The sequence below is a fragment of the Channa argus genome, chromosome 12 (assembly GCF_033026475.1).
Source record: "Channa argus isolate prfri chromosome 12, Channa argus male v1.0, whole genome shotgun sequence".
In the NCBI taxonomy this organism is placed as follows: Eukaryota; Metazoa; Chordata; class Actinopteri; order Anabantiformes; family Channidae; genus Channa; species Channa argus.
In genome coordinates this window covers 27,151,589-27,414,521 of record NC_090208.1, presented here as the reverse complement: position 1 = coordinate 27,414,521, position 262,933 = coordinate 27,151,589, and the positions used below count along the sequence as shown (strand labels likewise).

The 262,933-nt window shown below is 39.0% G+C and overlaps 10 protein-coding genes, 1 non-coding gene and 1 pseudogene across 29 annotated transcripts; 8 read left to right on the top strand and 4 right to left on the bottom strand.

Moving 5' to 3' along the window:
* Positions 1-1,523: 1,523 nt before the first annotated feature.
* pelp1 (proline, glutamate and leucine rich protein 1) lies at positions 1,524-22,566 on the bottom strand. The gene is made up of 19 exons (XM_067523181.1): positions 22,397-22,566; positions 22,138-22,202; positions 21,706-21,811; positions 21,434-21,583; positions 18,139-18,210; positions 17,633-17,692; positions 17,198-17,354; positions 16,034-16,166; positions 14,659-14,746; positions 14,439-14,524; positions 14,111-14,224; positions 13,866-14,016; positions 13,536-13,689; positions 13,396-13,451; positions 12,920-13,053; positions 12,307-12,409; positions 8,672-10,291; positions 7,515-7,817; positions 1,524-3,731 (listed from the first exon to the last, which is right to left on the bottom strand). The coding sequence occupies exons 1-19, from the start codon at positions 22,535-22,537 to the stop codon at positions 3,639-3,641; spliced, it is 3,786 nt and encodes a 1,261-aa protein (XP_067379282.1). The 5' UTR covers positions 22,538-22,566; the 3' UTR covers positions 1,524-3,638.
* Positions 22,567-22,583: 17 nt separating this feature from the next.
* On the top strand, positions 22,584-30,005 carry med11 (mediator complex subunit 11). Its single transcript, XM_067523188.1, has 3 exons — positions 22,584-22,827; positions 23,834-23,964; positions 29,121-30,005. The coding sequence occupies exons 1-3, from the start codon at positions 22,758-22,760 to the stop codon at positions 29,277-29,279; spliced, it is 360 nt and encodes a 119-aa protein (XP_067379289.1). The 5' UTR covers positions 22,584-22,757; the 3' UTR covers positions 29,280-30,005.
* Positions 30,006-31,814: 1,809 nt separating this feature from the next.
* arrb2b (arrestin, beta 2b) lies at positions 31,815-42,828 on the bottom strand. 6 transcript variants are annotated; one of them, XM_067523183.1, is made up of 15 exons: positions 42,650-42,805; positions 41,060-41,204; positions 38,076-38,106; positions 37,931-37,991; positions 37,671-37,715; positions 37,393-37,589; positions 36,681-36,808; positions 36,418-36,553; positions 36,253-36,337; positions 35,593-35,665; positions 34,642-34,779; positions 34,418-34,501; positions 33,522-33,598; positions 33,144-33,189; positions 31,815-32,568 (listed from the first exon to the last, which is right to left on the bottom strand). In XM_067523183.1, the coding sequence occupies exons 1-15, from the start codon at positions 42,675-42,677 to the stop codon at positions 32,478-32,480; spliced, it is 1,365 nt and encodes a 454-aa protein (XP_067379284.1). In that variant the 5' UTR covers positions 42,678-42,805; the 3' UTR covers positions 31,815-32,477. The 6 variants fall into 6 exon arrangements, 5 of the variants coding, with proteins under 5 accessions (XP_067379284.1, XP_067379286.1, XP_067379287.1 ...); XR_010915689.1 differs by lacking the exon at positions 31,815-32,568 and adding an exon at positions 34,130-34,244 and having other exon boundaries at positions 42,650-42,828; XM_067523185.1 differs by lacking the exon at positions 41,060-41,204 and having other exon boundaries at positions 42,650-42,795.
* A 20,615-nt stretch (positions 42,829-63,443) lies between these two features.
* cd99l2 (CD99 molecule-like 2) lies at positions 63,444-76,796 on the top strand. 3 transcript variants are annotated; one of them, XM_067524927.1, is made up of 11 exons: positions 63,444-63,649; positions 65,532-65,585; positions 66,454-66,501; positions 67,028-67,129; positions 68,201-68,269; positions 69,156-69,224; positions 69,342-69,395; positions 69,489-69,608; positions 70,897-70,962; positions 72,752-72,809; positions 73,707-76,796. In XM_067524927.1, exons 1-11 carry the CDS (start codon positions 63,589-63,591, stop codon positions 73,708-73,710), a joined length of 705 nt encoding a protein of 234 aa, XP_067381028.1. In that variant the 5' UTR covers positions 63,444-63,588; the 3' UTR covers positions 73,711-76,796. The 3 variants fall into 3 exon arrangements, with proteins under 3 accessions (XP_067381028.1, XP_067381030.1, XP_067381029.1); XM_067524929.1 differs by lacking the exon at positions 69,489-69,608 and having other exon boundaries at positions 63,445-63,649; positions 72,752-76,796; XM_067524928.1 differs by lacking the exon at positions 68,201-68,269 and having other exon boundaries at positions 63,446-63,649; positions 72,752-76,796.
* Positions 76,797-77,705: 909 nt separating this feature from the next.
* On the bottom strand, positions 77,706-98,198 carry mtmr1a (myotubularin related protein 1a). Of its 8 annotated transcripts, XM_067524914.1 has the most exons (20): positions 97,715-98,198; positions 95,344-95,449; positions 95,239-95,262; positions 92,783-92,806; positions 89,316-89,381; positions 87,940-88,027; positions 87,648-87,742; positions 87,367-87,474; positions 87,111-87,209; positions 86,334-86,417; positions 85,366-85,515; positions 84,501-84,689; positions 84,187-84,372; positions 83,912-84,070; positions 83,773-83,820; positions 82,173-82,265; positions 81,873-81,986; positions 81,750-81,793; positions 81,542-81,674; positions 77,706-79,262 (listed from the first exon to the last, which is right to left on the bottom strand). In XM_067524914.1, the coding sequence occupies exons 1-20, from the start codon at positions 97,819-97,821 to the stop codon at positions 79,101-79,103; spliced, it is 2,079 nt and encodes a 692-aa protein (XP_067381015.1). In that variant the 5' UTR covers positions 97,822-98,198; the 3' UTR covers positions 77,706-79,100. The 8 variants fall into 8 exon arrangements, with proteins under 8 accessions (XP_067381015.1, XP_067381016.1, XP_067381018.1 ...); XM_067524915.1 differs by lacking the exon at positions 92,783-92,806; XM_067524917.1 differs by lacking the exon at positions 95,239-95,262.
* A 584-nt stretch (positions 98,199-98,782) lies between these two features.
* On the bottom strand, positions 98,783-129,132 carry mtm1 (myotubularin 1). 3 transcript variants are annotated; one of them, XM_067524924.1, is made up of 17 exons: positions 129,045-129,132; positions 127,373-127,522; positions 125,872-125,953; positions 122,454-122,526; positions 121,617-121,711; positions 117,371-117,481; positions 116,452-116,553; positions 115,617-115,700; positions 115,340-115,489; positions 109,265-109,450; positions 108,673-108,855; positions 108,408-108,563; positions 108,124-108,171; positions 107,698-107,790; positions 107,194-107,307; positions 106,889-107,065; positions 98,783-104,361 (listed from the first exon to the last, which is right to left on the bottom strand). In XM_067524924.1, exons 3-17 carry the CDS (start codon positions 125,926-125,928, stop codon positions 104,167-104,169), a joined length of 1,824 nt encoding a protein of 607 aa, XP_067381025.1. In that variant the 5' UTR covers positions 125,929-125,953; positions 127,373-127,522; positions 129,045-129,132; the 3' UTR covers positions 98,783-104,166. The 3 variants fall into 3 exon arrangements, with proteins under 3 accessions (XP_067381025.1, XP_067381024.1, XP_067381026.1); XM_067524923.1 differs by lacking the exon at positions 127,373-127,522 and having other exon boundaries at positions 129,045-129,131; XM_067524925.1 differs by lacking the exon at positions 127,373-127,522 and having other exon boundaries at positions 98,783-104,355; positions 129,045-129,131.
* An 11,510-nt stretch (positions 129,133-140,642) lies between these two features.
* On the top strand, positions 140,643-177,494 carry nat16 (N-acetyltransferase 16). Its single transcript, XM_067524216.1, has 5 exons — positions 140,643-140,815; positions 169,911-170,136; positions 171,738-171,962; positions 172,100-172,443; positions 172,804-177,494. Exons 2-5 carry the CDS (start codon positions 169,921-169,923, stop codon positions 173,030-173,032), a joined length of 1,014 nt encoding a protein of 337 aa, XP_067380317.1. The 5' UTR covers positions 140,643-140,815; positions 169,911-169,920; the 3' UTR covers positions 173,033-177,494.
* LOC137137664 (peroxisomal membrane protein PEX13 pseudogene) lies at positions 147,771-159,559 on the top strand (annotated as a pseudogene).
* A 7,149-nt stretch (positions 177,495-184,643) lies between the features above and the next one.
* Positions 184,644-208,713, top strand: acox3 (acyl-CoA oxidase 3, pristanoyl). Of its 2 annotated transcripts, XM_067524243.1 has the most exons (19): positions 184,644-184,775; positions 185,641-185,814; positions 187,564-187,661; positions 187,798-187,933; positions 189,874-189,948; positions 190,092-190,181; positions 193,381-193,524; positions 195,089-195,177; positions 196,599-196,695; positions 200,913-201,095; positions 201,969-202,091; positions 202,470-202,590; positions 202,660-202,782; positions 204,886-204,999; positions 205,433-205,548; positions 205,985-206,159; positions 206,252-206,319; positions 206,651-206,737; positions 207,898-208,713. In XM_067524243.1, exons 2-19 carry the CDS (start codon positions 185,695-185,697, stop codon positions 208,015-208,017), a joined length of 2,079 nt encoding a protein of 692 aa, XP_067380344.1. In that variant the 5' UTR covers positions 184,644-184,775; positions 185,641-185,694; the 3' UTR covers positions 208,018-208,713. The 2 variants fall into 2 exon arrangements, with proteins under 2 accessions (XP_067380344.1, XP_067380345.1); XM_067524244.1 differs by lacking the exons at positions 184,644-184,775; positions 185,641-185,814; positions 187,564-187,661 and having other exon boundaries at positions 189,841-189,948.
* Positions 208,714-219,006: 10,293 nt separating this feature from the next.
* senp3b (SUMO specific peptidase 3b) lies at positions 219,007-240,885 on the top strand. 2 transcript variants are annotated; one of them, XM_067523189.1, is made up of 12 exons: positions 219,007-219,345; positions 220,788-220,913; positions 221,718-222,398; positions 226,404-226,517; positions 227,131-227,242; positions 227,558-227,705; positions 231,986-232,033; positions 232,864-232,941; positions 233,582-233,719; positions 237,839-237,922; positions 238,081-238,131; positions 239,304-240,885. In XM_067523189.1, the coding sequence occupies exons 2-12, from the start codon at positions 220,826-220,828 to the stop codon at positions 239,412-239,414; spliced, it is 1,653 nt and encodes a 550-aa protein (XP_067379290.1). In that variant the 5' UTR covers positions 219,007-219,345; positions 220,788-220,825; the 3' UTR covers positions 239,415-240,885. The 2 variants fall into 2 exon arrangements, with proteins under 2 accessions (XP_067379290.1, XP_067379291.1); XM_067523190.1 differs by lacking the exon at positions 231,986-232,033.
* A 1,379-nt stretch (positions 240,886-242,264) lies between these two features.
* On the top strand, positions 242,265-249,951 carry eif4a1a (eukaryotic translation initiation factor 4A1A). Its single transcript, XM_067523191.1, has 11 exons — positions 242,265-242,377; positions 243,583-243,625; positions 243,829-243,961; positions 244,285-244,424; positions 244,648-244,816; positions 247,139-247,248; positions 247,368-247,511; positions 247,809-247,946; positions 248,048-248,137; positions 248,637-248,716; positions 249,148-249,951. Exons 1-11 carry the CDS (start codon positions 242,355-242,357, stop codon positions 249,290-249,292), a joined length of 1,215 nt encoding a protein of 404 aa, XP_067379292.1. The 5' UTR covers positions 242,265-242,354; the 3' UTR covers positions 249,293-249,951.
* LOC137138705 (small nucleolar RNA SNORD10) lies at positions 245,023-245,161 on the top strand. The gene has a single exon (XR_010916231.1). It is a non-coding gene; the product is annotated as a small nucleolar RNA SNORD10 (small nucleolar RNA).
* Positions 249,952-262,933: the final 12,982 nt, after the last annotated feature.

Here is a 262,933-nt window from a genome sequence, read left to right as displayed (position 1 = left end):
TAGAGCAGTTGTTCACCTGTCCCAGGATTGTTGGTTTGATTCCCAGCTACTCCTGTCACATGTCAAAGTGTCCTTGAGCAAGACACTTAATCCCAACGTAGTTGCTCCTCGTGAGTGCAGACCAGCTGCATAGCAGTTTTGCCATTGGTGTGTGAGAGTGTGTGTAATAATGAGTTTGAATGGTTTATTTAAGAGCAGTACAAAGCGCTTTGGGTACCAATAGATAGAAAATGAATGAATTTTCTACCTCCTGAGCCACAGTCACCCCAGAGCTGTGAAACCGTTAGAATACTGAGAGCAATGATGTGTCTTTCTGTTCTTGGGTTATTATTCTCTGATTATTAAACAGATGTGTGATAAAAGAAAAACATCCACCATGATTATCCAAAACAGCCTCTAAACTTTGTTCCAAACTCGGGATGATACAAAGCATGAACAGAATTCTTCCCAAGCAATGGCGTTATTTCAGGTTTAATAAATAGTGGTCACCCAATGTAACCATGTTCTAAACGCCTACTGCAATACCATCTTCAGCAACCATTAGAACATCAAATCAAAAATGTTCCATATATTTATCAAACGGCACCACCACGTTACCAACAATGTTAAATGTTCAGAATATCCTTACGCCTATATTCTCTTTTTGTGGAACTTCATAGGATCAGCGGCTTTTCCCACACACTGCTGCATAAACATTCAGGGATGTTTAGATCTGGTGACTGTGGTAAACGTGAAGAACATACAATAGCATGATATGAATGTCATTTCCATACTCTTCACTGTAGGAGTACACATTTGTTCATTCAGCTTTTGTCACGCTTTTAAACTGAGTTCTGGATGGTATTGTTAAAATGGAGGCCCAAACCTGGTCAAAGGTATATTTGCTTCAGATCTTCTCATACACACCACAAAGCTCATCCGGCTATTAAATTGTTTATGATAAACAATGAAACACAACGATGCAGACAAAGAAAGAGTACATTATTTAACCAGTTATTAAAAAATATATTTTAATAGTTATTTAAAATAGCTGTCATTTTCAAATAAAATGTTTTTTTGCAGTCACCACGGTGGTGGAGTGGATCATGCTGCCGCCTCACAGCTTGAAGATTGCGGGTTTGCGTCCTCACCTGACTGCGGCCTTTCCTGTTTTTCCTGTGCGTGTGTGGGCATCTTTCTACAGCCTAAAGAAATCCACGTTAGCTCATAGGTGTGAAAGGTTGTCTCTCTGTGTTGGCCCTGAGACAGACTGCTGCACCCTGCATCTTGCCCTATGACAGAGGGGATAGGCTCCAGCTCCCCTGTGACCCTAACAGGATAAGTGGTTACAGAAGATGTATGGACATATTGTCCATACATATGACCATATATACCATATTTGTTAATAGGATCAATAGGAAAACAATGTGCTCAGCAAAATATGGTTGGGTGCTAAATCCTCAGATAATGTTTCCAAATAAACAATAGAGCAGCCCAGAAAAGCATGAAATAAATCTTTAGAAATATCAATAAAAAAACAAGAAAGCAAATTATGTATTTAATGATACATAAAAAACAGATCCTCAATGTCCATGAGCATCATAAATCACTGACAGTGGTTGACAGCATTGAAATGCCCACAGTAGCAACCTACATGCTTTTAACTACACCATGAATTATTTATAATACATAGGTATAAAGGTTTTTGCAACTTTCCTGATGTTGTGGTACTGGGATTTTTGGATTACTATTCATAGCATTAAGTTTTAAAACGGTTTAGTTTAACAGAGATGGGTGGGTGTTCATCTAAAAGTTTGCATTTGCCTCGTTTAAAACAGCAAAAAGAGAAAAACATCAAGTTAATTTGGATTAACTTATTTAGGAGGAATGCAAACTTTACTTTGCACCCGTTTATATGTCACTTCACCTTAAGGCAATGTCAAGTAATACATATTCAAAAATGATCAAGGGGCATGAATGAATGTTTTGAATGTACAATAAATATGATGTTGTTAAATAAATACTATAATGTTTTTGCCATTTCAAACCAAGGGGATGCAAATATTTGCAACCAACTGTACCTCCAGTACACCTCAAGCCCTGCACCAAAGCAAAACTGCTCTTCATTTCCTCATAACTCTATGAAAGAATGACATGGGTAAACAGGTCATATCTTGAATGGGAATAATAATATTGTGGCATTCATTAAAAGCAATGACAATGTTTAGTTAACATGCACCTGAAATATACCAGCTTATACTAAACAACAAGGAGAGTTACTAGCTGTGCAACCAACCTCATTATTTTTAACATATCTGCTGAAAAGTATAATTGTAAAACTAATTACTGCAAACATAAGAAAAAAAGTCTTCGGTTGTTGAAAACTGCAGTAACCCATCAACACAGCAGTAACACCAGGGCTTTCTGAACTGTCCTTACCACAGGAACATTGCAAAATGACCAATGGCAACAGCCTATAAACAACAATCAGAATGAATCATGTAGTATCGAGTTGGTAGTGATTTACAGAAACTTAGAATGATTAACAATTAGTTAACCCAAATTTAGCACACTGTCTTTGTCCCAAGGCAGCAATTCAAGGTCTCAGCTATAAAATAAGACATTTGCTACTGAAATGGCAGCTTTAAAAACCATGTTTAAGTTCCATAACAAGGAGCTGCTTTCATTGTGTTTTTGTATTTAGTAAGTGAACTCACTGTTTTAGTAATTTGTTCACACAGGGAAAACATGTCCAGATCTTTGTGTTGATTCTTAAATGGTCACAACTTCAAAACAAATTTCAATAAAATGCTAATGGTTTAAACACAGCTATAGAAGCGCTGTTCAAAAAATAATCCATTACACCAGTGTGATTTAATTAAATGGAAATGGCAGACAATAAGTTGCAGTTTCATTTATGTCCGCTGGTGCCCAGATTGTATTGTATTTAAGCCTTTGATAGAACTGAAACATACAACATTGCAGATTTTCCTGTGTACAGAGTTTCCTCATGTAATGTAAGGCTTTGTTTGTTGTATATTTTTTCTCTCAGGTATCTGTCTTGGTTCAATTTGTCTAGGTTTTCAGATCTTACTTAAATCTTACTCTTCCCTAAATTTAACTATTCACAAAGTTTAGAGTCTACAGCTCAAAGTAAAACATCTTTTTAAAAATTACACAGGTCACTATTGTTGCAATTAGGAATTAAAATTACAAAACAAAAACAGCATATGAATAATTTATGTTTGATCTTTTTTACTTTATACCAAAGCATATGGCAGTGAAGACAAAACATTAAGAGCATAAAAAGTACAGAGAAACCAAAGGAAACCACTTCATCAGTAACTAACATAATACAAGGCTTGTGTTCTGTGTGAGGTAACTTCACCTCCCTGCTGTGCAGCTCTAATTGGGACTGTAGAAACTCAAATGTTTCTTTTAGTATATGCAAAACATGTTTGTGCCAAATACCACCTGGATGGTAGCCTTCTCTCACATCTTCTCACACACACCACAGTGTAGCTGAAGTTAGTATCAAAGATAAAATTGAGTTGTCGATGAATTAACTACAATGGAAATGCCACTAATCATACAGTATCCTAGCAGTATCTGCTGTATCCATGATAACTTATTTCACATAAGTTCAGGTTAGCAAAGTTTTATGAGCACTTTGATCCAGAGGCACCTTCTTCCTCATCAGGTGGACAGGCGACAAAATCAGCCAACATGGAGGCCATGGCATCATCATCCAGCTGAGAGACAGAGACAGAAAGACAATTGTTTTAACATGCTTTCAGAGCTGTAGAACACATCTACCATCATTCGGGTAAATCCATTCTCTCCATTCAGACTTTAACTAACTAACTACTAACCTAAGCTTTCTCCCCTCTACAGTGGAGCTTTTTCAAATCAGCCTCCAAGAGTGTGTAAATGTGTAAGCACTGGCCTGGATTGTGTACAGAGAAAACTGGACTTTGTTTTAAAAACTAGTATCGGATAAAACTGATAATTTGGAGCAAGGAAGCAATGAACGCTGACGATAACTGCAGACAGTTTCATGTTTTTATACAAAAGTTTAAAGTTAAACATGAAGATAACAGGCAGAATACATTCGTAGGAGAAGGCAAATTTTGTATTTACAGTTACAATGGATCTGTACAAGGTCATTGGCACTGTCACCAAGACCGTGGGCTTTCGATAAGACGTGTTCATTTCTGCACTGTAGTGAACAATACCCGAAGTGGAAACAAAAACAGGGATTTCTTCTTTGCCATTTCTTTGTGCAGCTTATTTGAACAATAGGAAGAGATTTATCTGTGTTGGTGCCCAACTGTGGACAGAAATAAATGGAGAAACAACCTAAAACACCTTGTCTGAACGCATCTCAATTTGGAACACAAATGTGTTTAGAATGGAAGCAGGAAGCTTATATGAGCTTTCTGTACACCAATGCACATAGTGGGGTCACTATGTGCATTTCTTTGTGTGTTATTAAAGCATGTTTTATGCTATTCTGATACGATGCTGTAAGTTGTGTTTCAAATAATCCTCCTGAAGTGGAGGGGGGGGAGTCATTTTCTGCATAGACGGTGTAGCAGTTTCTTTAGTCTTTACACAGTCACAAGAATTAGAATGATTCTGTTTTTCAGATTCGTTTATGCTTCCTTGACATTTTGATGCTGCTGTACCTACTGTACTGTACTGTACACACAAAGGTATGCACACAAATATGTCAAAAAGCAGTGTAAATGAACTTACAGCAAAGAAAAGGCTTTTGCTGTGCACTGACATTTGGATTTAAGATCAAAAAGATATCTGAAGTGCAGAATTCTTGCTTTTATTTAATATTTACACCTTAATACATTAAATAACAGAAGATAGCACATTTGAGTCAGATGATCCAAAAGTATTTGAATATGAATCTGGCCAAGAATGTCTTGTTATGCATCTGTCCTTTGAGATTGATTTTAGTTTATACAAAATATAAATAGTAAAATGGACACGATAATTCTCCTTAGAAGAAAAGCAAGATGTTTAAAAATGGAGAAAAGAGGCATATTGCACAAACTTTGGGGATGGCTGTTACAACTATTTGAAATGTCCGGCAAAGTAAAGGCCCCTGGTGTCCTACTCAACACACACAGAACATGCTGGCAAACTGGCAACTGTGAAAAATAAAAAGACAACGTCCACAGAGCAGAGGTGAAGGTATCACAACCCAGTATTTAAGGAAGACTTATTGACTTAAAGTCAAAGTTTTCTGCACTGACAAAGATGAAACTACTAAAATGAGTGTGGTGAAAGAAAGAATCTACTTGTGATCCAAACCAAACAAGCTCATCTGTGAAGCACAGTGGAGGTAGTGCCATGTTTGGGGAGCTTGGCTGCCTTTAAAACAAGCTCACCGATTTGGATTATTGATATAACTCATTACAGATGCAGGAGAGTGAATTCCATTGTACAGCAATGTTATTATCATAAACTTAAAAAAAAAAACATGCCTGTAAAACAGCTTAACCCCCTCCCCCAAAAAAATAAAAAAATAAAATAAAGAACAAACATTAAAAAACTAAAACAAAATAAAACAAAATTATTAATGGCTATTTAAAGCCAGCGCTTCATGATCTAAACTCAGGCCTTATGAAGTGAAGAAGTGAGGTCAGGATGTCAATGACAAAATGTGAAACACCTTTTTTTAAAGCAATGGTGAAACCGATTGGGAAAAATGTTGCGCAAGTAATACGGGCAACGCCATCTGTGGTGAAAAATTCAAGGAGAAACCTGAAACTTAGTCACCACCGAAGGGAACATGGACGATCTTCATTAAGTGGATTCACACTTTAAACAGAGTTAAAGGCTTTCAGCTATAATTTGTTAGGTTTTCCTATAAGAAATGATGCCAGTTTTGTAGAATCTGTTGTATGATTTTAATACATTTATGTTTACAGCTTGGTGTGTTATTTATGCTTTTCTTGTGAAGTGATGTCAATGGACTGTGTCTCAGACATTGGGATACCCCCTCCCTTTCTGTTTATTATACAATAGATTTTAAATCTTGCTAAAAATATTGCCTTGTCAGAAGGATTCGCCTTATGCCTTTGTTAGACTCTGATAAACGTGTTAAAATATTTGTCCAAATTGTTTGTACCAGTAAAAGGCGGAGAGAGAAGTGGAAAGCCAACAGTTTAGGACAGACAGTAGGAATTTGAATGTTGGGACTCTGACAGAGAAAGCTAGAGACTTGGTTGACATGATGCAGAGAAGGAAGGTGGACATACTGCGCGTCTTAGGAGTTCAGTTGGAAAAGTAGCAAGGCTAGAAGTTAAGGAGCAGGATTCAAGTTGTTTTACCATGAGTCAGATAGGAAGAGAGTTTGTAAAGAATGTTCTGGAGGTGAAACGAATATCAGATAGGATGAGCAAATATATCACTGTGCCTCTGGTGTACTTGTTGTTAGACCAGTATATAATATGTTTTTGGTTGCTTGCAGTGTTTTGTGTTCTTGTGTCTGATGTGTGTTAGTGAAGTCTTAGTTATTGATCATCCACACATTTCAGCAGAGGTTTAACAAATTTAGCAAATTGTCTAAACATCACATTTATTGGACTCTCATTTATTTGTCCAGGTAATGCAAGTGACAGTATTTTAGTTAGATGGCTGTTGTGTTTCTGTTTAAGGAAACGTTGGCTGGCACATAGGGGGAAAAACTGAGCATTACTACTTAGTTCACAACAGCATGCACATTATACCTGACAAGACTGTTACAGAAATCTGTTTCATATTGATGTGGCAACAAATAAAACTATTCGGAATCATTAAAACCCTGTAATATTACTATGATGTGAGTCAAAGTCTTCTAAGTCTTCAGTAGCACCTTCAGCAGGTAAACAAATGCACATTTACACTGTCGATGACGACGTCTTAAGCTGCTATTGGTATTTACAACAGTTGTGAAAAGTAAATCCCAGTCAACAATGTTGGGGGAGACAAATTTCACTAAAGTGCTGTACGGTGCTTTAAAAGAAATATTAAATAAAAGCTAAAATTCATCAATTTCATCTTATATCTATCTAGTGTACAGAAAGGGGGGCCTGGTGGGTCAGTTGTAGAGCACTGGGTTAGAATGGAGAAGGCCTCGGGTTTCGAATCCCACACCGCTAGGTGTGGCCCCGCCCATCAACCAAGAGCCACCTTTGTGTTGGTCCCGAGCCTCGGCTAAAATAGGAGGGTTACGTTAGTGACCCCTGACTGAACAACCTGAAAGCTGCTGATTTATCCCTCCAGTGTGCAGTAAAACAGGGGACAGCACATAGAACTGTTGCCCACACAAACATTTTTGGCCTTTGTGCTTTGCTGCCTGCTGTTCTTCCGAGTGGTGCAATTGATAGGTGAGATAAAATTCACATATACAGTGACTTTCCTTTCAAAGGATGTCCCTTTGTGCCAAAGATGTCCCTTGGAAAGGACTGACCCATTTATTCAGAATACAAATGAGAGAATAAACAAGTGAATCAGAATCCACCATGAATTGTTACCTTTTTCTTCTCTGTGCTTTGTCCTGACTCCTCCTCCCTCTTTCTCTTCACTCCTTTCCCCTCATCTCCATCACTCACTCCACCATCTCCTGCTTCTGTCTCCTCCTTTTCTTCTTGCATTGTGTCTTTTTTCTCAATATCTGTCTCTGCTTGCGCTTCAGTATTGACATCTGTTTCAGAACTGGGTTCAAGATCTGCAGTTGCTGAGTCTTCTTGTTGAACAGCTACTGGCTGTTCCTCCTGATGACCAGGAAGCTGGTAATCACTCACATTGGTTTGCTTTGTAGATTCATCCCTTGATTCCTGTAGAGTTAAAAAGAGGAATTTAAATGCAGGTTTAAATGCAGGTTCAAGTTCCTTGTGACAGCAATGTTTTAATACCTGCTTTATCACAAAACAGATGAAAATAGATTCTTCATTCTGAGTTAGTTAAGATAATCCATCTTAATTAGATGGTCCTGTTTATTTTTCTACAATTTTCTCAACTAATCACTCAGAATGGTTTTAACAGAGTAATCTCAAACCCAGGTTTGTCCACAACCAGATTTTAGGGGGCAAAGGTAATGATACCCTCTGAGATTTTCTTTCTGTTCTAAATAGTTATGTTTACCTTAAGGTAGACAATAAAACAATTTGTATTGTTAAAGCTTTAGAAAAAAAATAGTGATGTTTTTGAATAGTTTAAGCCTTTGGTATTTACATCAAGGGTTTACACAACATAGCAGTGTTTTCCCCTTACTTTTCTCACTTACTACACTGATTTGTCAATAGGCAAAACCCTTAGCAATGACATTTTTTAAACATCTTGCATATGCTAGAAGGAACCGTAACCATTAAAAAGAAAACAAACAAAAAAACAATTTGATTTGATTTGATGAACAATCCACACAAGATTGTTGGGAAAAAAAATGTATGTATGTTGCTGAACCACTAACAAGTTCACTTCAAAACGATGACAAAAAAAACCTGCCATCCTGAAAAGCTCATAATTGCTATTAACTCAAACTAGACTAGATTTAGTCTCCTAATTTTGTTTTGACTATTTTATTGCTACAGTCAAGACACCTACATAGTTTTGCTTATGAATAAATATCACCTAAAGACTTTCAAGCGATGAGCGCGTTTCACAAGTGAGGTCTAAAAACTGTGCTAACTACCTGTCGATTGTGATTGGTTGTAACGTCTTCTGAAGGGCCTGTTGGTTCAGTCTCATTGGCTCCTTGCTCCCATGAGCTGGCCTTTTGCAGAATTTCTCCTCCAGCTCCACCTCCCTCTTCTTCAGTCTCATCCCTTTCTTCCAGTGCTCCTCCAGTGACACACAGAATCTGGGGCATGGTCGGGTCATCCATCCTTTCGCTTTCATCTTCATCTCTCTCCCCCTCCCGTGCCTCCTCTAGGACTCCAATGCTCTCCACTTCTTGTACTTTTATCCTGTCTTCTCCAAACCGCACTCTGTTCGTTTGAACCTCCTCTATTCCTCCTTCTGCCTCCATGCTGAATCCAGCTATACCTACTTCATTTATCGCTGCCTGGAGCACCTTTCCCTTTTCTATCCCCACCTCTCCTGCCTTGTCATCTGCTCCCTCGAGTAGAGGTATGTCTCCATCCTCATCCTCTTCTTCCTCTTCCTCCTCTAGCTCTTCGCCCTCTTCTTCATCATAATCTTCATAGTCCTCTCCATCATAAAACTCTTCGTCAGCAAAATCACTCACTTCCTCATCCTCATCTTCTTCATCCATTCCTTCCTCTTCCTCCTCCAGCTCCTCATCATCCTCCATGTCCTCCTCCTCTTCCTCCTCCTCGTCTGTGCTGTTGATATTGATGACAGCTGAATCTTCATTGCTGGCAGGTGGTGGTGGCTGGTGGAGGTGTCGTCCCTGCTGACTAATTTGATTCTGAAGGTGGTGCATCTGGAGTGGCAGACCCATGGAGCTGGGTTGGCCTGGTGTGGAAGGTTGCATCAGCATCTGCTGGAGCTGGGGTCTGCCAGGCAGTGAGTCCCCCAAACCACCAGGTGCAGCTGTGAGTGTGCTGGAGTTTAAAGGTGGAACGAGGGAGACCACTGAGGTGCTGGAAGGAGGGAAGGAGTTAATGGGGGTTGTGGAAGTGGTGATGAGTGGGGAGGAGGTACTGAGGTCATTGGAAAGTGAGACCCCATCTATTGTTGTTGCTGCTGCTGCTGTGGTAGAGACCATGGTGACAGGTTCTGCTCCTGGTAATGTGACTGTATTCCCTGTTGCAGCAGAGGTAATATTCTGAGAGATTGATGCTGCTGTGTCATCCTCCTGGTTTTCTATGTTGAGCATCCCTGGAGGAACAATGACCACGCTGTCGTCAGAATCACTAGCTAGAGAGATCTCAACATCTTCTGCTTCTTCTTTGTCATAGCGGACAAATACAGGTCTCTGCCCTTCTGGAGGGCCAAGTCCTGTTGGGTCAGGCTGGTGGTGTGTGCGTGGGGAGAGGATCATGTCTCCTGGAGTAGGTGCCTGGCCCTGCAGCCCCGGAACCAGGGAGAGGTGGTTGTCTAAAGAGCCCAGTAAAGATGCATGGCCCAAGCTAAGGGAGTGGCGGGTCGGAAAAGGAGGACCAGAAGTGGGGCCTCCTAGGAGGGTCGGCAAAGTGAGACCAGGAGTAGGTCCTTGAGAGGAAGGGACAACTGGGGCAGTAGGGTTGGGTTTCAGGGTGAGGGATGGTAATGGGAGGGCAATGGAGGGGGTGCGTGGGTGGAGGAGGGAGTTACAGATGGTCAGGGCCTCAGTACAGAATGCAGAGACCTGAGAGGGGAGGAAGGAGGCATGAGCATACAGTCATTAAAAACTGTGAAATCACAAGCAAATCACAAGCAAGCCAACATGCGTTTCCCCTACACTGGTACAACCTTGGCGGCCCAACCATGCCAACAAGAAACCCTGCCATGCTTACATGACAGGCAAAAAATATTTTTATATCTAGTGACCAATCCGCTTCTTTTTAATGTTTCACGGGCAGGTATCAAGGGATCCGAGAGCAGTTCTTGTTAATGTGCCCATATTTTACTGCCTGTCCTACATCCACTCTACTCCCTTTTTTATTGAAGAATGAAAACCAGCCATTGCAAAGAAACAGACATACATAGGACGTATGACTTTTCAGTTGCTGTCCTTTAACGCACCATTCAATCGTCCCCTACTCCCCAGCTCGGTGAGAGCGAGAGTATTGGTGGAGTTGAATGAAGAGAGGGAGAGGTGTTAGCAAGAAAAAATGTATAAATCAGAGAAATCAAAGTGTTTTTAGATGGCCAGACAGCAGTTACACTCTAAAACACAAACAAACCTCACACCTCCACACAACCCTGTAGGAAGGACTTTGTATGAACACAAGTGAAGTGCACATTTCTCTTGTCTGCTTCTCCGTGGCCTCTTTGCTCTGCAGTTGTGTGAGTGCATGCGTGCAACCTGAAACTTTACAATGCAGAGCAGTGACATTAGGTTTTGCAATATGATTTTTAAACCAAGTCCACACATTAGCAAAAATAAATTATATCGTAGAGATGTTTAAGTTTGAATCTGATATATCAGACAAGTTTGTTGGCCTTATAAATTTAAAAAGTTTTAAAAAGAAAAGTTTTTTAAGTTGTCTTTCATAACTGGCAGGTTTGGCAGTTCATGCCTTCAGCATAAATAGCTTGTTAGAGGAGGAAGATCCCAAAGGGCTTTAAATTGAGGCCCCCAGTGAGACATACAGGATAAATTATTTGCGTGCAATAAATCTTATTAATAATCCCTGTTTTCCTTGACCCTTACATTGAATTTACCAAGCAAACTTGCTGCAAGAGGAATAGATACCCAAGATTTTGTGTGTGTGTGCAAAACCTCTATTTCCTTCTTGCCAAAAAACTGTGTCACAAAAACAAGCTGTGTCCAATAGGTATATCACTTTTTACAAAAATCACTTTGGAATGATGTTGGAATTGACATTGATTTCATCCCAATTCATTTGAACACAACCCAAATAACATAATGTTGCCCTGGGCTATCTCTGAAAAATCCAGGTATCTACTGCATCTTGCATCTCTCCACCAATACATTTTGTTACTGTCTGCAGAGAGATGGGTCTCATTCATGTGAGCTTGCGTCTTACGGATGGCAACATTGTTGCATTTGCAACAGTCACTGGCTTTGTACAAGTCCTCAAACAATTTTCCCATTTCACCTAGTTCACACACTAGTTTCCCCTATTTTGTCATAACAAAACATAATGTTAGTAGATAAGTTTCTGAGAGGTCAACAGGAACACGCAGCAAATCATGTCGATATTAAATTTTAAGAATGCCGTCTGCTGTAGACATGACATCCAACTGCCCCGTGCTTAAACAAACTGCATTTGAACGGACCATTACCGTTTAAATATTTCTTTTTGTTTTTTTAAATTGAAGTTATAAAACAAGACTTACATTCTGACATTTTTGACTTCTGCCTATCTGCTCAAATAATGAAAGGTTAATACAGTATCAGGTACATTATTGGAGAAGTTTTCCAAGTATACAGTGGCAGGACATGATACCCAATACTGGTTATTGTATCAGGACATCACCAGTAGGTGGCAATTAGTACGTATTACAGTTTAAATATTAGGACAAATTATATGGACAGCTAGAGGAACATTTACTGTTTATGTTGTGAATGTTGCAATGGATGATTGTTAATGCAAACTGCTGTGTCTAATATGCCCCTTGCCTTTATGGATCTGATACTCAAAACAGTAAACACTAATCTACCACTCAGCACATTTTATTTTCAATTGCAGTCACCTTGAGGTTATGGTCGGTACGACCATTACTGAGGATGGACACAGCGCAGGTCAAAGGTGGGGGCCAACAGGGTGATGGGACCAGGACCAGTGCCAACAGTAACCTGAAAACACACAAAAATATCTTTGTTAAATCATGTAAGACAAAATTAAACATTGGTTTATATGGTGGACAAGTTTGTAGTAAAAAGAAAAGCTAGTAAATAAAAAACTTGCTTTATACACAGTAGTTTTAGAGTATTAAAACAAATGTTCAGAAGGATAAAGACTGGCTACCTGAACCTAATCTAGAATGTCAAGGCCTTTCATTTAATAAAAATGCTTCAGAAATTTGTCATGTCTGTTCTTTATGTTGGTAGACAATGTAAAGGTCTACAGGTGACCCACCACGGGCAGAAACACAAATAACACAAATGACAGTGTTTTTAAGTCACTGTTATTATGTAATTACCGCATTGATAATAGTAATATTTATTTATATGGCATCAACCACAAACAAAACGCAGTTACTAAGCTTCGAAAGAATCTAGTTTAAGAATTAACGACATAAAAACAGTACTAATAAGTGCACTTCCAAATCATCCATCTTTAAAGCGATGCAAATGAAGAAGTACCTGTAGAGCTCTCGTCGTGAGAGGGCACTACTGTACTGCCCACTGACACCACCTGCTGATTCACATGCGGTGCTGCTGCTGGTCTGTTGCTGCTGCAGGCGTACACATAGTGGCAGCACCACGTCATGGAGACGCTGTGAGAAAAATCAAAACAGAGCAGAAAACCACAGACTTTATGAAAACAGAGAACAAACTAACTATATTGCAATACACAGAGTGGCTAAATAATGATAACAGAAGAGAGAAGCATCTATTTCATCATACTCTAAGAACAGACAAAACAAACAGCAGCTGTCAATTCTATCAGAGTGTGCAGGGTTTTTTTTCTCATGTAAGTTACTTCTGCTCTGTTATCTGTTGTAGGATTAACTTAAGTTACTTTAGTATGTGAAGTGTTAATCCTCATATGCTGGTTAAGAAATAAAAGGATTATGCATGTTTTCTGCTAAATTGCAGCAATGCTACAACAAAGTTACCTTGTGTATATCCTCCTTTAGCAGAGTACCACTTGTGAGAATAATTTGCCTCAGTGCTGTAAAAAAAGAAAACATCTGTGATTACATCAGATTTATAGACCACTTGCAAAACATATATTCAAGGTGAGGCAGCATCTCACCTTTGAGGGCTGAAAGGCAGGTATCCTGATTGGCCAGAAGGTCTCCTTTCCTCTGGAGTGACGGCACAACGGCATCTGCTATGACTAAAGGTTTTGTCCTCCGAGGACCTGGCTTTCCCCCAGGAACCACATCAGCTGACAAACCTGCTCGTAACTGGATTAAGGACCACAAAGAGACAAATTAAGTTAGAGACACTTAGTTGCTTGTGTACTCCTGTTACAAACTACTGGTTCCCCTAAGGGTCAAATAGCAAATCTATATAAATCTGTTATTTGCAAAATACAAAGTGCTGAAATAGATTCAAAATAACTAAATATAGATTTACTTACCTTGACAGACTCTCCCCCTGGTGTGATGTCACCAAGCAGGTGACTAAACAGGAGCTCTGAATGGCTTGGGCTTCCCTCAAGAATGCTAGCAGAAGCTCCAGCTACCTGCACCCAGAGCTCTAAAGTTCTGTACACTGATACCCGCACTGAACTGGGAGGGAGGGAGGGAGGGGGGGGATAAATAATTAGATAGATAGAGAGATAGAGCCATCGATCGTTGATCGATTTGATAGGCACACAGTTACCTGTATGCTCTCTGCTGTCCCAGACTGGCTTCATGTGATGGTGTCCAGGCAGACAGGGTTTGAGAGAACAACCTCTGCAGTACTGCAGCATACTGAACCATACCACTTTGTACACTATGAAATACACAGAACACGGTCAGCAACTCACAATCATCAATGCCTTCACTTTCATCTTGAGAATGAATTGCCCATTACATGATTCATATTAACTGTCATTTCTTAAAACTAAATAACCAATGACTGAGAGCAATGGCCTACAAACAAAAAAGTCAGGATGTGGATGTGTGTGTGTGTGTGTGTGTGTGTGTGTGTGTGTCTCATTACTCACATTGTGATGAGAGCTGATAGAACCTCCAATGTGTTAATGTGTATGATGGGTAGTATCAGAATTCTCACACTTCCATCTGTTAAATTCTACCAAAGAGAAAGCCCAATATAACTGATTAGAATCATGTGTCTGGCATTTATAAACATTCATTCCAAACACTATCTGACTGCACACCACCTCTCTTCAATAATAATTGGTGTATCAGCATGTGTGCGCTCACTATGCTCTTGACGTTGACAGCAAGGGCTCGGCAAACCAGATTTAGTAATGGTCTGACAGGCAGACGGACAGCTGAAGCTGGATCCACCCTGAAGGACAGAGACAAGGGCAGAACATATTGAACACCTATGATATTGAGACTGTCATCTCTGAGTGTGTTTCATCTTATATTTGGTCTGCACTTTTCTACCTATTGGCACTCAAAGCACTTTACACTGCTTCTTATTCACCCATTCACACTCACACACTCATACACCGATGGGGACCAACACTCACCAGGAGCAACTAAGTTTCGGTTCAGTGTCTTGCTTAAGGACACTTCGACATGTGACTGGAGGAGGTGCGGATTGAATCAACAACTGTGAGATTGGTGGACAACCGCTCTAGCTTCCTGCTCCACAGTCGCCCCATATATAAAATACACTAAGAACCCTGACTTTTTGTGTTGTAAATAGATAAACTTGCCCTTTTGTAGGAAAAAAAAATGAAAATTGTCATTTACATAAGCATACATTTATTGGTAGGCACTACTAAATTGTGGTCTGGTGGATTGTGTTTTCTTTCTTGAAATAAGTGCGGAACATGATAGAGTCTATCTGTGGACCAGACTGAATCAACTTGACATTAAAAGAAATAATAATATTGTTATTCTTCTTCTTACTATAATTACTATTATTATATATTATTCCACCACACCTTCAGTGAAGCATGATGGGAATGACAACATGCTGTTGGTGAGCACACAGTTTAGCTGTTGAAAACCTTTCCCCACAGATATTGTTACTTCTGTGAATATTTTGTAAAATTGTAAAGTTTCTCACAAAATAAATAAATCCTGATGGATGCCAAGACTGCATGTCCTAAGAACATGGTGAAAGTAAAGTCAGTTACAAGAATATTATGTAAACTGATGCCTGTGCAAATGACTTCCTACAATTCCATGTATGATGTTCAACAGTTGCTGTAAATAAACTTGCATCTTTTTTCCATTGCCCCAATTTCAGTGGTTTGCTAGACATTTTCACTGGACACTGTTTAAATACAAAGTGTTGGTTACTCTGAGTAAACCTCCTCCCAAGTAGATTTCAGACTGCAAATATGTTGCCAGGACAAGTAGCTCAATAACAGTATTATCAGCTAACTTGTTGATCCACATACAAAGAACAGGATGGGAAAATAGTTACTTTCACATCAAGGAAAATATATGCCATGTAGATTTCAATGCAACACTTTCTACTATAGTAAAGATGGGTAGAAATTCAAGATAAAACTATTATAAAAACCACAATATGTACACAATAAAAAAATTTTGTGACTTGGACGAACTGACCCTATAAAAAAAATAATAATAATAATTGGTTTAGTGTGTGTTGTACCCGAGTGTGTGTTTGAGGGCAAGGCAGACAGCTGTGTATCTGTGCTGAAGCTGCAGCAGTAGCAAGGGATCTGACTGGTCGAGATGAGGAAAGGCTAAGTCCACCCCTGGACCTTCATATTGGGCTGTTCCATCTGTAATTGCAAACAGCAATGGCTCTTAGCTAACTGCATCACCAAAGCACAATAAACACATAAAAACCCCCAACTCCAAACAAACTAGGACTATAACCAGCATTTTTAAGTAACAAAAAGCTAACTGACAGAGTTTTGCAATTATGATACATATGCCATTTGTGTAAATAGGCTGGTCTCCTTCAGTTAAACATATTGCCTTTATAGCCAGAGTGACACGACAAACTTAGAATTTCACTGGAGCCCCTATTTGCTTGTTATACACTTACACCGGTCAGGTATAACATTATGACCACCTGTGTAATTTAATGTATTCCAGTACAGTGGGTCTGTCATGAATTCTACTTTTACAAGGTTATAATTTCTCAGTTTTTATGTTGAAACTATCAGAAAGGTCAAAATTCTACTATTCTACCATTATTGAGGTCAAAGTAGGAAGTGGAGTCCCACTAGACTGCATTAAAAGAGGAGCTGGTTCTAATGTATTTAATATTTTGAATGGCTAATAAACGTGGTAATGTGGTACAGGGCTGACGTATGGGGAAACAAAAATAAGAAAAAGGAGAGAGCGGTGAAAGTAGAAATAGACTCGACTGTATTTGTTGGCAAAAACTAAACGAGAAAACTGACCTTCATGCTGTTAGACCAGTAAGTAAAAACCTATTAGCTGCATGTCAACAGAGGTTTAGCATAATGTAGCAAATCTCCTAAATAACACACTGACAGGACATTAGTAGTAATATCTACTTTTGCATTGATTATTGTATAACAGCTGTGTTGTTCAGCATTTCACTGAAATGTTACTCTGTCACGCAGTTATCATCGCCTTGCTGTCAGTGTTACTTTTCAATGTAGCTATAAATAAAACTATCCAGACTCATTAAAACCCTTCAGTATTACTGTAATAAAATCAGTCAGTATCGGAACAAAGAAACAACTCCTGCTTATTCCAGTGGCAAAAAGTGAACAACCGATATGAATAAAACCTAGCTCTACATAGAAATTCAACCACCCCTGACTGAAAAGTATACCTGTTTCTGAACCGCTGTAAATCTGACCCAGCAGGCTTTTGGCTGAGGCCAGTAAGCAGTGAATCTGATTGGTCCAGCCCTCAGCTCTACCAGCACTCACGGCTCTCTCCAAAAGCCCCCCCAGGCAGGGCAGGTGACCATAACACTGACAAGCCATCTGACGGAACCATAATAGAAGAGAAAAAAAAAGAAAAAAAAAAGGGTTAGGTTTCTACAGAAAACATGACTTTTCATGTCTTTTTTAAACTGAGTTTACACACTTGTCTGTACAAGGATGTGGTCTGGTACAAAAGGAAATGTCAATCAGTAATTATTTTGCAAATAGTGCAATGTTTTTGTTGCTATTGCAGTCCCTACTCCCATGGGTGCAAGACTGAGAAAAAAAAAGTATATATCCATTTGTCAAGACATATTACATAATAGAAAATTACAAACCTCCTGTGTTTTTTTGTTTGTACTGTCCATTTTCGAGATGAAATAGGCTCCAAGTTTGTCCTAAACAGAAAACACAGTTAAGGTCAAGTTTTTTCCTCAAATGACTCACACCTGTGTACCTGCACTTGTGCTTCTCCCTCTGAGTCTTCCTATCTCTGTACCTTTCTGCAGTTGTCCCTGGCTTTGGAGCTGCTTTTTCTCCAGTGCACAGCTCCTGGCCCTACAAACCTGCCCAAAGATTTGTTGTTGCCTCTGGTTGCTCTTTTCTTTTCTCTCTCCACTTTCCACTAACCCAACGCAGAGTTTTCTCTACATATCTGTAGAGTCTTGACTTTATTGTGTAAAGTGCCTCAGATCATGTGTCGAATTAGCCCTATATAAATAAAGTTGAATTGAAATTGAAAACACAACTGAATAAGTTTATTTACACCTAACATAAGACCAAGTTTCAAGATGGAGGTAAAACTCCTGTCCTGTCTTCTTTGTCTCAGTTCTCAGTGTCTTACCCGGAGGGATCCACAGGCTCTGGGATAGTAGGTCATACAGGCCATCATCCCCTCCATGGCTGCCAGCTCACACTGAGGTCAAAAGAGCAAGATGAAAAATGTGGTTCATTTGGTTAGTGTACAGGTGCAGCTCAGAAAATATAATATATTCTACATTCATTACACTTAAAATCAAATATTTCAAGTCTTTTTTTTGTTTTAGATTATCTCTTACAGCTCATGAAAATCAAAATCCAGTATATTAAAAAAAAACATTTAAATATTAAAATATTTAAAGTTTGAATACATTTCTATTCATAAGATATAAATATTGTGAATCTCCCTGTCTACTCAATACATGCAACCCCAAACATGGGAAAGACAGCTGACATGACACTAATTGAGAAAAAGATCAGCAATACCCTCCACAAGGAGGAACAGCCTGCAGACGTGCCGTGTTGAACAGGACATGTAAAGATAACCAGATCTAACCTAGTAAGACTGCCGTCTAAACACATTAATGAAAATAAGTACATATTTGAAAGGGCCTATGACTACAATTTGTGTTTGTAGATAGATTGTAAAGCCCATTGAAGCACAGTTCACTTCTAGTATTGATGTTAATTTGAGTTGATTTATTTGTATAATACTGATCAATTAGTTTTTATGCTAATATGAAACACCCTGAATTGCCATTGTGTATGAGAGAGAATATCCCCAGAATCCCCTGAAAAATTCTGTTGGGGAACAATATAACAGTGTTTTTACGGCAGCTCAGTTTTTTTATCGTAACACTACCACATTGATATACTGTAAACAAAATGCTTTGTTTCCTGCAGCATAGTGTACAGCATAGCATTCGCTACAATGTTGCGTTTCCTGCATGCTCTGGTGTGGCACTACCTGTAAGGTAAATGATACAGTGAAGGATTAGGGGAAAGTGCTGTGGGCAGATGAAACCAAAATGGAGCTCTTTGGCATCAACTTGACTCGCCTTGTTTGGAGGAAGAAAAATGCTGACAATGACCTTAAGAACACCATCCATACAGTCAAGCACAGAGGTGAAAACCTCATGCTTGAGCCAGGACACTGAAGATGGGCCGTGGATGGCTCTTCCAGCATGACAGTGACCAAAAACATAAAGCCAAGGCAACAAATGCGTGGCTCAAGAAGTAGCACCTTAAGGTTATGGAGTGGGCTAGCCAGTCTCCAGACCTTAATTCTACAGAAAGTCTATGGAGGTGGCTGAAACTTCAAGGTGCCAAGCGACAACCAAGAAACCTTAAGGGTTTAGAGAAAGATGTAAGCAAAATCCATCCTAAGATGTGCGCAAACCTGGTAATCAACTACAAGAAACATGTTACCTCTGTGCTTGCCAACAAGGGGTTTCTCCATATAGTATAAAAGTCATGTTCTCCTTGGGAATCACATACTTACTTCACACACTGCAATGCAACTCAACTTATAACATTTGTATCATGTGCTTTTTCAGGATTTCTGGTTGATATTCCGTCTATAATAGACCCCTCATTTCTTTCTGGGCAAACTTACAAAATAAACATGGGTAAAATAATATTTTATTCCACTGGATAAGTGACAGAATAATAAACAGTAACTGCTCTGAAAAAAAAAAAAAACTAACTATCCTAAAAAGTGCCCTTGTCCATATAAAAAACGCATCCTTTGCTTTACTGTTGGTATGGTGTTTATTGTTAACCATAACTACATATTCTAAGGATGTACCATTTAGCATTGAGCTCAGGGAGGTAAATTTTGGCCCGATCTGATCATATTACTTTTTTCTGTTTGGGCTAAAATCTTCCAGGTGGTCTTTGGCAAAACTCAAACAAGACTTAATGTCTCCTTTCCTGAGGAGTGTCTTTTTTTGCAACCCTCCCATACAAGCCAGCCTTGTAGGGCATAGCAAACTGTTTGCTTTAGGTTGAACTACAAAGCACTAGAATGCTTGAGGAATAGCTTCTTTATTCTTTATTCGGAACCATTTGAAATTACAGCTGATTACAGGTGATAATTAGTTACACCTGACTGAGTACTAACACTTTGTAAGATATTCAATTCTTTAATTAATTTTCAGAGCTTTTGCTATTTTTTCCTTTTACTTGTATCCTATAAACTGAATCAATAAAATCAAGCTGGAAAATTGTAAGTTTTTGAGTTTTCATTTAAGGCTGTGAACAAAAAAATGTTAATGTTTTGAAAGATGGTAATTCTTTTCTATACCCCCTTAAAATGATCAAATACACACACTTAACACACACAACCTATCCACTACTAAATTCTCACGTCATGAGGATTAAAATATTCAGTTTTTGCTTACACCAGTTCATACAGTTTTGTACAATTTTCTTCAATTTAGCGACAGCGATTTTTCACTACTCCAGAAGCTACTACTTTCTAACAACAATCTCCAGTTGCAAAAGTTAGCATTACAACAGAATACACTGTCAAACTAGCAAGTTAACTGAACAGCAAACAAAGGACGGACCTGAACTGCAAACTCATTTCTCAACTGGGGTTGAGGAACTGACAAAACCAGACAATCATATCCATGATTAGATATGCATTAAGTGTTTGATCATGGATCAAGAAATAAAGAACTAGACACAGGTTTGCACAAGTTTTCTAGAAATAGGAATTTACACCATAATTAGCAAGATGCTATTTACAGGTAAAGTCTCTATGCATAATGTTTTTGGTTATCAACTGAACCTGCTTTCAAAAATGAACTTCCAGCCCTTATCCAAGTGCGCTACATTTGAGAAGTCAAAAGTCGAAGTCAGATGGCCAAGACATAACGTGTCTTGGCCACAAAGACATAACGTGTCTTGGCCACAAAGACATAACGTGTCTTGGCCATCAGAACTTTATTCTGCAAGACCCCTAGTGTCTAATATGAGTGAGCCTTTGTGTGGGTAGAACACGGTGCTCTAGCCCAAATTGTCAGGAGGTTTTAAAGCTAGACAAATGGCCTGTTAATAACTTATCAGCTTCTTTTTTTGACTGGTAGGACATTAATATACTGTAAACAAAATGCTTTGTTTCCTGCAGCATACTTTTGCTACAATGTTGCGTTTCCTGCATTCTCTGGTGTGGCACAAACCCTCACTTAAATCAAGCAATTTATCTCCCCTGGAGAATGCTTCTGATTCTGATCTCTCGCTGTATGTTACGAATGTGAAATAACAATTATTACAGTGCACAAGTAGCTTTAGAGACTGCTTTATAGTTCTGTTTTATGTCATGTGGCACTTCAGTCAATGATTGTTCATTACATTCCACAGCCTTGTTCCCTTACCTCTGCTTTGAGGCCCAGCAGAGACGTCAGGAAGCCTAGGATGAAGTTGAGCCCAACCTCTCTGGCTAGCTCTGCTAGCTGAGATGAGTACTGCAGTAAATCCTTCAGAATGTGCACTGCAAGTTGGATGGTCTGAACTGGAGCCTGAGACTAAAGGAAAATATATAGAGGAAAGAGGTCAAATCTGAATTGTATAGGTTTTCAGGTTTAATTTAGGTAGACACATTTGAACAATACAAACAAAAGTGCATGTTTGTGTCTATGCCTTCTACCTGTATGACCTGCTGCAGTGAGCGCAACCAGGAAATGCAGTGCTGCTGGAATAGATCACTGGAGCTGTCTTTAACCAGCATGGAGAGCAGACAGAGACCCTCAAACCTGACCACAGACACAAATATTATTTTTAAGACTACTACAACCAAATCCATTACCTTGTTCCCAGCACTTTTTCTTACACGCAAAAAATGTTGCACTCTAGTATCCTAAAAGTCTCATTCTAGTTTTGATCACATTTGGCTGGCTTACGTGATTTTAACACTTCTCAAGCCCTTTTTAAATAAAGTTTCAGACTGAGTACAACATTAATATAATGCAGAAATAAACAAAAACTATTAAAATTATAACACTTGTCATTATCACCATTGGTATTACCGGTTTACGATCAATCAAATATTATTGACAGGTAACGTGAAATATTGTCACACCTGGTCTTGCTTGAGCTCAGCTTGGCGCTGCTGAACCCCACGAGACCTCCGACGGTGCTCGCCCCCTGTAGAGGTAAACATGGGTTTTATTATTCAACAATAAAAGACAAAAATGGTTAATGACTATAACAACTCAGACTCTAATAATGCATCTCTAGGTATCAGCTCAGTGAACAACAAAGCCTGTATCAGCTGCAGTACAGCAGGCTAATAGGTGACTAGCTTGTAAGCTAATATCCTTCTTCTGGCCGGCGTCTACCTGTGTGGGAAACACGCCATGTTCTCTATAGTTAGCTAGCAGAGCAGGTAAATACTCTGGACGGTGTTCTTTCAGAACCGATACCAAACCCTCTGTTAATCGCATAGCAGCTGGGCCATGCAGCCAAACCGATGTAGCCATCTTGCCTCTCCGCAAAGCAAACGTCACAACTGTGCGACTGGGTGACGTAAATTTTACGGGCTCTTTGTTTTTGTGCGGTTTCAACCTGCTTGCAAATTTCTTTCGGGTGGATCGAACCAAGCCACTTTCTGCGCCGTCCACAGTCGTCTAAACTACATTGTATGTGATTTTACAGTAGAACTTACAGAGCTCTTGACAGTAGTTTTTTTTCTTCCTGCTGATGGCTAATGAACGGCTTAGAGCTCTGGAGGAGGTGGAGAAAGAGATAGGAACGATCCTGCAGTGTGCCGGTAAGGCTATAATATGCATTAAAACAACGTAACGCTTTTATACGTTTATTGTTCTTGATTGACAGTGCGTTACTGTCAATCAATAACAATAAAGCTTCTGAATTATATTGTAACACAAAGCACTGTTAAAAACTATACAGGCTAGTTTAACAGGTACATCAATACTGTTTAAGGATCAGAAATCTAAGGCAGATTAAAGATGTTTTATCTTATTGATACCATTCCTAAGCAGTACAGTGCTCAGAAAAAGTATTCATCCCCTCTGAGATTTTCCATCTTTTGTTTTGTTACCACAATAAATAAGGGTAACTTAGATTGTTCTCAAAATGAGAAAAGGTTTCTAGAAAGTATGACATATATATTAAAAATGTAACATGTAATAAGTGTTCAATAAGTATTCACCTCATTTAAAAGTGATTCACCAAAATCATTACAGCCGATTGGTTTTCACAGTCACACAATCAGTTATGTGGAGATCACCTGAGTGCAGTAAATTTGTTTAAAGCACACCAGCGACTCCTTTATAAGAAAGAGTTTTGTATGATTTACTGGTAATGGCAGCTTCTTAAAATTATTTTTGGTTAAAAGCAGAAGACTCCAAATTTAAATCTTGAAATTCACAGAAGACCTCATTGTTGAAAATAAATATAGGATTGAGCTGTTGTGTATTTATGACACTGATATATGCAGACAATAGATTAAACACATACTATACCATGAAACTGATCAATATGCACTGTAGTTAACATAAGGAATAGCTGTTAATTTCCATAAATATAATTGGCCTCTACCTAGGACACAATTAAGGGTCACAAATTAACATTTTGTTTGTTTTAAGGGAATAACAGACAACATGTTTTCATTTCCTAAATGTAAAAAAAATAAATAATTTAATGTAACTTAAAGTAAAATTACATTATGTTTAGCACATTTTTACATAATCATGATTTTGTCTTTGTCATGTCAGGTTGTGAAATAATAGGTTGTTGTATGCTTACCCTGACAGGTAATATAGTTCTGGAGCTCTCCAAAGACAAACACAACGCTAGCCTTCTTGACAGACAGCTCGTCCAATTTCAAGGCTCTGTCAACCGAGTGGAGAGTGAATTGAGTGCCCAGATTCGGTACCTCACACAGGTCTGTCACACAGTAGTAGTAGTTGATAGGGTATGTGTGTGTTGATAAGATAAGATACACCTTTATTCATCACACAGTGGGAAATTTCCATGTTACAGCAGCTTAAGTGTGCAAATGTGTGGCAAAATTGTGTGTGCATATTTATTGCTCAGTATTTATTCAGGACTTTGATAGAATTTCAAGATTATAAGTCAGCTTCACATATGCAATCACTGCCATATTTAGAGATATAGTAATGGTTTAGATTATAGCCTAAAGGTAACCAGTGTTTACAGTTTACCTGTAAAGTTTCTGCTATAGTTTTTCTAATTACTGTATAGGCTACCAGGTCAAAGTGTATTTCATGGGATCATTCTTTGTACTGACTCATCTTCCACTTCACAAGTAAACTTCCATAGTGGATGAGTGCATAATACATCTTCAAGTAGTTTTAACAGAAAAGTCATTCTGGGGGGGAATTTTCATCTTTCAAGGCAAGTTAAATGAAGCAAAGTACTACTAGTGCTATATTTTCTCTGTAATTACTGAGTATGTGTCCTTGTCCCACATACGTACACAGTAAGTACGGGGTATGTAGTCTGTTATTTAAAGTGGTTATTATTCCACAGATTAACTACTGGGTAGGCAAACTCTAAATTAAAGTGGTCACTGTTATCCTCTTGTTCCAAGTACTTACAGTGTATGTACAATATGTCTTATAAATCGTTTATCACATATTGAAATTTTATAACAGTTGTTTGAAGATGTTCAGTTTTATGAAGGTGAATCAATGTCTTGGATCTTACCTAACCAACCAACAGGTAATATTGAAATTAGGGCTGAAACGTTACAGAGAAACATTATTACTAAAAATTTAGTGATACAAAGAATTTGAATAAAAGTTTTGTTCAAATATGTTGAACTTTGACCTGCTTGGACCGGACCTTAGTGGGCACGGTCAGTTATTGTTATTCATGTACAGATTCAAGGAAAGAATCACTTCAAAAACTTTATTTCTGACTGTTTTCTCTTTACAGATTATTAAAATTCATTTAATTTCTTCTATACACTCATTGACCCTTTAGTAAGCAGTTGTAAATAATAATAATAATACATTTTGTTTAAAAGCGGCTTTCAGGTCACTCAAGGTCAGTGTACAAAGAATCAGCAATCAATAACACACAGTATGGACAGAGAAGAAGAACAAAGCACAAGAAGCACAAGGGGTGTGCGACTAATGCCTTGAAGCCCATGGTAGTTAAACATGTGGTGGGTGTAGAAAGAAGAATGAAGAGTACAGAAAGGGGTATATGATTTTAAGAGCTCTGAAAGTTAAGGTGGTTATGAAGAGCTTTATATCATATATCATATATATACAAATCAAATACGTTGGCCATGTAGCTTATTCAAGACAGAGAGTATGGAATTAGTTTAACCGACACAACATCACAGTAATTTGCAACCATTTATTATTAGGATAAACAAAATAGAACTTCTTCTTTTCCTTTGGGTTGTTCCCTTTCAGGAGTCGCCACAGCGAATCATGTGCCTCCATCTAACTCTATCCTCTGCATCCTCTTCACTCACACCAACTAACTTCATGTCCTCCCTCACTACATCCATAAATCTCCTCTTTGGTCTTCCTCTAGACCTCCTGCCTGGCAGCTACAACCTCAGCATCCTTCTACCGATATATTCACAGTTTCTCCTCTGAACATGTCCAAACCACCTCAATCTGGCCTCTCTGACTTTATCTCCAAAACATCTAACATGAGCTGTCCCTCTGATGTCCTCATTCCTGATCCTGTCCATCCTCGTCCCTCCCAAAGAGAAACCTCAACATCTTAAGCTCTGCTACCTCCAGCTCTGCCTCCTGTCTTTTCTTCAGTGCAACTGTCTCTAAGCCGAACAACATTGCTGGTCTCACCACCGTCTTGAACATCTTTCCTTTCATTCTCGCTGATACTCTTTTATCACACAACACACCTGACACTTTTCTCCACCCGTTCCAACCTGCCTGCACTCGCCTCTTCACCTCTTTTCCACACTCACCGTTGCTCTGAACCGTTGACCCTAAGTACTTAAAGTCCTGCACCTTCTTCACCTCTGCTCCCTGTAACCTCACTGTTCCACCTGGGTCCCTCTCATTGAAACACATGTATTCTGTCTTACTGCGGCTAAGCTTCATTCCTCTGTTTTCCAGAGCAGACCTCCACCTCTCTAGATTTTCCTCCACCTGCTCCCTGCTCTCACTACAAATAACAATGTCATCTGCAAACATCATAGTCCAGGGAGATTCTTGTCTAACCTCATCTGTCAGTCTGTCCATCACCAGAGCAAACAAGAAGGGGCTCAAAGCCGATCCTTGATGCAGACCCACCTCCACCTTGAACTCCTCTGTCACACCTACAGCACCTCACCACTGTCTTACAGCTCTCATACAGTTCCTGCACCACTCTAACATACTTCTCTGCCACTCCAGACGTCCTCATACAATACCACAGCTCCTCTCTGAGCACCCTGTCATACGCTTTTTCTAAATCTACGAAGACACAATGCAACTCCCTATGACCCTCTCTGTACTTCTCCATCAGCATCCTCAAAGCAAATACTGCATCTGTTGTACTCTTTCTAGGCATGAAACCATATTGCTGCTCACAAATGTTCACCTCTGCCCTTAGCCGAGCTTCCACTACTCTTTCCCACAACTTCATTGTGTGACTCATCAGCTTTATTCCTCTGTAGTTGCCACAGCTCTGCACATCTCCCTTGTTCTTAAAAATTGGTACCAGTACACTTTTCCTCCAGTCCTCTGGCATCCTCTCACTCTCCAAGATCTTGTTAAACAAACTAGTCAAAAACTCTACTGCCACCTCTCCTAGACACTTTCATACCTCCACAGGTATGTCATCAGGACCAACTGCCTTTCCGCTCTTCATCCTTTTCAATGTCCTCCTCACTTCACTCTTACTAATCTTTGCTACTTCCTGCTCCACACCAGTCACCTCTTCTACTCTTCGTTCCCTTTCATTTTCCTCGTTCATCAACTCTTCAAAGTTCTCCTTCCATCTTCCCATCACACTCCTGGCACCTGTCAATACATTTCCATCCTTATCTTTAATCACACTAACCTGCTGCACATCCTTCCCATCTCTATCTCTTTGTCTGGCCAACCTGTACAAATCCACCTCTCCCTGTTTAGTGTCCAACCTAGCATACAAGTCCTCATATGCTCTTTGTTTGGCCTTTGCCACCTCTATCTTCACCTTACGCTGTATCTCCCTGTACTCCTGTCTACTCTCTTCAGTCCTCTCAGTGTCCCACTTCTTCTTAGCTAACCTCTTTCTCTGTATACACTCCTGAACTTCCTCGTTCCACCACCAAGTCTCCTTGTCCGCTTTCCTCTTTCCAGATGACACACCGAGTACCCTCCTACCTGTCTCCCTGATCAAATTAGCTGTAGTAGTCCAGTCATCTGGAAGCACCTCCAAACCACCCAGAGTCTGTCTCAGCTCCTCCCTGAAAACTAAACGACATTCTTCCTTTTTCAACTTCCACCACTTCGTCCTCTGCTCTGCCTTAGTCCTCCTTATCTTCCTCACCACCAGCATCATTTTACACACCACCATCCTGTGTTGTCTGGCTACACTCTCCCCTACCAATGCTTTACAGTCACTGATCTCTTTCAGATTACAACGTCTACACAAGATGTAGTCTACCTGAGTGCTTCTCCCTCCGCTCTTGTACGTCACCCTATGTTCCTGCCTCTTCTGAAAGAAAGTGTTTACTACAGCCATTTCCATCCTCTTTGCAAAGTCAACCACCATCTGACCTTCTGCGTTCCTGTCCTGAACACCAAACCTGCCCATAACAGTCTCATCACCTCTGTTCCCTTCACCTACATGCCCATTGAAATCTGCACCAATGACAACTCTCTCACCTCGGGAGATGCTCTGCATCACTTCATCTAACTCACTCCAGAATTTCTCCTTCTCTTCTAACTCACATCCTACCTGTGGGGCATAACCACTCACAACATTGAACATCACCCCTTCAACTTCCAGCTTCAGACTCATCAACCTGTCTGATACTCTTTTCACCTCTAGAACATTCCTCACAAAATCCTCTTTCAATATAACTCCTACTCCATTTCTCTTCCTATCTGACCCATGGTAAAACAACTTGAACCCTGCTCCTAAGCTTCTAGCCTTGCTACCTTTCCACCTGGTCTCCTGGACACACAGTATGTCCACCTTCCTTCTCTGCATCATGTCGATCAACTCCCTAGCCTTCCCTGTCATAGTACCAACATTCAAAGTCCCTACTGTCAGTCCTACATTCTTAGCTTTCCTCTTCTCTCTCTGCCTACGAACACACCTTCCTCCTCTTCTTCTTCGTCTTCGACCAACAGTAGTCCAATTTCCACCGGTACCCTGTAGGTCAACAGCACCGGTGGCGGTCGTTGTTAACCCGGGCCCCGACCGATCCGGTATGGAAGTCTTTGTCACGATTCGCATGTTTGATTTGGCATGTGTTTTACGTCGGATGCCCTTCCTGCCACAACCCTCTGCATTTATCCAGACTTGGGACTGGCACAAGAAGACACTGGCTTGTGCCCCCTCACGGTTGCATTGATAAACAAAATAGAACAAGGTCATTAATATTTAAGTCATTTGTAGATGATCCAACAATTTAAATTTGTAACTCTTTTAATACCACCTGAGAGACATTTCTCTAGTTTTCACTGACACGATTTAGTCTAAAAGCTAATGCTAAAGATAAAATATGTATATATGTATATAATATAATTGTCTAGTTGTGTCTTCCATTTCCAGGTTTGTTTCTCAGTAATGTTCATCCCATAGCTTGTAGTTACAGAGTAGGTTCCTAACGTTCCTAACGTAAACACAAGTTTGTTTCTTAGCAGATATCAAATACGTATTGTAATTTTAGAATAGACACCCCTTAGTTACAAAGTTCTCAAGTTTTTTATTTTGTTACCATATATCTAAATGTATGTATAAGTACAGTAAAGGTACATCATTATTGCTTTATATGCAACCTTTAAATATAATGTAATTATATGGTAGGTCTGCAGGCTGTAATCTAATGCATTAGATAAATTGCATATCCTATTTTAGGCAGCAGAATACAGTTAATTATCCTGCCTTCTCCAGGTAGCTACTGGTCAACCTCATGAAGGCTCCACTTATTCAGCCAGGAAGGATTGTCAGATGGCTCTGAACAGAGCAGAGTACACCAAGGTCAAACTGGGAGAACTGGGACGGACCTGTGAAGTGATGCTGGAGCAGCAGCAGCAGCAGCAGCAGACATGAGAGCTGACAGACCAGTGGAAACGTGATCACTGACTGGGTTTACAGAACCATCTCACTCTGATACCTAATGTGACTGTTTCAACATCAAACACCTGCATTAGATTATTTTTGTCATTTTTACAAATAATGGAGGTCAAGAAATGCAAAGCAAAAAGGAGAAGAAATATATACAAGAACTCACATTTTCTATGTAGTGTGTGTTGCATTTTGGGATGTACTTTGTTGTTTTCTTTGTGGCTTGCTGTGCATCACTTCTGCACCTCATCTGCCTAGAACTTTAATACTTAATGTTTCAGCACAAACAAATTTAAAGCCATGTCTTCAGTCCCTTACGATTAAACTAATCTTCCACCTTTATTTAACAGTCCTTCCGGGATTATGTGCGCCCTTTTGTGATTATTGCAGCCTAAAATACCTGTTTTCATGAATGCTTTTCTTAAAAAATGTGATCCATGTTACGGTATTTGTATAATGTTTTAAATTGCAAGGTTGTGCAGAATTCACAGAGATTGTTTGGAATGATTGCTGTGATCACAAAATCGCTAATTCACAGAGGGACTGATTTATACAGCTGTTTTTCTCCACCGATGTAACGTTATCCTAGTAGAACAAATCTGGTCACCTTCTAACAGTTGAATACATTTATTTTCATCACAAAAGTACTGTGAAGCTACTGTTTTTGTGTTTAAAGCAACAAAATTAAAATGTCTTAAGTTACAACACTTGCACATTTTTTTGATAGTATTATTATGCAATTTAAAAACATCATTAGGGTCTTGATTTTCTTTTGATTTTGTACAATTTTTATAGAAAATATTTTATACATTTCAGGTTAGATTAAAATAAGCAGATGTTGGAGAAGTACTTGGAAAAGAACTTAATGCACAAATAAGCAATTCCACAGAAATTGTAAGACAGTGGCAAGGAACAGTGTAGCTACTTTGGTCTGTAGGGTGACGTTGGAGGTGAGCAAGAGGGGGAAAAAAGTAAGCACTGAACCAAAATTCAGATGGTGGAAACAGAGAGGAAACTTTGGTGTGAAATTCAAAGAGAAGGTGTTGAAGGAGACATCTAGGAATGTACTAGTTACGATGTCCAGACAGATAAAGAGAAACCAAATGGTAAATGTTCTGCACTTATATAGCGCTTTTCTACCTATTGGCACTCAAAGCGCTTTACACTGCTTCTTATTCACCCATTCACACGCACAATCACACACACACTCATACACCAAGGGGGGAGCTGCTATGCAGCTGGCCAACACTCACCGGGAGAAACTAAGTTGGGTTTCAGTGTCTTGCTCAAGGACACTTCAACATGTAACTGTAGGAGGTGGCGATTGAACCAACAACTGTGAGATTGGTGGACAACTGCTCTATAAACATGTCCAGGTAAAATGCCTGTTTAACCACCTAATCTGTTAGGTTAGCATGCTACGCTCTCACAAAGCTGTGAATTTACTTTAGATAGTAATAAAGGTGGAGGGCAGAGCAGCTCCACATATATTCATATTTGTCAGACTTTGCTTTTGTACAAACCTCTCATTGGTCCCTACAACACAGAGAGGTTAATTGCTTCCATGGATGCCCTAAATAATAATCGTGTGCCAGTAGGGGAGAGAGGTCAAAGGGCAAGGAACACAGCATTGGGTGTGGGGGGAGTAATGTGGCATTCCACCACTTTGCTGCAGTCACTGACTGGTTTGCTGCCCATCCTAGGATGTCTGCCCTTTTCTTGCCTCCATACTCACCCTTCCTGGAGTTTTTCTATGCATGGAGGTGGAAAGTTTATGACGAGTCTAACTAGCTGTCCTTGCTGGACGCCAGAAATGCAGGGCGTTGAGATATTTCTCCTGAAGCCTGCCAGGGTTGGATTAGACATTCTAAAAGATTCTTCTCAAAGTGCATTGCCAGAGAAGACATAAGATGTTGACAAAATAATGTGGTCAAAAGCAGAAGACAGGTTGTGAATGGAATTGAAGCAAATTCCTGCATTGCTGAATTATTTTTGTCACAATATAAAATTATTTAGATCACACGATTAAGTGCAAAAATCTAATTCTACAAAAAAAAAAAAACACTGATTATCTAGAAAATTACATCTTTCATGTAATGCTTTCTGTTATTAGTATTTTGTAGTTCTGTGTGCTAAGAATGACAGTGTTTGCTTCTTGAGTAAGACTTGTCGCTGTTGTGAATGAATGAGCTTATGTTGAGAAATACATGATGTCATTTTTGGAGTTAAGATGAACTGTTTAGCTGAAGTGCATGTTTTTAATGCAGACTGTGTGAAGAGTTTTGAATTTCAGTTTCAGTATTGACCAATGCTTATTAGCAATTGAAAAAAACTAATACTGTTCTGAATCTAACAATTATAACGTGAATTACTTTAAAGTAGCATATCAATAAATGTATCGGATGCAAAGTACAATCTTTCTGCTTTTGAAATGTAGTAGTACAGTGTTGTAATCATGTAATTTGAAATCATGAACCTTCCTCATTACAAACAGCAAAAAACACAGACTTGTCCCGCTGAGGCATTGTAGGAAATTTACTATTGTAACTGACAGTTCAAAGAAATCTGCAAATGAATACAAAATATACTGTCCAGTGATTTATTGCAGATTTTTTTAGCTGATTGACTTACATACAGTATTAAATATAGATATACACAGAATTAGCCATGTACACAGTTGGTTAACATTTTTATCGTATTTCCATTCTTCAAATAAAAAATTAGATTTCAGTTTACATACATACTATATTGAAGAATAAATGGTAAATGATCTGCACTTATATAGCCATTTACTCCCTATTGGCAGAATAGTATGTAGTAATTCTAACAGGGTGATTCAGGTGGTATCACTGATGCTGATGTCATTAGTTTGGCATGTATTGTTCCAGCCATGGTGATAAAACTACCACGCACCATCACTGCAGCTAAACCCTTTACAACACAATAGTCGTATGAAGTGTAACAGAGAAATATTTTCAGTTTGTTAGACAGTTCCTTTAACAAGAGCCATATATCTGAGCATGCACATAATAAATGATAAATGCTGCAATACAAAAATGGAGGAAGACTCAGCAGGGTTGTCTCCAGAGGTCTAGCAGTTTTTTTTTCTTCTTGGGCTCTGGATTGAGGCTTGCTGTAACCCACCACTCCGACAAGTAATCCTTGCAAGCCAAGCTAGAGGAGCTAACAAAAGGGGTCCTCGTCATCCTTCATCCCTGCTAACCGCAGGCGAGCAAAGTCTTCATACACAAATTCATCACCTTGAGAGGGAGAACTAAAAAGAGAACAGACATCTTGATTAAAAAATGACATGTTAAAGCCCAAATAAGTAGGTTACATTAAAGGTGGATTAGTCTGGGTTATAGTATTTATGTTGACAAATGCCATGTCCTACCCCTTTACATCTCTGGGTCTGAGAGACACACACAGAGACAGAGCAAAGGCAGATGTAGTTAGAATCTAATTTTAAGACACTGCAAAGGAGGTGCAGAAAAACTGCAGGTGGAAATTTGAAACTTTAAGTCCTGAAAGCTGTAGAAATCTGCAGCAGGCATAAGACAAGACCCCTGAGCTACGTGAATAAAATTCACACTTCTCCTACAGAGGGACAGGGACTACAGGACAGTCAATGTGTAGGAGTGTAGAGCTGCGAACACATATATTGATGTCTTAAAATGCATTACCTAAACTGTTACTAACCTTAACCAACTAAATGTGTAACCCCAACCCATCTAACCTGAACCCTAAAGACTTACCCCCCCCAAAAAATGTCCATACAAAAATGGTACTGAACTATAATTAGTCCATCCAACCATAGAAATACATTTAAACAAATACATACAGACTTACTTCAGGTCAAACTTGATGAGGTTTGTATCCTCAGGGGCATCAGCCTCTGAAACAAGTGGGGAAACAAGAAGTTACATTATAAATAAATGTCAACCTGAATCTTTTTAGCTCCTTTTTAGTTCCATGTTCCATTAGTTAAATGTTATGAAGAGTGTGTGTGCGTGCTCTCGTGTGTTTGTGTTATTCTTTTCCCATATTGTGAGGGAAATAAATCTGTTACATTCATTTAGTGAAAAAGAAAAGTCCTCATAACAAACTAATTGGCCAACTTTTCTAGTGAAGATTTGGTTTAGGGTTAGTTAAATTCAGGTTAAAATGTGAGCCATTATTATATCCTCTGAAGCTATGGAAACACAACTGTGAGACAATGTTTCCTACCCGGCTGGGATGGAGGGTAGGTGTGGTCTGTAGTTTTGGGATGCATCAAGAGAAAAGGGAGTTCCACTGCTACATCCCTGCAAACAAACCACATTTTTCATGTTTGTCTAATGAAGTGAAATAATTGAAGTTAAATTATTAAGTTAAAAGAGTACAGCACTAATTAAACATTGCAATCAAGTGCTGTCAGACTGATAATAGATAGTTTTTACAAATGTGTGTGCAGCTGAGCTATTACTTTTTTATATTAAGTCCACGTAAACACACACTCACAGGCATCTGCACACATCTGAAAACCCTACATACATCCTGGGACAAACCAATACAAAATACAAAGACACATAAAGTTTAGCTAACTTACATTAATGGAACAAAAGACTAAAGGTTGACAGGGAGATTAACTTATGTAGTTTAAAACATATCTGTGAATGTAACAACACAGCCTACTGTTATGTCTCAACAATTTTGGATTGAATGGTAAATGTTCTGCACTTATATAGATCTTTTCTACCTATTGGCACTCAAAGTACTTTACACTGCTTCTTATTCACCCATTCTCACACACACACACTGATGGGGGAGCTGCTATGCAGCTGGCCAACACTCACCGGGAGCAACTAAGTTGGGGTTCAGTGTCTTGCTCAAGGAAACTTCGACATGTGACTGGAGGAGCCGGGGATTGAACCAACAACTGTGAGATTGGTTGACAACCGCTCTACCTTCCTGCGCCACAGTCGCCATCATTATCTGATCACATGATCTGATTTACAAACAACTTATCTACGTGCTTATATAGTTTTCTGAGTCAAGTCCACAGACTTTCATTATGAGAGAAATACGAGTGTATGAAACTGTATGAAACTACTTCTGTTGAAAGCTAGAGTGTGTACACCCACCCTCCATGGGACACCACCAGTTTGACTTTAACTCTGTAAGACACCAGGATCCCCATCATCTCCTTATTGGTCCCTTCTTTTATGCTGTAACACGAAAAGATGGTCAAAACGAGACAAACTTTGAATGTGCATGCATGATCAATGTAACCATGACTTTTTATATGATTATTTTTTTTGTATTACATGTGGTGTGTGTGTGTGTGTGTGTGTGTGTGTGTGTGTACATAGTGCTGGAAGCCAGGTTAGTGTCTTCATGCTTTAACTTTCCATCCAAGGCCAGACCCCTCTTTTCTTTGTTGGTACCCAGCATTGGGGTCAGAGTGTAGACATGGCAGGAGGTGGAACTGGGAGAAACCTGGTCACTGAGGGTGGGGTGGAAAGGAGAGAGGGACAAGACAGCAAGGAAAATTTGACAGTAAAATATACAGTAATCACAGTGTTGCAATGCCTCTTCTTTTAACATTATAGGAAGTGAGGAGGTCAATTGCTTTGCTTTTTGATATAGATTTTTATAGAATTTTAGCTGCTCAACAATTTGGGGCCACCTTTGTTATATTATTCATCTCGTATCTACTTTACTGTTGTCAGTGGGTGACAGGTATGGACTCCAGCTAGGCCAGTTAAGCACCTGGAAACCTCACTACAAAGCCATTATGTTGAAATACACAGATTATGGCCCTTTCTCTGACCCTGCAACCTACTTTAACTGGTGATCCAAAGCTTAAACTGCACCATGGGACGCAAGACACAAGATGCATAACGGTGGCTAAAAACCCCAGCTTTAAACAACCAGTGCTTTTACATGAACTGTGGTTACATTTGGCTTTCTGCTTTAAGTTGATTTGAAAAATGTCTGAGAGACCTTGCATACAGAGAATGCTTTTCTGAATTGTTAATGCCAATGCTCTACTACTGAGCCACCAGGCCCCCCAATGATGATACTAACTTTAAGTCTTTTGCAGCCCCTGTCCCAACTTTTTAAATGGGTTGCTAGAATTTAATTCAATATGAGTATTAAGTTGAAATAGACAATGTTCCCATAATTTCCGCAGAGGTGTAACAGTATAAAACTCACTATAAAGTATATCTCTGCCCAGAACCTACATTTTTTTCCCCAGGAAAATATAATTGTAGGCAGAAAGCACAGTAAGAGAAACATAGTGGGAGGCACTCACTCTGCTTCTACCTGGGCAACTGGACATTTAAACTGGGCAGTGGAGAAAAGGCAGATATCAGCATACTGACGAACTGAAAGAAGGAAAGAAAACGTTTTTTAGAAGGTCTTTTATGCTGTTTCAATCTGTATTCTAAAGTTTTTTTTTTGTGTATTTTATTGATTCATGACATGGAAATGAAAGTGTAGCTGCCATTTTAGGTGCTATGGCACCTAAAGAGTCAGTGGCTCTCCCATGCAAACATAGGAATTGAACCTCTGACCCTGCAACCTACTCTAACTGGTGATCCAAAGCGTAAACTGTACCATGGGACACTAGACACAAGATGCATAACGGTGTCTAAAAACCCCAGCTTTAAACAACCAGTGCTTTTACACGAACTGAGGTTACATTTGGCTTTCTGCTTTAAGTTGATTTGTAAAATGTCTGAGAGACCTTTTCAATGGGGTACATCAAATTAAACCTGAGAGATTTATCACAAAAAAAGGAAATTCTTAGCCATTTTTATTTATAACCATGTTCAAATCCATTTTACACAAAGATGTGATCAGAAAGATTTGGCGGTAGAAAAAGAAGTCTTCCAAGAGGTGCAGAATTTGTTTAATTACGGATTGAAGCAATAATAATTAAATCAAGAGTGTGTAAGAGCAGTGATCTTACCAGAAATCTTCACTTTCTTAACAGTTTTGGTGGAACTGTTGTTGACATGGACATTAACACTGATGGGCTCACCATGATAGTACAGCTGGAGAGAGATACAGATTTAGCAGTGTGTGTGTATATCCCTATAATTATATAACACATCACAGTGTGTGAGTGTGTTACCTCCTTATCCAGTGAAGCCTCTAAGTGTAGAGCTCTATCAGACATCAAGAAGCTGCGGCTGGTCTCAACCATTGGATGTGGACCTGGCTTCTCTGGTGCATACTGAACCTTCCGTATTGCTAGATTTATAGAGTTCCTACATAAATACACACACACACACACACACACACACACACACATACACGCACAGAGCCGGTTTATATGCACATGTTGGGGTCACATGTGCAGCATAGTGTAGTCTCAGGAGGCTCATCTTTTTGGACCTTTGATGGATCTTTTCCTCAACAGTCTTTGCACAGTATGCTCGAAGTTCATAGTCCACACCACATGGCTTCCCAGTGTCCCCTGGTCCTGGCTGGAGAGTCACTGAGCAGGGCAGGTTCTGGGGAATCTGACATATTGACAAACATTAAAGATACTATAGAAAACTCGGAGATATGTTTAACTTTTTTTTCCCTTGAAATATGCTGCACTACTCAAAAGGTCAGGGATATTCGACTTTCTGGTGAAATAAGTAATGCGCAGAAACATTGAACATTTGGAAATGTCAAACTCAAACGTTTAGAGAAGGTCAAATTAATTAAGTTCACTTATAAAAGTTATAGTGCATTTTGGGCTATCTAAGCATCCCGTGAGACTCACAGAACAACACTTAGAGTAGTGCAGAAATATTCATGCCTACAAGTTTTTTTAAAAAGGTTTCTTTAACAAAATTAGACAATTACAACTACCTGAAGTGTTTTGCAGAGCATGGCAGAGTGTAGCAAATTATAGCTCAGCACAGCAGAGCGGCAGGAAGGGTGGAGCAGAGTGGACTAATTTAGAGTTTTATGCTATAGGTAAACTGTGACACAGTACATAATTTAGTTTAAGTTCACTGTAGATATGATGATAGTCGTGTCAGATGTCTACCGATGCAGGGTTATGGTACTGTCTAGGTTAAGCTTAAATTTTGATTATGTTTGGTGGTCTTACAGTAAAGTTAAAGGGGTAGGCATGCTGACCCAGCTTCTTCATGAGCCTTTCCTGCAGGTGGCTCAGAGGCGCCTGCTCCTCCTTCAGTGGAGGGAAAACCTGGACAGTGGTGACATACAGATCTTTCCTGAAGGAAAGGCCCAGGACATCCAGGTCCTCCCGACCATAATGAAATGCACAAGTCAGGGTCACAAACACTGAGGATGGAGGAACACACTTAATTGTATGGTCAACTGATCATTTATTTAATAAACCAATCAGTCTGGTAGTTTTCTTACCTTTTCGATTTTTTAGGTACTCTGGGTCTATAAGCACCATTCCATCTGTAGAACACACACACTTAAAATTTATCATACAGCATTGGAGTGGTACTAAATAATTAAATCTAAAATTTAAATTTATTATGTGATTAATTCAAATTAAAGTATGGTTTGTAAATTGTTCACATATTAGGATTATGATGTGTGTGTGTGTGTGTGTGTGTGTGTGTGAGAGATGTGTTTGTGTGCATGTGTGTGCATGCGCAGTTAACACTCACCAACTGGATCAACATGATCTAAGTGATCAACGTAGTCTCTCTTCCCAAGATAAACTGTGAGCTGTGAAAAAAACAGCAGAAAAACAATTGAAAGTGTTGCTTTTGAGGGATAACACATAACACTTAACACATACTCACATCCTACCTTGCAGTTGGGGCTAGACTTCTTAAAAACTCTGTAGAAATGTAAGGAAAGCAGAATATCAAGATTTAGTATGAGCTATGTCATCATTCTGCAATATGTCCAGACATCTGGAAGTTCTGATGCTATAATGATGTTTCAATTAGAGGTAGCAGTAGGAGTGTTTAGTGCTCCACTGATCTTACATGTAGGCTAAACATAATAACAATTTATTTAATGGTTTGTTTGTTTGGTTTTTTTTGTCCTTTCGGCTTATTCCGTGAAGTCAGGTTTGCCACAGCGGATTATTGTCCGCATGTTGATTTATTATGCTGGATGCCCTTCCTGATGCAACCCCAATTTCCCCAATTTCTACCGGGCTTGGACCGGCACTGCACAGCTGGGGAGGGGAAGGGGTTGTTAGGGGTTCAGTGTCTTGCCCAGAGACACTTCAACATTTTTACTTAATGGTAATAGACATAAATGACTTGTTGAAGCTGTAAGCTATATGATCTGAGAGTTAGGAGTTAGGGTCTGAATGAGACATTTGATCCATGACACATCTAGCCCCAAGCTTTGTAAGTTCTTTGTTGCATGTTGTAGCTGGCTGTAAATGATTCAAATCTAGCAATTCTCCATGGCCGCTGGGGTTCATCTTTTTTGGGGGTGTATCTTTACAAGCTTTACATCATTGCGCTACCTTGATAAGTTTTTCACAATGTCTGATTTTTTTTTTTTTTACACAATGGAAAGTCTTACCACTATCTGTTAATTGCAAACTCCAATTGCAATTAACCAAGAATCCCACCCTTAGATTAGAAGCAGGGTGGATCTAAACATAATGAGCTACAACCTTCTAATGGTCTGCATTAGATGTAGAGAAGTTAAAAAAATGTATTTTACACAACCCTTCCCTATTTCTACTGGGTTTGCGACTGGCACCTCACAGATGTGGCTGGGCTGTTGGGGGTTCAGTGTCTTGCCCAGAGACACTTGACACACATGTTGACGGGAAGTGCGGGGTTCAAGTCTGTGACCCTATGGTTGGTAGGCGGCCACTCTACCAAGTGACATATAAAGTAATAAATAACATGTAATTTTACTTTAAAAAAAAATAGTAGTTTCAGTTAAAGGTAGGAAACAAACTGCTGTTTTCCATTTTAACTTTCATTAATTCCATTCAAAGTTCTCTGTTTTAACGTCCACCCATTCACTCCAACCTAATCTTAGACTGAACAGCACATCTTTATCTGACTTCTGAAGGGTAGACCCTCACCTATTATACCATAATTATGGTGCTTCCTTGGCCTAATGGTTATGCAGTCAAATCTTTCTTTGTATTTAATATCAACTCATAATAGTTGATGGCTCACTAAAGTGAAGATAAAGATTAATTGAATCAACTTTAAGAAATGTGATCCTTGTATATACTTTATTGTTATTAATCAACCAGTCTTTGGAACATATTTGTACTACTTACAGCATAGAATGAAGAAAAACACCGCTAACATTATTAAGTTCAATAAGCAACCGCTGTAAATCCTTTGGCCAGCAGAGCTGTTTTCGGGCCAAGTGAGCTTCACCTAGTTTATGCACACCACTGCAGTTTTAGGAACATTAGCCATGTCCCTGTGCAGGAATGTGCTGCCTTTTACTTTCTGAGGAAAGTAAACAGGGGCAGAGAACAAAATGCACATCCTGATTATCAACTAAAAATTTCCACTGCACAGGACATGTGGACCACTTTCTGTCAACTACTCATCCTGAAGTGTAATCCCTTCCATAAAGTCACCAGGGAATGTCTCTGCTGAGGTCAGCACTGAGCACAGCGTACATGTTGTTTACATTCTTAGAACTGATTAAAACAAACGATCTGATGTGGACACAACGGAAATCTACTGGAAGGTTTTTGAAAACATTTTAAAGATCTGAAATGCTTTGACAGCCAAACAGAATCACTTCCTGTCAGGACCCCTGTCCAAACAAACCGTAAACAGCATTTCTCTCTTGAGCTGCAACTCAAAGAGGAATTTCACTAGTATAAAAAGTGAAACTTGGAAATAACTAAGCTAATAACTAAGCGTCACATTAACTTCAATTAATTTTTGTACCATTGGAGAAGAATAGGAAGAATGGTTACTTAAAGCAAATCCTCTGTACATATGGACATCTGACTATTTTTAAGACAATTAAGACAGAAATGTGAACCAAACCCCTAAATGGTAAAGAATCAAGAGAAAAATCAAGTCCCATATTAACCAGTAGCCCTGGTTACATTTTCTTGTTATTATGTCTATGGGGAAACAACAAAAAATAAAAAAGAAATATAATAGAACGTCATCTATTGTTGTATAGGCGTAAATCTGTCTTAGGAAATTGCTGGTGATAAGCAACAAGAAAGTGAGAAAGAGACTTCCTCCAAATCTGTAAAGTTCTCGTTCTGGCTCCCATCACTCTACCATCCCTTAGATGATCATCTTACTGATCCTTCTCAACAAACCAACAAAGCGATTGTTTAAAAAAAAAAAAAGGATATAAAGGTTAAAAAAGGTGAACTGTGAAACTGTGGCTACATCCTTTCTGCTGGTGCTTAACACAAGGAGAATTTCCTTTTGCTTACATGAGGAAGTTTGGCTCCAAACGTTTTCCAAAACGTTTCCATTTTATTGATGCTGCCCTATACTGTAAACTGTATGCGAGCACTGACTCTTTTCAACATCCACTCAATTCCACAGTTATTTACAGAAGATATTAACTTCAATGGCATATTAATGGTGAACTTAATTATATGATCAAATTTAGCGCTGTTCTGATATAAACATGTAACACAGAACAACTATTTCACTAGTTTCCTAAAGTACTTGGATATTGCGATAAACAACAGGTTTGTATCCAGTCTGAATTTTACAGGAGGGTGGAGTGTTTTCTTTCTCTCTTCACAAAGTTAACTGGGACTGACGTCTTATCTGAAGATGATCTGACAACATACATGAACTAGATTATCTTACCTGGTCCCCGGCTTGTCCCCCATCTGCTCACGCGTGTGTTGAAAGTATTTGCAAAGTATGCTCATGTGTTGGGTCTGTTTGTCCTGGCAGGCTGCTTTTCTCAATCGCTCCGCCTGATTACGCAGTTTAGGGACAAAAACCACGCCTACATAATATGATGGGCACGACTTTAATACACTTGAAAATTGCAATGCTACACTGTGCTGCTACTACGAATACTCTGTGGTGGGAAATAAATACATTCTCTATACCTTATTACAATTCTGAGGTTGGTTGTTCCTGTTTATGGAATTCAGTATTTAGATTTTCCTTTCAATCCCCGTCATTCGGCCTCTAACTTTATTTATATAGCGCCAATTTACAACAAAGTAATCTCAAGAACCAATAAAGTCAAGACTGTAATGATATAGAGAGAGAAACCTCAACAAATGCCCCTTGAGCAAGCCCTAGGCAACAGTGTGGAGGAATAACTCCTTTTTTAGGAAAGAAAAGGTCAAAAGGACAGGAAAGAAGGTCTAAACCTATAGCAGCATGACTATAACTACGTAATAAACTTTATCAAAGAGGAAGGTTTTAAGCCTAGACTTAAAAATAGAGAGGGTGTCGCCTCCCGAATCTTAACTGGGAGCTGGTTCCACAGGTGAGCAGTTTCATAGCTAAAGGCTCTACCTCCCATTCTACCTTTGGAAATTCTGGGAACCACAAGTAGGCCTGCATTCTGAGATCGAAGTGGTCTACTGGGATGATATGGTGCTACGAGGTCTTCTATATATGATGGAGCTTGACCGTTTAGAGCTTTAAAAAATGTTTACATTATTCAGATACACACACACACGAACCGCAGCAGCGGTGAACGCCTCCTGTTACTCACTTTACATCAGTACTATTTCCTATTTAGCCACTCCTCGCTACATGTAGCCACCTTTGGGAGCCTTTTATCGAAAAGGTAGACGTTAGTTCCTAAGACTTTGAAGTGCAGAAGTTACGATGTCATGTCACATGACAGAGCAGCAAGTACTCCGCGCCGGGCGTGCGGCTCACCAGCACCACATGGACAGAATGACCACATAAACAACTTACTGCCTCAGTCAAATGAAATACATAATATACAGTTCCATGAAAAAAATGTATATTTGTAAACGTTCAAAATAGTTGTAAATTATTTGACAATATCCAAATAAATAAAAGGTGCTCATTAAATTGCCTAAAATGTCAGCTAAAGTTTAAATAATATTGATGGTTATTACTTAATTTGGTGTTTTTCCACAATGGGTTAAATTATATGTTTACTCCCAATTCATTTTCAGATACAGATTGGACGTCAGGTTCTGCCAAGCAGCTGCAGTCATTAGTTCTAACGGGGTGTTCACGTCTGAGACAGCACTAAATGGAAAGAAGGACATCAGCTGTCAGTTACTGTCTCAAGTTGCCACAATTTTTATTAACCACTGAGCTGCATGCACGACAAGCATTAGTCGCTGGTTCCTCATGTGACGTGTTGACTTTCGTACTTCCAAAGCTTAGGAACTAACGTCTACCGCTAAGGGAAAAGTGGTTAGATTTTAAATATTTATTTTAGAGGTGACTCACCAGTATTTATCAGCAAACGTTCTGTCATGTGGCTTTACCTCTTCCACCATGTACAGTGTGTGTAGGACAGGACGGCAGCATGTAAACTAGAATAAGCAGCAAATGTTGTTTGAACGACCCATCAATAATCCAAAAGATAAACTTGGGGCTAGTGATGGGCGGATCGATACCAAAAAAAATCCATATTTCGATCTTAACGGCCAATTTTTAAATATCTCAAGTTAAAATATCGATATTTTCTGTTTATTTATTCATATTTTCTCTCCAGTCATATCTGAATGTTTTCTGCTCCTTCTACATCAATTTGTATATTATTTGTGGTGCACCGCATAGGAACTACTTTTCCTTACGCCGATCCGCCCCATGATCCACCCTCTTCATCTAAACTTCTCTGACACGTGCTCGGCCGGCTGCCGGCTCCGCCTCCAAACACAGACAGCATGGCGGATCGAAATGTGTCATTTTTATTCACGGACTATTTCGCTATGAAACTTCTAGTTCAAAAGAATTGTAAAAATAGGCAAAATGTGTCTAATCCATAGTTGGTTTTAAACTAAGGGAAGAAAATACAGATGGGTATCTATGACATACATGTAGATGAGGGCGAGTCATGGATATCAAGTGACATAAGCTGTTCACCTGATAAAGGAAGTGTCATGCTGTTGTCATATGTTAATGTTATTATCAGGTTATTTGAAATAATGGAAATGTAAAAAATGACAATGGGTTGAATAATGATTTTGCTGTCGTTTTAATGTTTTTAATTTAAAGTGCTCACGTGATTGTGTTTCATCGTGATCAGATGACAGAATTAACATAACACTCTGGTATCTAGCCGAGGTATTACTCAGTATCTGATCGAATTTGAAATCACTGGTATCGCCCATCATTGCTTGGGGCGAACTCGTGCGGTAAGCGTATTGCGTCACTTCCCGTTTCTGCAAATCGGAGCTCACTAAAATGAATGTTGAATCGGTGTGTAACTTTGCCAAAACAATGTCGGACTCCGTAGTTAGTGGGAGAGCTGTAAGCACAGCTCTCACACTATTGAGATCCTTTTCTTTATTATTATTATTATTATTATTATTAGTGGTATTAGTATTGAGATCCTTTTCTTTATTATTAGTGGGAGAGCTGTAAGCACAGCTCTCACACTATTGAGATCCTTTCTCTTTATTATTAGTGGGAGAGCTGTAAGCACAGCTCTCACACTTATGAGATCCTTTTCTTTATTATTATTATTATTTCGCCGTTTTTCGGTCACTATCTCCTCCTAGACGGTTTGTCGTAGAAACTTCGTTCCACTTCCTAAACGTAGGTCTCTTTTAGGAGATCTATGCTATTACTTTTCTTATTAATAACTTTTATACTTTTTATTATATTTCACTTTTTATCAACTTTTTTTCCCATTGAAAATGAATGGAAGCCACTTAAAACTTCCCTTCAACTTGCCACTTTTCATCTGCCTCTTGTGTCATCATACTTTGGAGTAGAAACTTCATTTAAACTTTATACGGGTCTAGATCCTTTCAACTTTTTCTGGGTGGATCAGCTTCTTTGTATCTTTTATACTTTTTGAATAATCGCAGTTTTAGTTTTAGGCAACTTTTGGAGCTTTTTCAACTTTTCCATTAGTGTGTATTGCGGAATGTTGGAGCAGCTAGAGTGGGTGACATCACACGCACTCTAACTTTTCAGCTTCCACTTTTAGCAACTTTTTTCCTTCTTTTCCTTCTTTCCTTCAATCAACTTTAATCTTACATAAACAAACTATACATCAGAATGTAGGTATTTTTGTCTTCTTTCAGTAAATATAACTCTCATAGTGACAGGACTGACGGTTCTTTCTCCAAGAGTCCAGAAGCGGAGAGAGTGCCGTCTGAAACTCCCATTGGAGCCCATTATAACAGAGGTTCTTAAATTCTCCTCAAATCACAAACGGGGGGCTGTTTTCAAATTGCCACCACGCCTTCATTTTATGGAGTATATTCAAATAAAGTACATCAGTGTGTTCATTGAAGCCTTTTGTCACTCACAATTTTTGAATTGTTTCGATAGGACTAATACTTTTTCATATTTTGAGCATTTTGCGAGGCATACTCTCAGTACTTTTCCAGCCTGCCTTTGCATTTGGCTCACATGACTCAGCAGGCAGGCAGCAGTCATTGTCATGGTAACGGACACAGCTGCATGACGTCATGTAATCAGCCTCAGAGCTGTGTCCACACACTTTACCTGAGTTTTTCTCCCTCAACATACACAGTGGAGACACACACAGACACACACCCTCACAGACAGGAAATACCCTTTCAAAATAAAAGCCTTTCATAATATTTTATCCACTTTTTAGCATTTAAATGCTAAAATGACTTTGTGGTGAAGTTTCCCTACACACACACCCTCACAGATAGGAAACACACTTTCAAAATAAAAGCCTTTCATAATATTTTATCCACTTTTTAGCATTTAAATGCTAAAATGACTTTGTGGTGAAGTTTCCCTACACACACACACCCTCACAGACAGGAAATACACTTTCAAAATAAAAGCCTTTTATCATTCTTATTTTAATTATTTAGCATTTAAATGCTAAAATGAGTTTGTTTTGATGTCTCCCTACAGTGGACACACAAACTACCACACAGACACAGACAGGAAACACACTTTCAAATTAAAAGCTCTTTTCAACTTTTTTTTCTCAACAGTTTTTCAGCATTAAAATGGTTCCTTCATTTCTAAGTAGTTACTTCTAGCTTTTTTCTTTACACTTTAATAGCAACTTTTTGACTTTGCTTCTTTTTTTGTTTCTTTTAACTTTGGGAATATTTACCTTTTCCTTTGTTTCTTACTACTTCTTTCCACTTTTGTTAATCAAGTTGTTGCTTTTTCACTTCTTACTTTTTTCTTTACACTTTCAATAGCAACTTTTTACTTTGCTTCTTTTTCTGTTTCGTTACACTTTAAATATCAACTTTTTACTTATTTACTTCCTCCATTGTTACTTTCTACTTTTTTTTTCTTTTCTGAATTCAACTTTTCTTGGTATTTTGGATTTTTTCTTTTATTGTCATCTTCTTTCTTTCTCTTTTTGTTCGTATTTATCTCTCTTCAGCGTTTGCGGCTTTGAACGTGCAAACGCCTCTGCTCTCAGCAGCTTCTGAGCGGTCGGCCTCTACCGGGCGACTTAACAGCTCTCCCACGTAATTTCCTTGGAAATTGCCTTTTCTAGTTATTATTATTATTTTTATTTCGCCGTTTTTCGGTCACTATCTCCTCCTAGACGGTTTGTCGTAGAAACTCCGTTCCACTTCCTAATCGTAGGTCTCTTTTAGGACATGTGGGCTATTACTTTTCTCATTAATAACTTTTATACTTTTTATTATATTTCACTTTTTATCAACTTTTCTTCCCATTGAAAATGAATGGAAGCCACTTAAAACTTCCCTTCAACTTGCCACTTTTCATCTGCCTCTTGTGTCGTCATACTTTGGAGTAGAAACTTCATTTAAAGTTTATAAAGGTCTAGTCCCTTTCAACTTTTTCTGTGTTGATCAGCTTCTTTGTATCTTTTATACTTTTTGAATAATCGCAGTTTTAGTTTTAGGCAACTTTTGGAGCTTTTTCAACTTTTCCATTAGTGTGTATTGCGGAATGTTGGAGCAGCTAGAGTGGGTGACATCACACGCACTCTAACTTTTCAGCTTCCACTTTTAGCAACATTTTTCCTTCTTTTCCTTCTTTCCTTCAGTCAACTTTAATCTTACATAAACAAACTATACATCAGAATGTAGGTATTTTTGTGTTCTTTCAGTAAATGTAACTCTCATAGTGACAGGACTGACGGTTCTTTCACCAAGTGTCCAGAAGCAGAGAGAGTGCCGTCTGAAACTCCCATTGGAGCCCATTATAACAGAGGTTCTTAAATTCTAATCAAATCACAAACGGGGGGCTGTTTTAAAATCGCCACCACGCCTTCATTTTATGGAGTATCTTCAAATAAAGTACATCAGTGTGTTCATTGAAGCCTTTTGTCACTCACAGTTTTTGGATTGTTTCGATAGGACTAATACCTTTTCATATTTTGAGCATTTTGCGAGGCATAGTCTCAGCAATTTTCCAGCCTGCCTTTGCATTTGGCTCACATGACTCAGCAGGCAGGCAGCGGGCAGCAGTCATTGTCATGGTAACGGACACAGCTGCATGACGTCATGTAATCAGCCTCAGAGCTGTGTCCACACACTTTACCTGAGTTTTTCTCCCTCAACATACACAGTGGAGACAGACACACACACACACCCTCACAGACAGGAAACACTTTCAAAATAAAAGCCTTTCATAATATTTTATCCACTTTTTAGCATTTAAATGCTAAAATGACTTTGTGGTGAAGTTTCCCTACACACACACCCTCACAGACAGGAAACACACTTTCAAAATAAAAGCCTTTTATCATTCTTATTTTAATTATTTAGCATTTAAATGCTAAAATGAGTTTGTTTTGAAGTCTCCCTACAGTGGACACACAAACTACCACACAGACAGGAAACACACTTTCAAATTAAAAGCTCTTTTCAACTTTTTTTTTTTCAACAGTTTTTCAGCATTAAAATGGTTCCTTCATTTCTAAGTAGTTACTTCTAGCTTTTTTCTTTACACTTTAATAGCAACTTTTTGACTTTGCTTCTTTTTTTGTTTCTTTTAACTTTGGGAATATTTACCTTTTCCTTTGTTTCTTACTACTTCTTTCCACTTTTGTTAATCAAGTTGTTGCTTTTTCACTTCTTCCTTTACACTTTTAATAGCAACTTTTTTACTTTGCTTCTTTCTTTGTTTCTTTTAACTTTGGGAATATTTACCTTTTCCTTTGTTTCTTACTACTTCTTTCCACTTTTGTTAATCAATTTGTTGCTTTTTCACTTCTTACTTTTTTCTTTACACTTTCAATAGCAACTTTTCATTTTGCTTCTTTTTCTGTTTCTTTACACTTTAAATATCAACTTTTTACTTATTTACTTCCTCCATTGTTACTTTCTACTTTTTTTCTTTTCTGAATTCAACTTTTCCTGGGATTTTGGATTTTTTCCTTTTCTTGTCATCTTCTTCTTTCTCTTTTTGTTTGTATTTATCTCTCTTCAGCGTTTGCGGCTTTGAACGTACAAACGCCTCTGCTCTCAGCAGCTTCTGAGCGGTCGGCCTCTACCGGGCGACTTAACAGCTCTCCCACGTAATTTCCTTGGAAATTGCCTTTTCTAGTTAGTGGGAGAGCTGTAAGCACAGCTCTCATTAGTGGGAGAGCTGTAAGCACAGCTCTCACACTTATGAGATCCTTTTCTTTATTATTATTATTATTTCGCCGTTTTTCGGTCACTATCTCCTCCTAGACGGTTTGTCGTAGAAACTTCGTTCCACTTCCTAAACGTAGGTCTCTTTTAGGAGATCTATGCTATTACTTTTCTTATTAATAACTTTTATACTTTTTATTATATTTCACTTTTTATCAACTTTTTTTCCCATTGAAAATGAATGGAAGCCACTTAAAACTTCCCTTCAACTTGCCACTTTTCATCTGCCTCTTGTGTCATCATACTTTGGAGTAGAAACTTCATTTAAACTTTATACGGGTCTAGATCCTTTCAACTTTTTCTGGGTGGATCAGCTTCTTTGTATCTTTTATACTTTTTGAATAATCGCAGTTTTAGTTTTAGGCAACTTTTGGAGCTTTTTCAACTTTTCCATTAGTGTGTATTGCGGAATGTTGGAGCAGCTAGAGTGGGTGACATCACACGCACTCTAACTTTTCAGCTTCCACTTTTAGCAACTTTTTTCCTTCTTTTCCTTCTTTCCTTCAATCAACTTTAATCTTACATAAACAAACTATACATCAGAATGTAGGTATTTTTGTCTTCTTTCAGTAAATATAACTCTCATAGTGACAGGACTGACGGTTCTTTCTCCAAGAGTCCAGAAGCGGAGAGAGTGCCGTCTGAAACTCCCATTGGAGCCCATTATAACAGAGGTTCTTAAATTCTCCTCAAATCACAAACGGGGGGCTGTTTTCAAATTGCCACCACGCCTTCATTTTATGGAGTATATTCAAATAAAGTACATCAGTGTGTTCATTGAAGCCTTTTGTCACTCACAGTTTTTGAATTGTTTCGATAGGACTAATACTTTTTCATATTTTGAGCATTTTGCGAGGCATAGTCTCAGTACTTTTCCAGCCTGCCTTTGCATTTGGCTCACATGACTCAGCAGGCAGGCAGCAGTCATTGTCATGGTAACGGACACAGCTGCATGACGTCATGTAATCAGCCTCAGAGCTGTGTCCACACACTTTACCTGAGTTTTTCTCCCTCAACATACACAGTGGAGACACACACAGACACACACCCTCACAGACAGGAAATACCCTTTCAAAATAAAAGCCTTTCATAATATTTTATCCACTTTTTAGCATTTAAATGCTAAAATGACTTTGTGGTGAAGTTTCCCTACACACACACACCCTCACAGACAGGAAACACACTTTCAAAATAAAAGCCTTTTATCATTCTTATTTTAATTATTTAGCATTTAAATGCTAAAATGAGTTTGTTTTGATGTCTCCCTACAGTGGACACACAAACTACCACACAGACACAGACAGGAAACACACTTTCAAATTAAAAGCTCTTTTCAACTTTTTTTTCTCAACAGTTTTTCAGCATTAAAATGGTTCCTTCATTTCTAAGTAGTTACTTCTAGCTTTTTTCTTTACACTTTAATAGCAACTTTTTGACTTTGCTTCTTTTTTTGTTTCTTTTAACTTTGGGAATATTTACCTTTTCCTTTGTTTCTTACTACTTCTTTCCACTTTTGTTAATCAAGTTGTTGCTTTTTCACTTCTTCCTTTACACTTTTAATAGCAACTTTTTTACTTTGCTTCTTTCTTTGTTTCTTTTAACTTTGGGAATATTTACCTTTTCCTTTGTTTCTTACTACTTCTTTCAACTTTTGTTAATCAAGTTGTTGCTTTTTCACTTCTTACTTTTTTCTTTACACTTTCAATAGCAACTTTTTACTTTGCTTCTTTTTCTGTTTCGTTACACTTTAAATATCAACTTTTTACTTATTTACTTCCTCCATTGTTACTTTCTACTTTTTTTTTCTTTTCTGAATTCAACTTTTCTTGGGATTTTGGATTTTTTCCTTTTATTGTCATCTTCTTTCTTTCTCTTTTTGTTCGTATTTATCTCTCTTCAGCGTTTGCGGCTTTGAACGTGCAAACGCCTCTGCTCTCAGCAGCTTCTGAGCGGTCGGCCTCTACCGGGCGACTTAACAGCTCTCCCACGTAATTTCCTTGGAAATTGCCTTTTCTAGTTATTATTATTATTATTATAGCTCGTTTTTCGGTCGCTATCTAGTCCTAGACGGTTTGTCGTAGAAACTTCGTTCCACTTCCTAAACGTAGGTCCCTTTTAGGACAGGGGTGGTATTACTTTTCTCATTAATAACTTTTATACTTTTTATTATATTTCACTTTTTATGAACTTTTTTTCCCATAGAAAATGAATGGAAGGCACTTAAAATTTCCCTTCAACTTGCCACTTTTCATCTGCCTCTTGTGTCGTCATACTTTGGAGTAGAAACTTCATTTAAAGTTTATACGGGTCTAGTCCCTTTCAACTTTTTCTGGGTGGATCAGCTTCTTTCTATCTTTTATACTTTTTGAATAATCGCAGTTTTAGTTTTAGGCAACTTTTGGAGCTTTTTCAACTTTTCCATTAGTGTGTATTGCGGAATGTTGGAGCAGCTAGAGTGGGTGACATCACACGCACTCTAACTTTTCAGCTTCCACTTTTAGCAACATTTTTCCTTCTTTTCCTTCTTTCCTTCAGTCAACTTTAATCTTACATAAACAAACTATACATCAGAATGTAGGTATTTTTGTGTTCTTTCAGTAAATGTAACTCTCATAGTCACAGGAGTGACGGTTCTTTCTCCAAGTGTCCAGAAGCAGAGAGAGTGCCGGCTGAAACTCCCATTGGAGCCCATTATAACAGAGGTTCTTAAATTCTAATCAAATCACAAACGGGGGGCTGTTTTAAAATCGCCACCACGCCTTCATTTTATGGAGTATCTTCAAATAAAGTACATCAGTGTGTTCATTGAAGCCTTTTGTCACTCACAGTTTTTGAATTGTTTCGATAGGACTAATACTTTTTCATATTTTGAGCATTTTGCGAGGCATAGTCTCAGCACTTTCCCACCCTGCCTTTGTATTTGGCTCACATGACTCAGCAGGCAGGCAGCAGTCATTGTCATGGTAACGGACACAGCTGCATGACGTCATGTAATCAGCCTCAGAGCTGTGTCCACACACTTTACCTGAGTTTTTCTCCCTCAACATACACAGTGGAGACACACACAGACACACACCCTCACAGACAGGAAATACCCTTTCAAAATAAAAGCCTTTCATAATATTTTATCCACTTTTTAGCATTTAAATGCTAAAATGACTTTGTGGTGAAGTTTCCCTACACACACCCTCACAGACAGGAAATACCCTTTCAAAATAAAAGCCTTTCAGAATATTTTATCCACTTTTTAGCATTTAAATGCTAAAATGACTTTGTGGTGAAGTTTCCCTACACACACCCTCACAGACAGGAAACACTTTCAAAATAAAAGCCTTTTTTGTTTCTTTTAACTTTGGGAATATTTACCTTTTCCTTTGTTTCTTACTACTTCTTTCCACTTTTGTTAATCAAGTTGTTGCTTTTTCACTTCTTACTTTTTTCTTTACACTTTCAATAGCAACTTTTTACTTTGCTTCTTTTTCTGTTTCTTTACACTTTAAATATCAACTTTTTACTTATTTACTTCCTCCATTGTTACTTTCTACTTTTTTTCTTTTCTGAATTCAACTATTCCTGGGATTTTGGATTTTTTATCTCTCTTCAGCGTTTGCGGCTTTGAACGTGCAAACACCTCTGCTCTCAGCAGCTTCTGAGCGGTCGGCCTCTACCGGGCGACTTAACAGCTCTCCCACGTAATTTCCTTGGAAATTGCCTTTTCTAGTTAGTGTGATTGCTGAAAGCAATCACACTATTGTTGTTTCCAGTATTTAATTTTATTATTATTATTATTATTATTATTATTATTCCGTATTCTTCCGCCCGTTTTTCGGCGTGCTGTAAGTCCTGAATGCTAAAAGCTGCAAACATGGTTCCAACTGTAATATGTTAAGCATGGTTGGGAGAGGTGTGCTCACTACCCTATGTGCTGTCAGCTAATGTACTGTAATTATTATGAATATTAATATGATATTTTTTTTGAATGGAAAGTCTATGGGAGTGATGTTTAAACTGCAATATCTCAAAAACTACACATGGTAGCATGATGCAGCTTTGTGGGATGCTGTCCCATGATGAAGTGCTTCACATGTTACAGCGTGGGCTCTATAGCGCCACCGTGTGGTCAGATATCAGCCTGTATATGTTAGTTGTTTTGACATGCTACTAGTCCTACACGCTTACAGCTAGAAACATGGTTCCAACTGTAATATGTTAAGTACAGTTAGGAGAGTAGATGTATTACTCTGTGGGCTGACAGCTGATGTACAATAATTGTTATGAATATTTGTATGATTTTTATTTTGCATTGCCGTCTATGAGAGCAATCTTCACACGGCTATATCTCGGAAACTATGCGTGATATTGTTATGAAACTTTGACCCATGATGCCCCATGATGAAATGCTTCACATGTTACAGTGTGGGCTCTCTAGCGCCACCGTGTGGTCAGTTATCAGCATGTTTATGTTAGTTGTTTTGACATGCTACTACTCCTACACGCTTACAGCTAGAAACATGGTTCCAACTGTAACATGTTAAGTACAGTTAGGAGAGTTGATGTATTACTCTGTGGGCTGACAGCTGATGTACAATAATTATTATGAATATTTGTATGATTAGTTTTTTGCCGTCTATGAGAGCAATCTTCACATGGCTGTATCTCGGAAACTACACGTGATATTGTTATGAAACTTTGACTCATGATGCCCCATGATGAAATGCTTCACATGTTACAGTGTGGGCTCTCTAGCGCCACCGTGTGGTCAGTTATTTAACTCGTTTTTTAACTCCTAAAAATTGTTTTTTTTTTCTGATTTCACTTCTATGTTGTACAGGGCCTTTAGTACTACCACGTGCGCCACCTGGCGGCCGTTCGCGGTACTGCAACTGTTTCGATCTTTTTTTTTAAGCTAATGCAATGACTGACTTGAATGAAACTTTACAAATATGTGCAGGACACTGCCCTAAACATGCGTGTTAAACGTTTATCCACTGGGGGGCGCTATTGTGGGTGTTTTTTTTTTTTGGTATTTTATCCTCAGAACTTCATTAGTGTTGAGAGGGCAAGATGGCAACAGTTGATTCCTTTGGACAGGCTGCCATCTGCTGGAGAGTTGGTGAATAACAATTGAAAACTTCTTCATTGTTTCATGAGCTTTCACTAGTTGTTTAATATTTTAAAAAACTACACATGTTACAGTGTTGCCTGTTGCTTCTACAACTTTCAGAGCTGCAGATTCGGCGATGGCTGCAGCAGGTGCAGCGGCTGGCTTTCAGCAATCACACGCATTTTCTGCAGGAAATGCCCATTCTAGTTAGTGTGATTGCTGAAAGCAATCACACTATTGTTGTTTCCAGTATTTAATTTTATTATTATTATTATTATTATTATTATTATTCCGTATTCTTCCGCCCGTTTTTCGGCGTGCTGTAAGTCCTGAATGCTAAAAGCTGCAAACATGGTTCCAACTGTAATATGTTAAGCATGGTTGGGAGAGGTGTGCTCACTACCCTATGTGCTGTCAGCTAATGTACTGTAATTATTATGAATATTAATATGAATTTTTTTTTGAATGGAAAGTCTATGGGAGTGATGTTTAAACTGCAATATCTCAAAAACTACACATGGTAGCATGATGCAGCTTTGTGGGATGCTGTCCCATGATGAAGTGCTTCACATGTTACAGCGTGGGCTCTATAGCGCCACCGTGTGGTCAGCTATCAGCATGTTTTTGTGCGTTTTTTGACATGCTACTACTCCTACACGCTTACAGCTAGAAACATGGTTCCAACTGTAATATGTTAAGTACAGTTAGGAGAGATGATGTATTACTCTGTGGGCTGACAGCTGATGTACAATAATTGTTATGAATATTTGTATGATTTTTACTTTGCATTGCCGTCTATGGGAGCAATCTTCACATGGGTATATCTCCTAAACTACACGTGATATCGTTATGAAACCTTGATTACTACTGTCCCATGATGAAGTGCTTCACATGTTACAGCGTGGGCTCTCTAGCGCCACCGTGTGGTCAATTGTCAGCATGTTTATGTTAGTTGTTTTGACATGCTACTAGTCCTACACGCTTACAGCTAGAAACATGATTCCAACTGTAATATGTTAAGTACAGTTAGGAGAGTAGATGTATTACTCTGTGGGCTGACAGCTGATGTACAATAATTTTTATGAATATTTGTATGATTTGTTTTTTGCCGTCTATGAGAGCAATCTTCACACGGCTGTATCTCGGAAACTACACGTGATATTGTTATGAAACTTTCAGGAAAGCTGCCCCATGATGAAATGCTTCACATGTTACAGTGTGGGCTCTCTAGCGCCACCGTGTGGTCAGTTATTTAACTCGTTTTTTAACTCCTAAATTTTTTATTTTTTTTTCTAATTTCACTTCTATGTTGTACAGGGCCTTTAGTACTACCACGTGCGCCACCTAACGGCCGTTGGCGGTACTGCAACTCACTAGTTGTTCAATATTTTAAAAAACTACACATGTTACAGTGTTGCCTGTCGCTTCTACAACGTTCAGAGCTGCAGATTCGGCGATGGCTGCAGCAGGTGCAGCGGCTGGCTTTCAGCAATCACACGCATTTTCTGCAGGAAATGCCCATTCTAGTTATTATTATTATTCCGGATTCTTCCGTCCGTTTTTCGGCATGCTAAAAGTCCTAAGTGCTAAAAGCTGTAAACATGGTTCCAACTGTAACATGTTAAGCATGGTTGGGAGAGGTGTGCTATTACCCTGTGTGCTGATAGCTAATGTACTGTAATTATTATGAATATTAATATGCATTTTTTTTTGAATGGAAAGTCTATAGGAGTGATGTTTAAACTGCAATATCTCAAAAACTACACATGGTAGCATGATGCAGCTTTGTGAAGTGCTGTCCCATGATGAAGTGCTTCACATGTTACAGCGTGAGCTCCATAGCGCCACCGTGTGGTCAGCTATCAGCATGTTTTTGAGCGTTTTTTGACATGCTACTACTCCTACACGCTTACAGCTAGAAACATGGTTCCAACTGTAATATGTTAAGTACAGTTAGGAGAGATGATGTATTACTCTGTGGGCTGACAGCTGATGTACAATAATTATTATGAATATTTGTATGATTTTTACTTTGCATTGCCGTCTATGGGAGCAATCTTCACATAGCTATATCTCCTAAACTACACGTGATATTGTTATGAAACCTTGTTTACTACTGTCCCATGATGAAGTGCTTCACATGTTACAGCGTGGGCTCTCTAGCGCCACCGTGTGGTCAGTTATCAGCATGTTTATGTTAGTTGTTTTGACATGCTACTACTCCTACACGCTTACAGCTAGAAACATGGTTCCAACTGTAATATGTTAAGTACAGTTAGGAGAGATGATGTATTACTCTGTGGGCTGACATCTGATGTACAATAATTATTATGAATATTTGTATGATTTGTTTTTTGCCGTCTATGAGAGCAATCTTCACACGGCTCTATCTCCTAAACTACACGTGATATTGTTATGAAACTTTCAGGAAAGCTGCCCCATGATGAAATGCTTCACATGTTACAGCGTGGGCTCTCTAGCGCCACCGTGTGGTCAGTTATTTAACTCGTTTTTTAACTCAAAAAACTTTTTTTTTCTTTCTGATTTCACTTCTATATTGTACAGGGCCTTCAGTACTACCACGTGCGCCACCTGGCGGCCGTTCGCGGTACTGCAACTCACTAGTTGTTCAATATTTTAAAAAACTACACATGCTACATTGTTGCCTGTCGCTTCTACAACTTTCAAAGCTGCAGATTCGGCGATGGCTGCAGCAGGTGCAGCGGCTGGCTTTCAGCAATCACACGCATTTTCTGCAGGAAATGCCCATTCTAGTTATTATTATTATTATTATAGCTCGTTTTTCGGTCGCTATCTAGTCCTAGACGGTTTGTCGTAGAAACTTCGTTCCACTTCCTAAACGTAGGTCCCTTTTAGGACAGGGGTGGTATTACTTTTCTCATTAATAACTTTTATACTTTTTATTATATTTCACTTTTTATGAACTTTTTTTCCCATAGAAAATGAATGGAAGGCACTTAAAATTTCCCTTCAACTTGCCACTTTTCATCTGCCTCTTGTGTCGTCATACTTTGGAGTAGAAACTTCATTTAAAGTTTATACGGGTCTAGTCCCTTTCAACTTTTTCTGGGTGGATCAGCTTCTTTCTATCTTTTATACTTTTTGAATAATCGCAGTTTTAGTTTTAGGCAACTTTTGGAGCTTTTTCAACTTTTCCATTAGTGTGTATTGCGGAATGTTGGAGCAGCTAGAGTGGGTGACATCACACGCACTCTAACTTTTCAGCTTCCACTTTTAGCAACATTTTTCCTTCTTTTCCTTCTTTCCTTCAGTCAACTTTAATCTTACATAAACAAACTATACATCAGAATGTAGGTATTTTTGTGTTCTTTCAGTAAATGTAACTCTCATAGTCACAGGAGTGACGGTTCTTTCTCCAAGTGTCCAGAAGCAGAGAGAGTGCCGGCTGAAACTCCCATTGGAGCCCATTATAACAGAGGTTCTTAAATTCTAATCAAATCACAAACGGGGGGCTGTTTTAAAATCGCCACCACGCCTTCATTTTATGGAGTATCTTCAAATAAAGTACATCAGTGTGTTCATTGAAGCCTTTTGTCACTCACAGTTTTTGAATTGTTTCGATAGGACTAATACTTTTTCATATTTTGAGCATTTTGCGAGGCATAGTCTCAGCACTTTCCCACCCTGCCTTTGTATTTGGCTCACATGACTCAGCAGGCAGGCAGCGGGCAGCAGTCATTGTCATGGTAACGGACACAGCTGCATGACGTCATGTAATCAGCCTCAGAGCTGTGTCCACACACTTTACCTGAGTTTTTCTCCCTCAACAGACACAGTGGAGACACACACAGACACACACCCTCACAGACAGGAAATACCCTTTCAAAATAAAAGCCTTTCATAATATTTTATCCACTTTTTAGCATTTAAATGCTAAAATGACTTTGTGGTGAAGTTTCCCTACACACACACCCTCAAACACAGGAAACACACTTTCAGAATAAAAGCCTTTTATCATTCTTATTTTAATTATTTAGCATTTAAATGCTAAAATGAGTTTGTTTTGAAGTCTCCCTACAGTGGACTCACAAACTACCACACAGACACAGACAGGAAACACACTTTCAAATTAAAAGCTCTTTTCAACTTTTTTTTTTCAACAGTTTTTCAGCATTAAAATGGTTCCTTCATTTCTAAGTAGTTACTTCTAGCTTTTTTCTTTACACTTTAATAGCAACTTTTTTACTTTGCTTCTTTTTTTGTTTCTTTTAACTTTGGGAATATTTACCTTTTCCTTTGTTTCTTACTACTTCTTTCCACTTTTGTTAATCAAGTTGTTGCTTTTTCACTTCTTACTTTTTTCTTTACACTTTCAATAGGAACTTTTTACTTTGCTTCTTTTTCTGTTTCTTTACACTTTAAATATCAACTTTTTACTTATTTACTTCCTCCATTGTTACTTTCTACTTTTTTTCTTTTCTGAATTCAACTTTTCCTGGGATTTTGGATTTTTTCTTTTTCTTGTCATCTTATTCTTTCTCTTTTTGTTTGTATTTATCTCTCTTCAGCGTTTGCGGCTTTGAACGTACAAACGCCTCTGCTCTCAGCAGCTTCTGAGCGGTCGGCCTCTACCGGGCGACTTAACAGCTCTCCCACGTAATTTCCTTGGAAATTGCCTTTTCTAGTTTTCTCTGTAACCCTGCCAAATCTGACCAGCGACAAAATGGTAAATGTCTGCACTTATATAGTGCATTTCTACCTATTGGCACTCAAAGGGCTTTACACTGCTTCTTATCACCCATTCACACTCACACTGTTACACCAATGGGGGAGCTGCTATGCAGCTGGCCAACACTCACCGGGAGTAACTAAGTTGGTGTCTTGCTCAAGGACACTTCGACATGTGACCAGGAGCCGGGGATTGAACCAACAACTGGATGATTGGTGGACAACCGCTCTACCTTCCTGCGCCACAGTCAGCCCGATATGTACAGCCGCACGTCTTCATTCAACCCCTGGCTGTCTAGGTGGTGTCCAGCAAACGATGTGGGCTACATAGACAATTGGAAACGTTTTTGGGGAAAACCTAGGCTGATTAGGAGAGATGGCATCCATCCTACTTTAGATGGTGCAGCTTTCTTATCCAGAAATATGGCTGGTTTTATTAAACAACCAAAAGTATGACAATCCAGAGTTGAGTCTAAGATGCATCTCTTCTAAATCTCTTAGTAAATGACTTAATAACTGATCATCAATTCGATTTATTTTGTCTCACTGAAACTTGGTTGCAGCAGGAAGAGTATGTCAGTTTAAATGAGTCATATTAATTATCATGTTCCTAGAAGCACAGGCCGAGGTGGAGGAGTAGCAGCAATCTTCCATTGTAGCTTATCAATAATTCCTAGACCTAAACACACACTCATTTGAGAGCCTTACTCTTAGCCTTTCACACACAAACTGAAAACTCCAAAACTACTATTATTTGTTATCATGTACCATCTTCCAGTCACTTATTCAGAGTTTTTGATTGAATTTATTGATTTTCTATCTGATTTAGTGCTAAGTGAAGATAAAGTCATTATAGTGGGTGACTTTAAAATTCATGTAGATGCTGAGAGTAACTGCCTGAGCATTGCATTTTTTATTAGATTTGATGGTTTTTCCCAAAATGTAAATAAACCCACTCACTGTTTTAGTCACACCGTAGACCTTGTCCTTATGTATGGAATTGAAACGGAAAATTTATAATAACGGAGGCGATCTCCATGGTATAGTTTGCAAACACGCAACTTAAAACAAGCAACACAAAGTTAGAAAGGAAGTGGTGGAAGAATCTCATTTAGCCTGGATAAAAGTTTAAAGTTTACGTAAAGATCTTTACGTACAACAGCATCGATAAGGCCCCAAACCCTCTTAGACTGTTTTTTACCCATAGATCTCTCTGAGCTAACTTCAATTATTACCTCATCTAAACCAACAACCTGTCTGCTAGACCCTATTCCAATTAAGCTGCTCAAGGAAGCTTTACCCTTAATAGATACGTTCATGTTAGATATGATCAATCTATCTTTAGAAACAGGCTATGTACCACAGGCCTATAAGGTAGCTGTAATTAAACCATTACTTAAAAAACCCTGTCTTGACCCAGGTGTTTTAACCAATTACAGATCAATATCCAATCTCCTCATTAGTTCTAAAATCCTTGAAAAAGTAGTTGCAAAACAATTATGTGACCACCTGTACAGGAATATTTCTATAAAGAGTTTCGGTCAGGATTTAGAGTTCATCATAGTACAGAAACAGCACTGGTAAAAGATCTTCAACGATCTCCAACGATCTTCTCATGGTATCAGATAATGGACTAGTCCAGGGGTCACCAATATGGTGCCCGTGGGCACCAGGTAGCCCACAAGGACCACATGAGTAGCCCCTGGCTCTCTTCTAAAAATAGCTCACCATAGCGGCACTTACCAATGAGCTGCATCTATTTTTTTTTTATGCTATTCTTTTTTAAATCACATTTGATAGTTATTGTGAGAAATCATTAACATGATCCATGTCTTCACATAGATGAATTATCATTGATTTAATTAATTATTAATAATAACATATAATTAAAATTAAAGTGAGCAAATTTGTTATTTCAAAAGTACGTATTAAAATAGTAGCCCTTCGCATTAATCGGTACCCAAAAAGTAGCTCTCATTTTCAAAAAGGTTTGTGACCCCTGGACTAGTGTCTATACTTGTTCTGTTAGAGCTTAGTGCTGCATTCGATACCATTGATCACAACATTTTATTACCAAGACTGGAACATGAAATTGGGAATAAAGGAACTGCACTAGGTTGGTTTAAATCTTATCTATCTGATAGATTTCAATTTGTTCATGTTAATGATGAATCCTCCATGCATATAAAGGTTAGCTATGGAGTTCCACAAGGCTCTGTGTTAGGGTTGTTCAAAATAATAGCAGTACAATGTGACTAACCAGAATAATCCAGGTTTTTAGTATATATTTTTTTTTGCTACGTGGCAAACAAGTTACCAGTAGGTGCAGTAGATTCTCAGAAAACAAACAAGGCCCAGCATTCATGATATGCAGCTCGTAAGGCTGTGCAATTGGGAAATTTTTCGAAAGGGGTGTGTTCAAAAAAATACAAGTGTGGCATTCAATCACTGAGATCATCAATTTTGTGAAAAAACAAGTGTGAATCAGGTGGCCACTATTTAAGGATGAAGCCAGCACTTGTTGAACATGCATTTGAAAGCCAGAGGAAAATGGGTCATTCAAGACATTGTTCAGAAGAACAGCGTACTTTGATTAAACAGTTGATTGACAATTACAATCAAGAATGCATCTTGAGGGAGTCTTGTACATGTTTAGGTTATTTTGATTGCACAACAGCACCATCCAATCAACTTCTTATTGGTATGCAGACCTGTTACTGTCTTGCCAACTTGGATGAGGCTAATAAATGGTAAATCGTCTGCACTTATATAGCAGTTTTCAAAGCCAATAGGTAGATCTTGCTTTACTCTGCTTCTTATTCACTCATAATCACCAGGGTTCAGTGTCCAGCAAGACACTGAACCCTGGTGAATCCCTGAGCCAGGGATTGAACCAACAACTGTGAGATTCGTGGGCAACCACTCTACCTTCCTGCGCCATAGTCAAAGACAGTTATGTCTTATGTAAACTTTGGTAACTCGACAGTTGAGCCACTATGTAAAAGCTTAAACATATAAAATTTCACATTTGTAAAATATTGTTGATAAATTAATGTTGATATATATCTTCTTCTTTTCCTTTCAGCTGTTCCCGTTTCACCTGGGTCCCTTGCATTCTTACTGCGGCTAAGCTTCATTCCTCAGTTTTCCAGAGCAGACCTCCATCTCTCTAGATTTTCCTCCACCTGTTCCCTGCTCTCACTACAAATCACAATGTCATCTGCAAACATCATAGTCCATGGAGATTCCTGTCTAACCTCATCTGTCAGTCTGTCCATCACCAGAGCAAACAAGAAGGGGCTCAGAGCTGATCCTTGATGCAGACCCACCTCCACCTTGAACTCCTCTGTCACACCTACAGCACCTCACCACTGTCTTACAGCTCTCATACAGTTCCTGCACCACTCTAACATACTTCTCTGCCGCTCCAGACTCCTCTCGGCACCCTTTCAAACACTTTCTCTAAATCTAAGAAGACACAATGATACTCATTATGATCTTCTCTGTACTTCTCCATCAGCATCCTCAAAGCAAATACTGCATCTGTTGTACTCTTTCTAGGCATGAAACCATATTGCTGCTCACAAATGTTCACCTCTGCCCTTAGCCGAGCTTCCACTACTCTTTCCCACAACTTCATTGTTTGGCTCATCAGCTTTATTCCTCTGTAGTTGCCACAGCTCTGCACATCTCCCTTGTTCTTACAAATAGGCACCAGTACACTTCTCCTCCAGTCCTTGGGCATCTTCTCACTCGCCAAGATCTTGTTAAACAAACTAGTTAAAAACAAAAGTCGCTAAAAACAAAGTTGTTAATATGGTACATATGTTTGCACAGCAGTAGAAAAACACAGGAATGGTTAGCTCCACACGAAAACAAATTAACCACAAAAATCTAATATTAATGGTAAATGCTCTGCACTTATCTTCCTAATGCCACTCAAAGCGCTTTACACTGCTTCTTATTCACCCATTCGCACTCACAATCACACACACACTCACACACCGATGGGGGAGCTGCTATGCAGCTGGCCAACACTCACCGGGAGCAACTAAGTTGGGGTTCAGTGTCCTACTCAAGGACAGTTTGACATATGACCAGAGGAGTCAGGGATTGAACCAACAACTGTGAGATTGGTGGACAACAGCTCTACCTTCCTGCGCCACACTCGCTATTAGACTTACTGAGTCCAATACAACTTCCTAAAAAAGTGTCAATCTGTAAATGTGCAGTACACACACGTGGCACAAACCCCTTTTCAATAGAGAATCACAAAGCAGATTATAAAGCTAAAAAAAAGCATCATTATCAACTGAAATAATGATGACAAAACTAGGAGATACACACATTCATCAACAAGCGTTGAAAGTCATGCAGACAACCGCACCAGTAACAGAAAAGAAGAAATGGCAAAGCAATTATGCAAAAATAAATAAAGACACAGGATTATACACCTGTCTAGAAGGGAAACATACAGCCTATTTAGATGTGCTGCATTATTGAGCCACAGGCCCTGTCACATTTCCACAGGTGGGATGGGGGCAAGCATAGGAAAAGTATTCACAGCATATGGGTTCTTAAATTATTCAAAAAATATTTGTTTATGCTGTACCATTTGTGCAAAACATAATCCACAAGAGAACTTAAGACCAAAACAAGGACAATTTCCAAAACCTCAATTTCCATTTCAACACATTTCTATATACTTTTATAGAACTAAACAAATGTGAGGGGAAGAAAAATTGTGTAGTGATAATATGTTCACAAATCCCAGAGATTGGCAACCATCTTAATTGTTTCCACTGATTAAAAAAATAACACAAACCACAAATGACCTATTGCTGTCTGTTTCACAAAGCTAAAGTAGTGGTTTGTAGTCTCACATGTATAAAGGAAGAGTGCTGACTGCTCTTAGGCCATCAATACTGTACTCTGGAAGTGCATAGTATTGATTCCTTGCCGCAAGTAAAACATTAAAACGAGACTCTGTCAGTGACTCTGTCGTCTTTGAGTAAGATTTTCTTCTGACAATGACGGAAACTGAGCAAGTCACGTTGGAGTTGAAAAAATAATGGAAATAATAGATTTTTAACAGTTAGTTTTACTGAAATAGGATTTTAGTAGGAGATTGTCTGTGAAATTCACTGATTCAACTGAGACAGAGGGACCGAGTAACATAGGGAAACGGATACATAGGGACGAGAGCATAGGTACAGAACATCTGTGCTTTTGTTCTTGTGAGGTTTTTCCATTTCCCCTGAAAAGCAGGTGATCTTTAGAGTAAATGCTGGACACAAAGTATTTGCACTTTGAGGGAGTTGTATTGCTACCATTCAGACAACCAATGACCATCTGTCTTGTTAGATGAGAGCCTGACAAGGATTAATTATTCATTCTGATTTTCGGGTTGGGGAGTGAAATAGTTCTTAGTGTTGCCACCTGGGGAACTTAAATTAAATTCCAGTTGTGATGAATTGAGTTAATAATATTTAACACCAGTTTTAGAGAATTGGAAATTTGTTTTGGTACATGAATGGTACATACAACAGACCCAGCAGATATTGCCTACTGCATCCTTTTTAATTGAGCTGAGCACTTTATTTTGAAAGAGTGGCAGGAAATGGCGCTTTTGGGCGTGTCTCACGGTGCCACAGTAAACGCATTGAATGCGCTTTTCACAGAGGTGGAGCTGAACGGTAGGCTTTGGGTAGACTTAACGGTATCAGGGCCGTTATTTAACCGCTCTATAATATCTTTCTGTTTGCCTGTTTGTGTCTGGAGTTATGGCAAAGCGCTCTCTGTTGAGTTTGTGGCTGATGCTGGCGCTGCTGCAGTCGCTGGAAGGTAAGACTTTGTCCTGACACACCTCAGCAAATGCACATGTCTTTTGTGCTGCATGTTGTGTTGAGGCCGAATGAGGCCACCTACGGTGGTATCCACTCAGATAAATTCTTTTTTTTTTTTTTTTTAGGTGCTGTAGAAAGATAGAGTTTGGTATTTTACAGCTGCATTGATTCCAGTTGCTTGATGACTACTATTAGTATTGTACCAGATGAGGCTGCTAATTCAGATATTTATGGAAAAAAAGATCTGATGAAAAGAATTCGCACTGGACACTTTCACTTGTTTTGATAAAGAGTTAATTGATGAAATTACTTGATAAATGTTAAATTGAAGAGGGTTAGAAAGTTCTAGAGCCTCTTCACAGTGTTATATTGGTTTGACCACCAGCCCAAATCTCAAAGTAATTAAAACAAGAACTGCTTTAAAAAGCTGATTGTATAAAATGTTTAGTAAGGTTTAGGTTTTGTGACATCTTAATAAAGGTAACTGCATATGTTAAAGTGAAAGGTGTAGTGTTCCCCTCTGAATCATAGAGGAATCAAAGCTGCAAATTTGAGCAATTTCCTTAACTTACAGTTGCCATCAGTAATCAGTTAATTTTTAAGAATCCTCCCAGCTGTGCAGTGCCGGTCCAAGCCCGGTAGAAATTGAGAAGGTTTGCATCAGGAAGAGCATCCGGCGTAAAAACTGTGCCAAATCAACATGCGGATAATGAACCGCTGTGGTGACCCTGAACTCACGGGATAAGTCGAAAGGACAAAAAAATAAATAGATTAAATGCATTTCACTTTAACAAAACAGTGTTTAACCACTAAAAAGAAACCACTAAAAGAAAAGTTATGTTATATGTAAATTCATGTTATATGTAAATGTCTTCTGAGGGGGTCTGGTGGCTCAGCAGTAGAACATTAGTTCAGGATGCAGAAGGCCACAGATTTGAATCCGACCCCACCAGGTGCAGCCCCGCCCATCCACCAAGGGCCACCTTGGTGCCGGTCCCCAGCCAAATGCTTCACGATTGATATCTGGGGAATTTGGAAGCCAAGTAAAGATCTCAAACTCATTTGTGGGTTCATCAAACCATTCTTTACCAGTTTTGCATTGTGGCAGGGTGGATTATCAAAGTCATTAACCCAAGATGTCTTAGCTAAAATTTAAAAATATGCTTTAGCTTGTATTTATGTGCATATTGTTAAGACATTGGTCGCAAAGCCAGAAACCGGTGAACATGTAAGAAAGTGAGCTGGTTTTTATATGAAAAATACCTGATTTGGTAAGCTACAGTTATGGTCAAAATTATTAGCCCCCAAGGAACCATGGAACATTTCCCAGTGCTGGTGTAATTCATACAACTTTACTCTAAAACAAGGGACCAGGCAGTTCGGTGAACAGGATTAGTGGCACTTGAATACTTCATTGTAGGGGACTACGCTTAAATTCTTGGTAATTTCATTGTACCAAACAGTAAAGAAATCAGTCCTAATGAGTCACAAAGCATTTCACAGTCTCTGAGGGTGATGGGTCTGCATGCAGGCTGACCACTTGGTACCTGGGTGTGATCAGAACATTTTAGGCTTCAATGCTCTAAAAACAGTGGAGATGTTTGTGGATTTCAGAAACAACCATGCACCATTATTTTTTTCATGTTTATGTAGGTATTTGTTTTTTCCCCCAAATTAATTACAATACTAAGTTGTGGTAATTAGATTATTATTGTATCACCATAGCTCATTGTCATGACCTCATGTTGTATGTGAACCCACGCTTGTTTTATTATTTTTATTTTTTTATTTGTTTTTGATGGAGCAACATCAGTCTGACTACATATATAATTCTGCATATAAATAAACCACTTTCACATTCATTCTTTTGACACTTACAGCTGATGACGGCTTCAACCTGGCTGATGCCTTGGATACCAACAATAACATTAGTGGTAAGGATAAGGACAAGGGGCATGGAGGGGGGTTGATGCACCTCTTGTTGCTTTAGTATTTGTTGCTAAAAAAGAAATTTGTGTATAGTTGTGTTCTGTTTGGAAACATTCATGGACATTGTGGAAAGTTGATAAGGTTTTGGCAAGAAAGAGTTTAATAAATGTGCACAGAAATCACTCAGTTTCTATTAAAGCCAGATTCAGTGATCCCTGTCATTCCATTCTACTCTCCACCCTTACATTTTAAATCTGCTTTAGAAAGAGTTCACATTTTCTTCAAGGATGTTCTCAAACAACAGTTAGGTACCCATATGGACACAAACCATCTTTACTTGCTGCAGGTTGCAGTTATTAGATTTATTACATGAAAATTATCTCATATTTGCAGAAGTAGTCTATAATTACAAAAACAACTACTGTCACATTTACAGGGTCATTATTTCAAAAACATGTCATTCCTTATTTAACTACTGTTCATATATTACCAGTTGAAAATCTATGTGTAACATATGTCATATGTGTATCAAGGAGGTAAATGTTAAAAAACCACGAGGTTATAGATTGCTAACATCTCAATTTGGTGTATCTTTGGTGTACCATTAAAATATCTTTTAGATCTTTTATGATCTAAAAACAATTGTCTGGAACAGAATTATATACCAAAATATCTAAAAATGTGTGGCAGGTTATTCAAAGAATGGCAGTAAAAAGTAAAGTACACATGATTTATTAGTAATGAGCTAAAGTGGATATAGGATTGAAGATGCCTATTCCGCTTAATAGCCAACATTTTAATGACACCAGCACTGAAAATGACTTTTGTATGATTATACAAATATGCGTAATTGTCCTCTCACTTCCACCACAGCTACTCCTTCAACAAAGCCAGCAGCACCAGGTGGAGGACCAGGAAAGCGTAAGGACCACACACAATGGCCATTTGGTTCAATTGTATAGATAAAGTAGTAGTAGTAATGCCCAGAAAGAGTGTCAGGGTTTACATGGTTTTACCTCCGGTCTAAAGGAAATCTTTCTTAAAGTTTTCAATTGTGAATTTTTTCTATGATGGAGGTTTTGGCCTGGTCAGCAGAATAAGGGATCTTACTTTTAAACATATTAATGAACTGAAAAACATTTCTTCTTTTGAGATGTAGACATAGAATAGCATTAGACAGCTACCGTTCTAACAGAAATCTTTGCACGATCTTCCAGCTTTAGAACCCTGTAGTCACCAGCTGACAAAGTAGCTCTTCCACCCTTGTTGCAATTTTGCTAGCTATTTTCAAACCAAACTGTGACAAGCTTTGCACATTTGTGTACAAGTATGTAACATTTTACAGTGAACTTTGTCATAACATTAGTCAGTGCATGTATTTTCTATATTATTTTATTATATACAGTATCATTATACACTGACATATGGTTGACAATGTTCTCTGCAGAGTTTCCTCTAGCTACCACAGCCACCACCACCACCACCATTAAACCCAAGGGTTTGCCTAAAGGTCCCGCAAGTTCTAAGGCCCCAGCCAAACCCAAGGCAGGTGAGAGACAACCCTCTCTCTGTTTACTACTACTACTTCTTCTGCTTCTTCTGCTGCAGAGAGGACTAGATCTAGGTTTATTAAAACCAACTTAATAGCATCAAACTGAAATTTTCTCCTTGTTTACCTGTTGTTTTGATACAGCCAGGAAAATGTAACTTTAAACGCCCCTCATTCATTATTACAAGAAGATAAAGGCGATATAAAAACAATCAATCGGAGATCTCGAGAGGGTGATATGTTTACGGCTTGCTATGCCGAATTCTGGGTAATGGTTTTTGTGTTTATCCACTGTTTCGAGTGAGAATTCCAGAGCTTTTTTGTTGAGTCTCTAGTATTATAGGTAGATTTTTTTTTTCATACCAAGTGATTTGGAATAAACCCTATACAGGTTTCCTACACTATAGCTTCCATGTAAACATGGTATTAAGTTAATAATGTAAACCCCACACACAAAGACAACTGACAGAAAGAGGAGGTGGGATGTCTTCCATTTTTTATATCACTGAGGTAACCTGAGCTTTCTGCGGTGTAATTTCATCGTCTTCAACTACTGCAACTATCATTACTCTAGCTGGTTGACAGGAAAGGCTCACACGTTACATGGCCTCTCTGAGGAATCTGTGACAACTTCCATTTTAATAGCAGAGAAAACACTAATATGTGTTTTACCACTGAAGCGGTTATACCGTATTCTGCGACTACAGTTCATATTATATCAAATTAAATTTGTATTTACTTAAATCTGTCCACATCTTAGAAAAACTGCAGTAAAGGAGAAGTTAGGTTAAGGGCATGTTCAAACATGACACCACATCGAACATTTCTTTTTCCTTGTTGATTTAGAAAGATCCATAATATAATCCATATAATGTTCATCTATACAATAATTTAGCTAACACATTGTAGACATTGTAGTCACATTAAGCTTTCTTTTAGATTGATCAAGTGATAAATGAATTTGTTACACTGAACTTTTTGTATTTGTTTTTGATGGAGTAACATCAGTCTGACAACACATATAATTCCGCATATAAATAAACCACCTTCACATTCTTTCACATTCTTTAGACACTTTGCCACCAGCTGGTGCTGACTTCAACCTGGCTGATGGCTTGGATCCCAAAAATGACATTAGTGGTAAGGATAAGGACAAGGGGCATGGAGGGGGGTGGATGCACCTCTTGTTGCTTTAGTATTTGTTGCTAAAAAAGATATTTGTGTATAGTTGTGTTCTGTTTGGAAACATTCATACATTCATGGACATTGTGGAAAGTAGATAAGGTTTTGGCAAGAAATGGTTTAATAAATGTGCACAGAAATCACTCAGTTTCTATTAAAGCCAGATTCAGTGATCCCTGTCATTCCATTCTACTCTCCACCCTTACATTTTAAATCTGCTTTAGAAACGGTTCACATTTTCTTCAAGGATGTTCTCAAACAACAGTCAGGTCACATGGACACAAACCATCTTTACTTGCTGCAATCCTTGAACTATTACATACAACACAGGCCTCACTCACAAAGATATTTCCTATATATGTAAGTTGTCGGGAAAACTCCTGCCTCTGTGTAAAATCACATCAAAAGGTTTATCTGAAGACAATAAATAGCTTCAACTTAACAAATTAGTGAAGGTTAGATAGTTGGTTAAATTATATTAAATTATTAATAGCTTTAGATGAACAGTTTATACATTTTAGTTCACAAAAGGATGCTGATTTTTGCCCTCATCACTTACTTTAAAAGGGCCTTAGGAAACAATTTCTCAATGATCAGCACAGTAGGAATGATTACAGCAAGTAAGGACTCTTCTAGTGTTCATACATGGGCAATTTACTGTTCTAATAATGTGAACATTATTTTTCATAAAGGTTTTATTTTAATTATCATCATAATCATTATTATTTTAGTTTTTTTGTTTTTTGGAATCTGTAATGAAAAGCTTTACCTCCTTCAACCTAACAGAAGCTGTTCAGTATGTAGTGATTGTATTCTTCATCCTTGCCTCTGTCTCCTCCTTTAGGTGGATTTTCTAACCAGGATCTGTATGATGTTAGTAAAGACGACACCTACAAACCTGACAAAGGCAAAGGTAGTGTCTTAACAAATACATTTTCTTACCCAGTTTCTAGAGGATATTTACCCCTTTCATTAAAGAAGAGACCATTACCATAACAGTTCTGACTCGTCTGTTATTGTGTTTCTGCAGGTAAAGGTCCCGGTGGTGAGCGTGATCGGATTAACCAGGTTGATGAAAACACAGGTGGGTTTTCTCAGGCTAAAGCATTTCTTCATTACTGTCCGACTTTCTCTCTCTCTCTCTGCCTGAGCACACTTTATCTGTATGTGTTTACAGAGAACACACAAGAAGTGGGCACCATTGCAGGGATTGCCAGTGCAGTTGCCATGGCACTAGTGGGTGCAATAAGCAGTTACATCTCTTACCAAAAGAAGAAGCTGTGCTTTAGTATGCAACGTAAGTCTCTGACATTATAGTCATGGGTTTTGGGAGAGTTAATCATACAGGACATTGTCCTCACCAGTCTGTGATGGCAGCCCTTGTACAACTACATCTAAAAGACTCTGTACTGAAACTTTGCTGTTGGGAAGCATTTATGTAGATGTAGGTGTAACATTGTAATGTTGATTAGCCACATGAACCACAGCTAGAAAATGCCCCAAGCTAGTTTCAATGGGTATTGACAATGATGAACCCACAACATTGCAGTTTGCCTCAGTTCTACTGTGATCTTTACTGTAGCTCACAGTTTTGATTTTACCAACAACAACTTAACTTTCAGTCTCAAAACTCTCTGAATTTGAATGACATCTTACAGATAAGGGCCACTGTTTCTGTAATGTGCAACTTGGAATTTACTGTTGCTTTAACCAGTACTGCAAAACACTGAACCCCAACTTAGTTCCTGGTGAGCGTTGGCCAGCTGCATATCGGTGTGTGTGTGTGTGTGTGACTGTGAGTGCGAATGGGTGAACAAGAAGCAGTGAAAAGTGCTATATAAGTGCAGACCCATTTTTGACACTATGACACTAAATTATGAAATCTCAGAAGTCTGATGCAAATTTACGTTGATGTTGCATTATTCTCGAAGTTGTATTTTTTTTTTTTTTACCTAGCCCCATCTTTACTTTTGAAATACTCATCTTGTTTGGGATGCACTTTTTACACCCAAACATGATACTGACCTCTTGTCAATTAACCTATTTAACCTATGTTCCACCGGGTGTTTTTTAGCATTACAGCACCTTTCCAGTCTTTTGTTGACGCTTTCCCAACATATCTGAGACTTGTTTATGGTATCACATTTGAGATTGGCAAACAAACAAAAAAAAAAGTTTTATTATTATTATTATTATTATTTTACTATTTATTTCTTTTGTGCAGTTTATAATCCTAAATAGATTTAAATGATTTTCAAATAATTTACTTTTTACACAGCTCCCAACTTTTCGGGCAATGGGCTTTGCACTTTGCAACAAAACCAACTATAACATGAATAATGTAATTCTAGTGTTTAATTCTTCTTTTTGGCTTTAACAGAACTATAGTATAACCTCATTGACTCACTATAGATTGAAGATTTCTAACCACGTTTGTACAATAACCTAAAAGTCATTTATAGTTGATAGTGGTACCACTACTGTGCAGCTCAGATAAACCTTATCCATGCTGCACAGTATTGTAAAGGTATTGTAGTAGAGCATACTGTATGTGGCTCTTTGAATGTGCTCTTGTGTTTTAACAGAGAGTCTGAACACTGACATGGTAAAAGCTGAGAACCCAGAAGCTGTGGTGGCCACAGAACCACAAGGTAAATACATCTCTACTACATTTTCCTTACATCTACTGTGGTGCACTTACTGGAAATTGAGTGCAGCACTCCATTTCAAACAAACTCATCTTTTTCTATGGTCCAAATTTCAAAGAGTATGTGTTTATAGCGGACAGCAAAAGTTTCTTTCGAACTGGTGGAGCTAGCATGACTCTAAACGGTGACAGATGGACAAAGCAGTGACAAAATCCCATCACAAAGAGCAGATGAACAGCGTTTTTGTGATGCTTGTTACCGCGCCACTGTTTTCATTCAGACAGATTCATCAAGAGGCTGTAAAAAGGTCACAATCTTTTATTAGCCACTCACTGTTCACTGTCTAGAAGGACCCTGACACTAGTGTTTGTGAGTGTGTAATGAACAGAGATGAACAAAGCTGGTGAGCTCATTGTAGAGAAAAACAAGCCGAAACACAGTCAGCTTGAGAAAAGGATACTGTTCATGCTGCTTTGTTGCCTGATAAAACACTGACTGCCTTTGAGATGGTCAGACAGAAAGACAAGCAGTTGTTGGGTTGTGACATTTTACTTCTGGAAATAACGAGTCACACAATCCAAGAGTGACAATACAAGGGAGTACAGTGCATTCAGGAAGTATTCCATGTGCTTTTTTATGTTTTTTTCTTTAGATTCCAAAATGATCAAATTCATTATTTTCCTCAGAATTCTACAAACAATGGCCCATAATGACAACATGAAAGAAGTTTGTTTGAAATCTTTGCAAATTTATTAAAAACAAAAAAATACAAAAAATCTGATGGAAACAAGTATTCATGGCCTCGGCCATGACACTCACAATTAAGCTCTGGTCCATCCTGTTTCCACTGATCATCTATGAGATGTTTCTCCAACTTGAATGAAGGAGCCTTTGGCAAATTCAGTTGGACGCGATTTGGAAAAGTAGGTGTGCCAAGCTTGGAGCATCATACTTAAAAAGACCCAAGGCTGAACAAAGTATCAAGTAAATGCGGTTAATGCTTATGTACATGTCATTTTATTTTCATTGAATTTTTTTATAAATTTGCAAAGATTTCAAACAAACTTCTTTCATGTTGTCATTATGGGGTATCGTTTGTAGAATTTTGAGGAAACTTAATTTGATCCATTTTGGAATAAGGCTGTAACATAACAAAATGTAGAAAAGTGATGTGAATACTTGGATGCAGTGTAATTGAAATGCTGCTGTTCTACAAATAGAACGCTTTAATTTTTCGGGATTAAATACTTAACTTCCTGCTAGTCATTCATAGGAAATGTGCAGGAATTACAAAAGTGAACAGAAGAGTGTAAGAACTTACTGCATAAATGAATAAAAAATGTTTTTAAACCGTTACAAACAGGAACTAAACTTGTACAAATGTATTGCGTATACTTGCTGTATCTTGCTATTCAAAATATATTTAAATAGTCTGATAACTTTTCCTCTTAATATATTACAAAACTATTATGAGTCACTCAGCATTCATCTGGAATGACGTAAGAAGAAAGCATTACTCATGTTCTTTTTACCTGTTGATGATTATACAGTATCTACCTCTCTGTTGTCTAATGGAAGTATCTACTTTATTGTCCCCAATTCAGTCATTCAGGAGGAGCCATTAATTATCAGCTCACTTCTTATTCGATTCTAACTGCTTACATTTACATTATGTTCCCGTCTGAAAACCTTGTGGGTTGTTCTGTCATAAAAAGAAAACCTAAGACCTCATCATGATTCCTTCAAACAAAAGTAATAAGGTCTTTGTCATTGTATTTATTTTTCTCTGCAGTCCAGCAGACTCTCCTGCAGCCAGCCAATGCTGAGCCTCCGACGGACGAGAACACTGTGTAATTATCAACCTTTCTGAAACTCCCCTATCCCACTCCTGTCCACACACGCACACACACACACACACACACACACACGTGTCTTTATATACTTGTGAGGCAGCACCTAAAGTATATACGTCAACCATCACAAATGAATTACCTAACCCCAAACCCTACATTACCCTAAACCCAATTCTAACCTCAACCGTAAGATCAAGCCGAGCTTTAAATATCCTCAGTGACAGCATTCAATAATTTATTTGTAATGTAACACAATGTAATGAAGACACGTACACATGCACACAGGACGGGCTACAGGACAGATTAGAGACGTGTTTATCTTGTAGCTCTATGCTGCAGAAACTGGGATTTGTTGTCCTTTCTAGTGTAAACAAAGATTTTTTTCATTCTCTTTGCTACACATGGACAACAGTGCAACTTTGCCAAATGTATGTGAATGTTCATATTTTTAAATGTACCCTTTGAACAGCACTAACACTGTTGGTTATGAGCTTTCAGCTTTTATGTCTCAGCAGTGAGCTAAGGCTTAGTTCTAGTTGGCTTTAATTTAAAATGGAAAGCATTTCCGTACTTTGCTATTTATTGGCAGCATGTTCTGTTTTTATGTCTTTTGTTAAGTGCAATTAGATCTTTTTGAAACTCTTGACGATGACAATGTTCTGATGGGCAGACAGTGTCTGGGAAAAGGAGACCAGATGTATCAACTGTTAATGGTTAATTATTCTTTCAATAACAGGGAGGACAGCAGATCTCAGTTTCTCTTTTTGACATAAAAAATTGATTATTAGTCACAAATGATAAATGTTGCTTTTGTCAATGCACAATGAAATCAAATATGAAGTGGAACATAACTCAACAGAATCCATGACTTGACATCTGTCTCTGTCTCCACAGATGATTATGAAGTGAATGAGAAACACTGAGCAATAGATTGTTTTTCAGTCTTTAAGCAGTTAATCATGTAAAAATATCCAGGGAACAGATAATGGGATAATGCACTGGCAAAGTAGCCAGTTACTGTTAATTTAAAAAGTAACATGTTAAACTAAGAGCAGAGCATGTACCTGAAGTTACATCCTGTATTATTCACACAATTCATTGTCTCTTAGCTCTACAAAATGTGATATTTTAGTTCATTATATTTTTGTTTTTATGAAGTCACAATCAGCTAACTTTATAATTCACTATTTTTAACAAAAAAATGAGAGATTATTAAAGTTTCTGAACAGGCTATGTTACATTTTAACCCATGTGTTTAACAGTTCGTAATGAGCTCCACTGTTTTCCAGTTAAGTCCTTTTAATGAGCATCATATAAACCATGTGACCATGACATCATTAGTTGTTACATGCTGCTTCGTATGTGTTCTGCTCATTTTGTCAATCGTATGTACTGATGCGCCTTTTCAGACATTTAGCAGTGTGATAATAAGGTGTGGAAACATTGTTTGCTTTGCAGCCTGTTAAAATTTGAAATGTATTTTGTTTCAGTAGCCTTTGATGACAATGTCTAAAATGAAGCCTGGAGAAACCTGGTTAGAATAAGTTACATAAGTTGTAGATTAAAATAGCAGAAAAGTTTGATTACAGGAAGGTGCAGTTCTCCAATGTGGCACTAAATACAAACTAAATGTATATTACTGCATTAGTTGAATCAGTACAGGTGCAGTATAAGCTCAACGATGTACGACGTGAACTTTTCTTCTTCAGTTCAATTTAAGGGAGCTACATGAGGGAGAACCTCAGCACTTTGTTCCAATACAAGCAGGCAGCAAACTTATTTATAGGGAGAAAATGTGACTTTTGATCAATATAAAATAGCTACATATTAGCGAATATTGTTTGTACTATGTTTTATTGTGTTAGCATTTAGGTGCCAGTGTGTGGACTTAAACTGACTTCACCTTTATCCCATGGTGCCCACCATCTCCATCTTTGTGAAAAGTTCTAGTGGGGTGCACTAGAATTTGCACTGAAGCATCCAGGACGTCTAACAAAAATGATAAATGCATCTCTTTGCCCAGATAATATCTATAAAGCCGTTAATGTTGGGGGGACAATGACCGTGGAGATACTCATTTATCTCCGTCATGTTAGTTCCAATAATAACTTTCACCGCTAATCCACAAAGCTTAAACTTGGATGACACCATGGAAAGAAGAGTGAAAAGAGGAAGTAGAGATGACATTGATAGAAAGACGTCCGTAGACAAGGGTGTGAATCAGTGGGCACTTCCACAAAAACAATACAAAAGATAATATGCATTTGAAGAAGTAGATATGTGCTTTAGCTGTGTAGACAAAATAAGAAGTAGTAGTTAGCGTTAGGATCTCGAATAGTGTCAGTTACTTGTGAAAACTGTGATGGTTGTACATATTAACATGAGCAGTTCTGTGTTTGTACTCTAGCCGTGTGTATGAGCTTAGTAATCGTCCATATTACTCTTCAGAGTGTGTGTGTTTACACTCTTTGCCTGCTCTTTTTACACTTTCTATCTAACCTGACTTTTCCTAATAACTTTTTTAGATACTGTAGTATCTGCTTGCTGGTGAGTGAGTGTGTTGTGTGCTGCCAACGATTAGTTGTTTTCACCCAGAGACTTGTTTGAAAGGTTTTTGTGGATGACGTGGCTGCATCTGAAATCAGTCACTGTTTTGTCTGATCTGGAATGAGACAAAGTGAACAATGTACTATGTTGTGTGTGATAGAATGCAGCGATGATTTGCAACAGGACTGCGCTCACAGATGATTGTGTGACTGCAGTTTGTTGTTGTGTGAGGTTTAACGTTCTGTGGGTACAGCACTATATCAATGCAGTTTGCTGTGAATGCTTTCAGGTGATGCGAATAACGTTTTTTGCTTTTTCACCCAATTTCTGAGTTGTGTAGCTTTGGCTAATGTGTCTTGAAGTGTTGTGTCGCTGGCTTGGCTGATGCAGTACATTGGTACCAGCCTGAAAAAGATCTGTTTAAATCAGATGAGTGACTCTTCATAGGTTCACAGCCAAATTTGGCCATAGACGTCCCAGACGCAACTCTAATGTAGAAGAAATACTAAGTAGCCAAATACAACCCCTGCTAACTGTTACTGTGCTAAGATATCAGCTGTCAGATCTTTTGTGAAGAAGGTGAATCCACTGGTGATAATCCTTCCTAATACTAAATTTGCTTTTAACCTTTAAAGCAGAGTTTGTCGTCTTGGCTTCAGCAATCATCTGATGGTGGTGGTGGGTTTCTGTAGTAATCCTGAATCCCTCACTGATGCTCATGTAGTAAAGATGTCTGCTCACCTCCCAAAATGTATTTAGGATGAAAGGCTTGTGCACCTTAATATGTACGGAACACAGATATAAGTCTACACCAGATACTTCTTTGGCCAGACTCTTCAGAGATAAGCTGTCCATGCTGAAACACCCCCCTCTGATGAATGATAAACCAGCCATATGCAGAACATAACATTTTGAGTTAATATTTTCTAAAGCTGCTGTTTAAAACTCACTGAGCGGGCTGTGTTCAGGGATTGTAAGTAATTAAAGTAATGATCAATGAATGAGTCATCAGATTAAGTTTCTACCCTGTCAGCTGTAATTCAAATGGTGCTTCTCTCTTTGCCTTACACCCTGCACAGTCCCATGGGGACACACTGCACTGTTCATCCTAACCCAATAGTTCTATCTTAAGCATGAGTAAATCCCCACTGCTTTCATTTGCCTTTGGATGGTTACCTTAATTATCCTTTTGGGTGCTACCACAAGCTGTGGGTGCTCTGGAAAGTTCAGGCTGCTGAAAGCTGAACTTCACATAAATGCAAACGCAGGCTCTCTGTTAACTGAATGTATTAAATATTATGTGCTTTGGCAAAAATCTTTGGCTTGTTGCAAACATTTCAATTGACCAAAGATGCAACCCTGAGTGAAACTGGCTTTGATTTTTATCTAATGGGATGATCTTTATGTAAGAATAAAGTCTGCTTGTGTAGGAAAATGATGGACTATGGTCTCCAATCTGAATGTAACACAGTCACCTTCTTAAGTGCTACATTTTATTTGTTTGATGGTTTCCAAATGTAAATGAAAAGACAGATGCATTTAACATCTCACCAAAAAGTGTGAATGATTGTGCTTTAAATTTAGTGTGGACAGTAAAATTGCTGTTTGGAGCAGACTGTCAGGCTGGTCTGAACAAATGTGAAGAAGTACAGTACAAACCAATGCTGCTATTGACTTGTAACTGATAGTATGGGCGTGAAACTTGCTTAAATGTAAAGATACTGTACTGTGTGACAAAGCAGCAAAAGGTAGCTTATTTGTGCCCTATTACCATGTAGCACATTATCCCAGTCATCACACTCATACATTGTAAATCATTTGGTTATTGTAGTGTTTGGTGGTGCTGGCGCACAATGAGAGATGGTTTAGAAAATGTGCTTTAAAATGCCCGTGTCAGAGAGAGATCTCAGTGTTTGTTTCAACCACATACGTTGCTTTAAAGCAGCACTGTCACAGCAAGGAGAAAGAGGAGAGTAAGCATCTGGAATTGTATGGAGAATACAAACACAACCATGTTTAGATTTGACCAAAATTTGCAAGCCACTGAATTATAGAATTTATGATTTAAAAAAAAAGCTATAAATCATGTTATCAAGCTGGAATAAACTCCAGCTACCATTGTTCTTCAAATGCAGTTTAGTCCTGGATAGGAAATTTTGAATGACATAATTACGTGACTGGATAAAGAATAATTGGCTGATAGATGTTCTTTCACAGCCAGGGAACCTATGCTTAACAGATTTAATTATATTGGATAACAAATGTCTTCTTGTTGTCCGAGCACTGTTTGGAATCTGCAGTATATAGCAGCTCTACCTGAGTTTTTCTGACAGCTTGTGTGACCTGTTAAACATGCTGCCACTTCCTGTCCTCTCTCTTCTGTGTGCTGTATTTTGCACAACCAGCCCAAAGCCTCACTTTCTGAGTAACTAAGTTTCTGGGGAAAACCAACAGTCATGTCTTGTTTCATGTGACAAAAACAAAAAGATATCAATTAAATGATGTTTGAGGGCTAGAATTGCACACATACAACTGCCACATACAACACACACTTATCCAGTGTACTGCTTTCGTACAACCGTTTGACGCATGCTTTTCCCTATACATACTGCATATGTACATTGAGCTTCGTGTCTGACAAGTGGATGTTAGGCAGTGTCCATTGTTAGACGTGTAATAGTCTGCTTTTTTTGATAAATGGAAAAATGTTAGTAATATGACAAAATAAAGTTTTAAAAAAGACAAGAATGTGTCTGGAGTTTTTATTTATTTTTTTTAAATGGAATATCAGAAGTGCTTGCAGCTTATTTGAAGGTTTGTGTTTTAACAGATAATAAAAAAACGACAAGATTCGCACTTAAACTTGCAAAGGGGAAGTTAGAAGTTACACTGCAAACAAAGGACACAGTGGTTGGCACTGACACAAAATTACTCCTGAGCATGTGGTTCACACTCAAACAAACAGTTTCTGTACATAAATAAAAGAAGACGTACTTTTCAGGCAGTGAAGAGGGGAAAGCACTTGTTTAAATACACCATTCTGGTCATACAAAAAGATCACTGTTCATTTTACCACTGACAAAGTACGAGGAAACGTGCAGTCAGTTTGTCTGAATACAAGCAATTATTTGCAACCTGTCATGAATAACACAGCCCTGAGACATAATGAAACATTTTGTTCTGCAAAAATAAAAATATCTGCTGATGTAAATTTACTGGGCTGAGGATCAAGTCTGAATACATAATACTGGAGAGCTGGTTGTAATCAGTCATTAAAGCTACAGTGTACAACCTCTGTCATATTTCTTTTAAAGAAATGTGCTTCATTACTTAACTTAGTTTGGAGAGTAGAAAGTCTCCTTTGACAGAGAACAGCACTGGCAGCTCTGCAGAGGTCTTTGCCAAGTGTGTGGCTTCTTGTTAATTGAAATGTAACTATAATTATGACGACCTTTAAGGCTGTGTAGAGGAGTAAAAACAACGTTAGCGCTACCATAAGTTGCAGGCTGTAGTTTTAATAAAAATAATAACTGCTGGCTATATCAGGCTATTTTCGAATACTTGTGAAAAAATAAATTACTTTCCTACATTTTTTTGCACAGATTTAGGAATGTTCAGAATTGATGTAAGAACCCATCATATTGTAAACACTGTTATTTTCAGTACTTTTAGTAACTGGCCTAAGACATGTAACTGTATGTGAGTGGCAGCAAGTGATGTGTTTGACTTTGAGACTGTGTGTCAGACAACAGTGTGCAGTGGAGTTCCGGTGGTATGTGAAGGGGAGGAGTGTTCAGAGGAGGACAGAGCCTGGGAGAAGGCCTCTTTTTGCAGCTCCTCCACCCTCCTTTGCAGCTCTGCTCTCAGGATCAGCAGCTCCTTCAGAGTCTGGTGCACAGGCACCTGAAACACACATGACACAATAACAATACACTTCTTTTGTACATACAGTATTGTTCAAAATAATAGCAGTACAATGTGAGAAACCAGAATAATCCAGTATAATAAGTATATTTTTATTGCTACATAGCAGACAAGTTACCAGTAGGTGCAGTAGATTTTTAGAAAACAAACAAGACCCAGCATTCATGATATGCAGCTTGTAAGTCTGTGCAATTGGGAAATTAGTTGAAAGGGGTGTGTTCAAAAAAATAGCAGTGTGGCCTTCAATCACTGAGGTCTGTGCAGTACTAAGGTGCAGGAAGGTAGAGCGGTTGTCCACCAATCTCACAGTTGTTGGTTCAATTGCCGGCTCCTCCGGGGATTGAACTTCACTTCATATGTCGAAGTGTCCTTGAGCAAGACACTGAACCCCAACTTAGTGAGTGTTGGCCAGCTGCGTAGCAGCTCCCCCACTGGTGTATGAGTGAAGAAGAACGGCGTACTTTGATTAAACAGTTGATTGGAGATGGGAAAACCTATAAAGAGGTGCAAAATAGGCTGTTCAGCTAAAATGAGCAAAACAGGAGAGACGTGGAAGAAAACGGAAGACAACCATCAAGATGGATGGAAGAATAACCTGAATGGCAAAGGTTCAGATAATGATCAGCTCCAGGATGATCAAAGAGTCTGGAGTTACCTGTAAGTACTGTGACAGTTAGAAGACGTCTGTGTGAAGCTAATCTATTTTCAAGAATCCTCCACAAAGTCCCTCTGTTAAAAAAAACCATGTGCAGAACAGGTTACAATCTGCCAAAGAACACATCAACTGGCCTAAAGAGAAATGGAGGAACATTTTATGGACTGATGAGAGTAAAATTGTTCTTTTTGGGTCCAAGGGCCACAGACAGTTTGTGAGACGACCCCCAAACTCTGAATTCAAGCCACAGTAAACAGTGAAGACAGTGAAGCCTGGTGGTCCAAGCATCATGATGTGGGCATGTTTCTCCTACTATGGTGTTGGGCCTATTTATCACATACCAGGGATCATGGATCAGTTTGCATATGTCAAAATACTTAAAGAGGTCATGTCCTTGAAATGGTTGTTTCAACAAGACAATGACCCCAAACGCACTAGTAAACGAGCAAAGTCCTGGTTCCAAACCAACAAAATGAATGTTATGGAGATGCCAGTCCAATACTTGGACCTTAATCCCATCGAAATGTGGGGTGATATCAAAAATGCTGTTTTTGAAGCAAAACCAAGAAAATGTAAATGAATTGTGGAATGTTGTTAAAGAATCATGGAGTGAAATAACAGCTGAGAGGTGCAACAAGTTGGTTGACTTCGTGCCACACAGGTGTGAAGCAGCTTTAAAAAACTGTGGTCATACAACTAAATATTAGTTTAGTGATTCACAGGATGCTAAATCCTAGAAACACAAACATTGTACAAAATAGTGTTGAGTTTGTACAGTCAACGGCAGACACTGCTATTTTTTTGAACACACCCCTTTCAACTAATTTCCCAATTGCACAGACTTACAAGCTGCATATCATGAATGCTGGGTCTTGTTTGTTTTCTGAGAATCTACTGCACCTGCTGGTAACTTGTTTGCTATGTAGTAATAAAAAATATACTAAAAACCTGGATTATTCTGGTTAGTTACATTGTACTGCTATTATTTCGAACAATACTGTACATTACAAGTAGCATGAAAGTCGAAATCATCCAGATTTTAATCGGATTCCAGGAATAATTTTGGTTGAAAACAAACAGCCGGTGGAACAAATTTTTCAGTCAGTGCCATTAAACAAGAGGTCACAACAAGAGTTCAAGTCATGTCCACAAAAAGTTGGAAATGTGATCTGAATGTCTATGTTTCTTGAAATACTGTGAGAAGAGTTCAACATAAGTTGAGCTTAAACCATGAGACATGACTTTCATGTACGTCCACCAACTTTTCTAGTGTAAAAACTTATAGGTCAACTTCTAATTTCTGGATTTTTTACTCAGGTTTTCTAATGTAAAACTTGAAAATGTGTATAAAATAAATGGAATAGATTCAAATTTTAAATGAAAATGTCATAATAATATGGCATAACTTTCTTTCTTTCTACAATTTCACTGCAAAAAAATGCATATTGTAGAAATACTGTAACATGTACATTTTTTTTTATAAAATCAGGCATAATAGGCTGAGACAATCCCCCCATGAAATCCTATTCCACCGATAAAATCCTGCAGGGACTGATTTTTTTTTTTCCTTCTTTGGTTTTATAATTACACTTTATTACTTTACCTGTGGTCTCATGCGTGGGTTCCAGCGGGCATAGTAACTGGTCCACAGCTCCAGGTGTCTGGAGGAAACCAGTGGATACAGAACATGGTTCTCGTAGTTGACGAAGAAGGGGTTGGTGAAATCCTCAGGCTGGCTGGTAGGGGACAACATTGCACAGTAAGAGAAGCCGTTCACTCCACTCACTCATGTCAACAAGGTGCCAACTAACCTGTTAACATAAGACCACAGGGACACCGTCTTGGTCTGCACCTCCTGCACAGGACAGAAGCGTTATAAGGCTCTTCAGTAATGAGGGTTAATGCGTCTCTGTGCACATAGGTAAGTTATATACCTTTTTTGTTCTTTCCTCTTCACTGTTATAAAGGAAAGTACCAAACAGACAGCTGTAAAGGTGGTCCAGCACCGTGATCAGGAAGAGCTCGTTGAACTCAAAGGCTGCTGGGAACTGCAGTCCGAATAAGAGAAGTGATTACAGGTGAAGAACAGGTTGCATAAATAGGCTCATACTAATAAACAGATGATTAACATATACAGTATCTACTACTAGAGTGCTGCAAGAAAATGGTTATCAATGATCTTGGGTCAGTATATAAAGTATAGTATAGTATACAAAGCCTGATGGGAGTCTGACCTGTCGAGTCATCTGCCAAACACAATCAATGAACTGGACAAAGAGAGGTGAGCGCTCAGAATTAGCATGGTTCTCATCTCCATGTCCCACACGCTACAACAAAGGAAAACAGATTTCAGGTTTCAGTTTGGTGCTAAATTACCACAGATGGCACCAGCTGCAATTTAACTGTATTCATCACGCTAATTTATTTGATCAGATACAGTACTGGCCGTGTGGACACTGGGTGGAATCTTCTTCAAAGCGTTTGCTCCTTGTATTCAGTTTATGCTTTAATTTAATCATTAGTTTGTGAAAATGTATGTTTACATCATAACTATTTGGAGAGGAAGAATTCTTGGTAATGTTAGATATTCAACTGCAGTGTTGAGACAGGATGTCGCAGCTAAGATAATAAAAATAACAACTCTCAATCCAACAAAGGGACAGTAAAATTAGTTCATAGAGTATTTCACACCATACACACATACATACAAGTGTCTAAGCTGAAGGAGGAACAAAGGTCCAAAACTCGTCTTAAACATTGTGCAGGTCTGGTCTACGGTTACAGGAAGGCCAACTAGTACTTATATCCAAGGGTTTGCATACTTTTTTGACCAGCACTTTAAATGTTTAATGCATCAGAAAATACACAACAGATTACAATTGATTGTGTGTTATAAGCTTAAGCACATTTTATCTGTATGCAACTCAGATAAAATCACTTCACCTTATGATCAGCATCCAGAAAGTATTCCCTCAAAGTTCTACTAACAATACCCCATGCTACCACCATGCTTTACTGTAGGGATGGTATTGGCCAGGTGGGTGAGTGGTGCCTGGGTTCCTCCAGACATGACACTAGAAATTCAAGCCAAAGACTTGAAACTGAAGCTGCAGAGATGGTTGTTCTCCTCTGTCCACAGCGAAACTCTGGAGCGCTTTTAGAGCGACCGTCAGGTTTTCGTTCACCCCCCTGGCTAAGGCCCTTCTCTCCCGATTGCTCAGTTTGGCTGGCCGGCCCGCTCTAGGAAGAGTCCTGGTGGTTCGAAACTTCTTCCATTTAAGGTGGATGTAGGCCACTGTGCTAATTGGGACCTTCAATGCTGCAGAAATTTTCTGTACCCGTCCCCAGATATTTGCCTCAATGCAATCCGGTCTCGCAGTTCTACAGTCGATTCTTTGGACTTCGTGGCTTTGTTTGTGGTGACTCCGATGAATTTGTATAACCGTCTAAAGACTGATCAGTGGAAATACTAAGTACAAGAGGCCAATATTGAGTGTACATCTGTGTACAACTTATCTACATCTGATTTTTTTGTTCCTTTATTTGTAATAAATTTGCAAAGATTTCGACTAAACGTCTTTCCTGTTCCATTATGGGGAATTGTTTGTAGAATGTTTATGAAAATAATGAACTAAATCTTTTGGAATAAGGCTGTAACATAACAAAATGTGGAAAAACATAAGCGCTGGGAATAATACAAGATAGTAAAGAATGAATAAGAATAATAAGAATACATTTTGATCACTGTTGTTTCTTGTTGTTGAATGTTTTCTAACTAACAAACTGGAGAAAAGGTTATAAACACTAGAAGAATCAGAAAGCCCGGTTCCTTACCGCAGCAAACTTGTGTCCAAAAGCAATCCACTCCTTCTCCACTAGAACCTATGAACACAAACACACAAATTGGGAAAATTGTAATGGTGAACAAATGAAAATTACAGCACTATGTTGATACCAGGATGTAACGTGCAACCTGGAATCCTCTGAGTGTCCGGTAGTAGTTGTCCAGCATCAGCATGGCCAGAGAGGTGAGCTGAGCGGTTCTGTCCCAGCCATCACTGCAGTGAACCACTACTGACGTTTTCCCAGACTCCAGCCTATCAGCTATCTTCGCTGCTCCTGCTAATAACAGCTACACACAAAATATTGCCAGTACTATATAAAAAAAAACACACACAGGAATCATATGTCCTTTGCACTTTAATATTTACTGTACTTTCATTGTAGTAATAAAGAATCGTCATTTACCCGTATGTACTCCAACCAGTGAGTCTGGTCAATAGCCGAATGCCAATGGGCTTCATCTATGGTGGGATAAACCACATCCTTCATCTTCCTCAGAGACTCCCTCATCACATGGATGTTAGGAATTTCCAGGAAGTTTAATTCCACATTTGGGTAGAAATTTTCATTTTCATATCCTCCATCCTTGGCCTGCATGTGGCAGCAGAGATGGAGGGGGCCAGAGAATAACAATGACCCAACATTTAATGAGAAGGCAAGAAGGGAGGTTAAAAAAACACCAGTAACAAATGTGTGGGTTTTCCTGTTTAAACATGTACCTTGTTAGTGTCTGCCACGCTGTTTTGCCGGGCATCAAAGATTGAGAGCTTATGGGATTGGGCATTGGCATCCATGATAAGTTGGAGGAAGCGCTCATCCTCTTTACAGCGACGGTCTGTAGGTCCAACTAACGGCTGGCTGCAGCGTACAATAGTGGCCTGAGTCTCTGGGTGGATCCAAGATAAGACCTACAAGAAAAAAAAGGACTAATTCAAGGCCTGGGTGGTATTTCAAGAAGTGAAAACATTTGTTTATGCTGAGTTGAGGGAAACTCTGGGCTTTTAGTAGCAGTAACACAGATAACTTCAAACTGTCTTCTCTCTCTTGCTGGTTCTGAAGACACATTATTTCCTCATTGATACACTTGATGTTGAAGTTTATACATTCATTTTTAGACCTGGAGAAGAAAACCTCTGTAGATAATACCTTGATAGTTTATTAAACAAGACCCATCTTTACTGTTATTGCTTTTATGATCAAGGAAAACAAAGGCAAGATTTTAATGATTTATAGTCAAGACTGTGATGGAAAATCGGAGACATGATATTTATGTTAATTTGCTGCATAGGAAGAAATGTTTTTCCGTTACAGATATACACAGTGACCTTTAAAGGCCCTTAGGCTTATCAGTGTTAGCAAATGTGTGATCAGAAGATAAGGTTGAAGTTCCTGGTTCCACTGCTCACACTTAAACTGTGGTTAAGCCTATGTCTAGAAAAAAGAGGTGCTAACCATGTACAGTATCTCAGGGCCAACATAGAGACACAAAATGTTGACCGAAGTATGTATGAGTGGGATGTTTCCAAACTCAAAAATTAAGAGTATTCTCAGCTCTGTCAGTAGAGAGTGGGCTCTCAGACTCACCGGTATACGGTGCTTGGCTCTGAACAAAGCCACTCGTTTGATGTCTTCATCCGTGATGTTGGTGGGGACGACCAGGATGGAGGGATAGGTGTCACACAGATCATAGTTGCTGTTAATCTTACTGATGGTCCAGCTCTCATTAGGGAGACCCTGTCAAAACACATTCAAGCACAATGAGAAACCATTCGTCTGAAGAAGAATATCTTTGACCTGTAGAGACAAATTAGAAAAAAAAAAAAAAAGTTTCTTAGGAATGTGCTGGACCACCACGTGCCACCAGAACAGAACATGCCCCATTGCATCGGTTTCTCCAAGTCACTGGAACTAAACTGGAGGGATGGAACCATTCTTTTGAAAGATGTCACTTTAGCCATTGTTCCTAATAAAAGAGTTTGCCTCTTGCCACCTTGATCCACCTTGAGCTGTTTTCAGCTAAATCCTTAGCCCCTCACAAATTAAGACAAAATATTTGATTTTGGAGACTATTGTGCGTGTAGGGATAAATATAGAAAAGGTTTTTGAGAAAGCTAACAGAATATTTTTGGTAGTGAGTTGATTTTAAATGGTTAATAGTGACTAATTTATTTAGATCACTTAGTTAAATTGCTAATAGCTTTGTAATATGACCTGACATTTCATTTTGTTACAACGTCTCCATCTCTGAGTTGTGAGTGTCTGATTGTAACATAACCCCTTCACCTCTCCCTTCCCACTTGAACCGTGATGGCAGCATGCACAGTTGCTGTTGTTGTTGTTTTTTTAAACTTAAGCTATAATGGCCAAGATAGAACATATATTTCCTACAATATTGCTATTTTCTAGACTTTATAAGCAGAGTGAAATCACACTCACCCTTCTGCTGCTACTCGTTTCTCTCATTTATCTAAAATAATGTGTTCATTCATACAACAAATGAAAATTAACACTTCCTGTACACGTTTCCCATTAAGAGTCTTCCAGGTGCTTACCTGACGCCTGTACTCTGCTGATGGGTCGTACACCTTCCAGCCATCCACAGGAAACTGCTCTTCGTACAGAAAGGCGAACTGAGGCTGCCAAAGGATGACACACAATGCAAATACGAATAATAAACAACTAACTTATGGATTATGTTTTTAAACGTATCCCACACAAAATGACCCCTTGTCAGTGTGTTTTGTTCTGTATTAACATTTTGGAACTTTCAGCACCCCTGAATTAAACCACAACAACAAATTAAACTCTGTGCAGCAGATTATTGTTGTTTTTGTGTATTTAAGATATATGGTGGCTCAATATTGCCATGACATTTTTGCCCATGATGAGTGTATGTAAACGTTAGTGAAAAAGCTTTTTTTGTTTTTGGATGCTCTGTGTCCGTGCACGCTAGTATGGAAATTGCACTGCAAGTTGTGATAAGAAGGGATCTGAGCAGGTTTTATTGTAAATGCTATTTTGATCCAAAACATGCACTAAAATTGCACTGTGCCATACTCCATAAAGCAGTTTGTTTGGTGCCAGGAAAATTGCAAAACCGAGCCTAAAAATAACAACTAATTAGTGTCAAAACTACTACTACTGTAACACAAAAGATATTTATTGCCCCACACTGTTAAATCACTTTCTCCCAGTTTGAGAATTCTAGCTTTAAAGCCGTCAGTGGCTAGATGCTACATGGTTTGCTTCTCTACAGTAGGTCCACAATCGAAGCCTCAATCAACCCAGAGAAAATTATTAATCAGAAATCAGTTTTGAATGGAACTGACCAGGTTGTGGGAGAGTGGGAAGGCATGTTTGGCCAGAACCTTCAGAACATCAGGATGGCTTTCTTCTGACTTATAGGCAAACCTGGGACTCCTCATGTCCTAATGGAAGAAAAAAAAATCAGAGGAAGGTTTTAAAATGTAATACAAGTTGCCATACATGAAATGAAAATGAAAATGTCAACAATACTCTTTCAATTAACCAATATGCATCAGAAATAAGTGTTGTGTGTGTGTGTGTGTGTAGGTTGTACAGTACCTTGCAGACCAGCTCAAGGCCTTTCGTGTTCTCTCCTTGATTAAAAACACTAATGGTCTCCAGTCTGCTGATGACTCCCAAGTTCACATCAAGAATGTATGGAGATTCCTGCATGTACAGACTGGCATTAACACACTAATGAAAAAAACACACTACTAGGCAGCCTAGGTAGTGCTGACCTGATAAGCTAACTTACATAACGCAATCAGCAATTGTAATATTAATTTACTGTACACTGTGCAATTTAGTGATTAGTAAAAAATAAATGAGATTTGTATTACCCTTTCCACACTTGTGAAGTAGAGCTTGTAGTCTGTGATGGTCAAAGTCCCATTAACCAAACCACTGAATGGACAGATGTACATCACATCCTTGACTGCACATCAGTATGCACATGCACACACAACCACACGTACACAAAATCGGAACAAAGAATTGACAGTTGGATTCATTGGGGTGTATCAATATCATGTGACTGTGATGTATTAAAAAACAAGTGTATTTAAAAGAGAAACTTACTGTGTGTAGCATCATATTACACACAATGACTATGGACAGAAAGTCTGAACATACCTGTAGTCTGTATAGTCTCTCCTGGTAGCAGAGGATCCTGATTCTGAACCATTTTGACCTGTGCTCCATATCTCAAAGCTGGAATGTTCTGTATAGAACAAAGAGCAGTCAGCAGGACCCCAACCCTAACCAGGCCTGGATAACTGACACTTAACATAGTCCTTATTTTACTTAATTTTTAAAAATTTGGTAAATGGTCTGCACATACATGGCGCTTTTCTAACTATTCATACTCAAAGAGCTTTACACCGCTTCTTAAAATAACAAAACTAAATAACTGGTTGTCTAAATGTATGCGTCTTTGTGTGTGTTCTGCAACAACTCATACATATAAACCCAAATACTCAGTAGGACAGTGTTCACTCTAAACATGGAAGAAATACATGTCTCTAACTTATACATGCCAATAGGCTTTACAATCAGGGTATCCATACACAACCATGTTCCCTATATGAACTGTGGAAATCATGATGATGTCCTTACATTTTCTTTAAAGTAATGGTCCAAGACATCTGCAGTTGGTTTAGAAACAATGTTGATGTACCCATATCTACACGAAAATAGACAGTTTTTACACTGTCCTCAGAAGCTTTCCATGCAGAATGCAGCAAATTTCCCCTATTTGTTTTCTCTGGTAGTACTTCCTTATTGAGCTGTGGTGGAGTAATACGATCTAGTAGTAACTCTTGTCATCTTACTATTCATGTTATGATGGTCTGTGACGTATAGGAGGAATTCATATTATATGGCCTATACTGAAGATATATATTTTAACTTTACATTTAAGCCTATTTTTGCATGCACGTAAGTTTTTATAAAAATTAACAAATGTCACAGTTACTGTATACTGTCCTTGAGCTGCTCATACTCATTGCAGAACTGTATAAATCTTTTTAGAACTTTGATAGCTCTGCCCGTCAATTGTAGTAATCATCTTTTGAGAAATTAGCTTTGCAAAGTGTGGCTAAGCAGGATCTACATGCTGGGTAATGGATGTTGCATGTCTTAAGACACAGGTGACTCAGGAACTAATTAAGTTGGTTCGGAGGATAACAAGAGAAAAAAAAAAGCCTGATCTTAACACAGCAATGCAAAAATGCACTACAAGCTAGTGCTGACCTAATTAAACAGCTTACACGATGATGATACTGACTTGACAGCATGAAGTAAATAAATGTCATATTTGGAATATGGAGTAGGAAAAATGAATGATGTTGCTATAGCAGCATAACTGGCTTGAAGAAAAAAAGAACTCCATCTTATTTAGTTCTTTTATGTTGAGGAACTTGTAGTGAAGGAAGCAGAAAGAGAAGAAGAGCAGGATGAGGCATGATGAGGAAACAAACAGGGAAAAGAACAGACAGTGAAAGACTTGCCAAAGCATTGGGGGGATTCTCAGAATCACTTTCCCAACGGTAACAAAGCCCTTTATCCTCTACATCCTGCAGCAAGGAAGGTCCAGCATGGAGAAAGTAAGAGAAATGTAATGGAGAGAAAAAAAGAGCCATTAAAAAGTAACAGGCTGTGTTGTGTATTTTGAATACTTTGCTATTAGGCAAATAGGTAATTACCTGGGGACCCCAAATTTAAGGGCCCCCAAAAAACTAATATACTATGATGTGTGTGTGTGTGTGTAGAGAGAGAGAGAGAGAGAGAGAGAGAGAGAGAGAGAAAATATAGGAGTAGCAACTATAATACATAATAACATAACAAAATGTACTTAAAGCTCCACTTTTATTAATTCATCCCTGCACATTACATGCAAATTGACTTTTCCTTAGACACACCACTGCAGGTTTGCACTTATACAACGCTATTTTACCTTATTGGTACCCAAAGCACTTTACACTGCTTCTCATTCACACTCCCAAACCATTGGGGGAGCTGCTATGCAGCTGGCCTAACTTTACCAGGAGCAACTAAGTCGGGTTCAGTGTCTTGTTAAAGGATATGGCGGTGCATTGCAGTCACCAAAGAAAAAACTAAATTAGAGACCTTATCTCAAAACTACGAGTCACAGAACTACAGATCTCGTATGTAGATCTCGAGTTATGTTTCTCATAAAATGAGGCCAAGTTGAAGATAACAACTTTCTGTATCTATGGCAGGACAACACTTCCTGTTTTTCATCACACGAGTGAACACTTAACATTTAATGTTCAGGAGATCAGGATATGTCGAAATGTTATAGCAGTTATTAATTTGTCGCTATTTTAGACGACAATGACATCATTTATAGCCTAAAGTGAGGCTAAGTTTATAGCCGATTTGTTGACCTTTTAAAAGACAAGTCCACCGAATAATCTATCAACAGTTCTGTTTGAGTTTGAGTAGTATTGAGCGGTTACTGAACTACTCTGATACTGAAGACATCTTAAGAGCCTGATTATTCTACAAGACTAATATATTTATAAGAAGAGCTGGTTCTAATGTTTGGGCCACCTCACTCATGAAATATACTCACTCACTCGCCCACTTTGTAATTTACTCCATTACAACTCCACCACCCACTTCAATAATAAACACATAGTAGAATGATCACTTTTCTGACAGTTTCAACCTAAAAACTGAGAAATTATAACCTTGTAAAGGTAAAGTTAATAGCAGAGCCAGTTTATTGAATTCTATTAAATTGCACAGGTGGTCATAATGTTATGGCAGATCGGTGTATATAATAAGTTTGTTAGAGAGCATCTGTTGGCCAGTATTTCTAAACTAGTACTAGGAATGTGGAATGTTACTTCTCTGTCAGGGAAGAAGCAAGAGCTGGTGCAGGAAGTTGAGCGATACCAACTTGATATATATGTAGTTGGGCCTACCCCAACGCATGGCACTGACTTTGGAACGAAACTTCAGAGGGGGTTGGACTCTCTTTTCTTCTTTTCTGGAGTTGCCCAGAGTGAGAGGCCTTGTCAGGTGTGGGGAAACTAACAAGACCCTGGCTGAGTGGTGCTGTGGTGGAGTATTCCCTGGGGAAAGAGAAGGTCACCTCAGTGCCACTCAAAGTCGCTGAAGGCTCTAGCTGTTGTTTGTGCCTATGCACTAAACGGAAGACACACAACAGCAGGGCTTGGCCCAGGCCGTTCTCAGCAAGGTAAAAGGACTGCTGACCCGGGCAGCGAATATTGTGGAAGGAACACTCTGAGGAACTCCTGAAACAAACCCACATTCCCCCTGAGGAAGAGTCAGAATCTGTACATGTGAGAGAAGCGTTATCTATATTGCTGGTGGAGGTCTCTGAGGCAGCTAAAGAGCTCCTTAGCAGCAAGGTGCAAGAAGTGGATTAGATTCACCCTGAGATGCTAAAGGGTCTGGACATTGTTGGGGTGTCTTGATGTTCAGTGTGGCACGAAGGACAGTTCCTGTGAACTGACAAACTGGTGTGGTGATCCCCATATTAAAATAAAGGACTGGTGTGTGTGCTCCAAAAATCATGGTATTACGCTACTAAGCCTCCTTCAAAAAACCTCTGCCAGGTTGCTGCAATGGAGCGTTCAATTGATTGTTGAACCTCAGACCCACAACAATGCTGATTCTGCCTGGCCATGGAATAGTGGATTCATTCTTAACCCTTGCAAGACTACTGGAGGGATCATGTGAGTAAATCCATCTAGTCTACATGTGTTTTGTAGCCTCTGGGAATGTTTATGACCTTGTCCCTTGGAAGGGGGGGAGTTTGGGGGAATTATTATGGGAGTGTCTGGTCCAGGGACCTCAAAATCCCTGCTTTTTCTCTGCTTTTTGCAAATGATGTGGTTCTGTTGGGCCATATCAGACCATAACCTTCAGCAAACACTTGGAGGATTTACAGCCGAGTGTAAAGCAGATAGAATAAACAGTTAGGTATCTTGTTCACAATTGAGGTTAATTGGATCGTGAGACTGACAGGTCTGGGCAGAACCACTGTGGTTAACAGCGAGCTAAGCTACAACGCAGGGCTCTCAATTTACCAGTCAATATACATCCCAACCCTCATTTATGGTCATGAAATCTGGGTAATGACAGGAAAGAATAAGTACTAATACTAGCGGCTGAAATGAATTGCCTCTTCAGGGCTCACCCAGCTGGTAGGACGCCTTCTGTTAGACACAGAACACACTGGAGAATACCGCAGGCTCTAAACAGCTCTGCAATTATTCAGCTTCAGGTGTTCAACGGGCCAAAAATCAAGTTTTATGCCACTGCATAAGACTGATTGCTAGCTACATTTAGCACGGCTTAGACACTGAGTTTTATTCAGTTATATAAACATCTTTCAGATTAACATGCTATATTATGGTTGTAGCATTATAGTTAAAGTTAGAGGTTCGATTCAGATCAAAAGGGCTGATATTTAATTTATTCTCATATGGTCGTGCCAACAAAGCTTGGGTGAAAAAAAAAAAAAGTCACTGTGACGGCAAAGAAGAACAAGAAGAATAAAAGAAAAAGGAAGCAAAGAGAGCTGCAACAGTGGCTATGACAGCACCAGTGATGATGGTGGGTGAAAGAGGCACATGTAACTCAGCTTTCAGACGTCACTGAGTGCACGGGCAGAATTTGGGAGGCAAATGGGGTCATCTCCCACCCCGAGTGGATAAGCCCAGCATAGACAGCCAGTGAAACCAGAACTGTAGAAATGGTATTACTCTCCCCAGGAGGTGGTAGCATAATTTCAGATTGTTTGTATAGACTTTTATTGTTTATAATTACGTAGTCACTTTTACATATTCTAAATATTTATTTAATATTTAATACTAAAGGTATCACATTAGTATCGAACCCAAAAATCTGTATTGGAACATTCCTAATGTATATGTACACAATTTACCAGAACACAAGCTGATAAGACTACAGCTCTTACCCTGGAAATCAGCCTCTTGGACACCTAGAGAGTAAACATGCCAAGTAAACAGGCCACACACACACACACACACACACACACACACACACACACACACACACACGCACACACACACCAGATATGGTACACATTAAATGAATTGCACTATATTCATTATCTGATATCAAACTGCAGGTTACTTTTAGTTTTGTGGTGTTACATTCCTACATTTAAGTAGCTGTTCTTTATTGTTGCCGCTGCAATAACAGAATGCACTGTAACAAACAATGCTGATTTAAAGATCCACGCACACGGAGCACCTGGAACCTGCTACAACACAAAATGATAGCTGCAGAACAACATAGCAAATGTGTTTCTGAATGCTTATTAAAAAGGAAGCGACAGCAAAGCAATCCATCTGACATCCTGTATACCCACGTTCTAAGGAAGTGCTCCCCAACTAAAGACGTATCTCAACATAATTCAGTCCTGATAAGTGGATATGAATGGAATTGTGTATGTAATGCTCAGTGCTCTGAAAATTACATTTGTAAAATGTAATAATTAATAGATAATATGTGTTATTCCACAGGCTGAGAACCTGTTATTCTGGATATTCGACAGAGTTGATCGATAGCTTTCAATGAAACTACTACTTACCACAGAAATTGTTTTAAGACGGTTCTTTGTTCTGTAAGAATGATGTCTGAAAGCATTTTATTAAATCTGAATTGATTTCCAGAGCCACTTATCAATCCTTTCAAATCCCTCATCAAATCTGTTTTGAGGTACTTTTAACAAGTGTTCAATCAGCATCAACCCTTTTTGTTTTTGCCCGCAGTGTCAGAGTGAATTTAGCTAAACACACAGCCTTTTTTGTCATATAAAATATATGTACTTTATCATTATTTTAGTATTACGAGACACTATCAAACTTGCTTGTGATTTGAGTAATTTAGATAAGGATTACAAAACTCTTCCCCTGTCAAAGCTGTGCAAGTAATTGTATTGATGTTTCAAGATGTTTTCTACTTTCAAACTAATTTACTGGATCAAGAATAAAGTCTGACTTTTAATGAACAAGAGTAGGGATGTCCTGATACCACTGTTTACAAGAGTAATTACATGATTACATGAGTTTTTTCCAAGTACCGATACAATTACTAAACTGTTGTGCTTCTAGTATGATTTGCTGGGCAGTAAAATCCTCATCAATCCACTTCACAATTAATATGATGACAGACAGCGATAGACCTAGATCGAAATAGTAGTGGGGGATAACCTAAAGATTAATTCGCTGAATGTACTAGTAAATAAACATCGTTGTTGTAGTAGGTTTAGGGATAGAAATTTGTATTCCTCTAAATGCAGTTTATATGTAAGGGAATTCAAACTTAACCCTTAACCTTGCATGATAACATTGCATGTATTAGCATGTACAGCTAATACAAATGTTTGCGAGAAGTAAGGAAAGGTTACAGTAAAATAATAAAAATGTAAAAACTCACCTGGATGGATTCATTTAAAAAGAACTTTTATTTCTGCTAAAAAATAATTTCTAATAGCTAATTCTGCATTAAATATTATGGTAAAAAAACAACAACTTTGTTTTACTCTTTTCACAATTTTAAAATAAGGGCACACTAGCTTTTCCACAAAACTTGACAGTTGACTGGACAGTTCAAACTTGAACACTGTTCCAAACAGCTTTCATAGATTTCTGTACCCCGACAGTCTGGAAAGAGCACACACCTGTCAACATAAAGTTCTGAGGTAAACAACACCACACTCACAATTTCAGAAATTCTCACATTCACGTTCTTCTGCTAAAACAGAGATGGCACTAACCATTGTTTCATAAACACAGCAACTTTTGGGTAAAAGAAGAAAAAGGACTATGACCAAAGCAGATATCCTGGATAAAAGGTCATGGACTGTACATATTATAGGCTACAGAAGGATATGAAGATAAAAAGTTATTTTGGTCCTTTTGGCTTTATTCCCTGAGTTCAGCGTCGCTACAGCGGATTGTTTGTCCGCATGTTGATTTGGCACAATTTTTACACCAGATGCCCTTCCTGACGCAACCCTCCCCAATTTCTACCGGGGTCAGGACCAGCACCGTGTGGCTGGGGATGTGCTGTTGGGGGGTGTAGTGTCTAACCCAGGGACACTTTGACATGCATTCAGGGAGAGCAGGGGTGCGAACACCAACCCTATGGCAACTCTCACCAACTGAGCCACTGGTATCAGAACCCGTAGGAAATGCTGGTATCTGTATCAGGACATCCCTAAATCAATGTGCACCAGCCACAGCCGTGGCTGCAGGAAGCAGGCTGCTGACAGGCAGAAGCAGGTAGTAGCTGAACAGTGTCTCAACAAAAACAGCTTAGAGCAAGAACAGTCACATACTAACACACAAAGCGTATACAGTACACTATAGCAAATGTACATATGCACTGCCATTACTGCCTTACCATGAATTCTGGTCGTCTTCCAACCTATCAGTTACAGAACAGAAACTGATAAGAATACTGTCAACAGTTTCAGTGGGTGTCTGTTTGTCTGTGTGTGTTGGTTACCTTGTTGTCTCTGTTGACGATTTCTGCTGGAACCGTTCCTGAGATTTGACTGGAGATGGTGGCTGCTATCAGCTGCTTACACCACTCTACATGCGAACCTGTCGGACTGAGACAAGAGAAGTGTACAGTACTTCCAAAGTCTTCCAACGTATTGCTATTACGCCACCACCTCTAGAATAACTTACAGCATTAGCACTGAAAACTCCGCATTGAGATTGGTTTGTACATACAGTGTGAAATCAAATGGAAATTCTTTTTACAACACCAATTTAGCAGATTTTGCTCAAAGGAGTCTCATTGTGATAAATTACACTTGTGTGGACCATGACAACCTTCTCAGAATTTTTAGAATTATTACCGTGTCATGCATTATCTTTCACCTCATGGTATAGGCTCCAGCGCCCCCGCAACCCAGGTAGGATTACCGGTGACAGATAATAGATGGATGGATGGACGCGATGTCTTTGTCAGAATTTTTTTTCATTCTTATTTTCTTCTTAGATGCTCCTGCATTTTCAGGTGATCATGAGGATTAGTCTTCTAATGGACTTAAAACCCAAAGTCTTGCTTCACAGACCCTGCACATCCACCTAGGTATTTAATAATGCTGATTGATAAAACATCCGGTCAAGTTGAAGCAGGGTGGAGTTGATCTAACATGTCAAAAAGATTAATAACATGTAGACTGCATTCAAAAATCTATTCCCAGCACTTAACTTTTTCCACATTGCTGTGTTATAACCTTTTTTCAAAATAGATTAAATTCACTATTTTCCTAAAAGTACTACAAATAATACACCATTATGACAATGTTGTTTGAATTCTTTGCAAATGGATTCAAAAAAATAAAAGAAAGTAAAATAACTAAATCACATGTAAATAAGTATTCACCACCTTTGCTTAATACTTGAATACTTGAAGCACCTTTAGCACCAATTACAGGCTCGAGTCTTTTTGAGGATGAAGCTACAAGCTAAGCACATGTATTTTTGGGCAGTTTCTCGCATTGTTCTCCCACCGTCACCCCAGTCTGAGGTCCAGAGCACTTTGGAACAGGTTTCTGTACATTGCTGCATTAATCTTTCTTGATCCCGACTAGTCTCCCAGTTCCTGACGCATCATCCCCACAGCCTGATGCTGCCACAACCATGCTTTACTGTAGACATGGTGCCTGGGTTCCTCCAGACATAACACTTGGCTTTCAGGCCAAAGAGTTCAATCTTTGTTTCACCAGACCAGAGAAGTTTGTTTCTCATGGTCTGAGAGTCCTTCAGGTGGGCTTTCATGTGCTTATTACCGAGTAGTGGTTTCCTTCTGGCCACTCTACCATACAGTCCTGATTGGTGGAGAGCTGCAGAGATGGTTGTTCTTCTGGAAGACTCCCTTCTCTCCACAGAGAAGTGCTGGAGCTCTTTCAGATTGACCATCAGGTTCTTGGTCACATCCTTTACTGAGGCACTTGTCTCTCAGTTGTCACTCAGTTTGGCTGGTGACTCTTCCCACTCCAGGAAGAGTCCTGGTGGTTCCAAACGTCTTCCATTTAGGGATAATGGAGGCCACTGTGTTCATTTGGACCTTCAATGCTGTGAAAATCTTTCTGTATCTGTGTTTTGATACAATCCTGTCTCGGAGGTCTACAGTCAATTCCTTTGATTTCATAGCTTGGTTTGTGCCTGCAGTGGTAACTGTGGGACGTGATGGAGACAAACAACTAGGACATAAAAGTCTACTCTAAAGTCAGACCAAATTCAAATGTTGACAAAATATAAGACAAGTTCAGTGGCATAAGTTGTAATATATAGTGTGAATGATAGAGATAGAAGCCGCAGACGAACCAATGTTACCAGACGTTTACCCTTAAATAATCTGAACGTTAACAGCTGGTGCAAAGGCAGGTTTAGCCACAGCATCTGTAAACGTTAGCGATGGCACCGTCTGCACTAACGTTATCCGACACTGGGTTACGGTGAGCAGCTTAGCAACTCGACACCACCCTCGCTTCGCCCTGTTTTACCGGTTTTAGAATAACTCCGCTGTCTGAAGTAGACTGCGGCTTCGTCCAACGACACGGATGTCTTTCCTTCCTATTTAGCACGGAGATTTAACGTAACTAGCATCGTTAGCTACTGTAACGTTACCGTCAGTCCCATTTCCAGACCAAAATATTCTGCTTATACTTTACAACTTCAAATGTCAAATAGCGTTTACGCTTCGTGAAGTTACGGTTTTTGTTGAGTTACGGCTCTCAGATTGTCTCAACAATTATCATTTTAATGGGGAAGCCTATATTTACTGGTTATTAAAATAACATTGGTAATGTTGCATCCTACAGCAAACACGTTTGACGTATTGTTTAATCGGGTCCACTCACCTTTCCGGATTATCACCGGATGATGGCCCGCTGGTCGCCGAGCCCCACGGCTTTCTTTTCGACCCCGCTCCGTCCGCCGCGCCGCCCGCCCCGGCCTGTTTCTCCATCTGCCAGCTGTTTACGTTGTGTGTCAGCGGGGGTCGATGGTTTTCTCTGCTGTGGGGATGAAATTAGACTGTAGCTTATTACCAGTATCCGCAATCAGCGAGTGTCTCTGCGCTGCATGTAAGAATCCGCCTCTTTAGCCTAACGTGTTGTTTCCTCTCAGATGGTTATTTGTGCTTCCTCCTGATTGTCTCTCACTTGCATCTCTTTCTCAATTTATGGCTCCACCTATGTACAACACTTGAGATGTGAGCAACATTACTGTCTAACAGGACATCTAACAGCCTATGTTATGTACCATGCAACATGCTATTGACAGACCCACACACACATGTGATTTAGGCTCAGATTGCTGCTATAGCACATTTCGCAGTGAAGAAATGCTTCAGTATTCACTTCCTTTATGCCAGATTTGCCAGTAAGTGTATAATATAGCGGAGCTTAACAGTGTCCTCTAGAGGTGAAATGAAAGGTTTCTTTCAGCAAGATCACATATTTTAGGCTTAAATCAATCTGTAAACTACAAGCCAAACATACATGGTTATTATTGTACTTATCATTTGGAAATGCAATGAAGTAGGAGACCTAAAGTTACCTCCAGTATATGGACACCATGAAACAGGGCATTTATGTGCTACACTGACACCCTGAAGGCCCAAGAAGCCATGACAACGCTGAAAGGTTTAAAGCCTACAGAAGTATGAAATTATGATAGGAAGGTTTATACAGCCAAAGTTGTGTTTGAGGAAATTTCTATCCTACAATGAAAATCTTAAGTTACACCCAATTTATTTTACTAAGGTACTGAACATATCTTTATTGCATTTTCAACTTTTAACGTTTGTATGGAATAAATTGGTACCACTTCATCATAAAGCACCCTTTTTTATGATCATGGAACAAGTTTTGAGAAACAGGACAGAAAAATCCAATAAATAAATAAAAAACAACACATGCAACAAGTCATAGGCAGAAATACTTAAATTAATTTAATCAGTAATATTTACATACAGGAGCCATCCAACAAACTGTGGAGAGGATACAACATGATTTAAGGAAATACAATTGAAATATATTCTGATTTAATTTTTGATGCCAAAAAGAACCTGAAACACATTCTATATGTATTTCATAAGAAGCAGGTAATATTATGACACAAATCCCTAGAAATTACAATTCTCTGTGTTATTAAATGCGTCAAATTGAATGAATAACAGAACTTCTCAGATTCATCGACACAGAGCCAGAGAATCCAAAAACTCAACATGACAAGTGAACAGTATTCAGAAACTTCTTGGTTATCAAGGTTTAGCAAGTACAATCCAAAAATGCCCTAAAAAAAAAAAAAAAAAAAAAAAAAAAAAAAAGAGCAGAAATCCACAATTTATGCCAAGAGTTTTACCACAACAATGCTTTGCTTTTTTATAAAACCGTAAGATTTTATACTACACAAAATATTTGTATTTTACAACAACATTACTTTAGACAGTAAAATAGGTTTTGATTGAGGTAATTACATCATGGTGTTTGTACAAAATAAAAAATAAAATAGATTTTTATCTGTTTTACCCTAAAAACACAACCACTCAACCAATGCAAGCTTAATGTAGCTGTCACTCATTTTCTGTCTCTATAGGTAGATACAAACCTCCTCAGTGAGACCAACCCTTCATCTAGGACATCCAATACTATTTATTAAGTATCCATTTTATAAAATAAACCCTAAATTAGTTTTGTCAACACACAAATCAGGCTGTACTCTCTAATCTGCCTAGTCTGACTCACCCATGAAAGACCCCTGTGGGAATTCCTTTTGCATGTAGGATCTGACAGCATTAGGGGCTACGCATAAAAACAGTGTCCTGTTACTAAGAGGTTGGCAATATTGAAATATGTTAATAATGATGACATACATAGTTTTGCACTCTGTCTTTGCACGAAAAGTGATAAAACTAGTTTTGTTAGGAATGAAAAAAGAAAACAGAAAACTAAACCTAAGCCCCTTCATACGTGAGGACACTTCTCCCTCGACTTACATGTCTGAAAGTTCACTCCGCACAATCTCCTAGGCCAAATTTTCCAAACATTGTCCACATTTCATATGTGAAACAGGTTCTTTGCCTCTGGCTTCTAATTTTACATTGAGTCAATCATGGCAGGAAGGCTGGACTGTCAACTTCAGAAGGTTACAGAAATGGTCAGAGCCCAGTTTAATCCAACATTGGACAAACGGTTTAGTTTAACTCCCAGTACAAAGCACAAAAAGGTGAGTCAGACCACAAGTGTTCTCCTTTTGTTTAGCAGACCACAGCTATTTTAAGCCAGCCTCATTTGCATTGAGGGGAGACAGGAAGACTTTGTCAGTGTCCAGTATGCATCGAGACTAATGTCACTAGTACAACCAAGGTAAAAAAACAGTCAATGCTGAGCGCTGGACCTTCAAAATCCTCAGGACATGTTCCTTTAAAGGATGGAACTAAAATATCTGGACAGTTTAAGGGTATGATGCAACCTATATTAGGTCTTAATAATTTCAGTAACAAAAAGTCATGATGTTTTTTCCGCCAGGTTTCTTTAAAATTAGATCAAATTACTATTTTTTCACCACACGATAACCTGTAACTGCATCATGACGTACGATTTGGAGAAGATAAACACAGGCATCCATCAATACAGGAAAATGTACCCTGATAATCTGCTTTTAATTTTAACCCTGGTAGTAGCTATATGAGAAATGCATGCAGTGACCACTGACTTTATCCAACTTCAAAAGGACACAATGCCATCAACAGTAGGGAATCTTATTCAAGGCAGTCTGTTTTTTGGAGCCCCTGAACTACAGTACATAGAAATCAATCTCAAACTGGATTCAAGATAGCAAGAGTATGCCTCACTGAAGAGGAGTAGGTGATTCTTACAAGAATCAAGGCACAAATATGAAGATGACCTGATGCACATCACTTATTACACCTCATTAAAAAAACATACTATACTTGCTGGAAATATACTGCTTGAGGAAAACTAATAAAGTGAGTCAGTGATTTATCTTCTTGACTCAAATTCCCTTTTCACCAGAAAAGTTGCTTATTTGAAATTCAAGGGTGCTGTAAGAAAGTTGGAGGATACACAGTGGGTATCCATGGTTCCAGAAGTTAAGTTTGATTTACTCCAACTCCCATAGGGCATTCTGGTAAGAAACATCCAATAACCAAGCTTGAATCCTGTTGCCTGCACTTATAACAGCAGTCTAAAGTTTGTTTGCTTTTGACAAAGTAATAAAATGTGCAGTTAATTGCCCACTAAAATAAGCCAGTGCTTTGTCTGACCCAAAAAAAGAAAAGCGCCTTTACCCATTAGACAGGGTGTGCAAGTTATACAGTATGTTATAGATCACAGGTTAGGTCATTACAGTAAACTTCAGAAAATCATCAGTTAACTGGTTTATATAACTGTAATAAAAATGTAGCATGATATTGAGTAAAGGAGTTCAAGTCATGATAATTGCTATTTTACAGAGTTTGAAAATGTTCCTGGAACAAACTTCGCCCACTTTGCATCTTCGTTCAACACTTCAACAAATAAGCCAAAGTGTCTCTAAAATGCCTGGAATCAAAATTTCAGTACTAATTTATGAATAATAGTTGGTGAAGGTGGTGTACATACAATATAAGTGCCAGGAGAATGTGATCTACACTGGATCTTCCCAGAATTGGTTTATATACTATACTATGCTGAAAGGATTTCCACGGGAACTAAGCCACAACACTGCAGCATTGTTAAACCTAAACTGCTAGACACAAAATTGAATCCATTGATTTTATTATGTTTTATGGTATTGCCACAATAATGCACCAATCAAGATTTCACATACATTTTTGCCACATTATCATTGCCACTCCAACCCTGGTTTTAGAAGACTTTACAACACTATTTCTTTGGCCCAGGTTGAAATACTGTGCCCCAAACAGAGGACTCCCACACAACTTTCAGGAGACTTACTGAAATAATTGGTAGCTTGCTTACACTCAGGGCGATGAATAGTCCTGTCAACCTGACACACTGCAACAACACATGCATTTGTGACATGTTTTATCAACATGCTGGCCATGATCCCTTTGACTGACTTACAGTAGTTTCAACTGGTTTCTATGAATGGAAGATTACTGAGTTAGCTGCAAAATCCTCTTGCTGGGCAGGTATTTACTGAGACACACACATGCACACAGGCTTGTCTCACTATATTTGTGAGTACACTCATTGACATAATGCATTGCCTAACCCATGTCCAAACGCTAAAGCTCACTCTTAACCCTCATATAGCCCTTTGAAACTGTGTGGACAACATAATGTCCTCAAAACAATGGTGTACACATACAGACACAGCTGTCCATTGGTCATCCTTAGTTTAAATCTGCATACCCCTGTGTAGACACCAGCTCCAAGACATCACCAAAATCCGAAGAAACCATGTTGCTTTTTAAACAGGGTTTTTGTGAACGCCTACTTATGCAAAGAAAAAAGTAAAATAATAATAAAATATATGCATAATTGTTCAAAACGGTGAAATATTAATAAAGAATTATCCCATTTTCAACTTTTTCTTATAAGCCCAGAATAGTACTTTTACCTCAGGTTTATTTATAAGGTACTGCATTTCAAAAAAAACTTTGCTGCTGTCATTAGGGACATTGTGATTTTTATGCACAAAGTGTATGTTGTGCATATCCATGAGACATGAGACAGGCATTGACACGGCTTAAGTATTTTACACCCTGGGTGGATTGATTTTAAGTCTCAGACTACACTTAGCTTGATTCACAACACCTTGCATACTGTAGCTTTAATTAAAACTACCCTGTATAATGTCCATTAAAATAGTAGAAAAGTCGGGTCACACCTGTTCACATGTGCTTGAAAATTAACCTTAAGGGGGGTTGAATTCCTAAAAAAATAGCCAATTATATACAATGTATTTAACAGATTTGTTTTCTTTTTTGCTTGGTGACTATAAAGCTGTTTGCTGGTTAAAAATCACCATGGCACATTAAGACTATCATGAGACTGAACTGGCTTCTCCATCTATAGGGTGTGTGTTTATTGAGAACATTAATGTACAAGAAGTAATCCAGGATCAGAGGCCAGCACCACTTCATTACCCAGTACTATCTTGAGCACCTGTAATAGATTCCAAACTGTATCAAAGTTGAATTCAAGTAAATCACAGATTAATTCTAACCAAAATATTGTAATGGGCTAGTTCTATATTTGCTGTCAGTGCCATAGCTTAGGAAGTGCTGAAAAATACTGCTCGAGTGAACTTAGCTGAGAGACATCCCTAACATTTCATCCTCCTTTGTTAAACAACAGACTCCACACCAATCTATGGTTTAAAAAAAAATAAAATAAAGACATTATATATATATACACACACACACACACACACACACACACACACACAATGTGCAGCGACATCCACTGCAGCATTTCTGAATGTCTCACTTTGCAGAAGTCTGGTAATCCAACTGTGAAATATATTGAATTTCCAAACATTATTTTTTTTTTCAGATTTAGCCATGTTTTCAAGCCTTAAATTAAAATCAAGGAAATTTGTGATATCTCAATAGTCAGTTTTTTTGTTTGTGCAAGTGTCTAGACTCATGACAAGGAATAGGTGTTTTCTCTTTACTACTTTACGTTTTAACATCTCTTCTTACGTGGTTCTTACTACGATCGCTAGTTAACCCTGACCATCATATAAACATGGATTTGACCGATAGCTTGTGTGGCCATCTACTAGTTCAAATTGTTTTTCAACAAGGAAACAAATTATGTAGAATTGTTTATTGCTCTTATTTGTCAGTTTTCTTTTCTTTTTTAAACAGAATCTATAATATATGTACAGTATGTGCTTCTCCGGGGATCCAATTTAAAAATAACGAGTTTTTCTGGCACGTTATGTCGAATCGGAGTAAGACATGGAAAGAAAACATTTAGCTCTGCTCTGCTGCCTGTGTGATCGCCAACACACAAATGCTGTGTGTTGTCTGTGTTCAAGCCCTTAGACTAAAAGCCATTAAATGACTTTAAGGCTTCCTTGTTTAATGTATAATAAGTTGATATATAATTGTCTCATCACAAGGCTGTACTGTGACATATTGCATAAATTATCATCATCACCATTATGTTACAGTTACCCATCAAATCTAAATGTCATTAGCATTCTCTGTAATCCTCAATTAGGATTGCACAATACTAATTTATTCCCTGCATGTGTGTCAGACTGACAGAAATCAGAGTGATGAGGACATAAGTGCAAGTCAACACATGTGAGTGTGTGTTATCAGCCCTCAGAAGGGAGTGTGTAGCTGTGTGTACTGCTGTGACGGTGTGGAGGAGCTGGAGGAGGATGTGTTGGGAGTGGAACTGTTAGCCAGACGGGATGAAGGGGAGGAGTCAGACAGCTGCAGCTCCTCCAGTTTCTTCAAGTACTCATCTCTGAGAGCCAACAGCTCCTTGTAGCGTTGCTCCACAGGACTCTGTTGCTGACACAAACACACACACTTACTTTATTGGCAGTACACATACAGTAAAGAGCCCCTGGCACTAACAATTTGCTATTAAGAAAAGGTTGACTATGAGTATGCTATGAGTCTTTGAGCAAGACAACACAATCCAATTAGGTGTCATTTCTATTAAAATTAAGTTTAGAATATTTTTTATAGCCTCATCTTTTGTAGAAATTATCTAAAAAAAAAAATTATATAATTTCTTTACATTAGCATTAAGACAAATGACAATAACCTGTGTATCAAATGTAGCCCAAAACAGGAAGTTTCAGCCTGATGTCACCAAATGGTGGCAATAGACACTCCACCTGTTCACTGTGATATTATACACAGTAAAAAAAAGAAGTCTAAAAAAAATAAAATAAATAAGCTTCCTAATGAATGTAGAAGAATGTCAATGTTGCTTGTTTTTGTCAGACAGGGCCATGGTTAAAGATTAAGTACACTTAACCAGATAATCAATTTGAAACCAAATGAAATAAAAACTTTAGTTTTTATTGGGTATGTTTGTGGGCATGAGAATGAGAATGTATTGGTGTTCTGGTGCAGTTTTAGATCAACTGGATCAACTGCTGCTGCAAAAAGAACCAGAATAACTTCCAGGAAGAACAGGGAAATATCAGTTCAAAGTATTGGGATGCACCCACCATATCCATGGTGGCTCCTGTACACCATTAAAGTAAATCCACCAGTAGGTATTAATGTTGTGGCTTATATTTTATATCTATAATTTGTGTCTAAATATGAATTTATTCTTGAAAATGTTTTTATATTACAGTGGCCATTAGGTACATTAAAATTGTTTTTGTCCCAAAAATAAATAGATAAGTAAGTAATAAGTAATAAAAGACAAAATAATAATCATTTGAAAAAAGGCCCTATGAAAAATAAGGCAATGCCTCGAATTTAAAAAGCCCACATAAAAAAAAACAAAACACAATGCCTCAAATTTTAATAAAAGCTCCCAGAGTTAAACACAGCAAAGTAGTGGAGTGATTAGAGTTGCTGCCTCACAGCTAAAGGGTCCCCGGCAATTTAAGTGGAGTTTGTGCAGTTCAGGCACAGTCCACAAAGTCATGCATGTTAAGTTAATTGGTGACTTTAAATTGCCAGTAGGTGTTTGTGTATTAATGGTTTTTTGTCTATGTATGACTGTCTGTGTTGACCCTGAGGTGATCTATGGTGGACTCCCGCTTCTCCCAAACCCTCTAGTATATTGTACCAAGGTTCCTTCAGCACTTCCCAGAATTCTTTAGACTGTCTTTTATATGTTTATCTATTCAGGATATACCATACTGCCTCTATAACAAACAAGTCTGGACTTTATGGAGGCCAGTCAAAGTGGTTTCTTGGCTACTGTCCTTCCACAAAAGCCATTTCTCATCAAGCTTCTTCAGAGTTTGAAATGATCAACTTGGCATTCAGATGAAGTTGCTGGATGCTGAGCCAGATCCTTGCCTGATTTTATCTGGCCTTTCAAAGTAGAAACCCTGAGAAGTTTCTTTGACAGCTTCCTTGGTTTTCCACTCCTATTTTTATGCAGTTAATTTGATCTCATCTTCACAAGAAAGTTCAAAACATGCTAAGTGTGGGACTTTTTGTATGCTTTTATATAGGCCCATATAGGGGAAAAAGAAAAAAAGATGATGCACTCTTTTGAACTGTACGCTTATTACAAGGTTGATGGTCCCACTCCTCATTATTCTGCAGCATCTATGTTTCCAAAAAGATCACGCACATCCAGATTTGACCTTCGGCCTTGAGATTTGGATTTCTGGAATCTCAGGATCTTTTGATGATATTATATATTGTAGATGGTGGGAAGTCTTCACAATTTTATGCTGAGGAACAGTTGTTCCTTCATTTTTACATGCAGTTTGTCACAGATTGGTGAACATCTGCCCATCTTTACATCTTCTCTGCCTCTGAATTGCTCCTTTTATACACAGTCATGTTGCTGACCTGTTGCCTATTTACCTAATTAGTTGTTTTTTTTTTTCATTTATTTATTTTTTTTAATTTGCACCAACTACTTTTCTAGCCTTTTGTTGCCCATTACATCTTTTTGGAGATGTGTTGCTGCCATCAAATTAAAAATGAGCCAATATTCTTGATCAAAAGGTAAAAATATCTCAGTTTTAACATCTGATATGTTGTTCATGTTCTACTGTGATTAAAATGGGTTGATGTGAATTTCAAATCATTGCATTCAGTTTTTAATTACATTTACACGGTTGTAGTTTTGTCATGTTATTTTCTTAAGACATTTTGAATATGTGCTTGAATATGTTCTAATTTAAAAGAACTCTGAAAGCACTCAAAGCACTGTGATACAACAATGTGTACCAGGTACTTTTTCCCCATTTTTAATTATAGAGAAGTGTTTTTTTTTTTTTTTAAGATGGGCAAAAACATTTTACTGATGTACCTTGGGGCCACCATACTATAGAATTGCCCTAATACTTTTTTGGTTCATTTTAACATTGGCTGATAGTTGACCTACCTGTTGTCGAATGCGTGGGTTCCAGCGGATATAGTAGGTTACCCATAACTCTAGGTGACGCATGCTTGCAACAGGGTAAAGAACCCTGCCAGACTCTGGGGTGTAGAAGGGGTTTAAATAAATCTCCATCTGACTGTTGACCAGAGACCAAAGAGACACAGTCTTCGACCTCACTTCCTGCATAAAGACAGAGTGTAATTGTAAAACTTCTGCACTTGAAACACAGTAAGTCAAAGCATGTTTCTTTGTACTGTATGTTGTATGGTAACTTGAAGGAGGCAATGCGTAATCCCATGTGGTCTTACATGCTGGTCACGTGCGCTCTCGCAATTGTAGAGGAAGGTCCCAAAGCGACAGCTGTAGAGATGATCCAGGATTGTCAGCAGAAGCCGTTCGTTAAACTCAAAGGCTGTAGGAAACTGATAGTATAGGATTGCATGGCTCATTAATCCTTAATGCATTACCCACTCTAATATTTTTACAGCAAAAGTGGTGTTTTATTTGTCAAATAAATAACTAGTGCTTTACATTAATTTCAGTACAATGTGAATATCTACCTATTCCCACCCCGACCCCCTAACAGTCCATGCACAAAAGATTTACTTGCTTTGCGCTGGCTGTTGTGCTCTTAATATAAACCCACTTTTTTGTTACACAGAATCCTATAGTGATTGATCTAGCAAATCATTTGAAAATAAAAAGTTGAAGTTCACTTCCCATAATATCTCGCCTTTACCAGCTACAGAATTTTTTGGGGTCTGCATTAACAATTTAAAACACATTGAGGATTTAAAACACGTTAAACCCACCTGTTTAGTCATTTGCCATACACAGTCAATGAACTGAACAAAGATGGGTGATCTATCTTGATCTGCATGGTTCTTGTCACCATGACCTATCCTCTACACACACACACACACACAAAAATTAAACAAATCATTATTCATAAAATTATTTGATCAGTCAAATAATTCATTTTAATATGGATTCATTTTAAAGCACACAAAGCTGACATAGGTAATTGAAACAGCTGTTAAAAAAATACATATTTTCTATATATTGTGACTATTCTGAAAAACCAAGCAATTCATTGTAAAGTCAGCACCCCCCATACGGCTAGGATGTAACATAACCACATTTTGCCAGATTCAACAGTGAGATTCATATCAGGCTATTTTGATCATATTGTAGAATATTCAACTATTCAGAGTTTCCCCAGTTAAGATATTACTTACGGAGGCAAACTTGTGCCCAAAGCTGACCCATTCCTTCTCGATCAGCACCTAAAACAAGAGAAACATCAAAATAAGTGTAAGCCTAATTTTATTTCCATTTTACCAGAGCCTCTTTTGTTTTTTTAGAAAAGTGTGGGCTGACTTAAAAGATCAATAAAACCTCTGCATACATATAGTTAAGGCTTTGTGTTGTCCACAGTTAGTTAAAATTTAGCAATGGTATATCCATGTTTCCCCTTGTGTTTGACCTGCATCCTTTTATGTCTGGACTGTCTGCAACTAACCTGAAATCCTCGAAGCGTGCGGTAGTGACTGTCCAGCATAAGCATGGCTAGAGAGGATAGCTGAGCAGTTCGGTCCCAGCCATCACTACAGTGAACCACCACGGAGTTTCCACTGGAAACCCTGTCTGCTACTTGGATTGCTCCTGACAACACCAGCTACACATGGGCAAGACATTTAGACAAACCTTTTTAAATGAACATTAAAAAAATGAATAAAATATGTACACCTACACTAATCATTTATTTTTAAACTATATTTTCTTACCTTAACATGTTCTAGCCAGTGTGTAGACTCTAGACTGGACAGCCAATGTGATTCCTCCACATTGGGGTAGACAATATCTTTCAGTTTCTTCAGAGATTCCCTCATCACGTGAATATTCTGGATGTCTAAGAAGATGAGCTCTGCATTTTGGTACTCATCACCTTCATAGCCTCCTCCAGTGGCCTGGGAAATGCAAAGTTGTTAAAAGAAAAAAATTAAATAAGGCAAAGTCAGAGCCAATGCCAATTTAAGCCAATTTAAAGTATCACTCACATGCCTCAAACACAAGAAAAGGGCAGGCTGAGCATTAGGTTTTTTAACTGGTGCAATGTGTTCTTTTCTTCCACTTCTAGTCAGCACACAAGCAGCAGAATTCTGAATCCACTGCATCTGATGTAGAACTTATTTGACTAGAGCAGATAAGAGGCCAATAAAATAGCTCAGCCTTTACAATCTGTCACATGACTTTCTCGACTGATATTTCAGACTGGCGTATGCTGACAGGTGTTGCAGATGACAACTGCTATATACGCTTGCTGTTACTGTCAAACTAACCCGCTGACCCCCGTCAGTGTTCCTTCTATTCTCTAACCTTGTTGGCCACCGCGTTGACACTGGGCCTAGCATCATATATGGTGAGCTTGGTAGTTTCATTTGCCTCCCTGATCAAGTCCAGGTACCGTTCATCATCTTTGTTCCTTTTACCAGACATGCCAACCAGAGGCTGACTGCATCGGACGATCGCTGCCTGGTTCTCCCTGTGGATCCATGATAGAACCTAAGACCAAACATTTAAAGCACAAAGCAATAACTAGTTATTGCATTGGGCAGCTTGATGACACATACCTCATGTTTATGTGATGTGAATTTAAAATAACATATTTTCAAATAAACTTTGCACTGCTTGAACAATCCACAGTGATGTGCTGTGGGTTATTTTCCAAGCTTCAGGAGCATCTTTTAGATAAGCTACTTAATTCACTGAGTAAAGCTTTTTAACATAGAACCTCTTATAAAAAGCCAAATAAAAAATTATTGTGGGTTTGTGTATGGAAGCACTGCACTATTCTGGCCTCAGGCTGTGTACTTTTTCAGATAATTGCTTGTTAGCTAAAGTATATCTCTGAGGGGTAGGTCTCTGAGGCAGTCAGTGGTTCGACCCCCGGTCCCGACTATATGTTGAAGTGTCATTTGACGATGAACCCCTAACAGCCCATTCCCATTCCTAGCTGTCCAAGATCGGTAGAAATTGGGGAGGGTTGTGCCAGGAAGGGCATCCGGCGAAAAAACTGTGCCAACTTAACATGCGGACAATGATCCTCTGTGGTGACCCTGAACTCATGGGATAAGCCGAAAGGTCTGTGGTTTGTCTTACAAGGCCGACCAAATGGCATATAATTAGCTCATGGTTAACTGCCTGCTGTAAAGGCCATGGCACACAAAGTTGAAGTCAAAGAACTAGGGCTTCACCTCTGTCTAGTGGTCCCTAAACACACTGGATTCACAAAACACTCACGGGAATGTAGTGCTTCACATCTGTACTCGTGTTAGAGGAAGATAAAGTTAAATACCTGGGACTGTGCACAAAGTGTAAACAAAGCAGTGTTAGCTGCTTTTTCACACTACATCTACGCTATATTGCCAAAAGTATTCGCTCACCTGCCTTTAGACCCATATGAACTTTAGTGACATCACATTCTTAATCCATAGGGTTTAGTATGACGTTGGCCCTTTGCAGCTATAACAGCTTCACATCTTCTGGGAAGGTTTTCCACAAGGTTTAGGAGTGTGTTTATGAAATACATAATACACAGTGATCGCAGTCTTTGCTCTAATTCATCCCAAAGGTGTTTTATCCGGTTGAGGTCAGGATTCTGTGCAGGTCAGTCAAGTTCTTCCACCGCAATCTCGCTCATCCATGTCTTTATGGACCTCTGTGCACCTGAATTTGTTTATTTGGATGGGTGAGCGAATACTTTTGGCAATGTAGTGTATTTTCAAACCAGTCTTGCTAACTACAGATGATGCATAACTATTTCTTATCAAGGGAAGTGACCATAATTTATTTTGAGCCATTTTAATGTGATGTATATTTTTAAATATCAAAACTCAGAGTCAATATCTTTATTTCTATTAGTTTCATTGTTTTTTTTATTACTTTTGTCAGTTTTCAAGTCTTTTAAGAGATAATTCCATGGAAGAGTGCCAACACATCTGCATATGTGCCTGTGCAAGCTGAGCTTCAGCCGAGCCGCAGCCTGTTGCAGTTGCTCTCCTTGTTTTGGTGTATTTCTTTTCATTTTATTCTTCCTTTTCCTATTTCTTAGTATAGTTAAGTACCAAGTTTGCTGTGTCAAGCTTATCCTCTCTAACCAAGCAGATGGAGGGAGTTTTTATCGTGATTTTTCGGTGAACTTTTTCCTTCTTCATGCTGTGACCACCTCAAAGCAGCTGTTTAGAGCTAGAGCTGGCTCATTAGTTTAAAGTTGGGAACAGCTTATTGACCTGCAGCAGACCGGCAACCTGAATTTAAGTTTCATTCAGACTTTAAACATCCCGGAAGAAATGAGGAGGAAAACAGCAAGAGGTAGCTGTTAAAAAGAAAGCAGTCGAGTGAGGGTGAGAAAATTCAAGTTGCATCTCCCCTCTCTCATTCTTGGCAACGTGAGGTCTTTAGAGAACAAGGTGGAGGAGTTGACGAGCTGCACTGGTAAGGAAGGAAAATATCTTTCAATAGTGTAGTCTAATGTGTTTCCTGGAGACATGGCTGCAGGACAGTATGTCTGACACATGCAGCAGTACTAACGGCTTTTTAAATGCGACTGTGGCGCAGGAAGGTAGAGCGGTTGTCCACCAATCTCACAGTTGTTGGTTCAATCCCTGACTCCTCTGGTCACATGTTGAAGTGTCCTTGAGCAAGACACTGAACCCCAACTTAGTTGCTCCCGGTGAATGTTGGCCAGCTGCATAGCAGCTCCCCCATCGGTGTATGAATGTGTGTGTGATTGTGAGTGTGAATGGGTGAATAAGAAGCAGTGTAAAGCGCTTTGAGTGCCAATAGGTAGAAAAGCGCTATATAAGTGCAGACCATTTACCATACATCAAAAACAGGTGGTTTCATACTGGTCATGTTTTCGGGAAAGAAAGTCATCGAACTGCTGGCGGTGGGACCATACTGCAAGCCATCTGTATTTCTCCCATTTCCATTGCGGAAGGCGCATGTGACATACACTCGGTCACAGCCAAGGTCCATCCCACACATCCTTCTGTCCTTTTTATGATTTCCATTGACATCAATCAAGCAACCCTCACCAAGAACCTCCACACCTTCAAACAGTATGTGGATTGTCAGATCTGGGGGGAAAAGATGCTGGACCTGATGTTTTCAAGAGTTTTAAGAGCCCTACAGCTCCTGTGCGCTCGTCCCCCTGAGCAGGTCGGAGCACAACATGATCCACTTCCTCCCTGTAAACAAGTCTGTGGTTCAAAGGCAGCCTCCCACCACCAAAACAGTCTGCGGGAGCCACAAATGCCCTGCAGGGATGTTTTGGGGCCAACGATTGGTAGACACTCTGTGAGACACATGGTACGGATATTAATAGACTTACACACTGCATTACAGATTACATCAACTTCACGTGTTGACATGTGTACCAACACAAACTATCCACTGCTTCCTAAACAACAGGCCATGGGTCACCAAAGATATTAAAGCAATCCTGAATGAAAAGAAATCAGCATTCAGGTTGTTGACAGGGAAGTAGTGAGGGAAGACCAGAGACGGCTGTCTGCAAAAATCAAAGAGGGGAAGGTGAACAGAGGCTCCAACAGAAGTATACCAGAGCAGTTTGGAGTGGCATGAAAAGCATCACTGAATATTAGACCAGTAGCCAGAGGATCGAGGTAAGTGTGGAAAGGGGGAATGATTTTACACCTTTTTCAATTGATTTGATGTTGTGCCTCATATTCCCCCCCAGGGAGCTTCACTACAGCTGCCCACGTCTCACCCCAGCATAATTCAGACACCAATCCTGTCTCTCCAGTATTGACCATCTCTGCAGAGCAGGTAAGGAGCTATACAAGCTTCATTTCACAAAGGCTGGGAGAGGTCCTGAAAGAGTCAGCCCCAGGGTACTAAAAGCCTTTGGGTCTTCAGGTACAACTACAAGTCCTGCGTTGTCCTCCCATGTGTTCTGTTGACTGTGCGGTTGTAGGATGTATACAGGGTGGAGATATTACAGACCAATGGTCAGGTGTGGACTTCTGTTAACTGGTGCGAGCACAATCATATCCAGCTCAACACCAGTAAAACAAAGGAACTAGTGGTGGACCTCAGAACAAGCACCAAACTAGGACAGGAGATAGACTCAACAAGTAAGGGCTGTTTGAAATTTGTTTGTTGGTTTCAGATGTAGCTGAGTTTTGGTCATTTCTCCTGAGTGTGCTGAGTGTCTGTTTTAATAGAGTTAAAAATCTAGGTAGAGAGTTTTCCTCTTTGTGTGAAGTGGATATTGGTGGTAGTTTCAGCTTATTAATTCACAGAGCGTTCACACCTTTGACCTAACGAAAGGCACACAAATTAGTTTGGTTTCAACGAAGGGGTGGTTTCAGCTGTAGCCAATTAAGACCATATATAAGGCACCTGTTGGGTTGGAGCATCAGCCCTTGTGTTGAGGCCTCCTTGAGTGTAGACTGACTGTGTAAAAACTAGCGAATCTGCTTGCATGAGTCCACCAAGTGAGGACATTAAAACTGCACTTTACTTCTGTTTCTCTACTTTGCTTCACATTAACACTTTCAGTCTTTTTCTTTGTTTTACCATTTGCTTTTTTAGCAGATCCCTGTTCTCCTCCGTAGACGCAGGACATGGTGTCCTACTAGAAGATGTCATGTTTCCCACCTGCAGACTCTCACCTGGACCACTTTGTGTCCGGCCTCTTTTTCTCTTGCCCTGTGTAACAGCCAGTCTGCAGTGAACAAGGCTGACTTCATTCCAGCTTTTGCTACACAGTCAGCTGTTCACCTACTTGCACTTACAGAAAACTGGATCACCACAGAACACGGCCACCGCACCTGCATTCTCCACCAATTTCTTCTTCTCTCACACTCTTCGCTCATCAGGTCAGGGGTGGAACTTCTCATCAATGACACCTGGAAGTTTTCTCCAACAGCACCCCTCAAAAATCTGTCATCTCTGTAATATCATGCCATTAGGATCACAGCAGCGATTACAGTCCAGGTGATTGTGATATATCGACCATCGGGCAGCTGGGGAACTTCTCTCACTCCTCTCATCCATCTCATCCAATCCCTTCCATTCTCCTTCAAGCAGTTGCACCCACACTAGAGCCAGCTATTACACAAATCATCAACACATCTCTCACAAGAGGCACTTTTCTTGCCTCATTTAAGCAGGCCCAGATTACCCCACTGCTCAAGAACGCTTCTCTTGATCTCTCTGTTGTGGAGAATTACCAACCTGTCTCCCTTCTTCCATTTCTGGCCAAGACAATGGAACGAGCATTCTTCAAGCAACTCTCAGAGTTGCTTTCCAAGAATAACTTGCTTACCTTGTCTTCCCAGCCAGACCTTCGACACACCTTCGGCCGGAAACCTGGGGCTTTAACCACATCTTTAACCATATCTCCTCAGTGTCTAGGGCATGCAGACTTGCCCTCTACACGATCAGGAAGATCATACCCTACCTCACGGAATATACAACCCAACTCATTGTACAGGCGCTGGTCATATCTCATCTTGATTAATTAAAAGCTTTGTTAATGGGGTTACCGGTATGCACAAATCAAACCCTTGCAGATGATCCAAAACGCCAATAAGGATTCATGTCACACCACTCTTCAGATCTCTAAACTGGCTTCCTGTAGCTGCTCGCATCAGGTTCAAAGCTCTGTCTCTTGCCTACAGGGTGATCACCTCAACAGGTCCTGCTTACCTCAACTCCCTCTTTCAGGTCTACAATCCCTCCCATCTTCTGCGGTCTGCCAAAGAACAATGTCTAGTGGTCCCAGCACCACACCAAGCAAAACTCTTCAATGATCCCACGATGATGGAAAGAGCTACCAAACTCTTCACGCCAAGCAAACTCACTCGCAATATTCAAAAAACTGCTGAAAACAGAACTCTTCTGCATTTTCCTATGCACTTAAACCTATAAAAAAAGTGTTCTTTCTTGCACTTGCATCTCATGAAATGTGAACACTTCTCTAATACAACTTTGTTCTTACTATGAATGTTTTATGAGTCCATGGTAGCCAGTTTAATCTTTTATGCTGCGGTTTGCTGGGGCAGCAATATAACCATGACAGACAGTAATAGACTGAATAAACTAATAAGGAAAACTGGTTCTGTTCTAGGTTTAAATGGTCAAACTATTATTTAGGTAATTAACTTTAAAATAAAATCAATAATTATATACTATACTTCTATAACTATATAGTAGTGTGTATTTGTTTATTTGTCTGTGGTTTCTACTTGGTTTGGTGCTTTTTCTTTCTTTTCTACTTTTCCAACAGAGAGCAGCTTTGACAACACTATTTCCTATGGGATCAATAAAGTTCTTTCAGTCTTTGAATCTGAATCTTGAATATCTGTATATTCATACCAAAACAAAAAAGTTATTTTTGATATGGATCAGGCCTGTGCTTACCGGTATGCGTGCTCTTGACCTGAAAGCAGCCACTCTTCTGAGGTCCTCCTCTTTACTTTTATAGGGTACAGCCAGTACAGTGGGGTAGGTGTCACAGAGCTCATAGTTCTTATTTATGAATGTAATACGCCACTTGTTATTAGGTAAACCCTACAAAAGAAAAATTATCGTCATGAGATACTGATTAAAACACTGGTGTTCTTCCTGCTTTATCAAAAAGCAGCAGCAGTATTATAATGTGGTAGTAAAGATGTAATGCTGCACTTCTCCTGCTTACCTGTCGTCTGAACTCCTCCACAGGCTTATAGACATTCCAGCCATTTTCTTCATACTTCTCCTGAGTCACATATGCAAACAGAGGCTAGAAAGAATGGGGAGACAGACAAACATATGCGCACATGCACACACACGCACACAGACAGACACACACTCTTTTTTATTCAAGAATAAGCATTTTATAAACATGGTTCTACATCTTACTGATGCTTTAACCAGGATTTCATGTGCATCCAAGCCTGGATGTGATTCAATAGTAATTCAACAAAGGAGTTCTACTTAGCAAATGACCAGGAAAGCAGATGCCTCAAGTAACTGACACTTTGCAATGGTATACAAGACACATTTAACATGCAGGAGCTTTAAACATGTTTAAAAGATAAACCTGTACCACTATAATCATGTTTGATTACTGTAGTAGCAAGAAGGCTTTACACTGTCTATACATACACATACATACATTTAGGATGTAAGATATGCAAATATAGTGTAGCTATCATATAGAGAGGGAGCAGTGTTTTATAAGTGAAGGATCCCAGCAGAAATAAATGTCCTTTAAATGAAATTTGCTGCTATAAATACTCATATACAAGGTTTCACAAGTGGACTAATGTTTACAATTCTATAATGTGAAGTCCATAAAAATAATGTTAGTCGTGCTTTAAAATTGCTTTATGCTCTTTGTAGTTTGTTCTAAAATCACAATAACATTAGTGTCATCTGAATTTTCATTGCCCAGCCTAAAACATTAAGTGTTGCTTTTATCAAGATCATCAAAAAAATACATAAAAAGACATTAGTCAACAGATGGCAGTAGAAGTCAGAAGCTGACTTACCAGACTATGTGAAAGTGGGAATGCATATTTGAAGAGGAGGTCAAAAATATCTCGTCGGCTGTGACCCTCCTGCTTCAATGCAAATCTCAAGTTCCTCATGTCCTGACAACAAAAAAGATCAGCATCTTTACTATTAAATACATATACAGTCATGGCCAAAAATATCAGGATCCTTGCAATTCTGTCAGAAAATGCAACCATTCTCTCAGAAAATTGTTCAAATTGCAAATGTTTTAGTATTCACGGGCTTATTATTTTTGTTTGCCCTGGAACACCACAAAAAAAAACTGAAAAAAAGTCAAACATGAGAAAAATTCACACAGAACTCAAAAATAGACTGGACAAAATTATTGGTACCTTGTAAAAATTGTAAGAAATAATTGCTTTTCAAACATAGCTCCTGTAATTTGTATTTAGACACACCTGTGGCAAGTAACAGGTGTGGGCAATATAGTAATCACACGCGCAACCAGTGAAAATGGAAAAAAGTTGACTGTGTGAATGCTATCATGAAAACTGATGATGACCAAAGAATTTTTGGGCGCAACTTTAATGGCCAGTGTCAGAAAGCTGCGTCTTTATTTTGTCTATTTCATAAAAAGAGAGAGAGAGAGAGAGCTCACAGCTTTCATCATCTGCTCCATGAGAGCTAGCCTTTCCCCGTCATGTTTTTCCGGGGATCAAAGTCAGCAAAATTCGCATCGCATTAGTTTCTTGTTTTCAGATGCCATTGGAGAAAAAATTAAAAAATATAAAAAAATTCGAAACGCTAAAGTGGTTATAGGAATGACTGTTTTACATCCCACTGGTGAAATCCAAATGCATTTAGTAGCTTGATAAGTGTTAATGTCAAGCAGTTAGGAAGAACTGCACATATTATGCTACTAATAGAACAGAACTGACTTTGTTTAACACATACCTTGCATGTGATGTCCAGGCCATAAGAGTTTTCTCCTCTGCTTGATGCTCCACCCATCTTCTCTACTCGATTGATGGCACCCAGAGGAACATCCAATGTCAGTGCCACTTCCTTCAACAGAGTCAGCAGCATTTTATTACACAGTATCACACACAGCACACATGGCACAAAACAAAATCAAGTGCTATAAAAGTGTTTTGCCCAAAGACAACTTGTTCCACAGTTGACATAACCTCAGATTGGGGAAATGGTCCCCAGTTTGGGTTGGCTGTCATTTTTCACAATGACAATAACCCAAAACATTACACCAAAATATTGCTAGTGTCTTTTGAACTGTCCCTGAGAGGCCAAACTCAAGACTCAATCTGCTCTTACTCAAGACTCAATCTGCTCTTGGTGAGCATCAGGATCTGCTTGGATCTTTTTCCTCAGAGTCACCAATGTAAAGACGGAATACTACCAGGTGAAGCTCAGCAACACTACGGAGGTTAGAAAGCTGTTCTCCACTTTCAAATCACTCATCTACCCACCTCCGCCATCCTCCTCTCTCACTGCTGAAGACTTCAGCAGCTTCTTTACTAACAAGGTGGCAGCCATCAGCTCACAGTTCTCTCCACTGTGACACTGTGAACCATCAGATCCTTTTGTCCACACTGTCTGACTTGGGTGTCACTAGATCAGCTCTAGCCTGGCTTCAGTCTTACCTCTAGGGATGGACCTTCAAGGTATCCTGTGCCACAGGGGTTCAGTTCTTGGTCCTCTTCTTTTTTCTGTCTATACTACATCCCTTGTTTCTATCATCAGCCCGCATGTTCTTTCCTATCACTGTTATGCTGATGACACACAGCTCTTTCTGTCTTTTCCACCGGACGACTCCACTGTCTCATTGTGCATTTCTGCCTGGATGAGAGAGAGACATCTTCAGCTCAACCTTTTCAAGACCAAAGTCCTTGTCTTCCCAGCCAGACATTCGACACAACACAATGTCTGCATCAACGTTGGATCTACAGAGATTGTCCCCACTAAGTCGGCCCGAAATCGACGAACAACTGAGCTTTAAGGACCACATCTCCTCAGTATGGTAAATAGTTGCTTATATAGCGCTTTTATCCAAAGCGCTTTACAATGTTGAATCGTTCCCATTGACCAATTCACACACACACACTCACACACAGATGGGGATGGCTGCCACACAAGGTGCTCACCTAACCCACCGAGAGTACCTTGGGGTTCAGTGTCTTGCCCAAGGACACTTCGACATGTAGCCGGGAGCGGGGATCGAACAACTGGTCCATGGTCAAATGCCTTACCAACTGAGCTACAGCTGCCCAAGCAGTCTCTAGGGCATGCAGATTTGCCTTCTAAAACTTCAGAAAGATCAGACTCTACCTCAAGGAAAATACAACCAAACTCATTGTACAGGTGAAGGTCATATCTTGTCTTGATTACTGCAATGCTCTGTTAATTAGGTTACCAGTATGCACAATCACATCCTTGCAGATGATCCAAAATGCAGCAGCATGCCTCATTTTTAATCAGCCAAAAAGGGTCACACCACTGTTCAGATCTCAAGACTGGCTTCCAGTAACTGCTTGCATCAAGTTCAAAGCTCTGTCTCTTGCCTAGAGGTTGATCACCTCTACAGGTCCTGCTTACCTCAACTCCCTCTTTCAGGTTTACAATCCCTCCCGTCTTCTCTGGTCTGCCAACGAACAATGTCTAGTGGTCCCAGCACCGCACCAAGCAAAACTCCTCAGCGCAATGATCCCACGATGGTGGAAAGAGCTACCAAACTCATATTGTAGACCTCCCTCTTTAAGGTCTACAATCCCTCCCATCTTCTGCGGTCTGCCAACAAATGATCCCACAATGGTGAAACCAAGTCACCAACAATCTTCTCATGGCCTCAGATAATGGGCTCATCTCTATACTTGTTCTGTTAGATCTTAGTGCTGCATTTGATACTATTGATCATAACATTTTATTACAGAGACTGGAACATGAAATTGGGATTAAAGGAACTGCACTAGGTTGGTTTAAATCTTTCCAACCATATTGTTACTCTAGATGGCATAAGTCTGGCCTCCAGTACTACTCCAAGGAACCTTGGAGTTATTTTTGATCAGGATCTGTCTTTTAACGCACATATAAAACAAATCTCTAGAACAGCCTTCTTCCACTTACGGAACATTGCCAAAATTAGGAGCATCCTGTCTCAAAGTGATGCCGAAAAACTGGTCCATGCATTTGTTACCTCTAGGTTGGACTACTGTAATTCCCTACTTTCAGGATGCCCCAGTAACTCCCTAAAGAGCCTGCAATTAATCCAAAATGCTGCAGCAAGAGTGCTGACTGGAACTAGCAAGAGAGATCATATTTCACCTTCACTAGCTTCTCTCCATTGGCTTCCCATTAAATTTAGAATAGAATTTAAAACCCTGTTTCTTACATATAAAGCTCTGAATGTTCAGGCTCCATCATATATAGAAGACCTCATAGCACCATATCATCCCAGTAGACCACTTCGCTCTCAGAATGCAGGCCTACTTGTGGTTCCCAGAATTTCCAAAGGTAGAATGGGAGGTAGAGCCTAGGTAGAAGCAGACACCCGCTCTACTTTTAAATCTAGTCTTAAAACCTTCCTTTTTAATAAAGCATATAGTTAGTTATAGTTATGCTGCTATAGGCTTAGACTGCTGGGGGACCCACCCCCCAATGCACTGAGCTCCTTTCAACCTCTTGACCCTCTCTCCTCTCCTCTCACCCCGCAATTGTCACCACTGTATGTCATTAACTCTGTGTGTTCTCTCCCGTAGTTGTCTATGTCCTCCTCTGTCCCCCTCTCTCTGTCCCTTTCTGCAGGTGTCCCCCGGCTTTGAAGCTGTGTGTCTTCCAGCGTGCAGCTACTGGTCCTACCAATCTGCCCGATGTTTTGCTGTTGCTTTTTGTTGCTCTGTTCTTTTCTCTCTCCCCTTTCCACTCACCCCAACCGGTCGAGGCAGATGGCCGTCCACCCTGAGCCTGGTTCTGCTGGAGGTTTCTTCCGTTAAAGGGAGTTTTTCCTCTCCACTGTTGCCTATTGCTTGCTCCAGGGGGAATTGTTGGGTTCTCTTTATACATCTTTATAATCTTGACTTTATTCTGTAAAGTGCCCTGAGATGACTTAAAATTGGCGCTATATAAATAAAGTTGAATTGAATTGAAACGAGCTATCAAACTCTGCACGCTCAGCAAACTCACTCCCAATGTTCAAAAAACTGCTGAAAACAGAACTCTTCCATATCTTCCTATGCACATAATTCTAATTTTAAAAAATAAAATTAAAAAATAAAAACACTGCTCTTTTTTTTGCACTTCCATCTTATGAAATATAAAAACTATAAATATAATATGAAATATAAAAACTTTTCTGATATGACTTTGCTTTGATGTTTTCTCCTTGACATTGGCCAGCATGTGCCACGCAGCATACATCTGCCTAGTCTTTGCTGAGTGCACCACTGCTTACTTTGTGCATTGAAGTTTCAGGCAGCGCGGACACAAAATCTAAGGTCATGACACAAGTTTTTTAATAGGCCACTAAAAAAACAAAACATGCCAGCATCAGTAAAAGGAATTTAAAGCTTGGAGGCATAAAATACCAGTGGATTGGAAAATTTGGAAGTAGATCTCAAGTAGAACTGCTTCTTGATTCCCATCCTTAAGGAAGACATAAAGCTCTAACTGCCAAAGAGACTTCTACAAAGTTTTACATTTATTTAAGCATCTGATTTGTTCTGCAAAGGAGAAATTTCAGTTTAGATTTTTTGCAAATGTTTCTAAAACCTTGTTTTCATTTTGTCATTATGCATCATCGATTGCGATTGTATCTAAAATTTCATCTACAAGACAGTAAAAGATAGAGCAAGGATGGGTATAAATACTTTCTGCAGCCACTATATGTCTTGTGGTTAGAGCTTCTTTCCGGACTTATTATATTATAGATGAGTTAAGTAAACAAAGTATTGTGAACAACAAACTGTGCTGCAGGCAATCAGATTTAGGGGCAACATAAAAATAAACCTATTTAATGTTCTACATAAAAACAAACATTATATTTACTTCAGTTAGTAATAATAGAACAATGCACCATATCAATAACAAGACAAAGAGCTCACACTATATCATAGATATGATGTTAGTTATGTTTAAATGTGTTTGATGTCTTTTGTCTTCCAAATACACAAACACAGTCATGAGGACTTACTGGATCTGAGCTCCTGAAGTAGAGTCTGTAGTTGGTGATCAACACTTTTCCTTTTACAGCTCCACTAAATGGACAGACGTAGATGATGTCTTTATCTGAAAAGAGACACATACAAACATTATCCAATTTATTTTTTGTACATTTCCCTTTTATGTGCTGTTACCCAGGCCTCATTGGCTGAAAACATGTTCCCTTTTTCACATCAGTACTCTGGTTCACGCTTCATTATTATTGTCACTAAGCAGTAAGTACTGCAAGCGAAGAAATCACCACACGCACAGTAAAGAGGAAGCATAAAAAAGAGAAGAGAAATGCAGCATAAATAGGCTATAAATACTTTAGTGTAGAGGACAAACCTAGTTAACACATTTACTGGCTTCACAAAGTACTTAGATCGTTTCACTTTCTACTGTGTGGTAGATTAAATTTTTAACTGATAAATTTGTACTCAACAACCTACAATAATCTACAATTAATAACCCACAGTGAAAATATGTAAGCTATATCAGAAATGTTTGCAACTTTATTAAAAATCAAAAACTGCCGTTTTACATTTACAGAAGTATTTACACCATTAGCTTTGACGCTCTATTCAGGTGCATCTTGTATGCTTTAAATTCTCATGAAGATGTCTAAAGCTTTAGTGGAATCCTGTGGCAAAACTTTAGAAAAGAACACAGTCATGCAAAAACTAAAGGCATATTTCCACTTTGTCCCCCTTTTGACACCAAGTGTACAAAAAATATAAAAAAGGTAAAAAAGACATTACTGTATCTTTAGTCAGTGATAGTAATATTTAGTTGTTATTAGCCTTCAGCAATAGTGTAATACACTCACCTATGATTCTTTCCTCGCCTGGCAACAGACATACATCTGCCAACAACTCCATCTTTAGAGACTCACTGGAGGTCTACAGAAACACACATACATTTAAATTACTAATCATCATAATCAATGTTTATAACTGTTCCCACACATTTTTTTCACTGATCATGACATGAGTTTACTGCTTCTATGAAGCCTGTCTTAATTCATAAACTGATTATTTAACAATTATATTATCTGACAATACATATTCAATTAACATGCTTTGTACAGTAGATCGACACCCATTTTATTTTTTGCTACAATGATCCATTTCAGTCCTCATTTGACTTTTGCTTTCTACAGGTGTAGAAATAATAGTCAAGAGGAGTTCCTGCAGGTTTCACATGCAAATATCTCCCCTCCACCAACAGAGGAAATGAGAGTGGATAAAGAATGTTTAAAGGCACAAATTTATGTTTAGTGCTGCTAATCACTTGTCTTCTTGTGCAGATGAGTACTTGGGCCTACCACTGTGTCTTCTTAAGTGCATGTAAACACTGTTCCCCGGTTACCCAAGAAAGCAGATCTCTCTGAGTACCTGGGTTACTTGCTTAAATGCTTATAAATGCAGTCATTGACTGCAGGTGTGAAAGGAAATTCAACTAAGGGTAAAAAGTTCACAAATTGGTCCATCGGTTTGAATCAGTGAAAACAAAACTGTAGGTTTGAAAAGGCCCTTTAAATACAAACAGAGATATTGTGTTTCTTTGAAAAAAGCACACTTAACAGCAGTAGGTAGTAAGTTTTGTTGTGTCAAAGTCTTAGCATCAACATCCACTAGAAACAGTCAGTGTGACCTGCTATTTACAGTCTGACCCACCACTAGCAACCTAGCATATGGACAGGAAGAACTGGGAGCTAAACCACTAAAACGAAGAGTAGTGGTCGACTCTATTAAAACTATCTCTGTGTTCAGGTTTCCTATTTCAGTTTCTTTGAGTCACTCAGTTGTGCTGTTAATCCACTGAACTGCAAGTTGAAACATAGAAAAAACTGGTGTTGATGATAATTGAACAAAGAAGTATGTGTGTGGGTCAGAGGTTGCATTACACTTTCTCGCTGTCCATCATTTTAATGGACACAGTCATAAAACACCTCAACATATAGCCAGGGGGAATTTGGCTGTGAAAGACAGACCTACGGTTAATAGACAACCCCTCTACCAACTGAGCCACCCCCTCCCTAACACCAAACTGAATGGTAAATGCTCTGCACTTATATAGCACTTTTCTACCTATTGGCACTCAAAGCACTTTACACTGCTTCTTCTTCACCTATTTGCACTCACATTCTCTCACACACACACACACCCAGAAACACACGCTATGTTGCTGCTATGCAGCTGGCCAACACTCACCGGGAGCAGCTAAGTTAGGGTTCAGTGTCTTGCCTGTGGACACTTCGACATGTGAGGAGCCTGGGATCGAACGAATAACTGTGAGATTGGTGGACGACCGCTCAACCTTCCTGCTCCACAGTCACCTGACTAATGAACTCATTAACTCTAAACCAACCATCCTACCATAAATCCTTCTTCATTGAGGCAGTGGTTCTGAAACTTTTTCTGTCATTCCCCACTTTTTTGGGGGGGTGGTGGGTTAAGCCCCACCTGTCCCTCAAAATGATAATAAAATAGGCAGAGTTTAAATTTTTCATATTTTTAAATCAATAACATCAAATACCACCAAGTTCAAGATATAGAAAATAAAAGTGCAATTGTGTTAACATTTAGCTTTACTTTGTCACTTCGCTATCATCTGCGAAAAGAAAGAGCAGCCTCAGGGTTGAGTCAGAGGTCATCTTGATGAATTGGTTCTCATCAGCAGAACTGAAATCAACAGGTGCTGCTGCATTAAATGCACCCAGACATACTCAGCACTGTTGTTTGGGAAGTATTTTTGAAATAATCCCCTCATGGAAGAAATGTGCTGATTAATATCTGCGATCACTGTTGTAGCTCCAGAAACACTGGCTTCAACAAGTTCACTCAAATTCTCAAAGACCTCAGTCTTCCCTTGACATCTCGAGCTTTCGGGTGAATGCAGTGATGTTGTCTGCCAGGTGAGGTAGGTTCTGGTCTCTGCCTTGAAGCTGAATATTTAATTCATTTAGCTTTCCAAAAACATCACTGAAATAGGCCAGTTTCATCAGAAATTGTTCACTGAACCTGCTTGCAGCCTCATCCTTGCGATCCTCCTCAGAAAAAGATGCAAATTTCTGCTCTGAGCTCAAAAACTTGAGACAACACTTTGCCTCTAGAAAGCCACCTTGAACTCACGTCACTGTGAAAGAGCCCACCTGGACGGTCAGCTCCCACATCCTCAAAAAGTGCAGAGAACAGTCGTACTTTGAGAGGTCGCGTTTTGATGAAATTGACCACGCTCACAATCTCTATCAAAACCTCATGTGGTTCATGTCACAAATTTATCCATTGATGTCGTGTTATGCCCGCTACATACGCTGCTGCCTTTCTGTGAGAAAATGTGTTTATAATGTTCAGCTGCAATTAACATTCCGACGTTAAATCGTTACTTTTGCACTGTTTCTACTTTCCCTCCCAGTGGCCTAACTCATGTTTTTAATTTACTTGTATTAATGAACCCTTTGTTCATTGTTGTTTGTCATTTTGTTTTGAGTGTATGAATGAAGATGGGCAGAAAACAAGACAAATTTCCTTCTGTTCGGCGTCCCACCTGTCATGTCTTTATTACCCACTAGTCGGGCGCACGTCACACTTTGAGAACCACTGCATTAAGGAGAAAATTGCTTTCAGTAGAAAAGCAAGGTGCTGAAAAATAACAGCACGATTTTGTAGCATAATGTAATTTTCTTTTTCATATAATAGATTTAAAAAATTGGTCTTGAACAAAATTTATGTCAAGGAAGCAGTATCAAACTCAAGATATCAGTATCAGTACTGGAATATAACTTTTTAAACAATACCCAGTGATTTAGTGACGTTTAAGATGAGACTCAAAGCAGATGAGAGGTGAAACTTTTTCAAAACTTCAAGCTGCAATCCAGCTGCCAGTGAACAGCACCTTGGGCTATTGTTTTATTTTAATTGTAACGCAGTGAGTCAACATAATTACATAAACAACTATTTTGCCCCAAATATTTCTACTACTGATTTACATCTCTCCTTCTCCAACTGTGGTAAAAACATACTTTGGATTTATCTTTAGCAACGAAAAATAAAACTGACAAAAGTTGATTCTTGTGCAAAGACCAACTCTAGATTTATTGCATCCTTGTATGTAATAAACTCTATAACACTGTGATACTGATTCACAGCAGGTGTTAAAAACTGGAAATTGTCTGAATGCAAATAAAACTGAAATATACAGTAAAAATATATTACAAACCAGAAAAAAAAAAATCAACTTACACTGGAGATGTGTGTTTCCAAGGCATTTGAATTGTAGACTGAGACTGATGAAGCCATTACTCAGGGAGAGGGCTTCCACAGGCTGAGAAAGAGAGTAAATCGTTATTGGTGTCATGTATAAATCTTGCAGCAAGTTATTTAATTGCTGGGTTTTGTATTTCTCCTCAGTATAATTTCAGACTATGAGCTGCTGGCATAGATGGCAATGGCACAACCATATTTAGTATTACCACAATGAGGGTGGTTGAATTTCTTTGATAAAAGTTTATTTAAAGATACGATATTAAAGGTAAATGCTTAGCATGCAACTTGAAATGCATCATTTCACAAATATACAAAATAAAAACACTTTGGCATGTGACCGGAGGAGCCAGGGATCAAACCAACAACCCTGGGATTGGAGGACAACTGCCCTACCTCTTGTGCCACAGTCGCTTGACCTCATCATTGAAGAGGTGTCAAACTCTGCTACTGTAATTTACAGCTTAGCTTTACAGATCAGTTTTCTGCTTCATTTGTAAACTCAAATGAATAATGTCTGAACGTGGAAAATTATTTTGGCAAACTGGTGAGTCATTTAGTTTAGGCAATAATGGCAGCAAAATGTGATAAACTCAGATGCTATTCATTATTAGCAAATTGCACTGTACAAAAAATCCAGCTAGCAGCATCTCATTTTCAGCTAGTCTTGACACGTCAGCTGTCAATACTGAACATACGTTTTAAGAGAAACTTGTTTGTTAAGGTGTCTCCATAGCTGATGTCTGTATGTACAGTTGCACTCAAAATAATTGAACTCTAATTGAAAATGAAAACAAAGTTACAATCTTTAAGCTGTTGAAAGATTGAAATGAAGCAAGAACACTTTAAATAGCTCAACAAAACTAATGTTTCAAGATGTTACTCTAAATTCAACACCAAATGCAACTTTGAAAAACTAATACAGTCTCACAATTATTTGATCCCCTGAATAGAAGTCCTCACACAAGAATACATTTGCAAATCTCTTAATATCTCAAGCACACCTGATTCAACTAATGAAGGGGTTTATTATTTCCCAAGGTGTGCTTGAGATAGAACACAACAAATACTTAAACTGGCTAGGGGTCTGTTGAGACTCATGTCTGACTGCATGTCAGAAATGTAGCTTAGTCTACAAAAGACTAGCAGAAACACTTGGCGGCAACAGGCACTGTGGTTTCAGTTTGCACAGTAAGGTTCATACTAGACCCTGAAGGTTTAAATTGCCAGAACACCATGACTATACTACTACTGACCCCAAAGCACAAGGCAGCTCCAATATGCTCAAAATCATATAACAAGGCCATAGAAATATTAGTATTCTGTTCTATGGAAAAATGAAATAAAACATTTTGGGCCTATGGATCAGAGGTTAATGGTAAATTACCTTTGTAAAGCGCTTATGCAAAGCGCTTTACAATGTTGCTTCCATTCACACACACTTATACCATGGGCGATGGCTGCCATGCAAGGTGCTCACCTGACCCACCAGGAGAAACTTGGGGTTCAGTGTCTTGCCCAAGGACACTTCGACACGTATCCGGGACCGATCGAACCACTGACCCTGTTGTCCATAGATGACTGCCTTACCAACTGAGCTACAGCTGCTCCATACAGCTACCAGACATGACTGGAGGAAGAAGAATAAAACACTGAAAACTGAAAAGAACACCCTGCTTACATAGTAGCATGGTGGTGGCTCATTGATGACCTGGGGCTCTTTTGTTTCCTCCGTCACTGGAAACATCAGTGTGTGGAAGGCAAACTGAATATATTCAAGTATCAGGACATCCTACATGAAAACATAATGATGTCTGTGAGGAAGCTGAAGCTTAGGAGAAACTTCTCACAAGACAACAATGCCAAGAATATCTCAAAGTCTACCAAGGCTTAGTTACAGAGGTCAGCACAGTCACCTGAATTGAACCTGGCAGAGTATCTCTGGTGCAATTTGAAGAAGTCAGTTGCCACTAACAAACACAAGAATATAAGTGAACTAAGGCTACGAGGAATGGGCCAAGATTCCTCTGAACCATTGCCAGAAGCTGGTATATGGATATGCATTATGTTTGCAACAGGTCATTAAAGCAAAAGGGTGCTCTACTAAGTACCAACGATCCTTGTAACGAAGAGGTTGAATAGTTTTGAATCTTTTCATTAAAAGTTGTATTTTGTGTTGATAAGCAACGTATTTTAACACTTACACATTATTCATGTTGAACTATTAATATTTTTCTTGTTAGTATTGCAAACAGCTAAGAGGTTGCAAACTTTACCAATACTTAATAATCTCAATAATTTGATGGAATCATTTTGAGCAGCATTACTGCCTACTGATCTGGCTCCAAGTTGCACAGGCTCAGAATGTCAAGATATCAAGTAATACAAAACAATTTAAAGGTTAAATAGGCTGCTCATTGCAACTTCAGGCATATTGAACAAGTGCACACAGTTGTAAATCCCAAACTAGCTACGTTAAACACCGTACCTGCTTATGACCCGGTGTCATCAGTGCAACGATATCTGAGCGATTAGAGATGATCGACTATAGAACATTTCGTTTACTTCAAAAGCAGATTGTATTTACAACTCATTGTATTTGTCAAAATAAAGACATATAATATGGCACAATAAAGACAGAGGACTTGAAAAAGGCTTACATTTTTTATGTTTTGAATAAAAACAGTAAAAAACTTGTGGTACAGTGTTACTCATCTAACCTTGTCAAGCGTTTATTTATCTTGATTTTCCACAGCTCAATAAAACCTGGCAGCTAAGCGAGAGTTAGTGTGGACACCCAGATGTATGAATACCAGGCTTTCAGTCTTTTCATTACTGTCAATACAGTGGAAATGAAAATTTTGCAGTGTTAATGGCGAATTTTAAATAAAGCACACACACAAAAAAGAGTGGAAAAGAACAAATGTCTTCCAACACCCATAAACTGAACTTTTCCAACTTGGCAATTCCTGTAGGCACAACTGTGGAGTTGCACCAGGAAATAGCGGAGGCCTACACGGTACGACAGCTCGTTCCACTTGAAATTCAGGCAATTTCTGATTCACAGCGCACGAAAACATCGACCAAGCCTCTCCGAAAAGCAGTTAATATGTTTTTAAGTGGCCTCAATGAGGCAAAATGACTTAACTTACCCGCAAAGTGCGATTCTCCTGTGGTTGTATGTCGATCTGCTTCCCCAATGCCACAGCAGGAACTTACTCTACATCACGTGCCGGGCTATCATGGCGTGGATTGGCTGGTTGTCAAATTGAAGGAATGCAGGGAAATGTAGTTTTCACAAGGGCTGCCATATTCCCTGTGTGCAAGGGAAGGCTGTTTTCGTTGAGACATTGTCGGATGTCGTTCTAAATGCATGCTATATATATGTATATATATAATTTGTTTGTTTTTTACAATGGGTTTGGGACCTTTGGCACTATTCAGACCTCCGTCTGCAGCGTTTCAGTTGATTTAGTCACAGGTTCAGACTATCAAATAGGTTATATATATATATACATTTATATGTATATAAATACCCATATATGTATAAATATATATGTGTGTGTGTGTGTGTGTATATATGTATATATATATTAGTAATTTTAAGATTATTTCCCCATAAAATCTTAAAACTCCCCTTTGTTTTATCTCCGGATGGCACAGCCTAATTCCCCCTGCTATAAATACTTTTCAGACCTCCCACTAATGTTCCCACTTCCTCTTTGATAGTCTGAACCCGTGACTTGCTGATAGATGGAGTGGAACCCACATGAACATTTAATAAGTTTCACAGTAACAATGGTTACATTAGGTGAACAATGACAGAAAGGTTGGATGAGGGACAGCTGTTTGCTGACCAAAGTGTAAGAATACACAAAGACTGAACAAAGCCTTTGCTGCTCACAAACACCCAGTTTGTTAATGATGCTCACATTAACATTCTTTTGATCCTTTCAATTCACCACTAACCAAAAAACTAGCATGTTCAATGAATGGCAGATGGGGGAGCTGCTATGCAGCTGGTCAACGCTCACCGGGAGCAACTAGGTCTGGGTTCATTGTCTTGCTCAAGAAAACTTTGACTTGTGACCAGAGGAGCTCGGTATCAAACCAACAAACGGGGGGATTCATGGTCGACTAGTGGCTATGACATGTAATGCTCACTGAAGCCCCAATAGTGAGCATCTGTAGCTCTAGTTTTTACAATGGGCCCAAACCTTTGGCACTATTCAGACCCCCTTCTGCAGCTTTTCAGTTGATTCAGTTAATAGCTTGTTGAAATGACATCTCTCAGTAAGAGACTACAGTATTAACACCACTAGTACAATTTGCCACTTATACATCAGGAGCTATAAAACATCTGGTGGCTGTAGAGCAGTTGTCCATGAACCACAAGGTCAGTGGTTTGAGTATATGGCTATACAGTATGTCGAAGTTGCAGCTGTAGGGGGCAGCTGTAGCTCATTTGGTAAGACAGTTGTCCAAGGTCCACAGGGTCAATGGTTCCACAGCCCTGGCTATATGTCAAAATGTCTCTGGGCACTGGACACTGAATCCAAAACTCTCAGTAGGTCTGGCTTGCATAGCAGCTGCCATCATTGGCGTGTCTTGGGGGGATTTGTATGTGATAGGGTGAAGCAACAGTGTAAAACATTTTGGATTAAAGTGCTACCTGTATAAGCAGACCACTTACTACTTCCCTCCAGAAATTAGTGGAAATTTTTGGGATTGTTGTGGCCTTAATACCTAAATTCGCAAAAGTTTTCTAAAAACAAAATCTAATGGATGTTGCATTCATTTTATGATATCTACACAGAATTCACAGGGAGTGGTTGAATTTAATATTTTGATTGCAACATTCCAGGAGGGTCTGATTTACCATTTATCTGCGGTAAGCTGTGAAAATGGAAATTGCATCCAATGTATATCTTGGGACAAATAATAACACCTGACACCAATGGATAAGGAGAGGTGATGAATGAAATCTGTGAACTTGGTTGGTAAGGGCAGACATTGAAAATGTGAAGAATCCAGCGAACAGTACGAGACTCATACATATATGACTTTTGATGTGCTGTAAACAAAACACTTCCAAAGCATACTTTACCAACTTTAGACCCCCGCCCCCACTCCTTTAACAAGAATTTACAGAGCATATCTACAGAGTGTATACTTGGGCTTGAAGAGCCCTCGAGTCCCTGCAGTCTCTCAAACAATAGGAAATGGACCAGCTCTAAAGCTTATAGTTAGTTATAGTCATGATGCTTTAGACTTAGACTAAGGGGGGACCCATCCCCCGATGCACTGAGCTCCTTTTCTCCCCTCCTCCCTCTCTGTCTCCCTCTCTCTGAACCTTTCTGCAGGTGTCCGTGACCTAATGACTCCATAGGTTTTATTGTATGAGCTGGCCTCTCTAACCAGTGAAACAGAAACAGCAAGGAAAGATGCCACTTAACAGGTTAGGGGAAGATTTGAGGTTAGGCTCTCCATTTACTTTGCAATAGGATAGCATATTATAACAATGTAGTATAATTCAACAAGACAAAAGGCAGCTTAAAAGATGTTTGTGATATAGTAATTTGCAATCATGCAATGTTCCATGTAGTTACAAGATAATATAGGACATACATAACAATTCCATTGGGTGTGAGGATGGTTGCTGCTAAAAACAGAATACTGCGAGTAAACAACAATGAAGGGGATCCCAGCGTAGCATTCCAGGGGTGCCAGATAAAGCCAGGCCACTCCAGAAGTAAGGCCAGTAGAGGAGGACAAAAACTCAAAAAGCCGCTTTCTTCTGAGACCTGGACAGCAAACTGTTAAATTGGTGTGCGGGAGCTGACAACTTCATGAAGAACACGGGTTATGAATAAAGGTTTGCTGCCCATGTTACACTGGACAGCTAGGACATCTCACACTGGATCCATATTTCGTATTAAACTAGTTTCAGCCTGGGCGGTAGGAGAAGGTGAAGACGAATCTACCACAGAAGAGAGCCCACCGGGCCTGACGAGGGTTTAACCGTTTGGCAGAGCGGAGGTATTCCAGATTCTTGTGGTCTGTAAGGACCAGAAAGGGCTGTTTAGCTCCCTCCAACCAGTGTCACCACTCCTCCAGGGCTATCTTAACGGCCAAGGGCTCTCTGTTGCCAACATCATAAATCTTCTCTGTTGTTGAGAGGTGGCGAGAGATGAAAGCACATGGATGAACTTTATTGTCTTCCTTGGAACGTTGCGAAAGAAAAGCTCCAACCCCTGTGTTGGAGGCATCAACCTCCACAATGAATGGGAAGTCAGGGTTGGGCAAGGTGACTATGGGGGCTTTGGTGAAATGGGACTGGAGTTTTTCAAAAGCTGTAGAGGCTTGAGTGGACCATGTGAACTTGACTTTTGAGGAGGTTAGCTAAAGAAGAGGTGCTGCTATGGAACTGTATCCCTTAATAAATTGGCAGTAAAAGTAGGCAAATCCTAAGAATCATCTGAGCTGTCGTTGGGAGTCAGGTGTCGGCCAATCCTTTACTGCCTGCACCTTAACTGGATACACGGTGATGTTGCCTGGTGAGATGATGTACCGGAGGAATGTGACAGTGGTGGCGTGAAACTCACATTTCTCTGCTTTGACAAATATTTGATTCTGGAGGAGACGTTGGAGGACTGCTTTTACATGGTGGACATGGTCAGTCTCAGATTGGGAGAAAATGAGAATATCGTCAAGATAAACAAACACATATTTGTTCAGCATATCTCCCAACACATCATTGACTAAATTCTGAAACACAGCCAGGGCATTGGTCAGGCAAGATAGCATGACCGGGTATTCCTAATGGTCCGCCGGCGTGTTCCCTTATTCTCACCAGGTGATAAGCGTTGCGTAAATCCAACTTGGTGTAGATGGGAAAGTCTTGGAGGAGTTCAAAAGCTGAGGAGATTAGTAGGAGTGGATATCTGTTCTTGATTGTGATCTTGTCGATGCCACAGTAATCGATGCACAGTCCTAGACCACCATCTTTCTTCACCACAAAGAAAAACAATGCTCCAGCTGGTGAAGATGGGCGGATGATGCCAGCGGCCAGTGACTCTTTGATATTGTCATGGCAAAAATGACAATATCTGGTCTTACAAACCTCAAGTGTAATCAGTAAAGAAGCTTTAACACCCAAGATGTCTTTTAGGGTTTTATTATCTTGCAAGACAAAAGTACATTGACAGAGTTTCAATTCTCCATCCTATGCATTTCAATTTTCATAAGCTTTTGCATTCTTTTCCTTTCCCTATTCTGTGCTTCAGTTTTCCACATGTTCAAACATTCTTTATGTAACTCACACATTTGTGTGTCTTTTTGTGACACTCTCTTTTTGTTTCTTTTCCTGACTCAACATATTTTCTTCAAATTTTTTTAGCTGATTTTTACTAAAACAACCTCCTTGAGGTCCTCAATCCAAATTTTAGACTTTTGTCACCATAAGGTAGAGCGGTTGTCCACCAATCTCACAGTTGTGGGTTCAATCCCCGGCTCCTCTGGTCACATGTCAAAGTGTCCTTGAGCAAGACACTGAACCCCAACTTAGTTGCTCCCAGTGAGTGTTGGCCAGCTGCATAGCAGCTCCCCCATCGGTGTGTGAGTGTGTGTGTGATTGTGAGTGTGAATGGGTAAATAAAAAGCAGTGTAAAGCGCTTTGAGTGCCATTAGGTAGAAAGGCGCTATATAAGTGCAGACCATTTACCATTTACACCATTCGAGTGAAACACACCCTGGATGCGGGAGAACTGGAAGCAGCTAAAGTGGCCATAATAAAGAATCCCACAGGAAACCTTTGGTTGACTTATATGAACTTTACAGCCAAAAGAGTGACAAATTCATCTTGTGTGATGTGTGCAGTTGCCAAACCTCTTGTGCTGGCAATGTCTGTGCCCTTCAACAGCTCACAATGTTACAATCAACTATTGCATTCTGACTTATTCCATGGAGATGAATCACAGTTCAAGAAAATCAATGTTACAAAATTTGACAGATGTGATTGGAAAGTCCTGCATTCTGCTGCAGAATTACGTACAAGGGAAACCAAGGATGGCAATGTTCGGGGCATTGCTGGAATAAGACGCCAAAAACATCTACAGTCTCCCCCGTCTCCTTACACCATCTGCTCCACCTGTGAGTTTCAGTGTTTCAGCAGGAAACAGAAAGGTGGTAAGCCTCAATGACACTTCCCAACCTGTTCCCTCACTTGGGAATTAGGAAGTGGCCTTATGAAATCCATTTTACAGGGCTTTAAATTCTCCTGGTACCGCCAGAATGGTTGTTACCCTCCGAATCCTGTTTACCTGGGAAGTCAGACGCAAGCTATGACGGACATCTGGAGGATCTGTGCAGGATAAACCACAACAGACTCTGCCCCAGAACTGGACAGGGACATGCACACAGGTGATGTTTGCGTCACCAGTGAAAGTGGGAATTGAACATGAAATCTCACTACAGAGAGTTCCAGTGCCAGACGAATACAAAGCCAGAAACCAGGTAGATGCAGAATTTGAGTCTTCTTTGTGTTGGTGGTGTACCATCAATAAAAATGTCGACTGGATTAATTACATATATTACAATCAACAATGATTCATAAACAACACCTCCGTTGTAAATTCTAGTTGGACTGACTGGTTTGACAAGATATTTGGCAAATGGAAATCTGTCATATTGTCTCTGTTTACTTCTGTACTTGTTTGCCTGATAATTTTTGCATTTTGGAGCTGTTGTCTTATCCCATGTATGAGAGGTTTAATCATGCGAGTCACGGAAAGTGCTATGACTCATCAAATGGCACCTGTTGACATGTAATAAATGTCTTTTACAGCCTGATGTTGACTTGTACATAGACTGTAGTGATGAAGATTACTATGCTTAAACTTATGTAAGGTGATTTAAACATACTATATAATACTTTCTAACCTGTGCTTAGCTCTGTACCCAACTGATGTCTATGTCACACAAAAACAGTGCCTAAATTTCCAATACAACATTATAACGATATATATTGAATTTCTGTGAATTTATCCATCTGATGACCAGAATTTTACCTAGTTATAATAGCAACTTGTACTCAGTGTACTTTTGAAGAATGTTTAAAAGATTGTATGTTGTTCAAACTTTGTCTCATATATATGTTTTGTCTTGAAGTGTTTGCAGAACTGCTCCAAAGTCAGTTATTGTCTAACAGCATGTGGGATGGTCATCCAACACTGACTCTGACCCAGAGTCATTCCATGCTCACAGGTTTTTATCAAAGTGCTGGAAAGGGAAATGGTTTCCATAAAAGGAGAAAGGGCCAGGGTCCTGAGGGTGGAGGATGTTCTGCCCAGCAACAGAAGGTTATAAAACTAATGTGTGATGTATGAAGTTTAAAACTGCATAGGATGGAGAATTGAAACTCTGTCAATGTTCTTCTCTCTTGCAAGATAATAAAACCCTAAAAAAACATCTTGGGTGTTGAAACTTCTTTACTGATTACACTTGAGGTGTCTAAGAGCAGATATTGTCACTTTTGCCATGACAGATATATTTCTGCATGGCTTGATATTCCAGGTTGGACAATGAAAAAAGGCAGCCTCTAGGGGGCATGGTGTTGGGTAGTAGGTCAATGATGCAGTCATATGGTCTGTGAGGGGGCAATGAGGGGGCACTGGACTTATTAAAAACTTCCTTGAAGTCCTGATACTGAGAGGATACTTTAGAGAGGTCAGGGTAATCTGTGTCAAGGTCTACAGTTCGGACAATGGGAGTCTGAGCAGAATGAAGACATCAAGCTAAACATGGGGTACTCCAACCCAGAATCTTACCGGTTTGCCAGTCAATGTGGGGATTATGTGTCTCCAACCATGGTATGCCGAGGACCAGGGGAAGCAGAGGGGAAACGATGACGTGGAACACCAGGCTTTCTAAATAGTTGTCTATGGCTAGGGGAACCGGCTTGGTTTTAAACTGTACCTTGTGTAATAGTCTGTTGTTGAGTGAACGGACCTGGAGTGGTTGAGGCAAAGGTGTGAGTGGAAGCTTGAGCAGATCAATGAGCGCAGATACAGGAACTTGGCGTGGAATAAGGGGCCAACCAAAACTTGGGTTGGGGAGCGTGATTCAGGGGAACCAGACAAGGAACGGCTAAGTAGTGTCCTCCCTACCCTTACTGAGCCTATTCTTTTGCTGAGCAAGTGGAAACTCTATGACCTGACGTGGCTCAATGGAAACAGAGGCCCTTCTTGAATTATCGCTCTCTCTCTCCTCGTGAGAGAGGCGAGAGCGACCAAGCTGCATGGGTTCTGCTACAGGACTAGGAAGACGTCTTGGCACCGGGAGACTGGTGTGCAACAATGGAGGCTTGGGCTGAAAGGCATGAGGAGCGCCATGATGAGCGTGGGCTTTCTCCAGGAGGCGTACCCTATGGCGGTTATCAAGATGATTAGCGGCCTCAATGAGGCCTTGGAGGGTCTTTGGTTTGGGTTGCTGAGCCAAAGCATCCTTGAACTGATCTCCCAGGCCTTTATAGAATGTATCATACAATACATTCCATTCCATTCACTGTCTGCAGCCAGTGTGCGAAAGTCTATAATATAGTCAATAAAGGGGCGTGTGCCCTGAGTAAGACTGGACAGGCTGAGTGCAGCTTCCACTTCCCGGCTAAAAATTCAAAAATTTGTGTCCCAAAACTCTTGAAGGTGGAACAAAAAGTTCCCCATAGACAGGCGCCACCAGTGAGCAGAGCAAAGACATAAGCCACCTTGTCCTCTTTAGATGTGAAAGAGGAAGGCTCCAGGCAGAACCCGGCAGGTTCTGGGCTCCCCTCCATATCGCTCAGGAGGTAGAATCTTGGGTTCTTTCTCAGGGTGGGAAGTCATAGCTATAGGTGGGGTTATGGCAGAAGTCTGTGGAGATGCTGTAGTTTGGGTAGTTGGGGCTGACTGAATAGTGACACAGACACTCCTCCAGACATAAATCATACTTTAAGAGCATTTTATCAACATCACTGTGCCAACGTTGTGAGGAAGTGTCAGCTGGGTCCATGGTGGCCAGATCGTACTGTAATAAATTTGTTTTAGGGTTGGACCCAATAAGGTGCTTAACACCACTACTCCGTTTAAATAAGGTTTATTATAAAATATAATAGTTGGCCGTAAAGGATGGAGATGTAGTAAGTCCTCTGACTTGCTAGATGGTGCTGAACTCCAGTCTATGAGAGAGGACATGAAGATGAGTATCTTGACAGTGACTTGTGGGATATGATGTCTGAACATGAAAACAAAACTTACTAGAGTCAGTTGAAGGATGAGCTGAGTATAGAGGAGATGCAAGGTTCTTTATGGGGAAGAGTGAAGTATGGTCCTGGTAGAGTAGATAAATCTTGAGATGCAGTGGGGTTGAGTAACTTGAAGGTAGGGTAGGGAAATGGTGGGAGGAGTGACCGCTGGGGAAGATGTAGTGGTCTGGATCTGTAACACAGAGGCAGGCCTGGCACTGAGCGTGTGGAACGTAGCCATAGTGAATCTCCAATCCTTTTAGTGCAAAGTGATATTAGTGATATAATAAGCTCCAAAACTCCAAAATCCCCTTAGTGATGCAGTGCCCTAGTGCAACAGGGTCATAGTTCTGGATTCCAGAAATCTCTTACATGACACAAACATAGTTCTTAACATGTGAATTCTTACAGTAGATATTTATTTGGCGGAGTCCTTGATACTTAATAATGTCTTGGGCCATGAATGGTAAACATGAAAAAAAACCTTCAGTGGATATTCGTTGGTGAAGTCCTTAATACAGGTAACTTGAACATATGATGGATACACGTCTGAGTTCCATATTAGCGTAGTAATGGATAATCACAAAACTTGGTAAAAACGTAACATGGCATGATCAAAACGTAGACATGAGGTGGTAAATCTTCACCTCATAATCACATGGTTACAAGGGCTTGTGAAAAACTTGATCCCTCATTGGCAGATAACAGTTGTCATAATCCTGGTCATTCATAAGGTTGGTACCAGAGAGTCAATAGGAAGTAAGTACTCACATAACCAAAATAGCAGCAGAGTCGGGTCAAAAAACGTAGCGTGGTCCGAACCATAGATAGCAAGGATGAACGCTGGAAAGCTGCGGTGAGAAAGCAGACGATTCTTTCTCTATATTTAGCCCATCCCCCTGGGGGGAGTGGTGGGGGGCTATGGGGTTGGCACACTGGGAGTTAGCCCTGGATGTCTCGCTGAGGGACACACCTGGAGGGAAGGATGGGATTTGCTCATGCTGACCTCTGCATCCCATTCTGCTGCTCTACCCATTGAACTACCAGGCCTGTAGGCAGTAAGGACAGGAACTAGAGGCTTTGAATGAGATAATGAGCTAAAAAAAAGATAAAACGACAGACATGAATAAATGGGACAAGTACATGACATATCCACTCTCTGGTATTTGTAAAGAAAAAGGTTTGTGATGTTGGGAATAAAAAAAGCAAAAAAGAAAATTGTGTGCTAATAATAGTTGTGTGAGGATGCTTAACCCATGCTGTCAGTTGATGTGTTAGATAATAATTTCTTTCTATATTTAGAATTTGTAGAGATGTAACCATGTCATATAATGCATTACCCTTTATTACAGTTTCACAAAATCTCTTTTGCAAATTGTCAAACCTGACTGTCACAAGCTCAAGTCAAATCACCTCCTTGCACATTTCTTCCTCTTTGTGAAATGCAGGTGTCTTCCTTTTTCAGTTTTGAATGTCGGGTACAACATGACTAATCGTATATTAGTAAATATTTTGTGTAGACATAGATCTACCTTTTGAACAGTTGTCCTGTGGGACAGAGGGTAGAGCAAACACCTTATTTATGGTCTGGGTAGAACATCAGGCTGGGACAAAAAAGTCTCCTGAGTCAAATCTCAACCTACAAGATGTGTCCTGGAGTGAGACACTCAGTGCTAGTTCCCCAGGTGCTGCCTTTGGCTCGTCACTGCTGCCTCATGTGATGAATTAAATGCAGAGAACAAGTTTCATTGTCCTTGATGACCAACAGTCTTTTTAGCACAGAACCCTACCAGTTATGTAGACTTGTTACAATGCCACAGTACTGAAGACTCACTAGTCAGTCATGGAAACATTTTGGTACAACTTTCATTAATTTCTTGCTGATAGTTTATTGTATGCAATGGCATAAACTATTTTAGTGAGTGGCACACAGTTGTTCTATTGGGATAATACGGTACCATGAGGGTATCAAGACACAATAGAGCTTGACTATTATGGACATTGTATGTAAGGAGGAAGATTTGAGGGATGGCAGTGGCTCAGTGGGTAGAGTGGCAACCTATTGACCATAGGGTCAGAGGTTTGTGTCCCGCTTTTCCCGACCACATATCGAAAGTGTCTCTGGGCAAGACACTGAACCCCCAACAGCTGGTAGAAATAGGAGAGGGTAGGTCAGGAAGGACATCTGGTGAAAAAACTGTGACAAATCAACATGTGGACAAATGATCTGCTGTGGCGACCCTGAACTCACCCTGAACTATATTATATATATAGTTCTGTATTGGATGGAAGGTGATGTACTCACATCATGTGTTTCACTGTGACTGAGTTCCAAAATTACACAGTTGTTGCAGATTATATTATCTGAATGACTATATTGAAAATTATTAATTTATTTAAATTTAAATTAAATGACACCAGCCTGTTAACAAAAAAACAAAAACAAAAGAAAACCACATACATCTTAACAAAATGAATAACTGGTCACATTTACAGCTCAACACCAGAGGCCTGTTTCCATCACTGGGGGAAAAAAATCAGAATCCTGTATCTTAAAATAATGACTTACTAACTCAAAATATTGAGATACTTTCTCAATATTTTGACTTAGTAACTCAAAAATAATGCAATACTCAATACTTTCTCAAATGACTTAGGACGACCACGAATCTGTTCCTGCCACTGGATATTTAATAAAATGCATTTGGCAGAGATCTTAACAATTATGTTAAAAAAGCATTGCATGCAATACTGATACATTGTTTTTCTTATCAGAGGACTTGTACTTTAGCACTTCAACATGTGTAAATAAGTTAAAGCAGCACTACTTTTAGTGCTTTTAGGCAAATACTTGCACTTTTACTTGAGTACTAAGCTTATGTAGTTCTACCACCTCTGCAGGTAACAAGTGAAGTACTTCTTATGGTGCTGATTAATGCTGTAGGCTGTTATCCTCCTTTGAACGGGGCTAGTTTAAAAACTGAATGTGCACTAAATAAACTCATCCATCCAGGCACTGGAATAGTTTTTATTATGGTGCAAATGCTAAATGATAATTAAATAAACAAATAAATACAATCTTTGTTGTTAACTTGACTGCTATGGTATAGAGTGGTGGAAAATGCTACCATGCAACAGAATAAGAAAATTAGTTGATGCTTTTATAGTGATCAGCCACAACATTAAAACCATCAGTTGGCGTTAAGGCAGTGGCTGAGATACGGTGCTAAATATTAGTTCTAGTCGGAGTTTTTGTTAAACAGAATTTAAACGTGTTCTCCCTTTGCAGGTTAGTATATATAAAGAATCCCTGCAGCATCACAAAATAATTACTACCCAGTTCCTCAATCTCCTTGGAAGTCTCCGCACGTCCTTGTAATACTGAAATACACGCGCACACGCGCATGCATGTTCGCAGAGAGGGGCGGGGGGAGGACTGTGGTGATGCTGAGCCGCTCCACAGAGTCCAGTACAGAAGCTTGACGTAGAGACCTCTGAGGGGAGGGGCTTGTGGTTCGTGCCGATCTCTAGTGGATCACCGACAGATCCGCTCGGTCTTTCATTCACCACTGGGATTGTGCAGCTCGTCCATCAGCCGTGACCTGTCTCTTCCAACCAAGGACATCACCGCAGACATCATCCACGGTAAGATCCGTAGACTACTCGGCTGGTGAACGGCTGCCGGTTAGATAACGGATGAGCTGGTGCCGTCCTATAGGTCTGTGTGAAGGAAAATTACCAGGCTATAATATCTATATGGTCTACGGAGCGCGTGCAGTGATAGGCCCGCTTGGGTCATTGTGACGTATAAGAATTGATTACATTGTCTTATTTTCTATCCAGGGGATTGTGTAATGTTCTTTCAGTGTGTTTTCGGCTTCATAATAATCGCAGTGCAGTATAATAACCTGTTCGGATTATTTTGGTTCATTGTCATGTGTTGGATCATGACGGCACTCACCCCAGCGGAAGCTTATAGTATTTTAAATTAAATCCCCCTTTTCCCCTCGTTGCCATCTGAACACATTGCTAAAAATGTCCTGCTATTTTTTAAAATGTAAAAATTTTGGTGACACATTTGTAATATTTATTCTGGCCGGGTCAGAGACGGTTCTATCGGTTGTGTGTTTTGCATAAAACTGTAGGTGTGTGTGGCTTAAATTTGGATAAAAATGAAAGAAACCACTGGTGGAGGATGAAGAAGATGTAGTTTACCAAGCCAGACTCCTTTTTCATGCAAAATTCGAAACAGATAAAATGAGCTTCATGATTGTGTTCTCATGTATTCTTTGTAACATCATAAAAACATAAAATGTGTGATTAAATGCAATAATATTAAATGGATATTTTAAGTATGCCACAATCCAGTGTCTTCAAAGTTTTCTCCCTTTGACCAGTTAGGCAGAGACACCATAGGTTTGAATCCCTCAGTTAAGCTAAACTGACTCATACCACATAGCAAAATGGACCAATATTTGTTTATGTAACTACATCCATATTATATGCTCAAATTCCCGAAAGACGTGTTATTTATATATATATATATATACACACACACACACACACACACACACACACAATTTATGATTGCTTCAATTGAGGTGTGAACAAAGTGTAATATTTTAATATCAGATCTAGGCCACATTTTTTTGTAGTCCTAGATCCTACTCATGTCCAATCTCTGGTCTTACAACTAACAATTAAATTAGAAAACATGATTTTTTTAAACATCTGACCTCATATTGTATCCAGTATAAATAAACTGATCTGACTCTTAAAATTTAAATTAAGCATTAACGTATGTAATGTATTTTGCATTTCTAGGTATATATTGTAATGCCTTTGGCTTCCACATGTAAGTTTAAATAAAGGCAAGTGATGACAGTTTAGCCACTGCTCCTTTTTGAGCACAGTGTGCGTCTGTTGAAACCTGCCAAATTTCCTCAGTGTCATCAAAACCAAGATGAAAACCTATAACTGGGTGAGGGGTCACACATTGTAAACCTGGGTGAATTAAAAATGGAAAGACAACGTTTCCACTCTTGGAGCTGTAGGCCAGAAATATCATAGTTGTGTTTGGGGGTGGAGTTGGGATGGGGTGGTCTTCTGTACATTTTTAGGATATCTACAACTCAGCATATCAGCTCCAGCTCCTTGGGGTATGTGTTGCTATACTTAATTTGGCAACAAATCAGAAACACCTCATGCTAGGTGAAGATACAGGGGAGGATGCAGACTGAAGCTATCTCAAATGTTTCTGTATTTAGAGTTCCCCTTTTCATACCAGTCACCGACAGACACAAGAGCTTAATTTGTACCAGCACATGAAACATGATTCTGATTCCCAGAGTGGGATTCATGGCATATGAAATTTTATGTTGTCTCATTTCACAAATGCAAATTGTGACAATAGGCATCTTTTATAATCTATAGCATACCTGTGGCATGACAACAGCACTGGGCCACATTCTCATCATGACAGGCTGTAATTACATACCACTAGGAAGACAAACTGTTGACATCTGCCTGTAGTTGATATTGGTAAAGGGGGCTTTAGATGGCTATTACTACTGCACAGTAGATGGAAATGGCTACTACATGGTAACTATAACATAACACATGGTAATGTTTATCGATTATGTAATATGTCGGCATTCGCCACATTTGCCACATAGGTGGCACCAAAGGTTTTTCTTACTGGGGCTAGATGGGACTTTAGTGTTAAATGGTGGGACCTGAAGAAAAGGCCGTTAACAAATAGCCTATGCCAGTGCATTTCAAACAGTTTACTGTAGCCTACTTTTTCCATAGGTCTACATGTCTAATAATGAGCAGAGATACACTGTGGTGGTGTGGGGTTTGGATTGGGGCACTGAAGCAGACTGCAGCATGGCACTGAAGCTTATCACGTCTTCAGATCAGACCAGAACATGCTACTAAATCCACTGCGCCACTTTAGGAGAAGACAGGAGGAAAGACTCTCTGTGATTTCATTTGGATATATGTTGTTGGCCCCAGTGGGGAAAGGGTTTTGGACAGCTGCTACATCCAAGGTCCTACTACTTCTTGTCAGTTCAGTGTTTTGTACTGTACAAGGACACTTTGACATGTGGACAGAGGGAACCAGGGACTGAGCTGCTGACCCTGTGGATGATGGGACTCCCGACTGAGCCACAGCCCCCTTTTACTAATATTAGACTACAAGGAAAATGTGGGAAGTAAGTGTAGCCTGTTTCATAACTCATTTGGTTTATAATTACTCATTTGTGGTTGCTGAATGTAATGGCCCCGAGTAACACGGTAAAGCAACTCAGGAGTCATTGAAAAAAAAAAGTGATGTGCCCATCAATGACATTACATAATTTCTAACAGGACTCAGAGTTAGTTATTAGTTAGAGTACGTAATGCATTTCTATGACGCTGCTAGCGCCCACTGTGTAACACGTGTAAGTATCACCTGGCATTAGTGCGGAATTGAGGTAAACCTAGGGCAAGATTGGTTGCTATGGTAATTGGGACTGCTCTCAAAATGGTGATGGGAAGAATGGGCAAAACAACATGATTTTAAATGACACCCATTGGAGGACTGTTGGTGGGGCTACTGTCTTCCACGCCCCCACTATAACTGTGCTATAGTTCACTGGTGTGACTCATGAGTCCAACAGGGTAAAATTTAGTCCGTGGAAAGATTTGATAGATAAATTAGATTTGATAGATAAAGTAGTTCCATTAGTAAGTAGTTTAATACGAAACTAGTCTTAGTAATAAAAAAGCATGACTCAGTACTGCACTTACTTTAGACAGGACACTTATGTTGCCGTCTATTTAATGGCCGTGATGAATCAGACAGCTGGTGGATCATTCAGGGTGTACAGCTGCTTCTCCTGCTGCCGCCGGTCACAGATCCAGCTCAACAAACGTCTGAACCATGCACAGTAAGTCTCGTAGCCTAATCTTTGCTAAGAATAAAATGTGTTACATAATAATTTTGATAATGAGAAGCAGTGTGCTCTACATATTTAGTGTTAGCATAGCTATTCCAGCTACAACCGTAATAATGTATGTGATGGCTAACATTAGCTCCAATTAGCATTTTGCAAAATGTCAGGTAGAGATGAAGCTACAGCCAGTGGATTTAGACCCAAAACAATACACCTTCTATGGTAATATATATTATCACATATATATTTATTGTTATATCTTTATTATTGCATCTAGCATTCGCTAATTAGCATTTGCTAATCATGCATCATTCTATAATGTAATCTATATAACAAAATCACCTTGTAGATTCTTGACTTTATACTGTATCATTTTAAGTGTATTGTAGTCAAAAGCCTAGATTATCGAAGGTTCTTATATGATAAATATGCTTCAGTAGGTTTGCTACACTTACTGGTGATCACTTGCAAAATTAAAGAAGCTACTGAAAAGTCAGCAGTTTTAGTCCTTGTATCGTTTATTTCTTAGTCAGCTACATTAGTCAAGGTGACCTGAATGTTTTGTTTTTTCCTTTTTTCCCCCCAGCATATTCATCAGCCTTCACAGAGTTTCTGATGGCACCATAGGCTCAGTGCAAGAGCTGCAGCGTCACCTGTGCAAGATTCTGTCAGAAGAGCCTCGTCTACAGGGAAAAATTCAGAGAGGCTGTTTTTTATTCAAATATCTTTTGATGCATTGTAAGTGACAGCCAAGCAGCCAAGTCAATAGTGATCATCTTTATTTGAGGTGAAACTAAATTATTATTAAACTTAATTATTATTGAGTATAGTGTCAGTTTTGTTGAGGCCTGGGTTTGTTAGTTTCAGATTTCTCAAGCAAGTTTTTATTTTGTTTTAGTCTATGAAAGAGGGGTGACTGTAGCTCAGTGGGTAAGGCACTCGTCCATGGACCAAAGGGTCATTGGCTCGATTCACGGTCCCTCCTGGCTATGTACTGAAGTGTCCTTGGGCAAGACACGGTACCCCAAGTTTCTCCTGGTGGGTCAGGTGAGCACCTTGTATGGCAGCCACCACCATAACGTACGTGAATGAGTAAATGAGAAGCAGGATTGTAAAGTGCTTTGGATGAAAGCGCTATATAAGTTGCTATTTATAAGATATTTTGGTTTTTAATTTAATATCTATTTTTTAATGTGCATTAATTAAAAAAAAAAATCTGAGTAGGGGCACATACCGCATGAAGTGCCACAGTCACAGCTTCCTTTATTCTCCAGAAAAAAGAGTTATGATCCACTGTACATCAACTCCTAGAACCTCTTCTTTGCATTTTTGTTTTATATTCAGTTCAATTCTATTTGTCATTTTAATTTAGTTAGTTAGTTTGAAAACAACACATATTTTTTCCAGTGTACTTTTAACCTTTATAGTGAACCTAATAGAGGATAATAATTAAATAATAATAATTTAAAAAAATTTGTTTGAGCTTTAGTTTCAGTTTTAGATCACTGTAACAACCTTGATCCAATCAGATCAGTGTATATTATATGTGTTCAAGACAGCACAGCTCCATAATTACAGATTCATGAAAAGCCAGAAATGGCCATTTAATCTGTATCTGTGTGAACTCACTTTCAGCCTATACTACTAACTACTGTATATGTATGAGCCATATCCCCTTACTACTACTCCAACTTTATCCCAAAGTGCTTCTGACGGGGCAGTTCCCTTTGGTATGCAACTACTCGGGGTAGTGGGGCCAATATGTTACTAAATTGGGATGCTCACAACAGTAGAGGACAACAGAAAGTGGTGTACTGTAGGTATGTGAGTTATGAAGAAATGTAATCAATGAGGCCAGTGCATCCATGGTATCCTATCGTGACATAACAAGATGCAGAGCTAATGGTATTTCTTTGAGGGTCTGACACTATGATCCAATATAAAAGTGTTGACTAAATACGCTTGATATTACTTATATGTGTTTTCCCTTTTTTATGGTGGCTAACAAATGGAATGATTTTTGTTGTCATGCTCACTTTTCTAACTGCTGGAGGGAGGGAGAGTGAGAGAGAAGTTTGGAAGTGATCTGATGTCTTCTGACAGTTTGGTATTTGGAATTGAAAGCATGGAGGCATTATTGTATTAATCATGGAAGGGAAGAAAAAAAATAGCACCGCACAACAAGGGAATCCTATTCTTTGCACTTTGGTCAACACATTTACTCATACACTCCCCTGTCTCTGTCTCTCTATCCCCATGCAAACAAAGACAGGATAACCGAGGACATCTATGCAGACAGGGAAGGCATGAAGTCCTGTACAAAGGGTACTACATATGTACAAAATAAACATGGCAAATTTACATAAATCTAAAATCTGGTGTCTTAGCCAGTAAAAGCTTAATGCAGATGAAGTGTTATAACAATCTGACGGTAAGCTAAAATGGTGTGTAATACTGAAATTGCTTTACATATACCATCCCAATATCTAAGCATAAAAATCAGAGGAAAAAACGTTTTTATGAAAGCTAATGAAGCGACTGTGCTAGATTTTATGAAAAAATACATAAATGTGTCACTGGGCACAACTTTACAGTCCTCCTCCCTAACCTTTTCATTTTCTTCCAATGTGCATAGGACTTATTGTGTATGTTTGTCATATTCAGGCCTGAATAAATAAATGCTTCCTGAACTTTCACTCAAGCGCTAGTTATTATTTGTTTTGCTTGAACACACATAAAGAATAATCAGTGGAATTGTTATCTAATAATTTCAGCATAAAACCCTTATTGCATCAAAACAGTCAAATTTCTCCTAAATAACATAGTGATGGCTGTAAATGACACATTTGTTTCTTAATTTTTAAGAGGGGAACCCAGTATATAAGTATATTGTATAGTCTTGTATATTGTTTAGTATATATTTTTATGCTCATTGGTAAATAGTGGATTTTTGTAGCGTGGTTGGGCAGCATCTTTTTTCAAAATGGTCCAAATTTGCTGGCTTGGTAAAATGTAGTAACTAAAGTACTTAGTTGCTGTAGTAGTGTCACTTACAGCAGAAGACAGTTATGTAATGCATTTTAGGGGAACTACACTCCTCCCAATTGAAAACTGCTTGAAAGCTTCTCCCAACATTTATACTGCACAATAATCAGTGTCACGTAACATTCCTTCTGTTAGAATTAATTTATAAATCAGAACCAGGAACAAATTTAGTTAAATTCATTACAAACTTTAATATTGCCAAGATAATAAAGAAACTAACTTGAGGGAAGTTTGCAGTTCATTAACATGCAAATCACAACTTGAATGTTAGAATTTTGTTGAAATGGGCCCCTGAAAAGCAACTTGGGAAATAATACAACTCTCTTTGTATTATGCAGAATTTCAGCTGCTAATAAACATTTATATCACGTCCTTCTGGCTTTTCAGGATTCAGGATTGTGTTAAATGCGACATTGTGATATATATAAAGACTGATACATGAACATACATACAGGAACATTTGTGTCTGTATAGGTGCTGCAGTGCCAAGACTGGAGGAGGAGGACAAGAGAGACAAGAGAGGGACAGATTTAGGAGAGGAGGAAAGTAGGAGGGGGGTGGGATGGTAGAGAGGCTGGGAAGAAGCGAGGGGGAGGGAAGGTTTAAGAGGACCTGGAGACAAGGCTTGGGGGAGGTGGAAGTGTGAATGTGGCTAGTAGCTATTTAGGAGATGAGGAGAAGCGTTAGGACTAAAATAGAAGAAGGGAAAGAAGAGGTGAAAGGTGAAGAGGAGGCTAGAAGGAGGTGGAAGGTTTGGAGAAGCCTCGAAGGACACTAGCGTCATGTGGAGGAGAATGTTGTTTGGCTGAGCAGTTTTTTTGTTTGCAGATAGGCGTCACTTGTGATTTACTACTGCAAAGTCAATTCAGTGGGCGTGTGTGTGTGTGTGTGTGTGTGTGTGTGTAGAGGGATGCACTCCCTCATTCATAATACCTGACTGAATAAAGAGAGCCGACAAAAAAAAAAATGTAATCTAATCTAATTTCTACTGTCTCCTCCCTCTGCCTTCCACTGTTTTATCATATTTCATACACCCGCAGCTGTCTGTGGGTGTAATGACACACCCGTAATCCGCACCCATCCCCCCACACTCATCCTATCTTCCACATGACCCTCATTTTACTGCACAAGCAGTTATGGACACCAGCATTCACCTCCAGCTTTACGTCAGAATCTGGATTATAACTGTAACACCATATAACAAAAAGAGCTTTAGAAAACCTGGTACATGTATCCATGTCACTAAAGGCGAAAACTATGTGCTTGTGTATAATGATAACCTGGAACAAATATCAGCATTGGATGAAATATTGCCTATTGTTTTATACACAAAAGAATTCACCTAAGAGCCTGAAACTGTACTTAGACAATCATCTTCAGGCTGAAGGGATCTCATCTGGCAGCATTACTATTGTGCATGGATCCAAAATCTGGTACAATTATCAGCTAAGTTAATACCACCTGGTGGTTTTAATGTTGTGGTGAACAGGGGGAAGCATGGACAACCCTGACCAGCAAGCTGTGATGCTCAGTCTGTTGTGACTAACTGTTCCTCTGCTGACTCCTGTCAATCCCACATACACATAAGTCCTGTTGCAAGAAATAATCATTAGAGTAATCTGTCAATGAAAATGCACAGCAAAAGCACAGTTGTTTCCTGTTCAACTAATGTTTAACAATCTGCAATGAGCAACCGTTCTTTCAGAAATTATCAAGACCAAAATCTATTTGTGAAACATGAAACATTCTATAAAAACTACCTACAGCTGGCAGCAGTGTCACTTTAAACAGACAGCAATGAAAGTGGTCTAAATTCAGCAGATTCCAGCAAAGAATACGTCACTTTTGACAAGAATAAAATATTTGCAACATCTTGCCGTACAGCTGAATTTATCTGGGAGCCAAAAAGCAGTCACATTATTTGTTTTTAACTTGGAATAGCTAACACCACAGAAACTTTCCAATTCCTAGTGGTAGACAAGTGTAAAGCCTAACTTTATGATATGTTTATTTCCTAAATTTATGAACTCATTGTAAAAAAACATTGTGCAGCAGAGAAATAAATGCACAAAAAGGTAATTTTTCTAACTGTATGTTGTGACACTAAACGTAAACTAAAATGATAAAGCTCATCAGAGGAGTGCAGCTTGCAGGAATGAGAACTGCAGCTACTGGTAAGTCTATCCGACCCTATTCTGAATAATGCACACTCCTTCTGATAACACATTATTTATGACCCATGCTGCATTGTACAGTGGCCTTACAATGGTTTTAAACCATTAAGTGAATTTGTTCTATGAGTATTTGTAGAACCCAATGCTTTTATGTGAGATTTGGTCCAGTCAGTAATTTCCCCAAAATATTCTCCCTCGATATTTTCATCGTTGTGATCAACATCTCACAGTCCAGGGTGGTGACATCCCATGTTGACGTTAAAGAACTAGCTGCTTCATCACCTCATGATTTTGACTTTAGTCTGGGCACACAAGTGGTATTTGAACACAACAAAGACTACAGCCAACGGTCAACTAGCATGTATGTTCTGTGTCTGTGTGAGAGGAAGACAATGTGTAAGAATATCAACTGCTTATATACAAACTGTGAACAAAGCAGCATTTCCATTTTCACACTCTCTCTCTTGATCAACACAGATGGTTTATGGGTACGTTTAATCCATTACCATTAACCATTAATGATGTCATTAACATGCATGTCTTTGGACAGTGGAAGGAAACTGAAGTACCCAGGAAAACATGAGCACTCTTACTGTTGATGTAGGAGTTGTTGCTAAATGTATCGACGGTGACTAAATTTGATGCTGTGCATCAAACACCATTGATTGTTCCTCTTTTGTGATAAACGTGTGTGAAGAGTCTTTTACTATGAGCCAAATCTGTCAGAAAATGTCATTTTTGTTGATGGCTCCTGGTACATTGTTTCCTGTAGTCTCGAGGTTAGGCCAATTTGTCCACCAACCGCGGAGCAGCAATTGACTTCCCAGCTTCCCCGGTCCACATGTTAATGTGTCCTAGGGCGAGACACACAAATATCCATCTGCACAAACTGCATCTGCAGTGCCAGTGAGCCAATAACACATGTACCAGAAAAGTAAAGTAATTGCTTGTTTCACGTAGCACAGTTATATAATGTTTATGTCAACATCGCTGGTCTTGTGAAGTAATTAAACTTACTGGTTCCTTTTTTTTCATATTGTTTAGTCAGATATAAATACAAGCTTTTTATTTTTTGCTGTTACTACGTTCCAGTTACCATTGTGATCTGTAGTGCACATATGTGAAACAGGTCTATACAGATATTTAGACAAATATAAATAAATTTGAATAGTTTTGGTTTAAAATGTCTGTGCACTTACATTCAGCAAGATTTTTTTCTATCATCTGCAGCATTTCCACCAGAATATTCCATGGGTTATTTGGTGTATTACTTACATCTGTTCACATGCCACATTTAATAAAAGGTCAGCACAGTTTTGGGGATCTAAGTCGTGACATCTGTTATCCCTTTAAAACCTCTAATCGGTGGAACTTATTTGAGAGTAAAATGTCTCAGAATATGTGAGAGGCAACATGTCTCTCTGAAACTGCAAATGTTTATTAAAGAAAACAATTTTCCTCATTATGCACATTGTAGTGCAGATAGATTTTTGTTTGCAGTGGCTTTAACGTAAAGAGGTAAATACATTGTAAATTAAGAGGAATATATTATAATTATATAAGTGGAATTTTAATAAATAGGTACATTTATTCAACTTTATTTCAGCACCAGGGATTCTCTACATTATGTATTTGTTTATTTATTTAGTCCTTTCAGCTTATCCCTTGAGTTCAGGGTCACCACAGCGGATCATTGTCTGCATGTTGATTTGGCACAGTTTTTATACTGGATGCCCTTCCTGACACAACCCTCCCATATTTCTACCAGGCTTGGACTGGCACTGCGTAGCTGGGGAGGGGAATGGGCTGTTGGGGGTTCGGTTTCTTGCCCAAAGACACTTTGATATATAGCTGTAACCAGGGATCGAACCACTGACCCTGTGGTCCGTGGACAATCTTTAACAAGGCTGCAGAATGAGAACTTCTATCGGTTGGCATGCCTCTCAACATGGAAGGTATTGATTTTTCGATGGCTCCCTCAGGTCATGTTCACTGGGATTTAAAAAGGCTTTACATTTACTGCAGATTGTTAATCTATTTTTTATGGTGGGATCTTACTTCACGGTGGGAAATTAAAACAAAAAGCTAAATTATTTGCTTTGATGGCCAGATCTGACCGCCTGGCAACAAAGATATTACAGATATTTTTGGTTTGATACTGTTTCAACACGGTTTTTACTGTATTCTAGCGCCGCAACGGTAAATGTGGCATAAACATTACAGATCTGCTACCTGTTGTGTTTACTGTCGGCTCAGTTGCATGATCTGTGCAGGGCTTGCAGCTGTCTTCACTTTCTGCTTGTTTTTCGGCTGAATCCGAGCAGATAAAGTAATGTAGTGCTAATTCACGCTGTGGCCTCTGTCTGGAGTCACATCTTGAATAAATATGGCAGCCATACATGGCATAAGACTATCTCCATCATGCTCTGTGAGCTTTGTATCTAGCTATGGAGTCATACATGTTGCCATTTTGGATGTTGGTGTTATATTCTGTAATGTGAAGGTTATTTTAGATTTTTTGATATTTTAGAAGTATGTTCTCTTTCAACTTATGCTAAGATAAAGAAAAAGGTTGATCCTTAACCTCCATTACATTACTATGCATACTATACATATTGAAGGCCATTGGCTGAATTAGATTGTTTAGCCATTTCTCAGGCTTTGTGGTTGTAACTCATTGTATTGTTGGGCTGTAAAACATTACAGGGAATGCACTACTCTAATAATATTACTTTTCCCAGCAACGAGTAGTTTAAAAAATTACAAATAAAATTTCAGTACTAACGTTAGTTACTCCCTCCAAAAACAACTTGTTACAATGTTTTGTTTTTTTAAGATTCATTTAAAATCTAAGATTTATTATTCATACCCATCACATCTGCAGAGGTTCATCATTAGCACGACAATAAGTGGTAAGTGGGCTGGAAGATGGAATTGTCTAGATTCAGCTTCCGGAAATATTTTCATTACTTTGATTTTATCAAGTGAATAATAATAATTGCAACATACACTGGATTCTGGGACAAAGTTTGCAGTTACACCTTTGTTCTCACCACTCAGTTGTTTGGATATGCAAGGGACTGGTTTCTGGGTTGGACCCAATTAGGTGCTTGACACAACCGCTCAGTTTAAATAAATTTTACTATAAGTTATATGGTTGGCAAACCAGGATGGAGATGTAGTAAGCCCTTTGACCCGCTAGGTGGTGCTGAACTCCAGTCTATGAGAGAGACGTTTGTCGAAGGTTGTAGAGGCTTGAGTGGTTAAGTGGTGGTAAAAGTTGGCAAAGCCTAAGAATCTTTGGAGTTGTCGTCAGGAGTCAGGTGTTGGCCAATCCTTTACCGCCTGCACCTTAACTAGATCCATGGTGATCTTGCCTGGTGCAATGATGTACCCGAGAAATGTGACAGTGGTGGCGTGAAACTCACATTTCTCTGCTTTGACGAGTAGTCGATTTTGGAGGAGACCTTGGAGACCTGTTCTGACATTTTGGACATGATCAGTCTCAGATTGAGAGAAAATGAGAATATCATCAAGATAAACAAACACATATTTGTTCAGCATATCTCCCAACACATCATTGACTAAATTCTGAAACACAGCCAGGGCATTGGTCAGGCCAGATAGCATGACCCGGTATTCATAATGGTCCGCCGGCGTGTCGAAAGCAGTCCTCCATTCATCATCTTCCCTTATTCTCAGCAGGTGATAAGCGTTGCATTGGTCTAGTTTGGTGTAGATGATTGAGCCTTAGAGGAGTTTTAGAAGCAGAGGAGATTAGGGGAAGTGTATATCTGTTCTTAACTGTGATTACGTTGATTCCTCGGTAATCAATGAATGGTCTGCAAGAAAGTGCAAGAAACAGCAGAGAGGATGTTTTTTGGATATTGGGAGTAAGTTTGCTGAGCCTGCAGAGTTTGGTAGCTCTTTCCACCATTGTGGGATCACTGCGGTGAAGAGTTTTGCGTGGTGTCTTCTGTGCGGTGCTGGGACCGCACATTTGCAGACCGCAGCAGCGGGAAGTATTGTAGACCTGAATGAGGGACTTGAGGTAAGCAGGAGCTGTAAGCAAGAGACAGAGCTTTGAACCTGATGTTCTGGGCTAGACAATGAAAATAGGCTGCCTTTAGGGGGTTTGGTGACGGGCAGCAGGTCCATGGCACAGTCATAAGGTCTGTGAGGGGGCAGAGAGGTGGCAAGGGACTCCTTGAGGTCATGATATTGTGAGGGCACTTTGGAGATGTCAGGGTAATCTGTGTCAAGGTCTGAGGATGGGACAATGGGAGTCCGGGCAGTGTAAACATGAGGCTAAGTACGGGGTGCTCCAACCCAAGATCTTGCTGGTACGCCAGTCAATATGCTGGTTATGGAAATTCAACCATGATATGCAGAGGACCAAAGGATGAATGGGTGAATCAATGACATGGAACACAAAACTTTCTAAATGGTAATTAATGGCTAGGGTAATTGGCTTGGTCCTGAATTGTACTTGATGTAGTAGTAAACACACAGGCCCCTCCTGAATTATGCACTGATATGCTTCAGTGAGGGTGTAGGCAGCAGGACATACAGGGTCTGAGACAGGTTTTGCGATATTTTTATACTCTGTGGATATATATTTTGCGATGGAAGGTATACAGATTCTTTACCAGCTGCAGCTTCCTCCATGTCTGCCGGATTCCTTGCCCTAACAAGAATGGCGCCGCCAGTGCCATCTTGCCCCATCCAACAGTCATTCTATAACTCTTTCACCGTTTCTTATAGCCCCTATGGGAGTTCTATTTATGGTGGCTACAACCCATACATTTACAGAGGTGGTTTTGGCCTGGGAGGGTACAACCGTCTTACACTCACTGAAGATACTGCTCCTAGTAGGTTTGTGCAGCCGGCTGAGGGAAGCTGACATGATGCCTTCCACTCCATCAATAGCATCATCCAGGCATTTCGCTCTATTACCATGATGCTAGATGCCACCTTCTCTGCTGTGCATAACAGTTTTTGTGCTGTGCTGGATGTAGCCAACCACCTAACACAGCTGCGTGCACATCTCACTCGAGTTTTGTCCGCCTTTTCTCTGGTACGGACCTTGCAATACCTCTATTGACTCTTACAGAGGCTGCTGGGATGGAGGTCAGATACTGAGGTTGAGGAATTATGGGTGGACAGCACTAGTGATCCCCAAGCAACTAATACATCCAGAGTATGGAGCAAGGAGGGAGGATTACACTGTCAAATCCTGGCCAGTCTTTCTGTTTCTTTCTGGACTTCTGGGTGGACCTTGTCGCATCTGGAAACTGCTCAGTTTCAGCCATGGCTCTGAAGAAAATGCCAGGGTCAGGGTCGCCACAGCAGATCATGGTCCGCATGTTGATTTGGCACAGTTTTTATGCCGGATGCCCTTCCTGACACAACCCTCCCCAATTTCTACAGAGTTTGGCACAGCTGGCGATGGGAATTGGCTGTTGAGTTCAGTGTCTCGCCCAAAGACACTTGGACATATAGCCGGTACCAGGGATCGAGCTACTGACCCTGTGGTCCGTGGAGGACTGCCTTTCCAACTGCGCTACAGCCGCCCCCTTGTTTGCAATGTCCTTAGAGCCATTTAAGTCTAAGACCTAATAATCGGCAGACTGTATATATGTGGAGGAACCCTATGAACATTATCCAGAATTTACCAGATCCTCCCCCAAAATATTACAGATAGATCTTCATGTACAACTGCAATAGAATCATCAATAAGGCCCCAATACCATTTAGACTGCTTTTTACGCATAGATCTCGGTGAGCTGCACTGGGTTGGTTTAAATCTTATCAATTCGATAGATTTGAGTTAGTTCGTATTAATAAATCTTCCACACACAGAAAGGTATGGAGTTTCACAAGGCTCTGTATTAGGAGTCATACTCATGGTTCCCAGAATCTCCAAAGGTAGAATGGGAGGCAGAGCCTTTAGCTATCAAGCTCCTCTCCTGTGGAACTAGCTCCCAGTTCAGATTTGGGAAGCAGACACCCTCTCTACTTTTAAGTCTAGGCTCAAAACCTTCCTCTTTTAAAAAGCTTCTAGTTAGTTACAGTCATGCTGCTATAGTCTTAGACTGCTGGGGGACCCAGCCCCAATGCATTGAGCTCCTTTCCTCCTCTACTGTCTCTCTGCTCTCCACTCACACCACATTTGTCACCACTGTATGACATCATGACAACTTTGTGTGTTCAATCTCCCGTAGTCTTTCTCCTTCCTTTTTCCTCTGCAGGTGTCCCTGGCTTTGGAGCTGCGTTTTTTCAGTGTGCAGCTTCTGGTTATGTTGGTTATGTTTTGTTATGACTTTTTGTTGCTCTTTTCTTTTCTCACTCTACTTTCCACTCACCCTAACCAGTCGAGGCAGATGGCCGTCCACCCTGAGCCTGGTTCTGCTGGAGGTTTCTTCCGTTAAAGGGAGTTTTTCCTCTCCGTTGTTGCTATAGGCTTGCTCAAGGCGGAACTGTTGGGTTTTCTCTATACAGCTTTATAGTCTTGACTGTATTCTGTAAATTGCCTTGAGATGACTTTGTTGTGAATTGGCGCTACATAAATAAAGTTGAACTGAATTGTATTGAATATAAACATGTTTTATCCTCACATGAAGTATGTGCTCATATGCACAAACTTCACAACCAGCACTCCAACCATTTCTTGACCTTGAAATGTGCTTTGCCTGTCTGAGTAAGTGCACAAGCACATGAAAATGTGTGGCAATCCTGATTATGTAGGTTTCCTTAGTCATCACCACAGAGATGTGATGTAATGTTACAACAAAGGAAACATAGACAAGCATCTGATAATATAACCTAAGTGGTCTCAATATATATTTTATGTGACCACTAACCGGGGCGACTGTGGAGCAGGAGATAGAGCGATTGGCCATCAAAACCCACAGTTGTTGGTTCGATCCCCGGCTCTTACAGTCACGTCAGAAATGTCCTTGACACTTAACCCCAACTTGAACCTCTAGAATCATCTATTAATGTGAAGCCCTTGAAACAAAGTTGAGCCCTCTGCAGCCACTGACGATGCTTGTACCCTGCAAAACCTAAAACAAACTTGCATTTATCAACAGCAGCTTTAACAAGCACCAGTAAACTAACAAAGCTTGTAAGGCTGCATATCTGATGACTAATGTTATCCATTTACACTACTGATTCTTTGCCCATTTGTTAGTAATATACGAGTAATGTAATTAGTTACTTTTGACAGAGTGTCATTTTTTATTTTATTGGATTTTTTTTTGTCCTTTTGGCTTATCCTGTGAGTTCAGGGTCGCCACAGCGGATCATTAATCCCCATGTTGAGTTGCCACAGTTTTTACACCGGATGACACATACCTCCCCAATTTCTACCGGGGTTGGGACTGGCGCTGCCTGGGTGGGGATGGGCTGTTGGGGATTCCGTGTCTTGCCCAGGGACAATTTGACCCTATGGTCTCCACCAACTGAGCCACTGTCCTTGAGAGGGAGTAATAATATTAATTATCAACAGACTATCAAGTAATACACTTTTTTAATAACGAAACCAACAATGGTCAAGAGCCATAGAGATTATAGTATTTGGTAGAACATTCTTCAGCACCACTGCAAAAAGGATTTTGTATTTGTGTAAGACGTAGCTGTTGGTAGGCTTTGAGCCCTCAACTTGTATCACGGCACTGCTATAGTAAGAAAGTTTGAGTTAAATGCATTTTTAAAGATAGCATGTTAAAACCTTGCACCTGTGAAGCGCCAAAGTCATAAGCATTAAACCATCACTAGAAGTTTGTACCATGATACATATAAACGGATATGTGGAATTTCTTTGCACAGATCTCCTTTCAGTATAAATACTACTGCACAGCACCAAAAGGGCAGGTGACAATGTTGATTATTGAAGAGTTGTCTTATTCTCTTTGAAGCAAAATGAGACAACTTGATGACTGACAAATATACAAACTAATCATTTTTTGGTGCCTGTGTGTCAATGGTTTTTTCATGTATAGGCACGACTGGGTTGGAAAAATCTCATGGAGCCTGCTATCGTGCAACAGAGTGGTATGCTTTTGTGTTTGCATCAGCATGGAGCCTACATGTATGAAGCACGCAACATGGAGCCAAGGATCTACCCAGGAGACATGAATGATTTTGGTGTCCATGTTGTCATCACTTGATGAACTGGATAATCTGCTGAAGATATGGTGTGTTTCTTTGAGTTTTAAATTATTCAGGTATTCAAAAGACCTGTTTTTTTGTACCTGTGATGGTTTTACAGTATCTATTCTGTGAAGAACTGGGGGGAGACTAGGAGGAGAGTTGGTAGCACACCGCAAAAACATCAAGGTTAGTTTGATGATGTTATCATGAACAAAACTTTTTTTGTTTTCACTAAATAGTCACAATTTTGTTGACTATCAAACTTGTTTCCCAGGATGTGTTGGAAATAGTAATGTGAATATACTTCTCTTGGGATTAATAACACTTTCCAATTAAGCATTAATTAACAGTTAAAACTGTAATACGCCACAAGTAACAGAAATGAATCTTTCTAACATTTATTACGGGTTTACATGCTAATTAAGGTCCTTAATAACAGTAAATGGTTGGTGTTGAATATCGCACTTAATGAGGTTCACAGCCAAGCAACTTCAAAGCTTTTATAAAGGTTTAAGAGTAATAATTACTTACTTGACAATCTGCAATTATGACTTATTTCTGGTAAAGTGTGAGGTCAGTGGACACACTTATAGTTTTCGTGTAACCTCATATTAAGCACGTCACATTGTATATGCATTTAATAATGCTCTTTATAACACCTAAGTAGAAGGGGTAGGTCAGTGGCAGGGTCAGTGGCTCAATCCCCAGTCCCGGCCACCTTTTGAAGTGTCCTTGGGCAAGACACTGGACCCCAAGTTGCTCCTGGTGGGTCAGATGACCACCCTGCATGGAAGCCACCGCCATCAGTGTGTGTGAATGGGTGAATGAGAAGCAGCGATTTAGCATTATTAAGTAGCACTTTAAAAAAACATCCTAATAATGGTTTAAACATACACTGTAAAATTCAGATTTTTCCCGTAAATTCAAGGTCATCACAGCAGTGTCTTGCCCAGAGACACTTCGACATATAGACAGGACTGGGGATTGAACTAATGACTGCCTTACCAACTGAGCTACAGCCACCCCACACTGTAAAATTCTGATAAAAACTGGTATTACAGATAAAAACTTTTACAGTACTTTGTTTTAAAATGGTGTAAAAAAAAACTTGCATTACAGGCTTATCTGTAAATTAACAACTCAACTATTACTGAGTATTATGCAAATACTGACAAATTTATTTTTCTTTTTTGTAAAGAAGAAATACTGGTTGAGTTTTATTTTTTCTGCTGTCTGAAAATACACACACATTTCTATAAAATGTTTGTATGTGTGGAAATGTTCTGCACTTATATAGCGCTTTTCTACCTATTGGCACTCAAAGTGCTTTACACTGCTTCTTATTCACCCATTTGCACTCACAAACCGATGGGGGAGCTGCTATGCAGCTGGCCAACACTCACCGGGAGCAACTAAGTTGGGGTTCAGTGTCTTGTTCAAGGACACTTCGATATGTGACTGGTAGAGCCGGGCATCGAACCACCAACTGGGGGATTGGTGGATGACCGCTCTACATTTCTACGCCACAATCGCCCCTGTGTGTGTTTGTGTGTGTGTGTGTGTGTATTCTGTTTTTTTATTATTTTAAACATTCATTTTATTGTGATGTAACTATTATGTCCATCCAGCCATTCTTATCTTATATAGGCCTACGTTCACCTTAACATAAGGATACATATGCAGTGCTTGCTCTGCATGGGTTTTTAGCAGTGGTGGCTATTAGAGGGGTTTTCAGAGTGTCTGTACATATCTTTACTTCCTTGCGTATCACACTTCTTAAGTGTATATTTAATTTTAGTAGGACCCGAAAAGAGGAGACGACGAGGGGAGGTTTAAAACGTGAAACAAGGAATTAACCAAAAAAAAAAGGACAACAGAACAACAGAAAATCAGTCCATGAGGAGGGGGGCAGTAAAAACACACTAAGTAATAATCAAACAAAGTAAAACAGAACATGAACTTAAACAGACTGGAGGGAAAAGATAAATAACTAACTAAGTAACTCGGGGGGAGCAAACAGGGAAAAGCACACTAGTCATAAAACGCGGACTGACAGAAGGGCGTCAAATCGAATGGAGAGACAATCTGTCAGGGTAGGGTGGGGAGAGCTGGTGCAGGGGGGCACAGGTGAAAACAATCAGGGTTAACGAGAAACAAGAAGCTAAAGAAAGAAACTGGGAAGTGGTGCTGAGGGATAACAAAATAAAAGTCAGGAGCAGGAAGTAAAACTAAAGCAAACTGCAGTCCAAAAACCGGGACTGTGACATTGTGTGGACGAATTTTATTGCGGCACTTTCCCTTTTAGTTGACTTTCAAGACTTCTCAAGAAAAGTAGAAATTAGGTGCTAAATTATCATTTCATCTGGACTGTTAACGTCGCTGCCACACAGCTTGTAATTACACTCCTGAGAGTGAGAGCTGGCTCAATCTGTGGCAGTGGTAGCAAACAGTAGTTCAGTGTTCAGTGGTCCAAAGAAAGTCCAGAGATGGTTGTATAACAAACACTGAACATTTATTGTGTCACACGTACCAACTGAATGAGTAACAAAATAATTTCATAGAACAAGTTTCTCAACATGATTCCTAAATCCACAGAACACGGTAAGAAACCGTGTACCTCCACAGCTACACACTCAACTTTCCACTCCTACCTTATGGTGGTCCCCCACTACCTAGTAGTACCAATAGCTCCAATACCTTGAAGCCCCAATCTGTCCAAAAAACAATTTCTTAACACTGATTAGACAAACTCAAAGGCAAACTTCACAGGCAGCCATGTGATTTCATTGGTGCCATCATCAGTGCAGGTAAAAATACACTTCTTAATCTAAATAACCTTACAATACACAACATTAACAAAAAAGAGAAGGGAACCCTGGTTGGCTCATACAGTGCCACTCAAGGTGGGTACAGAATTACAGAACCACATTTCATTAACAAACTGGCTGGATTAGACTCAAATCAAGGGGTTAGTGTACTCACCAGTGGTCCGGCGGTTAGTCTTGTAAGCCCTTTCTCAGAAGGTTAAAGGCATCAACATGATATTCTTGAGTGTGGAGTTTTGCTTGTTTTACAAGTCCATTGTAACAGGAAATGCAGATTTGATTAATTAATGAGTCTAAATATGCTGTAACGTAGATTTGCGTGGGTTTCCTCCCATATTCCAAAGATATGCATGTTAGGGTGACTGTAGGTGTGAATGTGAGTGTGAATGTTTGTCTGTGTATGTCTCTCTGTGTTGGCCCTGAGATAGAGTTGACTTGCTTTAAAATTTAAATCTGCATGTCTTTACACTGTGGTAGGAAACCAGCGAAGACATGCAAACTCTAAACAGAAAGTTGTGTCAGTTTATTAGTTAATGAAATTAACTTTTCTAATTTATTTCATAACAATGAAAGCTGTAACATCTTCCATGAAAACTGGCTGCTAGCAGTTTTTCTAATATTTTGTCCAACACATTTAGTACATTAGTGAGGACTGTCTCTGTCAGTAAGCTTTGTTTTTTTTGTTTGTGTGTGTGTGTATATGTGAGTTTATGTGTATTTTCCTCTGCCTTTGGGAATGAAAAGTCTTCTGCAACATGACCATTTACAAGCAGTGAATATTGGTGTAATTGAGGCGTTTAGACTGTGAATGCATTCTGTGCATGTTATTTGTTTTCCTTATAACAATTACTCAATGACATTTACCAGACAAAAACACATGTAAACACAGACTTTTCTAATATAGTTCACTCCAGAAGGACTATGCTATCCTCTGACCTCAATGATAAACACATAGAATTATCACCTTTCTGACAGTTTCATCTTACAAAGTGAAAAATTATAACTTTGTAAAAGTAGAATTTTTAGATCAAGCAGTGGAACAAGGTTTATAAGGGACAACAGGTACCTACAGAGAGTTAAGTCCACCAATAGTAAGTGTAGAGGTGATCTTACTCGAAAATGACAAATCTGACGCTCCAGCAAAAATCTTCACTCCAGAGTTCGTTCTATGACGAACACTGATCATTTATTGTACTTGCTTCTCAACTTAGCCGATGACGGTTCAATTGTACACAAAATTCGTAGTAACACGTAGTAGTCTCACAAGCACGTTCACAAACAGCTTCCTTAAACAAGTTTCTCGAAGTATGGCTGAACTCACTGAACCCGCTAAGACACCGTGTGCCTCCACAGCTACACACTGAACCTTTTTCTTCTACACCAACTTGTAGTCAGTTCCTCTGCTCCAGCTACTGTGTCTCGTCCGCGACCCTTCAGGAGCTGATCTGAACTGCTCTTTCTGCAATCCTTTCTTTCCTCGACTACTGGACAACAAACTTAAAAGATAAACTACAAAGGCAAACCATCAAAGGCAAAGCTATCAAACCTATATGATGTCACTAATGACATCATCAGTACACAGACACAAGTTCACAATACACAATAAATACTACATAAAACAAAATCTAAAACTGAGGAAACCTTTGGTTGGCTCATACAGTAAGTGTCAACTGTTGTACATAAGATTTTAATTTTACTGTAGTAACAGGTATGACTACTTTAGTACTTACTAATTTTCCTTTTCCCTAGTGGTGCCATACAGACTGAGTAGTTTTTACTTTTATCTGCCGTTTGCCTTGCTCTGAGTTGGCATACTCCAGGGCAGGGATGCCCAATACGTCGATCGGGATCTACTGGTCGATCGCAAAGCTAGTGTGGGTAGATCGCATGGAATTAACAAAGTAGACGTCAGCCCATCATCCGTCCTCACTATGAAATTTGCCACTTGATCAACATACAGGGCAGCCGGTCTGACGTCTGACTTCTTCTGACACATGGGTCACCGTGCATTCACGCACCGGCGCTAAGTGCTGCGAATCTCTAGCGAGGTAGCCTCCGGACTATGCATCCCTGGCTAATTCTATCCAGCGCAAGTCATCAGAGTAAGGTAATGACTAAAAACATTACAGAGTTGGATTGTGCAATATGGGTTCATGCAGTTATGCAAGCTACACCAACATATATTATATATATAAAGAATTGTCAATATAGTCATAAATAAACATATATTTTGTATTTTTATAGTAGGTAGATCATTTTGACTCATTTTATAAGTAGCTCACAAGCCAAAAAAGTGTGGGCACCCTTTCAAAGACACATCATTTTCAATACTTTTTTGTATTTATCTTGCTATGATAAGTGAAAAATATTTATTGTTGTAAGTCGATATCTTCCTTCTTTTAGTGACACAGTGTTCATGTTCAGAGATAAATACCCAAAACAACAAACATTACCAATACAATCCCTAAAAGGGGGGACTGTGACACAGGAGATCGTGGTCGACCACCAATCCCACAGTTGTTGGTACAATCGTTTGCCCCTTCGGTCACATGTCCAAGTTTCCTTGAGCAAGACACTGAACCCCCAACCCAGGCAGGCAGGATGTCCCAGCGAGTGTTGGCCAGCTGCATAGCAGCTCCCCCATCGGTGTGTGTGTGGTTGTGAGTACGAATGGGTGAAGGAGAATCAGTGTAAAGCACTTTGAGTGCCAATAGGTAGAAAAGCGTTATATAAGTGCATTTAAACTTAGGCTGACATTCATAAACATTTTCTTTATAACCATCTTATGATTCTAAACACAAATGTTTTCAGTTTACAGCAAACACAAAGTGTCTGCTTTTACAATCCCAGTTCTTTGGGAGGGGACTGACACATGTTCAGCATCCTGCCTACAGCGAAAAAATCTCACTCAACCTATAGCCCCTATTTCCATCAATATACACGATCCAAAGCATATTTTGAGTCTTCCTGTCTATTTGCCTGGGTTTATGCATGTAACCACAGTAACTGTGTATTGAGCTCACAGTTCTAAAATAAGAATGACATGACGCTAAAGCCACTTTTACATACATGATGCAGCACAAACATGGCGGTTGCTCTCCTTAGTTTCTAACACCCCTTTGAAGCTATGAAAACCTTGTAGATATGTCAGTTTACTTTGTAGTTCTTCAGTTCTTCAGCTCAGGATATTTCACAGTAATCTTAATATTTTATAAGAATTTGAAAAAAAAAAGATTTCTGTTGATTATTCTGCTGATTATCAGTTTAATGTTAATTTAAGGCTGTTACTCTAATTCTGCAAAACCTAACTACCTAAGAATTGTTTTTAGTTAAAAACATTATATTTTTATACATTTATATTTAAATTATATGTTTAATACAGTATAATGTTTGCAAAATAAGAAAAAATATGTTTCTTATTTTGCGATCTTAATCTTCTCCCTTGACACTTCATTATTTCTTCAATTACCTTTTAATCATTTTATTGATATATTGGTTATAAATATTGAGGAACAATCTGTAAACTAACAGTTTTGCTACATTTAATTAAAATGACTTTTGCACTGGAATAATTTACTTTTATTTAATATTTTTGGTTTGCTGCCAGGCATTTGGTAATTAAACATTTATTTATGCTCTTTTGTAAATGCAAATGGATCAGAGCAACAAATAAACATGACCTAATATTAATTATTAATACACTCTGTAACCTAAGTGGAACACATGTATTCCTTAAAAATATTAAATATTAGTAAACATTTCTACATGGAAATCAATGCATCATAGGAACCATCTGTTATTACCTTATTTGTTCCAACATTTAAAATATGATTTTTTTTTACTTCATGTTACAGAAAACAATATTTATTTTACAAATTCTAGTATTCTTTGAAAGGAATTATGAGGAAGTTATTTTAAAGTTTCAGTATTCAGAAAAAGTATCCAGTGTTTATATAATCTGTGACATAACAGAATTAGGCCAGTGTCATTGAAGAGAGTTATATTGACTGGTCACTGTTCACTCTTTCATGTCTCTATTGCATAAGCGTAAAATGTATTCACCCGTATTGCTGTTGGCAGAAAACTAGCTTAAATATAGGCCCTGGTTGTAAATAAACCTCATTCAATGATAGATTTGTCTTTTCAACACAATCATCACTGGTCTATTACGTTTAGAAAATCAACTGACACACAAATGATTTTAAGCATTACCTCACATCATCCATAATCCATCACAAACTGCATACAGGAACATGTTTTTGTATTCCTACTAGATCTAATAGATAGATAGATAGATAGATAGATAGATGCTTTATTTATCCCAACTAGAAATTCAAAACTAAATAATTATTGTTTTAGCATTAGTAAGCATTAGTTAATATTAATTACTGCATTAAACAATGATACTTAATGTGCAACTATTGTAAAGTGTTCTGCAGTATCTTCGTCATCATTAAATGACCAGGTCCAGATATATGCAATGAGCAAACTGGCCTTTACTGCCAGTATTAGTAAATGTGCTAAATTCCATTTTATTTGGAGTATTCTGCTGGCTGAACAGAGGTAGGAAGCAAGAGCATTAGCGAGTGTATGGGAGAAGAATCAGTCAGTGTGTGAGAGAGAGTGGGAGACAGAAAGAAACCAAAAAACAAAAAAGCACCTCTCTCATTGGCAGGGCCAGGCTACCCAGCTCATCTCAAAGCATCAAAGCATGATGGAAAAATACCAGTGTTCGTGCGGTGTGTGTGTTTGTGTGTGTGTGCGTGCGTGCGTGCTGTGACTAGACAGTGTTTTCATTACAAATACCCTCACAGCTCACATGGTTGATTGATAGATTATTGGAACACTAGCATTTTTGTGTTACCAGCTGCACCAACAACTTCCTACAGTTGCCCATAAAGTGGTTTAAAATTTGGTTATTAGACACATTCCTCTGTTTTTGCAAAGGTTAATTGTCTTTTAATTTTGACTGTGATGTTTTTGGAAGAGATTAATCAATTAGGTTATGAGAAGATAAACACTTTATCAAGAATAAATCCCATTGTCAAAATAATTTAAGTAACTAAAACATATATATTTCAACTTTATGGGCAACAGTGTATAAACCCTGCGTATCCAAGCAACATTTCAAAAAAAATCAAGGAATGAGGCAGATATGATAGTTACATTAGCAAAAAATAAGCAAGTGTTTAAAATCCAAGGCACATGGTAAATCGTGTTTAAGACCAGGTCATCTAAAATTTGCCTGAGCATGTAATTTCTTCTTTATTCAAATGATGGTTCATATGTTACAATATGAAGTTTGTGTAGAAAGTATGCTGAGTGCCAAGGTGCAAAAGATTGCTGTTTGGTTTTTGATAACAAACTCACTATTCACTTAGGGAAAACTGAGACCAACCCTAAAACATAATAGCAGCTAAATCAGTAATTTAAGACATATAAGCAGTGATTAGAAGATTCTCTGCAAGCTTAGCTCTTAAGTGCATAGAAAAATCGACCAAAAGACATTTTAGCCAGAGAAAAATCTGCCTGGACCCTATGTGCAAATATTATTATGCCACTGCTGTTTGGCACAGTGGGGCTTCTAAAATAAGCACCAAGTTATGTGATCTAAATTAGTTTTATCTATCTATCTATCTTTCGGGATATCAATTAATCTATTATTTGTTTGAGACTGAAACCACAACAACCTTGCAGCAGGACTGCATTTAAGTGCTGTGTGCTGGGAGAGTTGGTCGAGAGACAAAGGACGCAGGCATGTCAGGTTGTGTTCAGACCCTCAGTAGTCATCATTACACTGTGTCAAAAGCACTGCATGTTCCTGTTTTTATGAGCTTCTCCCGGCTAGAAGAACCCTGGTTCAAATCTCGGCTGGTGGGAAGGAACCTTTCGTTAAGGAGTTTGCGTGTTACCCCCTGTGCTTGCACGTGTTTCCTCTGGGCACATCATGGTTCTCTCACAGGCCAAAGATGTGAATGTTTATTATACTGTCCTTTCTATTTTCACTTCTTCTTCTCTTCCTTTCAGCTTTTGTTTTTCCATGGTGTGGATGGGAAGAGAAATGGAATAGGAGTTATCCTGAAAGAGGAGTTTGTAAGAAATGTTCTGGAGGTGAAAAGAGTATCAGATAGGGTGATGAGTCTAAAGCTGGACATTGAAAGCATGATGAACCTAGATATGACAAATAAAATGGCCTCTACTTGGTCTTGCCACCCTCTGTTGCATCATTTATCCAGTCTGCACCTTAAATCCAGCCATAGCGTTGTACCACATTTGCAGTGACCTGGCTTTCTGTAGTCTTCAACATTTCAACAATACTTCAACATACAGACAGGAGGAGCTGGGAATCACACTCCCTGACTTTGGCGGCCTAAACATTAGAACCACCTCTTCTTATAATGCGCTTCAGTACGGCTTCACTACCCACTTTAACCTCAATAACAAACAGAGAGTATAATTATCACCTAGACAGTTTCAAAACTGAGAAATTTTAATCTTGTAAAATTAGAATTCATGGCAGAGACATTATATTGGATTGCATTAAAATTGCACAGGTTGTTATTATGTTATGCCTGATCGGTGTATCTCTCTTTCACTTTTCTTTTTTAAAATCATTGTTGGACGTTGTCATCGAATGTGTTTTTACTGAGTAAATGGTAAATGATCTGCACTTATATACCGCTTTTCTACCTATTGGTACTTAAAGCACTTTACACTTCTTAGTCACCCATTCACACGCACAATCACACACACACTCATACACCGATGGGGGAGCTGCTATGCAGCTGGCCAACACTCACCGGGAGCAACTAAGTTGGGGTTCAGTGTCTTGCTCAAGGACACTTTGACATGTGACCAGAGTCGCCCTAGGGTGTCCAGTCAACTGCTGAGCAGATGAAGGAGATGTGTTAAACCCTAATTGTCACTGAAGACCCTCAGATTTCTAACAAACGTTTGGGTACAATGAAGATCCCGTCGATGCTGATTCCATCTTGTATGTCAGGTTTGGCTGGGCAGACCTGGAATTCTTTCTTTGCAGATTGTGTTTAAAATGCGTGCTCAGAGAGTAGAGTCTTTTGTAGGAAAGGACAGAAAGAGCCATGTGTCATCAGCATAGCAGTGATGTGTGTAGGCAGAGATGTAAAAGGGCCACAAACAGCCCTGGGTCACCCCAGTGGAGAAGCATGGAGAGCTGAACACTTAACCTCTGACAAGATACTTTAAGCAGAGTGAGCAACCCAATGCCAGCACATATCTATACCTGAGATGCCCAGCTTAAAGAAAGATCTGCTAGTTTACAGTGTCAAAGGCTTCAGAAAGATCAAGATCCCGACACAGGACTGGGCAGTGATGTTTGAACTCTGCAGGGACCCCATGGCCATCAGGGAAGTTGTTACTGTAGAATGAGGTTGTACAGGGATGAAAAGTCTTACATTTTCTTCAAGACTGCACATACAAACGTCTTGAAAGAAGAGATGAGTTAAAATCAGCTCCACCTATGGCTGTTGCTGTTTTTGTTCCATACCTACTCTGTATGGTGCACTCCTACATTTATCCCTAACCCTAAAAGACTCATACACATTATCTGTGATCAAATATATGTTTTTACAGTTATTATATCTGGCTCGCACAAATCTGTAGAAAAGCGTGATATCCCTCTTATCCCTTCATAAATAAAAAATACCCTGCACTTGTCATGATCGGTCCCGTTACATTAATGACAGTAGATCGGTTAGATCACTTCACTGTCTCTCTACCAGCTCTGTGATTGACCGCGGGCACTCACCACAAGCTGTAGTGGCTCAGGCTACAGAGTGAAAATGGTACAGTCCAGTAGGGGCACTGGGGGTGATTTGCTATTAGATGCATATTTAATCCACCGGACTGTCATCGATAAATGAGAATGTGTGAAGCATGATCAGCCAATGATCAACCATTTCTCTGAAATAGCTCAGAGGTGCATTTCATAACCCTTCAGTTGGCAAGCAAACAGTATATAAACAGAGAGCCTCTGACCGTGGAAGAACAAAGGAATAAACAGCATCAACTATTGTGTCCTTTTTGCTATGCAGTGGTGTGAAACACATTTTTCTGTATCTCTGTCAAAAAAACAGTAAAAGTGTGAAAATGAATCCTGTCTAATCTTTTGTATCTCCCATACACAGTGATGTAAAACTTTGTACTGTTGAAATTGACACATGTAATAGAGAACTTGTGCAGCGTACTGAATTTCTTCATTATCAATTTCTTATTTTTCCATAGCTCACATCAAAAAGTTCTCTGTTCTATTGCCAGCATGACTCAGCGTTTTTGACCATCTTGTTTGAAAACAGTGACAAAAGGTCCTGTGTAAAGGCACTGACACGTTTACAATTTATGCAGAGATAAATTTAAAAAATAAATTGTGATTTCAAAATAATGTGATGCAAACTTGTAGGTTGAGCCCTGTCATATAATCACCCTGCTGCTCCATGGTTGGTGAGGATTAAAGAATGCAGAACCCAGGGCATTTACAAATTTGTATGCAATTTCAGAATCAGAATCTGATCTGAAAAAACAGTTGGCTGTGGTCAGATGTGATGTATTGTATGTATGGGGGTCGTTTACACATCTAATGCGTAGACATTAGATGTGGCGTAGTTTTTGTATATCTGGAGAATTTTAAATGTTTGCAACAAGGAGGCAGATTGGGGCCTAATCATTCTTGACTGGCAATGACATTTCTTCCTCACGAATTTCCCGCTTTTCCACAACATATACAAAACTCATGGCAATACTTAAAAAGAATAGTTTGAGATCATGGTGGTAAAAACGCCAGCAACAACATAAATTGTGGGTTATATAGATACTGCTAGTTTTGGAAATGGTCAGTTATATTTTCCTCAAAACATTTCACTATATTATTATCATTGTGCTTTGAAGCGGCACAATCAGTGCTCCAAGTTATTGCAGAGACATAGTTAACAACAGTTAACATAGTTAACTATAGCTTGACCCAAACTTGATTCCAATGAACTGTGATGTCCTGTACTGTTGCATTGTGAAGTGCTGTCTTTCAATAAGCTCCTGTCTGTACTTGATCAAACAATCAGCCTGGGGATATGACTTGTTCTGCTCTAACTGAATGCTTACATTATGCTTTTAATGTGTTTTTCTTTCTGCCTGGAGCCACTTATATGATTCTATTACATCACTTTAAGTGGCAGTGACATGATCTGTTATGCTACATTGATTGAGATGTTCATTTTTTGAGGACTGTGTGCAGTGGTTTACTGTTGTTGGAGTGATTACACCCTGAACAACACCAGACACAAAAGAACATCCAAGTAGACAGTTGACAGTTTGACTTTGACAGTTGCCGTTACTTTTAATCAAGTGGTACGTTGTAAATTTACTACTGGTCAGGAACTGCTTTCCTATACTCTATGCAGTTTTCTTTGGCGTAATTGCGATTAAACAACTCTTATATTGCTGTGTTTTGAAGAATGACCTGCCATGGCTCACTTGGGACATGTTTAGGTCACATATTGTACTTGTGTGAGACACATGACAAACACAATATCTACAATAACTTCTCACCCACTTAATTTTTCATCAGTTGTTTCATCATGAAGATTGATACCAACCTGACTATGCCCCAGCTCCCAGAGGCCCTGTCCCAGGCAGGCCTTCAATTCACAGTGGCCACTGAGGAGGACTTTGATGAGATCATGGCTATGAGCAAGGACATCTATGGAGGTCTTGACTACCTACCCACTAGATACACCACATGGCTGCAAGAGACCAATCGCATGGTCATTTTGGCCCGCAAACAAGGAAAAGTGGTAGGTCCAGTCAAAAGTACACAAATATTTTTAAATTATGGGGACAAAACTACTATATTTAACCGCTCAAGTAACCTGAGGTTTGAATTTGAAAGTCTATGATACTTTTTCAAGAGAGATACTTAAGTAAGTCTCTAATAAAACCATGTTGGCACAGGATACATCTCTTTTCATGGCTTGATCAGTCAATATGGAAGATCATAGCAAACCACATGGTTCTACCTTTTTGGTGGATGTTGCCTAATGTGTGACTAAAAACAAACCAGTCAAATTCAAGCACTTCTCAGATGCTTTAGCTCATCCCTCAGTCTCAAACAGTGAAGCCAGCAACGTTTGGTTTCATGACCTTTGCGGATAAGATAGATACTGTAAATGAAGGTTTCCACTAAACCTCATCTTCAGTATGAAATACCACTACAGCAACCTACCACCAGTGTTTTGGTTTTTACTCCTTAACTATTCTCTTAAGAGCAATCAATGAGCGAAGCACATTCCTTGTATGTATTAGCGCACTTGGCCAATAAATCAGATTCTGATTCTGATCTCTTAATCATGAGACAATGGCATAAAAAAGATGACTGTATCCATGGCCTTTCTTGGCTTTCAAATTATAGAAATATTTGTTGAATTATGTTCCTGTGATAAATATTATAAAATTTGGAGACAGGGTTGGCTCTGCAGAGTGATTCACAAGCTTCTTCTCTTATATTTTGTCTAAAATATTTTTCACTGTATTCAGCTGGAGAGGAAAAGCCAAATAATCTGACAACATAAATACTGCATGAATACAGCAAACATAGTGCCTAGCTAAACTTCAGATTATCTATATATATTATATATTATATATATATATATATATATATATATATATATATATATATATATATATATATATATATATATATATATATTATCTACATTTTTATTGTAGATTTCACCATTTTGCATTACCTTGTCTAAAAATGTATGTTTTTCAAAAATCCAGAAAGTTACTGAACATGAAGAAGCTTGTTATTAATGTTGGTGCCACAGGTTTCATGGCTAAATCAAATATTAAACCAGAGATTTTTTTAGGATGGAGTAACAATCCGAAACTGAATAAGACTTTTGCATCACGATATTTTTTAATATCTGTTTGTCCCTTTTTCACAATATCTTTAGTTTTTATTCATTGATGGAAAATGGAAAACATTATTCCTATTTTAAAGGAGAAAGTCGTGTATTAAGAACTTTTTATCATAACTTTGATTTGGAACAGAGCCCAAGGCACCTACAGCAGTCACAGGATGATGACACCCTGACACCCTGAAGGGCAGTCAACTCTTGTCCAAATTGAGTTGTATGGCCACCGGCACCTAGCTGTTGTCTGCTGTATGCTGCCACCGTGACCAAGAGCTAAATTAATATATTTTTTTAAAAGCATAGATGGAGGGTTGCAGGAGCCTTGTGCTCCATTTTCTGATGTCATGATTCTGATGACATGTCCTTGTGTCCCAAATCTCCCTAACAACACAAATAGGAATGGTTAAAAGCAAGAACCATGTCAGTGTTGTTATTATATATGATTTTTGTGTTAGCTATTTCCTCTTGGTGCTTGACAGATTGCTCTGGAGTCCGTGTGTGTGATTGACAATGGGGAGACAATGCTTGTGGAAGGTCTCCGTGTCGCCCCCCAGGAAAGGGGCAAGGGTGTGGCAGGAATTCTGCTCCGCTTTTGTTCTGAGCTGGTCAAATCCAAGTACCCGGACGTCAAAGTGTGCCGCCTGACACGTGATGATCAGCTGGGACCAAAGGACTTCCAGAAGTATCGCATTATAACCAAGCAGGTACCAGTGACCTAGAAATATTAGATTTGATATTTGCTTGTGGCAATGACCAAAATGCTTTATGCACAAACCTGTTAGTTCTGCTTTCACTCTTTGTGCTTTCTCTTTGGAAGTTCACCCATTTGCTTCATTTTCAGGGTATTCTGCTCGTACGCTTCAGAGCTGAAGACCTCAAGCTCCGTCTGTCTGAGCTCGGTCTGGGCAGAGACATCCCATCTTCTTTGTCCACCTCTACCTTAAACTCTTCGCCTGTGCGTCTTGATGAAATAGCTATTCACCAGTTATATCTGACCACTGATCTGATGCAGGGGGTGCTTCCTAATTACACCATCATTCAAGACTGGCAGCCATTCAAGCCTCTGCCTAGTAACATGGCCATACTAATGAAGAAGGACATTGACTGGATGGTTGATGATGTGTCCAACCCTACTGTGGCCAGCCTCTGTACATTCCCATTCCGGGTGCCAATTGGAGATGACTGGTAACTGTCATTTTTTATATTACCACTGGGTGTGTGGCAGAGTTGTAAATTTAGATGCTACTTTCCTGAAACAGGGTGTAGGCCTGGCTCAAGGAGTTATGGCCATGTCTTACAATCTTTTTGCAATTTTTCTTACCACTGGCAATTCTGACCACCAGAAGTGAGATGCTTTTGCTGTTATTGAATTAATTAATCAGATTTTGTTAAAGGTCCGATTGAGCATTGTTCCCATAATACACTTTCTGCAGGGGCATCGCCTCAACTTTAAGAAACTCATAACATTTCAAAGTACAAATTGTTGATTATCAGAATAATGTAGTACTGTTATTCAGTCACCAAATATACCTTGTTTTAAACCAGGTACTATCTGAACATTGACATGTTCGGCAAAGATCTGGACCTGGCTCAGCAGCAGTTCTTGTGCCACCTGCAGCGGCACACTGCCACCCTGAAGGGGCATGTGATGTGCCAGATGTTCCTCGACCCACCACTCTGGAAGCCCATGTCTGAATTCTGTCACAACACCTTAAGTGTGGAGCTGGTGAAGGAGTACACTGAGCAATGCGTGGTGGAGTCAGACATCGTGTAGTTACAGAAGGTGGATGGAAGGTGGAAGGAGAGTCTGAACAACGACTGGACACAACTTACTACACTTAACAGAAACATATGCAGTAATTTCATTATAACAGTACAAAAACAAATATACAGCGTGGACATAAAATCATAAACACATCATGTGATCAGCTACAATAGGTCTGTGACAAATAATATATCCGTAAATTTTTTATCACAGTTTTATCACAGTTGTATGAACAACTATTAAAGCATAGACCAGATCCAAAACAGACTAGTTAGGAACTGAAATCTTCACAATTCTATTCTAAAACAAAATAGAAAATAGACCTAGTCTGAAATTTGGTCATCTTGCCTCGATGGTTTGCAATCAGTTAGGGTCAGTTACCCAAAGTAGAACTGTGTGAAAGCCCCTTAAGTTGAATTAATGAAAAGCATGTCCAATGATCCAAAACATCATTGTTATAAATGCTGATGTCATGAACGCAACACAACTATGGATAAGTCTGAAACATTATCAGCGAGTTGAATCATCATGATTTTATGACAGTGATTAATAGTGTTTTTGATATTATGTTCACCCTAATATGTCTTACAACATGGAAAGGTATAATATTAGTGATGAGCTTGGACAGGTTTCCTCACTGATAGCAGTGATGAAGTAAAACCATAAAACAGTAAACATACAAATTATATCCTTTGAAGAAAACGTTTAAGTACCCTCAGGGTGTGTCAAACTTTTCATCAGTTTTCTTTCTGTAAATATGAAACTTCTAAGTATGTAAACAAGTTGAGTTGGGTTACAAAAACTGCACAAATATGAAGGCACTTTATTATAACTAAACAGACAAGTTGTGTCTATATTAGACTGAAAACAAAATGAAAAGGGTGCATCTTCTAACTGGTATTGCTTCAGAAATATAAACAAAAACTATCTGCAGAAACAAGAGAGCATCTTAACTAAATCGACATGCATCATAAAATGGCTCACAGCGGAGCCTTGTTTATGAAAGAAAGTTTATGGCTTATATTTTGTGTATGTACTTACTGGCTATTGCATGGCAGGACAGCAGCTCTGCAATGAGTTCTAATTCTACAAGGTTACAATTTGTCAGTGACCTGGCCAGGGTGTACCCCGCCTCTCGCCCGATGACAGCCGGTGAAGGCTCGAGCACCCTTGCAACCCAAATAGGATAAGGAAGGAAGATAAAGGAAGGATGGATAATTTCTCCGTTTTTTAGTTAAGAGCAAAAGTCATAATTATACTTAGAGGTGGTTCTGATGTTTTGTCCACCCAATTTAAAATAAATGAGGGAGCCAAATCATTAGAACCACTGTGTAAAATGTACTCATAGTAGAATTATCTTTGAGACAGTTTAAACTTTGTATTCAGTCTCCTTCAATTTGGATGTAATTGCACCCTGTAATGCATTTATTAATCTACTGAAGTGGAGTGAAGATTTGTGTTTTACAGTCCTCAATGCAAAATTACCTTTTATAAAATTACATTTTATATCTCTGGGACCAAATCGTCAAAAAGTCTAGCAGATTTATGGAGTTTATTTACTTCTATTTTCACTCCAGTCGGTACAGATTCAGCTGGTCCTTCTTTATTTGTGTAGAACCTATAGAGTTGATGGGAGCAGTTTATCCCATCAGCCCTTTGCATCTGACATTTAAAGAAATGTACAATGTGACACTACATTCTCTTGAACATGAGACAATACTGATATGCATTTAAAGCTAATATATTTACATTAGCTTAAGGAAGTATTCACTTTATTTTGTTTTAGATTTAATGTGACATGGATGAATAAAATTTTTTTTTGCCACGTTGCCCAACAATCTATACTCAATATCCCATAAAGTAAAGTAAAAACGTATATTTAGAAATTCTGAGTTTTTCATTAATACATTTAGAATTTGTAAGTGTCTACAAGCCTTTAGTTGATTGACTTCACTACCTTTACTCACACCAGAAAGGCCTGATGCTGAGAGGGTCAGAGGAGATTTTTAGAACGACTGGTCTATACTGGAAATATTGGTGGTTCTAAATTTCTCATTTATTTTTATCTATGCTAATGGGAAAATTATTTGAAACAAAGTATCTGAATACTTTCAGTTTTTTAGCTAAACGTTTGTGGCTAAAACTATTGAACACTTTGTCCTTATGGGTTATTGAGTGTAGAGTGAAGGGCAAAATTGCAACTTTTTTATTAAAGTTTAAATCTGTAACACAAAAAAATATGCCAAGGTGAAGGTGATAGGTCAAGGTGACTTCTTTTTCGGCAACTATATATTATAATTTAATAATTTAACTCAAAACCCTGAACAGAATAAGTGGTTACTGATAGTGTATGGATAAATGGAATTTTACACAAATGCTACAATAAAATGTAAGCAGAAATTTATTAAGTGTAATTTAGACTTTGTAGTTAATTAGCATAATGCTAAACATAATGCGATAGTGTTTAACAGACTACTGCTAAAATGTTAAGACTACTTTGCTATTTACAACTGGCTCCAGCTAACACAGGGAGAATTGTTTATAATAAAAAGAATTATTATTAATAGGTTTACATTTACTTATATAAGCACTCAGAATCCTTCTAAATACCATTCTAAGACCAGCTTTAAGAGAAGGTTTAGCCGTGGTAGAGCACATTTCTCCTGGAGTAGCATTTGTCCATAAAGATTCAGACACATATAATCGTAGACAGCAGTCTAATGTGTAAGGTGTTGGTTGACCTCCTGGCATATTGGAATGATTGTCATGACATTTGGTACATTAATGGTGCCAAAACATGAACCATTTAAGGATAAATGACACTTGTAACCCCCTACTTTCCATCATGCCACCAGTAGGACAAAGTGTTACATGTTGAGTTTATAATTAAATAGAGACGTTATATCTGTGGAATGGATTCACCCAAACTTGAGCACACACATTCATGTCCCTCTTATTTATATGATACTAAACATTATTCCTGCTAAATGTCAGCATTTGGACTGTTATTGTAACAATGTTGATATGCTGACATTAGCGTTTAACTCAAAGTACTGCGGGGCCCATGCACAGCCTTGCAGAACTGCTGGCATAGCTGCAGAATTGGTGAGTGGCCATGATATAAAATAGGTGTAATAAAGATTTAGCACTTCAACATATTTCCAGTGCACCTATTCACATGAAATTAAGACTAGACATTGATGTTAATTAAAAGAAACAACGTAGCAAAAGAAATCATAACATTCCATCCAATCAAAAGTTAGGTGCATTCGATTATGACACTCGCATAAAGAAAAAGCACTGAGGTGATTTCACTAATTAGTTTGCATTATTTGTGTGATCTGGAAAAGCCAAATTTCATGATAGCAGAACCTAATGTTTATATTGTTAACAAAGCTTTAGCTTAAGGCTTCTCTATAAGGTAAATGTTTTCTTCTGTAGGCCAAAAACACACAAGTCCAACATAGTCTCCTCAGTGGTTAGATGTGAAACTAAATTCAGTTACAGATTTTTCTTTGTTTACTTTACATTTTTCATTCTGTCATTTCGCAGACGCTTTTATCCAAAGCGACTTTCAAATAGGGAAAACACACCATGGGCAACTTGGGGTTCAGTGTCTTGCCCAAGGATACTTTGTCTTGTGGACTGAAGGAGCTTTGGATTGAACCACTGACCCTGTGGTTTGTGGACCTGCTCTCTTCGAGCCGCATGCTGCCCCACTTTGTTTGAAAAATGTGATGATTGTATACTTTGTATACAAGTGAATAAAATGCTGAGGCATTGTACTGCAATCCCTATGAGTATAATAGGGTTAAGTATTATATTAATGTATGTTTTATAAGTTACTGTACAAGCCATTTAGTTAGTGAGTAAAGCAGCATGCACTTTAGTTGTTTTGGGCAATAACTTAAGCTTCTGTAAAGCAACTTCAACTTCAGTGCAAAACAAATATTCTAGTTGCACATCTTGATGTCCAGAAACAATTGAGTGATAAACCCCTCCGTCAGTTTGGTGTTTCTTTAGAGCTGAACCATTTCACTAAAAGCATGTAGTACATCAGTATGCAGTGGCATTAAAGATAAAACTATATTTTATTCTCAGAATAGGCAACGACTATAGGATTAACATAAGATCCTCGGCTGTTAGGCCAAGAGTTAAATTGTAACTATACTGTACATTTACTATACTAAAGAATTTATGTGAGGTATTCCATTTTGTGAGACTTTATATTTTTACATTTCAGAAGGAAATGTTGTCCTTTTTATTCAACTACACTAACCCCACAGCAGTAACTAGTAGTATGATGTTAGAAATGTGTAGGTTTCAAATATAATTTTAATTTACCATTGATTCACTAATGCTAATCTTGATCTCTATACATGAAATCTTTCTCCGTGCTTGATTTGTTGTGATTGCTTTTTCATTGCGTGACTGGAAATTCCTTTGACCTCTAGTAAAGGTTGAAAACTCATGACACCAAACCATTCTTGTGTTTTATTTGAAGTCAATGTAAGTAATGATGCCTTGCTTTCTTCATGTTATTGTTCGCAATATCGCACTAACATTTCCTTTCTGTTTCAGAGTAAGCTAAGAACTGACACCGTTTTAAGTTTATGCCTTGAAGAGACGCTTCAATATATCACTTATTTGCTTTCTTAGTGAGATCAATAGTCACATGTCAACCCTACAAAAAAAACTGTACTAGTTTTCAAACTAAAGAGGTTTATTGTGGGGAATTTATAAAGAAGAAAACCCAGAAAAGTCACTCTACTTGGAGGACAGTAGAAAACAGGCAGTAAAAGGTGGAAACTACATACAATACAAATACACTAAACCAAGAGAGGTGTGTACATATAGGGACTGGACGAACAGTAAAGGGGTAATTGCGGATAAACTAAGAATTAAACCGAGGGTAAAACAGGCAGATAAACAGGGACCAACATACATCCAATCTTCAGAGCGAAATGGAAGAAACAGAGTCCAAATACGGGGAAGAAGAGAGAAGCAGGAGTCCAAACACAGAAAAGATCCGAAGACTTTCTGTGCAGGAGCGTGCAATACGGCAACAAAGACAAACTGGCAGGGAGCTTGATTGAAAGCCTGGTTAAGTAGATGGGCACAGGTGAAAATGATCAGGGCTGATTACAGGTAGTAGAGAGAACTGCAAAACAAGATGCAGGCTGAAGGGCTACAAAATAAATGCTTGGAACAGGAAGTGAATCTGAGGGAAACGGCCAAACTGAACTCAAGGAACAGGATTGTGACAAGCACATAACTCCACCCAAAACCACAACTTTATTACATTTCTGTATGTATGTTCTGTCTGGGGGGGGGGTTTGCTCTTTCCCATTACTTTTGTGCTAAGATGGGCTTACATGTAACTATGTCATGACAGCTCTTTACTTCACACACAGACATGAGACTTTTATCCATCTGAACATCTCACCTAAAGAAAAGGAGCAAATAAAAATGTTGAACTATTCTATCATTAAGTATTAGATTAACTCTAGCATTAAATGTATTATTGTATTATTTATTAATCCTAATTTAACAATATGAAATCTTTCATGAGTGTACTTTCAATAATTTTACTACACTGTTTTATTACCCCACAATGTTTACTTTAAAAAAAAAAAATTTAAAATAGCTTAAGTATTTTGTAGCACAACAGCCTGCTGTTCAGTGTGGGCTACAAAGGTCACACAGAAAACCGGTTCAGCTAGTTTAAGTTTTATATAGAGCAATTCACTACAAAGTCATCTCAAGGGACTTTACTTAATAAAGTAAAGAATATAAAGATATATAGAGAAAATGCAACAAATCGCCCTTGAACAAGCCCTTGGTGAAGGTGGAGAGGAAAAACTCCCTCAAATTGAGGAAGCAGGACTAGGATCAGGGTGGGTGAGCTTCTCTCCATTGGCTTCCCATTAAATTTAGAATAGAATTTAAAACCCTGTTTCTTACATATAAAGCTCTGAATGTTCAGGCTCCATCATATATAGAAGACCTCATAGCACCATATCATCCCAGTAGACCACTTCAATCTCAGAATGCAGGCCTACTTGTGGTTCCCAGAATTTCCAAAGGTAGAATGGGAGGTAGAGCCTTTAGCTATCAAGCTCCTATTCTGTGGAACCAACTCCCAGTTTAGATTCGGGAAGCAGACACCCTCTCTACTTTTAAGTCTATGATTAAAACCTTCCTCTTTGATAAAGATACATAGCTAGAGTTATGCTGCTATAGTGTTAGACTGCTGGGGGACCCACCCCCCTTGACCCTCTCTCTGTCTACTCTCTACTCTCCTGTCACCCCACAGTTGTCACCACTGTATGACATTAACTCGGTGTTTTCTCCCGTAGTTGTCTCTCCTTCTTTGTCTCCCTCTCTGTCCCTTTATGCAGGTTTCCAGGCTTCGGAGTTTTCTCTTATCCAGTGTGCAGCTACTGGTCCTACCAACCTGCCTGATGTTTTGTTATTGCTTTTGTTGCCCTTTTTTTTTTCTCGCACCACTGTCCACTCACTCCAACCGGTCAAGGCAGATGGTTCTCGCTGGAGGTTCCTTCCGTTAAAGGGAGTTTTTCCTCTCCACTGTTGCCTAGGTCTTGCTCAAGGGGGAATTGTTGGGTTCTCTCCATACATCATCACAGTCTTGACTTTATTCTGTAAAGTGCCTTGAGATGACTTGTGAATTGGTGCTATATAAATAAAGCTGAATTGAAAGGTTCGTCACAGTATTTTCTCAAACTAATTCTTTACATGTTTGCTTACTAACCATCTCAGTTGTTTCTCCTAGGAAATTAACATGGCTGTAAACCTGCTGCAGGTACCGATTGTTGTGGGAGTGATTTAAGTGGCACTAAATGTGTTTTGATAGTACAACATAGGCTTTATATCAAAGTACTTCAAATGTACTGTAAGATGAGTGAAATTTGTCATGGGATATTAAAGCATTTTTAACCAGCTGAATGTTTTGCTTTTTTATTTAAACCTTAAAATAAGGTTTAAATAGTTTCAGTCTCAATAAATCTAGTAAACCATGATATCACGTTCTAAGGGGTTTAGTTGGAGCCAGAAAGGAGCAGAACACAGAGGGATGGAAAGTAGTAACAGATTTTATTGAAAAGGGGCAGAGGACGGGGAAAACCGGGGTGGTGATTCAGGACTGGAGAGAGAGGTGGAGGTGGCCGGGAAGCGGTAGGCAGCTCTGAATAGAAAAAGAGACAGAGGTGAATAGTAATCAAGGCACGAGGAGATTTGAACGGATTAGATTTCTTACTAGTTTTGGGAGAGAGGTGACGGTGCTTCGGCGTAGATGAGGGACAGCAGGAGACCCAGCAGCGGGAGACCCGTTGGAAGGACTACAACTGAAAGCCGGCTGGAAAAGCCCAGGGAGACAAAAGCACAGAAACCCTGAACAAAGTACAACTAAAAGGCAAGCAACAAATGAAGGAAAGTATCAACAGAAAACGCAGGGGAGAAGGAAAACTCCCACCCTGACTCCTTGACTTGCACAAACTCCTGAAGAACCGAGAGTTGAACCACTGACCACACTGTGGTTTGTGGACAATGGCTTTATCAACTGAGTTACATCCAATCCCAGTTGTTTGTTTTGCGGTTTCAGTTTCAGTTAAATATTTTACCCCACAGAACTCTGAAGCAGAGAACTGCAGTATTAGACAACAGTTGTTTGTTTAGCTACTTAAACATATGTATATATAAACTGATTTCTTATACATAAAACATTTCCCTGCTTCTTTACTGTATTTTTCTATGAATAAAATAAAGCATGTAAAAACATCAGTATGATTATGTATTATTTTATATGTCACTTGATGAATATGGTCCATGCCACACAAAGTATAAACAGCTTCCAGTGAATTTAGAAAAGAAATAAACAATAAAACCTTCCCAGAAGAGGTGAAGCTGTTATAGCTGCAAAGGGCCGACGTCATATTAAACCCTGTGGATTAAGAATGGGATGTTACTAAAGTTCATATGGGTCTAAAGGCAGGTGAGCAAATACTTTTGGCAATATAGTGTAAGTCTATCCTCTGCATCCTCTTCTCTCACACCAACTAACTTCAATTTCATCACTACATCCATAAATCGATTAGATTTATGGACGATTCATGGAACATGAAGAATGGAACATGAAGAACATTCATTGAAGATGTTTCGTCCTACACTTCTTTTCTCTTCCTGTTCTTTTGTCTTCTTTGTCAATTCACATTGACTGGTCTCCATATTCTTTGTCCACGTGGGTCCGTTCCCTCATCTTTATTTGACTTTGAGGCTGGCTCTCATCTCTTGTCTTTTGTTGGGGTCCTCTTAGATCTTCTATTCACTTGTGAATTCTGGAATAACTTAAATTCAGCTTAAAGGAAAAAGACAACCCAGAAAAAACAACCAAACAGGATCTGAGAAAACATTTCTCTCTCCCTTTGATGAAGTTTGATTAATAAAGAATTTGTGCTTGTGGAGCTAAAAATGTGCAAAGAGTAATCAGCATGTAATAAGAATTTGTGTGTTTTTTTTTTTTTTTTTTTGTCCTTTTGGCTTATCCTGTAAGTTCAGGGTCGCCACAGTGGATCACTGTCTGCATGTAGATTTGGCACAGTTTTAAGCTGGATGCCCTTCCTGATGCAACCCTCCCCAATTTCTACCAGGCTTGGACTGGCACTGCGCAGCTGGAGAGGGGAATGGGCTGTTGGTGGTTCAGTGTCTTGGCCAGAGACACTTTGACTTATAGCTAGGACTGGGGATCCAATCACTAACCCTGTGGTAGACAAGCAGACAAGTGCCTTTGCTGACTGTGACTGCAACTGTGGCTCAGGAAGGTTGAGCGGTTGTCCACTAATCTCACAGTTGTTGGTTTGATCCCCAGCTTCTTCAGTCACATGTCAAATTTTTCTTGAGCAAGATACTAAACCCCAACTTAGTTGCTCCTGGTGAGTGTTGGCCAGCTGCATAGCAGCTCCCCCATCGGTGTGTAAATGTGAATGGGTGAATAAGAAGCAGTGTAAAGCTCTTTGAGTGCCAATAGGTAGAAAAGCACTATATAAGTGCAGAACATTTACCATTCACCAATGAGCTGCTGATGATGAGTGAACTCATCATGTGGACTGTTGCCCTGAGAAAATTAGGACACTCTGACCTGTTAAACCAGTGAAAGGATTCCTTTTACTTTTCTCATTTTCCTTTGTCAGTAGAAGATGGAGACTTACAATGTAAATGGAAACCTAATTAAAAAACTACCTGATCCTCTACTACATTACCATATGTGGATATGCGATGCTCCAATGGTTTGTTTTCATGTTTCTGGATTTATAGTAACACAAACAGTCCACAAGATGGTGCTGTTTTACAGTAAATCAATAACGCGTATGCCCTTGGTCTTTCTTATGTTTTACCAATGGATGTACACTGATAATGTGCAACATTAACACCAGCTGGTGGTATTAACATAGGTCAAGATCAATGGCTTGCACCTTCAGGAGTTGCCACAGCAGAACATGTTACGCACGTTGATTTGGCATGAGGTTTTAATGCCAGATGCCCTTCCTGCCGTAAACCCTATCATTTTCTACAGGCTAGGGACCAGCCCCAGGGTCACCCCTTGTGGGTGGGATTTGATCCTGCGTCCTTCAGCATCCCAACCCGATGCTCCACCACTGATCCACCAGGCCCCTTCAATGGGTTTAACATAGATAAATATGTTTAATGTTTTTATAAAAATATGACGGACTACTAAATGTTGATGTATCGTTCTGGGTTAACCATCTGTCAGCACATAAAGTCGTTCAACTTTATGGTCTGTCCACTGTGGTATATAAACTGTGGTCTACCTTTACCAACAGTGACCTTTAACCCTTATTTTTTATTATTTCCTGTATGTGTTTTGCTATAATCAAAATCATCAAAACCAGTTATATTTAGTACCTTTAACATGTAGATAATCTGATTACTTCTTTTGATTTAGTAAAACTTGAGGTGGTACTTGTAGTGGAGAACATTTTAGGCCAATACTTGCCATTTTAACTTCATTACTGAGTTTATGGGGGTGAATACGTGTACATGTACCATGGACTACTTATGGTAGGCCAAGACAACTACATTCCTTCAAAGACAACTACATTCTTTTACAAACTTTCCCATATGGGACTAAAGTTGGTTTTTCCTGTGATGTGGGATACATGTCTACAGCAGGATCTGCAGTAATCATATGTTGGCAGTCTGAGTCCTCTGAGGCTGAAATGCAGTACTGAATATAAATAATTTTTATTTCCTGTTACTAATAGCAGAAATAAACTATGACACTACAAAGAACTTAAATCATACATGATCATTTCTATGTGATGTAAGTCTGAGAAGAAAAGTCAGTGCTATTCAATTCAACTTTATTTATATGGTACCAATACGCAACAAAGTCATCTCAAGGCATTTTACAGAATAAAGTCAAGACTATAGAGATGGATTGAGAGAACCCTACTATTCTCCCTTGACCAATCAATAGGCAACAGTGGAGAGGAAAACCTCCCTGTAACGGAAGAAACCTCCAGCAGAACCAGGCTCAGGGTGGATGGACATCTGCCTCGACCGCTTGGGGAAGTGGAGAGAGAAACAAAAAGAGCAACAAAAAGCAACAACAAAACACCTGGCAGGTTGGTGGGACCAGTAGCTGAGACCTTCTTTAACACAAACAAAGGACGTAGAGCAGTTGTCATCAATCCCAGGGTTTTTGGTGCGTTCCCTGGCTCCTCCTGTCACATGTAGAAGTGTCCTTTAGCAAGACACTAAACCCCAACTTAGTTACTCCGGTGGGTGTAGGCCAGCAGCATAGCAGCTTCCCAATCTGTGTGTCATTGTGAGTGCGAACAGGTTAATGAGAAGCAGTGTAAAGTGCTTTGGGTACCAATAGGTAGAAAACCGCTAAAAAAGTGAAGACCATTTACAAAGATTAGTGACATTTTTAGACATTTTCTCGTTCAGTGGATTTGATAATGGAATAACCTTATGCTGTTATGAAGAAGTCCTACTGTTTTGTGTTTTGGAAAGAAAATGTCCAATATTTTCAGCGTAATATTTCTGTCAATGTCTTATTACTTTGTTTTACATTACTTCAAATGTGCTGTTTTGTTTTTATGATGTGTGCTATTCAGAAAAATATATTGATCATATATTGAAAAATTTCATACTAACAAAAGCAGTCTTTTTTTTTACTTTTGTTGTTGTGTTTTCTTCTTATGTTCTTTCTACTTAATAGTAATCGTTCATGTGTCTGTCCTTTTTTATTGCAAAATAGAGCAGTGATAAAACGAGAAAAAAAACGTTAAAATGTGGAATTACTGGGACTTTGGACCATCGATGAGATGTGCAAATGCGTACTGGTGGTGTTGTTCCGGTTTCGGACAGTTCCGGTAATTACCAAATTATAAACACAAACATTTTTAAATTGTTGTAAAGTCTGTCATAATAATTTAATACTAACAATTCACTTGCAATCCACAGGTATTCTTGTGTCATTCCAATACAATAACATACATTTAGGCCAATCTGTAAATTATATTTTCATTTCCCGCTCTTATTCTGAAGGATACGTACCAGAAATGCAAATATTGTCGCTGTTAGCGGGAGCAAAGCTGTACGTAGAATTACGTCTAGCACACAAGTACTCATCTGTACAGAGGTCATTTCACCGCTGACATAAAAGAGAGTCAGGCGTTTCCACTAGGAAAGTTGACAGAGTTATAAGGTAAGAAATAACTGACATCCACTTTGCGTCTACTGGTTAAAAAGGTGCTTTCTTTTTTGGCTCACTTTTTTGACTATAGCAAACAGCAGCGGACAGAATGCAGCTTTTTGAGCAGACGTTTTTATTCGTATACAGTTTGTCACTGCAGTAAAGCTAAACGTCGTGTTTTAAAAGTAGACATTAACTAACAGTGGATGTGTATGTGTAACAGATCCTTTTAAAAGGAGGAAACAGTGTCGTTATTTAGTCTTGGACGTCCTGCAGTGCAACAAAGGTTCCAGTGACAAATTCAGCCTTGACCTCTTTTCTGTATTGATAACAGCAGCTTAACTGCAAAGGTTATTTCAGGTCAAATATACGAACTTTCATTTCAGACAGTAAAACTTAAATCTTCAGTGTATCTTTAACTGTACAAGGACTCTACTGTCTTGGGTTTTAAACTTGGGTTTTCCTCATCGGTTCCAAACAAAAGCTACATGACGAGCACGTCTGCCAGCAGGACCAGTCTACATGTCCACATGACAACATCATACAGCAAGAAAACAGCATGTTTATTTGTTTAGATGTAACTTAGCAACTTAGCACTACAACCTTTAACACTGCGATCACAGTAAACAGTCAAAAACGTGGCTTGTTGTTTTCTATCTTGTGCCTCGTGTACATGCAGACCCCTTACTGACATCACATTTCTCTCATGACATGCTTCTGACTGGGACAATCTCCCGTATCCCAACAATAATCAGGGCTGATTTTACTGACCTGTCCAGAGTTCATGTGTGAAACAGGCTTATGTTACTTGTATATTATATGTATATACTTACAGTTTATGGCACATACTGCTATAATTTCTCCTATTTCTTCTCAGAGAGAGAAAAGTGCCTTTTTTCATGGTGAATCCCTTCAGTCTGTTCACAACAAGATGGGCTTTGAAGTGCCTGATCTCCCCAGTGGCCCCCTGGATATCTACAGGAAAAAAGCTTCTTTTAACTGGAAAGAAATGCTTTGTTTCATAGACGGAGGGGATATGCTGGCATTTAAGGTAACGTAGGATTCTCTTTGTAGTTTGGACTCAGTCTATAAATAAAATGGTTTATGTATACATCTGTACATATTAAGTACGTAACTACAAAACACATCAAAAGATAACTTTGTTCATTTTCTAAATTGCTAAATTGTCCACCATCACCATACAGACTCTAACTAACTGGGTCTTTAATCCTGTTTGGGTAATTTTTAGTCTGCAGCCTGGATTAACTTGTTTTTTGTGTGCTATAGATCTCTATTGTTTTCCAAACACTATTAAAAACCCATCAGCCCGACATCACTTCACTGGGTTTCTTAACTCCAAAACATGTAATCGACATTTTTATATTGCCCCACATGGTCCAAAGTTACATTTCCTTTTACCATGGCCACTATACATGTGCAATTTTGCTGCTGAAGTCATGGCCCTTAACACCAATTAAAACAGTATTCATTCATCATGTACTCAATTTTTATTTATCTACAGTTTTATATTATGCACATGCTCCCACAGTATATTGTAAAACATGGATTTCAAATATTTGTCTGAGGCCCTCACTAGGCTTAAATACCTACTACTAGGGACGAACTGTACCGAATCCCCTATTGAAGGCAGGGAGGGGAAACTATGGGGGAAGTATTTCTTTAGATGTTATAGTTCATTTAAAACTTTGTTACTTTATTTTGTTAGTGCTTTTGTATATTTAAAAATATAGGAATGTTATTAAGCTGTATGTCTAGTGTGTGTTTATAACTTATTTAGTCACAGTAATGTCTACCCCTTGTTTCTCATATTGGTTTCAGTTCAGTTTGTAGTATTTAAAGTTTAACTATATTTTGTTGACCTCTTTTAGGGCCCAGTTTTGTTAGTTGGTAAAATGTCCTTGTATATATTGTGGTTTGGGTAAATAAAAACCCACCTCTTTTTGAAATGCGTCCTTTGTCTACCTGCTCAATCCCTGAAAGCTATTAGTTGGGCTGGCTTTGCAGTGCAAATACAAAATTAAAAAGATTTTCAAGAATGTTGATATTTTGAGCTTTTTCAATAGGACAATACTAAAGAATAAGCAGGAGGAAGATAGACATGGAAACGGAAACCTATAAGCATGAGAGACCAGGATGGACACAGCCACAGAAAGTGGGGATAAGGATGTGAGAGAAGAAGGGGGAGTAAAAAATACCACAAAAGCTGGCTACAATTTAAGTTTGGTTCCACTTGACCATCCAATTGGAATCTAGAAGTATTTGAACCTTCACTGTTTACTGACTAACTTTACTGGATACTTTGTCATATGCATGTGTATGTGTCTTGGGCCAAGACTCGGGTCTGATTAAAATTAGTCATCCTTCCAAACAGCAGCTTTAGCAAATAAGAGCCTAAAAGTTAAGTACTTGTGAGAATTCCTCAGCCTGTAGGTATTGAGGATGAAATCCCTGTGAGTGAAAGTGTCCTTCAGAATCCTTTTCTTGCCTTCAAGTCTTCAGGGTGGCCATGGTGGCAGTGCCTTTATAATTCTGTTACATATTCTGTTTGTAGGCTTGTGTGAGATGGCCAAAGTAACAGCATGCATACATACAAATAAGTAATCATCTAACTATGTAATCGATATCATAATATGTCAAATGCCCATAGGTTGGAATTACTGCCATTTTTTACAATAGGATAATACAGCACAGCAAAGCCCTATTTTTGCCTAGCTTTAAGTCATAAACACGTTTTGCAGCCTGTGTCGTCTGTTAATTTTCATATCTTTCTCGGTTGCAGCACCATGTGTTCAAGACGCTGGAGAACGATCCTCTGTTTGCCCGCCAGCCTGGTGAAGAACTTCCTATTGAGAAAATGAGAGAGTTGACTTTCCTTAGGTATAAACATCAATTTTTGTAGCTTTGAATTGCAAAGTTCAGTAATTTTACATGCAAAAGACTTGGTAACACATCATATCCTTATCCATATACTGTACATATAGAAAATAATAAAAATTCTGGTAAAAACTCACAGAGTGAAGCAACTATTCCGCTATAACTTCCTGACAAAAGAAGAGGCAATGGCCAATCCCTGGAAGGTTATGGTCCTCAGTGACTGTCTGGGCATGTATGACTGGGCAGTGGCTACCAAGTTCTCCCTCAATAAAGGGGTAAGTGTGGACAGATGCCATGGTGGGAGGTGGAAACATGAAAAACTGAAAATTATATTCAGTATATAATATATATAATTTGAATAGCATGTGTCCCAAACTGAAACATGTGGTTGGACAAAGACATTGTACTACTACCTGACTCTACCTATTCAAACTCCACATCATCTAGTCACTTATGACATATGAGCAGCACCATAAGCAGTAACCAGGCGTGGAAGATTCAAGTGCCTACATTCAGCATATGGAAATATTCCCATTGCTTTGATTTTGTCGGGATCAGCCTGATACTACAACTGTGCAAATTTATTTGTGTTTCTCATTAATCTACGGAACTTCAAACAGAATTTTAGAAATGCTGGCAAATATGTGAAAAAGGAAAAACTGAAATATCAAATCTACATAAGTATTAAGAAACTTTGCAACTACACTTGAAAGTTGGGTCAGGTGCCTCCCATTTCTCTTGACTTTTGTTGAGAGGTTTCTACACTTTGATTATGGTAAATGAAATGATTGAACATGATTGGAAAAGGCTTCATTGCTGACAATGCATACTGTATCAGAGCAAAAGCCCAAGGGTCAAAGGAACTGACTGCAAAGCTCTGATACAGGTTTATTGCAGGGCACAGACCATAATATTTGGCCATAATTTTCTAATGGAAGAAGTTTGGCACAACCAGCACTCTTCCAAAAGCTGGTCACCTGGCCAAACTAAGCAGTCGGGGGGGAGGGCCCTCGTAAAGGAGGTGACCAAGAACCTGATGGTCAATCTGACTGAGATCGTGTGTGAGATGGGACAAAGTTCCAGAAGGACACATATCCGGAGCTCTCCACTGATCTGAGCTCTATGGCAGAGTGTCTAGTGGGTGGTTTTCAGCAGCAGGGACTATGAGAGTGGTCAGGGTTGAGAGAAAGCTGAAAGCTGAGAGAAAGTACAGAGATATCCTCAATGAAAACCTGTCACACAGCGCTCAGGACCTCAGATTAAGCCAAAGGTTCACCTTCTAACACAACATAACCATGACAACACAGCTTAGGGACAACTCTGTGAATCTCTTAGAGTGACCCAGCCAGAGCCCTGACTTGAACTCTATTAAATAGTTAAAAAGATGCATCAGGTTATTTTTACTTTTTTATTAATAAAATGAATATTAAGCTTATAATTAAACCAAAAATATGCCATATGTCATGATTTTTCTGTAGAAACCAAATAATCAGACATTTAGCTGCCCATATAGCTGGAAAGGAATATTCAACTCTACTCTCTTTGAATAATGCACTGGTATCCCGAAATTCTCCTTACTTTCTCTAAAAATGGTGTATTTTAGCATAATTCTGAGTCAGATGCTGCCGACATTATCCAAACTTTATCCTGTAAACCCCCTAGTACGAAGTATGTATTTTGTGCATGAGCTCCTACGTGCAGCCTGGTGGTCTGGCACAAATTGTCACTTTCTATAACTTGACCGTTTTTTAGTAATGGGGATTCGAGAAATGTAGAAAAATCTAGTACTGTAATAGTAAAGGGCCTATACTCAACTCTGTATTATTCTCTAACGTTGAATTCCACTGTTCCCCAACCTGAATAACAAAAACTCACGGGATAAGCTGAAATGACAAAAAAACTGTAATTGAATTTTACAAAATAACTTGACTGAAGCAAGTAGGTTTTAGCCATTTTAGCAAAATAGTTTCTGATTGTTTGAGTATTTATTTTACCGGAACCTTTATCTGTAAAAGTCACCACAGTAAAAGTGCATGCTAAATATTAACAGGTTAACGTGATGGTGTTAGCATTGGAGTACTCCCTCATGAAACTGCTTTCATGGCTGTCTCCATTGTTATACATCAGAGGTTTGTAGTTATTGAGTAATGAGCATTAGATGTTTTTTCTTGTCTCATTCCAGAAAAAGATGCTAAAAACATAATTTTATGTTTAGATGTTTGGTGCAACTGTTGCCAACTCAGGATCAGTGAGACACAGCAAATATGTTGAGGACACTGACAACATGACGGTATGACTTCAGCACATCCTTACACTGCTTGTAGCACTTATGGGTTTTTTCATACAACAAAACAAAAAATAATTTCTCAACGTTCTGCCCTTAAGCTTTTTAAGTAATACCAATTTTTTTTAAAAATAACTATATGTTTATAGACATTTGGATGCTTTGCACTGACTGAACTGAGCCATGGCAGCAACACCAGAGCTATGAGGACAACAGCCACGTATGACCCCTCCACGCAGGTCAGCACACGCACAACACAACCTTTACATCTCACAATTGTATGCATGTAAATGGGAGTATGTTTGGTTCATGACCGCATAAAGCCACCAACCTTTGTCATGTTTCTGGTCTCTTATTTATAAGCATGGATATTACGCTTAATTGAAAGCAAATACAAAATAAAATTGCAAACTGAAATTAAATTTAAATTTACTAACGAGACTACAATTTTTGGAGAAATAACAAAAATAGGAATAAAACGAGTATTAAAAAATGGTCATCATACCAGTTTTGTAGAGCAAGAGAGACTACTGATCAAACGTGAGTACTTGTGGCTCCCTACCATTTGGAATTATCATCAGGCATGAGGAATGGTGCTTCCATATATCAATGGGGTAATGAGTGTTGTTCAGAGTCAACAATGACTGTCTGTAATGTCTGAATGATGGCTAACATTTTGGAGCTCATTAGAGAACAATAAAATCTATTTAGATTTTGTTGCTATTTTATTTTAGACATTTAGTGGTGAACATGACCTGGTTCCTTTGCTGTTAGTAAAGATTGTTTGGGTTACACATGGCTTTAAGTTTGGATATATACTCTTGTATTTTCTACCACAGAAAGGATTAGGTGCAGTTCTTACTATATTTCCAAAAGTATTCGCTCACCCATCCAAATAAACAAATTCAGGTGCACAAAGGTCCATAAAGACATGGATGAGCGAGATTGCGGTGGAAGAACTTGACTGACCTGCACAGAGTCCTGACCTCAACCTGATAAAACACCTTTGGGATGAATTAGAGCAAAGACTGCGATCACTGTGTATTATGTATTTCATAAACACACTTCCCAGAAGAGTTGAAGCTGTTATAGCTGCAAAGGGTGGGCCGACGTCATATTAAACCCTATGGATTAAGAATGGGATGTCACTGAAGTTCATATGGGTCTAAAGGCAGGTGAGCAAATACTTTTGGCAATATAGTGTATTATGATGGAGCTTTTTAGAGCATGATTTATGCTTCTGCAACAAATTTGCATTTGAGCTATCACATGGGTATCATAGCTGTGTACCCTACTTTGTGCACTATACCAAGAGCACCTCTCCAGAAATGCAGGGTATTAACATGTAAATTTTTTTCAATTACTGTGAGAGGTTTTATGCATTGAAAATACAGCTGGAAAAAGTTAATGACTGGTCGTGAATTCAAGAGATTGATTCAAGATTCAAAGTGTTTATCGTCATATGCACAGATAGAACGCATGTTTCCCTGTACAGTTTTGAGGTTCTGCATTTCACACTTCTGTACCTCCGACCTGAGGGTAGAAGTGTGAACAGGCCGTGCTGGGGGTGGGAGGGGTCTTTGAGTATGGACGCAGCTTTCCTGTGGACTCTGCGGTGGTAGATGCTCTGCAGAGAGGGCAGTGGAGTCCTGGTGATCTTCTGCGCAGTCTTCACCACTCTCTGCAGGCGTTTGGTCCATGGCAGTAGTGCTGCCGTACCACACACTCATGCAGTTGGTCAGGACACTCTCAATGACGCAGCTGTAGAAGTTGCTGAGGATCTTTGGCGACATGCCAAACTTCCTCAGCCTCCTGAAAAAATACAGCCGCTGTTGGGCCTTCTTGACCAGCTGCGTGACGTGAGGTGTCCAAGTGAGGCCCTCAGTGATGTGGACACCCAGGTATTTAAAGTTGCTCACCCTCTCCACTTCAAGCTCCCGGATGAACATTGGCTGATGCGTTCTCCTCTCCTTTCTCATGTCCACTATCATCTCCTTCGTCTTGTCCGTGTTGAGGGTGAGGTTGTTGTCTCCACACCATGACACCAGACTGGCCACCTACCTCCTGTAAGCTTGTAGGCTGCCTCGTCACCGCCAGCAATGTGTCCTATCACTACGGTGTCGTCCCCGAACTTCAGGATGATGTTGTCTTTGTGGGAGGCAACACAGTCGTAGGTGAACAGGGTGTGGAGGATGGGGCTGAGTACACAACCCTGTGGAGTCCCAATGTTTGTGATGATACTGGCTGAATTCCTATTACCAATCCTGACAGACTGAGGCCTGCCAGTCAGGAAGTCTAGGAACCAGTCACAGAGGGTGGGGTGTAGACCAAGTGTGGACAGTTTGTGGGTGAGTTTGTGGGGAATGACCATGTTGAAGGCGGAGCTGTAGTCGATGAAGAGTATCCTTAGGTATGAGTCCTTGTTTTCCAGATGAGAGAGGGAGTAGTGGATGGCAGCAGCAATGGCATCCGAGGTGGAACTGTTGGGCCGGTAGGGATACTGCAGGGGGTCAATAGTGTCTGGTATGCTGCTCTGAATGTGGGCCAGGACCACTCTCTCTAAACACTTCATAATGATTGGAGTGAGTGCCACTGGCCTGTAGTCATTCAGGCAGGTGGGTGGGCTCTTCTTAGGCAGGGGGACGATGGTCGTGGTCTTAAAGCACAAATGACAGGAAGACTTGAAGATAACACACCCACAAATTCTGCAAGAGCAACAGAAGAGCATTTGTGTGTTTATGTGCCAAAACAAATATTGGAGCAACCAGGGAACTTTGAACTTTGATTTTGAATTGCATAGAATGTAAACCACTCTGTAAACCACTATATATATATATATCTATATCTATATCTATCTATCTATCTATCTATCTATATATCTATATCTATATCTATATATATAGTTGCTTAAAAATGTAAACAGAATTCACGAGCAAAAAGCTTGCAAAAATCCATGAATGGTGAGCTATAGCTCATTTGGTATGGCAGTTGTCCATTGCCCACAAGGTGTGTGGTTCGATCCCCAGTCCCGACTATATGTTGAAATGTCCTTGGGCAAGACACTGAACCCCGAGTTGCACGCGGTGGGTCAGGTGAGCGCCTTGCATGGCAGCCACCGCCATCGTTGTGTGTGTGTCAATGGAAATCAACATTGCGCTTTGGATAAAAGTGGCCATTTACTATTTACGATTACTGTTATTGAAAGGCCTGAAGCACCACTTTGTGGAATAGCATTTACAATGTAGAAGTAAGCGATAACATTTATTCATAATATACATTGCTTCTTCTTTAATATACATATATTGATTTAATATATAAATAATACAATTTTGCTTTATTGTTGACTTTACCTTGTAAAATCTTACTTGTATATTTGGACTCTGGCTTTTCTAAAACCTTGGTTAAGTGACTGACAAGCAGTAACTCTCATCTCTAAAGGAGTTTGTGATCAACTCTCCAGACGTTGAAGCTGCCAAGTTCTGGGTGGGGAACCTTGGTAAGACTGCAACTCATGCTGTGGTGTTCGCTCAACTCTACACACCTGACCATGTGTGCCATGGCCTCCACTCCTTCATCGTCCCAGTAAGACTCTTTGACTTCTGGTCAAGTCACTTAATGTGTTATCAGCCACTGTTTTCTAATATCATGTCACACAACCACATATGTAATTACAGAAAGAAAGTACTTGAAATGTGTTGAACTAGCTAAAATGCTGCAGACAGTTCGGGTGTGTAGTGTAAGATATTGTATGTGAGTCAGTATTTAAGCACTGATAGCTGTTAAAATGTAGAATAAATGGATGTCACTAAAGTTAAAGTGACAGTGAAATCAGCTAAATATTCTAATTACAATGAGCAAATAAAGTCTCATTCGAAAAGAACAAGATCAAAGCTGTTAAAATGTCATTTGAAGTGTGAGATATAAAAGCAGTTAACCTGTCCACTGAAGATTAGGAAGCAGTTCAAGTCTCCATTCATAGTGTGGACAGCACCATAGCAGAGCAGCAGCAGTTTCAGCACTACATGTGTGTCTACACAGGAGCTGTTTAGACTCATAAAAAATTGTAGGACAACTTTAAAAATATGTTTTGGGTTGAAGTGGCGCACATATAAAAGAAATGATGCCCAGGCTGTGTATGTAAATGGTCCCATTAAAAGTGGGGCATATTGGTTCCACGAGTCACATGTAACATGAAAAAGCAGAAATTCACAGCTACGTTACACCTCTTTTAAGTCACCTGATATCATGCCAACAAATTAGGAGGAAAACTTTTCAATTGTCAAATAAGTTCTTATAGTTTTTTTTTAATCAGGGTATGATTAATGCAACTGGAAGCTCTCTCTCATCCTACATCTCTCCCATAATTCACTCTGTGTGTTAGCAAGGGATATTTTCAGGTATCGTAATAAAACCAAATGGTCTATAGCAAATACAGACACTACAACCCAGACCCACGCCAACGACTCAAGTCACGGAAATGCAGTTTTCTAGGATGGAACATCAGGTTAATGAATGGAAACTAGTTCATTTTTGGGGTCTGTGTATGTATTTTAAATTTTTTAATTTTAATTTGTGTGAAGTGAATTTTGAACAATGGTTGTACTATGCAGTCCACTTATGTGGAAGCATTCCATTCCATTTGTTTTTATTCTAAAATCTTCAGCTTTTTCTTGAAATAGTTACCCTCTATATATATATATATATATCAAGTTTAAAATGCTGTTGGACTGAGAAAAGATCTCTCATGTGTTTACTTTATGTAAAGTTGAAGGCTAAAGAGCAGTCATACACACAAATCTGGGTTTAACTCATTATCATTATATTTAATCATTACTGCTCATTGGGAGCAACTAAGTTGGGGTTCAGTGTCTTAATCAAGGACACTTGGACATGTGACCGGAGGAGCCGGGGATTGAAACAACAACTGTGAGATGGGTAGCTCTACCTTCCTGCGCCACAGTCCCCCCTAATAATATGGTATTATTTTATTAGAAATACAATTATAACTAATTTGAGGAATATTAAAACAACAAAAGATGATACTGTTGTGCATTTTAACAGTCAAAGTCAGTGTATTCTTGTATAGGTTGGATAACAATAAGCAGCATGTCTTACATTCAGTAAATCTATAATCACTGTGCTGCAGGTGAGAAATCCCAAGACCCTTCTGGCTCTGCCTGGTGTGTTGGTCGGAGACATGGGCAAGAAGCTGGGGCAGAATGGACTGGATAATGGGTGAGTGACAGTTGAGGAAGACAGCTTTTTGTATTACTGAAAGAGATCGGGTTCATTTGTTGTTCAGAAACAAAATTCACCTATTTGTCAATACATAAAGTTTACTTTAGTTAGAAATGCACCTTTTTGTAAATGAAGCTGTTCTTTTGTTTCTGTAGTGGAGCATTTCTTTAGTCCACCAGACTTGACTGATGTTTTGTAAATGCTGCAGTGTGTGTTGTGGCTCTGGATGCAGAGTGGGTTCTCCATCAACTGAAGGGTTGGTGGTAGACTTCTTAGTTCTAATAGCACACCAGTTGACGTGTCCTTGGGCAAGACACTGAATCCTAGATGTATAAATTATAAGTTCTGCCATATGACTTCCTCCACCCTTCCCGCACAAAACTAAAATGCAATTAAATACTTTTATTTTCTGAAAATTAACTACCAGGAAATAATGCACACACATGCCTATGTTTTTTAGATGCTAAGAGATTTTGAATATTTTTGAATTAATTTAGAATCTTAGATTATATGAATTGCAGTTCTTATGTGAATTGACATTTTTACTGATTAGGAGATGTCTTGTGCACTGACTATTCAATACTGTTTAAAGCAAGCAAAGGCCCTATGACTGAATATGAGTGTTTCGTGGAATTATCAACAAGATTTAAGATTTTTTTTATTTTATTTTGAGCCCTGTTGTTCTTGTTCAGGGGTGGTTGTAGATCTCCAGTACCTTGTTTCTTTTTAGTACTTTTGTGTTTTGTTGTTTTTTTTTTTTTTAGTTGTTTAATGCCTTTTTTTGTAATTTTGTGTCCCTTAGGTAGTTTTAATTACTCTGTGCCTCTTCTTACTTTTTCGTGTTTAGTTACATTGCTACTTCTTTCAGTGTCTCCCGGCCGTTTTGTTTTGGCCCCCTGGCCTTAACCTGGTAGCCCTGCTCACTGTCGTTATTATCTTTGCTCTGGTCTGATCAGATTCTGATCGGTCAGACAAATAAACACTGACAAAGCCTGTGCGATCATACACCATTAGAACTCATAGAGTATAAGACAGACAGTAGAAGCAGCAGACATGGCAAAAAGGAACACACCATCCTGAATTTGTGTAAACTCAGAAGATAATGAAGTCAAATAAAAACTGAGATTTTTGTAGAATGTCCACTTTTATCTTGTTGTTAAGCTGTTGTATTTTGGCTGATATTGATGCCATCTAGTTTTTACATTGATTAGTGCAATGTACTTTTGTTACCGCTGGATGCCACAAAAGTGTCTACAAGTGAGGAGAACAGGTTAACGTACACAGAATGAAATGTACTGTAAGGTGTAGCAAAATTAAAATGCAATGTCCTCACTTGAAAAGACAATAAAAGTCCATCCTTTCTCCCACACCATCCTAATCATCAGAGATTATGTTGCATTTCATGTTTTTTCCATTAGGTTTGCTTTGTTCCACAATGTGAGGATTCCACGAGAGAATCTACTAAATAAGACAGGAGATGTTACCCCCGATGGCCGCTATGTCACACCATTCAAGGTTAGTAAGATTTCCATTTCACATCATAATGACCTGATACTATTTCCATAACAGAGACTTAGAAGACAGTGCGGGTTAAATAAGGTTAAACCCTTTTCTACCTATTGGCACTCAAAGCGCTTTACACTAGTTCTTATTCACCCATTCACACTCACAATCACACACACACACACACACTCATACACCAATGGGGGAGCTGCCAACACTCACCGGGAGCAACTAAGTTGGGGTTCAGTGTCTTGCTCAAGGACACTTTGATATGTGACCAGAGGAGTTGGGGATTGAACCATCAACTGTGAGATTGGTGGACAACCGCTCTACCTCCCTGCGTCACAGTCGTCCCTAAGCTGTTCTTTTCCCCCTAAAAGTAGGCATGTTGACTAGTAGTGCTAATTTTTTTATAACTGTCTCCGTTGCAGAGATTTGGGAAAACGAGAAAATGCTTTAAATGGCAGACTACCAGCCTCCAATGCGCTCAGAATAAACATTTCAGTCAAATCAGTTTTCCCATCTCTGAGTCAAAATCTCGGAATAGGCTGTAATGCTAACGCCATATGAAAATCTGGGGTGACTTGCCAGCAAAACTAATTATGCAATCACATTCTTCAACCAGTGTCGAATTATTTTCATGTATGAGGCTCTGAACCAGAGAAAATACATGAAATCTGGACTTAAAGAATAGTCGCTGGTCTTTCGTATGCTATTAGCCCTAGTTTTTTTTTTTTTTTTTTTTTCTTTTACAAGTTGTTAAAACTGCAATTTCTTTTTTATGACTAAGAGATAAGCATGAAAATATAGCACGAAAATAGCATTGAAATAATGTAGCAACCTACACATCAGTAAGAATTTCTTTATCCTATTTATACTGCACCAGATCAGTCATAAGAGATGATCACTCTATTAATCATTGAATAATTACAACAAATTCATTATTCTGTTACATATGAAAAGGTGGCCTCTTCTCCAGGTAATTGATTTATTTTGTATCAGAAAAGGAATAAAAAACCCATCACCTGACATCTATACATCTATAAATAAATACTTGATATAAAAGTTACTGTTTGGGATGGATAATGGTGTTCAGGTGAGCGGATGGTGTAAGAAAATGGGAATAATCCTAGTACTAATGTTAAAGGGTTAAATTGGACAAAATTCATAGGAGTTTCAGGCTAAATTCATTGCTAAATTTAGGAAATAGACTTGTGGTTAATCTAAGATCATTAGCCTTTAAAGGTTTGAACGTGGAGCTTCGTTTTGCCTTTTTGAATAGTGGGGTCTAAGTGAGCTTAGGCCACTGATGTTTTTACTAAGAAATTCAACCTTTTATATTTTTAGGCAGCAGTTGACTTTTGACTGTTCTCTGTGTGCAATTCAAACATTGCAACATTTGGAAAAACAAAACTCACCATGTCTCACTGGCAGTTTATAATGTGGCTGTAAGAGTAATGTACGTTTGGCAGCAGTGACTGTAATGTGCCCTTATGTCAACATTAAGAGCACTGTAACCTCCTCAAGTCATGTTACGCCGTCTGCTAAAGTTCACAAGGAAGAAATTTTGTTTCCAGCCAGGGCTGATTGGGGTCTAGTTTTCCACTTCATAGACCTCTTTATTACGGTATGTTTATCTGATACCTAAAGTACTGAAAGACTGAAGGTGCTGTTCTGAAACAACTCTATTAAACTCAAAATGTAACATAAAAAAATTATTTATTTATTTTTTTAATTGCACAAATTTGTCAGCTGAATATTATGGACAAAAGTAAAGTCAGTAGGGGAGAATTCAGTAAGGCACACAAATGTGTTCATATAATAAAATAGGCACATAAAAAGTTTTCCATGACATATTCCCCCTTTGATAATTCTATGATCACTACAAGTAGTAAGAAAATCACAACAACTTCAAAACTTTAAAAATAGCATGTGTATGCATCACCAGCTTCTCTCCACTGGATTCCCATAAAATCTAGAGTAGAATTTAAAACCCTACTTCTTACATATAAAGCTCTAAACCAGGGGTCCCACATAACTATTTCCTTCTCTATCAGGGGCCGGGGTCAGTTTGTAACAGAAAATGTGTGACCATCTCAGGGGTGCCTAAAAGTAAACATTTATTGTTTTCCAGAAAGCCACACATAAGCAAATATTAATATAAATAAATAATAACACTATTAATGAAATAAATAATAACCAAATAAACCTCTCTGGGTTCTTCACAGAAAAAAGTCCATTGAACACTGAATAAAGAAATGCGTTAATTTTGGGTAGCAGCTCGTAAAAACGCGTCAAAACTCTGCCCCGGCTCAACCATCGGACCCCTGTGTTGTACAGCACATCACCCTGCGCAGACTCCAGTTCAGACAGGAATTGTTGGAACTCCCTTTGCTCTGATGAAGTTTTTGCATGACACCACAACCTTCATGACAGAATCCCACTTCAACACTTTGCAGCACAGTGCTTGCATGAGAATTAGGCTAGTGGACTTGTAGTGGGGCGGTGAGACCCTGTTCTTCCATCTCCCGGTTCATGCATCCTATCAGACTCCACGCACCCTCAATACTAGGAGCAAGCTTTGACCAGTCCAGGTCCAACTCTTCCATGGTTTGCCAAAAATATCTTCCCCCATTGTAGTCCCTTTGAGACTTTGGAGGGCTGCCAGCTCCTCGCACATCTCAAAGTTTGCGCTAACTCCACGCATAAAAATGAGCAGCTGCGCTGTGTCTTCTCATCCAGTGCTAATGAAAAAAAGTCAGATTCTTTCGTCTTCTGCTGCAGCTGGGCATATACATTACCCCCGATTTCTTCAATGCGTCAGGTGATTGTACTCGCCGACAGACTCACGGCATTAAAGACATCTTTCTTCTCAGGACACATTTCTCCCGCGACAGCATTCAAACGTTTCTTGACAAACTCTCCATCAGTGAAACGTTTACTGCTGCTTGCTTCCAGTTGAACAACCCGAAAGCTGGCCCGAACGGATGACTGCCTCTGAGCTTGGTGTACAAATGTATTCTGCTGAACTAACAGTCCACTTTTTAGCTTTGAGAGTTTGTCTGCTCGCGTTTGGCCTTGCAAGTTATTATTATTATTATTATTATTTGCAAGTGCCCAGACTGAAAAAAAAATGCGTCTCTGGTGTTGTTCAGGGGGCCACGCCAAGTGTGGAGGCGGGCCGTATCCGGCCCCCGGGCCTTAGTTTCGTGGCCACTGCTCTAAACGGTCAAGCTTTATCATATCTAAAAGACCTTGTAGTACCATATCATCCCAATAGACCACTTTGATCTCAGAATGCAGGCCTATTTGTGGTTCCCAAAATTTCCAAAGGTAGAAGGAGGAAAAGCCTTTAGCTATCAAGCTCCTCTCCTGTGGAAGCAGCTCCTAGTTCACATTTGGGAAGAAGGCTTTAGAGCTGTGTGTTTTCCAGTGTGCAGCTACTGGTCCTACCAACCTGCCCAATGTTTTGTTGTTGCTTTTTGTGTCTCTCTCTCCATTTTCCACTCATCCCAACTGGTCAAGGCAGATGGCCGCGTACCCTGAGCCTGGTTCTGCTGGAGGTTTTCGCCATTAAAGGGACTTGGAAGAACCCCATTCCATGACAGTTTCACTAAGCAGCACTTGATGACCTTCTGTAAAATTCGTTATCTATCTCTGTCCACCACATATGGAGAAAGATTACTATGGCACATTACTCAGGCCAAAGTCTTTGTACTGCAATATTGCATAGCTGAGTTTCTTTCCTCAAAAACTGTCTGTGTCTTTGGATTTGACACTTTCTTCCACAGTGCACAAACCAGTACTGATATTCTGTAACATCTAAAAACATCCCTAGCCAGTGGATATTTTCTGTACTTATGTTCTCTACTGTCATTTTGTTGAATAGACCTTTTTAAAATGTCATGGATTTCCCATAATGTTTATTTTGGGAGGAAACTAGGAACTAAATTATTAGATAGATAGAAACAGATAGGCAATTCACAACTTTATTAGGAGCCAACTGTGTCTTCGTACTGCTTTTCTTTGCTGCTGCACCACGTACGTACGTGGGTTCTCTGGGCCTGTATGTCTATTCTAGTAGGGATTCCTGTACTATAAGAAAAGAGACAGAGGAAGAGAAAAATCTGGCTTTGTAGTAAATTATTTTGTTTTCATTTTCATTTCGAATACATTAAAATGTTGTTTTTTTTTTAGTTTGGTGTTTTTTATTGTTTGTTCTCTTACAGGACCCTAACAAGCGTTTTGGGGCATCACTGGGCGCTCTGTCAGGTGGCAGAGTGTCAATCACAAGGATTGCTCTGGTTAACTTGAAGCTCGCTCTGATTGTGGCCGTCCGCTTCTCAGCCACCAGGAGACAGTTTGGGCCCAGAGACACACAGGAAATTCCTGTTTTGGAGTACCAGCTGCAGGTCAGAATGGAGGGAATCGCTGATAGACCTAGATACACACGGACAACATACACCAAATCTCTCTTTGTCTTGAGACACTATCAATTCTCAAAAAAAAAAACTTTTAAAAACATGGCTGTGTGAAATTTCCTTTACTCTCAATGTGTCAAAATGTGCCTAACAGAGTGCATTCAGCAGTTTTACATCACTGAGGTGAATCAGAATGAGCCATGTTAAATAATCTGGATTTGGAGCTGTTATGTCATCGTTTATTGCACAGTGACCTTTTGATTTAAAAAAAAAAAAAGTCTTCATTTACCTCACTTTGTAATTCGCTTTGCATAATAGCGATGAACATGGTAAATGTTTGAAATGTCGTTGCATTATCAAGTGTGTCTGATGTTGCGCTGAGAAAGGTGATCAGTTCAAATCTGTGCGCAATTCACCCCAAACTTGAGACTTTTCAACCACAGAAATGTGCTGATTGCACATATTCAATCACCTCCAGAATGTCCAATTCTATGCTCACTAATCATAAACAGTATTACAATGAGTCCTAATAATTGTATTTTCGATGGACAACCTTGCTCACACTTGGCTCCTGCTGCTACAAAAATTCAGCTCAACCTCCCAGATTGTGATATACTTGTCATACATCTTAACTAACCCTTGCCTGTTTTTACTGCAGTGGCATTTACAACATAGTTTGTCTGAACAAAACCTAGTGCTGTTAAAAATATCTAAACTATGGTCTAAACACATTTTTCACAAGTTTCTAATATCATTAAAGAAGTGTAGGAAATCTCAGACACATTTCTGTATGAATGTGTGTTTTGTGAGCAAAGCCAAATTCTATTTTACAATTCTAATATTTACGTCTATGTCTCCTTCCAGCAATGGCGTCTGATCCCGTATCTTGCAGCAGCATACGCTCTAGAACACTTTACTAAATCCATCTATTTCAACTTTGTGGAGTTCCAGATTGGACAGATGATGAAAGACAAGAGTGACAGACAAGTAAGTAAACACAAGGGCCTTGTGGTGAATCCTCTAGGGTTATGATCATAAAGTCTTGACTTGATTGTTGAAACGGAAACATGTCCACTTACTCTAGACCCTCAGAGCATTTATAACTTGCCGTGCAGTCATAAAGGTTTTTAATGTTCAAATGCATATTCTCAAAATTGTGTTTTTTTAAAAATAAATATTATTGAAGAAACTAAATACCAGTGTGTTGTCTTTATCAGTCTACACAACACAATATAATCCTTAAAATGATGTGGTCGGAAGCCAAGCTTTGCTTTTTTCCAATTGATACATCATCCTACTAAGACTAATTTAACATAAATCAAAATACTTACGGTCTGGACTGTGTGTGTCGCTACGTGTTTCTAGGCAGAGTTGGGCAGGGAGATCCATGCCATTGGCTGTTCCAGTAAACCACTGGGATCATGGACTGCTCAGAGGGGGATCCAAGAGTGCAGGGAGGCCTGCGGTGGACATGGATACCTGGCCAGTCAGTCTCAAATGTAAAGATATTCATATACACATAAACACAGATACCTAAGAATATTCTCTCTTTCAGTGAATCGGCTTGGGGATCTGCGAAATGACAATGACCCAAACTGCACATATGAAGGAGACAACAATGTGCTACTGCAACAGACCAGCAACTACCTGCTCAGCTGTCTCCATGCAAAGTTCCATGGTCAGTCTTAACCCACTGAAAGATGAGTATTAAGTATATCAGACAGTGGAGGCTTTTTGCATTTCACACTGTTTCTGTGAGTTGCTTAACAAGTGAATTTGCCCCCTGTAGGATCAATAAGTTTGATCTTATCTTATCCCTGAGGATAAAATTTAGGTGCCACAGCAGCAAAGTAAAAATTACATCAAACACGAGAACAGAATGAACTTAATATGTAATACAGAACAGAAATGGCCTATTAGTAATATTATCAGTATGTAATGATCACTATGTAATTTGAGAAGTTTTCTGTGATTCCATGACAGGTTGGAACAACCTGACAAGTCAGTCTCAGTTTTCCAGGTCAATTGATTTTTTTTCAGTAATGCAGCTTTTTTCCAGCTAGAAGCCATCTAGGTAAAGTGTTTCTGTCCATCCCTCTGTCCGCCCCATTCTTCTGAACGTGATGTCTCAGGAGTGCCTTGAAGTAACGTTCTTAAATTTGGCACAATGTCCACTTGGACCCAAGGATTTTGGGTGTTAAAGGTCCAAGGTCATATTAAATGTTACCTTATATCTGTTTATTCTAGTGATAACAATAATATAGGAATGCCTGAGGTAAATTCTTAAGATTTGACACGAACATTCAAGGACTCAAGAATAAACTGTTTTGGAGGGTCAAAGGTCATATCTGTCCATCCTTGTCAATACAATGTCACAGGAAAAAGTTTAAGGGAATTACTACAAAGCTGTAGATTGGTTAAATGTGTGTTTTCTTTTGTGTTTAATTTATAATACGATTAAAATTTTAAAAGAATTATATGAGAGATAATAGTCATTTTCAATTAAATTCAACTTTATATAGCACCAATTCACAACAAAGTCATCTCAGGGCACTTTACAGAATAAAGTCAAGATTATAAAGATATATAAAGAGAACCCAACAATTCCCCCTGGAGCAAACCATAGGAAACAGTGGAGAAGAAAAACTCCCTTTAACGGATGAAACCTCCAGCAGAACCAGGCTCAGGGTGAACGGCCATCTGCCTCGACCGGTTGGGGTGAGTGGAAAGGGGAGAGAGAAAAGAACAGAGCAACAAAAGCAACAACAAAACATCCGTCAGTATGGTAGGACAGGATAGTAGCTGCACACTGAAAAACACACAGCTCCAAAGCCAGGGACACATGCAAAAAGGGACAGAGAGAGGGAGACAAGGAGAAAGACAAGTACGGGAGAAAACACACAAAGTTAATGTCATGCAATGTGACAGTTGAGTGAGATCATGTAATTGACTCGACAAGTTCAGGGATAGTCAACTTCTTTCTTTAGCCTAATTTGAATTAAAGGGTCAAAAGTCATATCTGTCCATATAACTCAATACAATGTCACAGACTTTGAGAGAATTACTACAAAGCTTTAGATTTTTGTTTTTTGTAATGCTGACAGGTCTGCTAAAAATGTGACTCCATCACTCGAAATTCTCTAAAGTGTGGCCACACTCAACCAAAGTCAACAAAACAACAGCAAGATGCAGTATTTGTGGGACGAAACTTGTGACAAAGTGGGAAAATTTGTCCATTGTTTAAATGTGTAACTACTGTTCATTATGTAACTTGAGAATGAATATAAAACATCAGTGGCCTAATCGATATATTAATCGATATATATATACTGAATTCGGAATTAGAATTTTATTTTTGCTATGCTGTTTTTACTTTTGCTTCAATGCTATAGCTGCAACCCGACCTCCCAAAAAGTTCTACCTCACAACAAAGGGGAAAATTTGTGAAAATCGTTCTTACAACTAATAGATGTTTTTATTTCAGAAAATAAACATTTAATAAGCACATTTGGATCAGGATAGAGATCTGTCAAATTCAGTAGAACCCCATCCCTACACCCATGTACTGTGTGGCCTCTTCTTGTCCTGTCTGTCTTTGCACTATGTCTTAACACGTTAAAGTCACCTCCTGAATAGTTTGACACCATTGGCCTGCATGTGTATATGCATGCAAATGCACATACACCACAGTATAACTAAAGCTGTAAAACCTCACGGTGAGTCTTAGGGTGAGCTCACCAATTAGTCTCTAAATGTTTGGCTGGTTTCTTCTCATTTTTAGATGGTGTGCTAATTGAGTCCCCTCTTCACACTGTTGATTTCCTGGATGATTTCCAAAAGATTTTGGAAAACCGGTTTAACGCAACGACGATGGAGGAGTGTATGAACTCTGCAGGTATATATCAGCTGCTTTAGATTGGATTTATTAACATTGTGTTCAAACTTTCTATGAGATATTCGAATTCAGGCATTCATTTGTGAAAAGGTCTAATTGGATTCAACAATGAGACAGGAACATCTGTTTAAGTATTAGGAAAACCATAGATGAAATATTTTGCCAGTCAAATCTGTGAATTGAAAATCACACCCTTGGTTATTATAACCAAAATCGGTATAATGACAGCACCATCAAATCACTGTATAATACATACATATTAATGTATTATTTGCATACTGGAATATATGCAACCAAATGTCTAATCTAAAGAAAAAAGTTTCTAACTTCACAGTTCACAAACCAGAAATGATTTTTGTTTCCTGCTATGAATTGATATGACTATACACTATATGAATAAATATTTTAACTATTACTTTGTTGTTTATATCAGTGCCATTGGCAGCCTATAAGTGGCTGGTGTGTTTCCTGTTGGAGGAGAGTCACAAGAGGCTCGAACAACAGAGGATCTTTGCTAAAGATGAGTTTGAGGCACGTAACAACAGCCAGGTAAGAATAACACACATAACTGCATCACTTCAGTGAAAAGTGCTGTAAAAGCACTTTTACCTTCAAACCAAACAAAAAATTCAGTAGAGACATTGTTTAAGATTCTGATTTCCACAAAAAATATGATTTGTAATACTTCACTGTAAGTAGTAGTAGTGAGTTTAATTTGTGAGGAACTTTTAGAGTTGGTCCATTTTTGACTAATATTAATTCAGACACGCTTGAATGTTGACAATACGATCGAAGATATTGCTTCAGAAGCATGGGAGTTATTTTGGTTTGCGTTGTCTAACAATGTAAACAGACCAACAAGCTGTGTCTACAAGTTATAATATATAATTTTGGCTCAGACATATTTACATACTAATGTAAACTAAGTTATAACACAAATGAAAAGTATGTTTCACGTGTTCCCTCTGCACGTGTTTGTGTTCAGGTTTACTACTGCCGCTCCCTCGCCATGGCCTACATTGAACACAACTGCCTCCAGAGGTTTCATGAGCTGACTATTGATCGGGATACACCATCTGGTCTCAGACCAATACTAAGCAAGCTCTGTGCTTTGTATGGACTGTGGAGCCTGAGCAGCCACATTGCTACACTGTACCAGGGTATGTACTGAACTCTGTGCCTGCTTATGGAGAAATGTAGATCACGCTTTGCTCTGTGTTAATATTTATAACATAGCGCTGGTCCTTTCCAGGTAATTACTTGAGTGGAAAGAAGCCAGCAGAGTTGATCCAGATGGCCATCCTCACTCTCTGCTCCCAGGTACAGGAACGTTCGTCTCTCTGTTTGCCTCAGCCTTTATTCATGACCACTGTAAATAATGATGGACAGTTTTTATTTTGCATTTTCCTCTCCTGAATAGGGCAAAAGACAAATTTACAAATGACTTAAGTCAATAACAGTACTTCAGAAATTAAGGTGTAGTGGTAAAATTAAGTGGTAAAGTACTAATATTATTAACCTCCTCTGTATCTCATAGTTGCAGCATTGAGTGTATATTTTGTTTGTTCTTATTAGTATATATAATGTATGACCATACTTACCATAAGCGCAGGCTGATGATGGTCTGTTTCTATTCTCTTCTTGTCACCAGCTGAAAGATGATGCTGTAGCATTGGTGGATGTTTTTTCACCCACTGATTTCATCCTTAACTCACCTATTGGCAATGCCGATGGACAGGTAAATGCACGCACGCACGCACGCATGCTGTGCTGCAGCGAATAAGTAATGATCATGTCATGCAAACACATTGACTGTCAGGTGTTTGTATGAGGACTCAAAAGCAACGCAGTGAGAGGAAGATATAAGTAATTTTATTTAAAATAGAACAACGAGAGATGAATAATGAATTAAACAAAGACTAATCTGAAGGGGAACAGAGGGGATAGCTGGGTTTAAAACGGCAGGGGAACAGGTGAAAACAATTGTGAACGTTGACGAGTGGTAGAAATGGAGAAACGAACTGGGAACAGGAAGTGGAGAAAAGGGTACAAAATAAAAGTCCAAGACAGTGAATGTGAGGGCCAGATCATGACATTGACAATCTACATACTTTTTACTTTTTTGAGGTGGGAGGACATCATTGTATGATGCAGCTGTAAATTGATTTTTCTGATGTCTAATATCTCTGGTATGTTGTAAATAGAACCTCAGTGTTCATAGCACAGAGCTACAGTATGTCTACTAATGCTGAATTAAAGTATTAAGCTACAGTATTATCTGTTAGTTGTGTTATTAGCCCTAAATTTTTTTTGACATGTGGTCTGTGATTTGTTTAGCCCAGAATTAGACACAGGACAATATCATTTCTCCATTTTTGAATTTTCCGTTTTCTGGCACTGATTAAATGTAATGTTTGAAACAACCAAAACATTATAGTGACATGTTTTTCACATAACTACTTAATTGATATATTATTAATTTATTATTTGAGGGTGACTTCTTTTTATTTGTTTGTTTGTTTGTTTGTTTGTAGGGCTGTCAATGTGGTAATAAAGTGATAATTGGGCTGTATTTAAAACATACGTTAGATGGCCATGACTGACTGAATATATTCATGTAAATTGCAGACCAATGAAAGTGACAGTTCAGTAGCCCATGTTAGTTCGAGTGTATTTAGTTTTAAAGCCCTAGACACTGTCTGGATCCTGGATTGTCAAAAGTGCACGAGGAAAAGCTTCCAGTATTTGAGCAGAATACAATAGGATACATGTCAAAGTGAATTAACTGATAGGAGATGGGTCCGGACTTTTTTTTTGTTTGTTTGTTTTTGGGTGGGGTATGTAAAAATACATAAAAAGATAATCCTCTCTGAATTATCTTATGTCTCATCTATGCAGCTGTACAAGAATCTATGGTCTGCAGTGATGCAGGGCAGCCAAGTGCTGGAGCGACCGTCCTGGTGGAAAGAGTTCTGCTCTGACAAACCTGTGGTTGGATCCCTGTGTTCAAAACTCTAGAACATGTCATTTTTATACACAATACATCTTGTGTTATAACATTTGATGCAGATTTAAAAAAAATAATTTTAAACTATTGTCATCCAAAATATCAGACTGTGAATTCTTTGTTTTCAGCTTTTTTGAATCATGTCAGTTTACTACCAAATAATTGGGTATTATTTCGGAATAGGGTTGAATTGTGTCTAAACACAAGATTTAAGATTTGCCTGGGGAGCAAGTGCTGATTGTCTTGCTCAAGGGCACAGATGGTAGTGGGCTAGGATTTGATCCTGCAGACTTCTGCATCCCAGTCTGATGCTCTAACCATTTAAAAAACCAGGCCTATAGGAAGTATGACCCCTTGGTCTGATCCCAGTTGATGAACCGACAGTACTTACACTAATTATATATAAATGATGTAAAACTAGCTCCAATAAAACGCTGCTTATACATCGGTATAATCTAATAATCGAATGTAATTTAACTCAATTGAAAATGTACCTCCATATGATGTCTGTATTTGTAATGGACTGTCCTGTCTATGGTAGAACTAGATGGGTAACTAGGTAAGATTACATTCCTATCCCTTCGTCTAAGTTGGGATGCAACTTTATCCGTCATATATGATGTTCTGATCATCTAAAATTGTTTACTGAAAAAGTGTTTGATGAATGTTTAAAATGTGAATTGAAATAAAGTTAAAATCCCCCCCCCCCTAAGATACTGCCACATAACTCAGGTTCAGGGGTTAAAAGGATGATGAAGGTAAATCTGGTCTTCACTACCTAAGTCTGATTCTGGAGGTTTTCTTAAAGAACTTCTATTTATTGGGCTGCATTTCTTTTTCTTATAAATTTGATCAATTGCCTTAGAAAATAGATTTATACCCTTATCCCAATAGTTTCTATAGTACGTTCCTTGACAATTGTTGATGATTTAAAAAATATATGTACTAGCTAAATGTTGTTTCCAAATGAGGGAATGTAAACTTTTGCACCCAACTATATGTGCAGAAGCCTGAAAACAAATTCCCTCAGACTACAGCTGTTGCCAGTAGGGAGAAATTTAGAGGCAGATTAGTTAATTATTAAATTAATTATTAGTTAAACTCAAGTTATTACTACAGTTTTCAAGGACTGCAGCACTATTCTAGAATTCAACCACAGTCAGACATTTCTAACCAACCATTGACACTCACGTTTAGCCAATCCTGAACCAGAGACAACATCAGAAGCGTTTTACCTGAGCTAAGGGGAAAAATGACTGGACTGTTGCTCAGTGCTCCAAAGTCCTCTTTTCAGATGAAAGTAAATTTTGCATTGAATTTGGAAATAAACATCCCAAATCTGGAGGAAGAGTGGAAGAGAGGAAGGTGCCCCAAGTATTGAGGGTTGTATGGAGTGCGGCACATGGGGACATGATTTTCAGCCAACAGTTCTATGTTAAAAATTCTTTTTTTTAAATAATTAAAAATTTCAATTATATTCAATCTATCACGCAATCAGTCATCATTGCAATAATCCTGTCTCTGAGCTCTGCAGGCAGTTCCTGGAACTCATGGCTTCTGCTCTGATATAATATGGATTGTCAGCTGTGAGGCCTACGACAGAGAGGTGCCTTTTCAAAATCATGTTTTTACCACAGGTGGGCTCCAGTCAAGATGTAGAAAAATCTCAGCAACAATCAAGAGAAATGAGAGGCACTGAGCTACGGCTCAGTTGGTAAGGCAGTCGTCCACGGACCAAAGGGTCAGTGGTTTGATCCCGAGTCCCAGTTATATGTCGAAGTGTCTCTGGGCAAGACACCGAACCCCCATCAGCCCTTTCCCATTCCCAGCTGTGCAGTGCACAGTCCAAGTACGGTAGAAATTAAAAACTGTGCCAAATCAACATGCGGACAATGATCCGCTGCTCCGACCCTGAACTCACAAGATAAGCTGAAAGGACAGGAACAAAGGTTGCAAAGGGCCTAAAGAAAGATAAACAGGAGACTGTGAATGTTTACAGTTACTTTATGCCTGTTAAGGTTGTTGTGTAGTTTATTAAGTATACATTATATAGTCCCACCTGGTTTCTACAGTTTGGGTCCAATACTTGACTGTAATAGTAAGGCTTAGTGTTAGAGCATTTGGTTGGGATGCAGAAGGGACAAGCCAAAAGCTGCTGATATTTTTAGTATAGTCTGGGCAGGAATACACTCAGCTAACATGGGCAGGTTACTTTGTGAGTTATTGGTTCAATGTGAGGTTACCAAACAGCACAAGCAGCAATTTAAGCAAGTAACTCAACAGATACAACAACTTTGTGTCCAGCCACCTCCCAACTTAGACTTTGTCACTTTCAAGCCATAATAAATCCTCTGTCCAGATGCAACCCTTGTCTCCCACCCCCTGAACACTAAGCAGTTAGCGGAACTCCAAGGTTTCCATTGAATTTCTCACTGAACCAACATGAAAATATCACCTATGTTTTGTCTATTCACCCAGGTTGTCCATCATCTGGATCTCTATCAGAATTTAATTCAATTCAACTTTATTTATATAGCGCCAATAAACAACAAAGTCATCTCAGGGCACTTTACAGAATAAAGTCAAGATTATTAAGATGTATAAAGAGAACCCAACAATTTTACCCTGAAGCAAGCCATAGGCAACAAGTGGAGAGGAAAAACTCCCTTTAACAGAAGTAACCTCCAGCAGAACCAGGCTCAGGGTGGACGACCATCTGCCTCGACCGGTTGGGGTGAGTGAAAAGTGAAGAGAGAAAAGAACAGAGCAACAAAAAGCAACAACAAAACATCGGGCAGATTGGTAGGACCAGTAGCTGCACGCTGGAAGACACACAGCTTCAAAGCCGGGGGACACCTGCAGAAAGGGACAGAGAGAAGGGGGACAGAGAAGGACAAAGACAACTACGGGAGATAACACAGAGTTAATGACATACAGTGGTGACAATTGCGAGGTGGTGGGTCTGCATCAAGGATCGGCTCTGAGCCCCTTCTTGTTTGCTCTGGTGATGGACAGGCTGACAGATAAGGTTAGAGAGGAATATCGATGGACTATCATGTTTGAAGATGACTGGTGGAGAAAAGTGTCAGGTGTGTTGTGTGATAAAAGAGTATCAGCGAGAATGAAAGGAAAGATGTTCAAGACGGTGGTGAGACCAGAGATGTTGTTCGGCTTAGAGACAGTGGCACTGAAGAAAAGACAGGAGGCAGAGCTGGAGGTAGCAGAGCTTAAGATGCTGAGGTTCTCTTTGGGAGTGACGAGGATGGACAGGATCAGGAATGAGGACATCAGAGGGACAGCTCATGTTAGATGTGTTGGAGATAAAGTCAGAGAGGCCAGATTGAGGTGGTTTGGACATGTTCAGAGGAGAAACTGTGAATATATCTGTAGAAGGATGCTGAGGTTGGAGCTGCCAGGCAGGAGGTCTAGAGGAAGACCAAAGAGGAGATTTATGGATGTAGTGAGGGAGGACATGAAGTTAGTTGGTGTGAGTGAAGAGGATGCAGAGGACAGAGTTAGATGGAGGCACATGATTCGCTGTGGCGACTCCTGAAAGGGAACAGCTGAAAGAAAAAGAAGAAGCACTTACTACCAGAAATAATCATATTATCATACTAGCACTGACCTGTACTTTTCCTGTCTAGTGGCCAACACACTTCCAGTACCATTCTGCTGCTCTCTGGTGCCATCTACCTTACAGCCAGTTCCAAGATCATTACACTCCGAAGCCTGTCTGCAGAACTTGCATCTACTCATTCCCACAATCTACAAACCTGCCAAGTGAACTCCGTTAGGGCTGACTGTTGCGCAAGAAGGTAGAGCGGTTGTCCCCCGACTTAGTTGCTCCCGGTGAGTGTTGGTGGAGCTGCTATGCAGTTGGCCATCGGTGTGTGTGTGTGTGTGTGTGTGTGAGAGAGATTGTGAGTGCGAATGGATAAATAAAAAGCTGTGTAAAGCGCCTCGAGTGCCAATAGATAGAAAAGCGCTATATAAGTGCAGACCATTTATCATTAAACTTTTATTTTATACTTTTCTGTCTGAGTTTTTCTTTGGGTCTTCAAATTCACCCTTCTCACAGCAGCTAATAAACTAGTTTTCTTCCTATTAAAAAGCAGTTTTTCTCTCAGATTTAGCACTAAGAACAAGCCATATGTGAGATCATACCCAGATTTTAGTTATTAAGGAACAGGATCAGCAACCATGAAAAAGAAAAGCTTCGTGGACTGGTATTGAACTGCAAATCGTGAGTTTTTTTACTTTTAAAAAGATGAGTCGATGACGTGGATGTGTTTTGCAAAGCATGTCTAAGTTATCATGACACGTATATCACGTTTTGAATGAAAAAACAAAACAAACGACTGCAGGAAGCAATAGTTAATGCCAGGCTATACCAATCCTGAGCACCTTGATCCACGACAGACACTATTTGGTGGTCGTACTATCGTGACCTATGTTTAAACGGGGGCCTGATGGCTCAGTAATAGAACGTTGGGTCGGGATGCAGAAGGCCATGGGTTTGAATCTCATCCCACTAGGTGTGAGGGCGGTGGCAGGAAGGACATCCAGTGTAAAAACACATGCCAAGTCTTCAAACTAATTAGAGTTAATCATAGTACAGAAACAGATTGATAAACGTCACCAACGATCTTCTCTTAGCTTCAGATAATGGGCCAGTCTTTATACTTGTTCGGTTAGATCTTGGATTGGCTTCCTATAAAATCTAGAATACAATTTAAAACCCTCCTTCTTACATATAAAGCACTAAATGGTCGATCTTCATCGTAAGACCTCATAGTACCATATAATTCCAATAGACCGATCACGTCTTGCCCAGGGACATGTTGTTGGGAAGACCAGGGCACGAACCTCCCACCTTATGTCAGTAGGCGGTAACTCTTCCAACTGTGCTACTGCCGCCATGTACACATATTAACACATATTATAACACACATATAACAGATGCTTCCATATACAGTATATGACATGAAACCATGTCACCATTAAGATAATTGTTTTGGCAGCATTACTATAACCTTGTACCTCTGTCTTAAATGTATTGTTATGATCCCCCAAATATTCCTTCCAAACCTCTGTAAGTTTGATAAAATACCACACAAAACTCTGACCTGGTTTCTTTGCCCTTTGTCAACAATGATACCTAAATACTGAACAGGTGCTTTTTATTTTGTATTATGTATAAACCACTTTAGCTCTAATGAAGGAAAGCAAATTACAGCCACCAGTGTTTTACTGTAAAGTGTATAGAAGTGTAGGCTCAGGACTGTGAATTAGTGCTCAGATGTTGTTCACAAGGAAATAGCAATCTAGTTTATTGTAATTATTTTTTTGTACGAATTACATTTTTTCTTTTCCAAAATGACAAATTAAGTTATACTGTGAAGGAAAAAAATAATAGAATAATAGCACCCATGTGGAGAAGATCATTGTCAGCACATCCATTTGAGAGGACTGGATCAAAGAATGGTTAAATGCACAGATAATGTCAGGATAAGATAAGTGTCCATCCTCAGTCATCTCGAAGCCACGGTCTGTTCTCCTGCGTAGAGATGAGCACGTGCACGGCCAATTTTCACTCCTGGAGCGCGCAGGAACTGAAAACTCAGAATCGTTTACTCACACTCACAGTAACATCTTCAGCTGATTGAAAGTGATTTTTTTTTTCCACGTGGGGGAAACCGGAGCGCCCGGAGAAAACCCACGCAGACATGGGATGAAGAGTCACAGTAGTCCCAGATAAAGGACTTACATGAACTTGAAGGTTTTTGCCAGAAGAACTGCACCCAATGTGACGACTCCAACACACAAACCAAACTTCATTAGTCCTCCTGGAGACCAGGTCCACCAACATTCGGGTCTCTGCTGCTCATCAGCACTTTCCCAGTTTGGCTCCTCGTTGTTGCTGCGGGCTTTCTGAGCGTTCACTTGATTGGTAAGATCCTCAACAGCTGTCCTCAGATTTTCAGTGTCTTTCCTCTGTGTCGCTGTTACATCCTGAAGTCTGATCAGTTCTTTCTGCAGGTAGTTATTCTGCGCCGTCAGCTCCTCCTGTGTGCGCAGTTCCTTTTTTAATCTCTGATCATCCATCCTCAGCCTGCGTTGTGTTTCCCCGCTGTTCTCCTGCATATTTAAACACTGGTTTATATAGTGTAACTCTACTTCTTGGAGTAAACCGAGATACGCCTCATAAACCTCAGGGGTTACCGTCACCTCATTAATCTCTGGTTGAGTTCCCTCTGCCATCTCTGTACAGACAGAACCACTTAAAAACTCTTTAAAAATGTGATTAATAAAACCACGATTTTAATTATTTAGCAGAAATAAAAAACGTCTTTCCTTTAAGCTTCACTTACATCAAGTTAAAGTTAAACCTGGAATAAGCTTACACTTTGATCTCGTATGACGCCATCACACAAGAGCCCTTGTACTATCTTGTGACGTCATCGCGGCGCAGGGAACACAGGAATCTGTGGTTTGTGTTTGTGTTTATTCTTGAATTTAAAACTAACAGATTCAAATGTTAGTAAAGGTGAAATGATTCATCTGAATGTCAGAGCAAAAAGGTTGAAACAAGCGTAGAAAAATAAAATCTCTTTCTTTGTTCTTCAAAATAGAAACGCTAAAAATAAAAGTAGTACCACATTTGTTGACAAACATGAAATACCTTCCTCCTCAGATTGCTGATGATATAAAACTCTCATGTGATGGAACATTAGTGGAACAGAACTGATCTCTTCCATAAACTCCACGAAGCAAAGGACGTCTCCTGGTAATGATGGGACCTTTTTAAAGTACCATTACTGCAAATGTACAACAAATGTATCACTTATGGAGAAATTGCCACTTCCATGAAAGAGGGACTTCAATTCCAAAGTCTAATAAAGAGATTCTCATCTTTGATAAGTGGAGGCCTGTTACACTATTAAATAGATGTTACAAGTTGCTTGCTTTCATTGATGCCAACAACATAAAAAACAGGAACAAAGATACTGTAAGAGAATGTTTGGAATATTTATGATGATTAATAGCTGTAGCTCAGTCACTAGAGCAAGCAGAGTTTTTAATGCTGCTACTGTGCACGTACAATTGATAGAATCAAATCCATCATCTCGTGTAGAGCAGGTAAACATTTAGGGAGAAAATGATAAGAATGTTTGAAATATTACCGTGAGTTGGGACTTTGAGTAATGAATCTCTTCATTGCTGCACTGTGTTTTTATTCTTCATATTAACAGCACCGCTGACAAATTGTAAAGAAAGTTGGCTCATTCTTCATCTTGATCATTAAAGCTAGATTGATGTTTTTGCCTTGAGTCTACACAGAATCTACTCTGTAGGTTACATGAAGAAGTTGGACGAGATTGTGTGTATGAAATGTCAGGGGGACATGTGACGCTATTGTAGCAACCCACGTCTCGTGGAGCTAATTGAACTATTTACATGGCTTTACCCATAATCCCCCTGGGCTCGCTACGCTAGTCCCAAACCCATTGGCTAGCTGTTACACTATGAAATTGATCAATCACAGTGTTTGCAGTCTGCATCACTTGGGGAAGTGTATTTCAATTTGATAAATTTAAATTTTAAGCATCAATCTGCCATTTCTTCTCAATGCTGGTAGAAATTGGGGAGGGTCGCGTCAGGAAGCTGTGCCAAATTAACATGTGGACCATGATCTGCTGTGGTGACCCTGAACCTTAGATAAGCTGAAAGGACAAAAGAAACAAACATTTTTTTTTGGTTTCTCTAAATTATTTCATTTACCTCCTAAGGAGGTGTTTGTTTTATTTCTTGTACCTGCGTGCTGTAAGTTTGGATTTACTATTATCTTTAATAGATCTGTCTTCTGCACTTCTTCACCTACTAATTGAAATGTGACTGGACATAGAGGGAAGAAAAGCTAGCTACAGTGCATTGTTACGATAGTAGGCACGTTTTGTTACTGCCTATGGCTGTGGCATTTCATCATGTTGGGTGGGGGCTTTAATGCTGTGTTGAAGGGGTCTAATAAGATTCTTTTAATGCCTTGGGTAATAAACTTGGACTATTGGATAGTTAAAGAGTGGTAAATGCCAGCAGCAGAGACTAATTTTGTTTGTTTGTTTGTTTTTGTCTGACATAAAGCTTTATGCAGGATTGATTATTCAATTTCCCCTTATTAATAGCACAACTTTGATGGTAAATGGTAAAGGGTCTGCACTTATGTAGCACTTTTCTACCTATTGGCCGATGGGGGAGCTGCTATGCAGCTGGCCAACACTCACTGGGAGCAACTAAGTCGGGCTTCAGTGTCTTGCTCAAAGACACTTCGACATTTTACCGGAGGAGCCAGGGAATTGAACCAACAACTGCGAGATTGGTGGACAACCTGCGCCACAGTCGCCCCCAGAATCAAATACTATTAATATCCCTGGTGCTGCCTTACTACTGATTAGTTCTCTCTAAGACCATAAAGGTGTGTTGGGCCTGGCCTCAGTGGATATGTTAACTAAGGAGGCTCTCAGATGGCATTTCAACAGTAAAACAAAGAGTAGAAAACAATTTACTTTGAAGTTGTTCAAATTTCTTGACTTTTTATGTTAATTCTGACCCTAAAATCAATGGCTTCATTAGAAGCAATGCAATTTCTTTCACTTTCATATTGCAAAAATCTTCCAACAGGAATTTGCTAAATTAGTTGCTAATTTGCAGATTGCCTGCTCTCCTCGATTATAGCTCCAGCATGATCTGGCCAAGAAAGAACTTTTGACTGGTGGTCGTCTTCCTCTGGATTTTTCTAGGACATCTCTTGTATTAAAACTAATAGTGGCATTGTCATAACAGAATTAATGAAACTTCTGGATTATTACATCAAATACCAATAATATCCCTGTTGTCAATTCTCAATAGGACCTGTTTATAATTATATAAGTGATCCAGACTCCTCACTTCTTTATTGTATAGCTACTGTTAAGATGAATATTTCGCCTAAGATTATTTTTTTAGTTTTAAGATACCTGTGTCTCCCTACTGGAATGACCTTCAATCACTCATATGAATAAAAGGCCTAATTGGAAAACAAAATGGCTGCATTAAAAAGGGTGAGCCAATTTTAGGAATTGTTTGCAACTCATTAATTAGTTAAATATTAATTTGGGGCTTTCTGGGATTTTCCCCAATACAGATCTGTGAATTATGTAATGTTTCCAGCAAATGGCATTAATGTTCTCCATTGTTTACAAAAACTGCCACAACCAGGCTTAAAAGCACACAAGAAACTGTATTACACTGCTCCTCTGCACACGTTCTACTTATTTTATCTACATGCTACTTCCTGCAGACTTCCTTCACCAGTTCTCCATTGACGTATCCTATGTATTCATTGTTTTATAGTTATAATGAAAATAAAAGTGCTGTACCAATATTTTATAAATGCATCATATGAAGTGGGAGATGTGGATTACTACACGGACAACTCTTGGTCATCAAGTAATCAGCAAGTTCATTTCTGCTTTTCAGCTAAGGGAAATTGCCAAGCTCAGGCTCATTTTGTCCCAATATTCATGTGTTCATTCCATCCCTGAATCATTTGATCATGTGATTCAAAATACAAACCGACTCCGGGTCCTCTAACCAAGGCATAGTTGTTGTTTCTTACTAAGTTACTAGGTTGAAGAAGAAAACAAGACTGTGATTTTGAGGCTGTAGCTCCTCATGTCTAAAACTCTTCCAACTGACATTTTGGACACCTTTTAAATGCTTTTATGTCTTTTTTCTGTTTTTTTATTTATGTAACTGTGAGGTTTGTGACATTCTGCTCTGGAAATGTTTTAAAGGATATAAGTATTTTTTGCTTTTGATTACAGAGATTTTTAACAGATTTTTCAATTGAAAAGAGTCTGAAATTATGTATTTGTTGTATATAGTCAATGCAAATCAATACCCACATGTTATCAACATACGAAAACAGGGCTGATACACCAAAATATAAGAAATAACTAGATGTTTCTGTCACAGGAAATTCTCTTTGAAAAAAAGCCAAATTTCATCATACATCATAGGGCTTACAAATACTTTCAAGGACCTCACAAAGATAAAAGCAATCAGTCAACAAAAATATAACTTAAACAATCAAACAAATGAACATACATTTATTTTTTCAAGTAGGAAAATTTCTTATATCGAAAATAAAACCAATTTTTACTATGGTTTTCTAATGTGCGTTGCGCTGTATTAAACTTCAGCCACTGATGACAATTTACATTACTTGAACTAGTTCTTACTGAATGAAGAGGTTAAAAAGTACAGTACTAAACACTTTTGTTGTTTGATTTTTAAAGAATCTTAATTGTAAATAAATTTCATACAAAAGTATAAGCATTTGTGCACCTACATAATATAAAGTGGCCATTGGGGAGATGAAATTTTTAGCAATAAAATTCAATTACAAAATACATAAAATGACATAAACCCGGGGGGGAAACATATACATCAGTATACATTTTGGCAGCTTCCTTTTTCATACTGTTAGAATAAAGACAAAACTAGAACTAGAATTGTTCTTAAGTGTGGTAGAGAGTCTTGCTTCTCAACTCATCAATTTCTGCTTTCGGAATTCGCAATATCGCGATTGCAAGAATTAATTCCACAAATCCCCTGTGAATTATACACGACTTGCAATTAAAAACATAGCGAAAACATCGCAACATACTTTCCAATTTTCTTTGAGAGAAGCCCTCGCGAAATCAGGACTCTTGGGTGAGATAGATTATACCCTGCAATGCCGTTTTGTAGCCTTCTAGTGGTTGTGAATTATTAGTCCTCCCAGACAGTGTGTATGTCGCTATATAATCCAGTGTTGTGTAGATGATCCCATAGCTTCTCAATTTTTCTCCAGCAGTCTAAATTAACTTATGCAAGTATTTAGAAAACATTTTAATCAGGCATCTAGGCCGCCACACACAAAAACCGGATTGCTTGCGGGACTCCGTATGACGCGATTGCCATGCGACGGGCTTGTAGTTGACATAAGAGAGCGAAAAATCTGCAGTGATCCGGCTCAGCGCATATCGCGTTTCACTGAAGAATTGAAATAAATTCTTCCTGTCGATTTCATGCACATCGTTTCTGCTAAGTATTAAAATTTTCTCCGCACTGGAGGACTAAAAGACATCATAGTTCACAGAGAGGTGTTATCTGGCTAACATTACTCCACACCTGACTTAATTGAATGAGGTTAACCACCAATTAGCATTTGTTTTGGTTCGATAACGTTGCTTTTACAAAATTAAACACGCCCAACTGACTTGCTGGACACATTTATAAAAATCTGCAGGTTAACGGTAAGCATAAAGATACACACATATGTAAGGTACATTAGCCAGTCGTTTTATTTTGCTGTTGCTAACATTATATCTGCCTACCTAACGCTCAGTTAGCGTTAGCTGGCTACAAGATGGCTAACCAGCTAAAGCTAACGTGTTAGCAAGGACACTGAACGGATTATTAAATGACGGTATTTGATGTATTTCCACTTAATGGTGGTGCAGCAATTTTGGTGTTCCATAGTTACTAAGCAAGCTTTAAAATTAGTATGAATTTTATTTATGGGGCAAAAAATATTACAGCAAACCTGCTAGTGGTCGCCTCACTCAAGCTAGCATTGGTGAGGACTATTTCCTGCAACGGAAATGTTTATTTCCCTCAAAACAGCTTTTCCAATAGAATCTCTGCTGCACAATACAGTTGCCGCCTTATAAAAATCTCCATCTGAAATGCTAATTCTCCTAGTTGCTTGGTTTATTTCGTAACCGTGTTCTGGTATCGTAAATCCACTAGTTCTAACGAGCATTTAACGTTTAGTAACAGTAGCTGCACTGCAATCAGGTGCACATGGTAACAAGTGTCCTGGTGTTATCACAGTTATTTTTCTGTATATGAAAAAACAGCAACACGTTGATGTTGTTATTCGAGCTTGTTACGATTTAACAACTGAGTTCTGTATTCAGTAACTAGTTACATGAGAAGGGTCTAAGTTAAAATGTAATGGAAACATGGTTATGTGTTTTAATGCATATTCATGTTGTCATTGGTCACTATTTCATAAAAATGCTTTTTGAAATTACAACATTATCTTTGAAGGCCACAAGTAATGTTTTGATTAAGGTGTGTTATCAACTGGACTGTGGCAAGATCAGTACCTTATTACCTGACATGCAAGAGCTTGTTGCATCTTAAAAGGTACTTTGATCAAAAAGAAAGTGATAATATATTGGCCTGAAAAGAAACAAAAGTTTAAATAAAACAAACACTTATTGACGCACAGTTTTGAAATTACTTGCAGTTTTCCATTGGGTTACTGTGTGACTGAGTCCATTGATATTTAATTAATAATGATTTAAAACATTAAAATTGCATTGAGGTAATGATACCTAACCTTTTGCTTAATTAAACAAAATCATCACATGGCTAATTTAACAAGTTATGAGTTAAATGTCATCATGGTAAGTTGGTGACACATCCTGGAGGATTAAATTGGCAAAAGCAGAATGAAGCAAATGTGTTAAAAGTAATGGTTTGTTCCCTAATTCATCAAAGAAAAAGTAACTTTCTTGGATCTACAATGCAATGGTCGTTTTCTAAAAACTTGTTGACTTCCAGACTGACAATGCTATAAGCAGGTGCTGTGTTACACCTCAGACTAATTTCCACCTTTTTACAGAATTTATTTTTTTCACACCCCCACTGTAGACTTATATGTATAGATTTATTTTATTTTTTTTAGGTGACGAGCTGGCGCAGGTTGTGGGTTGTTCGTGGATAATGCGAGACAGTGGCGGTAGCTTTGCCCAGAACCGCTGGCAGGGAGACCTGGGTCTGACTGCTGTGGGGCAGGATAACACAGGAGGAGGTAGGCATTTATTTTCAAGCTATGTTTATGTTTGAATTAAGCTTTAATTATCATGAAAGAGGTCCAAGGACAGCTTCCCATAAAGTGCCTTGTGAACTGCAGAACACTTTGTTGATATATAGATCGGTAGATGGATGGGTGAATGGATATTTTCTTCAATCTCAATGAGAAATTCACGCAAAGGCACAAAAAAAAAGCAAGACATCACAGGGCTACTAGAAAGGCTGTCACTTGCCGAGGTGCTGCAAGTGTTGTAGCAAGTATGTCCTGTGAATACGTAACGTGTGAATGTATCAATAGCTGGAAGGCATAGAAAACGGGCTGAGCCAGCATCGATTACAAAAATGTTTCTGAAAGAAATCAGTTCATTTCACTGAATTATCATACTTACCCTACTTGTTCAGGTGGATTGAGTTTCTGGTTTTCTTGCTTCAGTGAGCCAAATATCTTCACTGGTGACGCATTTCTTCTTCCTGAAGAGTGTGTAGTATAAAAAAGAGCTCTAAAGCTTTGAGTTTGTAGTCTCTGAAATGAATTTTGGCAATAAAGAGTCAATTAAAAAAATGATCAGTCGATGCAATTATTTTTTGTCTACTCTCTATTTTAGTATCTGTCAGATTTGCTGACGACGACAAAGATAAAGAAATTGACCCGCTTTTATTTATTTATTTAATACACAAAACATTCTACATGGGAAACAGTAGGACAACCTGATTAAAATGAAACCTGGAGGTCTTTATAATGATGATCACAAAGGATTTAACATAATTAAAATATTTAATCACTGTTCATCTTTCTGTTTAGGTGGGATTCCTGGAGACCACCTCATTGTCCCAGTGTCAGGCCACAGTGTACCAAACCCCATGCACCTCAGACTGGGGCATAAAGAGAAAGTGTGGACAGGCGAGTATGTAGATGAGGAAGATGGAATGGATGGTATTGAAGCAGTAGGTGACGAGGAAGAAGAAAAAAATCTGGAAGCAGAAGGCAAGGGCCAGTTTGAAGGCAATGCATGGGATAATAATGAGGAAGAAGAGGAGGCGGAAGAGGAAGAAGATCAGACAAAAGTGGAGTGGGAGATCTCAGACTTTCCCTCCCAGTCCACCCAGCACTCTCATTTACCATACCGCCACCATTATGCACCCCAACAGAAGTCAGAAGGAGGTGGTGACATCAGTGCAGAGGATACTTTCTCCCAGGTCGAAACAGGGGACTTGTTGAGGTCCCACCTTAACCGGTACAGGGCTCTGAGGAGGTTCAGGCGCTGGCGATTGCATGATGGCCTTAGATTTCGGCTCACCCAGCACTGGAAGAGTTGGCGCCAACGGGCCCAAAGGGTATGCTTTCTAAAGCACCGGTGGAGCCGGAACGAGCAAAGGTACAATCTAAATGGCAACCTGAAGAGAATAAAAAAATATCGGCAGTCACCATACACCCATGGAGAAGATGAAAGCAATGATGAGAGCTTCACAGAGTCTGACAGAGGTACTAGTGTACATTACACTCACTTCCAAATAAGGGTAGTTGATTGACTTGCTATCAACAAATCACATTCACAAATGAGCACTGGCAAACTGTGAAGTTAGAGGCTTATTGTACATAATTGTCTCATAATTTTAAGTTCAATTCAACTTTGTTGTGAAGTGGCGCTATATAAACTAAGTCAACTCAAGGAACTTTACATAATAAAGTAATAAACTCAAGACTATACCGATATATGTAAAGAAAACCGAACAAATCCCTAAGGACCTCAGTGCATTGGGGGGTGGGTCCCCCAGCAGTCTAAGCCTATAGCAGCATGACTATAACCATCTATAAGCTTTATCAAATAGGAAGGTTTTAAGCCTAGCCTTAAAAATGGAGAGGGTGTCTGCTTCCTGAATCTGAACTGGGAGCTGGTTCCACAGGAGAGGAGCTTGATAGCTAAAGGCTCTGCCTCCAATTTTACTTTTGGAAATTCTGGGAGCCACAAGTATGCCTGCATTCTGAGATAGAAATGGTCCATTAGGATGTACTGAGAGGTCTTTTAGATATGATGAAACTTGACAGTTCAGAGCTTTATATGTAAGAAGAAGAGTTTTAAATTCTATTCTAGATTTAGATAGAGAAACTAATGAAGGCGATATTACATCTCTCTTGCTAATTCCAGTCAGTACTCTTGTTGCAGCATTTTGGATTAATAGCAGGGTCTTTAGGGAGTGTTACTGGGGCATCCCAACAATAGGGAATTACAGTAGTCAAATCTAGAAGTAACAAATGTATGGACTAGTTTTTCAGCATCACTTTGAGACAGGATGCTCCTAATTCTGGCAATGTTCCGTAAGTGGAAGAAGGCTGTTCTAGAGATTTGTTTTATATGTTATGTAAAGGACAAATCCTGGCCATAAATCATTCTGAGGTTGCAGTATTACTGGAGTAATGATATGGTTAGACATATTTCTGAGATTTTTATGCCCAAATACTGTGACGTCATTTTTGTTTGAGTTTAGAAGTAGGAAATTGTGGAGTCTTTTAGGCATGCTTGAAGTTTGGTTCATTGATTTGTTTTATCTTATTATATAGATAGATATAGCTGGGGTTCATCAACATAGTATTTAACATTTTTTATGGACTCCTTTATAATTATGTGACCTAAAGACATGTAGTACTGGATCTATTATTTTTCCAACGTAAGGACAATATTAGTTTTGTTTGGTTTTGCCAAGTGTGTATGTGTGTATTGCCTACCTACTACTAGACATGATCAGCTGGGCAACAACTTTGGGCTGTGAAATAAAAACTGATGCCACAAAATGAAATGGATGCAAAGAGATGCAATGAAAACATATCCATAAGCTTCAAGTTTGAAACCTCAAATGTCTGAAATATCATGACTAATGGCGGTTAAAGAAACCATAATATACTTTACATAATCTTGTGTTATGTACTTACCTGACACTTTATTAGCTGCACCTTGTTAGTAATGGGTTGCTTCTCTCTGCCTTTAGAACTGCCTTAATTCTTTGTAAAATTGATTCAACAAAAATGCTGGAAAAATTCCTTGGAGATTCTGGTCCGTATAGACACGATGGTGTCATGCAGTTTCTCCAGATTTGTCAGCTGCACATCAATGATGCGAATCTCCCATTCCATCTTATACAAAGATGCTCTATTAAGTTGGGATCTGGTGACTGTGGATTGACAGTGAATTGATTGTAATGTTAAAAAAAAAAAAACAACAGTTTGATATTATTTTAGCTTTGCATCAAGGCATGTTTTCCTGCTCGAAGTAGCCATCAAAACATTCGAACACTATGGCCTTAAAGGGATGGACATGGTAAAAACACTGATAGGCTGTGATATTCCAATGATGTTCAGTTGGTGCTAAAGAGCCCAAAGTGTGCCAAGGAAATATCCCCACGTGGAAGGTTGAATCCATGCTTTCATATTGTTTATGCAATATGAAAGCATGTAGTAGCAGTCAAATAGCTTTACACTGCTTCTTATTCACCCATTCACACTCACAATCACACACACACTCTCACAGCAATGGGGGAGCTGCTATGCAGCTGGCCAACACTCACCGGGAGCAACTAAGTTGAGGTTGAGTGTCTTGCTCAGGCACACTTTGACATGTGACCAGAGCAGCCGGGGATTGAACCAACAACTGTGAGATTGGTGGACAACCGCTCTACCTTCCTGCGCCACAGCGGTTGTCCACCTCCGGTCACATGTCGAAGTGTCCTTGAGCAGCTGCATAGCAGCTCCCCCATCGGTGTATGAATGTGCGTGTTATTGTGAGTGTGAATGGGTGAATAAGAAGCAGTGTAAAGCGCTTTGAGTCCCAATAGGTAGAAAAGCGCTATATAAGTGCAGAACATTTACCATTTACCATAGCTGAACTTCTAACTGTAGAGAAGCTGCAGGGTGGAAGCAGATACAGGGGTGGTGGCACCTGCTCAACTGTGCAACATTGATGTTCAAAGTCTTCATCGGCACCATCTTTAGATATGTGACTTCATCACACAACTGTTAAACACAGGTGTGAAATATTTAGTTTTGGGGAAATTATCTGGCAACGTGCTGCTGCATTGACCAATCACATGTGCAAGTGATTGATTTTGCTTTGGAAAAGTATTACTGGATTTCTGCTTTCTTCTTAAAGGTCTTCATGTACAAAGATGTCCATATAACAAACTCAATCCCTGTCCCCTGCAATGAAAATTATTGTGTGTGTGTGTGTGTGTGTGTGTTTTAAGACACAAAAAAAATCACAGAAATTAAATTTTGCTACAAAGTGTTTACAAGCAGTGATGTCTCCCAAAGGGAAGCTTAGCAGGTACCAATTTAGTTGGTTACCAAACCCATGTACATGCCAAATATCTGCTTATTGTCTTTGAAATGTTATGATGTAGCTGCAAGATTTGTATTTGCTTCTTTTCACAATGATGTCTGCTGTTAGACAATATTTGTTATCTGTGTTGTCACTGTGCCCAGTAGTAAAACACTTTGGTTGCTAATTGATTACTTTGACTTAGGAGGGAAGTAGGGGTTCTGTCACAGTCCCTTTTATACTGCCAGTGCTGTAAATGATGCCACATACAGCCATGGGCAAAAGTTTATAGTGGGTCTTGATATTAGGCCCATACAATCTCAGATGAACAATCACTTTATTAACAAAAATAAAGCAGATGAAGAAAATTGCGTGGGCAAAACTAAGTACAGGTTTCTTAAGATTTGAAAAGGGAAATAAAAGCTGAAGTTTTGGCAGTTTGCTGGTCTGTAGCATTCAAATGTTAACACCGTGTCAAGAGGGAAAGACCCAAACAATGTTCTTGGAAAAACAATTGTTGCTGCACATTAATGCAGAAGCGGTTATAAAAACATTTCCAAACAATTTGGACAGTTGTCAGTCTACCTAGGAGTGGATGTCCCAGCACATTCACTCCAAGGTCACTGGGGTGGCCAGAGAAATACAAAATTAAAAAACCAAGAGTAAAATCTCAGACCCTACAGGCCTCACTGAGCATTTTAAATGTTAGTCCATGATAGCACAATTAAGACTGCACAGGTACAGATGGATTGGAAAGGTTTCCAGGACAAAAAACCTCTTGTCTTTGAAGAAAAAGACTTCTGGCACAATGTCCTTTGGAAAGAAGGGCAGTATTTTTGCAGAAACCTTTAGCAGACGTTTTTTCTTCATTTTTGAAAATGAATAATGGCAAGTTAAAAATGTATATTTTGCTCTTTTTCCGATGCTGTCTTTGCTTAAAACACAAAAAAACATAGCTATAAAAGAGGGTGTACTAACTTTTGCACATGACTGTACATGTTCAAATCCTGTCATAGTCGGCTTTTTATGACTGTCAGTGAGTTGCAGAGTAAACCATGCACCCAGTTACACACTACTTACACCAGTTAGCTTTTTTTCTAGTTGGTATACAATAACTAGAAGAATCTCAGTAGCCGAAAGTGTGTGTTTGTGTATAATTTCCTTCTTTTATCTGTCAGATAAGCAGATTAATGGCTACTCTCCAGACAAGCAAGATGAGAGAGGAAGACGGGAAGCAGAGAGGAAACCAGCAGAAGTGGCCCTTACTGAAGAACACATGAGCTGTGTGACTGGTTTGTATTAGAGACTATTAGCTCGTGTTCATTGTCAGTTGCTTACATCTAAAATGGACAGTAATTAATTTCTTTTAACTTAAATTCCTAAAGAGTCAGTAAATTTAGGTTGCATTTGTTGGCTTGCACACTACTCAGAAAAAGTTCAGCATGTAAGTACTATGGATAGGCGTTACTACTTTGTTATTGTTTCACAGCTGCTCATAATGTTATTCTGTATAATGTTTACAATGTGTAAAAACAGAACAGCTTTTCTAGTGGCAATAGTAACTGTGGAACAGCATGTGGTTGTAATAAATATGTTTTTACTCATGTTTTCTGTTCATGTGGACAGAAAAAAAAAGATTAAAATCATAATGTGTCCAGAATTCTGAAAAAGGGGGAAAGAAAAAGTCCATATGACTTAGCCCTAACATTAGGCCTTGGTGTCCATTCATGTCAGTAACAACTTAATAAGGCTTTGTCAAAACTGAAACATCAATAATACATTAGTTGCTTAAATTACTCAAATGTTTAAATAAAGAAGTTGGTCTTTAATGGACACCATAATACACGTTTTCTTGCTTGTTGTGTACATAATTAGTTTCCCTTTGCCTTCTTTCTGTTTCTCCAGGTATTCTTACAGAGTCTCTACAGCAATATGGCAGTTTGATCCCCATTCATGTAGATGATGTTGTGGAGAAACTTCAGGATATCTTCAGTGAGAGCTTCTTGCAGCCACACCGGTCAGATACAGTGTTTGGTTACTTCTTCTGTGTGTGGATGGACTAGTAGAGTAATTTGTTGGGGGAAATGATTACTAAACTGACTTACAATTATATGAAACTGACAAGTTGTCCCCACTAGTATCACATTATTATTCTGTGTCACTTGTTGCACCCCTGCCCAACTGATTAATGCAATATTTTATTTAAAAATTTTCAATGTTGTTCAACCAGTATTGTATGAGTCATAATATGCTAGATTTTACATGTATTTGTTTGTAGTCTGTGGGTATTTAATTACATTTGGAATGGCACTATGTTTGATTTCTTTATTAGGAAAGCAGTAGTCCAGCATCTAATACAATCCTTTCAGCGTTCATCAGGATCAGCCCTGGCTAAAACATTCAGAGTCACTTACAAACGTCATGTCCTGACCATGGATGACCTGGGCACTCTGTATGGACAGAACTGGCTCAATGACCAGGTACAATTGTGCAAACATATAAAGCTGTGTACAGATGTAGCCACTGAAAGTATCAGTCTCTACCATGTGAATTTGTCACTCTTATGGCAGATGCTCGTCTTTTGTCCCACGGGATGGGATGTGATTACAGTATATGGTCCGTAGGTAGTGTTCAACTTGCATTCAGAGTTACATCACCCACATGCATGCGTACATCATAGTCCATATGTATAGTATAGTCTATATAGTCCATCTACTACAATTTAATATTCAAGAGGCATGCGAACAGGTGACTTTTCCTAAAAATAAAGATTTGTGGAACCTAAAAAGGTTGAGGCAAGCGATCCCACACATAATTACTACTGACACATGGCAGCTGCTCTTTCATGTGAGAGTATGGAGTTCGACTCAATCCTGAAAAACGAAAAGTAAAACGAGGTTTATACGCTTTGGCTGTATCACTATTTATGTGCTCACATCAATCTTTGCTTTTTCGTTAAAATCATATGCATTATTTTTTATTTCCCAACTAAAAACTGGTTGTATCTTGGAAAGACTTTTGACCAGTGTAAACAGTCTATTTTCCAGATGCTAATGGCAGCACATATTCAGCCTCCTTACATGTGTAAGTGGGGTGATCAAAACAATACTAAACAAACACAGCAAAATCACCAGGTTTAATTAACTCTGAAAGTGTTAAATATATATTTCATAATTATAATGCGTTAATTTATTACTGGTGAATTTGCTGCTGACAAACACATGTACTATAGGGGGAGGTTTCTACTCTCAGCTGATTCCAGTAAACACAATGCTTAATATCTCTTTTAAGCAGAAGCTCAGTATATGTGCTACTTGTCCAAATTTTAAATGGAGTCTCACTTTTGGTAACAGTCTCTGCTGTATATATTCGCAAGTTTGTAACACCTCTCAGGTGTGAAGCCATCTTTATGGCTACCCAGCCTGAAGTGGGCAGGACTCTTGAGTTGTACCTGAAGTCAGAGGTATACAGGGTGGAAAAAAAAGGGAAGACAGGACTGTCCCTTGGGGCCCCCGCTGTGCTGCAGGTCACAGTGTTAGACAAACAGTTCTGCAGACGTACTGCGGTCGGTCAGTGAGGTCGTTGAAAATCCAGGCAACCATGGGGGTGTCAACGAGCATGCTCTTTAATTTCTCCCCCAGCAGGAGGTTAGGGCCACAGGTCTGTAGTCGCTGGGGACACTGGGGTGGGCCACTTTCGGTACTGGCACCAGGCATGATTTTTTTTTCCAATGCACAGCTCCAGCTGCAGGCTCAGGTTGAAGATGTGCTGAAGGATGCCACATAGCTGTGGGCCACAGGCTTTCATACAGATGTCAATAAAGACATTGATGTAATCTGTAATGCAGCCTGTCAGTCCATCAATGTCCTTACCATATGTCTCATGAGTGTTTTCCAATTGGTTTTGGTCACGCACGTGCAGTTGGAGAAAGCTGATTAGAAACTTGCTTCTTATTGGTTTTGTGTATACATGGCAGAGCAATTGGCAATCTCAAATAGAAATCTACCTGGGGAAACAAGGTTTCCCTAATCCCGATACACACACCTGCATAAAAACGTGTGATACACACAGAACAGCAGGAACTTTATTAATGAGCCTATTATTAATAAATGTCCCTGAGATTGGACAGGATTTTAAAAGTAATTAAATGCATGATCACGTCCACAGTGAAATGGCACTGAACATTGACAGGCTGGAACTCCTCCACCTCTCCTCTGTCTGGTTAGTGACTAACACATGCTAATTAAATCAATTCAACACAGGCAGCGGATCACGCTGGTAGTTTATTAACCAGCCATCATCCTGCTTCAGATTAGTTTTCATGATTAGATTAGTTTAGAGTTTACTAAATAACTTTTCTAAACAGATTGACAGTGTAGCCTATGTGGAAATGATAATATTAAATAAATTCCAGTTGACAGACTGGAAACAGCGCAGTGAGAAAAAGAGCAACGAAAGATTCTGTCGCCATATAAGCGCCAATTGTACATTTTTGAAACGTAGACTCTTACGGTTTCAGTTTTAGTCAGAGATGGATGGACTTTGATTTAAAGTGTGATTATGTCTCTTTCATCCTGCGTCTCTGTGCTCTTATGCTCTTAGAAAGCCGATTGGTTGCTTAACAGCTGATGTAAACACAGTGGTTAAATAATTCAGCAAATCCATAGGTGGGTCGCGTTCAATTAATCCAGAATCAAAATAGTCTGAAAATGATAAGCACATTGACAGCAGTGGAAGGTGACACCACAATTTAATAGATGAAATCTCTCAAAACTAATAACATTATTGACAAACGCTACGTAAATTTCTGAAATAAGAAGGCAGAGATCCCCATCAAAAACTTAACAAACAAAAGTCCCAAGATGAACATTAACCAGATTTGAGCCTTAATCGAAGCCTCCACTATCATTGCTGGACTGGGTGTTCACCCTGGGGGACACACAGATCCAGACAGTCCTGCACTTTAGGGGGGCAAAGGACTTTTGAGATCACTGGTGCCTGCAGAAGGCTACGGGTTTGATTCCCCACCACCACCAGCAGGTGTGAGTAAAAACTCATGGGAAATCAATGTGCGGAACACGCTCTGCTGTGGTGACCTCTAAAGAGACGAGCCAAAATCTGCTGGTTTGGATAAACCGATAAACTCGAGCTTAGTACATGTTCAGGTCTGCTGTTTTAGAGGCATCATGTGAACCGGGATCTAGCAGAAGAAGGAAGAGACGCTTTTAAGGGGATTTATATTAGGAAAAATAACTGCATAATTTGTTTTATAAATCATGATGACCTCTCTAAGTGTGTACCCCATCTCTTGCCCTATGACAGCTGGGATGGGGTCCAGCACTCTGCGACCCTACACTTTCTAAGGTTTTGTGAGGTGTAGGGTGGTGTTTACAATTACAGGAAGACAGGAGAACTAATTCAATAAATAATGAACATACTAAAGCTAAATTATTGGTGGTTATGACTATTTTGGAAAAAGGTTGGATTTGTACTCATAACTCTGGTATTAAATCCTAGAATTTTACCACATCACCATCACACACAACCTGTTGTTTAGATAGGTGTAGGTATCTCTATCGCTTCATTCATTCCAAAGACACATTGCGGTGGGCTGTAATCCAAACCTCAAATGTTCCCAACAAAAATTGTTATTCTTGCAGTTTAATTGCTTAGAAACATTTTAGGAGGCAGCAAAAGTAAATGTATGAAACATTTATGTAATCTTATCACAGCCCACATTGGAGAGAGAGAGGGAGAGATGGACGTGATCTATAGGAAAGCTTATGTCCATCACATCATCTGACAAACTCAACATAAACACAGGGTTATGACTTCAGCTGTGTGATAGATGAGATTTAAAACTCTTTACCACAGACAGTAAGATGCATTACTTAAATTTTATCTTTCAGAATTGATGCACTGAATTCCTATCAGAATGCCACCAGTAGAGTACCGCGGACATACCGCACAGAAAAACTACGACTCTTTCAATGGCTGCATCTGTACGATGTGCATTATAAACTGTTTAACTGTACTGCTTATTGATGCAGTACTTTGTTGTCTTATTTTCAAAGATAAAAAATTATTAACATTGGTTTTTCCCTCATATGCACTGTACAGTATATACAACAATCATCCACAACATTAATACGAACTGGTGGTTTTAATAAAAAAATAAATAAAATAATACAAATAAACTAATGCTTATGTAATATTATAGGTTAAGCACTTGCTTGGTACTTTTACTTGAGTAAAAGTTTTGAAGTGGTACTTGTAGTGCAGAATTTTTAGGCCAATACTTTAAACTGAGTATCGGATGTGTACTACCACCTCTGCACATAGTGTAGTGCAGTAACTTGCAGCTGTAGTATTAGAAGTGGTTGTGGGTAGATGCAATGCAACTTTAACAAAAACATTGCAGACTCTCACTATCAAATCTCAGATCCACTCTTTCTGAAATAAGTGTGACAGATTATACTTACAATATAACAGAATGTAATACTATCAATTAGTAGAAGACCTGCAGCTTGAACATATTCAACTACTATAAATGTCAATGCTTATTATACTTCTCACTCTTATTGGTGTTTTTACTGTGGTCATCTGCCTGAAGCAAGTAAATCATCAAATCTGCCCCTGCTCTGATCAATCTGAAACTTAATTTTTGAATGACAGTTCAGATGATTACATGTCTAAAGCATTATGGTTTTAGAATTTTGAATATTGGTGCTACAAATTGCCTTTTCTTTGTTTGATTCAGGTAATGAATATGTATGGTGACCTGGTAATGGATTCTGTGCCAGAGAAGGTAAGACCATACAAAAAGAGTGGTACATCTTTAATAAACCATTCATGTGGAGCACTTTTCCTGTGAGAGAAATAGTAGTCTCCTTCTCCCGCGTAGAGTGCTGTGTGAGGCAAGTCAAAATTTACCATGGCTTTTGTGAAAACCATGAATTATTATTGCAATATACATACCAAAATCAAAATCTTCAAATTCAGTACATTCACTTGCCTGGTACCTGGCTCTCTTTACTTTTAGTATCTACTCTACAGCAACCTGAGCTTATATATACAATTTGTGGCTGACTACAGCTTTGTCACTACTAGTGCTAGAACAGACCTTTCTGCATCTTCATCGCTGTACATAATTTGACCAAAACATTACAACCATCTCTTAATATACAGTAATGAACTCCAGTACAACTCCACCACCGACTAAGACCTGACATGTTTCAACTTAAAAACTGAGAAATTAAAACATTATAAAAGTAGAATTCATGGTAAAGCTAATGTATTGGGTTGCATTAGATTGTACAGGTTTATCTAATAAAGTGGCCATTGAGTGTACGTTTTTACATATGAGGGTTTAGGGAGGGAACATATGTTTCACTTGAATAAAATGTGTGGCATGTATGAATCATAGTACTGTGTAGTACAAAGGATTGATCACTGATTATACTCCTCATCAGTATCCATGCCTCTGCTGTGCTGAAAGACATACAGTCTTAAAAGGTCTTATTTTTAATCATGAACAGTCTTAAATTTTGATGATTTTGAGAAATGAGAGATGTAATAATTTAGGTAGATTTATTGGAACATGGTCTTTGTAATGCATCTCTCTGTTTTCTTCCTCAGGTTCACTTTTTCAACAGCTTCTTTTACGATAAGCTAAGGACAAAAGGCTATGATGGAGTCAAAAGGTGGACAAAAAATGTAAGTCTGTTATTTACACTCTTTAAAGAGATTTTCATTTAGTTTAAGTAGTTTGGCAGAGACTTCTTCAAGTTAAGGTTATGCACTTTATATTGTGAAAAAAAACGTATCTTGTCATCTTAAACGAAACAATGTGATGCATTTATAGCAGTAATGCCAGTAACCTATCTGCATGCTATCACTTTGTATTTGGGAAGGCTATGGTAGAGGGTTGTCCCCTGGCTATAACTGTATGTATCCATATGTATATGTGTGTGTGTGTGTGTGTGTGTATATATCGATATGTATTTATATAGATATCGATATATATCTGGGTTGACTTTTACTGCGCTGTTTGTACCAATACTGTTAAGTGTTTATTAATTTGTGTTTTGTTTTACTTTTTGTCATAATTGTGTTTTACTTTGCATTTTACACCTTGCCCAGGGACTATAGTTAGTAATTAGGAAAAAAGATAAAAATGGTACATTTACAGAAATGTTGGTTAATGTGCATTGTCTCTGTTCAAATAAAAAATAAAGCAAAGTAAAGAGGTAGGGTGCAGGCAGGCTGGAATGAATGAATACATAAAAATCTCAAACGTTGCTACTTTGCCCCCCCCCCTCCTTCCTCCCTTCTGATCATGCTTAACTCTTTCCAGGTTGACATCTTTCAGAAGGATCTGTTGTTGATCCCCATCCACCTGGAGGTCCACTGGTCGCTTATCAGTGTTGACATTCCTCGCCGAGCCATCACTTACTTTGACTCCCAGCGCACCCTGAATAGACGCTGTCCAAAGGTAGGACCACGCTGTAACACAGAACCTTTCCACCAGTGGATAAGTTTTGAAAAAAAGAGAATGTAAATAGACAATAAGATATTCTTAGCACGTAGATGCTTTTTTTTTTGTCCTAACAAAAGGCAGCCTTCACTGCTTAAAATGAGGCATAAGTAATGGAGGCTAAAATCTACAAAATCCTGTTAATTGTCATGTCTTGTTGTGTTGCATGAGTTGGATGTATATGAACCTTCCCAGCATGCACTTTAGTTAGGGCTGTGCAATATGGCCAAAAAATATGGAAATATGTTTTTGTTTTTTTGTTTTTCAGTTTTTTTGAATGATCCATGGGTTTTATTAAATGTTTCTCTCTCTACATGAACTCAAGACAAGACACGATTCAAGAATAAATTCATTAACCCTTATGCTGTTCCTAATTATTTAGGTTACTGTCAAATATAAACATAGTAAAACATCAATAGCAAGCTTGGTCCTACTTTACATGAATCAGGACAGCACCTTGACACCCAGTAGCAGTTGCTAACAGGTGGCTAATGCTACTACTGTTATGTAGACTCACTGTTTTGCTTTCTTTAAATGTTAAGCCTGTTCAAAAAGGTAAGCAAAAGAGAGAAGACATGGGATGTCTGACATTTCCATATCACTCACGTAGCACGACTCCCTTTCTTTGGTATTATTTGGTTACTTGTTGACTAGCAAAGCTCGCACATATGCAAGTGTCTCCACGGAAACGGGTACAGCTGACACAGAATGCACTAGGGATGATGTGGTTTTTTTTATAGTTCAACCTGGAAGTTGAGATGTCCCTGTTTCCATGGCTTTTGGATTTTTGCAGGAAAAAAGCTGTCAGAAACAGAAATTAATGCTCGTTAGATCTTTTGTTTCGCAATATTGGCAGATTTATTTTAGAAACTTTTATTTATAAAATTTGTTTTAATTTGATTTACTGAACTTACTTCTTTTACAAAAGCCTTTCTTCTCACAGTGCCCTGGCAAAGCTAAGAATGGAGTTATAAAGTCATTGAAAGATGTATTCAGCATGATGTTTATTGTTGGTCACAACCTCTGTACTGTCTTTTAGCAGTGCCGTAGTGTTGTTAGCAACTGCCTGTTTTTGAGACTGAAAAGCTGTGTGGAATCTGTGAATTAGTGTATTTATGCCAGAGAATAACTTGTAAAAGAGGTGTTTATTAGAGTTGTTAATATTTCTGCAAAGGACTTTTATGTCAAAGAAATTTAGACTGATTTGATATAGTAGGAAAGAGGAGCTGGTTAGAGTAATAATCATGTGTAATTCTTTATGGAGGGATCACAGTGTGAATTGCAAAGGGCGTCCGTGGCTCAGGAGGTTGAGGGTTATTTGTGTGATCCCTGGCCCCTCCTGTCACGTGTCGAAATGTCCATGAGCAAGACACTGAACCCCATTTTAGTTGCTCCTGGTGAGTGTTGGCCAGCTGCATAGCAGTGTAAAGAGCTTTGGGTACCAATAGGTAGAAGAGAGAGAGAGAGATATATATATATATATATATATATATATATATATATATATATATATATATATATATATATATATATATATATATATATATATATATATAAGATATATATATATATATATATATATAAGATATATATATATATATATATATATAAGATATATATATATATAAGATATATAAGTGCAGATCATTAACCATTTGCACCACAAATGCCTTTAATGTTGTTGTGTATACATTCAGTTTAATTTTATGACTTTAAACTTTAGTTTATTAGTTTGCTTGGCTTACTTGTCTTCAGACAGTGTAAGGTCACAGTTGCTTCACTTTATCTGCAACTACAACTAACTCCAACTCTAATGCTCAGTGTTTTCTGCTTGTGACATTTTTAAAATGAGTTTTTTTCATGGATAACTCGCTTATTACTCCTCACTTCATAAATGATACAACATTGATGATTCAACAAGTTACTCAACAAAGACCATCCACCTTTTGGTTCAAAATATCTTACATTTACTAATTTAGCAGATCATTTCACTGACAAAGCATGCAAAATCAAATTCAGGGACAAGACATTAAAGCAATGTTATTTTATGTGAGTGTGTGTAACATGAGATGTAAGACCAAGATAGGACAACTGGGAAAACCAAAACATTTTTTCTTTAAAGTTTAACTGCACAGAGAGTTGCAGAAGAGTTCTGGTTTTGACAACTTTCTGAATTTTGGGAGTCAGGGTGCTGAGCATGCAGAGTTCCTTAGCTTGTTCCACTATCATGGGGTCACTTAGCCGATGAGCTTTGCTTGGGCTATTTGCTGTGCGGAATAGGGACCACCAGATATTGTCACAGTGGGCAAGAGGGATTGTGGATGAGGAATTTCATGTAGGAAGGTGTTGTTAAAGTGACAAGGAGTAGGGTTAGTTCAAAGTGAGAGCTTTGAACCTGATGTGGGCGGCTACTGTGGTATGACTTTGGCTGATTTAAAATAAGGTGTGCTGATTTATTTTGGATCATCTGGAAAGGTTTGATTGTGCATACTGGTAGCCCTGTCAGCAGGCCATATCAGTCCTCAAGACCAGATTTTACCAGTCCCTGAATGAGGAGATGGTCGATTCATCTGGAGGAAAGAGAGGAAGAGGTGTCAAAAATATACTCTACCAAAATGCTTGCCTGGGGCAACTAACTCCGTGTTCAGGCAAGTGGAATGGGTCATTTCAATGCGTCGTTTTTCAATTCAATTTAATTCAACTTTATTTATATAGCGCCAATTCACAACAAAGTCATTTCAAGGCACTTTACAGAATAAAGTCAAGATTATAAAGATGTATAGAGAGAACCCACCAATTCCCCCTTGAGCCTTGAGCTCCCATTCTACATTTGGAAATTCTGGGAACCACAAGTAGGCCTGCATTCTGAGATTGAAGGGGTCTACTGGGATGATATGGTGCTATGAGGTCTTCTATATATGATGGAGCCTGACTGTTCAGAGCTTTATATGTAAGAAGCAGGGTTTTAAATTCTATTCTACATTTAATGGGAAGCCAATGGAGAGAAGCTAGTGAAGGTGAAATATGATCTCTCTTGCTAGTTCCAGTCAGCACTCTTGCTGCAGCATTTTGGATTAATTGCAGGCTCTTTAGGGAGTTACTGGGGCATCCTGAAAGTAGGGAATTACAGTAGTAATTCCATAATTTGCCTCCATATTTTCTGCCTCTTACCCAGTTCCAGTTGGAATAGGCTCTAGCACTCAAGACCCTGAACAGGATAAGGGGTTAAAGATAATGGATGGATGAATGGTAAAAACTGCTTTGACGCAACAGTGGCTCCTTTTCACTGCACTGAATCTCATTAACCTAAAATGTGGGGCGTTGCAAGCTTGACCGCAATCTCCGAAAGTTCTCTTGTAAAAGGTGAAGTCCGTCCATCTCGTGTGCTAACAGTGAAACAATCGCGCTCTACTATAGTTTTACCACTTCGTCTGCTTTGATTACGGTTTCCACCTTAGCCAATCACAAATCTAAATGGGCGGGACGACAGATAAATCACGGCGACCTGTTACAATGACAGAGCGTCATTTTTTGTCGTCAGCGTATATAAGACCTGTCTGTCTTTGGAATAATGTCGGCTGAATATGATGATAGGTAAGGAGCATTGCTGTGGTCCGATGAGTGTTTTGTTTTAGAATGTGATGTACTCGTTTCTTTCGGTTTGTAAGACAGATTTTTCGGTCTTTCTTTGTGAACTTAAAAACTGAGAAATGATATCATTGTATAGGTGTACCTAATAAAGTGGCCAGTGAGTGTATCTTTCATCTGTTAGTACAAATATAATAACTGTTCAATGTTTTTTTAAGGCCTACACATCTGGCTATGATCTTAACCATGTGTCCCCAAAAAGCTAAATGTCAAGCTATGAATAAACTAAACATTGCTTTATTAGTAAAGATTATGCTCACTTTGTCATGTATATTGGTAAAATTTAAAATTTCATTGCTGGGAATCTCATTATTTTGTGGAAAAGACAATGTACAAAGAACTGTCAGTGCAAAGTCATCCTGTCAAACACGACACAACACCAGCCTACCTGCTCCCACAGCTCATTTGATCTTTTGTTGTTGTTTCCAGCACATTTTTAAGTATCTGCAAGCGGAGGCCATCAAAAAAGAACAACAGACCTTTCAGACAGGGTGGAAAGGCTTTTTCAAAATGGTATGGTGTTTTGTTTTTTCAACCTAACTAACCAACTTCTTTCAAATTTATTTTACAAAGCACTATTTGGAATGAACACTCACAGTCACGTTGAAAACAATACACAACAATACTATGACTTTGTATAGACTAATGTTAACATTGGCTGTTTGTTCCAGAATGTCGGTCGTCAAAACAATGACAGTGACTGTGGTGCTTTCGTTCTACAGGTGAGTCTCAGCCACTGTCCACTTGTATAGATTTTAGCCTTAAACATTTTCTGTTGTAAACCTTCTTAATTGGGAAACAAATTCTGTTATATTCCTATTAAACTACACACAACAATTTCAGTCCAAAATGTTTTCAGGTTAAATGTTCTTGAAAGTATACAACTTCACGGGGGTTACACCTGTGGTAAATTTAATTGATTGGACATAGATTAAAACTGTACAGACCTGTGTATATAACGAGCCATAATTCTCACTGCATGTTAGGATTAAACGCACAATAAAGTCAAGACTATAAAAATATATGTATACAGAGAACTCAACAAATCCCCCTTGAGCAAAGCCCTAGGCAATAGTGGAGGGGGCAAACTCCCTTCACTGGAAGAAACCTCCAGCAGAACTAGGCTCAGGGTGGGCACCCATCTGCCTTGACCAGTTGGGGTAAATGGAAAGTGAAAAGAGGAGAGGGAGACTCGGTTACTGCGGGGTGGGTGATACAGATTTGAAACTATATCACGATGTTTAACAATATTTTACAATTACAATAATAAAATCCAGTAATAGTGTATCGTTTTGTCCACAAGTCACATCAGCTGCAGTCTCTGTAGCAAAGGAAACATATCAGTGATAAAAAATAAGCCTTAACATCATCCAATACCAAACAAAATAAACTACTGAAGTGGCTAAAAAATATAATGTGAATAAAATGGTTTTGCTCAGCAATATTTATAGCGCATATTTTTCTACTTGCTCAGCAGTTTCGGCCTCTTGCCTGATGCAAGGGGCACTTCTTCGTTCTTTTTGTAGCTCATATAAGATGCCTACGCCAGGCATGTATGCAACCACATCACACAGCTAGATTTTCCTAATACATCATGTATGATACTATGAGGCGCAGCCCTAGATTGTAATAGAGGACGAGAGATTTCTTTTTTTAATTTGTAATAAATAAGCAATAGATTTTTTAATGTGTTTGTTATTAAGGGTTATATGTGGATTATGAGTAGGAAAATGCTTTTCCTTCCATTTTAAAATGAATTTAATCTAAATAAATAAAGTACATTTGAAAATAGCCAGAAACTAGCACCTATGGAGCTCATTGGACTTTTGGAACACACACCTACCTGCAGACCATTAACTAATTTTCTCCTCGTTTTCCCTCTGCCACCCTGTAGTACTGCAAGTGTCTGGCATTAGGGCAGCCCTTCAACTTTGGCCAGCAGGATATGCCCCGGCTGAGGAGGCAAATGTATAAAGAACTCTGTCACTGCAAACTCATCCTGTGACTAACCAACCGGACCCCTGTCCACCATTTCCACCTGCTCCCACCACTCGCCCCTACAAGAAAGAGGGACAATGATGTAATAGGAAGAGGACAAAGGAAGCAAGTGATTGACTGGAAAAAGAGAAACTTTTAAAAACCATTATTTTTTTCTCTGCAAAACTCCAGAGAATTTACCTCTGTAGGTGATGTCATTGTTTCACTTTTTGTCTCTCTGTGCTACCCTCTTTTCACCATTAGAAAATGTTATTTCCATGTCCCATTTATTCCTTTGTGGTTGACAGAGGCCAAGACTAGCTTCCATTTTGGAAATGTGCTAATCTTTTATTCTGTTGCAGTCTTTTTGTGTTTTCCAATCCAAATGGGAGCATGAACAACATTATAAAGATAATTTTAAAAAGTCCTATCCAGATGCAGAGTTGGACTGTAAATAGTTCAACCTGGCTTATACTTTCATGAAGATGCCCCAAACACTGAGTGTAGACATAGCATGGGTGGACAGTGAAATGATTTCAACCAGTCTGTGTAAGCTTGTGGTTAAATAGTTCCAGTGGACTGTCATCAATTCCATTAATCCATCCAGCCCATACATTATATTGTGTTTTTTTTCTTAAATATCAGAAGTGTGAATCACTGACGTCATTATAAAAAAACTAGAAATGTTGTTGACACTCAACACCGGCTACAGCCAGTGTAATGTTGATAATACAATCTAGTCAGCACATAATGTTTGCCATTGTAGTGCAACATGACATTTCCACTGTAAAACTGTTAAAACACTTACTTAAAAATATGTTTAGATGGAATTTAAAAAAACGAATGCTGAAAATGGAATGCACAGTTGATGCTGCCATGATGTCCAAAAACACAGTGAGCCATTCAAGTGCATTTTCCTGAGGGGAAATTTACACAGCGTTTATGTTGAACATGTTACATAATAACACACATGCAAGACACTTCCTCTGCCTCCATCCCAGTATTCCTGTATTCCCAGTTACACAGAACATCTTCTTGTAGGAGACTGGATCTGTGACTGTGGAACATCCCCCAAACACGTCTGAATGACATATTGGCCTAAAAAAAAAAAGGTCACATTACATTGCATTTATCTTTTTCTGTGTTTTATCTCTGAGTAAATGTGTTGATATGCTTTATTGCTTTAAACAAACTATGTTGAAAGGAGGACTACTAATTTGTGTTATTTTTGGAGTAGGTACAAAAAGATCCTCTGATTAGTATTTCTTTGAAAGTTGGAGAGCCATTTTGGTAAGGACCATAACAGCTACACAACAGACCTGGCATGTCCACAATGGAGTTAAAGTACCCTCCTCCTCTTTTTTATAACTAAAGACACATTTGTTGATAGCTGTTTTTTTTTCTTATTTTAAACAGGAATTGATGCAACAAAGTTGACGGTTTTATATATCTTCTACAATGCATTATGGTTGCTAAAAATAAACATGTGGCAAACAAAAGTGTGCATTCTGTTAATAATACATTGGCATCAGCTGGGTATGCTGTCATAATGTACAGTAAATGTTTTCCTGAGACCAGTGGGGACATGAAATTGGAACTCCAATACTCTAGTTCTTGTACTTGACTTGAGTATTTCCATCTCACTCCATGTAATAACTGCTCCAATACTTTTAGTACACATTTGTATGCTTTACAAAATGATGTACTTCTTAACTGTTATTACAAGTTTGTTGCAATAAACTGCAAAGCCTCTAGTATATAGCATGTAAAATTCTACACTGTACTTGAATATGTCGATTCTAGCAAATTGAAAAAAAAAAAAGACTGGTGTAGGACTTTGTGTAGGAGTTTGTTGTAGGCTTATTTTCTGCATTGTATAATGTTAATACCTAAAGTAAATTTTACAAATCTTTTAATAATGTGGCATATTCAGTGAAGGCCTTACTTGTAATATTACTACTATACTATTTTTACAGTGTGGTATTGCATATTTTACTTAACGTTTTAATTCACCCATTTTCAGCTTTCTTTCGTGCGTCTTTTACTTGAGTATATGTGTATGAGTGGTATTGATTGCCACTGTGGTATTAAAATATACCTCTACTTCTAGCTGAAAAAACTTATTCGGGGGAAGGTCTGGAGGGTTTCTTTAGTTCATAAGTTTTCAGTTGAAGTTGGGTTGACAAGTCAACAACTTGGTCAACCCAAGATAGTAAGAGATGATGAGATGATACAGTCTGAACTAAAAGCTCTTCCAGATAAGTCTGTGCTTCTTGATAAGTTTTTTATCAAAAAGCACAGGAATATCCGTCGAAGGCAGAAAAAGTTTCTATATATGGTGGCTCATGTACAGTTCAGCCCTAACCTCAACCATATAGCTCTACCTTGAAAATGTTCTCCTCATGCTTGCATGGGTATTTCCAATTTCCTCCCACAGTTCAAAGACATGCATGTTAAATTAATAAGCAAAAGGTGGGAATGGTCATCTGTGTATGTCCCTCTGTGTTGGCCCTGAGATAGACTGGCGACCTGTTCAGGATGTACCCTGCCTCTTACCCAGTTCCAGGTGGAATAGGCTCTAACACTCAGGACCCTGAACAGGATAAGGGGTTAAAGATAATGGATGGATGAATGGTGAAAACTGCTTTGACGCAACAGTGGCTGCTTTTCACTGCGCTGAATGTCGTTAACCTAAAATGTGGGGCGTTGCAAGCTTGACCGCAATCTCCGAAAGTTCTCTTATAAAAGGTGAAGTCCGTCCATCTTGTGTGCTAACAGTGAAACAATCGCGCTCCACTATAGTTTTACCGCTCCGCCTGCTTTGATTACGGCTTCCACCTTAGCCAATCACAAGTCTAAATGGGCGGGACGACAGATAAATGACGGCGGCCGGTTACAATGATAGAGCGTCATTCTTTGTCGTCAGCGTATATAAGACATTTCCGTCATAGTTTCTGTCTTTGGAATAATGTCGGCTGAATATGATAATAGGTAAGGAGCATTGCTGTGGTCCGATGAGTGTGTTTTGTTTTAGAATGTGATGTGCTCGTTTCTTTCGGTTTGTAAACCATCGTTATTGGTATTTCTTCGTGATCCAGACACTAAACGAAACATCGTTGATTGTTAACTCGACTAACGCTAAGGCCTGTAGGCCATGTAGCGCCTGAATACCGTAACAGAAGAAAATATTAATACATTAGACTTAAATCACAACACGTTCTGAAGTGATTTGATGTCTAGGGTATAGACTGCATATGTAGTTTGGCTCGTCCAAATGATGGAGATGGTCGTTAATCCTGAACGTTGCTTAATAAAATGCCAGCCGGCGCTTCGGGTAGCACGTGAATGAGGACGGTGTAGGCCTCAACAATTTCTATTCGAGATGCGATTATCATTAGTTGCCTAATGTGAACTTGAGGGTATCCAGGAGAAACGGGGCTTATTTTTTTTAATGTTATTTTAGCAGCGTGGGAAAGATTTCGAAATGGGTCGTGCGTAATTTCACGATCTTTGTTCATCGTTGTACGATGGGCGCACATGGTCGCGGTAGTGAACGGGGCTTGGACAATGCCGGTAGCATAGGCCGCTAGCTTAAGTGCTGTTGGAAGCTATCACCCTCACTTTAGTTCGCGTAACACAGACCTGTTCTGTCGTTGTGTGCTACCGTTAATGGATTTAGCTGATTAGGCGCTTTTAATAATAAGAAAAAACACCACAAAGACTGTCGAGGCCTTTAAGTTAGCAGTTGTATAGCGGGCCGGGCTACACCCAGAGAACGCGTACCTTGTTTTTTTTTTTTTTTTTTTTTTTTTAAGCTAACGTTACTACTTATTTGGCGTTAAAGACGTGCTTTATGGTGGCAGTGATCTGCGTTTAGTCAAAGAAGTCGCAGTCTAATGCAACAGACGTGGCTAGGTGTTGACTTTGATCCTCGGCTGGAGGAACGACCATCTTGAATGTATGTAGTAAAAATGGCGGATTCCTCAAAGGCATTTGTCGAACTAGTAGCACGAGAACAAAACGGCAGTTTTGTCTTAACCAAACATTTTAGAAAATGGCGTCAGTCGTATATAGGCCGAACATATTTTTAAATTTTATTTAAACGTACTTTGTAAGCAGATTTTACCATGGAATGTTAGTTGTACTGTTATGTGGAACAAGTAAGCTTGAAATGGTTTTTGTCTGGTCTTTCTCAGAGACAATGGCCCAGAGGGCATGGAGCCAGATGGGATCATTGAGGTGAGTCCCCTGCTACCTGTGATAATAATCTGGATAATAAATGTTCCATGGCATATCTGTTACTTAGCTTTAAGAAAACTTGAGGTAGTGGCAAAAAAAACCCACAAAGTTTCACTGTTTTTAACACTGACTGTCAGACACTTAAGTCGCAATTGTTAACATTGAATACTTTTGCTTTGTTCCTGACTCGTTACCCCCTTCAGAGCAATTGGAACCAGATCACAGACAGTTTCGATGAGATGAACCTACGTGAGGCTCTGCTCAGGGGAATTTATGCTTATGGTTTTGAGAAGCCTTCCGCTATCCAGCAGAGAGCCATTATCCCTTGTATCAAGGGTAAGTAAAGTATAGACTTGTTGAGGAAATGTAATTGTTACATGTTCGTGTAAACGTGCCTGTTTGCATAATTCTACTCAGGCTTATGGTTCAGTGTCAGCTAGGATCATCCTCTTGCATATAAGTAGTATATCTAATGCAAACATGTAAATATTTAATGTTGTCACTGGGATTTAGTTTTGTACAGTAAGCTACTTAACAGAAGTCCACTATACTAGTTTTCATTGGTGCTAACAGGGAAACTGAGACTCTTGACAAAATGATCATATCGCTACTGGTCTGGGTTTGTTAATACTTTTTTGTGGATTTTTTTTTAAATTCAGGTTACGATGTGATTGCTCAGGCCCAGTCTGGCACTGGGAAGACTGCCACCTTTGCCATTTCCATCCTTCAGCAGATTGACGTGGACTTGAAAGGCACCCAGGCTCTGGTTCTGGCTCCTACTAGGGAGCTGGCTCAGCAGGTAGGCCTATTCTGATGAACCAGTGTAGATGTCTGTAAGGATGTTGTCTGATTGTTAGAGGGAGGCAGCGCTGTCTTTGAATTGCACTGAGGGTTTTTTTTGGTGTGAGCATACAAGACCAAACCAATAAACTGGTAGTTAAGGTAAAATACATAGCCTGGGATGTGTAGTGTTCATTTTTAAGCCGTTAAAAGACAACTAACGGGAGGCACTCTTTGTTTAGATCCAGAAGGTGGTGCTGGCTCTGGGTGACTACATGGGAGCTGGTTGCTATGCCTGTATTGGTGGGACCAACATCCGCAGTGAGGTCCAGAAGCTGCAGGCTGAAGCCCCTCACATCGTGGTGGGAACACCTGGCCGTGTCTTTGACATGTTAACCCGCAAAAATCTCTGTGAGTATTGTGGCAATGAATGCAGTCATTTAATCAGGCTGTCATAACTAGGTATCCAGAGGATTTTGTTCAGAGGTATGCAGACTGCATTTGTACTGGTCGTAGAATGGAGATGAAGGATCTTTTAGATTGCTTATTTTTCTTGCTATTACAATCTACTAATGACTGAACACTATTAAAAGGTGGCAGCAACCATCAGAAGTGCTGTATAATGATGAAATCCATGCGTGTCAGCTGACTCTGGAAACCCCTGGTGTGGTGTTGCTCTAGTAGGCGTTCTGTCTGCCTGAGTCTGCAGACAACAGGGGCCCATAGCAATGATAATACATCACAAATTCTGAATACAGCACCTATGTTTTAGAATGGGAGTCATTACCTAGTGTTGTGTCCCATCAGATGTTCTAGGGATGAAAATTAGCTGTAACATACCTTCTAGAAAAGGAGATGGTACATACTTACTTAGTAAACAATTTTACTTCAAACACTTGACAGCTAAAATGTTTTTAGGTTACTTTGCATTCACAATTATATATATTATTCAGCTCTGTTTTGTGGTACTACAGTTAAATGCTTACATTGTACTTTGCCAGCCTTAAAAGCAGTAACCCACTTCCAAATGTAACCTATTTCTGGTCTTGCATCTGCAGAGCTGGAATGTTAACTGTATAAGTAAATGGTCTGCTCTTATATACCACTTTTCTACCTTACCCAAAGTGTTGTTCATTAGACTATTTGCACTCCAAATGCTATGCAATTGGCAAGTCTCTTGTTTAACGACACTTTGACATGTGACAGGAGGAGCAGCAATTGTGCAATTGGTGTTGCTGCTTCCTGAGTTGCCCCTTAAGAGGATACAAAGTAGCTTTACTAGCTACAGCAGAACCTGATATTAGAAATGCTCAGTTAGCTGCCATGGAACTTTGTCCAACCCATTATGTTTATTACTAAGGACTGGCTAGATATTTATTGTCCTAGGTACAGTTCTAAAGCAGAACAAAAAAGCCTCCACCTCACCTGAATTTGAACAAGCTCAACATATCATGTAATGGAGGAATTACTGCAGGAACAAACATTAGATTACTGATCAATCTTCCTGTCTGCTGCTGATCACGACTCTTAAAGCTACAGCAGCTATTAGGTGCTGCCTGTCTCACGTTCCACCAAAATTTGTCACATTACATCGAATGCTTAAGAACTGACATGCTAACATATTTGTAGGAATTATCAACTTTGGCTAATACATAAAAGGTGGGGAAAAACTCTTGGCCAAGCAGGAATTTGAATTTGTCTGTGTTACCAACTGTTCAGAAACTTTGATAACTTTAATCTTTCTGGTTGTTAGTTTGCTGGAGGTTTTTCTTACTACTATCCAAATGAGTACTACATGTCAACTCAAGTTGAGTGAATTAGACTTGAGCTGGCCTGTCTGCTACCTCTCTGCTGGATCTGTGGACACTCATCTGAGCTCCAACCTTGTGGAGAGACAAGATGCTGTTCCAGAAACCATATTTTAGGATACTAATTTCACTGGTCATAATGTATTAATATAGCATCATGTAAGAGAATATTCTCGTCCTAAAATTGTCCCAGATCCATCTTTATTTCCCCGGTGCTATTTTTACTGTCCTTGATGCAACAGTTTTATTTTCAATTCCTGCTCTTCAGTCTGTGGACTTAAGGACAGTGTTCCACTGGAATTGGTTTCCCCAATGAAATGCATTTTATTGAAGTAAAAAAAATCAATAGTGACTGTTTATTTCACCTGCTTACCACAACTGGCCACAGCGGCTATAATCACTGGGTAAACACGGGAAGATGTTAGCAAGAAGTTTAGGTTTTACTGAGCTCTGCTTATAGAAAGCCCCATTCAAAAAGCAGAGGTGTGACCAGAGTCTTGGGTTTGCTTGCAATAACAGCTATTACATAAGTGTCACCACTTGACAAATTCAAGGTAGATTTTTTAGACTGTTTTTCCATGAAGTGCTAGAAATGGTACATAAGACTGCAGTACTGGTGAGAGAATAATCCACCTGGAGTAACAGTAAAATGTTTTGATTAAAAAAAAATACAAAGGCTGAGGGCAAAGACAGTTAATAGACCTTGCAGTTATGTGGTTTTCACCCTAAGTCTGTTTGGGTGTGTCCCCTGCATTGCTTGTGGTACAGTCGCTGTGGCTAAAATGGAGCACTGTCAACGCAACAGTAGTAACTTCTACCATGTACTGTTACCTATTATTATATCCAGCCTTTAAAAAAGTACTTTGATTTCAAAATGTACTTAGAACAAGGAGGATAAACAGTGGTGTTGTTTTGTTTTTTGCAGCTTCTAAGTACATTAAAATGTTTGTGCTGGATGAGGCTGATGAGATGCTTAGTCGAGGGTTCAAGGACCAGATCTACGAAATTTTCCAGAAACTGTCGAGCAACATACAGGTGAGCTTGAACAAATTCATTGTGCAGCTAGGCTCCTGCTGCAGCATATTTATTCTATTTGAAGTCGCCTCAGCTTTAGAACCTAAATGTTTAAACTTGGGTTGCCTTTTGTTTGTAAGGTTGTTCTACTGTCAGCCACCATGCCAGCTGATGTTTTGGAGGTCACAAAAAAGTTCATGCGTGAACCTATCCGCATCCTGGTGAAGAAAGAGGAACTGACCCTTGAGGGTATCCGCCAGTTCTACATCAACGTAGAAAAAGAGGTGAGGAAAACCTGGGAAGTGGGTGGTTGGAGTGCACTCAGTTAGCTTTTAGGTATTAAACTGTAGAAATATTGAATTGTACACAGTAGATTACCTTTTTATTTGAAGCCATTTAATAAAATGGCACTGAGCAGTAACGGCTACACACAACATCCTTAAATAAGTCAAAGTTTAATAAACGGAACCTCTATGATGGATTTGCTGCAGTAATGTGTGGTACAGTTTAAGGAGCTAGACTGTAGATTCTGAACGCATGGTGTCTGAACTGACTGTATCTGACCCCCCTGGTGTTCTCAGGAGTGGAAGCTGGACACGCTGTGTGACCTGTATGAAACCCTGACAATCACGCAAGCTGTCATCTTTATCAACACACGAAGGAAAGTGGACTGGCTCACTGAGAAGATGCACGCCAGAGACTTTACAGTTTCTGCTCTGGTGAGAGACTTATTCAGTGTGCAGAGTTGCTGGACAGATGAGCTTCTCACCTGAACACATTTTCGCCTTTTTTGGGGGTTGACCTTTATCCTCTCTTTCAGCATGGTGACATGGATCAGAAAGAGAGAGACCTTATCATGAGAGAGTTCCGCTCTGGCTCCAGTCGAGTTCTTATTACCACTGACCTGCTGGTAAGTACATGAAGGGTGTTTCACTGTTTGAAACACAACAGAGCTGTGGATGTTCTTGTGTTTGCTGCTTAGTGAGGACCAAAAAGGTTTTTCCAACAGTAAAGGATTTTGGTCAATCCCCACAAATTTCAAAGGTTTGTTTAGTCTTTAAGGCCGTTCAGGAAAAGTGTCAGATGTTTTCCTAAGTGGTTTACTGTCGTGTCCAAGGATCCCTCTCCTCCCATCTGCATTGCTGGTGAAGGACTGAAAGTTCCTTGGTAGAGAAACCTGTCTGTCCTCCACTGTGGCTGGGTTTATGTCCTTGACCCACAACTAATTGACAGATGACACTGTGTACATGGCTGCTGTAAAACACATTGCTTGGTGCTGTTAAGACATTGTAATCTTGTGTAAATGTGTTATTTTTTTAACCTGCAATATTTGCCTGATGTGGAGTTTACAACTTCATATGTATATGCAATTTGTGCTGTTGTACCAAAGTCATTTTGTTCCCCCTCAGGCCAGAGGTATTGATGTCCAGCAGGTGTCCCTAGTCATCAATTATGACCTGCCAACAAACAGAGAAAACTACATTCACAGGTAAAAACAAGAGTGTTGTATTTAATTAGAAACTAAAACCACAGTCCTGTAAATAAGGTTGCTTCAGGTTTCATTCGGCTTTATTTTCTCTAAGCTAAATATCCCCATGTCCTAAATTGGTATTTTCATACAGAAACAAAACATGAAACAAAAACTGAATTGTCTTGACTTGTGTTTAGTGTCTGGAAGCTGCCTTGTTTATCCTTATCATAGACTTCCCTCCGCTGGATGGTATATCTATGATTTTGGGTAAACTGAGGGCTACAGCACAGACTAATGACTAATTTAAGTCGGTCTGACATCCACTATATCTGCATGGGAAAGGTTGAAAATCCCTTTAATGAAGAAAAGTATTGTTACCCTCTAAATCTGATAATTCTGTAAATCTCAGATGCTCTGAGTTTAACCCTAATTTCTTTGTTGCTTGTCAGGATTGGTCGGGGTGGACGTTTTGGCAGGAAAGGAGTAGCCATTAACATGGTAACTGAGGATGACAAGAGGACCTTGAGGGACATTGAGACGTTCTACAACACCACCATTGAGGAGATGCCCATGAATGTGGCCGATCTTATTTAGAAGAATCAACACCACCTTCATCTACCCCCTACCCCATTTATTTTAAGAGTCAAACCTTGTTTCTTATACAGTCCGAACCATGACTTTACTCTTGACATTCTAATGGAAAGGTGGAATGCTGCCATTATCTCTAACCTTAAAAATAGTTTTTGCCATATGAAAGGATGAATAACTGACCTGCTTCCTCTGCTCGCCATAGTCCACTTTGTCATTTATCACCTAAATTCTAAAAGCATTAATTTTAACTTTTATCGAAGTCACAAGTGCAAAAGAAGTGTTTCTAAACGCAAGAGAAACTAATGATTCTAGTTCTGTCAGCAAAAATCGACCTATTCATAACTTCAATTGATAACCTGTGCAATGCTAACACAACAGTGACTGAAGCTTGTGAGATGTAGCTGACTTGCACCTGCACAGCATCACCAGATGCAGCACTGCTGGGAACTGAGTAGTTGGACTCAGTTCAGTCTGGACTCAGAACAGGAACGATTGACATGAAAGTGAAGTGCTGCATTTGACCAAATCAGTATTTAAATAAGTTTCCGTGTACGTAGAGCAGCTTTTACCATGTCCTGGTCATGTAAGAACAGAGGTTTGTGGGGAGGGGCATCCAGAGAACACAGGGCATATTCAATAAAGACCTGTATAGTAAAAATCCATTATTATTGAGTTGTTTACCATTTTGATCTTTGTACTAAGCTTTTTTTTTTATTTTAATTTTTTTGCTTTTGTGTACATACTGCTTGACTTGTACAGTCTTGGGCAGTAGCTTTGGTTTGAAGGTTGTTTGGTGGCTACAGATGTTTGGAGGCAAAATAAAGGTGAGTTTGGAAGAGCGGTTGCCTCTGCTAACCTGGTTGGAATTCCCTCTCCTGACCGGGTTCACTAGGATTTTTATTTGGAAACAAAAAAAATATGGATTCTTGATAAGGCAGTCATGTTCTTCTGTAACCTACCTCACCAAAATGTTGGGGTGTGTGAGATTGATGTGAAAGGACCAAAATACAGATGAAGTATAGAATATTCCCACCCCTCCCTCCCCACAACATGAAAAAGCCTCCCCCTTCACGTGCTAATTTTAATCAGTCACCATGGGGGAGGGGTGGCAGGGTTAGACATGTTATGTTTTGGGGCGTCCAGTCCTTTTTGTGTGGGGGTTTTTGTGTATTTTTTTTTCTCATTTTTTAAAAATTGAATTGTTAACCTTTGAGACAGAAACCGTGTCAAGTTTTCTACATTGGATTCTGTATAGTATTTATTTTAATGGTCTTTAAAACAAAATAAAGGTTTCTCCTTTTACAGTGTAAACTGTCCTCTGCATTTTTGAATGATAGAAAGAGGTAAGTTACAGTGAACAATGGCTTTGAGGTGACATGAGACTCTGTTGGACAACAGCTGTGTTCTTAAAAAAAAAAAAAAAAAAAAAAAAAAATTAAGGTGCATCTTCATAATCAGCTTCTTGGGTAACATTCCATCATGCTCTTAGTGATTCCCACCCCCCAACAAACTCAGTATGTTGTGTACACACTTGATGAAATCTGAGAAAATCCAGAGCAACAAAGGAGCAATAACAGTATCACTGACAGCTGATCCTATACATAATTTTTTTTTTCTGGATTTTCCTGGAAAATTGCTCTTGCAAGTATTGATGTAAAGGCATGAAACAATAAATGGGATTATCCTCCGGATTATAACATCCATTCTTTTCAGATACAATGTTTAGAAGCTTTGATTAAAAAGACAGGTGAAATAATTTGCCCAAGGCTTGAATTGGACATTAACATGTTATTAAATTATGTTATGGTTGTCAGAAATATAAAACAACCCAAAACTTGGTTGGGGACATTCAAGGGTTTGACCCCTTTCACCACTCCAAAGATGTCACATCAACTTGAGGACCATTAGTGTCCTGTTACATTAACAGTTTTATGTGTGCAGTTAAAGCTTGAAAGTAAGGAAGTTCTGATGCTGCACTCACTGTAATGAATCTTACTTTAAAACAAGATTTTATGTGTTAAAAGAGTGAATGAAGGCTAGAGTGCGAAAGTCAGATAACAATCCAAGATCGGGTGCGTTAGAGAGATGCAGCTGCAAATTGAAGGTATGCTGAGCAGTAGAGGGGAGGTGGTGAGTAGGAAAAGTCAAGAAACTACTTTTGGCTGGAGGATTAGCACATATATCACTGACATTACTGTAAAGAAAATGAATTCATTATTAATGCCGCAATCTTCTAGATGTCCAGTTGATAACAAAGTCAAAAACACTGTCCCTCCACTTGAGGGAGCCATTGTCATTTGGTCCCTGTGGCAGCCTTGTTAGGTTCACATTGAAAAACCTCTCTCCTGTCAAATATTATGCATGGTCACAACCAGGAAGCCTTAAATCTGGTGGAGGATTTCTCACGAGCATCACGATAGAATCTGAAACGTGTGCAACATCTAATAGAATCAGATGTGCTAAGGACAGACGACACAGAGGAAGATCAACTGTTCACTTCCCTTTAGGACACAATATTTGCGGGCAAACTGAAAGAGCAGTGGTTCAGTGATTGTCATCCTGCCGTTTCCCAAACCACATTTCCAGAAAAGTTGGGACGATGTGTAAAATGAAAATAATTGTAAAACTGAGAAAAGCGATTTGAACACACAATACTCAAGTACAAGTAAAAGTATTTGCCTAAAAACAATCAGCTAAAAGAGTCAGAGTCAAAGACTTTATCAAGTTGAAAATTGAAGAGTATATCTACACCAAATACTCCACTAAAATTTATTTCAAACCATATTGACTGTGATGCTGTTGATGTCTGTTGATGTTAAAGATTAAAATGGGGGCAAAGAAAGTTTTGTTAATAAATGGAAAATAAGAGCAAACGTTTCTCAGTAACTGTGGAACAAAAGTCAAACAAGTAATAAAGTTAAAGTTCAAACTAATTTTAACCACTTCATACAATGACAGGTGATTATTCCATAATAAATAAGTATTTATTAGTTAGATTTTGTAATCAAAATTTTCCTCTGAAAAAAGTAACCAACCTAAAATAAATGAAGAGGAGTAGAAGTAAAAAGTTTCCCTCTGGATCCTAATGGAGTAAAAATAGAATGAAATAGAAATAGTACAAGTTCCTCAAAATTGTACTTACAGTCCTTGGGTAAAAGTACTTCTACTTACCACCACTGGGATTTAATGAATACCTTCTCAGTGAGTAGAGCTGATACATGCAGCTTTACAGCTCTGGAGACTCTGTTTCTCCAGAGCTGTACAACAAGTACTTTGTTACTGTACATTTTTCATGTATGTGTACTTTACTGAAGTAGATTTAAATATGGCTACTTTGACTTTGACTTGAAAACATTTCTAATCAAAGTTGCGTTAAATGTTACAATCACGTTTCTTTACACAATTCGTAATTAGCCAGTTTTTTTTAACAATTAATCACTAGTCAGACAAGAACCTCTTCACTAATCCAGGTTCAGACTTAGTGTCAGTCCCTCGTTCTATGGTGTTATTTTAAAGACTTTTATAACATATTAATAGTACTAAAAGTGAGCTGGTATGCAGTAATTGTACTCTTTGACCTGTCTACAAAGATCTACATTTACTGCACAAGACCACACACAACTAATGCGAAAACTCGCAGACTAATGGTCTAATTTCAGACATGAAGCTTCTTAGTTCATGGTAAAATGTGTCTTCAAATGGGGATCAATAAAAATGTGTCAAATTCGCTCTCCATCAAACAATAGAAGGAGCAGCTTCCTAATGTTTCCTAAACTTGAACTTGGCGTTGCCTTCCTCTCCTTCTCTCGGTGCCATGCGCTCAAAAAGGAGAAACGGAGCAAAGCCAGTTCTCGGTGTTACTGCACCGAGAACTGGGACAGAGCGGGTCCATGCTGATTCACACATTCATATGATTGATGGACTGGGGACATTTTTTGTTCGCCTCTTCATCTGAAGGCAGCAGCCACATGCACTAGTGGGGTTACGGACATACATGGTGTTTACTTGGATTAACTTGTTTTACTTGTTACGTGATTTCTGTGTCTGTGTCTTTAACCATTATCTATTTTAACGTATTAAGACACACAACACATTTTCACTATGAATGTTTTCTTCCCATTACAATAACCATAAGTGAAGACTTTCACTCACAAACATTATGCCTCTGGCCAGTTATATAGCCAGGGCAGAAAAATGTGCTATCTGTGTAAAGAAACTGTTCATTTATTCTCTGCCTGCACCTGCATGTGTACTATGTTTTTGTCACCGCAGGACATGTACCTGTCCTGCACCTGTCCTGTAGTGATTCTGGTACAGCAACCTCGACTCCAGTTACCCGATGCATCCTCGCTCCTTCTTCTTATTTTTACCCCATTCGATTTGTGTTTTATGACCTCAATATTGTGTCAAATTTGATAAAGGCGTGTCAACATCTCTGTCCTGGGGAACATGTGAAATGATAAGGGGTCATTCTGATATTTTCTGAGACACCCCCACTAGATCCAGTTTATTTTATATTTGGAGTGGCTAGGAAGGTCAGAGCACTTTACTGATCAAAAACATCCACATCAAGGCCCAAAATCCCCATTTACAGTTTAACCCTGGTTTTGAAGTAGTCACTCATTTTTGAGTTTCCCTTAAGACAGAATCATGGGGCAGTGGTTGAAATATCTTACCTATAGTAAAAGACAACCCTTCAAGACCCCTATCAGAGCGAAAGGGGGCGGTGGCACCTCAGTAACAATGTTATTGCATGCCAGTGTTACTGCTAACAATCAATCAAAACAATCAAAGCCCACCCTGTAACCTGCATACACACTTGGGCCTGGTGTGTTCATGAGCAAACAATGTGGTCTTTCTTCACTTAAAAGTGTGCGTCAGTTTTTGACAAATATGACACATCTCACAAGGGTCCAGGGTGGACCCCACCTCTTACCCAATGACAGCTGGGATAGGCTTCTGCCCACTGTGGCCCTGAACAGGTCTCCAGTCTGTTTCAGGGCCAACACAGAAAGACACACACAGACTGACAACCATTTACACTCACACTTACACTTACTGCCAATTTAATGTCACCAATTAACCTAACATGCATGTCTTTGGACATGCCCACACAAGCACGATTAGAACATGGGGGACCTTCTAGTTGTGAGGTAGCCAACAGAATTCTTTAATTCAATTCAATTCAATTCAACTGTATTTATTTAGCGCCAACTCACAACAAAGTCATCTCAAGGCACTTTACAGAATAAAGTCGAGACTATAAAGATGTATAGAGCGAACCCAACAATTCCCCCATGAGCAAGCCCTAGGCAACAGTGGAAAGGAAAAACTCCCTTTAACGGAAGAAACCTCCAGCAGAACCAGGCTCAGGGTGGACGACCATCTGCCTTGACTGGTTGGGCGAGTGGAAAGTGAAGAGAGAAAAGAAAACGAGCAACAAAATCAACAACAAAACATCGGGCAGGTTGGTAGGACCAGTAGCTGTGGACTGGAAAACACACAGTTTCAAAGCCGGGGACACCTGAGAGAGGGAGACAGAGAAGGAGAAAGACAACTACGGGAGCAAACACACATAGTTAATGTCATACAGTACTGACAATTGTGGGGTGAGAGGAGAGAGGGACAAGAGGAGGAAAGGAGCTCAGTGCATCGGGGGGTGGGTCCCCCTGCAGTCTAAGCCTATAGCTGAATAACTATAACTAACTATAAGCTTTAATAAAGAGGAAAGTTTTAAGCCTAGACTTAAAAGTAGAGAGGGTGTCTGCTTCCCGAATCTGAACTGGGAGCTGGTTTCACAGGAATTTGAGGAGCTTGATAGCTAAAGGCTCTACCTCCCATTCTACCTTTGGAAATTCCGGGAACCACAAGTAGACCTGCATTCTGAGGTTCCTTGCAGTAGTACTGGAGGCCAGACTTATGTAATCTTGAGTAACAATATGGTTGGACATCATATCTCTGAAATTTTTGGGACCAAATACTATGACTTCAGTTTTGTCTGAGTTTAGAAGTAAAAAATTATGGGACATCCAGGCCTTTATGTCTTGTAGGAACTCTAAATCCTGACTGTCTTCATACAAATTATTCCTGTAACGGTGGTCACATAATTGTTTTGCAACTGCTTTTTCAAGGATTTTAGAAATAAAGGGGAGATTAGATATTGGTGTGTAATTGGCTAAAACACCTGGGCCAAGACAGGGTTTTTTAAGTAGCGGTTTAATTACAGCTACCTTATAGATTGGATCCACTTCCTTTCTAACTTTCGTGTTTCCTGTTTTAAGTTGCGTGTTTGTGAACTATACCATGGAGATCGCCTCTGCTGGTTTACTGCCTTCTTTTTCAGAGGGGCAAGACTATTGAGTATTGTACGTAGTGAGGCTGCACAATTATCAACAAGATAATCTACATGTGCAGGAGTAACATTAAGGAGACTACTTTCCATTGTATTAACATATGGTGAAGCAAATGATGAAAGAATCATTTCTTTAAACTTGTTGACAGCTTTTGACTTAAGCATCTGCTATAGTGGAATTTTTCCCTAACTGCTATATAGTCCGTTATTGTAAATTCAAATGTTATTAAAAAATGGTCAGACAGAAGAGAGTTGTGAGGACATATTGTTAAATTATCCGTTTCAATTCCATACGTAAGGACAAGGTCTAACGTGTGACTAAAACAGTGAGTGGGTTTATTTACATTTTGGGAAAAACCAATTGAATCTAATAATGAATTAAACTCAGTGCTCAGGCAGTTACTGTCAGCATCTACATGAATGTTAAAGTCACCCACTATAATGACTTTATCTGTACTAAGCACTAAATCAGATAGAAAATCAGAAAATTCAATCAAAAACTCTGAATAAGGGACTGGAGGACGGTACATGATAACAAATAATAGTGGTTTTTGAGTTTTCCAGTTTGGGTGTGAAAGGTTATAATGAGTTATAACTATTTTTAGGTCTACGTTTTATTGATAAGCTTGAGTGAAAGATTGCTGCTACTCCTCCACCTCGGCCTGTGCTTCTAGGAACATAATTAATATGACTCATTTAAACTGACATATTCTTCCTGCTGCAACCAAGTTTCAGTGAGACAAAATAAATCGAATTGATGATCAGTTATTAAGTCATTAACTAACAGAGATTTAGAAGAGAGAGATCTGATATTTAATAATCCACATTTAATAGTTTTGGGGTTTTGTTCTGTAAGAGGAATAGTCTTAACTTTTTGGTTTCCATTTGTTGGAAGTGAACAATATTTAGCAAAAACTGAGCTTGTGCTTGTTGTGCAAAAACAGAACAGCCCTTAAAAGACATAATGTCCATTTTCATCCATAAAATGCTTCACATCATCTAATTGGGATAATAATTGAATCTCTTCAGCTGCTGTAACATGTAAATTTCGCCACTGTTTGATCAATAAAGGTTTATCTTATCTTATCTTAATAAAATAAGTGTAAAATACTCATGCAGATGATGGTGACCTCATATTTCCGTAAGGGCAGACACTTTTTTCTAAAACCTGTCAAATTACATCACATTGTGATTAAAAACATTGTGACTCGTTCTGCCACAGTGGGGGGTTTACTTTGTATTTACTGAGTTACTGTTTAGTGTTATGAACATATTTTACAATCTCTAGCCATCAGTCAATACCAACTGTTAACCGCAAGAGGAGAAGAGCTAGATTAGCTTTCATAGCTGCAGCAGCTGGGTGCAGCAGGGGAAAAGACTGGACTTTACTGTTTCTGTAAAAACAACCATGAAGTTATGTAAGAATTACGTTATGTATGTACATATAGTACTGGTGTTCAAATTGGATTTTGATCACGTTTTCATAATTTTGACCCAATGTGTGTGTAAAAGAACCCAGTGAGAATTAAAGTAAAAAGCTGTACTGAAGCAAACTCAAATTCACAAACAGCCACATTTTCAGTCTCTCAAACATTCCCCCACCCTGGTCTTTGGGGACTAGTATGATTGTGTGTGTAGCCTAAACACTAATACCAAATATTACCCTCACCCTATAATTAATCCTGAAACAAATTCCTAAACCACAGACTGCCCTCTGAAATTCTGAGGACCAGCCCAAACATGCCCCAAATGCTCTGTTCACACATGCATTGTCATGCATGGTACAGTATATACGAATACAGGCCCTGCACCCTGCATAAATAACACCAATAAATAGATTGCTCCCCCCAGCTGCTCCAGAGTGGTCCTGACTACTGACTGTACTTATACTTTTCATCCCTCACATCCTACTCTCCACTTATATGAAAATACACACACGCCACATCACAGGCAGGTTAATCTCTCCTAACCTCCCTGGTGTCCCAATATGATGTCTGTCCAGCCTGTAAACATGCTATGTCTCTCTGCTTTTTGTCCTGCTCTCAGCCTAGGTGGCCCTTCCTCCAAAGGCACTTTTGGTGTGGCAAAGATACGCCATGCCCATCCCCCAACTGCCCAACACACATACACACTCCTGTTACCCACTCCACCCCCCATTGGGTACTGGATTGTGGGGTTGAGAAATGGTGGTGGTGGGGTGGGGGATTATGCAAGTGTGAGGCTCGTATAGGGCCTGCCATGGTCTTTCTGTTGTGTGACGGATGGCTGGGAGGCTGAACAGGCCTGTTTTACATGAGAAGAGAAGCCAGCAGAGGGGAGAATAGAGGTCTATTCAATGAAGCCTGTCACCCAAAACCACCCTCCTTCTCACACCCCACCCCTTCATCATCCATCCCTTCATCCTTTCGTACCTCCTCCTCCTCCCATGTACTCTCTCCATCTCAGTCTCCCTTTATTCTTTCATTTTGTGGCTTTCATTTGCCTGTCTTCTCTGCTTCTTTCTCACCCCATAATCTGCATCCCACCCCCCACTCCACTGCCCTTTTAAGTTCTTCTTATTTCATACACTCAATTTCTGTTCATTCAGATTTCCCCTCCTTTCCATCACGCTGTTTTTACCTTGGTGAGTTCCATAACATTTGAATCTTCTCATTATTTTGTGGGCATTGCAAATGAAAAGCTATAATGGAAATATCATGGTCAACGTTTTTTTAACACTAAGAGAAGTCATGTGACTTGATGCTCTGGCATGGTGACTGAGTGCACATTTGAGTCAGCAGGATACATTATGGCATAATTAGGTCAAAAATGGATTCAACACATTTAGGTTTTTGTAAAAAAGAGAAACATAACAAGACTGAAAAAGTTACAAGCCTGTCAAAATTAGTAAAACTGACAGAGGCAAAGACAAAGTTAGCAAGGAGTTGAAATTGTGTTTCTGTCCACCTGATAAATGTAAGTTTTTATTCGCTCTTAGCTCTGGTTTTGTCACTATCATCGCAATCTGTATAGTAATAAATGTTCCCACCCACAGACATGCACTAGATGCATTTTGGGCATCAGTGTCATCATTAATCCTGTGTTGATAGCTCTCAATCAGCTTTAAACATATGGACATTTCTCCCATTCTTCTTTTCTTTTCTCTCTTCACTTTCCACTCACTCCAAGGCAGATGGCCGCCCACCCTGAGCCTGCTTCTGCTGAAGGTTTCTTTCGATAAAGGTAGTTTTTCCTCTCGACTGTTGCCAAGGGGTGGCTCAAGGGGGATTTGTTGGGTTTTCTCTACATATCTGTATAATCTTGATTGTATTATGTACAACCCCAATTTTAAAGAAGTTGGGAGGATGTGAAAAACATAAATAAAAACAAAATGCAATGATTCGCAAATCTAATCAACTTAAATTTTATTCAAAATAGAACATAAACAACATGTCAGATTTTGAAACTAAGACATTTTACCATTTCATGGAAAATATTAGCTCATTTTTAATTTGATGGCAGGAACACATCTCAGGTTGGAAGAGGGGCAACAAAAGGCTGAGAAAGTAACTGCCACAAATCAAAAAGAAATGGAGAAGCATTTGACAACCTATTAGTTTAATTGGCAACAGGTCAGTAACATGACTCTTTAATGTAAAGATGGGCAGAGGTTCACCAATATGTGACAAACTGCATCTAAAAGTTGCGGAACATTTCAGAAAAATGTTCCTCAACATAAAATTGTGAAGTATTTGAAGATCCCACCATCTACAGTATATAATATCTATAATATCATCAAAAGATTCAGAGGATCAGGAGGTATTTCTGTGTGCAAGGGACAAGGCCAAAGGTCAAAACTGGATGTGTGTGATCTTTGGGCGAGACTGCATTAAAATCAGGCTTGATTCTCTACTGGACATCACCGCATGGGCTCAGGAACAATTCCAGAAATCACTGTCTGTGAACACAGTTCACTTTGTAATCTACTAGTATAAGTTAAAGCTGTATCATGCAAAGAAGAATCCATATGGGAACACATTTCAGAAATGCCACTGTGTTCTCTGGGCCAAAACCCATTTCAAATGGTCTGAGGCAAAATGGAAAACTGTTCTGTGTCATCAAAATTTGAAATTCTTTTTGGAAACCATGGATACCATGTCCTGTGGACTAAAGAGACAGTTCAAAACCCTGCATCTCTGATGTATTGGGGTGCATTAGTGCCTATGGCATGGGCAGCTTGCACATCTGGAAAGTCACCGTTAATGCTGAAAAGTACATAGAGGTTTTAGAAACATATGCTCCCATGTAGACTATGTTTCTTTCACTGAAGGCCTTATATGTTTCAGCAAGGCAACTGTAAACCACATACTGCATCCATCACAACTGCATGGCTTCCTAGGAGAAAAGTCTGGATGCTGGACTGAAGTCCAGACCTTTCACCAATAGATAACATTTGACGCATTATAAAAGGAAACATTTTGCAACAAAGGCCCAAGACTGTTAAGCAGCTACAATCCTGCATGAGACAAAGTTGGGACAACATTCTTCTCATAAAACTCTACAAGCTGGTCTCCTCACTTCCCATATGTTAACAGACAGTTGTTAAGAGAAGAGGGGACGCAACACAATGGTAAAGTTCGTCCTGTTCCAACGTTTTTGAGATGCGTTATTGCCATCAAATTCAAAATGAGCTAATATTTTTCATGCAAAGGTAAAATGTCTCAGGTTCAACATCTGATATGCTGTTTATGCTCTATTCTGAATAAAATATGGGTTGATGTGATTTTCAAACAAACATTACATTACACATCATCCCAACCTTTTTGGAACTGGGATTGTAACAGTGCCTTGAGATGTTGTTGTGAATTGCTGATATAAATAAAGTTTAAATAAATTGAATTGAAACTGATCAAACTCTGTCAGGCTGCAGTAGGATCATGAGTTGGACTGAGGGCTTGGCTCTGATGTCTAACCAAACACAGAATCTTGTCTGAAGACCAAAAAAATCTGAATCTGTCTTAACAAACCAAAAATGAAAAACTTTGATTTTAGTCTCCCACGTGTCTTTTGACAAACCAGAATTTAGCTGAGATTTAATATAACTTTTTTTATTACTAGTTTTTAGTACTAGTGTAAAATACAGAAGACATATTAAATTAATATAAAGACAGATGTGATTCACAGCATTGTGTTCCAGAGGCACAGTGGTAAGAACAAGTTCTTGAACCCTCTGGAATGACCTGGTTATCTACAATAATTAGTCAGAAATGTGATCTGATCTTCATTATTATTGATCTAAGTCAAATGGCCGCAGTTTGTGGTTCGCTCCCTGGCTCCTCCAGTCAGATGTCAAAGTGTCCTTGAGCAAGACACTAAACCCCAATTTAGTTGCTCCTGGTGAGTGTTGGCCAGCTGCATAGCAGCTCCCCCATCAGTGTGTTGTGATTATGAGTGTGAATGGGTGAATAAGAACCAGTGTAAAGTGCATTAAGTACCAATAAATAGAAAAGCGATAAGTGCAGACCATTTACCATTTACAAGAATAAACAAAAATTTGTTGGCCGTGGCCTGATTGTGTGGACTTTGCATATGGTTGTGTGAGTTTCCTCCGGACACTCCCATAGTCCAAAGACATGCATGTTAGTTTAATGGCTGACCCTAAATTGATGTGACTATTAGTGTTAATGGTTGTCTGTCTGAGCATGTCTCTCTGTGTTGGCCCTGAGATAGAATGGAGAGCTGTCCAGGGTGAACCCCACCTCTCACCCAATAACAGCTGGGATAGACTCCAACCCCCCACAACCCTGAACAGGATAAGGATCACTGATCGGTCACTGTCCTCTTCCTTTATGTATGGGAACATTACAGTTAATGGCCCTGCAGGGTCAACATCTGATGCCAGGCGGACTGTATTTGGAGTGGGGAAAAGTCCATAATTTATTGTCTCCTACTGTGTCTCTTATACACAGCAGCAATTTGCTGCCTCAGAGTCAGATTAATGCAGCCGCTTGAATCTTTATCTAACTAAGCAACTAGTAACTGGAAAAACTACTTAAAATGTACAGTAAAGTCAGGTGTGAATGTCTCTCTTATTCTCTCTGGGGCGACTGTGGTGCACGAAGGTAGAGCGGTTACATGTCACAGTGTCCTTGAGCGAGACACTGAAGCCCAACTTAGTTGCTCCCAGTGAGTGTTGGCCAGCTGCATAGCAGCTCTGCCATTGGTGTGATTGTGAGTGTGAATGGGTGAATAATAAGCAGTATAAAGTGCCAATAGTTAGAAAGGTGCTATGTAAGTGCAGACCATTTAGATTTGAATTGCTTTGATTCTTTTGGTGAGGGTCCATGTCCTGCTACATCACCAACTTCAACTGAGCTTCAGCTGGTGGACATCCACCCTGACTGGACCCTGTAGGAAACCTTCATAAGCCTAGAATGTATTTTCTTCTGCATAATGACCAGTGTTGGGCTGTAACATGTTGTAACTGTAAAATATTACTTTTCCCAAATATGAGTAATGTAAAAAGTAACATTACTTCAATAAAAATATCACAGTTACTCTCACAATTTTACAATTGGTTACAATTTTACTTTTGTTGTCACCACAGGAAATACTGTTTTTAAATGTGACCTTTAATATTTGTAGTCATGTCGCCTGCAGATCACCATTAGCAGCACCATAAGCAATAAGCTTGCGTGGAAGATGGAAGTTCCTGCATTCAGATGCTGGAAATATTCCCATTACATTTATTTTATAAGGATGAAGTTATAGGAACAATATTGCAACAATACATTTTGTGCAGGTAGTGGTAAAAGTCTTTCCACTGCAAAAAACATGAATTCAAACCGCTTGAAGCACTTATTATGACAGAACGTAAAGCTTCTGGAGTTATACAAATCCACTGTGTCTGCTAGTGGCTAAACAACTAAAACTGGATTTAAATCAATGAAAGGAACTATGAGAAGAAACAAAGAACTAATTAAGTTTGTGTTTGCATATGTGACTGATGAAATGATGTCCATTTCCACTATTGACTGTTCATATTATTAAATATATTGAGGAACAAGCTGAACACTGATGATGACAAACTGTCCAGATCCTGAGGCAGAAAAGCTCCGAGCCATCATTGTCATTCTGCAGTGCTTCACAAAAACCAGGAAACTGCAAAATGAGCATGTGTATTGACCCATGAGGAAATTCAACCACTAATCACAATTTAAAAAGTAGTGGCTAAAATGCCAAATAAGTATTTTCAGTTGTGGACACTAGGTTCTGGCATATCCCCTTCAATAAGGAGCGATCCAAGTGTTTGA

Bases quoted from the DNA above. Each gene is read 5' to 3' on its own strand.
- pelp1 (XM_067523181.1), bottom strand. From the start codon at position 22,537: ATGGCTACATCGGTTTGGCTGCATGGCCCAGCTGCTATGCGATTAACA. The intron at 13,690-13,865 runs GTAAGTAAATCT...TCCTTAATCCAG, and splicing joins CAGGGGGAGAGTCTGTCAAG to TTACGAGCAGGTTTGTCAGC. The intron at 13,054-13,395 runs GTAACTTTGTTG...TTTTTCTCACAG, and splicing joins TAAAGGAGGATATACACAAG to CGTCTCCATGACGTGGTGCT.
- med11 (XM_067523188.1), top strand. From the start codon at position 22,758: ATGGCTAATGAACGGCTTAGAGCTCTGGAGGAGGTGGAGAAAGAGATA. The intron at 22,828-23,833 runs GTAAGGCTATAA...TTACCCTGACAG, and splicing joins AACGATCCTGCAGTGTGCCG to GTAATATAGTTCTGGAGCTC. The intron at 23,965-29,120 runs GTCTGTCACACA...TGCCTTCTCCAG, and splicing joins AGATTCGGTACCTCACACAG to GTAGCTACTGGTCAACCTCA.
- arrb2b (XM_067523183.1), bottom strand. From the start codon at position 42,677: ATGACAGAACGTTTGCTGATAAATACTG. The intron at 38,107-41,059 runs GTAAGATAATCT...ACATTTCTACAG, and splicing joins GGGGACAAGCCGGGGACCAG to AGTTTTTAAGAAGTCTAGCC. The intron at 32,569-33,143 runs GTAAGTCTGTAT...TTCTCTTTTTAG, and splicing joins CTCATCAAGTTTGACCTGAA to TTCTCCCTCTCAAGGTGATG.
- cd99l2 (XM_067524927.1), top strand. From the start codon at position 63,589: ATGGCAAAGCGCTCTCTGTTGAGTTTGTGGCTGATGCTGGCGCTGCTG. The intron at 65,586-66,453 runs GTAAGGATAAGG...CTTCCACCACAG, and splicing joins TACCAACAATAACATTAGTG to CTACTCCTTCAACAAAGCCA. The intron at 69,225-69,341 runs GTAGTGTCTTAA...GTGTTTCTGCAG, and splicing joins CAAACCTGACAAAGGCAAAG to GTAAAGGTCCCGGTGGTGAG.
- mtmr1a (XM_067524914.1), bottom strand. From the start codon at position 97,821: ATGGAGAAACAGGCCGGGGCGGGCGGCGCGGCGGACGGAGCGGGGTCG. The intron at 87,210-87,366 runs GTACTGTACAAC...TTCTTCCATTAG, and splicing joins GCCTTGAGCTGGTCTGCAAG to GACATGAGGAGTCCCAGGTT. The intron at 84,071-84,186 runs GTAAATGACGAT...TTTTGTGTGTAG, and splicing joins ACTGGTTGGAGTACATACGG to CTGTTATTAGCAGGAGCAGC.
- mtm1 (XM_067524924.1), bottom strand. From the start codon at position 125,928: ATGGCTTCATCAGTCTCAGTCTACAATTCAAATGCCTTGGAAACACAC. The intron at 122,527-125,871 runs GTAAGTTGATTT...GTGTTTCTGTAG, and splicing joins TGGAAACACACATCTCCAGT to ACCTCCAGTGAGTCTCTAAA. The intron at 115,701-116,451 runs GTAAGTCAGCTT...CATTCTTTCTAG, and splicing joins TCCCACTTTCACATAGTCTG to CCTCTGTTTGCATATGTGAC.
- nat16 (XM_067524216.1), top strand. From the start codon at position 169,921: ATGAAGATTGATACCAACCTGACTATGCCCCAGCTCCCAGAGGCCCTG. The intron at 171,963-172,099 runs GTACCAGTGACC...CTTCATTTTCAG, and splicing joins ATCGCATTATAACCAAGCAG to GGTATTCTGCTCGTACGCTT. The intron at 172,444-172,803 runs GTAACTGTCATT...GTTTTAAACCAG, and splicing joins GTGCCAATTGGAGATGACTG to GTACTATCTGAACATTGACA.
- acox3 (XM_067524243.1), top strand. From the start codon at position 185,695: ATGGGCTTTGAAGTGCCTGATCTCCCCAGTGGCCCCCTGGATATCTAC. The intron at 190,182-193,380 runs GTCAGCACACGC...TCATCTCTAAAG, and splicing joins CGTATGACCCCTCCACGCAG to GAGTTTGTGATCAACTCTCC. The intron at 205,000-205,432 runs GTATATATCAGC...TGTTTATATCAG, and splicing joins GGAGTGTATGAACTCTGCAG to TGCCATTGGCAGCCTATAAG.
- senp3b (XM_067523189.1), top strand. From the start codon at position 220,826: ATGCGAGACAGTGGCGGTAGCTTTGCCCAGAACCGCTGGCAGGGAGAC. The intron at 227,243-227,557 runs GTCAGATACAGT...TTTCTTTATTAG, and splicing joins AGCTTCTTGCAGCCACACCG to GAAAGCAGTAGTCCAGCATC. The intron at 237,923-238,080 runs GTATGGTGTTTT...TGTTTGTTCCAG, and splicing joins GGAAAGGCTTTTTCAAAATG to AATGTCGGTCGTCAAAACAA.
- eif4a1a (XM_067523191.1), top strand. From the start codon at position 242,355: ATGTCGGCTGAATATGATAATAG. The intron at 243,962-244,284 runs GTAAGTAAAGTA...TTTTAAATTCAG, and splicing joins CATTATCCCTTGTATCAAGG to GTTACGATGTGATTGCTCAG. The intron at 247,947-248,047 runs GTGAGAGACTTA...CCTCTCTTTCAG, and splicing joins ACTTTACAGTTTCTGCTCTG to CATGGTGACATGGATCAGAA.